Source organism: Cucumis melo, chromosome 10 (assembly GCF_025177605.1).
Source record: "Cucumis melo cultivar AY chromosome 10, USDA_Cmelo_AY_1.0, whole genome shotgun sequence".
NCBI classification, from domain to species: domain Eukaryota; kingdom Viridiplantae; phylum Streptophyta; class Magnoliopsida; order Cucurbitales; family Cucurbitaceae; genus Cucumis; species Cucumis melo.
The window spans coordinates 2,060,208-2,301,763 of record NC_066866.1 but is presented as its reverse complement, the minus strand read 5'-3'; the positions used below and the strand labels follow the sequence as shown (position 1 = coordinate 2,301,763).

At 33.6% G+C, this 241,556-nt stretch overlaps 34 protein-coding genes, 1 long non-coding RNA gene and 1 other non-coding gene across 84 annotated transcripts; 23 read left to right on the top strand and 13 right to left on the bottom strand.

Annotated features, from left to right (window-relative positions):
• The first annotated feature begins 2,579 nt into the window (after window positions 1-2,579).
• Window positions 2,580-4,687, top strand: LOC103489194 (cytochrome P450 CYP749A22-like). Its single transcript, XM_008448243.3, has 5 exons — window positions 2,580-2,895; window positions 2,966-3,189; window positions 3,275-3,507; window positions 3,618-3,993; window positions 4,124-4,687. Exons 1-5 carry the CDS (start codon window positions 2,580-2,582, stop codon window positions 4,559-4,561), a joined length of 1,587 nt encoding a protein of 528 aa, XP_008446465.2. The 3' UTR covers window positions 4,562-4,687.
• On the top strand, window positions 4,555-8,153 carry LOC103489195 (cytochrome P450 CYP749A22-like). Its single transcript, XM_008448244.3, has 6 exons — window positions 4,555-4,939; window positions 5,070-5,415; window positions 6,072-6,295; window positions 6,393-6,625; window positions 7,053-7,431; window positions 7,534-8,153. Exons 2-6 carry the CDS (start codon window positions 5,139-5,141, stop codon window positions 7,966-7,968), a joined length of 1,548 nt encoding a protein of 515 aa, XP_008446466.1. The 5' UTR covers window positions 4,555-4,939; window positions 5,070-5,138; the 3' UTR covers window positions 7,969-8,153.
• Window positions 8,154-10,006: 1,853 nt separating this feature from the next.
• On the top strand, window positions 10,007-12,157 carry LOC103489196 (cytochrome P450 CYP749A22-like). Its single transcript, XM_051091128.1, has 5 exons — window positions 10,007-10,330; window positions 10,423-10,648; window positions 10,732-10,962; window positions 11,100-11,469; window positions 11,548-12,157. Exons 1-5 carry the CDS (start codon window positions 10,042-10,044, stop codon window positions 12,010-12,012), a joined length of 1,581 nt encoding a protein of 526 aa, XP_050947085.1. The 5' UTR covers window positions 10,007-10,041; the 3' UTR covers window positions 12,013-12,157.
• Window positions 12,158-18,243: 6,086 nt separating this feature from the next.
• Window positions 18,244-22,925, top strand: LOC103489197 (uncharacterized). Of its 9 annotated transcripts, none has more exons than XM_051091125.1 (7): window positions 18,258-18,712; window positions 19,104-19,199; window positions 20,308-20,395; window positions 20,703-21,436; window positions 21,798-21,933; window positions 22,051-22,399; window positions 22,498-22,925. In XM_051091125.1, the coding sequence occupies exons 3-7, from the start codon at window positions 20,386-20,388 to the stop codon at window positions 22,604-22,606; spliced, it is 1,338 nt and encodes a 445-aa protein (XP_050947082.1). In that variant the 5' UTR covers window positions 18,258-18,712; window positions 19,104-19,199; window positions 20,308-20,385; the 3' UTR covers window positions 22,607-22,925. The 9 variants fall into 9 exon arrangements, with proteins under 9 accessions (XP_008446468.2, XP_050947082.1, XP_050947081.1 ...); XM_051091121.1 differs by having other exon boundaries at window positions 18,260-18,408; window positions 18,499-18,712; window positions 19,123-19,199; window positions 21,798-22,399; XM_008448246.3 differs by having other exon boundaries at window positions 18,244-18,712; window positions 21,798-22,399.
• A 348-nt stretch (window positions 22,926-23,273) lies between these two features.
• On the top strand, window positions 23,274-24,998 carry LOC127151442 (uncharacterized). The gene is made up of 4 exons (XM_051091127.1): window positions 23,274-23,419; window positions 23,536-23,618; window positions 23,992-24,052; window positions 24,595-24,998. The coding sequence occupies exons 1-4, from the start codon at window positions 23,317-23,319 to the stop codon at window positions 24,741-24,743; spliced, it is 396 nt and encodes a 131-aa protein (XP_050947084.1). The 5' UTR covers window positions 23,274-23,316; the 3' UTR covers window positions 24,744-24,998.
• A 1,299-nt stretch (window positions 24,999-26,297) lies between these two features.
• On the top strand, window positions 26,298-29,644 carry LOC103489201 (uncharacterized). Its single transcript, XM_008448255.3, has 6 exons — window positions 26,298-26,765; window positions 26,859-26,962; window positions 27,822-27,919; window positions 28,639-28,853; window positions 29,071-29,120; window positions 29,219-29,644. Exons 1-6 carry the CDS (start codon window positions 26,396-26,398, stop codon window positions 29,261-29,263), a joined length of 882 nt encoding a protein of 293 aa, XP_008446477.2. The 5' UTR covers window positions 26,298-26,395; the 3' UTR covers window positions 29,264-29,644.
• A 622-nt stretch (window positions 29,645-30,266) lies between these two features.
• Window positions 30,267-36,130, top strand: LOC103489202 (uncharacterized). 2 transcript variants are annotated; one of them, XR_007824387.1, is made up of 13 exons: window positions 30,267-30,730; window positions 30,818-30,984; window positions 31,272-31,494; window positions 31,587-31,732; window positions 31,851-32,056; window positions 32,223-32,357; window positions 32,449-32,577; window positions 32,986-33,398; window positions 33,540-33,759; window positions 34,315-34,508; window positions 34,627-34,867; window positions 35,502-35,575; window positions 35,649-36,130. XR_007824387.1 is itself a non-coding variant. In XM_051091120.1 (12 exons), the coding sequence occupies exons 1-11, from the start codon at window positions 30,336-30,338 to the stop codon at window positions 34,823-34,825; spliced, it is 2,427 nt and encodes an 808-aa protein (XP_050947077.1). In that variant the 5' UTR covers window positions 30,267-30,335; the 3' UTR covers window positions 34,826-34,867; window positions 35,502-36,130. The 2 variants fall into 2 exon arrangements, 1 of the variants encoding a protein (XP_050947077.1); XM_051091120.1 differs by having other exon boundaries at window positions 35,502-36,130.
• Window positions 36,131-41,189: 5,059 nt separating this feature from the next.
• LOC103489203 (phosphatidylinositol 4-kinase gamma 5) lies at window positions 41,190-44,964 on the top strand. Of its 2 annotated transcripts, XM_008448258.3 has the most exons (3): window positions 41,243-41,573; window positions 41,731-41,906; window positions 42,364-44,964. In XM_008448258.3, the coding sequence occupies exon 3, from the start codon at window positions 42,650-42,652 to the stop codon at window positions 44,585-44,587; it is 1,938 nt and encodes a 645-aa protein (XP_008446480.1). In that variant the 5' UTR covers window positions 41,243-41,573; window positions 41,731-41,906; window positions 42,364-42,649; the 3' UTR covers window positions 44,588-44,964. The 2 variants fall into 2 exon arrangements, with proteins under 2 accessions (XP_008446479.1, XP_008446480.1); XM_008448257.3 differs by lacking the exon at window positions 41,731-41,906 and having other exon boundaries at window positions 41,190-41,573.
• A 2,706-nt stretch (window positions 44,965-47,670) lies between these two features.
• Window positions 47,671-49,720, bottom strand: LOC103489204 (uncharacterized). The gene is made up of 5 exons (XM_008448259.3): window positions 49,300-49,720; window positions 48,896-48,953; window positions 48,726-48,809; window positions 48,491-48,632; window positions 47,671-48,406 (listed from the first exon to the last, which is right to left on the bottom strand). Exons 1-5 carry the CDS (start codon window positions 49,661-49,663, stop codon window positions 48,128-48,130), a joined length of 927 nt encoding a protein of 308 aa, XP_008446481.2. The 5' UTR covers window positions 49,664-49,720; the 3' UTR covers window positions 47,671-48,127.
• Window positions 49,721-53,746: 4,026 nt separating this feature from the next.
• Window positions 53,747-62,614, top strand: LOC103489205 (DNA-directed RNA polymerase 1B, mitochondrial). The gene is made up of 19 exons (XM_008448261.3): window positions 53,747-54,841; window positions 55,551-55,727; window positions 55,873-56,006; window positions 56,142-56,208; window positions 56,380-56,438; window positions 56,638-56,755; window positions 57,323-57,436; window positions 57,542-57,673; window positions 57,755-58,171; window positions 58,338-58,388; window positions 58,752-58,822; window positions 59,519-59,603; window positions 59,740-59,892; window positions 59,999-60,073; window positions 60,775-60,864; window positions 60,982-61,029; window positions 61,300-61,414; window positions 61,529-61,632; window positions 61,792-62,614. The coding sequence occupies exons 1-19, from the start codon at window positions 54,038-54,040 to the stop codon at window positions 61,900-61,902; spliced, it is 2,925 nt and encodes a 974-aa protein (XP_008446483.2). The 5' UTR covers window positions 53,747-54,037; the 3' UTR covers window positions 61,903-62,614.
• A 365-nt stretch (window positions 62,615-62,979) lies between these two features.
• On the bottom strand, window positions 62,980-64,324 carry LOC127151439 (uncharacterized). The gene is made up of 2 exons (XR_007824386.1): window positions 63,560-64,324; window positions 62,980-63,358 (listed from the first exon to the last, which is right to left on the bottom strand). It is a non-coding gene; the product is annotated as an uncharacterized LOC127151439 (long non-coding RNA).
• Window positions 64,325-64,795: 471 nt separating this feature from the next.
• On the bottom strand, window positions 64,796-70,823 carry LOC103489207 (putative pentatricopeptide repeat-containing protein At1g68930). Its single transcript, XM_008448262.3, has one exon. It carries the CDS (start codon window positions 70,643-70,645, stop codon window positions 68,414-68,416), a length of 2,232 nt encoding a protein of 743 aa, XP_008446484.2. The 5' UTR covers window positions 70,646-70,823; the 3' UTR covers window positions 64,796-68,413.
• Window positions 65,529-67,502, top strand: LOC103489208 (uncharacterized). The gene is made up of 5 exons (XM_008448263.3): window positions 65,529-65,681; window positions 65,888-66,474; window positions 66,701-66,809; window positions 66,875-67,195; window positions 67,275-67,502. The coding sequence occupies exons 1-5, from the start codon at window positions 65,529-65,531 to the stop codon at window positions 67,344-67,346; spliced, it is 1,242 nt and encodes a 413-aa protein (XP_008446485.2). The 3' UTR covers window positions 67,347-67,502.
• A 726-nt stretch (window positions 70,824-71,549) lies between the features above and the next one.
• Window positions 71,550-75,572, bottom strand: LOC103489209 (transcription factor bHLH49). Of its 6 annotated transcripts, none has more exons than XM_008448265.3 (9): window positions 75,095-75,568; window positions 73,546-74,479; window positions 73,198-73,425; window positions 73,038-73,103; window positions 72,895-72,963; window positions 72,616-72,687; window positions 72,324-72,521; window positions 72,151-72,237; window positions 71,550-72,060 (listed from the first exon to the last, which is right to left on the bottom strand). In XM_008448265.3, the coding sequence occupies exons 1-8, from the start codon at window positions 75,109-75,111 to the stop codon at window positions 72,160-72,162; spliced, it is 1,662 nt and encodes a 553-aa protein (XP_008446487.2). In that variant the 5' UTR covers window positions 75,112-75,568; the 3' UTR covers window positions 71,550-72,060; window positions 72,151-72,159. The 6 variants fall into 6 exon arrangements, 5 of the variants coding, with proteins under 5 accessions (XP_008446487.2, XP_050947075.1, XP_008446486.2 ...); XM_051091118.1 differs by having other exon boundaries at window positions 73,198-73,428; window positions 73,546-74,330; window positions 75,077-75,563; XM_008448264.3 differs by having other exon boundaries at window positions 73,198-73,428; window positions 75,095-75,563.
• A 12,323-nt stretch (window positions 75,573-87,895) lies between these two features.
• Window positions 87,896-103,722, bottom strand: LOC103489211 (protein PHYLLO, chloroplastic). Of its 3 annotated transcripts, XM_008448268.3 has the most exons (29): window positions 103,388-103,718; window positions 103,081-103,281; window positions 102,717-102,928; window positions 101,979-102,093; window positions 101,736-101,852; window positions 101,390-101,485; window positions 100,759-100,818; window positions 100,187-100,252; window positions 99,424-99,528; window positions 99,159-99,353; window positions 98,241-98,339; window positions 97,152-97,718; window positions 96,495-96,719; window positions 95,756-96,058; window positions 95,243-95,310; window positions 94,158-94,316; window positions 93,088-93,213; window positions 92,829-92,960; window positions 92,606-92,729; window positions 92,299-92,454; window positions 91,958-92,200; window positions 91,642-91,809; window positions 91,293-91,436; window positions 90,292-90,753; window positions 89,801-90,109; window positions 89,563-89,720; window positions 89,369-89,476; window positions 88,245-88,522; window positions 87,896-88,129 (listed from the first exon to the last, which is right to left on the bottom strand). In XM_008448268.3, the coding sequence occupies exons 1-29, from the start codon at window positions 103,553-103,555 to the stop codon at window positions 88,092-88,094; spliced, it is 5,202 nt and encodes a 1,733-aa protein (XP_008446490.2). In that variant the 5' UTR covers window positions 103,556-103,718; the 3' UTR covers window positions 87,896-88,091. The 3 variants fall into 3 exon arrangements, with proteins under 3 accessions (XP_008446490.2, XP_050947073.1, XP_008446492.2); XM_008448270.3 differs by lacking the exons at window positions 87,896-88,129; window positions 88,245-88,522; window positions 89,369-89,476; window positions 89,563-89,720 and having other exon boundaries at window positions 89,896-90,120; window positions 103,388-103,722; XM_051091116.1 differs by lacking the exons at window positions 101,390-101,485; window positions 101,736-101,852; window positions 101,979-102,093; ... (1 more) ...; window positions 103,081-103,281; window positions 103,388-103,718 and having other exon boundaries at window positions 100,743-100,818.
• A 560-nt stretch (window positions 103,723-104,282) lies between these two features.
• On the bottom strand, window positions 104,283-115,206 carry LOC103489212 (ruBisCO large subunit-binding protein subunit beta, chloroplastic). 3 transcript variants are annotated; one of them, XM_008448271.3, is made up of 14 exons: window positions 114,894-115,206; window positions 114,678-114,803; window positions 114,055-114,192; window positions 113,294-113,389; window positions 112,893-113,135; window positions 112,579-112,813; window positions 106,196-106,365; window positions 105,948-106,025; window positions 105,782-105,853; window positions 105,606-105,710; window positions 105,323-105,415; window positions 105,130-105,222; window positions 104,776-104,899; window positions 104,283-104,690 (listed from the first exon to the last, which is right to left on the bottom strand). In XM_008448271.3, exons 1-14 carry the CDS (start codon window positions 115,092-115,094, stop codon window positions 104,665-104,667), a joined length of 1,800 nt encoding a protein of 599 aa, XP_008446493.2. In that variant the 5' UTR covers window positions 115,095-115,206; the 3' UTR covers window positions 104,283-104,664. The 3 variants fall into 3 exon arrangements, 2 of the variants coding, with proteins under 2 accessions (XP_008446493.2, XP_050947072.1); XM_051091115.1 differs by lacking the exons at window positions 104,283-104,690; window positions 105,130-105,222 and having other exon boundaries at window positions 105,248-105,415; window positions 114,894-115,200; XR_007824385.1 differs by lacking the exons at window positions 104,283-104,690; window positions 104,776-104,899; window positions 105,130-105,222; ... (8 more) ...; window positions 114,678-114,803; window positions 114,894-115,206 and adding an exon at window positions 106,751-111,624 and having other exon boundaries at window positions 106,217-106,365.
• A 1,174-nt stretch (window positions 115,207-116,380) lies between these two features.
• Window positions 116,381-120,285, bottom strand: LOC103489213 (basic leucine zipper 43). Of its 5 annotated transcripts, none has more exons than XR_007824384.1 (3): window positions 119,882-120,285; window positions 117,052-117,119; window positions 116,381-116,845 (listed from the first exon to the last, which is right to left on the bottom strand). XR_007824384.1 is itself a non-coding variant. In XM_051091114.1 (3 exons), exon 1 carries the CDS (start codon window positions 118,491-118,493, stop codon window positions 117,891-117,893), a length of 603 nt encoding a protein of 200 aa, XP_050947071.1. In that variant the 5' UTR covers window positions 118,494-119,860; the 3' UTR covers window positions 116,381-116,845; window positions 117,052-117,119; window positions 117,353-117,890. The 5 variants fall into 5 exon arrangements, 3 of the variants coding, with proteins under 3 accessions (XP_050947071.1, XP_050947070.1, XP_050947069.1); XR_007824383.1 differs by having other exon boundaries at window positions 117,066-117,119; window positions 119,882-120,284; XM_051091114.1 differs by lacking the exon at window positions 119,882-120,285 and adding an exon at window positions 117,353-119,860.
• Window positions 120,286-127,693: 7,408 nt separating this feature from the next.
• LOC127151438 (uncharacterized) lies at window positions 127,694-131,656 on the top strand. 2 transcript variants are annotated; one of them, XR_007824382.1, is made up of 3 exons: window positions 127,694-128,154; window positions 130,580-130,672; window positions 131,600-131,656. XR_007824382.1 is itself a non-coding variant. In XM_051091111.1 (1 exon), the coding sequence occupies exon 1, from the start codon at window positions 128,001-128,003 to the stop codon at window positions 128,145-128,147; it is 147 nt and encodes a 48-aa protein (XP_050947068.1). In that variant the 5' UTR covers window positions 127,694-128,000; the 3' UTR covers window positions 128,148-128,305. The 2 variants fall into 2 exon arrangements, 1 of the variants encoding a protein (XP_050947068.1); XM_051091111.1 differs by lacking the exons at window positions 130,580-130,672; window positions 131,600-131,656 and having other exon boundaries at window positions 127,694-128,305.
• Window positions 128,375-129,374, bottom strand: LOC103489215 (serotonin N-acetyltransferase 2, chloroplastic). Its single transcript, XM_008448278.3, has one exon. It carries the CDS (start codon window positions 128,989-128,991, stop codon window positions 128,410-128,412), a length of 582 nt encoding a protein of 193 aa, XP_008446500.1. The 5' UTR covers window positions 128,992-129,374; the 3' UTR covers window positions 128,375-128,409.
• On the top strand, window positions 129,930-133,505 carry LOC103489214 (peroxidase 11). Its single transcript, XM_008448277.3, has 5 exons — window positions 129,930-130,135; window positions 130,272-130,672; window positions 131,600-131,791; window positions 132,238-132,403; window positions 132,920-133,505. The coding sequence occupies exons 2-5, from the start codon at window positions 130,385-130,387 to the stop codon at window positions 133,348-133,350; spliced, it is 1,077 nt and encodes a 358-aa protein (XP_008446499.2). The 5' UTR covers window positions 129,930-130,135; window positions 130,272-130,384; the 3' UTR covers window positions 133,351-133,505.
• A 4,058-nt stretch (window positions 133,506-137,563) lies between these two features.
• LOC103489217 (inorganic pyrophosphatase TTM2) lies at window positions 137,564-145,794 on the top strand. Of its 7 annotated transcripts, none has more exons than XM_008448283.3 (12): window positions 137,564-137,884; window positions 139,078-139,463; window positions 140,172-140,286; window positions 140,632-140,827; window positions 140,898-141,011; window positions 141,120-141,293; window positions 142,247-142,441; window positions 143,368-143,490; window positions 143,557-143,678; window positions 144,644-144,758; window positions 144,870-145,142; window positions 145,231-145,794. In XM_008448283.3, the coding sequence occupies exons 2-12, from the start codon at window positions 139,127-139,129 to the stop codon at window positions 145,453-145,455; spliced, it is 1,989 nt and encodes a 662-aa protein (XP_008446505.1). In that variant the 5' UTR covers window positions 137,564-137,884; window positions 139,078-139,126; the 3' UTR covers window positions 145,456-145,794. The 7 variants fall into 7 exon arrangements, with proteins under 7 accessions (XP_008446505.1, XP_008446501.1, XP_050947066.1 ...); XM_008448279.3 differs by having other exon boundaries at window positions 144,641-144,758; XM_051091109.1 differs by having other exon boundaries at window positions 137,564-137,913.
• Window positions 145,795-146,714: 920 nt separating this feature from the next.
• LOC103489218 (F-box/FBD/LRR-repeat protein At1g13570) lies at window positions 146,715-148,868 on the top strand. The gene is made up of 4 exons (XM_008448284.3): window positions 146,715-146,930; window positions 147,218-148,043; window positions 148,176-148,334; window positions 148,481-148,868. The coding sequence occupies exons 2-4, from the start codon at window positions 147,240-147,242 to the stop codon at window positions 148,772-148,774; spliced, it is 1,257 nt and encodes a 418-aa protein (XP_008446506.2). The 5' UTR covers window positions 146,715-146,930; window positions 147,218-147,239; the 3' UTR covers window positions 148,775-148,868.
• Window positions 148,869-149,191: 323 nt separating this feature from the next.
• On the bottom strand, window positions 149,192-152,797 carry LOC103489220 (protein NSP-INTERACTING KINASE 2). Of its 4 annotated transcripts, none has more exons than XM_008448285.3 (11): window positions 152,382-152,797; window positions 152,162-152,291; window positions 151,986-152,057; window positions 151,738-151,881; window positions 151,453-151,524; window positions 151,285-151,344; window positions 151,098-151,192; window positions 150,737-150,886; window positions 150,322-150,669; window positions 149,860-150,239; window positions 149,192-149,718 (listed from the first exon to the last, which is right to left on the bottom strand). In XM_008448285.3, exons 1-11 carry the CDS (start codon window positions 152,482-152,484, stop codon window positions 149,398-149,400), a joined length of 1,875 nt encoding a protein of 624 aa, XP_008446507.2. In that variant the 5' UTR covers window positions 152,485-152,797; the 3' UTR covers window positions 149,192-149,397. The 4 variants fall into 4 exon arrangements, with proteins under 4 accessions (XP_008446507.2, XP_008446508.2, XP_008446509.2 ...); XM_008448286.3 differs by having other exon boundaries at window positions 150,322-150,663; window positions 152,382-152,796; XM_008448287.3 differs by lacking the exon at window positions 152,382-152,797 and having other exon boundaries at window positions 151,979-152,057; window positions 152,162-152,211.
• Window positions 152,798-160,737: 7,940 nt separating this feature from the next.
• TRNAH-GUG (transfer RNA histidin (anticodon GUG)) lies at window positions 160,738-160,809 on the bottom strand. The gene has a single exon. It is a non-coding gene; the product is annotated as a tRNA-His (tRNA).
• A 33-nt stretch (window positions 160,810-160,842) lies between these two features.
• Window positions 160,843-166,263, top strand: LOC103489221 (choline/ethanolaminephosphotransferase 1-like). 3 transcript variants are annotated; one of them, XM_008448288.3, is made up of 18 exons: window positions 160,843-161,009; window positions 161,305-161,449; window positions 161,756-161,765; window positions 161,853-161,903; window positions 162,195-162,272; window positions 162,367-162,442; window positions 162,557-162,579; window positions 162,665-162,765; window positions 162,970-163,064; window positions 163,162-163,230; window positions 163,634-163,703; window positions 164,098-164,161; window positions 164,280-164,320; window positions 164,408-164,492; window positions 164,784-164,846; window positions 165,015-165,073; window positions 165,177-165,229; window positions 165,462-165,538. In XM_008448288.3, the coding sequence occupies exons 2-18, from the start codon at window positions 161,313-161,315 to the stop codon at window positions 165,536-165,538; spliced, it is 1,152 nt and encodes a 383-aa protein (XP_008446510.2). In that variant the 5' UTR covers window positions 160,843-161,009; window positions 161,305-161,312. The 3 variants fall into 3 exon arrangements, with proteins under 3 accessions (XP_008446510.2, XP_050947062.1, XP_050947061.1); XM_051091105.1 differs by lacking the exons at window positions 160,843-161,009; window positions 161,305-161,449 and adding exons at window positions 165,860-165,904; window positions 166,025-166,263 and having other exon boundaries at window positions 161,608-161,765; window positions 165,462-165,534; XM_051091104.1 differs by lacking the exons at window positions 160,843-161,009; window positions 161,305-161,449 and adding exons at window positions 165,860-165,904; window positions 166,004-166,263 and having other exon boundaries at window positions 161,609-161,765; window positions 165,462-165,534.
• LOC103489222 (uncharacterized) lies at window positions 166,006-170,657 on the top strand. Of its 3 annotated transcripts, XM_051091103.1 has the most exons (6): window positions 166,006-166,084; window positions 166,322-166,389; window positions 167,366-167,492; window positions 168,440-168,613; window positions 168,700-168,757; window positions 168,851-170,657. In XM_051091103.1, the coding sequence occupies exon 6, from the start codon at window positions 169,336-169,338 to the stop codon at window positions 170,479-170,481; it is 1,146 nt and encodes a 381-aa protein (XP_050947060.1). In that variant the 5' UTR covers window positions 166,006-166,084; window positions 166,322-166,389; window positions 167,366-167,492; window positions 168,440-168,613; window positions 168,700-168,757; window positions 168,851-169,335; the 3' UTR covers window positions 170,482-170,657. The 3 variants fall into 3 exon arrangements, with proteins under 3 accessions (XP_050947060.1, XP_050947058.1, XP_050947059.1); XM_051091101.1 differs by lacking the exon at window positions 166,006-166,084 and having other exon boundaries at window positions 166,336-166,389; window positions 167,243-167,492; window positions 168,700-170,657; XM_051091102.1 differs by lacking the exons at window positions 166,006-166,084; window positions 167,366-167,492 and having other exon boundaries at window positions 166,340-166,389; window positions 168,700-170,657.
• Window positions 170,658-172,555: 1,898 nt separating this feature from the next.
• On the top strand, window positions 172,556-174,215 carry LOC103489223 (uncharacterized). The gene is made up of 2 exons (XM_051090877.1): window positions 172,556-173,043; window positions 173,142-174,215. Exons 1-2 carry the CDS (start codon window positions 172,762-172,764, stop codon window positions 173,997-173,999), a joined length of 1,140 nt encoding a protein of 379 aa, XP_050946834.1. The 5' UTR covers window positions 172,556-172,761; the 3' UTR covers window positions 174,000-174,215.
• Window positions 174,216-175,625: 1,410 nt separating this feature from the next.
• LOC103489225 (uncharacterized) lies at window positions 175,626-176,252 on the top strand. Its single transcript, XM_008448295.2, has one exon. The coding sequence runs from the start codon at window positions 175,632-175,634 to the stop codon at window positions 176,211-176,213; it is 582 nt and encodes a 193-aa protein (XP_008446517.2). The 5' UTR covers window positions 175,626-175,631; the 3' UTR covers window positions 176,214-176,252.
• A 754-nt stretch (window positions 176,253-177,006) lies between these two features.
• LOC103489224 (uncharacterized) lies at window positions 177,007-178,233 on the top strand. Its single transcript, XM_051091100.1, has 2 exons — window positions 177,007-177,148; window positions 177,300-178,233. Exons 1-2 carry the CDS (start codon window positions 177,075-177,077, stop codon window positions 177,991-177,993), a joined length of 768 nt encoding a protein of 255 aa, XP_050947057.1. The 5' UTR covers window positions 177,007-177,074; the 3' UTR covers window positions 177,994-178,233.
• A 765-nt stretch (window positions 178,234-178,998) lies between these two features.
• LOC103489226 (uncharacterized) lies at window positions 178,999-192,914 on the top strand. 4 transcript variants are annotated; one of them, XM_051091098.1, is made up of 34 exons: window positions 179,001-179,323; window positions 179,592-179,653; window positions 179,821-179,913; window positions 180,055-180,226; window positions 180,592-180,707; window positions 181,696-181,782; window positions 181,862-181,978; window positions 182,071-182,134; window positions 182,231-182,338; window positions 183,198-183,245; window positions 183,321-183,389; window positions 183,830-183,865; window positions 184,356-184,486; window positions 185,236-185,295; window positions 185,771-185,840; window positions 185,920-185,984; window positions 186,062-186,123; window positions 186,202-186,325; window positions 186,479-186,536; window positions 186,680-186,792; window positions 187,432-187,509; window positions 187,635-187,697; window positions 187,807-187,902; window positions 187,990-188,093; window positions 189,488-189,677; window positions 190,041-190,155; window positions 190,647-190,759; window positions 190,840-190,917; window positions 191,397-191,459; window positions 191,534-191,665; window positions 191,793-191,846; window positions 191,942-192,022; window positions 192,120-192,362; window positions 192,474-192,914. In XM_051091098.1, exons 1-33 carry the CDS (start codon window positions 179,200-179,202, stop codon window positions 192,168-192,170), a joined length of 2,997 nt encoding a protein of 998 aa, XP_050947055.1. In that variant the 5' UTR covers window positions 179,001-179,199; the 3' UTR covers window positions 192,171-192,362; window positions 192,474-192,914. The 4 variants fall into 4 exon arrangements, with proteins under 4 accessions (XP_008446520.2, XP_050947055.1, XP_008446518.2 ...); XM_008448296.2 differs by having other exon boundaries at window positions 179,002-179,323; window positions 182,231-182,373; window positions 183,790-183,865; XM_051091097.1 differs by having other exon boundaries at window positions 179,002-179,323; window positions 182,231-182,373; window positions 183,790-183,865; window positions 192,439-192,914.
• A 4,607-nt stretch (window positions 192,915-197,521) lies between these two features.
• On the top strand, window positions 197,522-201,972 carry LOC103489228 (proline-rich receptor-like protein kinase PERK9). 2 transcript variants are annotated; one of them, XM_008448299.3, is made up of 8 exons: window positions 197,522-199,387; window positions 200,023-200,457; window positions 200,531-200,617; window positions 200,692-200,762; window positions 200,847-200,923; window positions 201,030-201,177; window positions 201,337-201,498; window positions 201,612-201,972. In XM_008448299.3, the coding sequence occupies exons 1-8, from the start codon at window positions 198,388-198,390 to the stop codon at window positions 201,789-201,791; spliced, it is 2,160 nt and encodes a 719-aa protein (XP_008446521.2). In that variant the 5' UTR covers window positions 197,522-198,387; the 3' UTR covers window positions 201,792-201,972. The 2 variants fall into 2 exon arrangements, with proteins under 2 accessions (XP_008446521.2, XP_008446522.2); XM_008448300.3 differs by having other exon boundaries at window positions 197,572-199,387; window positions 200,053-200,457.
• Window positions 201,973-203,452: 1,480 nt separating this feature from the next.
• On the top strand, window positions 203,453-204,468 carry LOC103489229 (probable calcium-binding protein CML16). Its single transcript, XM_008448302.3, has one exon. The coding sequence runs from the start codon at window positions 203,706-203,708 to the stop codon at window positions 204,189-204,191; it is 486 nt and encodes a 161-aa protein (XP_008446524.1). The 5' UTR covers window positions 203,453-203,705; the 3' UTR covers window positions 204,192-204,468.
• Window positions 204,469-205,920: 1,452 nt separating this feature from the next.
• On the bottom strand, window positions 205,921-213,653 carry LOC103489230 (putative phospholipid-transporting ATPase 9). The gene is made up of 12 exons (XM_008448304.3): window positions 213,463-213,653; window positions 212,279-213,349; window positions 210,428-211,776; window positions 209,958-210,068; window positions 209,604-209,880; window positions 209,427-209,515; window positions 209,224-209,332; window positions 208,374-208,583; window positions 208,169-208,294; window positions 207,975-208,073; window positions 207,694-207,885; window positions 205,921-206,993 (listed from the first exon to the last, which is right to left on the bottom strand). The coding sequence occupies exons 2-12, from the start codon at window positions 212,669-212,671 to the stop codon at window positions 206,358-206,360; spliced, it is 3,591 nt and encodes a 1,196-aa protein (XP_008446526.2). The 5' UTR covers window positions 212,672-213,349; window positions 213,463-213,653; the 3' UTR covers window positions 205,921-206,357.
• Window positions 213,654-223,293: 9,640 nt separating this feature from the next.
• LOC103489231 (tRNA(adenine(34)) deaminase, chloroplastic) lies at window positions 223,294-228,287 on the top strand. The gene is made up of 4 exons (XM_008448305.3): window positions 223,294-227,092; window positions 227,169-227,256; window positions 227,540-227,667; window positions 227,935-228,287. Exons 1-4 carry the CDS (start codon window positions 223,527-223,529, stop codon window positions 228,194-228,196), a joined length of 4,044 nt encoding a protein of 1,347 aa, XP_008446527.2. The 5' UTR covers window positions 223,294-223,526; the 3' UTR covers window positions 228,197-228,287.
• Window positions 228,288-228,295: 8 nt separating this feature from the next.
• On the bottom strand, window positions 228,296-229,852 carry LOC103489232 (mitochondrial protein import protein ZIM17). Of its 7 annotated transcripts, none has more exons than XM_051091095.1 (5): window positions 229,556-229,852; window positions 229,423-229,465; window positions 229,151-229,279; window positions 228,789-228,818; window positions 228,296-228,703 (listed from the first exon to the last, which is right to left on the bottom strand). In XM_051091095.1, the coding sequence occupies exons 1-5, from the start codon at window positions 229,702-229,704 to the stop codon at window positions 228,593-228,595; spliced, it is 462 nt and encodes a 153-aa protein (XP_050947052.1). In that variant the 5' UTR covers window positions 229,705-229,852; the 3' UTR covers window positions 228,296-228,592. The 7 variants fall into 7 exon arrangements, with proteins under 7 accessions (XP_050947052.1, XP_050947051.1, XP_050947050.1 ...); XM_051091094.1 differs by having other exon boundaries at window positions 229,423-229,471; window positions 229,556-229,846; XM_051091093.1 differs by having other exon boundaries at window positions 229,348-229,465; window positions 229,556-229,841.
• Window positions 229,853-230,617: 765 nt separating this feature from the next.
• Window positions 230,618-235,797, bottom strand: LOC103489233 (phosphate transporter PHO1 homolog 1). 2 transcript variants are annotated; one of them, XM_008448309.3, is made up of 14 exons: window positions 235,239-235,797; window positions 234,848-235,148; window positions 234,195-234,594; window positions 234,049-234,097; window positions 233,874-233,945; window positions 233,547-233,676; window positions 233,062-233,182; window positions 232,722-232,971; window positions 232,503-232,607; window positions 232,345-232,389; window positions 232,086-232,238; window positions 231,695-231,979; window positions 231,150-231,286; window positions 230,618-231,037 (listed from the first exon to the last, which is right to left on the bottom strand). In XM_008448309.3, the coding sequence occupies exons 1-14, from the start codon at window positions 235,593-235,595 to the stop codon at window positions 230,947-230,949; spliced, it is 2,496 nt and encodes an 831-aa protein (XP_008446531.2). In that variant the 5' UTR covers window positions 235,596-235,797; the 3' UTR covers window positions 230,618-230,946. The 2 variants fall into 2 exon arrangements, with proteins under 2 accessions (XP_008446531.2, XP_008446532.2); XM_008448310.3 differs by having other exon boundaries at window positions 234,195-234,591; window positions 235,239-235,796.
• Between the last annotated feature and the right edge of the window lie 5,759 nt (window positions 235,798-241,556).

The window sequence follows — 241,556 nt, the reverse complement described above, 5'->3', positions numbered from 1 at the left end:
GGGAAAAGAAAGAAAATTATTAGTCCCCAAGAGGGAACCCTCTTTTTCTTCCTTAATTGCATTGGAAATTGATATGAGATTTTGTCATTTCCAAAATTTCCATAACAATTTTCTTTTTCTTTTTCTTTTTATTTCTAAACATTAGTCCTAACATTAATTATAATTTTATTACCAAAATAAACCCCTAAAACACACAAAATACAAAGTTTATTTTCTTAAATGTGTTTTAGGAGTTTCTTCAATTTTAATTAATGTATTTTTATTTATAATTGTTGATTTCTTTTAAAACCTTTTTGTTATATATATACCACTTCTTAATATAAAATTTTGCAAATATACTCCTTTTTTTTTTTCTTACACAAGAATTGTTTTTGTTATTTAATCGATTACAGTAAAATTAACTTCGAAACATTAAATTTATATATTAAAATTAGGTTAAATACTATTTTGGTTGTATCTGTTCTTAAACTTTTTAAAATAGTTTACTTTGATACCTCTCACTAGGATTCATATAACTTTTTAATAAAATGATAACGTCACTTCTGTATTTGGAACACTAGGCTCTAGATTCAACATATTATTTAAAATTGATTACTTGTGAAAAAAATTATTTGCAATTTTGTATATCAATTTTTTTTCTATATGAGTTGTTCGTAATTTTACTTATTTTTAGATTTATTTCATCCCGTCATAAATGTTAAACACCAATATGTAATTTCTATTTTATTTTTTTCATACTACTCTGTGTTTTTATGATTTGCTTCAAGATTTCAATTTAAAATTATAATTAAAAAAAATGAGGGAGCTGAAGAGGGAACATGAAAGAGTTGGTTTTGGAGAAAAAAAAGAACAAAATTAGGTTTTTTTTTTTACTTGATTCAAGTGATCAGGTTGATTATACTTTTGTATAATCGTAAAATATTAATTATAGAATAAATTAACAAATTCTTTTTTTTATATATTATTATCTATCGATTTAATCAATATGATAAATCTAGAATTTATAGTCATTCAAATATCGAAAGTCGGTCTTATCATTCTATTAGTTAAAAGTTAACGAAATCCTAATAACAATAATGATCAAAGTAATTAACTATTCTACTTCTAAGTATCAAAATAGAACAAAAAATCATGCATAAAAAAACGAACCATCTTCTTGTTCTCTACAAAAGCTTTAATTGAAATTAAAGTAAAACCAAGTTTCCATTTCCCAATAATCCTACCATCTCTATATAAACAATCCAATCCATCCAACATCCTCCATTCTCCTCTTCAAACTAAACCCTAATCTTCACCTTATCCACAAACATTGTTAATTAGTTTGAGAATGGAAAATAATAATCTGACAGCAATAATCGGAGGGGTGGTGGGAGTTGCTTCCCTCGTCGTCTCGGTGGCTTCTTTGATGTCTGGAAATCCGAAGATGATGAAAGCTCCCGGAAAAGATGGCTACATCCCCAGAGCTGCTTTCGAGAAGAACCCTGCTGCTTATTTTAGAAACCTTCGTAGCTAGGCCTATATGCTTAATCACCACCTTATTAGTTCTAATTATATATCTAATGCAATGCTATATCTCTTCTTATCTCTACTTCTAATCCCATCTTATTATTAATATAAAATATTTTATGAGGATCCAGATGTTTAATTTCTCATTATCTCATCATATTTTCCGATAAGAAAAAGTTAAACACAAAACTGAACCTTTCCTAAACCCTACTATTAAGTGTGTTTATTTGAAAATTTCTAATGGGGAATATGCATTGATTAATTAGTAGTAAATGAACAATGTTAATAGGTTGACAATATATTAAAATAAAGCATTCACAAAAATATTAATAAGTTGAAATTAAAAACCTAAGTCATCGACTCATCAATTCCAACACCTTTTCTTATTTAGTATTATGTTTATATAACCTTTTCCAATAAGATAAATGCGATCGTCCAAAATTTCTAAATTGCATCAACATTTGGAACTTCTACGATATCGAACTTTTATGGGTTAATTTGGAATTTTATAGCATTTGAAAGTAATTAAATTGTCTTATTTCTCATTTTTGTAGGGTTATATTTGTTTCTTGTTTTGTGTAGTTTGTGTATTTTGGAGGTGATATTTCCAGGACAAATATTAGATTATGAAACCGATTCAATTTACATTTAATCGAAATGAGTAAGACTTTAGTAATTGAATTTCCTTATGGGTTTTCTTAAAATGAAAATTTAACCATGCATAATTTTTATTAATTTTTTAAAATATAATTAAAAAAGATAAAATGTCAAAAACTACCCTTAAATGAACAAATAGACAAGAACTAAATTACAAAGACTAAAGTAGATTAATTAATAAGCAAGTTTTGATGACTTAAGTAATGAGGTAAGCTTTAATTTTTGCCTTTTTTTATTTAATGAAATCATAAAAATGTTATAATCAAATGCCATTTAATAATTAATTATTTATATATGAAGATTCCAAAGAGCCATTTCTAAATTATTCTGATCTCATGGTTTGTACTATATATATAAATCCTCAAGGCAAATATTGAGAATTTAAACTCAAAGAATTAACAAAGAGAGAGGCAATCATGATGATGATGATGACGACGATGATGATGGATGTTGTAATTAGCAAATACATTATAATTCCAAGTCTTGTATTTGGGTGTGTGATTTTGATGAGCAGCATCATGAAGTTGGTGAACAAGTTTTGGTGGACCCCCATGAGGATTCAAAGGATAATGAGGTCCCAAGGGATTAATGGCCCCTCTTACAAATTCATACAAGGCAACATGAGAGATATGTACACCAAAAGAATGCAAGCCATGGCTACCCCTATGGAGCTCTCTCACAATATACTCCCTAGGGTTATACCTCATGTTCATTCTTGGCTCAACGATTACGGTATGTTGAAACAGTTATATTATGTTTTAATCAAGTTTTTTCATAATGAAAAGTGGTTTTGTGGAAACAGGGAGGAGCTTCTTGCAGTGGTATGGGATGGAGGCACAGTTAATCATTACGGACCCAGAAATGATCAAAGAAGTGTTGAATGATAAACGAAAAAATTACCCAAAAGCAAAACTTGGAAGCGATTTATTTAGAATTTTTGGAAATGGACTTGTGACTTCTGAGGGTCAAAGATGGGCAAAGTCTAGAAAAATTGCCAATTTTGCTTTCCATGGAGACAGCCTCAAAGTAATAATTAACTTAATTAATATATAATTCAGCTCATGTTATTAATTATTAATTACTAACTTTTCTTTTTCAAAATTAAATTAAGAACATGATTCCAACCATGATTGAGTGTGGTGAGAAGATGATTGAAGGGTGGAAGAATTATGAAGGCAAAGAATTGGATGTATTCAAAGAATTGAAAGTTTACACTTTGGATGTTATTTCTCATACTGCTTTTGGGAGTAGCTACCAGCAAGGATCGAATATTTTTCACATGTTACAACAGCTTACTGACTTGTCTATCAGAAATGGATACAAAATTAAGCTCCCTATAATCAGGTATTTGTAACAACCCCAACTCCAAACGAGTCATCGAAATGAAATCAAAATGTTTGTAAATGTAGTGATCGCTGGTTCTTTTTTTGTCAAACGGTGTGGTTGTTTTGCAGTAAGATATTGAAATCGAAAGATGACATAGAAGGAGAGCGACTGGAGAAGAGAATGAACGAATGTTTCGCTGAAATAATAAGAGGAAGAGAAGAGAAATCAAAGAAGGGAGAAGGGTATGGGAATGACTTTCTAGGAATGTTAGTGAAGGCAAAAAATGAAGGTGAAAAATCAGAGAGGATAACAATGGATGTGATAGTGGCAGAATGCAAAACATTTTACTTTGCTGGACATGAAACAACAAATGTTTTGATAACTTGGATTATCTTTCTTCTTGCCATTCATAAAGAATGGCAAGAACAAGCAAGAAATGAGGTGTTTAGGATTTTTGGACACAACAACAATCCAACATATGAAGCCCTTTCTAAACTAAAAATAGTAAGATTTTCGCTTATCATTCTTCTTTTAACATCAATACTTAACTACAATATGTTAATTAATATGACCATTTTAAGTGGTTAATTAGGGTTAATCAACTGTTTTTCTATGCCTATAAACTTTCTTTCAGATGACAATGATCATCAACGAAACTTTGAGGTTGTATCCCCCTGCAATGACCGTATCACGCCAAGTGGTGGAGAAGGAAGTAAAGTTGGGGAGCCTTGTACTTCCAACATCGCTCCAACTGACAATCCCAACTATTGCGGTCCATCACGACAAAGAATTTTGGGGAGAAGATGTACATGAATTCAAACCAGAAAGATTTTCCGAAGGGGTCTCGAAAACGATCGAAAGAAACTCGGCTGGGTATCTTCCATTTGGGTTAGGTCCTCGAAATTGTGTGGGGATGAACTTTGCCATCAATGAGGCCAAAGTTGCCATGTCAATTATTCTACAAAAGTACTCGTTTACCCTCTCCCCTGCCTACGCTCACACGCCCGTCCAGTTTCTCACTACTTGCCCCCAACAAGGACTTCAAGTCATTCTTCATTCCATATCAAATTAGAATAAAAAGACAAACAAAAACGTAAATGTGTTTGATGTAAGAATAGATTGTTTTAACTTTAACAGCGAAAATGTATTGTAAGTTATAATTAAACATTCAATAAATATGATACTAAATTTTGATCAAGACGGTAAAGTGAGCTCTCAAGTCTGTATCTGTAAATATTTTTTTTACTGTTATTTTTCAATTTCATTTCAAAATAGATCTCAGCATTATTGAACTATGAACGAAGGCAGGCCGCTGACTTTCTATGACTTTTCTCCTTTATCTTCATCCTCTGACTCCCTCCCTCCATCCCTTCGTTCCTGCCTTTTTAACCTCCGGCGCCGTAGTCATCACTTTCCTCCGCCCTCTAGTTTAATTGGGACCAAACCCCAGGTTTGTGTTTTTCTTTTTCAAACTTTTTGTTAATCAAAAAGGAAAAGAAGTACTTCAGAGTATCAAATTGAATCAAAGCAACCTAACTTTCAATTTTCAATCTTAATAATTACAAATGGATGTTTCCCAGATACCGATTGCCTGTCAGCTGCAATATCAGATGCCATCTTGAAGCAATTAGAAGGAGAAGTGAGATGTGATGGAGTGTACGATCATCATTTACATTTCAATATTTCTATCTGGGTGTCTTCTTTTTGTGGTCTTCAAGCTCTTTGTCAAACTATGGTGGACTCCCATGAGGATTCAGAGGTTCATGAGGTCACAGGGGATTCAAGGTCCTTCTTACAAGTTCATCCAAGGCAATACCAGAGATGTTTACATGAAAAGAATGCAGGCCATGGCTACACCCATGGACCTTTCCCATAACATTCTCCCCAGAGTTATGCCTTCGGTTCACTCTTGGCTCAACCTTTACGGTACAAAACTCGTCTTGAACTTTCAATTGTTGTGTTGGGACGGCCTTGAATCCGTTATCTGAAACTTTGAATGTAAATGACCAAGCACTTGAGATTATATGTTATTTACGACTATCGATTCAACGCTTAGAGATTTTTCATATATAAATCTTTTAATCTTATTGGCGTTTTTGCAGTCTATATTATTTGATATTCTTCTCAAGGAATAAAATCGTCTCTCCTCTACCCCCATGGACTTAGTTTAACACACTGTCAGTGAAGTATGTAAATCTGTGTTGATCTTTTCTCACTTTCTTTGCTTGGCTTGTCAATTTCATGACATTTTCCTTCCATTTTGTTAACGACTGAGTCTGGTTTTTAAACTTTTAGAGCTCTGCTTTTAAGAATAGATTCTTGAAATTTAAATAGTGCTTTAATAGGTCTCTTAACCATTGCTTTTGAGTCTAATATCTTGCAAACATATGGTTATTACTTATTAAATACAAAATTGAAAGCTTAGAGACTTGGACTTGTTGTCATCTAAATCTATTAAAAAATGTTAAAGGGGTCTATTAGACTTAACTTTGAAAGTAAATGAATTAACTTACAATTAAACAGCTTCTTTTTCAATTGGATGTCTGTTTTTATTGGTGCGAGTGCCTGGAATTGTCAAACAGGGAGGAACTATCTTCAGTGGGCTGGAGTTGATGCTCAGTTGATGATTACAGACCCAGAGATGATCAAGGAGGTGCTCCATGATCGACAAAAGAGCTTCCCAAAAGCGAAACTCAAAGGCCACATTGATAGAATTTTTGGAAATGGACTCGCCACTGCAGAGGGTCAACGATGGGTCAATTCCAGGAGAATAGCCAACTTTGCTTTCCATGGAGACAGTCTCAAAGTAATTAACTTCATACTTGATTTTAATTTCAAAATTTTGGTGAGTTTTATGTTGAGATTTGATTGAACTGTCTGAGATTATTGGGAGTGTACTGCAGAACATGATCCCAACCATGATTGAGTGTGGTGAGAAGATGATTGAAGGGTGGAAAAATTATGAAGGCAAAGAATTGGATGCGTTCAAAGAATTCAAAGTATTCACTTTGGATGTCATTTCTCATACTGCTTTTGGGAGTAGTTACCAACAAGGAAAGAAAATCTTCCACATGCTTCAAGAGCTTTGCGATCTATCAATCAGAAATGGATACAAAATTAAGCTACCTATAATCAGGTAATTTAGCCGAGTTTGATAGTTTTTTTTTTTTTTTTTTGAAATTTGAGCTTCATTATTCTCACCTTGATAATTTGTTGACTTGGAATTCAAATGTTTTAGCTGAAAACTATGGTAAGAATATTTAGCTGAAACAAACAGAAATTTCAAAAACTTAATGTGGGGCTTACTTTTGTTTGTTGAGTTCCTAAATTACTTGATGAAAGTTGATGTTATGTTAATAGAAATGGAACTTTTTGTTGGAATGTCTTAATTTTTTTATCCGACGCTCCAAATGATCAAGGACAGGGTCTCGCTAATTGTAAAACTACACTCACTTTGCTCGTGGACATAGCTAACATATTGTTAGTAAACCATTTTTCGTGCTTTTTTTTTACTGGTGACGCTTTTTGCTTGTGCCATAACTCTAGTTTTGATTTGTTTGCAGTAAGATTTTGAAATCAAAAGATGATTATGAAGGAGAAAGGCTTGAAAAGAGACTTAAAGATTGCTTCATGGAAATCATAAAAGAGAGAGAAGAGAAGTTGAGGAATGATGAAGCAAGTGATTATGGGAATGACTTTCTGGGATTATTAATAAAGGCGAAGAACGACCCTGAAACATCACAAAGCATTTCTATGGAAGACATTGTTGATGAATGCAAAACATTTTACTTTGCTGGACATGAGACCACCAATGTTTTGTTGGCTTGGACTATGCTTCTTTTGGCTTTGCATAAAGAATGGCAAGAAAAGGCAAGAAATGAAGTGTTTGATGTATTTGGACACAACCACCCAACTTTGGAAGGCCTTCCAAAACTAAAAGCGGTAAGAATTATGACGCATAGATCGATATGGAAACTAGGATCTCCTGATCTATTATCATGTAAATACTTATAGGACGTGTGTGTTCGCTTTTACTATGGACAGATGGCAATGATCATCAATGAATGTCTGAGGCTATATCCACCGGCAATGACGATAGCACGGCGAGTAGAGAAGGAAGTGAGACTAGGAAACCTGGTGGTTCCTACAACGACTTTGCTGGCAATTCCTACGGTAGCAGTTCATCATGACACAAAGTTTTGGGGAGATGATGCACATGAGTTCAAACCAGAAAGATTTTCAGAAGGGATAGGAAAAGCCACCGAAAAAAACTCTGCTGCATATCTCCCGTTTGGATTGGGGCCTCGAAACTGTGTGGGGATGAACTTTGCAACAAACGAAGCCAAAATTGCAATGTCAATGATTCTACAGAGGTACTCCTTTAGCCTATCGCCGGCCTATGCACACATGCCGGCGCAGTTGTTAACCATTTGCCCCCAGAATGGAGTTCAAGTGATACTAAATTCAATAGCAGATTAAAAAGCTTAAAATGAACACTGTTTGGAATATGAAATTTACTTGTTTAGTAAATTTTAAGCAGCTTCAAATTAAATTACACTGTTACTTAATGTAAAAATATATGGTTGTTTGCCATAAGTGTACCAAAACTACATTACTGTTACTATTACTATTATCGTGATTGGTTCGATCTTTCAGTTTTGTAATTATTTGAGTAAAAAAAATCAAGTTGTTAGCAAAATTATAAAAGTATTGAACTTGTTTTAATGCATAAGTTAGTGAGCTGCATAGTTTGAAATAAAACTTGCAAATTACTCAAAATTAAAAGAAAATGAGAAGAAATTATACTTCCACAACAAGCAAAGTAATCTTAAGAATTTTTAAATATTTGTTTCGGTAATTGTCGCCACGCACCCGAGCTTTTTTTTTTTTGCTGGGTCATTTGTATACGGGAAAAGTGTTAGCACCCGATAACATCTATTTAAAAAACTGTGTTCAAATTTTATGTCTCAAATAAAATTCATTTTTTTAAAAAAGTATTTCTTATTTCATTATTCATAAATTATTACTTTCTCACACTAGTATTCGAATTAAGTTTTTTAAAAAAAACATTGATTAAATTTATTTTTTTCTTGGGATCAAATCTCGCACTCCCAGATAAATTTCTAGATTACATCATAGGATTTTTTTAACGAAATCGACATGGGTTATTACAAAAAAAAAAAAGTTTGATTAGGTAATCTTATGAAATATATTTAATTTTGAGTTTAAAAAAATAATTTTAAAGCAAAAAAAAATTAATGGTTTAAAGAGAAAAATTTTAAAAAAGATTTTAAATTTTGGTTAAAAGTATCTTAAAAAATTTCAAGAAATTTGCAACCTCCAACTAAGTTTTTGTTTCGTTATGGAATTAGATTTAGGGTAAAAAAAAGACAATATGAAGATGAAAATAAAACAATAAAACAAAAAGGCTAATAACCCACCTTTGGAATAAATTTTTCGCAGAGATTCTCTCTAAAACATTTTCTTTAATAATTCTCTTTAAGCCAAAATTTTCCTAGATTTTCTCTAAAACAAGTTTTTTTCTCCCCTTTCCAAATGACCATAAGTCCTTATTTATAAACCTAGGCTGCACCACAAATTAGAAAAATTTAATGAGTATAAAATCAAAATAGATATTATGTGATTTTATTAAAAAAAATTCTAAAACATTAAAAATGTGATATTGAAAGATTTTGTTCAAAATACATTTATATGTTTTTTCTAAAGTGATAAGTCAAAATTGATTTATTTTTTTAAAATAATACATATTCTCATAAATAGTTTTTATTTTTCCTTTTAATAAAAGATTTTTAAAATAATAATAATAACAATTATTATAAAATTTTATATTATTACAAAAATAAAGTTTACCTTTTTTCTTTTTATAACAAAATTAACAAATAAAAATTTTTAACCATTATTATAATTAATATATTTTTTTAAAAAATGTAAGATAAAATTAGGTGGATACAGTCATTATTCTTTTATATAGATTGTAAAAGGAGACCATGGTATAAAAATGTCATTACATCCAAACATTCAAATAGTGGTTAAAATAAAACATCACATATACATTTCAATTGACATAAAATTTGTAATATTTACTCTAAATTTTGAAAACATATTTCATTTTTTTCTGAAAATTATTATTATTATTATTTAACTAAATTTGTTAAAAATTAATTTCCAACTACTAAATTAAAAAAAAAAATTGAGTGACAGAGACCAAAATTTAAAAAAAAAAATTTAAAAAAAAAAACTCAAAAGACAAAAATTAATTGAAGTTTTAATCCATTAAATAAAAAGAAATTAAGAAAAAAGTCAACATATTACTTTGGAACTATGTTATTCATAGGAATATTATGAAATTGGATTTTCAATGTTTCTGTTTTGCCATTATTGACCAATGTTCCCCACTTGGCATCCACAAAGTAATTCTTTTAGCAAAAGATAAACATTAAAACTTTGTTTTTAAGGAACACAAAACACAAAATGAACTGAATTACAAAGAGAAAAAAAGATCAAGAGAGAAACAACTAACAAACTCCATCAATGGATATTATGAACTACTACAACATTTCAATATTGATATTTGGGATTATCCTTTTTGGAGGTATCATCATCATCATCAAGCTTTTAGGAAGGCTATGGTGGAGTCCTATGAAGATCCAACAGTTGATGAGATCGCAAGGGATCCAAGGGCCATCATACAATCTCATACAAGGCAACACCAAAGAGATGTACTCAAAAAGAATCAAGGCTATGGCTAAACCAATGCAACTCTCTCACCATATACTTCCTAGGGTTCTTCCTCATATTCACTCTTGGCTCAACCAATATGGTATGTCCTCTCTTCCATATCAGAGCTCATTGGATTATGATATAAACTGGAATCTGTTTTACTGATTGATTTTGGTGGTGTGGGAAAAACAGGAAGGAACTATGTTCAATGGTTTGGAGCAGATGCTCATTTAGTCATAACAGAGCCAGAGCTGATCAAGGAAGTGCTTAACAACCAACACAAAGACTTCCCAAAGGCAAAACTCCAAGGCCACATTCATAAAATTTTCGGAAATGGACTTGCCACAGCAGAGGGTCAAAGATGGGTCAACTCTAGAAAACTTGCTCATTTTGCTTTCCATGGAGATAGCCTCAAAAGTAAATTTAATTAAATTATTCAAACTAACCCAACCCCTAAATATAACTTTGATATTTACCCAATTGTTTTACAATTTTGCAGAACATGATCCCATCAATGGTTCAGTGTGCTGAGACAATGGTTGAAGAATGGGAACAGCATGAAGAAAAAGAGATTGATGTGTTCGAACATTTCAAGGTTTATACTTTGGATGTCATTTCACATACTGCTTTTGGAAGTAGTTATGAACAAGGAAGAAATATATTCCAAATGTTGCAGAGGCTTTGTGAGTTATACATTACAAATAGATATAAAGTTAGACTTCCTGTGATCAGGTACTTTTAAGTTTGTTTTCGCCGTTCGCCATGTGACAATTTTTTATTAGACAATAATTATTAGAAATGTTCACCAAATCGGACCTAAAATTAGTATTAATTCTTGCCCTGAATGTTTGTGTGTTTTGAGGATGCAGTAAGATATTGAAATCAGAAGATGATATTGAAGGGGAGAGTCTTGAAAAGAAGATGAAAGATTGCTTTGTGGAAATCATAAAAGCAAGAGAAGATCAGAAGATGAATAATGATTATGGGAATGACTTTTTAGGATTGTTAGTGAAGGCCAAAAATGATCCTCAAAAATCACAAAGGATTAGTTTGGAAGATGTTGTTGATGAATGCAAGACACTCTACTTTGCTGGACATGAGACCACCAGTCTTTTGTTGGCTTGGACTATGTTTCTTTTGGCTTTGCATAAAGAATGGCAAGAAAAAGCTAGAAACGAAGTGTTCGACCTATTTGGACACAGCAACCCGACTTTTGAAGCCCTTCCAAAACTAAAAACGGTAATTATGAATTATATAACCTTGATTTTCAAAAACTAAATTGGTTATCAAACCGAAACATTGTTATTGTTTGTGCAGATGAGTATGATCATCCATGAAAGTCTGAGGCTATACCCTCCGGTGATGACATTAGTAAGAAAAGTGGAGAAGGAGACAAGATTGGGGAGGCTAGTTCTTCCGAGTGGAGTGCACGTAGTGATACCGACGGCAGCAATTCATCACGACGAAGAGTTATGGGGGAGAAGCGCAGATGATTTCAAGCCAGAAAGATTCTCGGAAGGGATAGCAAAGGCAACCGAAAGAAACCCAGTTGGCGGTACGTATCTCCCCTTCGGATTAGGGTCTCGAAGCTGCGTGGGGATGAACTTTGCATTGAACGAAGCCAAAATAGCAATCTCCATGATTCTTCAACGATTCTCCTTCACCCTTTCCCCTGCCTACGCTCATTCCCCTGCTATGTTTCTTACCATTGCTCCTCAGCATGGACTTCAGCTCATTCTTCACCCACTTTCCACACATCGACAAAGCACTTTCATGATGTGAATTCTCAATCCAATATTATCTACAACTTTCATTACTCATTATGGTCAACGCCCGACAAGGGAGCATTTGAAACATTTAGTTGTTATCCAGTCTTGTGTTGTTCAACATAGAGTTTTGAAATTTGTAATCCTAATATAAATTAGACTCATTTTTCGAATTTGATTTCAAATTTTCGATAAACTATAACCGAATAACAAAGTAAACCCAGTGTTGCATATTTACTTAGACCGATTCATCTTTTCGAACCAAATAACCAAAATCTAAGAACAAAATAAATTTCAATAATAAGTAAAATACATACATACATACATATATATTAATTGTTGGCCGACCAAATCAGTTTCACAAAAAGACTTTACTGTCCCACACTACAATGGGATGTTTGTTTGTTTGTTTGATTGAACGAACCGGGTTGGTTATTATAAATAAATTTGCCGTCCCTATTCATTTCAACCAATTTTGAATTAGATGGATAGAGTTTATGTATTTGTTTGTGTGTTGTCGTTTTGTACAATTTAAGGTTGCGTTTTGACTATAAACTCCAAACATATAACATAAATATTTCTTCCTTACAGGACATAAAAAGGACATTTTTGGTTCTTTATAATGTCTTCTTTCTCTTCATGGTCCTACATTATTCCTTTACTCCCTCTTCATTAATTTTTTCACTTCACTTTATAAAAATTTGGTTACTAACTTACTCATTCTTTTCTACGGAAAATTACATTATATGACAATTTAAAAAAAAAAAAAAAAAACAGTTCATAGCACCTCTTATTTACATATTAGAAATATAACAAGTAATTAGATATATCATTCAGCTATTAGAAGATTATCTGCTTTTAAATTTGCTATTTTTACAATTTAGAAAACATAGTAACATAGCTCTATTATCATAAAAAAAAAAAAAAAATTGCTATTTTTGTAAACGACCCTTTCTTTTATTTGGTAATTAATCAAGTGTATAGCAATGTTTTTAAACAATTGCAAAGATATTAATTAACTCTATTAATGGTAGACTTTGAGAGTTCATAATAGAATTCTGTTATATAGGTAAATTCTATATTTGGACTATACTTGCAAGTTGAACTGTCCTTTTGTATTGGGTTGGTCGTCTCTTAAATTTAAATATTTTATATTGTTGCACATTCCTGTATTTAGTTCCTATGAAGTGGTTAACTAGATTGCGTGATTAGTGTTTTTTTTTTTTATTGTTTCATGTAGTTTTGGACTTCTATTAAGATAACTTACGAGAACTCACCCTCTTGAAATTTATTGAATTGTGGGTGTTTAGTCGATTTTCTTCTCTATTTCTATACTTTTTCTTAATTAACTTCTTTGTTCGTCACTCGAAGGTGTAAAGTCAAATTCTCTACACTATAATTCGATGTTTTTTTTTTACAAAATACAAATCAATGATGATCAAAAGTGAGTACAAAGAAGGAAAAAAAATAAAGGTTAAAAGTAGAATCTCGAAACCTAAGTACTAAATAAAAACAAAAGTAGATGAATTTGATTAATGTTTGAGAGGTGGGGGTGTTTGGATGGTGACGTAAGAATTAAATTATATTAAAGAAGGTCACACGTGGTAGCTTTGGTATTATTGTAAAAAGTAATAAGAAGAAGAAGAAGAAGTAGAAGAAGAAGAAATTGTGTTCTGTGGAGAGTGATATTTGTGAGAATTAATAGTTTGGTTTGAAATTAAATGATTTGGTGGTGTGATATACCAAAATTAACTACTTTTCCATAACTATAACTATAAATAAATGCTTTGTGTACACATTCGTCCCCACTCTTCATCCTCTTTATGCCCTTTTTTTCCCTTTCAAAATCAATTAAATTGATATTTTCTTCCAACGTCGTTCGTTGATGTTATTTAACTCTTCTGTGGGTGTTCTTGTTGTATATTTTATGTCAATTTAGTTGTGTTCACTTTGATCTAAAACTTATTTTAAAAGTTAAAGTATACGTGACATTCTAAGAGACGGTATTTAAAAAATATTAATTCATAATCAAAATTTACGATAATAAATTTAAATTCTAATTTTTTAAAATGAATTTTCTAATTTTCTAATTTATTGTATTTAGCCATTATAGAAAACATATAAATATACAAAAACTATTGTAAAGTGTAAAAGTTGTAATAAAATATTTATAAATTATAATAAAATTTCGAAATCTTTTTTATATTAATTTTTTCGTAGAAATTAAAATCAACCACACTTTAGTCGGTGCTTGAACTACCTTGTGCTATTGACCTCCTCGAGATAAGATGTTCAATTTTTTTTGTCAATATTTGTTATTTATATTAGATTACGGGCAATGTGACGATGATAATAAATACAATTCTTATAAATATATCTAAAAAATAATTATATTATAAATAATCAACATACATGTGATATAGTTTAATATGCATTAACTAATTAGGTTGTGCTGAAATGCGATAATACACCATACCAAACCTACCTAAATAGTTGTTTGTTACAATTATGAACACCAACCACCATTTTATTAAGATCGTAATTAACTACAAACTTTATGGATAATCTCTACGATTCTTTCTACAATTTTGAGTACATATAATATAATAACTTTTATACTCTCTTTTTTTTTTTTTTTTGGAAAAATGACTATAACTTTTGGATTATATTAAATAGTTTCACCTTTTAATCTTTCCCAAAAAGAATTAGGTATTTTAATTACGGAAATTAGCATATGAATTGAAGCAAAATAAAAATGGTGACTTTTTTTTTTCTTTTCTTTTTAACATTTTAACAAAAAAATATATAAAGTTGAATGAAAATTAGAAAAGAGGGAGACAGCATGAGAAGAAGCTTTATACTTAAAACAAGCCACGTGGGAATGTTTGACTTTTGAAAATGACAGGTGGACATGCCACATGAGAAATGTCAATTCTCATATACATACATAAAGATGATGACACCATGCATACGTGTCATTTTATATATATATATATATATATATATATATATGAAAAAAAGCCAAATAGTTTCCCTAAACCCTACTTTCATTACTAGGGTTAAAGGATCATTTACAAACCATTTGAGAGAAACAAAGCAAACACAACCCTATTTTAATTTGTTTTGAAAGAAAAAGTTTGAAACTTGTAGCTAGCTAGTGAGACGGCCTAAATGTACCGAAAGTAATTGTTTGGAGTGATATGACTAGCTAGTATGTGATCAACTGTAATACTCGTTGTTGGATAATTTTTAATCGGTCTACATAAAAAAAAAAAACCTTTTCATATTTGTAATATATAGTTCGATTGAATATCTTACTCGATCTTCATAGTATACTCTATTTTTTCTTTCTAAACGATTCTAAATATAATATATACCAACAAAAATAGGCTAAAAAAGTTACATTAGAAAGTAGTTAACCAACTTTAAAGGTGATTAATCAATTCAACTTTTGTTTACTTTATTTATATATATATATAAAAGAAAAGGTGATGTTTGACTTTTTTATTTTTTAATTGGATGCCTCTATATGATTACAAAAATTAGAAAAAAAAAATAAAAGGTGACAACTTTGCTTTATGGGTCGGTTTCCTTAGCAAAATATAAATGGCTTTTGGGCATTAGTATTACTATACGTAAGAAATAAAAATATCAAAAGCACTATCCATTTTAGTTTGTTCTTTTTTCTTAGAATTAATTAATTTCTAATATCTGTCCTTTATTGGTGTACAACCATATGTTAAATTAAACATATAGTTTAAATGATTAATAAAATATCGATTGTTTCAATAATTCGACATATTATTAATTTATCGACATTGAATTAACTAAATACAACATCTGATTAAAGTCTTCGAAACAAAGACACAATTTGTAATAGTCTTAAATCTTATTCCTCTCGATATCTATCATATTGTGGTTGAAATCACCCACCTAGAGATGGTTAATGCAATCTCGGTAGATTTAATTTATAGAAAGTCTGAAAAGCATTTTCTCTCCTAGAAAAGTAAAGTTGTTCGTATTGTTTAATATTTTTTTACTCTTTTCTTTATCATGTTTGTGAATCATAATCATAATGTTGGAACCATTGTTGTTGGTATATATATTTAGTTTGTTGTTTTTTTTTTTAAAATTTAAGAACAATGATAAAGTTCAAATTTTTGTAGGGTATATTTTAGAATAAGTAACTATTATAGAAATACAAATGGTGTTGCAAATTGCATATTATAAAAAGATGAATATATATGTATGTATGTATATATATATATATATATATATATATAAAAGAACAAAAATCAATTTTATTTTATCATAATTCTTTCCTTTAATAATTAATATATGGTCCAGATGAGCACTGTTCCACATACCTCTAAATATATTTTAGCAACCAAAAATATTTATAGTTTAAATTGCAACTGCTAATATATATAAAGAATAATTCCACCTATGAATTATATATACATATACATATATATATACATATATATATATATATATATATACATATACATATATATATATATATATATATATATACATATACATACATATATATATATATATATATATATATATATATATAATATTTAACCATTTACATTGTTTTAGTAATCCTTCTAAACTTTTTGGATAATTCATTTATCTTTTTTTCTTAATTAAGGTAATTATAAAATGTAGTAATTTTCAGAATAATTATTAAGTATGCGGCAATATTTTAAAAAAATTGCAAATATAGCAAAGTCTATCTATGATAGACTTCTATCATTGATAGACCCTTATCAGTCATAAACCAACATTTGCTACATGGTCTATCACTAATAAACTCTTATTATTGATAGGTTTTGACAGATTTTGCTATATTTGCAATTTTTAAAAATGTTACTATATACTTAGTTATTTTGAATATTATTACTATATTTACAACTATCCCTTTCAAAATTGGACCTAATATTTTAAAATTTTAGTAAAAAGTAAACAACAAATAAATAAGCTTTGAAGTGGGAAGAGTGTTCCATAAAATTTAATTTTCAAAAACAAAAACTCAAAAATCAAATCGCTACTAAACGTGACTTTATTTTGTTTTTTAAAATTAAACATAGGTACATTGCTCATTCAACGTCTAAATTACTATCTACCAATGTTTTAATTTAAAATCTAGAAAGAAAAAATAAAACTTTTTCCAAAAACTTTTTTTTTTTAATTAGACTAAGAATTCAACCTTTGTAATTAAATCAAAACAAAATATACTTTAATTTTTAAAAAAAAAATGTAATGAAAAGTCTTTAATTAGTTTAACCTAATACTAAGATTCTCATAATATCTCACTAACCTCAAACTCCAACCTAATATAACACAATACTATACCACACTCCCAACCATAAATATTGGTGTGATGTCAATTTTATTATTTCTATTATTTTAAATGTCGATTTTTTTTTTTTAAATTTTTTTTCCTTAGACAAATAATTTTGTTAAGGGATTAATTTTACACACACACACACACACAATATTCCCCATAAAGTATATAAAATCATTTCCATATAACTACTCCCTCCTTATATGGTAGGTTTATTACACCAATATTATTTAATCATAAGATCCAATAATAATCATAATTCATAACCACTTTCTTTCACCAACAACTTTATTCATCATATTAAAATTATCGATAAACATGTTTTGAAAATACAAAATACAAAGTTATATTAACTTTAATAACTACGTATCTGTTGTGATTAGTTTCAACTAATTCAAACTTGAAAGTATTATTATTGCTTAGCTAATTATGTAATGCTAAATGCAAAGTCTCTTGTGGTAAATTCTTTTAGTTTGTGATGGAGGGGAAGGTACGGAAGAGGACAAATAATGTCCTTTTTTTTTTTTTTTTAATTTACGAAATGATGGAATGGAATTTGTAACCATTTCTAACAAAGTTGAATTGCTAAAATTAGTAGAGCACTTCAGTAACAAGTGTGAGCCCAGAAGTAAATAAAGAAATGAATAATCGAGATTTGTTTTAAAGCATATAATAAAAATCAAATCAATCAAACAAAAAATTCACCATCTTGTGCAATAAAAAAAGGAAGCTTTTGAAGGAAATGATGGCATAAAAATGGCGGAAATATTCAGAATCCCAATTCCCAAATCAGAATGATACGAAAAGAAAAACGGACCCACAAAATGTGTGTGTATATATATATATATATATATATATATATATATATATTAAATATATATAGAAAAGAGAAAAGAAGAAGGAGACCGGTTCTGATCCGAAAAGCAGGGCAGAGCAGAGCTTTTGGGTAAAATCCAGAGAGACGAGAGAAGAAAGGAAGGAAGCAGCACCCAAAATCAGAATCAGCGTCTACATCCAACCTGTTATAATAGTCTACTCTACTCCCTCTCTCCTCCAGCTAATTCCCTCTGTTCTCACTTTTCCCGGCATAAAAGAGGAAAACCCATCAACAAATTCAAATAAATTTCTCCCTCTGTTGCTTTTCAGGGCGTAGAAATGGAAACCCCTCTCCGCGTTACACTTTCTGACATGATTGTCATCCCCAGGAAAAAGGGTTCTCGTCTCTTGGTTTAATTTCAGCTGCCGATGATCATCGAACCAAATCAGGAACTGACTCCACTGCAAAAGGGTATTCGGGATTGCTGCTTGACCCATTAAAAAAGAAGAGCTGCATTACAGTATAATAGCCTTCTTTGAGTAGGTAAAACGAATTTCAGTTTTCAACCCATTTTTCTATTTCGTTTTTCCTCGAAAATCTTTCCCCTGTTTGAGGAGATGGGAAGTTTTTTAATCTGGGTTTTAGTTGCAAGAGGTGGAAGAGAAGTTAGATGGGTAGTTTACGAAGGAACTTAAAAAGGGTTTGTGAGTGAATGTATGAAAGTGCTAAAAACCAAGCCATTTTACTAGACCGTTCGCTTCCCCTTATTAATTGCAGAGAGAGAGAGAGTAGAGAGGGACCGGTGCTTTTCATAGTTGACCTTTAATTAGTGAAATAGATAATAACAACTCATTTCCTTCTCTCTCTGTGTGTGTGTGCGACCCCATTTATTCTCTCATCTGCTTGTCGTAATAATCTTTAATGGTTTATACAGCCGCACCTCTTCGTTTCAGGCTGTTTTGGGGATTCTTCTTACCGTTGCTCTAACACATTGTGGACTGCATTTTCCTCTGTTCCTATATGTTTCAAGGTTCCCTCCCTTTCTTTCATCTTCTCCTTTTCTTTTCTTATTTCTGTATTAACTGACTGTTCCAGCGATCATGGTTTTCATTTTCAATCATTTTCTTATATTTTCTTTTTAGCTGTTTCAAAGTCTCACACCCACACCACCATAGTTCCACTTTATTCTTTTTTCTTCATCTATTTTCACCCCCTTTTGCTTGAAGCTCATACTGGATGTGGAGGAGGGCAAGTTGGGATTTCTCTTTTTCTTTTTCCCTGTTAGCTCTTAGATAAGTCAACAGTTGGATCATATTTTATTGGGGTCGAAATTTTATTTGGAATTGGATCTGTTTTGTTTGTCAGATTTCTTATTCATGAATTGGATTCTCTCTCCTATTCTGATTCCACGCATCAGTGCACAGAATTGATGAATTCCTATCTGGGTTTTCTCTCAGTTCTTTGGAACCTTCTTTCATTTTTTTTGTTTCCTCTAAATTATAAGATTAAATAACAAGGTAGTCGGATCTAATCTGGACTACCAGACAAAAAAGGGTGGTGAGAATTTTGAGAGGGGCCGATCTCGGATACCCTTTGATTTAATATTTGGATTTGGGTTTTATTTTTTCCGTTCAGATTTAAGTAAGTTCTCCTAAAGTCAAATCTTCTGTCGTTTAGCATGAACAGGACACTGGATTTGCTTGAAAATTTTACTTACACAGCATTCCATTTGTACAGATTTTTGTTTACAATTTTTATGCACCCCTTGAAAATTAAGTTCTTGACTCGATCTCCCTTTCTGATCACTTTTCTATATCATTTTATGGATGAATACATACTTTGTAAGCTGGCCTAAGATTTTAGAAAAACACGAGTTTTTAATTCTTAGTAGTGAAAGTCATCAAATGGTTTATTTTTTCTTGCAGTCAATGGAAGGATAATCTTGGTTTTTTGACTTCTGGGAACCATTGCCAGGAAACCCTTCTTCTTGTTAATTTAAACTTAAAAGTTGGCCTGTTTTATACTTTTTGAGCTGACTTTCTGCTATGTAAATTGTTAATTTATTGTGCAATTGTACGAAGATGGAAGGATTTGACTTAGCTTTTTTTCACTTTACTTTTCTTGCCTATGAATGACAGATTCTCCACATAATAGTCATCTCAGCCCAACTTTGATACATATCTTGAGAAAATCCATTTGAACAGTCCACGTGAATCATGAAAGTTGGTAATTCTCATATCTTCAATTTTTTTTTTTTTACTAAAAGGAAATACCAATTCAAAAATTCGTTCTATTTCTGCACTATCTCTCAACCCAGTGAATTTGTTTCAATTGTTTAGGCTGCCTAGTTTACTAGAAATAATTGAACTTTTTTCTATATCAAATTTCTTCCAGTTAGGAAAAATTAATCATAACCAAGTTGCTACAAGATTAAAAAAAGAAAAATCAGTTGATCTTCCCCTTTGCCACTGGCCAGAAAAAGTTAATAACAAAAACAAGTCCCCATGGAATTTATATTTGATTTCTTTTACAGAAGGTGAGCCCATAGTTTGCCATTCAAATGCTAGCCCCAAGTTTGTTCCCAAGTCTTTTGAATGTGATAATGATGATCTCAATTCTGGTGGGATGAAGCTTGAAGATCAGAAAGAATTTACAAGCATTCTCAAAGGCAATATGGATGCCCATCACAATAATACTGCTGCAGATGGTTGGGTTGCAAAGAAGCGTGAATGCCTAGATCTTGATGATTTTAATGACTATGACGATGTTAAAGCCTTTGTGTCACCACTCAATAATTCTTGTAAAGTAGACTTGTCTGAGGAAGACTCCGAGTTATACATGGAAAAGAGTATTGTTGAATGTCAACTTCCAGAACTAATAGTTTGTTACAAAGAAAATATTTGCAATATTGTTAAAGATATTTGTATTGATGACGGTACTCCTCGGGATAAGCTCTTTTGTGGTAGTAGTTTGGATGAGGAGGATGTCTGTTCCATTAACCCTCCTACAAAAGATTGGAAGGATGAGTCTGTAGGAGAACTAAAGCAAAGAGATATGTTTGCTTCAGATGATTCAGAGCATTCAGAATCTTTTGGCAGTAAGGACTCACCCAATCAATGCGATTCCAAGGATTTGGCTAGTACTCCTGAGGCAGAATATGATGTGGCATATTTTACTGACAACGATATGCCAATGACAGATTTAGTTACAGAGAGCTTAAAGCCACTAACCGACAATAAGATTAAGCCTCACCCTCAGTCTGAACAGGTATGTTTCTTTTTGACATAATAGATGTTCAATTTACATCATGAACATGTATGTATTCTGTCTTTAGTTGGGCTTTTCATTACTGTTCTTGAATCTAGCTCTTATTATCATTCATTCGAGTGTTGTGTACAATTAATTGTATTGAGCTCTTGGAGCTCTGGACATTGTTGCCAGTATTGTTAGTTTTAAACCCTATAATAATTGTAGCCATAGACTGGGAGTGAGGGTTGGCTATGACTAAAACTTTTCAATTTCCAGTTCTCGTTGGCTCTTTATTGCTCAACTATTGTCGTGTTGTAAATATGCTTGTGGGAGTAGTGTGTGTTATAAGGTGACTGTTTGTTTGTTTGTTCTGATGCAGGTTTGTATTGAAACTACGTGTTCGGAAGTCCCTGTTTTGGCACATGTAGCTGATGAATCTTTTAGCAACACCAGAGAAACGACATCAGAGTCCATTACTTCAGCTGAAGATCCCAAAAATAGCGATTCTGCGAATGGTATGTCATACAATAGTAAAGTGGACAAAGGAAACATTACTTTCGATTTCAATTCTTTAGCATCCACAGCTAGTGATGGTCTGGAGCGTTGTGATAATGGTGACTTGAACTCTTCAGCTCCTTCAACCAGTGCCTCGGTGGGCTGCAAAGAGACTACCAGCTCCAACCCTTTAGCTTCTGCCGACAAAAGTGAACCACAATGTCACAATACTAGTAGTAACCCTAAACGTGTGGAATATGAAGACTTACCACGAGTGGAATATGAAGACATACGTAAGACTGAAGTTGGGAATTTCGATAGTCATACGGTTTCAAGCGAAGTCCAACAAGGCGTGGGTGAAACAAGTTTCTCTGTGGCACCTTTGGGGAGTCTGATGTCTAATTCGGGCCGTATAGGTTACTCTGGCAGCATCTCTCATCGGTCTGATAGCAGCACAACCAGCACCCGTTCGTTTGCCTTTCCCATGTAAAGCTCTTGAACAGCTATTTCTTAGTGTATGCCCATTTTTTTATTTATCATTGAAGTTCGGAACTAATGGGAGGAAAATATTTATCTTCCTGCAGATTACAAACCGAGTGGAATAGCAGTCCTGTTAGAATGGCTAAACCTGATCGAAAGCATCTACAGAAGCATCGGGGATGGAGACATGGCATTCTGTGCTGTAGATTCTGAAAGCTTCTACTAATTTATCCATAATTTATCCTTAGGTTTAGTATCTAAAATATACATCACCCAAGTCTTTTGTCAGTCGAGTCGCATAAATATAGTCAATCTTTGCCAATGTCTACCTTCATTTGTTAGGTTCTCTTCAGATTGCAATATCATACAGGTTGAATTTCTGTCTTTTAAAGGAGCGTCATTAATGCTCAACTTACAGAGGATGTTTTACATGTTGTAAGGTCATCTTACGAGATTAGCTGAAACACATGTTTGTTGGTTCGAACACCAAGTGATTATAAAAATGAAAAAGCTGCAATTAACATTGTTTTAATCGTTCTTAACCATCATGGTGACTGTAAAAGGCTTCAGCGAGTTGACCTGCCTCCATAATGGCTTGCCCGAGTGTTTCTATGCTTAAGCTAAACCAAACACGACGAGAAAGAAAAATAATTTTCTTGGGTTTCATGGCATTGGAAAGCAGTGTTTAAGGGGGAAACCCCCCATTTTGTTGGTTAAATGGGAAAAAGTTGTAGTGCTCAAGACTGCTGCAGAAAAATATATCAACAAAAATGTTATTACATTTAATCCCTTCTAGTGGTGACAAGAGTTACCTGAATTGTGTAAAGTCACTAATAACATATTATTTTCTCTCTCTTTCTCTCTCTGTATTATATATGTTTCGCTGCTTACTCACTTAGGCAGGAAATTTGTTACACTTAGACATGGGTTTGATAGTCATGGCCATACTTTGCTGTGTTTCTATCTTGATTCTTTTGATACCTTCTGCTTCCTCACATGCTCTGGATCAGTCTTCTCCCTTGCAAGGTGTGTGTACTTGTCTCTTCTTCTTCTTCTTCTTCTTCTTCTTCTTCTTCTTCTTCTTCTTCTTCTTCTTCTTCTTCTTCTCTCTGAGAATAATGAAGTTATTTGTGATCTTGCAGCAACTGAAGCTGTGCATTCTCCTCGTCTTGTTTTAGGAAGGAAGTTCAAAATGTTAAAAGAAGCTGCAAGATTGGATAAGAGGGTATGTTTGAGAGTGCTTTTAAAACAAGTCATTTTGACATAAATTACTTTTGAGTAAACTATTCAAGTACCTTAGTAAAAAATAGTGTTCCATGTTAAATCAATCTTGTTTTTGTTTTCATTCTCTCAATCATTCTTCCTCAAAATGCTTTTTCGTTTCAAACACCTAGTCAAATTGACCCTGGTTTTGATCAAGTTATAATAACTACTTTAAGCCATATAAAAAACATTCACAAAACATAGTCGTAATTCTGTTTGAAATGACTTTACATGTACTTAAAATTCAAGTCATTTCAAAAAGGCTAACCATGATTATATCTGTCTTCTCTTGTTGCTGTTGAAGTTGTGATTACTGATGATTTTCCTGGAAACAGGTTGAAACCCAAGGATTCCAAGTTGCCAAACAAAATGATTACCACAAGGAAAACGTTTCAGGTGATTCATAATTACTATATTTTTTTTACAAAAAAAATCCAAAAATATGCAAGTTTCTTAAATAACTCATCCCTGTCCTATCTACAATCTTGCCAGTTCTTTCACTAAAAACTGCAACAATATTGCTTCCTAGAATATGGAAAATTTGAGGCATAGCCATATTTCAGTAACACCACATTAATTAAAGAAAAATAAGTACTCTATTTCACATTTTAGATACATTTCTGCACTCTCAATTACTGTCCCTGCCATTTAATTCATTCCATTTTAGTTTAGCTACTGTTCGCTTTAAATCAATTCCTTCCCCTTAATAGTTAATATCATCTTGTTTAAATTAGTTGAGGGGTTTTCAAAGTTATGTCCTTTATCTCATTTTCTCACCAAACTAACATTACTCAATTGGTTTAGATAGATATTTGTTCTTAACCAAAGTCCAATATTGATGAACTAAAGAAACAATGTATAATTTTAGTACGACAAATATGGGGTCTTAGTAATATATGATTATGAAAATGGAATTAATGTAATTGCAACATTTACAGGTGAGGAGGAAAAGGGTATGAAGTTGAACAAAAGAAAGGGGAGAAAGGGGGTGAATGTGGCCGACATGTCGTCGCAGGTTTTCACAATGGACTACGCTCACCTAAAACGACGTCGTCCTGTCCACAACATGTCGCTCAACCGTCCTTGAATTTGACTCCCTTTTTCTAATCTAACCCCCCCCCCCCCCCTTAACTTTTTCCTTTTCACAATTACATCCCCAACAAAAAGAGGGAATTGCATCCCTTAACCCATCCGTCGTGGCCGACAAATTAGCAGACTAATTTTAGAGACTTTGTTAATTATAATAAAATTAATCTAATTAAATTAGAGGGACCCATTTTGAGGTCTAATTTGTGTAATTATCGTTACTCTATTAGGTAATTAAATTAACATTATTTTGTAAGTGCTTCTTTTAACTTATGTATTTATTGAGAAAATTAAGGATGTTGTCGTTACCGTCAACCGTATGTCGGCAAAAGTAATTTTCTACTCAATTTATATATATATATATATATATATATATATATATATATATATATATATATATATATATATATATGGCTTAACCTTTTTCATATGTTTATTCATTTGTATTTTAATTGTTGTTTGAACTTTGCAATAGAGGCCAAGTTAATAAATATTGCAAAATTTAGCCTTGAAATTGTAGGGTTGCAACAACTTAGATATGGGTGTTACTAACTCTGTTTAACTCTGTTTGTATACTAGTTGAACTATGCTCGATTTAGTCATTATTTATAGTTTAGAAATTCGTTATCAGTTAAACCAATTTTCTAATCTTTGTAAAATGTTAAAAGATATTGATATTTACTCATAACATAATTTGATTTCTAAATCAATATAAGAATTTTAAAAAATAAGGTTCTTATTTTCCTTTTTTTTTTCAATGTTTTGTATATTTCTTTAAACGAGTTAATCTTAGCTGAAGTTAAAAGTTAAAAACTATTTCTTTTAAGTATAAGAAAGAGATAAATGAATATTTATAGACTTAATTTTCAAAAACTAAAACATGACTAGATAAAGTATTGAGGAAGAGATAATCGTTTTATTTAAAGGAGTAATAACAATTTATATAATTTAAAAATCACGTTTTCATTTTCAAATATAAAAATCATTTAGTTTCTTAATATGTTTGATCATTTAGGTATCGTATCATAATCATTTGAATTTTAGCTTTGAATTGTTAAGGTTTGAACTTACATACACTACATTTATATATAATTTTTTTTTCGATATCTAAATCAAAATTTGAAAGTAAAAAAAAAAGATATAAGAGTTTTTTTTTTCTTTAAAAAAAATGATTGAAAATTCAAATATTTACTATAGGAAAATGAAAACTATAAAGTATTTTTATAAAACAAATAGTTATCAAATAAGATTTAAATTTTTAGAATAATGTCTAACTGAAAAGAAAAAACAAACAAATAGGTATTTTAAAAAATTGAAAAATTATTTGGTATCTAATTGAGTTAGATAATAACAATTCAAAAGATATAGAAATGTATTAAACACAACATTGTTAATAAAATCTCTAATTATTTTTTTCTTTTTGTTACATAAATTCTAAAATTTACAAAAATAAATAAATGGGCCGAATTTCTTAAGAAAATAAGTAATGGGCCCAAGCCCATAAAATGGAGACCCAAAATTAAAGGCTTTGTAATTGTACATAAACGACGTCCTTCAATACAAGCGCGTACCGGTAACCATAGTCGACAGAACAGAACGAAACGAAAACAGAAACCGAAGAAGAAGAAGAAGAAGAAGAAGAAGAAGAAGTCAATGGAGGATTTATGGAAGAGAGCAAAATCCTTCGCAGAAGAAGCGGCTAAGAAATCCCAAACCTTAACCTCCACCTCCACACTCTCCGAATTGGTCTCCGAAACTGCCAAAAAATCCAAGGAGCTCGCCGCTGAGGCCTCCAAGACTGCCGATCTCATCAAAACCGCCGCCATCAAGCAAGCCGATCAACTCAAATCACTCAATGTCTCCGACATTATCCCTCCTCAACTCTCTTCCATTTCCATTCCTAATTTCTCTGTTCCTTCTCATCCTTCTCAGTCTGAGCTTGAAAAGTTTGGCCTCAACAACGATCTGAGAGATTTTGTTAGAGGATTTACTCCCACTACTTTCCAGAACTTTCCGATCCAAGGTAGGAGCATTTACGTTGGTTTTTTTTCTTTTTTAGGATTGCCGAATTATTCGTATGCGTAATCGATGTGGATTGTTTTGATTATTAATGTAGACGAACCGGATGCGTCGGACGTTGCGGTTACGTCCTCGAATGTGCGTAAGGATCTGACGGAATGGCAAGAAAAGCACGCCACGTTGGTTCTCACCAATGTCAAGGTGAAATCAAAATGGTTTATATCCTTGTAATTTTAGTCGAATTCGATCAAATCATGCACTAACTGGCTAGGAATTTCCTGTCTCTAATGATTTATCGAACCGTTTATCATTCTGGGATATTGCGCCATTTCCTTTCGTTTTAAATAACATTTTGTATATTATTGAAAGATGTACGGTTGAATACGGTTTGTACCAAGCACAATCCTTCAATTCAACTAAATCACGATTCAGCTGAAAACTTTGGTTTTGATTGTCCATTTCTTTTCTAAATTTGTATCTGATTTTTCTGGCACTTCATGAACTCTTGTTACTTTCGAAAGTTATTGTTGGCGTCCAGCTTTTTCTGTATATTTAATTCTTAGTGGTGTCTCTCACATGGTTAGTAGTGAAATGGATCTCTTTCTCTTTCTCGAGAACTTGTGCGACAAGCAACACTTGGGAAATGGGAAAAAGAACCGTTCTTTGCTGAAATGGACCGCTACAATTGCTTTTCTTGTTCATTTCACATCAATCAATGAACGGGTATCAACTAGCCTTGTCGGAAGATGTATTTTGCTAGTATTTGTTTGGAAATCCAAACCTTCCCTGTGGTAATGTCGAAAGCTGAAAGGAAGAATTTTAGTTACTATCGACCTTAATGATACATAAATCTTACACCCGAACCCAGAAGATACTCATGAATTTAGCTGCACTTGATTTATCTGTTTGTTCAGAGTTGTTAGCCTTTGTCTGGTTTCATCAGCAAGAGTAGATCAAAGATCATAGCCTTTATATTTGTCCCTGGCATGATAACTATAATTGAATATATTTTCATCCCAACGCAGTTTTAAAAATGCCTCTATTCTTATTTCTTTTGTAGGAAATTTCAAGATTAAGATATGAACTATGTCCAAGAATTATGAAAGAAAGGATATTCTGGAGGATATATTTTACACTTGTCAGCAGTCATGTTGCTCCGTAAGTTGCAATTGTTTAATTAATTTAGCTCCATTGTTTCTTATCGTGTTTTCAAAGAAATATGCCACCACATGCCAAGCATTTAATACAGTGTTTCTACCGTCTCGAGAAATTTAATGGTCGACTTCACCATTATAGAAAATAGTTTCAAGGATTTTACGAGCTTCCTGTTTCATCTTTATTTATTTAACCTCCTTACCTTGTCTGACTTATTTAAGTATCTGATTTTTTGTTGAATATGTACACCCTATTTGGCTTACGTAGATAATACAGGAGGTTTTTTGCCTTTTGCTTTTTTGTTTTGTATTTGCTAAAAAATACATTAGATTGAAATGAATATTTTAGTGTATCATGGATTGCAAAGGCCCTAATAGATTGTACCCATCATTTTGTAGCCCACCCCATTTGAATTACACATTAGAAAAAATTGAAAAATATTTTTAAAAAAGAAGTAAAAAAAGCTTGCCACGACAATTAGGTGGACTACAAAAGATTCATTAAGTTTAGAATGCACCTAAATATTTTAAATAGATCATTACATTTTCATAAGAATATTTAGGACTTATGGAAGCTTTACTACAGTGATATAGCCTGACGTAATATACCATTTAGAATTTGGCGAATGAATTGTATCGAATTGCTGCATCTAATTTTTTTTATTTTATCATCGAAAGATTCTGTTATATTAGTTTATAGCACCTAATGGTTACAAAACACAGATACGAGAAAAAATACATGGAAGAGATTAAGCTGAAGTCTGAAGAACAAAGAAAAGCCGATGAAGCCAAGCAAACTCCGTTGGTTGGAGCCTCTGAAAAAGCTGAAGGGCCGGAAAAGAACCCGAAGGGTATAGCTTCCAAATCGTCGTCTGCTGAACAAGACTTGGATACTTTTCTTTTGGGAGATCTCGAGGACAGTGACGCTGAACGTGCAGGTAAGTTTGAATCCTCTCCCCGATTCTAATGCATATCATGATTTAACTAGTTTCGGGCTCTTCCATCACCAAATTTTCTTACCCCAGCATCTAGTTTAGTCTCGTGGCGAGACCTTTTGAAAATTGTTATTCTTAAGTAAGGATGCTAAACTATACTCTTAACAGCATGCTCCTTCTCAACTTATATTTAAGTAGGTTTTCATTTTTCTTTTTCCAGATGATGGCAACGAAAGCTTCGATGATGACTTCGACAAGATCGAAAACTCGGTATGTTTCTACTTCTCTCCTTTTGGTCTTCTTACAGAATCATAGTATGGCAACTTCCAATCTTAAACTGATCTGCAAAACTTCATGGCTGCATACAGGATGTCGATGAAGACAATTCCAAGGTAAAAGCCACAAGCAGTTAGAATGTGAAGTACAAGAAGAAGAAGATGGGGTTTTTAATAGGATCGTGGCCTTGGCTTATAGACAAAAAGAATGGGCTGTTGAGAAGAAAGTGAAGGTGAATACTAATACCATATCGAAGTACGGCAGTGCAGGCTTTTTCATAACCAAAAATACCAAAAATAAGAGTGAAGAAGAAGAAGAAGAAGATTGTTGTTTGTAGAGAAATATCCGTAAGTTTTTGCACCTTATCGATTCTATTCAATTGTATAAACAACGCTGCCATTGATAAACAACTGACTCTCTATATAGTGTATTGGGGATGGCTGGTTTTCCCTTGCTCGAACTTGTACAGAATTTACACAATTACTTTGTCAAATTCGATTGTGTTTTACATTTTTAAAGATGGAATTTCTCTTGCAAATTTGAAACTATTTTCTGTTGGTTTTCATTTTTATATTTCACTTGCAGAAATTAAGAAAAGTAACCATTGAATCTTCCTACTTTTTGTAGTTCAATTTTTTTCTAAAACAAATACATGTGGTGGGAGAATCGAAGAATCCAACCTTAGTCTTTGAAGTTGATACGACAAGTACTATTCCAACTGTTTAGACCATGTTCGTCTTCACAAATGGTTTTTTTTAATGCCACAATTGTAAGAATGAAGATCAAACCTCTGATCTCTAATAAGGAAGAACAATGGTAGTATTCTTAATTTATTTGTAGTGTGTGTTTATGTATGTAGGCATATGTGTGCTTATAAAGTTGACGGACTAAGTCGCTTCATGATGATCGACAATTTTTTTAAATCTTTGATGGTTGATGAAAGTACACATTCAAACCAGCTCTAAATTGTTCGAGAAATCAAGTAGTTTGTTACAAATTTGAAACATTTTATAAAGTCCGTAGATGAATTTGTGGTGGAAGGATTGTTAGAAAACAAACGATTTTCAAATAATATTAGCTATACATATATCATTCAAAAACCATCGTGGATTGGCTAAAAAAGACAGTTTCAATTTACGAAGGGGTAATGGTCACCTATCGAAATTAATGTAGTATGAGTTTTCACGACAACCGACGACACTAATATTAATGGCGCGCCTCCATTTTCACTCAAGCAATGCCGCAATGGCTCTCAAGTCTCTTCTAAAACCCAAATCCTCCATTACAAAATTCTTCCTTTCTTCTTTGTCATTCTCCTCCTTCTGCAAACAACAACAACCCATCTTCTCATTCCCTCCCCAGTCCCCACCTTCTCCTAAAAAACTCCCTTTCACTCACTCTGTTCATGGCGTTACGCTGCAAGATCCCTACCACTGGATGTCCAACACCCACGACCCTGATTTTTCTGACTATCTCCGTCAAGAAAACCTGTATGCTGAAGCATTCATGGCCGACACTCGGGTTCTACAGCGGCAGCTCTTCTCCGAGATGACGGGTCGAATTCCCTCCAAGGTTTCCACTCCCCCTGAGCCTTGGGGACCCTGGTCTGCTCTTTTCTCCTACTCCCAATCTCATACTTTTTAATTTCGTTGAACGTGGTTGAAGCTGAATTTATCGATGCACCTTATTAGGTTTTACTACCAATACATTCCGGATGGGAAGGAATACCCAGTTCTATGCCGTAGGTTACAGAATGAGAAAAGCAGTTGGTTTAAGAAAATTTTACAATTTGGTAAAGGGAATTTTGGGAAGGAAGAACAAGTATTGCTTGATTGGAATGAAATTGCTAAACAATACGGTAAGTTTATTGAGTTATTTTCTATTTTATTTGTGCCTATGTTGAGCTATAAAGTGTACTGAAAATCGTTCTTCATCATGTTCTATCTGAATTATGAACAGTGAAAGAGCTACAAATACTTCACTATTGTTTGTATAAGTCGTAAATGCCATTTTCTTTTTTGGGTAATACATTACTGATGATTGGTTCACTGTGTTTATCGAGGAGTTTTCATTTTCGATCCTACTTTCTGTTATGAGAATTATGGCATTTCATTAAATTTGACGTTGTGTTGCTCACAATTGTAGGCTATGTTCACGTGGGAACTTGTCGTGTTTCACCAGACCATAACTTTCTAGCATATACAGTTGATATTACTGGCGATGAACACTTCATGCTCCAGATTAAAGACCTGAGAAATGGACTGATAATTCCCAAGTTACAGAAGGAGGGAGTTGTAAGTTTGGCTTGGGCGGAAGAAGGCAGGATGCTTTTCTATACACAAGCAGATGAGAATCAGCGACCTTACAGGCAAACTTTTGTCAACGTTCTTAGCATTTTTTTTTAAGAAATACATATATCTGACATTTCTTCTTTTTTGCTGCTGCCTTAACATTTGACAGGGTTTTCTGCACAAAAGTTGGATTTAATGACACAGAGGATGTCTCGGTGTTCGTTGAAAATGATCCCAACTATTGTGTAGACATAACAAGCACAAAAGATGGGAAGTTCGTAACTGTGAATTCAAACTCGAGGACTTCGTCTGAGGAAGGAACTTACCTATTTCAATTTTTTCTCCTTTTTCTATCTTTTTTCTCTTAGGGAGATTTTATTTAAGCCAACTTAAGACTTCTATTCTGAAACTTTACTGGTTTGTTTTATCCAGGTTTATATCATTGATGCTAACAATTCATTAGGTGGATTGCAAAGAATACACGAACGCATTCCTGGTATTCAATACTTTTTGGAACATCATCATGGTTTCTTTTATATCCTAACAAATGCTCCTCTTGAAAAGAATGTGGATTGCTTGGAAGAAGATTATTATGTAGCTCGATGTCGAGTTGAAGATATTAAGTCAGCAGATTGGCAGGTTACTTTTATGCTACATTTGTTCCACATCTGATCTCAGTGTCCCTTCTTTTATCAACTGTGTGCGTGTGTGTCTGTTTTAATTTAGTTTTAATTTTTTAGTTACTTCCACTCAACTAATCTCCTTTTTCATTTTCCACATACTTTGTCATGTGTGTGTATTATAGGATATCGTCCTTCAGAGTGAAGATTTCAGTATACAGGACATGGATATTTTCAGTGGACATCTTGTGCTTTTTGTCAATAAGAATGGTGTTTCTATGTTATGTTCAATCAATTTGCCTTTAGATGCTGATGATAACGTATGGGTTTGTCTTTCTTGGCTTGCTTTATGGTTAAATTAGCATCAGTATAACAATTCCTGTATATCATATCATTCTACTTGTACTGCAGCATCACTTGGAGATTGAGAAACTTGACCCATGGTTTTTCCCTCTTCCCTCAAATTCCTGCAGCGTAGCTCCAGGATCAAACCATGACTTCATGAGCTCATCATACCGTGTGGTGCTCTCATCACCAGTGGTATTACTTTGTAATTTTACATATTTGCATGTGCATGAAATATCTTAGCACGTACTTATATCTGATTGTCTATTGAGTGGTTCTACTTTCTTCTCCCTTATTTTTGTTTCCTTTGAATCATGATAAATTGTCCTACTCTGAAGGTCAGTTTTATCTAGTAAATCATGATAAATTTATGGAATTATTTGCTTCTTATGCCTCTTGCAATAAAGCAGCTAAAAATTAATTTTCCCTATAGTTTTTGATAAAATTACACATTTGTGAGCATTAACATCTTCAATGTCCTAGCATACACTGTCATAATTAGTACTTAGAATAGAGTTTTAAACTTAAATTTACCCCACTCTGCTGGCTTTATTTTGAAGTTTGAACCTTTCTAAAAATTCCATGTTTTCTTGGAACCACCAGATGCCAGATTTGATTGTTGACTATGACATGTCCAAACGAACCTTTTCAATCATACAGCAAGAGGAAGTAAAAGTCCAGCATGATGTTGAACTTAAAACAAATCTGCCAGATACGTTGGATGTTCAGGAAGTTTCAGACACACAAAACAAAAGAGAAAACTTCCAAAATTGTGATTCCCAAAATTGGAAGGACTTTTCGGAGGCATACTGTTGCGAAAGGATAGAAGTTACATCACATGACGGCATCGGAATACCCTTGACCATCTTGTATACCCCAATGACCTTTCAAAAAGGACAGTCACCTGGAGTTCTACAAGGGTATGGAGCATATGGTGAAATCCTGGATAAAAGTTGGTGTCCCTATCGCCTGAGTTTACTTGACCGTGGATTTGTGCTGGCGTTCGCAGATGTCAGGTAGGTTCTATTGTTATATAATGTGTGTGTGTGTGTGTGTCTTTGTATTGTTTCATTATCTGTTAATTGAAACTCAGTTTAAAACCTTGATTGTGCCTATGAGAATTTTAATTTTTACTTGACATGGATTTTGGTGGGCAGGGGTGGAGGTGGTGGTGGTGATTCTTCATGGCATAGATCTGGGAATGGGCTTGAGAAACCAAACTCAATACATGACTTCGTCTCTTGTGCAAATTTTCTCATTAATAATGGTTATGTTCACAAGGATCGACTGGGTTCCATTGGATACAGTGCTGGAGGTCTTCTAGTTGGGGCTGCTATCAACATGCATCCCAATCTGTTTCGTGCGGCCATTTTAAAGGTTAGTTTGAGTCATACACTTGCCTCCTCACTGGTCTTCAAATCTTGTAAAGTAGATTGGAAATGGATCTAGTTTTATTTACTTTATTCGTAAAAGGTTTTTAAATGGCAATTCAATTTCAGTCGTGTTCTTTTTACTTTATAATTTCAAGCTAAGGTTTCTATTAAATTAGTTAAAGGGATGTTTCACCATGGGTAATGAACCGAGAGCAAAGGTAGATATTCCTGGAAAAGTTGGAGATATTGAAGATATTTAAATGATGAATTGATTCAACTAGACTAGAAGCCGAATAAGTTTGTGTGAGGTTGAACAGGTGTTGTATTCAGGATTGAAGCAATTGTACATTATAATTATTAGGTAGGTATAAGATTGATCCTATCAATACCCAGGGTGGAAGAAATGGACTAAACAATAAGAAGGAAATGTACAAGAAGAGAAACTATGACTTTCAAAGTTTTAATGTTCCGACTTCCTCTAATGAAAGGACGAAAGCTCTGCTTGGTTACTCTCAGATTTCTTTTTTATGGTGATTGAAGGTTTGCTATGTTTAATCAGGTTCCATTTCTCGACATATGTAACACCCTACTGGATCCCAGTTTACCTCTCACCGTTCTGGATTATGAAGAATTCGGAAACCCACAAATACAAAAGCAATTTGAGTCTATTTTAAGCTATTCTCCTTACGAGAATATATCCAAGGGAAGCTGTTATCCTTCAATGCTCGTCACAGCGTCATTCCATGATGCAAGGTAAATTATTTTTTCCTTTCAACTGTATCACGTTAGCATACTTGTTTGAACAGGTAAATGTTATTTCATGCTTTGGTCTCAAATAAACATATGTGAAATCGTTGAACTTCATCCTCAGGGTTGGAGTATGGGAAGCTGCTAAGTGGGTGGCAAAAATTCGAGACACTACATGCTCTCGTTGTTCAAGTTCTGCAATTTTAAAGACCAATATGCTTGGAGGACATTTTGGTGAAGGTGGTCTCTATGGTGGATGTGAAGAGATGGCTTATGAGTACGCATTTCTCATCAAAGTCCTCAGAACTCCTGACCATGATTAAACTCTTGCACACTGCAATGAAAGAACTCCAATGTCCAGAATGGTAAGGAGTAATCTCCCAAATTTATCTTCAACTATTTATTCTTTACTCTTTAAGAAGCAAAATTATATAGATATATAAAATCTGGCATCCGAATACTTAAGCTTTGCTTCTCTATGCTAAACACTTTGATGTGGTGGTAGTCCTCATAAAACAGTCACTTTTGCTAATTTTTCAGTTTTATATTAGTAAATTGACCTCTGGCCTCTATAAACTTGTGCATTTGTCATTCCATCTTGCATAAGATTATCTTACTTTTCTGAAAATTTTGCTTATAAATTTCTTCAATCTAGTGCGAATCAACAATGTTCTATATCTTATATGCTGCTTGCTTTTAGTTAGGCCAGGGCATTGAAGGTTAAATGTCACACCATCCATTAATCAAATCACAAACAAACACCTAGATGGAAACTCATCACATTATTTAGTTTTACGCTCAGAAAAGTATTACTTACACGTTTGTTTGATTTGGCCGATAGAGACCACAGAATTAATTAAATCAGTTGACACTTAGTGAAAGATGTGTGTATTTAAATTACCATATTGCATAGTTTAAATTATATCATATGTATCAGATATATAACTGTGACTTTATATTGAATTGTTGACAATCTTGAAATAATACATGTTTTAACAGGGGGTATTTGACATTACATAACTTGATGACCTGCGCCTTTCATGCTTGGCAACCAAGTCAAGCCAAGATTTCAGGTACCCAAATTATTACTAGTAACTTTTGACACGTGATGAAATTGAGAACTGATGGATGTTAGTTAAGCTGCAGAGGACCGTGTCTTGCTCAAGCATGTATGGAGTAGTAGACATCGGCTTCATGGACTTATAAATGAACACTTAACTAGCTGAACAGAACCTTGTGAGCAGAAGAGAAATGCTTTGCTGCGGCCACCATGGCGGCCTCTGGCCCCGATGGAGATGCTGCAGCTTTGGATGCGTCAGCATTGAAGCCAAGTAAGCAATTAATGAAAGACTTTATAATTGACCAAAACAAATTCTCTTTCTTGTCTCCCATATTTGTTTGACCTTGAAGAAGAAAAGAAACGTTTTTTAGGAAGTAGAGAACAGGAGGGATTCTGGGTATGAATTTTTTGGTTGAAAAATTGTTAAGGTGAGTGAGAACTTGTGTTTGTTCTTACTTCTAGCACTAGCACATACTTATAGGCTGAAGAAATGAGGCGGCTTGACAATCAAGAAAAAGAAAAACGGCTTTGTTGACAATTTGATTTTCCAAAGGTTCATATTTCTTTATGTTGTGTAGAGCATGGAAACTACCTTTTTTTGGACTTACCTTCATTTCAATGCTCAATGAGCTTAGAAAAGTAGGTGTCTTTTTCTAAAGAAGGCTTTCTTTGAATTTCTTCCTTTTTGCCCAAGCAAGAAAACTATTTGATTTGCCACATGTTGTTTGTAAAATTAAAACTTAAAAGATAATTTCGTCGATGTCGACATTTTATATTTTAAACTAGATGAAATTCAACGTCAAACTCTTGTGAATTCCTTTATTAACTATTGATTTTCTACGAGCTATGTGGTTGGCAGATAGAAACCTGTCCTCCCCGTGACAAATAAATCAAAGTCAAATTATTAAAGTTTGACATGGGGATGGAATGATAGCAGAAAGAAATTGAGTGAATTAGTGACCTCCGAATCTCTGATTACGATAAAATTCAAGCCTCTAACTCTGAAGTGTGAAGAACAAGCTTAATTAGCTTTGAATGGATATCAGCACTCCTCTCCTACACTATTCAAATTATATCTTTTCAATTACTAGTTGACACTGACTCATACTTGGTCAGTTCCAAATTTTCATTCATATTCAGAAACTGACATTAATTAATTGAGTCAAAGTACTTGGTTGTTTCAATGTGGAGCCTCGGCCTTCCTCATTTGGGCCTTTAGTACCACATAAAGTCCAATTTAAACTTAACCTAATCTTACATCTCTCCTATTACATATGATTTCATCTTTGTATACTCATAACTCCCAATGCCAATTTGAGCTTTTTTAAATGGACCTCTTGAGAAATGGAAAAAGGGGGGGAAATTTAATTTTATTTAGCATGTAATTCATAAACTTAATTAGAAATTTGTTCCTTGTACAATTTAATTATAATCTAATAGAGTAACTGATTTTTTCTAACCATATTGAATTTATTAGGGATCTATTAAATAAGAAACTTAAAATCTATACAACTATTAGATATAAAATTTAATTTAAAGTTATTCTTTTAAAAATCTAGAAACAAAGAAAACTTTCGAAATTTATTACCATGGGTGTCATGATCAACTCTTGCCAAATGTTCAATAGGGAATGTTTTACACAAGTTCCTCTCCAAAGTGACACTTTTAGTCCAAGACATAATCCGTGTAGATGCTCGACCGAAAAAGACCCTAGCACTAGCACGTCCTTTGGTCCAATAGGTTATCTACTTAAAGTAATCCAAAAACTTCTAAGAAACGCCCTATGTCAACTTTCTCTATAAATATATCATAGTGACCTCACAAGAAATAACTTACTTTCAACTCTCAAACTCTCCTTAGCTTCCATACTTTGTTATTCTCTAACTTGAAAACATTGGAGTGTGTATAACAAGCACCAATACCGATATAGGTTGATCATATACTCTACTTTTATAACAAATTATGATCGGTGCCACACAAAGCTTCTGCCCTTACCCTGTCCAAAAATTGGTAAGTAACAGTTATGATGTTTTACCACAGACTTGATCACTATGAATGAAAGAATTACAAAGATGAAGATAAACATTTACTCAAACACCATGATAAAGTAGCATATGTTAAATCATGATTTGTGAGACGTGATAATTCCTTTTATTAATAGCTTGTCCTTTTTTATTCTTTTTCATATGACAAAATATCTTACCTTTTCGTACTTTTTCAAATTAGATAATAATAATAATTTGGGTAGACTGAGAATTTGGATTTCAATGAATAATCTCTATATATAAAATATTGCTTTACAAAATACTCTTAAAAACAGAAACCATGGGCTGACTTGTCACTCACTTTGCTTCTTTCTATAAATTGATTTTCCTTTTATTCCAATTTTTTTAAATGTTCAATTTAATTCCTATGTTTAAAGTTAATTTTATCAAAACTTGTTATTGAATTTATTACATATTTATGAGAATTTTCAAATTTAATAAATTTAGTCAAATTATTTTCTACTATTGTGAGTGTTTGTATCACTACGGAATAATTCACTTTTACCTTGGGTCCATAAAAACATATCCAGAAACTAATTGCTAATAAGAAGGGTTTAGGATTGGTGCAATTATTTTTCTAAACATTAATTTAATATCTAAATTATTTTGATCTTACATTCCATAAAAGACAACTAAAACGATTTACAATACAATCGTGTCAAATTTACTTTAACAAATACGTATTTAGACATTTTCAACCGTTTTATCCTTTTAAAACAAATTACATTTTATTTTTAATCGTTAAAGTTGAACAATTATGATGAGATGGAAAATTAAATTTCAACCTCTTTGGACCAATTAGAAAAAGAAAAAAAAATTAAGGTTTCTTGAATAATAAAATATACAAAGAAAAGAAAGTAATAAATTGAAGGATTGAAAGGAAGAAAACCGCGGGGGAAGGATTGTCGTGTCCACGCCGCGGTTTCGAAGAATCAAAGGACACGTGGGAGGATAATACCAACACGTAGGATACCAAAATTTTGGAATTTTACAAGTAAGATTGTATTCCCAGCGTGTGATCCCGAAATGGCACGTGTAATTCTCGTTCATGCGTGGACTCTGACTCAGCTCCACTCTCTCATTCTCATTGGTCAAACTCACCCTATCTCTTTCTTCTCTAACCTCCACCTGCCCTTCAATTTTAATCTCCCTCTCTCTATATATATTTTTTTCTTTTTTTTTTGCTACTTTCAATTTTTGTTTATTTTAATTTTTTTTAACCTTTTCATGTATTGAAATTTTTGATATGCTGAAGATCGATAACAAAATAATAAAAATAAACCAAAGTTAAAACTACGAAAGACCAAAAATGAATATTTTGAAAATTATAAGAATGGAGTGACTCAAATATTAAAATTAATAATTACCTTTTAGAAAACAGAATGAACTAAAGTAAAAAATATACGAGTCAAAGTAACGTTGAAACATTTTTATATTTTTGAAAAGACTTTATTACCATCGTAACTCAGCTAATATAAAATTTGTGTAGATATTTTTACTATGAAGGGTATTTTTTTTTAAGAAAAAGAAGAAGGAGAAGAATGAAAGCGTTGACGGTCAAATTGAAAGATAATGATAGAATTGACATTGACAGGTCATTTTCACAGCCAGCTGGCCTGCCTTTCATAAAACCACCATTTTCTCAATTATCAAAACCCCAACAATATATATTACAAAAATGATTATTATAATTTGAAAAAAGCGTTTTTCTTTTTTTCTTTTTTTTTTTTTGAAAAAAATTAATCGAAAACTGCTTTTTCAATCATTAAAAAGTGCATTTGCAAAATTACATTAGTCCTCCGGGACATTTTGGTAATTTAGGGCTTTAGTCTATTCATAAAACAAATTTATTATTATTTTAATATAATCCCAAACATCATATTATTTAAATGCTTTGTTTAATAACGTAACCAAATCACTTAAACCTTGTAATTAATTAATATATATGCTTTATTGATTTGCCAACTCTCTATTCCTTGAGTTTATTTACTTACTTTCCTTCAATTCTCACACTCTATCAAAGTTTTTAAATGATTTCCTCAAGTAAAGATGGAACAAAACTGGGCCACATCTCATCATTTCCATTTGTATGGGGTCATATAAGTAAATTTACAGATATTAAAATATGACCATGAAGTTAGTCTAATTCATAGTCAATTGTTGTACATACAAAAATCAAAACGTTTGTTAATCAAATAATTTGGCTTTTGTTAATTTTTCGTTGTTATTTACTTTTCATCGATATGTAATTTATAGTTTAAATGGATATATATTATTGATTTTTTTTTCATTTTTGAATGTCCTTTTCATTATCTTGAAGGTTTAGCCTATTATTTAATGTAGTAGGATAACATGCTGATGTATTGAGGACATATATGTGTTGAAAATTTGATGGATGAAATGAGGTCACAAGATAATAACAAATAATAAGTAAAGAAATTACTAAATTTATTTTAATTTAAAAACGAATTTGACATTTTGAAGATTATATATATATAGAGATGAATAATTGAGCTCCAATTTTAAGAAAAAATGTAAGCTTAGAGTGGAAAAATAAATCTAAAAATTAAGGAGCTTATAAGAAATTTGACTAAAGTTTATAACTTTAAATTTGAAACTAAAATACTAAGAAAACGATCGTAGAGGAATTCTAATTTTTACATAAAGAACGTAAATTATGTTTCTATTTGCTTTGTGCAATTTGAACAAAATTTAGGACAGTTTGAATTGTTGATAAAAAGAATAATTTTCATTTAAATACTTTTATAAAACTTGTTTCAAAATACTTTAAAAAAACTATTAAAGATTCTAAATTTTTTAAAAATAACTAACTTTTAAATTAAATAAAAGAAATCCTCAATCCGTTAAAATCTATCAAATCTCATGCTATAAAATTGATATTATTACACGGACAAATATTTAAATCGTTAGTCTGTTGAGTACTTTTGCATGTAAATATTTGTTTTTTATTTAGTTAAGATTAAGATATTAAAACAAAACAATATATTTGGCTTTAGAGATATTTTATTTTTTATTTAGTTAAGTCACGAACAAATCCATACAATACTTTCATAAACCACTACCGATAATAAGTTAAAACGATTAATTTATTGAAAAGTTTAAGAAAATAAGTTAAACGATTAATTTATTGAAAAGTTTAAGTTGACAAGTGAAAGCAAATTTTAGAAATGATATCTACAAAATTTGTGCTTTTTTTAATGTAAGTAAGGATTAAGATATATTCAAAGGAAAAAGCAGAAAAGTACATAGGGGATGGGGGGGGATTTTGGTAAATTGAGTGGTCGTTAAAACCGACGGTCAGAACGGGCAGAAAACTAGGTAGTACACAGAAGTAGAGATTCGAAAGCCCAAACCCAAAACAGAATGCCCCGTCCTACCCACTCGGTGATGACACCAGGTGTCTCGCCATTCGATGCTGACCCCTTTGCCACGTCATTCACGAGTCTCTTATCTCCACGTCACCATCTCTTTTTCATCCTACGGTCCTTATTTCCATATATTTCTCACCATCCAACGGCCCTCCCTCCCCTTCCAGAGTGTTCGAATCGCAAAGGGCATAGCCAGAGAGTGGGTCGGCATCTAACCAGGGTTAGTTATTTTAACCATGCTTCTCTCACTCTAGTTAAAGAAAGAACGTTCCCAGAAGCCGAATGAATTCCTCAGAGGCAATAAGACATTAACTCAAAAACACAGCGAACGGGAACAACGAAAAGCGAAGGGGGGCAAATTGGGCGAAGGGATTTTTGTCTGAGTTTGCGTTCTTGCTCGGACGATTCTTTGCTGCTGCAATCTTCTTGGATTTGATTTTGATTTTGATTTTCATTTTGATTCATTGAAGCCATCTCATTTTCTTTTGCCGCATCGGTTAACAGATAGCGACGAGTTTTGGTGGTGAATCTGATTCCTTCTTTTTTGCTTGGATCTTGAAAGATCTATAAAATTCCGGTGAGTTTTTTCTTTCTGATTTCGTAATTCTTACCGTGTAATGGTTATCCGTTTTTTTTTTTTTTTTTTTTAATTTTAATTTTAATGAGTATGTGTTCAATGAATGATTCTTTTTCTTTACTTGTTTCTCATTGTTGAATTTCATTTCTCTGATCAGTCTTCCACTCCAGAACGTCGTATTGAGCTTGGTCTCTTTTGGATCTTCTCTCCTGCCCCGAGGGGACGGGGGAGGGGGGAGGAAGGGGTGCATCTTTCACAGATTTCGTTTTACTGTTGGGATTTGTTCGAATGAGGATCTCGTTCCGATCATTTGTTTGCTTACACGATGAAGTGGTTAGAGAAGAGATCCTTCTTCTTCCTCTTTCTCTATCTCTGGAAGAATCTATTTTTGAAAATTTTTTGCTCCGGCGCCTTTGAACTTTTTACTTAAATGGCGAACACTGTTCGTCTTTTTCTCTTTTTGTTAAAGTCTGGACGACGTGTTAGCTAAACGAAGAATGGGGAGTTCATTCTACCGGAATTCTGCAAATATAGATATTGTGGTCTTACGATAAATTTTGGTTTCTTATGGGGAAGGACCGTAAATAATGCATCAGTTTGTGTTCTTGGTGTATGATTTTTTTTTTCAAATCAATTTCTCAGCTCGTGGCTTGGGGGTTCTTATTGTCGAGTCTAGATAAATTCACCTTCTTTTTTTTGGGTACTGATCCATTGGAAGTTAATTCTGTATTGATATTCTTGCTTCTTGTGGTCAAGTGTTGATTTTTATGTCTTTTTGTTATTTCCGCAGATCATCTGTTGCTGTGAATCTGGCGAAATGGATCTGTAGGTGTAGTTTTCGGCTGTATCCTTTTGTCTGTGGTTCCGTTTCGGTCACGGGGCTTTGTTTCTTTGAGAACGATGTCTAGGATTGAGGCTTCTTCTATCTATTGATGATTATTCGGGAGTTTAGACTCTGGTTCTTTTCAACCAGCATTCTGTTTTGAGTTGGGCGCCTTCTCGGGAGGGATTTCATTCTCTTCCTTGGCCATTTCAGTCTTTGGCTGCAAACACGTCCTCCTTTTCTTTCATTTTTAATGTCACGGAAGTTGGACAGTCCAGTTCAAACTCAAATGGCAGTTGCAGCACTCAAGAGCCCACTCAGCAGGGATTACCACTCGAAAAATGGAAGAGATGAAAAACAGCCTGTTGGAAGGAGACAAGTTTTTGTGCAAACTGATACGGGATGTGTCCTGGGAATGGAATTAGATCGTAATGACAATGCTCATACGGTGAAAAGGAGGTTGCAGCTTGCTCTCAATATTCCCACAGAGGAGAGCTCGCTGACATTTGGGGATGTGATACTAAAGAATGATCTTAGTGCCATTCGAAATGATTCTCCCCTTCTGCTCACGAGAAATCTCTTGCACAGAAGCTCATCTACTCCATGTCTCTCACCCACTGGGAAAGATCTCCGGCTTAGAGACCAGAGTGGACCTATTGAGATATTGGGGCATTCAGATCGTTTTTCTGGCACAAAACGGTTGGTCAAAGAGATTGTGAAAGCTATCAAGTTGGGTATTGATCCGATTCCTGTTCACAGTGGGCTTGGAGGTGCATACTATTTTAGGAATGGGAAAGGTGAAAGTGTGGCAATTGTGAAGCCAACTGATGAAGAGCCTTTTGCTCCAAATAATCCAAAAGGTTTTGTTGGAAAAGCTCTTGGACAACCTGGTTTTAAACGTTCTGTGCGCGTTGGTGAGACTGGATTCAGAGAGGTTGCCGCTTATCTTCTTGACTATGAGCATTTTGCAAACGTGCCTCCGACAGCCTTGGTGAAGATCACTCACTCAATCTTCAATGTGAATGATTGGGTGAATGGTAACAAGCCTCAGGCTCACAAGAAGAAGTCAGTTAGTAAAATTGCTTCCTTCCAGCAATTCATTCCACATGATTTTGATGCCAGTGATCATGGGACTTCTAGCTTCCCCGTCGCTGCAGTTCATCGTATAGGTATTCTAGATATTAGGATTTTTAATACGGATAGGCATGCTGGGAATCTCTTAGTTCGGAAACTTGATGGAATAGGAAGGTTTGGACAAGTGGAGCTTATTCCTATAGATCACGGTCTTTGTTTGCCGGAGACATTAGAGGATCCATACTTTGAGTGGATTCATTGGCCACAAGCATCAATCCCATTTTCAGATGATGAGCTCAAGTATATTGAAAATCTTGATCCAATCAAAGACTGCGAGATGCTTAGGATGGAGCTACCCATGATTCGTGAAGCTTGCCTTCGGGTTTTGGTACTGTGTACAATTTTTCTGAAGGAAGCTGCTGCTTCTGGTCTCTGTCTTGCTGAAATTGGTGAGATGATGAGCAGAGAATTTCGTAGTGGAGAGGAGGAACCCAGTGAACTTGAGTTAGTATGTCTTGAGGCTAGGCAGATCATAGCTGAAAGGGAGTTCTCTTCTCCCACTTCTGATTGGAGCAATGAGGAATTCCAGTTTGATTTAGACTGTGAGGATGGAGAATTAGATTATAGCTCAGGTATGGCGGCGGATCAGTGTTTAGGCTGGTCACATTACCAGTTTGGTGGACTTGGAAGCCTGCATGGACGCAATCCACTCTCAAAATTGGAGGAAAGCATCGAAGAGGAGGGCGAAGATAGTGGAGGGGAGGAGCAAGGAGAAACAGCTGCCTTTCTTCCTTCTGAACCCATTTCTGTCGTGTCAAAGCTTTCTATGTCTCTCAAGAATACCATACTGGGTGATAAGAATCAGAAAAACCAAAAGTACCAGGTCACAAAGCCTGAATATGGATATATTACCAACACATCTGCAGGGCACAGGAGTGCAAATGAGCAGTTTCCTCCAAGTGTCAGCTTTGTTAAGCTCGGGGATATGAATGAGGAAGAGTGGTCACTTTTTCTGGATAAATTCCCCGAGCTGCTCCGCCCAGCATTTGCCAAACGCAAATCTGCGGTGCTCGGGCAGAGGCAGAGGCAGAGACTTGGTACTTCTTGCCAGTTTTGAGATGATGAGGTTCAATTCAGTGTGTTGCTGTGATAGAGCATTATAGATATTATATAATAGCATTAGAATTATGGAAGTGATCGACGACTCAGTATTAGGATTGGCTTTGCATTGTGGCTTTTAATCCCTCGAGATAATAGGGCTCATAGTTGGAGCTCAGTTTGAGGAACTTGCTGTATATATTCTTCTCATCAGCTAAGTGAGACCAGCTGAGTAGAATTGTTTGTATTCCTTGGTATTTCCCTACCCTTCTTCTTCTTCTTCCCCTTTGACTTGTGAAACTTGTTTCATAAATAAATTGTATGCAACTTAAAACCCTGAAAAAAGAGGTGCAATGTAAATAGGGTACTTTATGTTCTGTACCTGCTTTAACTTTATTCTTATAATCTTTTTCTTCAGCCAAGATGCAGTTTGCCAATATGATATATATACACACACCCATCTATGATGCCATACTTCTTTTTGTTGACTCCTTATTCTTGTAGACTTCATCATTATGCTTAGTTTGGAGAATAATTTAGCTACTTTAGTGGAGAAATCTTCGAATAATTAGAATTAAGCTACTTTAATTACTTAAAATATATTTGTTGGCATGCTTCTATATAATAGTTGATATTCTCAGGACCTTTTGATTGTATTGCCTCACCTTTCCTTTAAATACAGTTGGCTGCCGTCCATAGACTGCTTTTTTTGATCTCTTTCATGCCGTCATGTCGGTTTTTTCTCTTTTTTTTTTCTCAGTAATGCTCAGCCCTTTGAACCTGTATAATCCGACAAGGACAGGAGTCATGTTCCCTGGTGTATTAAGTATTAATTATTGGGGAAAAAATTATGATTAAAGCCACTCTTCAGTGCATAAAAAGAAGAAACAAAGAAGAATCACCATGATCATTAAAGAAATATCATCGATCATTTTGGGCCCCATAGATGAGTGATTAGGTTCGAGTTATTTTCTTCCTTTTTCATTGTTTGGCTCATCCTTTTTTGACATGGTGTTCCTTCTTGTACCAACTGGTTGTTTGATGATCCATCTGCGACGATGATATTGAATCAATATTTATATTAGTTTCTTAGTCGGACTACCTTAATTTTTTTCGTTGGATTTCATTCTTTAATCTACAAAAGAGACATAGTCGGATTTCATTCTTTAATCTAACAAAAGAGACATAGTCTCAATAAGTGGTTAGGAGATCATTTGTTCAATCCTATGATCATTTACTTAGGTATTAATTTTTAATAAGTTTTTTTACATCTAAATTTTGGAGTATTGGACCATTTATTTTATGAAATTAGTTGGGATGCGTGTAAACTTATTCAAATACTTGATAAGTGCTATCTTAACAAATTTCAGGCACTACTTCCCATCAAGAGGCTTCCTAGAAAAAGTTCAAGTTAAAGTTTAAGTTTGGTGTGGGTAGATGTGATTCCAATAGTCACTATTACTTGGACAAACCTAACCATCAGTGGGATTAAAAAGATGAAACTAATCAAGAAGTTAGGTTGAAAAATGGTGGAAGGGAAGAAAAAGTGTGGATATAGATTGTAGCAGGTGAATGAAGAGATGAGGTGGAGAGGCTAATTTCTTTGATTTGACCTGTTTTGTTTTTTTTTATTTTTTGGCCACCTGTCTTTTCAGTAGGGGTCCTGTTTTATTCTTTGGATGGTTTATAATCCAAGCTAAAATGATTCATTAATTGAGTTAGAGGAAGATGATAGAGACAATTGTGGGGCTTCGTGCCCATCTTACTGTTTTCCTTTGAGAGAAGTTTAAGCAATCTTATATATAACAGAGTGTTGGAAGTTTTCTTTATAATTCTGTGGAATCATATATGAAAAAAAAAATTGAATACTTTTGTACCTACGGGTTGGGAAATATTTGTTTAACTTTTTAAGTATTTCATTTTGAAAAAAAAAAAGGAGTTATTTTGGAAATAATTGGAATTAATCATAACCATGGTTTTTTTTTTGAAAAAATTTCAAAGTTTATTTTAAACAATTTTTTTTTATCAAAAGAGTTTAAATAGATATGATTTTTTGAAAAAAAAAATATTTTCTTCTCTAGTCAACTCCAACGGTCATTACCATCGAAGAGGATTGAGTTCGGTCAAGGAAAGAAGTTGGATGTACTCTTCGATGGAGTTGCCAACCTAAAGTGTTGAGATTTGGAATTATGGCAAGAAAAAGTTTCAGAAATATAATATGACGTCCATCTTTTGAATTTATACCTTATCATAATCTCTTTAACTTAAGATAAGAATTTAAACCATATCAAATCATAGTCTAAATATAATATTAAGTAGGTCACTAGTGATGACTTTTGTTGATGTGCGATTAGTGTAAGGTATCTTATCAGCCTAAATTGAGCTGACCTGTAAAATGGATATCATGTCAGCTGCAGGGTGATTGCTCAACATACTCCAATGTTTAAGTTATTATCGAGTCGAGGTATCGTTAGTAGCATCATGTTTGTTTTAAGGTAAGTATGACTCCTCTATTTACACTAACTCCCTAAAATTTGATGGGGAGACTGTGTGAAGGCTCCGTTGTGTGAATAGAGAGATCGTTAAGTAGGTTTAGTTTAGCAATATGGCACCCTGCTTGGTCTCATATAATGTGTTCGGTCCTCAGCTCCACTTCCACGATTCTCGAGGGTTTTGATTTTCCTTTTTGGACTTGTGGGTTGATCGACGTGGTGAGCTATAGTTCATAGTCCATCAAGTCATCAACTCATAACAACCTCGAAAAATAGTTGGAACACAAATCATTGTTAAGGCAAAACTATCTTTAATTTTGACCCAACAAATACGAGAAAAATGGTCCATGGATGTTGACTCTCAGCCAACTCGAAGGAGGCCATTGTGAAGCTCAATTGACATTTCTCAAGGTGAGGGATAATATAACGAGGTTGCATATCATTACATATTTGGTCCTTTTAAACTGTACACCCATACTAAATTTTTCTAGTCATATCTGCTTTGATTGATTTGAGTTGTATTTTGAAGTTCTTTATGAACTAAGCACATCTTAAGTTCTCTCTATCTTAAACAATGAGAGCTTGCTTAGAAAATATGAGAAAGCACGTAGATAGGCAATTTTGAATCAATCGATTTCATTTAGTGTGATTAGATCTTGAAACAGTAATAAGATGAAACTCAAGAGGTCCATGTTAAACATCTAGAATAATTAGTTTCTCATATATTAGAAGCATAATGTGAGGACTTTGAAACACCCCTTAATAAAATATTAAACAAATTAAATACACCATTCTTATTCTCCACCAGCTTCAACTTGTCGAATACCGTTACACCACAACTGCTGTAATGGTGAGCTCTGCATTTGTTGATGATATGAACTGATCAATTCTCAAGGCTTTAATATCAGTTGAAGAACTGGCCATTCTAGCAGAAACTGATAAATAAAGAGTTAATAAATTCCATCTTGGTTCTTTTCTCTTTCTCTATATATAATTATTCATATTTTTTTAACTTAATGCTCAACAGAATAACCACAACTTTAAAGGGAAATTAGGAAAGCTTGTTTTCAGATATGTCTCCATGGTCTTTCTGCAAGATTCACACATTCACCGTGTCGAAAACAATCGATAAGATGATCGATCGTCAACCCAGCCGCTTGCATGAATGAATAAACAATCACTGGCCCAACAAACCGAAAACCACGCTTCACCATGTCCTTGCTAATGGCTTCTGCTTTAGGACTTCTCAAGGGAACATTTCTTGGATGTCTAAATCTATTTATTGTTGGTTTGAAGTTCACAGAGCTCCACATATAGTTACTGAATGATCCAAAATCTCTAGCTATCTGCAGTTGAATTAAAAACCAGTAATTCTAATTAATAATGCAATCTAGAAACAACTTGTTAAAAACTCAGTTGATCTAGCTTGCCTTCAATATGCATTTGGCATTGTCGACTATGCACCTCACTCTGCTTTCCACCAGCATAATGGCCTTGTCAGATGCTATATCTGTTATCTCTTTCTCCCCCATGTTGGCAACAATACTTGGCTCAAATCCAGCAAAAGCTTCCCTTTTACCAACCAAAGGTGTGTATATATTTAACATGAGATTGAAATTTATCTTAAGAACATAAAGGGTGTGTAACTGGCAGAGTAAATATTACCTAAATAGTTCCCTTCTTTTCACAATTTCAGTCCAGTTGTAGTCCATTAACATCCCAGATAGTGCAAGTAGCTCGAAAAGTCGGCTGAACATTAATTTTTCTTTCCAAAGTTAACTACATATCTATTAATTGACATGTAAGATAAATGAAAAGTTACATAGACAACCTACTTGTCATCGTACACTGGGACGCCCCAACACTCGTCGTGAAAAGATACATAGGCTTTATCTACGTAAATTACATTAGAGAAAAACATCAGTCAAGTCATGAAGTAGTCTAGCATGTGGGGAAAGGAAACTGCTTTTTTCTTTCTTTTTCGATAAGATATAGTGTTTCTTAACCCATATCAGAACTATATTATACTGTAGTTATTATTAGAAGCCACAATCCCATTATACGAAGAAATATGGCAGTGATAGCAACTGCTGTCCTAAGTTGGTGACATTATTTATCACATCAATAGCTTGAACTTTCAAACAAACTTTATTTAGTCTCTGACTTTTTTTTTTTTTTTTTCTAATAATGTTATATTATCACTTGCTAGGAAGCATTTCAACTGTAAGCATAATCTTACCACTGGTATGAGTGATCCAGTTGCACCGCCTCAATTCTCCATCACTAAGTTCTTGACTTTGTTGTTGAATACTTTTAGGCAATGGGACTTCTCTTCTTTCAGGAGGTGGTGTAATAAGACGAATTGCGTATGAAATTTTCTGATCTAGTTGGATCGAGGAGTCCGTAAGAGAAGAGTCATTCGAGTTTTGGGACAAAGACAATGACAGAGAAGATAAAGATAGTGAAGAAGTGGTTCGTTGTAACCCAATTGGGTAAATCTTCTTAAGGTGTTTGGACAAAATGTTTTGGCTTGTCCTATCTTTCTCTTTAGGACATGCTTGCCTCTCCAAAATATGTCTTCTAACAGTGGCTTTTGATGACATATTGGAGAAAAAACAGATAAGATTTAATGAGACAATTTGATACAAAAGTGGATTGAGATTATAAAGGTTTGTGGGAGAATGAGAAAGTGTTGAGTGAAGAATTAATATTTGAGTTGGCTCACCATATTTCCCACACTTACCATACTTAGTTGGTGAAATGTGAGTTTCAACATTATGGATCACCATATATGCTACTTAGTTTTCAAGCAAAAACTATATAAGAACTTTATTACATTAGGACTAATATCTTCTATAAAAGACATATTTTCACTTTTCTTTACCAAAATTTTCCTTAAATGTATGGCCAAATTACCATAATCAACTAAACCAAAGTTCATCTTCTTCAAGGGTTTAGATTTTTGGTGTTTTGGACAGTTGTGACCATTTTCAGTAAATTGTTGAGAATTAGAATGTATTGAAAATGGTAATATCCAAAGAATAAAGATTAAAAAAGAAGTTGAAAATGGCAATAATCCTCTTTTAGTTGTACTGTTTGCCTCAAAGCAAGTGTCAATGGGGCCTAATATTCAAGCAATGACATTCTTAGTTCCTACTCCTTTACCTTAAAGTTTTGAGGCAAACCCATTGTCTGCATAGATTAAGAAATGTCATCCATCACTCTTCATAACTCTTCTTCTTTTCCATTATACACACACACACACACATATTTACGTATGCATATATACATTTTTGGTGTTTCATATGTTTCACCTTCCACTCTATACATTCAATACGCTATGTAATACTTATGAATTATGGCAAATTATGGTAAAGCTTACCAAAATAATTTGGAATAAATGAGTATATAACTATATTATAATTGAACACAAGACAACAGACTTAGTTTGTAGTTTTTTTTTTTCGAGTGTCTTATGTCAACGTCATTCTATTTCATTTAAGTTTTTTTTTTGAACCATTGTTGATGTTTTGAAGTATGAGCTAGATTTGAAGTCTTTCTTTGATTGCTTTAAAACGTATTTTTAGATATTAAGTAGGGATGAATTTATCTTAAGTTTGACCCCTAAATGTTACATATAAAATATTTCTTCACTTTGCAAATTAACTTGTGAGTCCAGTGGGAAAATACGAAGCTTATCATCATGGTCTCGTGTTCTTTTTTTCTCGTTTTCAATGTGTTCAAACTTCAAACTTATCTTCTTGTACAACGTAAAGTTCCGAATTTGCTACTAACTTTAATTATGCTATGTACATAATCCAAGAAGAAAGTGTTACTAAACTTAAATTTTATGAGAGAAACTAATGACACAAATTTAATCTAAATCTTTTAAACTATCTACTTATAACTATATAAAAGGGACTAAAAAAGAAAGGAGAAATACTCGATTTTCCCTTTTGCCCCTTTTAGCGATCGGTTATCAGATTACATATTGTAACTTTACATTTAAATTATTAAATAATAAAATATTAAAACTATTTACAAAATAGAATAAAATTCATTAAACTCTTTGTAGCCTATTAAGATTTTGTTTTTTTATTATATTTTGTAAATAATTTACTTTATCATACTATTCATAAAGATTCTCCTTAAAACTATAAACTCAATAAAATATTTTCCTATTTATCTTATTTTGAAAGATAAATAGTATAGATTTTGAAAGATAAAATCTTTATAAAATGGTTAATAATATATCTTATTTTCTATAAATAGTTGCATTAAAATCACTCATTATTGTTAGATAACTCTCCCTTTTATTTCTTCGCTTTTTTACAGGAATTTTGTCGTAGCATTTATTAAGATTTTGTCCAATCACATTAGATTTCTTTAAAAAAGAAACAACAATAATTTCCATATCAGGAAAATCTATCTACATATACTTAGATTAGTATAAACAAAATTATCATTACTTCATCTTAGTGGATCTTATTAGTTTGGAAAAAAAAAATCCTTAAAAAATCAATTATCTAAAAAAAAAAAAAATACATTTTATCTTTTAGGTTTGTTTTTTAATAATAAAAAATTATTTTTGGATTTTTCCATAATAAAAAATTGAAAGAAAAGAAAAAAACCACTAAGAACAAAAACTCTATTTTTATTTGAAAAAAAAGTATATTTTTATATACTATAGATCTATAAAAACCTATATATTCATTTATTTATTATTATTACTACTTTTAATTTATATATTATGGTTTATTATTATACAAATAAAGAGGTCACAATTTAATATATATATATATATATATATATGTTTTTTTAATTTAAATTAAGAAAATAATGAGAAAAAATCCCTATGCTTGGCTTTCTAATATGTTTCATAATTTTTTTTATTGAAAATAGTTTGGGTTTTTAGGTCATATGTTTATTATCATCAAATTCTAAATTTGTATAATCAATTTTTTGAGTTTTATTTGATTCATCTCTTTTTTTTTTTTTTTTTTTAGAAATCTATAATATATATTTCAGGTTGTTATAGGTATGTACGAGAAAATATATTTCTTTAAAGATCTTATTTTATCTTCACCTAAGTAAAGATTTTTTTTTTTTAAATAATCGCATTTGATAAGAAAATATATAATAAAATGAAATAATGAGAGAAAATCATATATAGTTACAAAACTTTTGTTATGATTACGAATAACGAAATAAATGAATGTTAATGTCTCGTAATTGTACATTACAATTACACCGTACATTAGTTAAATTTCATAACTTTCTATTGCTATTACACTGCTTACTCAATCATTTATTATTTAATTACTACAACATAACGATATTTTTTTTTTGAAGAAAAACGATCTCTCTAATTGACAAAAAAAAAACTCAATTAAAATCACAAGAGTAAGTGACAAACAAATTATGCAAATTTAAAAGTGGATTTTGAAGACAAAAGTCATTAATAAAAATAGAAAAGAGAAAATTTAGTGTTTAATTAAGCATGATTCATAAAACAAATGAATACAGTGCATGATGAACAACTTTATTATTGGATTTTTATTTTGATTACAATCACTTTGATCAAATATATGATAATATGTATAAAATAATAAGAAACAAATCAATATGTTCTTACATTTTTTCTATTCCCACCATGAATATTCCAAATCCTAATTTTCTCGATAGTAATTATAATGCATAGTAATTTAAAAATAATAATCGAGTATATTGTAATATTTCAAACAAATTGTAAATATAGTAAAGTTTATATGTGATATAATAGACTCTTGGGGTGTTTGGCGCACAGATTCTAAATCAAATTTATGGAAATTAAATGTTGGTTTTGAATTCTTGACCATGGGGAATTTTCTAGATTGAATTAGAAAAAGAAAAGGTAATCAATGGGCTTGAATATCGTTTACTATTCAAACCCATGGAAAATAAGTGTAAGAAGTAGTGGTGAAGCGACGTTGATCAATGGTGAAGATGGTCAACAGTCGTCAATTATTAATTAAGACAATTGGTTGGTCATCGATCATTGTCACAATCGGTCACCAAGGCTCGTGGCTATTGGTCATTGACCATCATGACAAGAGGGACGACATCGATAATTAACGATAATGATTAGTCGTTGTGGATCAAGATGTTCATCTAACGACATAAACATCTAAAGTTGTAGGTCACAAATGATCATAATGATTGATCGCTAACCTTTGTTGTCAACGATCAATGATTAATGGTAAGAGCTTGAAGTGAAATTTTTTCTAAAACATATGCCATTCAATATAAAAAAAACATATTCAAAGCTCATAAGTTTAGTTTTTTAATTACAAGAGTTTTATTCCAATTACAAGAATTTTATTTCAATGGTCCAAACATGAGTTTGATTTCAAATGTCATATCCAGTAATTTTAAATAGATATCTATTATAATTTATTAGTGATAAATTAGTATTTGCAACATAATCTATCGTTAATAGATTTTCATTCAAAAATTTTACTATATCTATAAGTTTCTAAAAATATTACAATATATTATTTAATTGCTATATTCGCGATATGTCTATTGGTATAATGTGGGCCAAAAATTCTTGAAAGCCCGTTATGGCTAATAAGCCCATGAGGCCCAATACGACGAGCGGATTAGCACAACGCGGGAACGAAGTGGGTCGAGTTTTGAGGGCGCTTGAAGAACGGGTGAAGGAGGGGAGATGTAGGTTTAAGGAGGGTTTAATAGCCGCCACTCTGATTCTCTTCTTCATTCTCCCACTACTTCGAAAATTTTAACTTCGCTTCCTCACTTCTCGCCTTGAGTTCTTCGTCTTCAAGCTTGTTTGCTCACTTTCTTACTTCCTGAAACTATTTCGGAGAAACTGCTCATGTTTACCATCAAATTTTTATCTTCTTCTTATCCATCAACCGCCTTTTGAATTGCTTGAATTCGTCGTTTCAGCAATTGGGGATCTCTGGTACCAAACAATGTGGAGAAACGTTTTGAAAAGAGCTGCTTCAAGGAAAGCTACATTATTCTCCGAGCTGTCTTCTTCTACCTCAAGAAAAGTTACTGAAGACCATATCTTTCTCGATCAAATTAGATATTCCAGGTCGCTAGAAACCTTGAACACTTGTTGCCAATCAGGGGACTCTAGTAGAATCAGCTTTCTCCATCCCCAAAAAGTTGGATTTACGAACTCCAATTTCCCACATTCAAGCAATCCAGTGGCGTTTTATGGTGTTCTAAACCATGCTGAAGGCTACGCTACTGCTGCCGAGGCAGCCATTTCCGAAGGGGATTTATCGGGCTCCGAAGAAATTCAGGAAATAATGGAGGGGATAAGCAAACAAGATAAGGTGGAGCCTCACTTTAAGAAGCCTAAGAGGATGGTCGATAGAAAAGGGGAAGCGACGTACGATATGCTACGGAAGAGACAGATAAAGATAGAGACAGAGGCATGGGAAGAGGCTGCTAGAGAATACGAAGAACTTATAGCGGAAATATGTGAGCAGAAGCTGTCGCCCAATTTACCTTACATGAAGTCTTTATTCCTTGGTTGGTTCCAACCCTTTCGTGATGCAATTGTTGCAGAGCAAGAATCAATCAAGAGTAAGAGTAAGAATTTCTGTCCGAATCACGCTCCTTATTTCAATCTTCTACCGGCAGATATGATGGCAGTGATTACAATGCATAAGTTAGTGGGGGTGATGATGAGTGATTTTGAAGGAAACGGTATTGTCAAGGTAACCCAAGCTGCTACTCATATAGGAGAAGCAATTGAAAACGAGGTTGGTTGGTTTAAATTTCTTATTTTGATTGTCAACATAATCGTATTTGGTTTAAATTTCCAATTGATAATAAGTTTGTCAGAGATCATATCGAAAAACTAGGCATGGGTTGCTTTTGGCATGAAAATTATGTTTAATCTAATATTTCTCTTGCTCTTTCTTTTCTCATTTTTCTTTTCTCATTTTTCTTTTCTTTTCTCAACTACAAGTTTGTAATCTCTTCCCTTTGCCAGATCCTGATCCCCTGCAAGTTAGCAGTTTATTGCTAGTACAATACTAAACTTTTGTCTTGCCTTGTACTTCTTTCTTTGTGATTTGAGGTTCCAATTTTCATAACCCACTAATGAGACACGATGGTGCAATGTACAATTGAAAATTTGTTCTGCATGTCTCCGTCTTTCACCCGATTAGCTATTTTTCTGTCAAATTTTATCTCTTTTATATAGATATGTAAGAGACACGTTGCCCGATGATAGAATACTCTTATTAGAGCGTTTAGTAATGATCTTTATTACAAGCCTTTTCCATTAACCAAGTCACACATGATCGCTCTCTCTCTGTCTATCTATCTATCAATATAGTCTTCGGATATGTAAGAGACACGTCCTTGTTTGGTCATCAGCATCTGAACGCTAGTTGGCATTTTCCGTGGAACGCTGTCAAGTTATTTGAAACATTTATTTGAATGATTTTCTTTTCTACGAAACAGGTCAGGATACGACATTTCTTTGAGAAGAAGAAACAACCGGAGAAACTAGCCGAAGATCAAGACAAATTGAGGAAAAAAGTCACCAAGCTGATGAAACAACAGAAGTTGCAGAAAGTGAATTTTATAGTAAAAAAGCATGATGACTTAAAGCCTTGGGGCACGGATGTTCATGTGAAGGTTTTTGTTTTTCATTTTCTGTCCATTGTCTCGATTGAAAGTAAAACATCAATTATTGTGTCTACTTGCTGTTAGTGACTGTAGATATGAGGTATTCATATTGACAACGAGAAACTATTTAATTCTGGTTCCTATTACCTTACAGGTTGGTTGCACCTTGATTAAGTTTTTGATAGAAACAGCCTATATTCAACCTCCAGTTGATCAGTTAGGAGATGCCCCACCTGATCTTCGCCCTGCCTTTGTGCATTATCTTAAAACCTCCCCGAAAGAAACACAGTTAACGTCTGCTTTCTTGATTTATTTTTCATATTCTATCTCACTTCAAATTTTCTACATGTTCTTTCTGTGTCCGATCTGTATCAGTATTACTACTGCTACTACTAATTGTCAATATTTGATTTCTTCTCGTAGGAAACTTGGCAGGAGATATGGTGTTATTGAATGTGATCCACTTGTTCGTCGAGGCATGGTGAAAACTGTAAGTAGAAGCATATACCGTAGACTTGATGTAGACTTGGTTGCATTTCTGAAAATAGTTCTCAGACATGGTTATGATTGTCTGATTATGCAACCATATAGTTCCGCTAGACTCTCTCAAAATTACTCACTTTATGTCTTCGATTAGTGATTTTCTTCCGTTCTTTCTCAGGCTGGGCACATGGTCATTCCGTATATGCCTATGCTGGTGCCTCCTCTTAATTGGACAGGGTGGGTAACTCTATATTTGAAGCTATTTCCCTAATAGTTTCATGAATAGTTAGAGATTAAAAACATTGTTTCATTTTATATATACCCTTTGTTGGAGAGTAAAGATTTGAATGATGCGACATGCGTATTCTTGAAGCTTCAGTTTCATTGGTCATATTCTAGTTCTGTTTGATATTTGATATATGCTAATCTGGTGTAGGTATGACAAAGGGGCATACTTTTTCCTACCATCATATGTTATGCGAATACGTGGGGCAAAACAGCAACGTGAAGCAGTTAGAAGGGCTCCAAGGACGCAACTAGAGCCTGTTTTTAAGGTTTGAGTCAGTTTATTATCTTAGTTTAATGATTTTTGTACATACCTTTGATTTTTCGTAAACTCTTTCCCATGTACGATGTTGAAACATTAACATCTCTAGGGACAATTATAAGATATTTGCACTTTATCGAAGAAATTTTTTTCTTTGATTTCATGTTTCATGGCTTTCGCCTTTGAAGTTGTGATGCCATCAGAAGGAGCTTTTAAGAGTTGGCCCTTAGGAAAGAAAATTTAACCTGAAGTTTCTTTATGAATTCAAGTTGCAGAAGGATTAAAAATTCTCCTCATTCCATTAAGTTTCCTCTTTATTGATGACCGTGGGTATGGGTAGTTGGCTAATTATAGCTGATAGACCATCTGGCTACAAAGATTCGGACTCATGGTTCCAAAAACATAAATTTACTACTTATCTCTTTTAATACTAAACCAAACAAGGTGGTTTTTGTTTTTTTCCGAGTTAGAAAGGGGAATTTTACAATTTCTTTATAATATAAGAAATGAAGGAAGTGGAAATTATTGTGCTTCTATCTTTGTTTGACGCATAAAATAATTTTTGCATCTCTAGGCACTTGATATACTTGGGAGTACCAAGTGGCGGGTGAATAAAAGAGTACTTAGCATTATCGAGAGGATATGGGCTAGTGGTGGTCGTCTTGCTGACTTGGTTGACCGTGAAGATGTACGCTAATGAGTTGAATGCCTTCTGTCCCTATTTTTTTTGTTTTTATATCTTATGAAAGCTATATCTTCTTTTGCAACATAACTTTAACTTCAATCTGTCTAGCTTCCTCTGCCCGAGGAGCCAAGCGTGGAAGATGAAGCAGAAATTCGAAAATGGAAGTGGAAAGTCAAGGCTGTGAAAAAGGAGAATAGTGAAAGGCATTCACAACGGTGTGACGTAGAGCTTAAGCTTGCGGTAAGAACTTATTGGATGAAGTGAATTTAGATTTTAATCCGCTTGTGATAACATATTTGAATTTACTTTTATTGTGAGCAGGTGGCCAGGAAAATGAAAGACGAGGAAGGCTTTTACTATCCTCACAATCTAGATTTCCGAGGTCGTGCATACCCCATGCATCCAAATTTGAATCATATTGGTTCTGATTTGTGTCGAGGCATTTTAGAATTTGCAGAGGGACGGCCTCTTGGGGAGTCCGGGTTACGTTGGTTAAAGATACATTTAGCAAATCTGTATGCTGGTGGTGTGGACAAGTTATCTTATAAGGACAGGATATCATTTACCGAGAACCATTTGGATGAGATTTTTGATTCTGCAGACAGGCCTCTTGAAGGATCCCGTTGGTGGTTGGGTGCAGAGGATCCTTTTCAGTGCTTGGCAGTGTGTATTAATCTGTCAGAGGCGTTAAGAAGTCCCTCGCCGGAAACAACTATTTCCCATTTGCCTATACATCAGGTATTAGTTTCATTATTCTTGTTATTTGTTCCCAAACTATCAATGTATCGATCGTTTCTTGCTATAATCTCTCTGGCTTTCTCCCTTTCTAAAGCATAACAACATAGCTAGCTATTCTGCAGTGCTATAACTATTTATCGTTGTTTATTTCCCCATAATTTGGCAGGATGGTTCCTGCAATGGCTTGCAACACTATGCAGCTCTTGGGAGGGACAAGGTAAAAAACTTTCAATTTCTGAAGTTTGATAAGATTAAGCTACATAGTCAGCTAAGAAGTGAAGCTACTTCATTTTTACCATTTCTTAAGCTGCATGTCTGGGAATTGAAAATGTCTCAATGCTTGCTTGGTCAGTGCCAAAACACCTGAATTCATATAATGCTTCTTATACTCCACAGAAGAAGAAATCAAATATTTTTTCTGTACTGTTTCCAAATAGCAGTTTTTTTCAAGTATAGTGATCTTTCTTTTATCCATCTGTACTTTTGGGCCATTCTTTAGTTTTGACAAAGAAAAGTTCTCTTTGAAATGGACGGTCGACGTTTACTTGTTAGCATTTAATATTGTGTCATCTCTTTTCAGTTGGGAGCAGAAGCAGTTAACCTTGCAGCAGGTGACAAACCCGCGGACGTGTACTCAGGAATTGCTTCCAGGTTGCTGCATGCTTTATTATATGAAGGATTATTATAATTGTTCTTAATTTTGAAATTTCATTTTTTTCAACTTTCTTTTGATGTTTTATATACTTGGAGGTTGAGTTCTAATAACTTGGTGGCTGTCAATTCCATTTTCTTTTCCCATGAAATGAGGAGTATTTTGAATCTGGTAATCGTGATAAGGGACCTCATAACTCATATATGGGTTCTACAAACTATAGTAAATATAAGCATAATCAATGCAGTGATATTGTGACTATGCCCTCGGCGTCCTACTTTCGAAGATTGGTTCACCAACTAGTATGGAAGTAAAAATACTAGTTAAGGGGACATTTGGCAACCAACATGTAGTTAAGCTGGGTGGGTAAGAATAATTCACCCATTGCTTGGGTGCACCAACCATTGAAGAGGTTTATTACCCCATTATTTGTTCTAACCCACATTTATCATCTTGTTAATTGTGTTAACTTATATTTCTTACCTCATTATTCGTGTCAACTCTCATACTTGCTCTCTACTATAATAATTACCTACTCAACTTCTCAAAAATAACTCCAACCAAACACTCCCTTAAACATTTTCGTGATCTTTTTATGTATAAGAAATTGGTAGAATAACTTATGTTTTAGAGCATATTTTTGGCTTTCAGAAGAGAAAGTTTATATGTTTATTTATCTATTTTTCTGGATTCAGAGTTCTTGACATAATACGAAGTGATGCATTGAAAGATCCTGCGAGTTATCCAAATGCATTGCATGCCAAACTCTTAATCAATCAGGTCTGGTAACTAATAATTCTAGAAGAAGTTTTTTCTTTTAAGATATGTTTGTTATTGCTGCTTGTATGCTTATGTTTGTTATTGCCGCTTGTATGCTTTTCCTCTAATGGATTCATATATCTGTGGCTGCAATCAGGTAGATCGTAAACTGGTGAAGCAAACAGTGATGACATCAGTGTATGGTGTTACTCTTGTTGGTGCCAAAGATCAGATTAGTCAAAGGTTGAAAGAAAGAGCATCCATCGGCAATGAGCGACAGTTATTTTCAGCTTCTTGCTATGCAGCTAAAGTGAGTCATCAAACTGCAATATGCTTTGAGAAAATGTCACACTTGTACCCATGAAAGTTGTGTCTTTGTGTGTGTGAACATTCTGCTGATTTGAGTTCCCGTGCAGACTACCTTGACTGCTATTGGGGAAATGTTTGAAGAAGCAAAATCTATCATGAACTGGCTTGGCGAATGTGCGAAGGTGCGTTTTCTCGGTTGGTGGCATTGTGCTCCTCTCTTCATCACTCTATTATTTTGATAGAGTTTGTAGTCTCAGCAACTTGAAGAAAGGGCTTTTCAGTTTTCATTGATTATTTTATTAACAATAACATGAGTATCCTCTCAAATCAATTGACAATGAGAGAGGTAGTCCATCTATCTGAAGAGTGTGAGGTCCATTTTCCTCTTCGGATCTGCCCCTTTTGGAGAAGAGACCGCAAGGAAAGAAAAGTTTAAAAAGATATTCCTACATGGTGATGAAAACAGGTCTTATGCAGATGGAGAAATGAAGAAGAGAGTGCACTTCATTGTTATTGATTTTTAACTCTAAATATAGGAACTACACTCATGCATCTACCTTCCTGTTTGAACGTAAAGAATCTCCCACCTTGTCCACATCCTTCAGTAATCAGTACAGTCAGTCAAACGTGAAACTCCTCAGTCCTTGGCCTCCTAATCTATTAAATTTCTTCTAATTAAGAAATTTCCTCAATTCCGTTTCAGTTTCTCACGCATCCCTTCCTTGACATCTTAGAGCCAGTGTAGAGATTGGAAATTTTTACTTCAATGCCTTGTTCACCAGCCATATTTTCTTGAATCCTCACTCTTCGCCTGTCATTTGAGCTTTATTGTCTTCAAACAAATACCATAATTTTGAACATCTACACATTTAATTTTCTACAGGTGATAGCTTCAGAAAATAAGGATGTTCGATGGACCACTCCTCTTGGATTGCCGGTGGTGCAACCTTACCGGAAGCCAGGAAGACATATCGTAAAGCTCTACTGAATTTGTGAAATTTATGTTTCTGTGTTTTGAACTGTATACAAACTTGGACCATTAATAGTGTTTTTTGTATGTTACTGAAGAGCTGTCCTTGACTTCTTGCAGGTCAAGACTTCCTTGCAAGTGTTGAGTCTACAACGAGAAACTGACAAGGTAGCTATTATTTTCTCTGTTGGTTGACTTACAAAATTTTATACCCTGTATTAAATAATGGCAACCAGATCAGTCGTTATTGGGTGGCATCAATCTGTTTATTACCATTTTCAGATTTTTGTTGAATACCCCACAAAAGTATTGCATGTCTGTGTCGTCTAGGGACACTTCAAGTTTATTAACTTGCTTAGGAAGGGCTTCTGTAGGCAGTAGTCAAATTTTGTTGGAGGATTTGTTTACCAGCTGGTTAATTTTTAGTATTTTCTGTAGGTCATGGCTGCGCGTCAGAAATCAGCATTTCCTCCAAATTTTATACATTCCCTTGACAGTTCTCATATGATGATGACTGCTCTCGCCTGCAAAAATGCAGGCCTACACTTTGCAGGTTCACTTCATTTTTTTCCTTTCTCTTTCCCAACTGGGTCCTTTATCTTAGCGAACTTGGTTAATTCCAATGTTCAATCGTGATCATATATGGTCTTATTATGTTCCATTACAGGAGTCCATGATTCATATTGGACCCATGCATGTGATGTCGACGAAATGAATAGAATACTTAGGCAGAAGTTCGTTGAGCTATATGAGGCTCCTATTCTGGAGAATGTAAGTATCTCTCCCCATGTGTACTTGATCAACTAAATTATCCTGGTTGTGGTGGCAAGCGATTTTCTAATTTTGATCGACAGACCTATAATTGTAGTCGTCTTTTTCTGTACTGGAATTTTTTTCCTTTATAAACTCCGGTGGTTTTTCCCTTTACAGTTATTGAAGGAATTCAAAAAGTCTTTCCCCAACACAAAATTTCCTCCTCTACCTGCTGGGGGAGACTTCGATCTCAAAGAGGTTCTGAAGTCTCCCTATTTCTTCAATTAGGTCAACGTAAGAATGCTTCAGTTGGATGCTCTTCTCGTATGTGCTACGTCGATGACTAATAAGACCTATGAAATGGGGTAGTAATCTGCGATTCACTGAAATCTGTCTCTAGGGGCAAGTAAAATTTGCTTCTTGAAGGAGACAAGCGTGACCTGGCATCAAACCGCCAAGGTCAGTGTTGTCCTGATACTTGTACATATACTTCAGATTTTGGTACTCTGTAAACATCTTGGAACTTGGAAGTTCATCTGCTTTTCACTTATGACACCTTGAAAGACTGGTGATAATAAACAAAATGCTGCGTTTTGGAGGGGCGCTACCAAGTATCTACCTTCATGGTTGTCTGATCTATACGAAAGCTCGGATATACTGCAACCAATTAGGGATTCGGCAATGCTGACAGACAGTAGCTTTTGTAGTGAAAAAAAGGAAGAACTCGACGCAAGCTTGTTAATTCGAGGAGGAATCCATGGACGTACCCTTCCATGGTTTTCAGATTGCTGGATTACTGGAAACTCACCGATGACACTCCCAAAGATCGCAGCTGGTTTGCTGTCATGTAGTTTAAACTCTAATATTAATTTTTGTTTATTACATATTATTTGTAGGAAAGTAGTATTGCTTGGGGGGTCTTTTGTTTACTGTGTTTTAAATTGTTGATTTATTCGCTATTTTAAGGGATAAAGTATAATATCAACTTCTTTTTTGGTTATCTCAAAGTTTTAGGTAATGCTATTTTGAGTGTCGGAACAATTTGGTCCAAGAAGATCCACTGACCTAACAAAAACTTTCAAGAAAAAGTCAAATTGTAGAAGGAATGACCTAGATCTCATCTTCCTAAAAGCTAATCAAATTCAAAAGTTGTTGGAATTTAACTATAGTAAATTGTCCCTTTCTTTATATATGTAAAAAGTCTTACGTAGATATAACAAAATTAAATTTATTGATGGCAACTTTTGGCAACTTTTGAAATATAGATAGAAGTTGATCAAGTTTATTATCAATAGGTTTGTATTAGAAATGAACTTCCATAAGTACTAAATTTGTTGTCTCGTCAAGCCCTTAACTTGCCATCAATATCAATATCAAAGCTTCTGCTTCTTGATTTAAGTAATAAACAAAAATGAATACTATTCACCGTGCAATTAGTTTAGTAATATACAAAACACGTCGAGGAACATATTTTTTTAAAAAATCTTTTTCTTGTGGTTAGCATTTGCTTAAGAGAGGGAATTAGGACAGAAAGAATCTCTTACTGGACGGGCTTGCCCCGGGGAGAGAGTTTGAAATCACCGCAAAATGGGAATTTCTTTTCGCTATCTTAGGATATCAGTCTGCATGACTTCAAGGTTTAGAATCCATGGACCCATCAACCATAGATGGAATTAAACCCTTTTCAGAGAGAACGCTATGGCCAAGTACGTAGAAGACTACAATGTTGCTGATCACATACAATCTATACATAAGAATAAATAAGCAGATCATGGGAATGAAAGAAAAATCAAAATGGCTAGATTTGACCTGCTAACCCAAACATAAAGCAATGAAGTTCGAAAGCTATCCGCCATTGGGTTGGAGAAACTATCATTAGAATCCACAAGTCTATCCAAGCCCCTTAACATTAAAAGCAACAAGGTTATGAAATTTCTCCACTTACCCAAGCTTCTGTCGCTAGGTCCATCACAGAAGGGTCAGTTACGAGAATGCCCAGTTCATAAAGGGGCTTGCTCTTCACAAAACGCATTCTGTTTAGTCCATGCAAAGGCAAATGAAAAGCTATTGACATTTTAGACAATGAGAAGGAAGAGGTAGTTGAGGCAGCTTTGTCAGGCATTTGGACGCCTGTGGATGACGAAGTGCATCTGGACAGAAGTGTGAGGCTGCTGAACGAATTTAACACAATAAGCCTGTCCTGAATGTGGTGGGAATCCATAAGCAAGAATCTGTATGGCATAAATCACTTTGGTTGATGGAAAAGTTCTTGCTCAATGGTGGGGAAGAATCAATGTCCAATATATCACAGGACAGATCGTTGCCTGCAATTTTGGCTACTGCTTCCCATCAAGGGGACAGTGAGACGAGGCGAATTGCAGAAAAAATAATGACCCATTTGAAAAAGGTACCAAATTTCTCAGCTCCTAATTATAGTCTATGATCTTGCCATGTTCGCAAGTTCTCGAAATTTGCTGCTGACTGCCTTTCGGGAGCTGATTAACGACAATCAATAACTCCGGCAAACATCGCTAGGACAAAATGGAATTCCATTCATCAAAGGACCTTGTAAATTTGTAGGAACGATTAGCAAAGGAAATGCATATGGACAGTGAATGAGTAGTAAGAAACAAGAAGTAGTAGTTTCTCGAAAAGGGTCCAACCATTCCCAAACCGTAAAGACTATTCTTAGGCATAGAACATGACGGAAGTTTAAAAAATGTTCTTTTATACGTATAATTTAGACTCTTAACAATATATACCAATTTTGATTTTTCATTCTCATGATGATTCTATTTTTAGCTAAATAACAAATTTTATTTACTTTTTTATTTCGTTCTAAACTTTGGTATATTTACGTAGTAAATATTATTTAAACTTCATGATATTATTGAGACATGAAATTTAAATTAGTGATTTGTTAAACAAAAGTAAAAGTTTATTATAATCAAGACCGAAACACATTTAGAAGACATAATTTCATATATCAAGTAAACATTAATCTCAAAGTTTAATTCTAAACTTGTAATTTAAGTTTTCACTATCTCAAAATGGTTGACTATTCAAATTATTTTGGAAAATGTGATGATCACGACATTGCAATCTTGAATCGGTAAGAATTGACCTTTTCTTCAACTAAAGTATTGTGAAAAAAAACATTTTCTTTAATGCATGTTGAATATAAAAAAAAAAATTTCAAAATAATATTCATACAAAACTCCAAAAATCGAAAGTCAGCTTACTAAAACAAAACCTCCAAGCCTGCATTTTCAAATTCAACCCAATAACATAAAGCAGGTGTAAGGCCGGCAACTACAACCCACTTTAGCATTGTGGAACAACAAGCAACCATGAATCATCTTTTTTTTTTCTTCTTGATATTATTTTCAAGTAATCTCTGTCGTGTTCTAAGCAAAAGTGCTTTGTTTTGGACGTAGCAGTTGAAAGCTTTCCCTCTCTTCCATCTAATATCTAATATCTGATAACATCTTTGTCCCTCTAGGAGGTGGATGCTGACTTGGTCTCATTTTGATAGGGATGTTCTTTCTCTTGATAGTCAAGATTTAACATCCTTATCATCATCCACTTTGGCACTATTTGTTGAGCAAAGTCCTCTTAACACCAAAAAGAGCAGCTAAGAGGAAAAACCTTGATATTGACGAAATCAAATGCATCATACAATACTGCTTTATTGTTCCTATGCAAACTTATCTGTTTAAAGTTGAATAAATCTCGATGTCCGACTTTTTCTTGATATTCAGGTGAGTTCATTTGTTCATATATTATAAAGCCACCTCTGTATCTATAATAATATTTTAAGTCCTCCCAGGAGTGACTAGGTGAAAGATCAAAGGTGAGAACAAAACTTATATTATCTAGACAGCAAGAGAACCATCGGCCATCCTTGGAAGAAAATGGGTTCTTTCTCTGTGGAAGATTTTGTGGGAAATGGGGTTCTTAAGGATCTGCTTCCCACTTTGCTGGATGAAGGCTGGGATGATGTACCCACCTTGAAGGTCATGAATTCTGAGGATATGGATGCTATAAGCATGACACGACAACAAAAGGTTGGTAATCGATACTTTTTCTAGTTCTAAACAAAAAAGAACCCCAATAAGCAATTTCAGATGTTTATATCTTACAAGATTTCTGAAGTAATAACCTCCGTATAATTCATCCAATTGATGAATTATCATAGATAGTCAATATTTTCTTTCTTTCTTTCTTTCTTTCTTTTTTGAAAATTTCTCATGGATAGGTTTTGCTATGACAGGAAGCAATTGAGATAAGAACTTACCTCCACGATAGATCTCTGATGCCGTATGCAGATAGGCTAGAGTCCACCGGGAAATGTTTGCCTGAACTTCTAAGCTTAAGTGTTGAGGATTTAACATCTCAATTCCGCATGAAGAGAGGTCATGTTGCACGTTTCCGTGATAGAAAAAGTTCGTGTGTGGATCCCTCGACCAATAAGTCTGATGCTCCTATTCCATCAACAAGCATCAAGAGGACTTATCAGTCTAACAGCTCAAAGAGGATGCTGAGTATGAGAAGCCGAACCTTTCAGGATAAAACAGTTGAGCAAGCACTGAGTGAATTTAAAATTGAAGACGGGTATGTGTTCAAGGGGATTGTTGCAACAGAACTAGCTGGTCATATAGCATGTGGTTGTGTGCAACCTTCTCCTATTGTTGATAAAATTGCTCCTTATTCTGCCATTGAAAACATCTCCGTTCAGAAATTAACTCCAGAGTATAAAATTGGAATGGAGCGTTTGGTGAAGACTAAGACTCCCCCTATGAAAGCATCAGCACTATGGCACGATAAGCCAGCCATTATCCTCTGTATTAGACGACCTGGGTAAGTTTAAGCACGTTGCTTCAAGACCTGATTTTAAGTTGTAAACAGATAAGTTTTATTCATGAAGAAGATGGTTTAAACTCGACTCACAAACTAAAAAAGCACAAACGAAAAGCAACTTTCCAGCTCCTCTAGATGCGTTCAGTATCACGTTTTGATATTGTTACTGGTGTTTGAGCCATCTTGAGGGAAAGGAACAACTAACATCTCTTGAATTTGAAAACAGGTGCATCATGTGCAGAGCAGAAGCTCACCAGCTATATGCCAGAAAACCAATATTTGATGCACTAGGATACCAACTATTCGCTGTAATTCATGAAAACATAGAATCAGAGGTATTCATAAGACTTCTAGCTCTTTTAACCCATCCAATCTGTTTGACTGAAATGTAGTGATGCAGGTGAAGGACTTCTGGCCCCGGTACTGGGGAGGCACTGTACTCTTTGACCAAGGCAGAGAATTCTTCAAAGCTCTAGGTGGTGGAAAGTTAATGAAGGAAAAATTCCTATTCGGATTTCTTTTCAACCCTCGGGCTATAGCAAATTATAAGCGTGCAAAAGCAATGGGAATAAAGCAAAACTTCAATGGAGAAGGAGAAATTAAGGGTGGTTTGTTCATTCTTGGCTCAGCAAAGCGTGGTATTGCTTACCAGTTTATTGAGCGGAACTTTGGGGACTGGGCGCCTCTTTCTGAAGTAATTGAGATCTGTACAAAAATACAGGTAACAGTTGCCATCGCCTCTATCCTTATCTCCAGTATTAAAATTATATATTAATTATGCATTCTTTCACATGATACAGAGCCACTCGCAAGCTTCAGGGCTATCCATCAAACCATCCCAAGAAGATAACCGGAGTTCGTCCCTAGTCTAATACAAATTCTCATCTGGATTTTAGTCCTCAGTTGACTCATACTTTTCATGACACATGAGAAGTGTTTCCATCTTTCTTCGTTATCTTTTGTCGGATGTGCTTTAATTAACCTGGATGTTATACAGAACTTTAATTATTACTATTACTTTCTTATCACTTGACCGCCACGCGAGAAAACTGGGTTTAGTTTGAAAGCAATTTGCAGCGAACTTCGATGCATTATTAAAACCTTCAGAAATGGAGGAACAGCGAGGCACGTTTTTATTGAAGAAGAGAACTTTATTGAGTAAAGGAAATGTACAAGACAACAAGACAATAATCAATAACTGAAGCTACAAGAACCCAAGCAATAAAGTATCGAATGCGAGAATTTCTTCCTTGCCTGACATTGGAACTAGTCTTCACAATTCCAAACTATCGCGCTTTAATCATATTAGACCTTTAAACCTTTTCCAGGTTTGATATCCGTCATACAGTAAAAAAGATGGTCAAGAAAAATATAGATTCGTTAAATATTTCCTTGAAAATAAGAGGGAGAAGAGGCAGTGGTTACTCTCTGAATCTGTGATAATTTTCTATGGACATGCATCAAAGTAGGCATGTTTCAACCTCATTTCGTCTTGGGAATCGATTTGCAGCAAGTTGTCAAAACCACTTCAGAAACACCACGCACTACTGCTGGAATTCTACAAGCACGCTTGCAGCTTAAACAGCTCACTTGAACTAGAACACTTCAAGCAACCATCACATTCACACAAGCTAGAAATATTTTCAATATGCTTTGGATAAATTCATCTTGACACCTCTGGTAGCTTCACTGAACGGTGTGATACTTGATGGCTCATGGCACAAAACAGTTCCTTCTTGATCCTTGAAAGAATTCTTATTTGATAAATCAACAGTTCTGAATTACATGATTGCACAAAAGAATCATCGATCAAGCTCCTAACAAGTATACACATTCGAGATTGAATCGTAGGTCTCAGACTCAAATAAAACTGAGCTTTTACTAACATAACAATCCGAGGTTTTGTCATCTTTGGCTGAGGTTTTAGATTGGCAAAACGCTACCAGAAATCCCCACAGGAACACACTCCGTCCTTGAACAAATGGAAACGGACTGCATCTCTTACGAGTATCTCTCTCTGGGTGATCCTAGAAATGTATTTTGTGGCATTGTGGCAATCGCCACAGACCCTGAGATTTTTTACAACTCGTATTTGAAGACCGTCAGGTATAAATAACAACCCAAAGGCAATAGCAAGTTTCTCACTGTGGTGATTAAGCATCTTAATTTTCTCTGACTTCTCAACATCATGGAGAACAAAACTCATATCAGGCACATACCCTTCCTCAATCATTTTTAGATACAAACATTCCAACTTGGCATATATCTGATCTGAAAATGGACTTGACCGGTCGTCAGCTGAGAAAATGTGCACTTTATTTTTATATTTGATCCAACTATGTCCCGGTTCCTTTCTCACTCCCATTTCCCTCATTCCCTTCCTCAATTTTGCTACATCATCCCATTTACCTTTTGCAGCATAAATGCTTGATAATAAAATATAACTAGCAGGGTTTTGCGGCTCTAGTTTATGAAGAGACTCGGCAGCCCATTTACCAATTTCCAGATTCCCATTGAGTCTACAAGAACTTAGCAATGTGGCCCAACCAATTGCATCAGGACTAAAAGGCATCTGGTTAATGAAGTTTTTTGCTTCTTCTAATCTTCCAGCTCGGCTGAGAAGGTCAATCATGCATGTGTAGTGATCGGGGATTGGTGTGATGCCATGTTCTTTCACCATACATTCAAAATAGTGATAACCTTTCTCCACTAAACCCGCTCTACTACAAGCTGATAGAACTCCAACGAAAGTAACTCCATCAGGTACGATACCATGGGCCAACATTGTTTCGAACAGAGATATTGTTTCATTGGCTTTTCCAAATTGTGCATACCCTGAGACTAAAGCTGTCCAAGAAACTTCATCCCTTATTTTCATTTCATGAAACAACTGGTGGGCATGTTCTAGGCTTCCACATTTACCATATAGAGTGATTAGAGCATTTGAAACCGTAACAAAACTAATTAAACCAGAAGCTAAAGCTTGGCCATGAAACTGGGCACCCTCTTCTAGGCTCGCGAGGTTTGCACATGAGCTAATTACACTCCCTAGAGTAAAATCATCTGGATGAGTCTCATTTCTCTGCATATCACAAAATATCCTAACGGCTTCTTCACTGTATCCATTCTGACCATAACCAACTAGCATTGCTGTCCATGATATTACATTCTTGTGCCTCATTTTCCTAAACACTGCTTCCGCATATTTTACATTGCGACACTTACAATACATGTCAAGTAGAGCACTTCCTACAAATATGTTATCTTGATAATCAGTCCTGATAATATAGGCGTGAATTTGCTTTCCCTCATCAAGTGCCAGAAGACCTCCACATGCAGTCAACACACTCCCAAAGGTGAACTGATCCATGCAAAAACCTTCTCTTCCCATTTCTTCAAACTTATCGACTGCTTCTTTAAACAGACCATTTTGGGTAAGTCCAGTTATGATAGTTGTCCATGAAATCGAATCTTTTTCTGGCATTTTATCAAACAATTGCTCAGCTTCTACAATAAATCCACACCGCAAAAGACCTGTGATCATAGTATTATACACAACTATATTCTTCTCAGGTATCTCTTCAAAGATCCGTTTCGCATCATTGATAAATCCCGTTTTTGCATACATATCTACTAAAGGACTCCCAACAAACAGATAAGATTGATAACCAAATTTGAAGATTTGCCCATGAATTTGCCGACCCAAATCAACAAATCCTCGATTAGATGAGAGTATTAACATAGTAGAGAATGTAATCCTATTCAAGTTTACCGACCCATCTTTTAACATCATGTTATAAACTCTAACCGATTCGGAAATCCAACTGTTACCCGCATAACCAGAAAGAAGCGAGTTCCAAGAGACCACATCATGGTTCGGCATGAGGTCAAAGACGCGTTCCATATCTTGAAGGTAACCCAATCTTGAGTAAGCTGACAGCAGCGTGTTCCATGAAAAAAGATTTGGTTGAGGAATTTGATCGAATACGTTCCGTGCATTCTTCAAGTCCCCAAGTTTCCCGTAAGTATTGATGAGGTTATTGTACAGAAAAGTTTCTGGATTTGGTACAGTTCTGATGATGCGGCAATGAAGCTTCTTAACTTGGGCTCGATTTCGAGCTTCGCAGCAAAACTTAAGCGCAGCAGTGTAGTAATTTGATGAAGAAGACATGTTCTTCTTCAAGAAAATACTTGGCGGGAACGAGCGTCTCGTTTATACAAACAATTGGTTCCTCAACCCGAAGAAGAATGATCCGAATTACTTCGGATTCTCTACCACTACGTCTCTTTGATCCGTCCCCCGGCCCAATTCATTTCAAACTCCACATCTAGATCATTCCTAACAAATTTCAAAGTTTAATAGATTTATTTCGTTGATAAACTCTTATAATTTATCGTGATAGACCAATATTTGTGGTCTATTAGTGATAGACTTCTATCATTGATAGATTTTGCTATATTTGTAATTTTTTTAAAATATTGTTATATATTTAATTATTTTAAATATAATTGTTACATTTGCAACTATCTTTTAAATTAACGCACTCTTATCGGTAATCATTTTATTTTATTTTTTGTTTTAAATTTTTTAAAATGATTTACTATAAAATTTTGACTCAATTTTTTATATCATTGGTAAAATGTAAAAATTAAAGGTAGAAATAGTCTCTATATACTTAATTTAAAAAAAAAAAAACCAAATAAGTCCTAATTGAACTTTCATATTTTTGTAATTTGTTTGTCCTCTAAACTTTTAAAATGATCGGTCTAAACTTTCATTTAGTATTTGACGTATAGAAACCTTACAACAGACAACAATTTTTCCCAATATTGATTTTTTAAAATAATAATAATAACTAAAGTGAGTAACCTTTGACAAGTTACTTAAATTTTCAATACTGATTTGATTTATAGATGATACTTGAGAAAATGGATCCTTCCTCCTGCATCAACCATGGAAGTCAAGGTCATTTCATCTTTTATACAGCAGGAACTCATCAATTGCTTATTAAGTTTAATGAGATGTTTCATGAATCTCAATTCATTCACACCAAACAACATTTCCCTCAGCAGAGTTTTTAAAAGTGCAGCCAATCCATTTCAGGAAGTGAAATCACACATTATCATTTGTTTTCTCATTTTCTTAACAAGAAAACACAATAAGTTCAAGCTGTTCCTTGGTTTTTAGATATCGAATCCTCTGACCCCTCTATACAAAGACTAAGGCAAGGACTCCCCTATAATATGAACTAATGAGATTGGAAACTAGTTACTCTACCGGGTCATTGAGTTTTGGGTGATTGTCACAGGGCAATTTTCTGCCTCGATTAGTATCTGCAGCTCCGATTCAGTTACCCGCTAGAGTAGCGCAGCTCCAAATACAGTAATGGTATTTCTTATATCACATTGGACAACTAAATCTCACAATTTCTTTCACATTTTACCACGAAGAAGAAATAGTTCGCGGCGATGAATCTCGTACTAAAACTAACACAAATGCACCTGTACACGAAGAAGCAGAAATGGTTCTTGGCAATCAAGAAGAATTTCAATGTTCAATTTTTGTTCTGCCTGATGAATCAGATCCTGCAAGATCAGACCAATTTATATTTCAGTTCAAGGATTTGAAGATGTAGTCTGGATTTTTATGTCATGAGGAGTAGTTTCTTATTTTACCTTCAACTTCTAACAATTTGGGGGAGTGGGCATCCCAAAGCTCATCTGCACAATGTTTTGGAGTTCACCATCCCACACATTCTTTATCTGTGGACATATTTTTCAATAGTTTGTTAAATATATAAAAATATGAATAAGATTTTCATTCAGCAAGGTAATAATTAAGTTGGTACCTGAGAAGGATTCTTAAATCCACCAGACCTCTGAGTCATATGAGAATTCATTGTGCTTCTTAACATCTCAGAGCTCCCTATGGCAGGAAAATTGCTTGGGATAAGTTCATGATGAGAAATATTAGGTGGAGGACAAGCAACGGGCATATGCGAAGAAAATCCCAATGTCGACAATGGACCAACTCGTGATTGAAGAATCTAAGAGAGCATTATGTGTGTTAGAACCAGAATATGCATAAACTGATTTTTCTCGTGAGCATCAACTTTCTTTATAATGTGAAATTACACTTACATCTTTGGTTACAACTCCATCGATGTTTATATCCAACCTTGGATTTACGGTAGCAAGTTTCATTGACAAAAACTGCAAAAATCATGGAAATTCAAAGAAAGATTTAGAAATCAGAAGTATATGCTACAGAGTCACTGATTTCCTCAGTGTTCAAAGAAATCTCATATGGACTAACCGATAGGATTTTCCAGCAATTTTTATCTTCATCCAATATAGAAAAAAATACCTACCTTGATAATCCATATTGAAACTATGTAGCATATGAACTGAATTTCATACCTCGACTTGTCGTTGCAGTGATTGGACATAGTTGATGATTTCATCAAGCATCACTGCCTTTCCAGTAACCTGCAAACTTTAACTGAGTGAACAAAGAATTTGATGGGATTCCAACATTTAAGGTTCAAAGCTAACCATCAAACCTTGCTGCAACCAGGGACTAGTTCTTGAAGAAACTTCATCCTCTCACTGATCTTCTCCCTCCTTACCTATAACAGAACTCAAAGCCGGTCAAGTTCTGGTTTTCATGCTTAGAGAAGCTATACTAATATGCTGTGAAAGATTGAATGTGACATATATTACCCTCTCTGCAAGACTATGGCTGTTTGTTGCCTGGCCCCTTCGAGCTCTAACATGAATATACTCTTCCTTTGGAGGATCAGAAGGTTGAGATGCCTGTTTACCATGTTTTCCTGTACCCTTGTTTGCAGTTGAATTCGGATTTTGATCTCTTTTTCGGTGAGTTTCAGCATCATCCTTTGGTGAAACAGTAGTTTGTTGAAGAGGTCCACTGGCTTGATCAAGTTCAGTCTTCTACCCAAAACAAAATGGTAGGCAAGGATAGGAAAAAATCAAAATCAACAAGCTAATTAGTAATAATTCTCCTCACCCAACACATGGGGAAAAAGAACAAAAATCACTATTGATTACCTGTCCACTTCTTTTCCTTTTCCTCGTGCCGAGACCCTTGGCAGAAAGTTCCTTACCCGTGGCCTCTAACGTGCATGGCTCACCCAAACCATCACCACCGCTACACTCAGCTTCATCAGATTCATTAGCAGAACCATCAACAGCAAGTTTACCACGATCATCCAATTTCAAAGGGCTTCCATTTTTAGGTGAATCCGTTTCAGTAGCTCCATGTTCATTAGTCAAACAAACAGGCTTTGAAGTTTCACTGTTAATCACGTTTCTTTGAGATTGTCCTCCCGTCACAGATGCCAAACCTAACCCGTTTCGTGGAATCTCATCCCATCTGTCAGGTATTACTCCCATACCTCTGGAAAAAACACCCACAGGGTCAGGAATGTTGAAATGTCCAACAATATCACCGAAATTCCCTCCACTAAAGCAGGAAAGCCTGGCTGCACGCTCAATGAATGAAGAATCAGCTGGAAGTTGAGACAAACTCGGCGGGAGCATGCCCGGAATATTAGGTAGGTAAACACCCCCTTTTAAAATATTGTGGGATAGGTTCCAGCTGATGTCAAGTGTTCTATCAATGTCACTGCTTGAAGAAACTGGACAGCCGCTGGCCTTACTAATTCCTATTATATTTGAAGTATTGGAGTTGTTATGGCCTTGAATGTTGCTAATTCCCAAGTTTTGAGAATGAGCTGATTGTTCCCAGATAGTGGAGCTAAACGACTCTACCACAGAAGCAGTGGAAGAAGAACAACCAACCATATCCTGATTCCTAACTACATCCACATTTCCTGGCAAAACCAAACCAGTCGGCATACTCGTGAGAGTCGTCTCGCCAAATTGCCAATCCGATGACATGCTATTCGAACAGTTAACAGTACCCTCTATGCTACTTTCTAGTCTAAATTTATCTCTGTCGCCAATATCCATAATCTGTTGACTAAGATACCAAGAAGAAGCATGTATAAGATACCAAACTTTTGCAGTTGCTATTAACCACAATCTTCAAAAGCTACTCAACTCCCAGCAGAATCAATGAACTTTTCACAATGAAGTACATAACAAGAGAAACAACATAAACAAGAACACAGCAGTTCAAACTTATATAAACTCTCCCAATTCAAGAAATTACTTGAAATCTCCCAAGTCACAGAGGTTGAAATGGAATAAAAACTTCAAAAGGGAGAAGTAAAATTAAAGAGCACAAGAAGGGCAAAGAAGATGGTAGCAAAGAAGACAATATTTATGAAGCTACCATTTCCCAAGCAAGGAAGGGAAGTTTAAAAACTTAAAAGAAAAAAACAAAAAACATAAAAATGAAGGGCTCAAAAAGCCAACAGACATTAAGAAGCGACAATTCAAAGAAGAGATGAATAAGAGTGTAAAAGGAAACAGAAGGCAGTGGAGTGATAAAACAGAGAAGAGAGCATTGATTTCAGTATAATAAATAGAGGTTGAAAGCCCTAGTCAGAAAAAAAACCAAGTTTCTGAATCAGAGAGAAAGAAAACGGCACCAAAAGTAGGAAGAGAAAAATACCCATTTCAGATAATGTACCATTTTGAGTACTCCATAGCCCCATTCAAACTTTTCTTCAAATAAATTCCATTGAATTTGGACTTTATGTTCAAACCCCCTTTTTTCAAAATTTCAACTGAGACTCAGAGCCCCAGCCTGTGTGCTGTGTCTGTCAAGGATCAGAGAGATGCTCACACAGAAAAAGGAAGATTTTATTGAATCAAATACAGAGAGAGAAAAGGAAGGATGGGGGGAGAAGTGGAAAGATTATACAAAGAAACGGGTTATTTAAGCAACGGTGAAAGGGAAGCTACAACAGTAAAGCTTCTGCATTTATAACCAAACTTGCATGAAAATGAGAGCTCTTGATCATTAAACCACGGTTGCTCTTCCAACAATACCATTACATTAATAATAATGAACAAATAACAATAATGTGGTTTTTCTTTTCATATACTCCTCTTTTCCATTTTCGTCACTCTACTTTTTCAATTTTGAATTCCTCTCTAATTCCTCAACACTCCTTTTTCTTATTTTTGTAGAGACTATATTTTAGTTCTCTCTAAATTGTAGCAATGAAGTTTATAATTTAACTTTGTTTTTTTTTTTTTCTTCTATGTAGAAAGTTAGAAAACTATTAACTTTCACCCTTGAAGTTGTGTTGAATTACAAACTTTTTTCCAATCACCAAAAAGAAACCCTATCTATCTATCCATTGAAAAAGGATAAAATATTGTCATCTACATCACTTTAATGTCACAACCTAAAATGTTTGTGAAGCTCAATGAGAATCCAATAATTAAAGTTGAAAGTTCTAAGAATTCCAAAACTAAATTAACAAATAATGGCACATCAAAATCATTTCCAAACATTACATAAAACATACTTAATCAAACTACTAAATATATAAATATATAAATATGTATATAGTTCCAATTCCATTATTATTCCTTATTCTTCAAATACTTTTCTCACAAATGCCATATCAATATTTGACCAAAAAGTGGAGCTCAACCAACCTCATCAAAACTCTCCTATAATTTATTTATCTATCAACTCTCCTCCCCTTCCCACATTTAGATCATGAAATACAAACCCAAACTTAAGATCATATAAACCACACATGCGAAAATCTATCAAAGCGAGACTTTTGAATCAAAAAATATACGATTCGAACCACCCAAATCTGACTTAAGCTTATAATCGTCTTTGATATATATATATATATATATATATATATGATTTTAAAAGGAAGAATTAGTTAGTTTGTAACTATAAGCATTAAGTTGGGATGTCAGTGGACAGCTAAATTAGGGCAGCAGCTAAAGGAAATAATAAGTTAGGAAAGGAAAAGGGGTGAGTTAATATTGTCCAAAATGTAGTTGAAACTGTGGGTGTGAAAGTTAAATATTGATAGATATATATGAAGCATTGATAATAATTGATTACAATAATACAAATTATTATTGTGACCATTTCATTTATTAGCTCTAGGGCAAGGGGGGAAAATGCCCTTGCACCAGATTGATACTATTGGTGTTATTTTGTTGGCTATTTAAATATGGAAATCTTTTTTTGTTGTTGGGTTCCTTTCTTTTTCTTGTTGCCAGAAGCTACTTTTCAATTCCAAAATTTAATTCTTTTTTTTTTTTTAATTTACATATAAACTATTTAATCATACATTCAGTTTGGTAGGTAGTGATTTTAAAATTTCAGTTTTATTTAATTATTCAAAATCAACTTTTAACATTGAAATTAAATTCGAATTTGATTTGAGTGAATCAACATGGATTTTGAAGTGATTTTAAATATAACAAAAAAAATTTAAATTATTTCAAAATTTGACGACTTTAGTTTGATAACTATTCGATTATCACTTTCAAGTACTACATTTGTGCTCTTGCCATTTCAAATACTATGTACCATAAATGTATCATTTCTATGTTTTGAAAATTAAAAAAAAAATAGTTTTCAAAGGAGTTTGTTTTTTAGTGTAACAAAACCAACGAGTATTTATAAATATAATAAAATTTATAATTCTATTATTTAATTATGGATAGTTTTTTAGTTTTGTTATGTTTGTAATATTATTTTCAACTAAAGGCCTCCTCAAAAAGTATTTAAAAAAAAAACTAAAATTCAATTATTTTTTCTGTGAAAAAGATAAAAATTATTCAAATGGGAAAAAAACAACCATAAATTCTATTGGAAACTTGGGTCCTTTTTTTTTTTCTAACTAAAAATTTGTTTGGAATTATTTTGAAGTATTTTATTTAAAAAGAAATAAACCATTTTTAAAAAAATTGGATATTTGAAAACTACTAAAAAAATTTTGAAGTTTATTTTAAACTCTTTTAAGAAAAAAATTAAATAAAGATAATTTTTTTCATTATAAAACATTTTTTCTTAAACCAATTCAAACATGTTACTAAATCTTACTTTTGTTCCATTATAACCTTATTCTTTTAGGTTAACATGTTGAGTTTTTTTTTTTTTTTTGTTTTATTTATACTACTTCTGAAGTGAATTTCTTGATGTTGCATGTAATTAATCAAGAAAATAGTTGTGTGTACTTTGTACTGCATCTTTTCTTTTTTTCAGTGCATACTCAATTATATTCAATGTCTACGACAAAATATATACATATATTGCAACCCATATATAATATTGGTTTTCTATTTAAGAAATTAAAATAAGAAGATTTAAGGAAGCATATAATATAAAACCAGAGTTGATAAACCAAAGGTTGACCACATGGACATCTAAACTTATGCATGCTAAACAAATCACACAAAAATGCAAATAATATCTTAAAATTTTTGAAATAACAAAAATATGGTTTTCAAATCTCAATTATATTCCTAAGTTCAAAATGAAAATTTGTCATTCAATTTTAGAAGTGACAATATATATATGTATATATGTATATAATGTGACTTTGTAATATTTGTTGGTTTAGCGATGGGATTATTATATTGAGGTGTTTCTTCAAGGATATTCTATGTTGTATTAATTAATTTAAGTATTTTTTGTCCTTATGGTATTTACTAATAATGTATTACCAATAATTTTAATTAGATTTGTAAAACGGAGTTTTATTGACCAAACACTATTTTCTAGAATCTAATTAATATGATCTTTATAGATGTTTGTGCCCTCCGATTAAGGTGTGTGATTTTTCTTATTATGCATTACTTAAGTTTGACCACAATCTTTTAACACAAAAATATTATATAGAGTGGCCGGTTTGAGATAGCTTTTTGGAAAAGAAAATGTTTTTATTTTGAATAACTTTCTCTCTTTTTTTTTTTTTTTTTTTTTTTTTGAGTGATTTCATGTTATTATTAAAATTACTCTTTTTTAGAATAATCTTGACAAATAAAAAAAGTAAATTGCGTAAAATATTTATAAATATACTAATATATATTTATTGTAACATATTTTATTCTACATATAAATAATTTTTATTTTCAAGGCTTTATAATTTCATGTTAGAAATAAATAATATATTTTGTACTATTATTAGTAGTGTTTATGAAATAATGTACGAACTCTGATTACAATAATTGTCATTGTTTTATTATTATTCACAAGTACTTTGCAATATAATGTAGAAGTGTCATTGCAAACTAATTTTTCATTCATTATTTTAAAAAACTGAGAGGTAAGCTATATCCAGCCAATTATTAACTAATTCAATTTAAAATATATTTAAAAGTGATTTTAAAATCATTAAAAAATAGGAATAGTTGCAAATTTAGCAATTATATTCAAAATAATTAAGTATATAGCAACATTTTTAAAAAAAAATTGCAAATATAGCAAAATCTGTCAATGATAGTATCGATAAACTATGTAGCAAATGTTGGTCTATCACTGATAAACCATAAGAGTCTATCAACGATAGAAGTGTATCACCGGTAGATTTTGCTATATTTGCAATTTTTTTAAAATATTGCTACATACTTAATAATTAATATTCTAAAAATTGCTACATATTATAATTATCCTAAAAAAATAAGATAGTAATAATTTACTATATTGTTTTATTTTTTAAAAATAGACTTTTATACTTTATTTTTAGTACAAGAGAAAGGAATAAAAGAAATTAAGTTCAATCTAGTTATTATCCTCTTAAAAATTACTTTAAAGCACATATTTTTAAAGGAATTTTGAACATCAAAATAATTGGGTTTTAATTATTAAAATCATGTATGCTATATTTATTTTTTTAAAATTAAGAAACTGATTTAAAACATTTCATAATCACTTTCAAACACATTCTAATAATTAAAAATCAATTTATCATTTAAATTTAATTAACATTTTCTAACTGCAATTTAAGCATATCATAAACAACTGTGAGAATTGAAACATTTTGTTGATTTTTTTCACTTTATCCTTTTGAGATTAATAGAAAGGGTTAGATTCGACTTCTAAACTTTCATATTTTCTTTTCACATTCGGTGAGTCCAAACTTAAATAATTAAATTGGTATATCTACCCCAAAGCTCATCTACACTACAACCATTCCTTAATCTTCTTTTAGGAGATTCTTATTTTCCATGGGAGAGATTGATTGATTGATTGATTGATTGATTAAAGTAAAGGGAGAAAAGAAATATCATTTTATATGAATATTAAAAACAATTCATACAGCTATATACCATAATATAAATAAATAAATAAATAAAAAGAATGATTAATTTTAATTAATTAAGTATGCCTTTTAAAAAGAAATAGCTTTATAAAGATTTATGAAAAAAAAAATGAAAATTTCAGAGTGGGGGAAAGGCATCCAATATTTAAAACCAATGTCACATAATAATATAATTAATTCCATGTTCCCTTCAAAGAAAGAAAAAAGGGAAATTAGAAAAAAAAAAACCTTAAAATCCTCAAAAAGGAGTCAAAGGAGAAGACTGGAATATGGGGAATGGAAAGTAAAAGGTAAACAAATCGGAGGGTCAGGAAAGCATCAGAAATTCGACGCATTGTTAGAGGAGTTGACTCATCATATTATGAATTCGCGTCGAACAAAGTGCGCCCCCCCCCCCCCCCCCCCCCCCCCCCCCCCCGCTCTGCACTCATCGGCGGTGTCTCAATCTTATGCAATAATATATTCATATATTGAAACCATTACTAAATAGTTTTATAAAGGTTAAAATAAAATAACACTCCCTTGAAATCCCAATTTTAAAGTTTGGAAAATAAATTCATAAGAAAAAAGTGGGTGTGGAGAGAACAAAAAAGAAAAAAGATGCAAAATCTTTTTAGTGCTTTATGGCTTTAATGGAGTGTCCCCAAGCTCTCCCCCCCTCTCTCTCCCTCTCTCTCTATGTGTCTTTCTTGCCTGTCGCTATCATTAGTTGGCATCGGGACTTGAAAACACAAACACCTATGCTTTCAAATAATACAATCTCTCTCTCTCTCTCTCTCTCTCTCTCCCCCTTCGTTTTGCTTTTACTAATTTATCGATTTAAGTTATGTTTATCTCTTCATTCCCAACTAAAATTAGGATAATACAAACACAAGATTTTATTAATCAATCAATTATATTACATAATTTCATAATCTTTATACAGATTGATCATAAATTTAGTTACATGTCTTATATATTTTATTATGATCATTTATGAAACAACAGCTGATGTAATAAAATAAAATCCACATATTAGATTACCATTCAAGTATCATTTTAATGGGAAAAAAAATGTATTCCTGTTCGTCCTTTTAGAATTATATTCCCTTTCTTTGAAGATCTTGAGGTTTTTATTGGAAACTTGTGAGTAATTAATTAGTTAAAGTTATAGCTAGATTGATATTGTTTTTAAAATTAAAGTAGGAAGATTTGAATAATTATTGTTCTTAATCTATGATTTTTATTTTTAGAAGGTGAATCTATTTTATAAATAAATGATTTAGGGTTTAGGTTTAGAAATTAGAAATATGGTAATATAAGGGAGAAAATCTATGTTTTGAAAACACATAAACCAAATACATATATTCTTGGATTAAAGAGACAAATTTTCCTTTACAATATATAAACCAATAAAACTGTATTCTAATTCATACAAAAGATTATTATCCAAGACCATAAATGGTTGATACAATTAAAGAGAAGGCTATATTTATATAATTTTTTTAAAAAAAATACGTAACAATATTTAATTATGTCTAAAACAATCACATAAATTAAAAGTTTCAATAATAAATTTAGATCTTACGATAAATGTTTTAAACTTTTGATGTTATGTTTGTCGATATGCAAATTCAAACAAGTATACTTTTCAACAATAACCGACAAACTTTTAGTTAGAATATATCATCAAATGCATCGTACTCTCGACTAACTAAATCTTGAAAAATAAAACATATATTTTTTTTATACAAATAAAAAAGATGACATTATACATATCAAGACACACACTAAATACTACTATACAACTAAACATGATCTTGATTTCCATGGAAGGGAAAGAAAGAAAGAGAATTTTTTTTTTGTTAAAAGGGGAAAAGAAAAGGGAAAAGGGCAGAAGGTCCTTTAGAGGGGTTATAAGATAATTAATGGAGATTCTTTGATACCCATATTATATATCTATATATCCATGTACTCGCATTGTTGCTTTGGTAAAGAGAATAGAGAAAAAGAAAAGTGGTAATTAGAATAATTTTAGAGGTTGTATTCAATTCATGGTTGTCATTTTTGTAAAGGACAGATTATGATTAAAGTGAGTTGGGTTTTTATTATTATTATTGTTTATTTAGTGTTTAGATTTTATTTTTTATTAATGGAAAATAAAAGTGTGTTATAGTAATGAAACCAAAATGGCTCTTCTTTTGGGAAAAGCAACGAAACAAACAACCAAATCACTACCTTATTCCATATTCGCTGTTTATATAGTACAATTCCGCATCCACCGCCTCTCTTTCTTTTCCCCTTTTTATTTATTATTATTTAATACGAGTGACCCAACACTCCTCCTTAAAAATTATTTTAAATGATAAATCCTTTTAAAAATTATCATAATCTAAAATTTATTTTAAATAATAAATTTTTTAAATAAATATCATAATCTATTCGTAATAGACTATATTTACTATATGTGTATTTTTTAAATATAATCAATATTTAACAAAATTTTACTTTATGTTATTAGCGATAGATCGTAAACAGACTACAAACTGATAGTATTGTAATAGATCTAGAGATAGTTTCTACTATATTTAAAAATATTTTTCAACCGTTATATCATTTACAACGATATTTTTTATTTTAAGCGTAGGTTCTTTTTTCATCCATTTTTTAAGATGGTTTCGACGATTAAAATCAAGTTTTAGAAAGAAAATTTATTTTAAATAGCAAAATTATCATATAATATTTATGAATAGCTTTTTTATAATAGATGGACTTATGTCTATCTTCTTTACTAGAACGAGATATTTATCTGAGTCTTATAGATAGAAAATAAAATTTTATTATATTTATAAATAAATTAATTGGTTTTACTATTTTTTTTAAAATTATCTATAGTAATTTTAAATTTATTGTTTTTTCTTTAGAATTTGAATTTTTTTTCCTTACAAAATTACAAAGAAGCAGACGAATTTTTTTTTTCTGAAAAAAGTACTACAGATGAAAAATGTTTTCAGACAAAACTTATTTAATTTGAAGTAATTAAAATATAAGAAGTGATGAAGTTATATTTCATAACCAATTAATAGTGGAGATATTGTAACTTAATATTTTATAAAAATTGTGAATAATTAGTTGATCAAGGTGAAGTTCTTCACAATAATCATCATGCAAAATAAAAAATATGTTATATAATTAGTAAAATTTGATTAACCAAATGAAGACTTTTCGAACACTAATGAACTATAACCAAATCCTAAAAATCAAATTAAAATTATGACATAATTTTTGGTGATATAATTAAAACAATTAAACTAAAAACAAGAGGGAAAGATAGTGAAAAATCAATGGTAAGTGACGAATTCGATTGGTTTGGTAGCAATGGTCAACCGTCGGTCACTAATTATGCTTGAAATGGGTAGCCATCAATCAAATGGTCACACCATTGGCCGATTGGCATTTGATGTTGCTAACAATTATAAATGATTATTAAGATATAAGCTAAGAGGTATGTAAAATCCTATTCTAAACTCAATAGTTTTATTTTTTTAATCTAGAAAACTTGATTCCAAATGTTCAAACACTGAGGACACCACTTAGAAGGAGGAAAACTTTACCAATAATAATTATTAAAATGAAGAAAATTCTTGGGTTGTTAATAATAATTATTATTTCTATATGAATCTACATAGATAAAGTGAGGGTTTGTGAATCAATTAAAGGAAGCACGTTTGAGATATGTAAATAATTACGAATCTAAATCATACTAATTGATATCACATAGTTCAAACTATAATCAAGTACATATATGTGGATCATCTTTAATTTAATTAATTAATTAATAACTAACTGGACAACAATATTGCTTAAGGATTACTGACAGCTCATCTCACTTTCACTCTTCACATTAATATTTAATTAATCTTTTCATAATTTCAATTATTAGTTATGGATATTAGTGAACTTTGTTTCTTTCCTCCAATAACATTAATTGCATTCTTTATACTTTATGAACTTAAAAAACTTCATATAATATTGTTTAGTCTACTTAGATTAAATTATATCCTGTCTAATTACTATTAATCTTCAATAGCATGTGAAAAATGAAAGGTAAATTAAATCATATGATATGCATTAGGTCATAGTATATGCCCCTAAACGAGTTACGTTATGGTAAAGTTAACATATTTGATCAATGGTTTATTTCATTCAAAGATAACTTATTTATAATATTTTTAACTTTCAAAACTATCATCACAAATTTAGTCGTCTTACCTCACATGTTTCTTAGAATAGTTTTTTTTTTTTTTAGATTACTGAATATATGCAGGATCGTACTCTAAGTTAAACTTGCTTATTTGGAAGTATGATTGAGTTAGCAAAAAAAAAAAAAAATATAGATCTTGTTAATATAAGTATAGTAACTTTTAAATTCTTATAAACATTTTTTTAACCAAATTACTTTCTTATATCTTCAGGGTCTCTCTCGTTTTGATCTTATCATCTCAGTTTATTCATGTACCTTTTTTGAACTCGAATGTTACAGCAAGTGAATACTAATTACGTTTTACTTTTTCAACTCCTAAATTATATTGTATATTGAAAAGAAGAAAGGAAGAAAGAAAGAAACCAATCCATTTGAAGAATGTAGGCACATTTCTTTTGTATTAAACTAGTACATGTCTCAAAGTTATTGAATAAAGGTTTGAGAGTTAGGTTGACAAGTGAGGGATGATAGATATTCCTCAAGTGTTGTGAATTTAATGCAAGCATATATATGTATATATATATATATATATGATTGCATGTAGCATTATGAGATAGGTTGATGAAGGGTTGTTTTCATACTTTTAGCCTTTTTCTTTCACTTTTGGCTATCAAAAAGTACTTTCTCTTACAACCCCCAATTTTTCATATGGAATCCAACTTTAATTTTCTTCACCACACAAGTGGGATCTCTCTTTGAACCTCAAGCTTTAATCATTTTCTCCCTCTATTGTGTATTGTCTCTAACAAAAAAAATCGTGTCATGCAATTTCTCATAATGTGTTATTTTCATATATATATATATATATATATATATACATGTGTAACTATCATAGTTAATGTACAATGTCCTAAAAAACTAAATATCACGTTTCTTTTGAAAAAACATTGGATTAGATGTTGTTGTGTGCATCAACTTATACCAATTTTTTTTTTTTAAAAAAAATCAATTCTAAATTCAAAAATTGTTGAAGATATTTAAAAAAAATCCAAAATTTCAAATTTTATCGATTATATATTTTATAAATATTTTGATTCAAAAACTGAAAAAAACACGCATGTAATAACAAATTATAAAACATTTCACTACCGATGGATGAAATTAAAACATTTTTTTTTCTCCAAACAGAAAATCTTGAAAAAATATATGTTTGAAATTAATTTTGACTCACAATAATATCATATTGCTTTTCTCACACACTAATATCACAATCTTATCCACAAATGTTACCAAAATGACTAGGCCATTAACGATATACACATTAAATACCAAAAAGGGTTTGCCAAATTCCTTTTGTTATCTGTCCATATGTGATTATTTTAAATTAACATTTTCTTATTAAGAATATATATATATATATATATATATATATATATATATATATATATATATATATATATATATATATATATATATATATAGTTATTTTGTCATGTTATTTATTAAAGAAAGTAAAGTTCCTTGAAGCCTTTAATACCCAAAGGAAGTGTTTTACTTATTAAAGGTAGAGATGTGTAAAGCCACACATTACTTATGGTTAAATCTAAATCTCCATGTTTTTCTTACTTATATTGTTGAATTTTTTTGTTCTTTCTAACATAGGGTGTTTTTCAAAAATAATAATACTAATAAAGTATAAGTATTGATAAAAATATTACATTGCTTCACTTTAATTTAATCATATTCTTCTTTTGTTGTTGTTGCATTGTTAAATATCATGGAAGTTACTTTGATTAGAAGAATATTATGGCCACTAACTTCTATATTTGATTTTAAATAGGTTAAATTAAGCCTAGTTTATGTACTTTCATGTTTGCCTAATTAGTTTTTAAACTATAAATATGTTTTTAATAATCTTTTTCAACTTATAAATTTGTTATATATGTCTTTCTACCGTGTCGTTAAATTTTCAATTTTATTCTTCATCATTGATCTATTTATATATATAAAAAAATCAGACATTTTAAACACTACATATATAGAGTAACGAAGAAATTAAGACGAGATGAACGAATATTTCAAAAGAAATAAACTTTCATCAATACATTATAAAAGAAAACTTTCAAAAGGTGATGGAAAGATTATATTATTTGTAGAGCATTGATTATAAAAGTTTTATTTACAAATTTCAAGATACATGTTAAGAATAATATTTATGTAGATACTTTAAAGTTATTTATTTATAAAATTTTGTTTCAATGATTATTTGTTAAATTAATGATTTTTTATTTATTTTTTAGTACGAATGGTATTTTGATGGATTTCAATTGAGCCAGTTAATGCACCCATTAACGGCCCAATAAATCAAGAATAAAAGCCCAATTAGAGAGGCTGGAAGCCTACATTGTTGATATAAATGGGCCATCGTAAGAAACAAGAGATGTCATTTCTACCAAATTCTGAATTATGTTTAATGAAATTTTGTGTGTTTTTTCTTTTTATTTGAGACATAAATAGTTTGTTTGTTTTTAATTATTTTTGAGAAACCCCTAATATTAACAGTGAATTTAATGGAGAGGAAATTTCTTGGCAATTTCCAAGCAAACACAAATCAAATAGCGCTCTCTGAAAGAAATTTGTCTTCATGTTGGTGGAAAACTTATATTTCCTTGCCTACCTTGGATTCTCTTACATTTACTTTGTAGTAGTCCCTACACCCTTTCCACTTCAACTCTTTTCTTGACATTTTTCGTCTTCTTCCTCTCCCATTCCCAGAAGTTTCAAAAATCAACAGCCATGCTTTAGGAAGTTTCTTGTAATATTCCCATTAAAGACTCGTTTTTCATGGGTCATGTCTGGATAAGAAATTTCCCACCAGAAGCAGCTTCAGAATAAACTCTTCTACGTGCTTATAAATATGTCAAAATAACACAGATTCCCCATGAAAGTTCCCTTATATTTTCTTACCATGAAGAACAGAAGAGATATCAATACAAGTCCAGATACTTGTTTTGCCCAGCATTTCCATATCCTTGGTAAAACATGTTCAAGCTTGGACGTTTCAACCAATCTCCTGTATTGTATATTGTGTTTATCCTTCAAAACAGTCACCCTTATTCTCTTGTTTCCTTATGAGCAAGTGAATGGGAATCTTGTACCTGCTATAATCTTCAAAGGCCTTCCATCAACATTTCATGCCTTTTTACTTTCAATTGTCATGGCATTCTCAGGGGCACTCAATGCCTTGATGCTTGCTACTAATAAGCCAAAAATTGCCAAGTTTTTCAGCTACTATTCTTTGGGATTTATGGCCTCAGCTGTAGTTTTATTGTTTTGGGCTCTGTTTCAGACAGTTTTTAACTTGAGACAATGGCATGATTAAGATATGTTTGGACGTTTCCCTACTTCGTTTCTTTCTCGACCATATTGGTTTCAGGGGGGAGCTTCTCGGACGTTTCCTATATCAATAGAGTTCCTACAATCCAAGACTTGTTGTAACAAACAAAAGGGAATATTTTGAATTATTTTCCAATCCAAAACCTTGTGTTTTTATCAAGTAAACAGAAAGACATTGACAAAAGAATGGAAATTTCATTTTCTAGTTAGACAGAAGAATCGCAATCCTTGGGAAGAATTTTTCTATAAGCTGGATTATTATTTTCCACCTTAAACTATGAGTTCATTGTTCCTTTCGATATTTCTGCTCCAGCACTTTATCCTAATAAAGTTTCGTCCAACTCCTAGCCCTAGTATGGCTCAGTAAGAAATGTCGCTTTTTATCTCGGTGCGTTCTAACAGCTTAATATATTATTTTCTGATCTAGCTATATGTTTCTCAAACCTAATTGTATATAACAAGAAGCCTCGCTATCAGAGGACGTGTTCATCTCTAAGGTGTAGATCTAATTTCTTTGTAAAATCAGTTCACAATAACATACAAGATTATCAAGGCAGTTCAGAGAGATCACTCCCACAGTAAAATAACAGCAAAGCAATAATTGTAGGCAATTAAAAAAAATTGTATATGACTGAACTTAATAACAGAAGGATATAATTGCCAGCGAGGCTGTGACAATAAAATGTTCAACATCTATACATTTTGGCATATGACGTGTCCAGGACTTGAACAACCTCCTAATTTGTAGAATATGATACCTACCTCTTATTTGATGCCGAACATATACAGCAGTACCCTTACAAAAGGTGGCTCTCATGTGTAATTGCCACTTGACCTAACAAATAAGCAAGATAAATGCCAAGCCATTTAGAATAAGCTTGAGGTTGTTACTTTTATCATCATCAACATCAATGTTAACTTTTGAATGTCAAAGATTGTAAACGTGGTACCTGCTAAATCCACGTTAGAAGAGTGCTGTGTTCTTCTCCTTATTAGAAATCTACTTAATGCATTGACAACAGCAAGAGGATTCTCCAGATGGGCAGCATGTCCCGAGTCCGGGATCTCAACTATTTCATGGAGATCAACAACTGGTTCATCTTTGATCTTCTTGCTCATATTGATTTGAGATAGAATTTTCTGTGCAATTATCTTAAATTTTGTATCCTTCTCCCCAACAATGATCGAAAGAGGTGTTTCGCAGCATTTTAATTCATCCCACAATTGCCTACCATGGGGAAGAGGGAAAGAATACTTGAGATAATTGACCCCATAATTTGGAATCGACTTTTTTTCTTGCTTTATTTGGTGCAGAAGTAAACAACTTTCTAAGGATTATAGTATTTTAACTTTAATTTGATTTCCCTTTATTTCAACTATCAACGTTTTTTTTCTTCACAATGAAACTAAATTATAAATTGAAAAAAAAAAATCCGTGAGCAAAGTCGGTATTCAATGGGGTGAGTTTTCTAGCCGAGAATCAGCGGTCAGAACCACATTCACTTCTCAAGGCCCTTTTATGGAAGCTTAACCTACAATGGTCTTGTCGAGGACTTGCGTTAATTGGCTATCGATTCAAACGGAAAGCTAGAATCCTTAGGATGAACGCAGTCCAAACATTCACACCTCCATCTAACTAGGAAGCAACTCGCAAATGTTCAAAGAGAAGGAAAAAGATCCAAGAGATGTAAATAACAAAGCTAACTACATTTTTTCTGTAATTATCTCTAGCTGCGGAATTTTCTTGTAAACCACAAGAAGGTCTAAATTTGTATTTTAATTTTCTCTAAATCAATGAAACCAATGAAAACCTCATTTCAGAGAGAGAGAGAGAGACGGAGGGAGGGAAACGACGCTATAGGTTCAAGATTTTATTGGTATCTATAACCTACTTGCAAAATCAAAGGTGTTACTTTCTGAGTAGATCAGTCCGTAGTTTGAATAGGCATGCAGAGTTGTAGCAATAAAGGAGATTTGGTGCATTCTCACCAAGATTGTCGCTAATTGTAATTGTGATTTATATTTTAGAAGCTGAAAAATGAAAATATACGAAGGTCACCCATTTTAAACTTACGGCTGCCTTCCAATGCTTAATTCAGATAGAGCTTTTGCCAGATGCTGCACATCATCATGCTTCAATCGGCTGGCAATAATTTTACTATAATGTGGATGTTCTCTTAAACTGCTCAGATCAAAAGTACAAGATCATAGGAATGGGGCATGACAATGGGATTCAAGGTGGTGATAAAATCAAACTAAAAAAATCACCTTTTCCATAGTTCCCCACCATACCACGCTTCCAGAAAGCTTTGTAAGCCATAGAGCTTAAGAATTCGTGCTCTAGAATCATCTTTAACTCTACGGATTTTTCTTGCCATCTTGTCTTTTAATCCAGGGCTTCCAGATATTATAACAGCTCTTCCAATCTTCAAAACAGAGATCAATCTTTCTTAAGGACCAAAACATAAATGAAAACTTAGAAAAATTAGTGGGGTTCATAAACAACCTTATCACCAAATCTCAGGGCCATGTACATGGCAATCCTAGCCCCCATTGAATACCCTACAATGTTAACTATAGCTTTGCCAGGAGCAAGATGTTGAATCAACTTATACATTAGATCAGCAACAACCTCCATTGAAAAACTTGGTTCCTCCACACCATGAACATCACAATCGTTCTTTTCTGTTGTTGATTCCCCGTGACCAGGCAGGTCAAGAGAAATGCATCGGGCTGAACCTGAGACGCCTTTCATGATTGTAAGCCAGTCTTCACCAGTTCCAAGAAATCCATGAAGAAAGAAGAGCACGTTATCCTGCACAAGCTCTAAGTAGGGGGAATATAAGCAAATAATGATACAAGTCACGATTGTTGTTAAGCAGGCTTGATGATAACAAATAAATGGATGCTACAAATGCATGAAGATGCTTATATTCTGGAAATAAACTGCGAAACAGAACAGAAATTGAAAAGTTCAAAACAAAAACTCTTACTTACGTTTGTTCTTTGTCCAACCTCTAGAACTTTAATTGAATAAGAGAACCCCTTTGAGTCTACACTTAATCTGTAGCTGCGAACTTGCCCGTCAGTAAATTTTCTACAAACAAACTTCTGGTTGATTTGAAAATTTTTTAAAAGTTGATTAGCCTCAGCAATAGATGCTTCAATAATGCCACTATGAGGATCACGGCGAATTCTGAGAGGATTGACAGTTACATCTTCTTCAAGCCAACGGTAAGTTCCTAGACCGTGGGCTATAGATGGGGCTGGTTGAATATTCATCAGTTTTCTTACTTCTGCATTCTGATGCTCCAGATAACAGGATAAGTGTACATATCCGGACAAACCTACACCACTTTCAAATGCAGCACTAACAACAGCCATTTTTCCATGTTGCTGTGCCCACCTCGCTACTAATGCTGCATTTTCAAATCCGCCAACGACACTTGGTTTTATAACCTAGAAGGTAGAATGCAACAGATCAAAATCAAGATCTTAGTACGTCATATATGCTGAAGTGATGTGAAGGATGTGAAGCCTCACAACAGAAAATCTTTAATAACGATACATTTGGTTCATATATTTTAATATTATTTATATTTCTTCAGGCTATTCTAAATTGTTTTATAGTTCTCCAGCTATTCTTAAATTGTGTCCTTCTCGTGGCTCTTCACTATAATGAGGTGACCTGGAAACCTATATTCTTTTCTTCTACATTAGACATGAAGTCAGGCCATGAACATATGATGCAGGGAACAACAATTCGGTAAGAGGACAAGAAGAGAAAAGGTGAGCACAATCTCTATCCAAAATACACAACAAATGGAGACCGAGAGCCACTAGAGGGTCTATAGGGCATCTTCAATATAAAGTTGATAGTATTTGTTTATATTTGACCATTGAATTAGTTCTGGAGATCTATTTCACTGTGGATTTGGATAGCTGATTCTACTCTTGCACGTTTTACTTGCAGAAATGAGGTTTTACAAGTCACTTACTATAGCAACAATTCCTGGATGGGCATACTTGGCAAGTTCTTTCACAGGATTATCTTGAATACGATCGATAGTTTCATCCAGTGCAACAGGCAAACCACTCTCTTCACAAAATTTAATAATAGCATCTTCGTCCATAACTGGTTCCTGAGTTGAGAAATTGAAGAGGAACATGGCTACATTAATAAAAGAATAACCAGAATAACAGGAAATGCAAAGAAAGTATAGCATGTAAACATATTTAATAAATGATGACTGTGTAATAAGATCTCAGTAGCTCTTTAAAAGTTCACACAATTTTAGATGGCACAATCATTCCAGATATATGAGATTTAATCAGACATTCACGAACCTCAATATATTGGAGGCCACAGTCCTTCACCAAAGAGCTAAATAAAAGAGCTTCTTCATAGCTCCAGTTCCTATTGGCATCAACGCGGAGTTCTATTTGGTTGCCAAGCTTCTTCCTTACTTCCTGTACAACAGCAGCATCATACATGACATTCCGTTGTCGGGCTACCTGCAATTGTTTAAGGTTAAAACTATTAGGAAGTCATGTAGTTGCTATAAACCAACATATCTTGAGATACATGATAGAGAGAATAATATGGTTCCCGGCGCAAAAAGAGAATAAAAGGTAATCTTCAGAAAAGGGCAATTCAGCTTGCCTTTAACTTGATAGCAGGAAATCCTTCTTCGACCAGTGTCTTAGCAACATAAGCAACCTCAGATGGAGTTCCACCGGAATCCAAAAGCCCACAAATTTGAACTTTTGACGAAGTTGTCAAGTTCTTTTCTTCATCTAACTGATGCTGGAGTACATCTAACAAGCTGCAACCTTTTCTCCCTGCTATGGCATGGAGAACAGCCATTTCCAAACCACATCGAACACTTGGATAGATTGAACTTGGCTGTATATGGTTCACAGTGAAAAAGAGTCCTTTTATTGATTTGACATTTTGATTTCAAACGACAAAAATTGAATAAGCTGGAACATAGGAGCACCTACTGGTATTCCCAGTTCATGGAAAATCCAAGATGAAAACGAGCCCCGTAGCAGAGGAATGGAGCTGCTGATCTTGGCTCCCTTTAATATAGGAATCAGACACTTAAGTTGCTCTTCCACATCTAGTAGGTTCTCTCTGTGGATGTCAAGGGGTGAAACCTGTTCAATAGCACCAGATAATTAAGTAATTTAGTAATGTACTCACCCTACTCTTTCCCAAGGGGTAATACGATTGTAATGGCAGGTTCATATCAGGATCATCAATCTTAAATAAAGAGGCACTCCGCTTCGACGAATAAGTAGAACTAACCTCACCAAGCCCAAGATTCCCATCCTCCAGAAACAAAGACAAAATAAAACCTTCTCGGAAGAACCCCCGTCTGACTTGATCAATAGAACTAGATGAAGTCGTAGGTGGAGCACATAGCGGGATTCTACCATCCAAAGAAAGAGGGGAACGGGAATTTAGTCAACCAAAGTTCTCTAATTACAGGTATCTTAGCTACTCAGGGCATCTATAACCTAATACACACCTGAACAATGTGCATTCCATTCTACTAATCTTGCAAAGGAAGAGTCCAGGTGAAACAGATTCTTCAGAATAAAGCCTTGAAAAGATGCGTAAACCATGATCTACTGCTTGACAAGTGAACTTCCTCAAGACACTGGTATGGAAAACATTAAGTGTTAACAGCAAATAACAGTTATAACCCTGAAAGATGTTTTATTTTTCCAATGAAGGGAGAAAAATCCAACAACCTAAAGAAATTTGAATAATTCTTTTTAACAAACCTGTGGAAGGCAGTATTGGCATCAATGGAACTTTCGACCTCGATTATGCAGTCATTTTCTTCATGATGAGACAAACATAAAGCATCTTGAAGTTCCATCTTTGTCCGTACATGTAAATGCTTCAGGCTGTATATCAATTTCAGGTTAAAAATGAACCAAGATTGACACAGAATATGGCAGGAGTTAACTAAGATAAAGATAAACATGCAGAGCGAAAAAAAAAAAAGACAACTTCTTAAAACTTTTACCTAGTTGATCGAGTTACAATTCTCCTTTTTGTGAGTTTGTCCTTGTATGTTGTACATTTTTTCAATTTTCTCAGTAAAAGCTCGTTTTTTGCTTTAAAAAATTCCTTAAATTATAACCTTTGTTTCTGATTTAAAAAAAAAATCCTCACCCACATAAATTGCTTGTGAATTATCCAAGATTACACTAGCATCAGTAGTATACCTTAGCCTCCGGAATTGTCTATTTATATGTACTCATTGAACGCCTAGTTCAAGTTCACACCTAGGCTAAGGAACTCATCTGGTAATTGTTTCAAGGGAAATCTTTCCAAACCCCACACACAAAACCGAGAGCCTTGATTTGTTTCAATGACTAACTTTTCATTAAGCACCTGACTTTTAGTTGAACCTCCAGTACAAAGAGAATCTGATATCAGATTATTAAAATTCTTAGGATCCCTACCAGACCCCCAAACCACCACCAGCCTTCCTCCTACTCTCACGAGCATGCAACTTACACATTTTTACTGCATCAAGCTCTCATACTAGACGTGGTTGGCCCAAAAAGTTAAATATAATAGAATTAACACTACTCGAGTTGCAACGAATTCAGAATCTGACAAATCTAAAAATTTAACAGAATCTGCTTGTTGGAAATCCTGCAGGACCTTATTTGTAACAGTAACAGAAGACTTAACATAAAAAATTGTTTGTAAGAACTACATAGACCAATTAATTTCCGTTACAACACTTAAATCATGGTTATGCATGAACAACAAGAGACAAAAGCGTGTTAAATGAAAATTCAATTACAATATATTAAGGTATATACAGATTTCTTACCCATGTGCCACACATAGGTTTCGGAGTGAAACCTGGTGAGAGGTATGGAAGAATTGGTCTAATATTGCTGCATCTACTTTGTCCTTGATAGGAAGGAGACTGAAGATTGCCCCACCATTATTATTGATTACAACGACAGTCACAGGTTTCCTCGTCATCCTTCAGAAACAGTAACTAAACAATTAGCATGACAATGTTTTTTAATGGAAGTATAACGAAGGAAAAATAATAGGAAGAAGCTTATGTGTATCTTAAGCTGCAACTATCTTTGTGTATCCTACCAAAGTGTTATTTTAATAACTTCTTTTTTGAAATATAGTAATTTATTTTTTGAGTATGTTGGGATTGGAATAGATAAAGATGGGTGCATCACATATCTACATAAGTATTGCTCAAAATCATATAAGCGGCCAAAGAGTCCATACTTCAGCGAAAGTGGCATGCCCTTCTATAAATGAAATAAAAAAAATAAAATCTGTAACTAAAAGTGAAAAGACATCAACCAAATGAGATAAACGATAAAATAACACAAAGACAAAAACAAAAACAAAAACAAAAAAGAAGAAAAGGAAAAGATAGAAAAACCTAAAGCTATTTTCAAGGATGTTAATTCCTGAAAATAGAAGCACGGTTTAGGTAACAAGTGAGACCCCCAGTTATACACACGTATGTAAGGAGGGGTAGCAAAAAGACTTCACAACTGAAAAATCATTAGTGGAATGTGGGATTTTGTTGCATGAGAAGCGCAAACCTAGCCCACGGGGTTTGTGTAGGTTTTGGAGGCTTAATTTTGGGGGGTGAAGAGTTTTGCAAGTAGCTGAACTTGGAGAGGTTCTCACGATCTCTCGAATGTGCTTGGATTTTATGTTTCTACATTTCATTTATTTGTCCTTTTTCATGGATATCGTTGGAATTGTGGAAAGTTCTGTTATCTTTCTCGCTCATCAATCTGTAGACTATCAGAGAAGTCGATCTATTTTCTAGAATCCATTGTGCTTCTAGGATAAATAAATACCGAACATAACACAGGACTAAGATAACGTAACACAAAGACTAAGATATATTTTTTCCTTTCATTTTCATACCTCTGGTTCAGAATTGCTAAGCCATTTGTATCATGAAGGAAAGAAACATCTCCAACTACACAAAGCACCTGAATGTTGATTGAAACATGAAAGGATTGAGGAGAAAAGAAAGATGAAGAAATAACCATATATATTCTCATCTAAAAATACCCACAAGATTCATGGAATAGAAACATAAGCAAAATCAAAGTATATAATTATTATGTCAATACGTTCCCTTATGGTTGTCTTGCCAAACAATACTCACTCAAAAGGGGAAAGAATAGTGTGTCCCATGATTTGTTTGATATTAACAGAACAAAAGATTTTCAGGTACAATAATGCAATATCTATGTAGATTTTGTACATGGCCTGGCCATTACCTTACTTGAAACACGATATATTGGAAGAGAAATTTGAAACTGCATTACCATGACATATATAATGAACCGGCATAGTCCTTTATATAATCCATAAGCCCTGTAAGTGATCCGTTGGAAAGTAAAATTGTACAAACAAATTCTAGTGACGTACTCGTTTGTTGCATCCAACAGAAAAACCAACTGCTGTGCTAAGAAGTCCGTCAATACCACTGGCTCCCCTATTTCCAGAAGTCCATGTCCAGTAAAATGGCATTTGTAAGTTTAATGGTATAGCAGCTACACTGTCGTTGCATTTTGTCCAACCATATGCATACATATCCACATCGCGGATTGGCATGCTGTTCCCCAGGAACAGAACAGAATCAAATGAAAGTGCTTCTGAGATTACCTGAGCAACTTCTGGCTCAGATAGGGAGTAGTTAGCAGAAATTTGAAATTGAATTTCCCATTCAACCTGTAAAATAGGTGAAATCATTCTGAAAATGAGAAAAAAATGGGAAGTGCAACCATGAAATCCTCAAACATCACCACGTTCTTTGATAAGACAAAAATCATAATCTAATTATAACATCAGAAGATTACAAACATTGTTTCACCATCACATAACACAAAAGAAAATATTGCCTTGTAGGAGATGAATAACAAACTGAAGTTCATCTAGTTTGAGGAGAATGGACTATTCGAGGTATAGATCCTTGTTGCTCAAAAAGAAGGTAAACAAGTTTGCTCAAAAAGAAAGTAAGCAAACTACGGATTGTGGCTTTCAGTTTGACATCAGTATACTAACCTTCTATATTGTTTCACTTTATTCTCAGTTATGCTAGTTCCCCTAGATACGATTCCAGAACAAAAATAAATGAAAATCTACTGCTGGAGATCAGTTAAATTACCATCATATTCAATGCTCGTAAAGTAGCAGTCAACTTGCTCTTATTGAGAGGAAAATTAGCTTTAAGTATACAACCAACAAACTCTAAGACGGTGCTTTGAATTCTATGGGTTACAATATGTGATGGATCATGACGACCTGGATGCTTATCAACCATAATGTATGAACAGGGACTGCATTCCTCAAGCAACTTTGAAACACGTTTGCTTGTTACCCTGCTTCCAATCTGTAAACATTTTGAAACATTGAGCTAATCAATAGACCGACAAGACATATCAAAGTGATTTTTGGAAGTCTTTTTCTTCATTGAATTTGAATATGACCTAAGTGGTAAATTGAAGGAAGCAGGTGCCACTTAGTAGCTGTCTTCATTTCAGAACCTTAAAACTAATTCCCAAAATGGCTCCAGTTCACCATTTAGCTCAACTTTTCATGGAGATAAAATAAAAGATAGTTATACCATACTACAATTTTTACAATTCTATATTAGATGAATTTAAGGTTGACTTTTCTCATTTATTATAAGCTACCTTACAAAAGTGTGGATAATGATCAACAAAATACCTTAAAATCATTACGTGAGGATTACGTTGGGCTTTAATTTAAGGAGAGTGAGAAGAGAGCATGAGAAGAACAAAAATATGTGAGAAAGTATTACCTGAATAATCACGTCAAATTTTAGCCATTTTCTCACCGAGTCTGAAAGCAAAGCATGATCAAGGTGATCAATAAAGAAAAAGTTATTTTCCATTTCTAGGAAGGGAGACAAACTCTTTCTTAATCGTAAACCAGACAATACATCAGCTACTATGGGCCATGAAATATGTTTGGCCAATAGAAAAGCAGCCCATATCTCATCCTCTGATTGAATTGATCCAAGAAGTAGAACTCCGTTTCTGGCTCCATGGATTACTTTCAAAACCTCTGCCATATGACCAAAAGTATCAATAGACGTTGGAGATGCTTCAAGTCGAATATATTTGGTAAAAACTTCAGTGCTTGATAACCAAATGTGTAATCCATTTAAGCAACTCAAATTCCATGGGCTTGGACTATTTTCCAGTGGCTCTCTAAATGGACAGTTTATGTGAACGGGGCCATAGGGTGAAGAAGTTGCCCAATGTACAGCAGAATCAAGAGTGGTAAGTACCATTCTGGCGGGAATTTGATCAGTTGGGGCAGGAAGACTGAAGAAGAACCTCACAAATGAACCAAAATGGTTTACCTATGGACAACTTCAAATACTTGAATCAGATAAACCATGAAAAAACTTGTAAGTTAAATATTGGATGTCTGGCATCCACCAGACAAGAAAAATAAAACATGAACCAAACACACAACGCTCCGAACGGTAGTCTTCTCAATATCCTGGAATGTGGTAGAGCATGCTATTGCCTCAACTTATGAAAAGAAAAAGAATGCCTTTTAACTCTAAAATCATTAACTACACACTAAGATCAGTATAGGTCAGAGGCCAAATGAATGTTAAAGGACTCTAGCATTTTAGTTGCATCATAATTATGTAGCTTTCTCATATGCTTGGTTGTCGCAGATATTGTATTTTGTCGCTACCACATAAGTGATTGTGACAAAAGACATCTTTTTAACAGCAATACAATTTGACCGCGATGCCAACATTAATACTAGATCACATTAAACTATTTTAAACAAAAAACTTGTATCAGTAAAGGGATAAACAATAAAAGGTAGAAATACAATAGGAAAATCAGCAATTTAATTTCACTACCTGATTAATTGCTTGATTTGCTCCGGCATCCTGTAGCTCCAAGGGACGGTCAGCTGTGAGCAATAAAAGAGGAAGAAAGTCTTGACTAGCTTCAACAACCTACAAAATTACCAATTACAAGTTGAGACAAAATTACAGAATTTCCTCTCGTGTAGGCTGCTCAAATAGATAACTGCTGGTTAAAGAGCCTAATCATCAAAACAGCTACATTTTAGTTTCGTTTCTGATAACCAGAAATGTAAATTTAGTTAAGTTAACCACCAAGTTTATTGGTTATTGAGCAATTATACATCTAACTTTCTAATTAGTAATTGTTCACATATCTGTAAATCATTTTCCAATCTCCAGATATGAGAGTTCTGAATGTACTGCTTGATGAATCTTTACTAATTGAAAAATACATTTAAAATGTAAACTAGTCTGCTCTGCACTAAAATTCTAAAACTGGTATCAGAGATTCCATTTTGCAACCAACTGAAACGAAGATAGAAAAGCTTCAATTAGGAAAAAAAAAGGCATCCTTGATTCAAAATCCACCAAGAAAGTTGGACCAAAAATTTAGTGCCAGGATACATATTTGACAACTCTTGAGCTTTGGAGACCAAATGTTTCAATGCTAGTCTTTTCTTCTTCAATATACTTATGCCTGATTATAGAGAGAAGGATTGTTTTTCATTTAAGAAGAGAGAGAGAAGCCAAATTCGATTCTTAACTATATACAAAAGTAGAGATCCTTAGGCAATGCAAACCTGGGCTTGAATTTGTCAAGCTCAGAAGAAATTTCATGTCCTCAACAGGAGTCCAAGCCTCCAAAGCATTGGAAAGACGTAGGTGACTTCATTACATAGGTTAGAGACTGTTTAATTAATATTCAGAAAATAGTGAGTACTATTTCATGATATGCTCAATATGACTCACAGCAGGAAGAAGATTTGAAACAGCAGTTCCAGATGATGTGATTACTACTGCTGGGCTATGAGATCCTCTGGCATACCCAATCGCATGAAAAGCAAGAGAGCGTTCATCAAAGCATGCAATACATGTTATCAGGGGATGACTTGCAGCAGCGATGGCAAGAGGGGATGATCTTGATCCAGGAGCTATGCAAAAATACTAGAGTGAATAACAGTCAGATCTGTCTGCATCTATGTTGATGGAGAATATTTATGAATAGTATACATACCGTCAAACCAAGACGAGAACATTCTTCAACTATGAGCGATGCCCAGAGAGCATTAATGTTGGCATGCTGTTGCTCTGAGTGGCCAGTTTCATTGATATGATCCAACTGATGATTGAAAGGGTCATTGTTAGATGGAGAATAAACAACTTTATAACGATATTTTAAAAATTGGTTCTTTTTATGGACTCTAAGATACAAGGATCAGTCTTGCCCAAATCCTCCATAACTGGGGGGCTATGATGTGTTGGTTCTTTTGGGAGAGGGGTCCTCGCCTCTCTGCCTCTAGGCTGTTCATTTTGTGATTGATACAGACCTTTCTGTTTCTTATGAAAAATATAATAACAATAAACAACTTCATAACAATGAATCAATAGGACATGTTCAATCTTGATTCAGAAAACAGGTTGGCTTGCTAGCCTCGTCCCAGGGGGAGCACCAACATCATTGGCTCAGATAATATACAAAACTAACGAATTTTGTTGAAAACCACAGTGAAACACCACCCAATTCAAAAGTTGCGTAGGAAAAATGACAGGAGGAAAAGCAAATAACTGATCTACGTGATAATTTTTCAATGAAACTAAACAACTAAACTTTAAAAGCAAGTAGCAGGCACGAGTACAGCCTACAAGCATAAAAAACATAACTGGAAAGATAGAGAAGTTACAGATCACTTAATAGTGAACCACTTGCGAACAATCTAAGCAGGACGGACAATCATAATTTAAAACCGTTCGGCACTTTCAGAAGCTTGGAACCTCACCATATTACATGCAACGGCAACACTTGGTGAAACCCTAATGCAGAACTGATGGAAGAGTGAAGACTCCTGCAATAATTGTGATGGTTATTAAGTTGAACCATAGACACATCTGACATGTTGAACTGGCATGAACAATGTTTGTTTTACTGGAGCATGTTCCATTTGTACTCATTTCCAGAGGGCTATAGTCGAAATATTCATTAAAGGCTCATTATTTTATTACTGTTGTTCTTAACTGCAAAGCTTGATGAACAAGGAAATGTGAACCGAACTTATTCATACTATTGATTTATAAAAGTGGATATCGGAAGCTATTAGATCCACTTTACAATTAGAAAAATAAAAGACATTATAGTTTTCAAATATGCACAAACCATCAGTTGCTAATATGCTTTTAGTTTTGCTTTCGTAATCCAGATGGATTAACAGACAACAACGACAAGCTATAAAACTGATAGTAAGGTCCATAACTAAAAATAATATCAAGTTTGAAACCTATAGCAGTAACTCTGCCAAAGTAAATCAAGAATCCAATGATTGAAGGATGAAAGATTACCAGAAAGAGAAGATACCATTTCCATGATGCCAGTCCTGACACTTTCACCAGCTACAGAAAGCACCTTCATGTATGCCTACAATAGTTGTACTCTTAAATGAGAATGATGGGAACTGAAACATACAGCTCCGTATAATTTCTATGCTTTCTAGGAATATATTGTTTTGTCTAAGTGATTTTGAGGGTAAAGAAAAACCGTCATTAAGTTCAATCAAACCAGAATAGTCAAGCTACTTGTAACATGAAAGAAACATAACAATAGCACAGAGTAAATATCGTTGTTATCCATGTAACTTTGAGATCCACATGCAAACCCAGATCTCAAGGTTGTTGGACCCACGCATTAAGAGAGTCATCAACTTACAGTCATTTCCATCCCTCAACCCACCCAACATATGTATCTCCATCTCCCTCACAGTCAAAGAAGATAGAAGAAAACAAGTGAAAAAGCAGGAAGATGATTGAAATCTTGCATTGGCAATATCCGTAGCATAAATCTTAATGAATGCAACAAGCTATATTTCAAGTAACTGAAAAAAGTTGTTACCTAATGCATAGACCTGGTTAATCAATTAAAAGCTAATAAAATCAATAATTCAAACTAGACGTTCTATCAAGTTAGTATCTGCAAAAATTAAAATCCATACCATCTGATTTGTTCCATCCACAAGTTTTGAAGCAGTTAATGAAGATCTCATATATTTGTACTGGCAGTTTTCACTAGATGGAAAATTATTACTGATCTGCACATATGCCACAAAACAATCAATTAGTATTATCAAGCTAGCACATGAACAATATAATTATGTTGGTCAACAGGTCCATAAAAGCTAAATCACTTCATGTTCTCAATTATCTTGATTACTATTTTAGGATCCACATCCAAGACAAAATAGATCATGGTTATAAGGATCTTGCAAGTGATCTAACAATATCTGACTGGAATGAAATTGGGGAAATATGGCATGAACATAAAGAAGCGGCCCAAGATACCTGGTAGATAGATGAGCCCAAAGAATGGAAAGCTTCCTCAAATGTACAAGGGAAAGATTCACTCCATGCAAGTGTTGCAGAGAGAACAGAAATGCCCTCGTACTCACTCAACTCAATCTATGAAGATCATAATTATTTAAGGATACTATAAGCACATATGCCTCCAGAGAATTAACTGATGTACCAGGATGACCATATCAATGTCATTATTCTGGCATTAAATAAATCCAGATAGAAATTTACTTGGGGAACGCAAAAGTATGAATGATCAGCCTCGTTCTTTAGTGAAGATGTCTCCCCGGTATTAGCATTGACAAAACCATAAGCCATAATAGGAGCTGAATCATTCATGAGATACCTTCGTAAAAAGTAACAGAACACGCTTGAGTAGGCCGAGCTTGCAGTGACATTGAATAGTAAATCAGATAAAACAGCATTTTGCACACCCGTAAAGAAACCATAACAACAGGTATTGTATTCAATTACAAGTAATTAAGACATGCAGTAAATGCCAATGCTACTAAAAACTTAAAACCAGAGATAAAAAATACAATTCAAGAAAAAGGGGTGAACAAATACATTAATTTTTTCATTCGAAACAGCAAGGATTTAAACGTACAACCTTTCAAAGAGTATCTAATGTCTTGATTGATTGAATATAGAAAGATACATTAATTTGTCAAAGGCATTTTACCAAACAAAAGCTAAATTGTGGATCTACTCTCCACAAAACTTCGAAGTTGGACCACAGCTTATCCGCAAAAATGCAAATTTCAACCCAACTTATTGGATGACTTGAAAAAAAAATAGAACAGTTAAAAAAAGATCTACACGTCACTTTTTCAAATTTTCAGGCATAATCTTTTTCACGACTACTACCTTAATAGAAAACATATACAGCATTCTCGTACGCTTTCCTTTTAAAGTAATGCTGATTCTAGTAACTAAACCAGTAAACTGGAGGTAAGGAATGAAAGGAACCTTTTCGATGTACTTTGTTTTGATGAAGTAGAAGACAAGCTTGCAAAGTAAATTGCAGTACCAATTCCAAAAACACCGCGGGTATCATTCAAGTACAATGACTTAATCGTCGGGTCCTTCTCATTGGAAAGGAAAAAGATAGGATAAACTTCAGATGACTCTGGTTGACAAAAGAACCACAAAAGAGCTTTCGCACTCGGGGGAACAGCCACCTACAAATTCATCATTACTTTACAGTTTCACAGTGTACAAACCAAACAAAGAAACTACTGACAACCCTTTAAAATGTTGGCTGCATTTTCAGGCTCGTTCCTCCAAATACAAATACACGAGAGAAATGATCGAAATACAAACAAAACCGCACCTGAAACCTGAAAACTCCCTGGGAAGAACGTGGAGATTCTAATTTAAACTTTTCAATAGCCTCAGTTATACTCTCCAGACCCTGCTTAAGCGTTAGAGCCGGTGGCAATGTATGCGTAATGCACATCTCCACCAACAAATCCACATCTTCAAGATCAGATAACTCCATTGCACCCATTACTGGACTGTCATACCGCACACCCTGAAACCCAATAAGCTCAAATTATAACGAGAAAAGTTAGAAAGTCAAATTTAAAATTAAAAAAAAAAAATGAGTAACTTTACAAACAATGATTCAAAATATGGACCTTGAAGGAGGAATTCTGAGACAACCGGAAGGAGCCCCGTTGGCGTGAAGCTTTGGGAATGAAAGCGAAAGTAGAGAAAAGCTTTGAGCGCGGGAAAGAACTTCTAATGAAAGGTCTCACTGGATGAAGAACAGCAAGCTGATGTATTGTTAGAGTGTCTGCTTGCATTGTGTGTGGTTGATGCAAAACCTTCAAAGAGAGATATTCTGAGAGAGAAGAAGATAATGGAAATGTTTGGGAGAGACGACGATAAGAGAAATTTTCGATCTTCGAGGATAATATATGATTGCACGTTAAAATGGATTTTTGGCCAATGAAGATTTTTCTTTATCATCAACATAACTCCTTCTGCCAAGAGGAATGTTTAATGGTGAGCTATGTTTATAAATGGTTCGAATCCCAATTTGGCCTTTTACTTTTCATTTTGGTTTTTTTTGAGTTTATTTACTGTTAACTTTGAATTATTTTGATAGGAATAGATATATTGGAAAAAAAACTGAATCAAAGTTGAAAGTTAAAAATCCAAATTAATTAATACATAAAACTCAAGAACTAAAGTAGTATTTAAACTTCTAAATTCGTCATTTTCTTTTTCATCTTCGTCGTCATGTTTACTCACTAGCCAAGTTGGTCGCGTCTCTGGTTTGGAACTCTTTTTTGGACTTTGTCTCTTCTTCCTCTTTTGTGGAAGAGGGTTTGGTTTGATTTTGGGGGAACAATATTCCGGCTGTCATCTGCTCTGTTTTTTATGAGGAGATTTTGCTGATTTGGTTGTTGCTTAATGAATTTTCTTTTAAAAAAATAACTAAAACAGTATTTTAAATTAATAAATTCGTCATTCTGGATGTAAGATTACAACATTAGTCGGACAAATATTTTTTAAACTCATACATGGTTCTCAAAGAAGAGCTAGTCTTAAAATTTGGCCATTCATCCTAGTTACGTTCCAATCAACAAAATGCATTACAGAGATTATGAGTTGCAACAAGTTTTGATTGACTTGTGGATGTTCTAATCAAATGTTCATCTATGAAGAGAGGGAGGGCATTCTCTCTACAAATTATAAGCCTCCTTGTCTTTGACTTTGTTGCTCAACTTGCCTCCGATCAGCAAGTTTATTGCTACAATTTGGGCTACATGCCCTTTTAATGGTGGCTCCCGAGTCTGCAACTATTTGTCTGGTGACTAAAATACCGGGAAGCTGACTAAAAACTGTACTCCCATAGAATTCCTTCAACTTGAGAATACTCCGACATACTTTGATCTTGTCCGTCGAGCTAGAGACCCAATTGTCCGATGCCTCCTATAATATCAAAAGGCGCAGGCTTGTTAATCAAAACGAATTGGTATCAGAGAATAAAGGCATATATATTTTTTAACTCATTTACCTGAGATTGGCATCGGTGTTCTTCTTGGGATGAGCTGTGATTCCTTCATATCAACTACAACAGCATCGGATGTCAGGAAAGTTTTGGAAACAGAAGCTGCGTGCTCCAGGCAACATCTAACAACCTGTCCCAGATTTCAGTAGAGAACTAAAGAGTTAGGGCAAGAGTTGTTGGCTGATGGAATATATTTTCAATCAACCTCTATCAATCTACATTTTTCCAAGTTCCTTTAGCTGCTAAAAATTTCAGGTTTCACCAAAAGATGGATGCTTTTCTGTAATTGGGAAATCCTTAAAAACCATTTGGAACGGTAAAACAAAGACTGTCAAAGAGCTCTGAACAAAGTTAATAAACCTTCGATGGATCCATGATACCAGCTTTCATTAGATTCTCGTAACGGTCTGTGGCGGCATTATATCCATAATCCAGATCATTGTTACTTAGAATCTGTGAGATAGAAAATTAATTTTACCATGATTGATTAGACTCGACAGAGAGAAAAACTGTACACCGCAAATTAGAAGCAAATTCCTTTGTGCACAGCGACCTTATCTATAACAACACTTCCATTGACACCGGCATTTCTCGCTATTAGTTTTGTAGGATAACTCAAAGCCCTTTTGAAAATTTCGGCTCCAATCTGCAGTTGACCAGTGCAATTAATATAAACAAATTGGAGAATCCATCATACGTATTAAGGTGATCGTCAAGTTGATATGCTAATAAAAACCAAATCTCCCTGTGATCATCATAATCTAGCAAACAACTTAATATTTAATATTAGGAAATTATAACAGAAAATTTTTGGGGTAAACCGAGGGGGATAATACCATCTGCTCGTCATTTTCCAGGACATTTTTTATAGCATCCACCTTTGTAGACAGCCTTAAAAGACAACAACCTCCACCAACAACAACACCTTCTTCAATAGCAGCCTACAATAAACATAAGGTTATAACTGATATTTGGAACTCATGTTCTCAAGAACAACAGACCAACTGTACACCTTTGATGCATTCAAAGCATCCTCGATCCTCAACTGTCTATCCTTCAACTCAACTTCAGTTTGTGCTCCTACCTACAATTTAGAATATGGACAAAGTGAATGAGTCTGGTGTAAGTTGCGAATTCCGGATGATGTAATTAATTTCAGTTTCTTAAAATATCATCACCTGAATTATTGCAATTCGCCCAGATAATCTTGCAATTCTCTCATTCAATATCTTCTTCGGAAACTTTTCCTCAGTGTTCTGCAGAATAGATAATAGTATGTCACTTGGTGTATTCAACTAAACGTCAAAGCAATATACTTCATCACGGAAATTTTTGTTCTTTTATATTACTCAGAAATGGATCCTGCAATGCAGAAAACCTCGAAATGTAGGATATCTCAGCATTAGATAAGGGATGATTCCAGCACCTCCATAAGCTTTTGAATTTGTATGACCCTTTTCTGAACAGCTTCCCGAGTATTCCCATCTGTAACTATTAGTGTGGAATCCTTTGATATAACAACCTTACAAGCGGAGCCCAATACCTCTTTGCCGGTCTTTTCTAACGTCAATCCATTATCTTCTCTGACCACAGTAGCTGCAAACATATCAAAGAGTTGCACTTTGGATCAAATTTTACATCAAAACCTTCAGAGAACAAACAGAAAACTACAGGTAAAATGCATTTTCCTTTTATTAACATCATGTAAATAAGCTCAAAGATAAGCTTTATGTTAAGACACTTCCTTGTTCCTTTCTTTTACTTCTCAAAGAACAGAATACAGCACAAAATCAAGGAATAAAACACTTCAAAGACTAAGATCACAAGCCTTTCTAAGATTGACAAAATACACAGCAGCTGAAATAAAACACACAGAGAATTTAATAACCAAGAACACAATGTAAACAAGAACACTACTCGTAATGCCTTCCTCCTCTCCTACAAACTACGGCTACTTAAGCACACAAAAAGAAACGGTAACCTGGTGCCACCCTCCCCTTTCTGGAGGTGCCTGCTCCTGCGCTATCGCATCAAAACATCCGTACCCCTCTTCTGCCCTCCTGTCCCCTTTTTATTGCCCACGACTAACTAACTGTGGGTCCCACGTTCTGGTCCCCCATCCTCCTTGCTTTCCTCCCCTCCAACACGTGTTACCTCCGGGTTGGCCTCATGGCTATGATCCTTTTCGCCACTTGTCTCTCTTTCATTGGCCTCATGTTTCTTCTTATTCTTCCTATGGTATGTAAATAGGATTGGTGGCCTAGCATCACTCTCCTCTTCCAAATCCACCTTGTCCTCAAGGTGAAAGTCTGGAAACTGATATTTCATGTCAGTGCAGCTTTCCCATGTTGCCTCGTGTGGGGGTAATCCCTTCCAACTGATCAGGGCTTCCCATTCCTTCGTTGCTGGATTCTTACGATAACTATATACCTCTTCCGGTCGTGTAATCCATTCATGGTTTGCATTCATGTACGGGTTCAGTGGTTGTACAGTCTCTCCTTTTCCTACAGCTTTCTTCAATTGCGATACATGAAACACGGGGTGAATAGCAGCGGCTGCGGGAAGTTCTAGTTTATAGGCTACCTTTCCGATCCTTTCTAAGATTCGATAAGGCCCGAAAAACTTAGGTGATAGTTTTTCATTTCTCTTCTTTCTGAGGGATGTCTGCCTGTAAGGCCGTAGTTTGAGGAATACCATATCCCCTTCTTGGAACTCGACTTCTCTTCTCTTATTGTCGGCGTGCTTCTTCATCCTTTCTTGGGCTAGTTTCAAGTGTTCCTTTAGGGCTCCCAATGTTATGTCTCTGTCTTTCAGCTGCTGGTCTAGTGTTGAGTTAGGTGTCTCCATATCTCCATAGTAAATCAGAGGAGGGGGAAGGCGTCCATACACAGCTTGAAAGGGGGTAATTCCAATGGAACTATGATAGGTGGTATTATACCAATATTCTGCCCAATGTAACCATTGGCTCCACTCTGCCGGTTTTTCCCCACAAAAACACCTTAGGTATGTTTCGATACTCTTATTCACCACCTCGGTTTGACCATCGGATTGGGGGTGATAGGAAGAGCTCCGGTTCAGCTTAGTTCCTGCCAAACGGAAGAGTTCCTTCCAGAAATGGCTTAAAAAAACCTTGTCCCTGTCGGACACTATCGATCTTGGGTATCCATGTAGTCTGACCACCTCCTTTACAAATGTTTCAGCCACCATCTTGGCCGAAAACGGATGCTTAAGCAATAAGAAATGCCCATACTTACTCAGCCTATCCACCACCACGAATATCACATCCCATCCCTTGGATTTCGGCAGTCCCTCTATGAAATCCATGGATATATCACTCCATATTGCGTCTGGAATCTCTAAGGGCATCAGTAGCCCAGCTGGAGATAGAGCCGAGGATTTATTACGCTGGCAGATTGCACATTCTTCACAGTACCGCATGATGTCTTTCTTCATTCCTTTCCAATAGATTTCTCCGGTCAACCGTTTATAGGTTCTTAAGAATCCCGAGTGCCCCCCAAACACAGAGTCGTGGTATGTGTGTAATATCGTAGGAATCAACGTGGACTTGTTTGGAATCACCAACCGGCCCTTAAACTTCAACACCCCTTGCTGCAGGGTGTAATGGGGTATTTCCATCCCCTCTTCTAGTATTCGGGTGATTTCTTGCAGTGCAGGGTCAAGCTTTGTTTCTTCCTTAATAATTTCCATGTCTATCATCGGGGGAGCCGTGATCTGACTTAAGTGTACTGCTGGGGGTGCCCTGGATAACGCGTCAGCCGCCTTATTTTCCAGTCCTGGTTGGTAAACTACTTCAAATGAGTACCCCAGGAGCTTCGCTACCCATTTCTGATACTGAGGCTGCACCACCCGCTGTTCCAATAAGAACTTAAGCGACCGTTGGTCCGTTTTCACCGTGAATTTCCTCCCTAGTAGGTAAGGTCTCCATCTTTGGACTGCCAGCACTACCGCAAGTAATTCTCTTTCATATACCGGTCGTGCTCTGTCCCGCATACTTAAAGTCTTGCTGAAATAAGCCACTGGTTTCCGGCATTGAGTCAGGACAGCCCCCACTCCCACTCCCGAAGCATCTGATTCAATTTCGAAAGGGAGGTTGAAATCCGGCATGGTGAGCACAGGGAGTGTCATCATAGCCTTTTTCAGTTTGTTAAAAGCGTCCTCGGCTTCTGCATCCCATTTGTATGTTCCTTTCTTGAGTAGTTGGGTGAGTGGTGCGGCTATGGCCCCGTAGTTCTTAACGAAACGCCTGTAATAGCCAGTCAGGCCAAGGAAGCCTCTAACCTCCCTCACATTGGTTGGGGTTGGCCATTCACTCACTGCCCTTATCTTTTCGGGATCTGCTTCCAAACCCTGTTCCGAGATGAAGTGTCCCAAGTAACTAATCCTTGGTTTGGCGAAACTGCACTTTTCCATATTCACAAATAATTCCCGGTCCTGCAGCAGCCCTAAAACCACTTCTAAGTGCTGAACATGTTCGTCCATCCCTTGGCTGTAGATTAATATATCATCAAAAAATACCAGCACAAACCTTCTTAAGTATGGCTTGAACACTTGGTTCATCAGTGCCTGGAATGTGGAGGGGGCATTCGTTAAGCCAAACGGCATCACCAAGAACTCATAGTGCCCCTCGTGGGTTCTGAACGCGGTCTTCTCAATATCTTCCGGGCACATCCTAATTTGGTGATATCCGGCTTTGAGGTCTAACTTGGAGAATACGCTAGCCCCTTTGAGTTCATCAAATAATTCTTCTATCACAGGTATGGGGAACTTGTCTGGTATCGTGACATTGTTCAAGGCTCGGTAATCTACGCAGAACCTCCAACTTCCGTCCTTCTTCCTCACTAACAGCACAGGGCTGGAGTACGGGCTTTTACTAGGTCGTATGATCCCTGAAGATAGCATCTCATCTACCAACCTCTCCATTTCCTCCTTCTGATGGTGCGCGTATCGATATGGCCGAACGTTCACTGGGTCAGTCCCACTCTTCAGGTATATGTGATGTTCAATTGTGCGCTGGGGTGGAAGGGTAGCAGGCCATTCAAACACGCGGGCGAATTGCTTGAGCAGTGCCGCTATGGGTTCTGCTTCGACCTTCCCCCGCCCCTGTTCCTGTTCATCTTCCATCTTCCCGCATTCTAAGGTTCGGCATTCCACAAGGAATCCTTGGTCGTCAGCCCCCCACGTTTTCATTAGATTCTTCAAACTCACCCTTGTCTTAATCAGGCTTGGATCCCCTCGTATCACAACCTTCTTCCCTTGATGATGAAAAGTAAGTACTAACCTCTTCCAGTCGACTTCGGTCACCCCAAGAGAATGAAGCCACTGCATCCCTAGGATCATGTCAACTCCCCCCAACTGCAATGGTAAGAAGCTATCCGTTACCTTCCAGCCGTCCAATTGCACTTCAACACTTCGGCACATTCCCTTACCCTTCACGGCCGTTCCTGAGCCCAGGATTACTCCATAGTTTGGAGTCTCCTGCAGCGCCAATCCTATCCGGGTCACCAAGTCCTCTGCGATGAAGTTGTGGGTCGCCCCACAATCGATCAGGATCACCACTTCTTCTTCCCCCACCTTCCCTTTTACTTTCATGGTTCCCGGATTGTTCAGCCCCACCACGGAGTTGAGCGATAGTTCTATGTTTAAATTTTCCACGTTTGGTACTTCAGCTGGTTTCATCTCAGTTTCGGCATCAAAAAATTCTTCCTCCACAATCTCCAGTTCCTCCCCTCCTTCCTTGACTACCAGCATTCGAAGCTCCTTATGCTCCTTCGACTTGCACCGATGTCCGGCGAAATACTTCTCCCCACAGCGAAAACATAGCCCTTTTTCCCTTCGAGCTTGGAACTCGGCATCAGATAACCGTTTCGTGGGCCCTTCCCGACGGTTGTCGCCCGTTCCTACCTCCCTCAGTGTTATCGTCCTCATTGGCCAACTTCCACTGGCCGTTCCCTCTTTCGTGGCTGCTGCGATGGGGCTCTTAGCCTGCGTTTGTTTGTGGCCCATTTTGCTGTCGTAGGCGCTGATCAGCCCGCATTCCCTTCGGACCAGCTCTCTGTTTTCTATCTTCAAGGCCAACTTCATCATTTGGGCCAGCCCAATGGGCTCCAGCGTTTCTACTTCAGACTTCAACCAAGGATTTAGCCCGTTCATGAAGGTTTCCTCCAGCACCACCGTAGGCAGAGAGGCCACCGGTGCCAGTAGCTTATCGAAACGGTTCCGGTACTCTTCGACAGTGGACTCCTGCTTGATCGTTAAGAACCGGCCCACCAATGTACCTTCCCTAGTTGCGCGGAACCTCACCAACATCTTTAGCTTCAAGTCTTCCCAACCGGTGAAGGCTTCCCTCTCTTCTTGTGATCGATACCAGTCCAACGCCGGCCCATCGAAGCTGATTACTGCCACGGTAAGTCTCTCTGAATCCGTCAAGTTATGTATCTTGAAGTATCGGTCTGCCCGGAACAGCCACGAGTCGGGGTCGGTCCCGTCGAAGACTGGCATTTCAACTTTCTTAAATTTGCTCCGATCCACGGGTCGCTCTTCCTCTGTCTTTACGTCTATCTTCGGCTCTTCAGTCGTCGCCGGATATGTTGCTTCGGCCATGGTGACCTTGCTCGTGGACCCTTCTTCGGTCCTTCGTACAGGTGAATCATCTCTAACGATTTCTTCAATATACTTCAGTATCACTTGTTGTTGCTGTGCCTGCTTATCAATTTGAGAGTTCATTTCTGTGATGCTTTTGGCTAGTAAGGCCAGATTCTCCTCGATCATCGGCAGCCTTTTCATTCCCATCTCAACCGCCTCCAACCGTTCCTCCGTTGCCTTCGTCGTTGACATGTTCTGCCCAGGTATGATGCTCTGATACCAAAATGTTAAGACACTTCCTTGTTCCTTTCTTTTACTTCTCAAAGAACAGAATACAGCACAAAATCAAGGAATAAAACACTTCAAAGACTAAGATCACAAGCCTTTCTAAGATTGACAAAATACACAGCAGCTGAAATAAAACACACAGAGAATTTAATAACCAAGAACACAATGTAAACAAGAACACTACTCGTAATGCCTTCCTCCTCTCCTACAAACTACGGCTACTTAAGCACACAAAAAGAAACGGTAACCTGGTGCCACCCTCCCCTTTCTGGAGGTGCCTGCTCCTGCGCTATCGCATCAAAACATCCGTACCCCTCTTCTGCCCTCCTGTCCCCTTTTTATTGCCCACGACTAACTAACTGTGGGTCCCACGTTCTGGTCCCCCATCCTCCTTGCTTTCCTCCCCTCCAACACGTGTTACCTCCGGGTTGGCCTCATGGCTATGATCCTTTTCGCCACTTGTCTCTCTTTCATTGGCCTCATGTTTCTTCTTATTCTTCCTATGGTATGTAAATAGGATTGGTGGCCTAGCACTTTACTTCATTCCATCAAGATGATAGTCTTTTTTTTTTTAATGAAAAACGATATTATATAGTTAAATGATGACTATGGTGTTATATTTAATTAGATGCATCATCCTTGAAAATCCATGGTATTTCATCCCATTATCATTATGAAATGTCTTTGACTGACTCCCTTTATCTCTGATATACGTTTATGTTGAAATCTCATTGAATGTAGTATTGCACCACTCCATGGATCTAGAAATTAGTTGCATTTAAACAGTGCCCTTTTCCTTATTTTTCATCTTTTTTTGGGGGGTTGGATTTCTTTCTTTTTTGCCTTGCAGATGGTTTTAGAGTTGAGAAAAATGGGGAAAGCACAAGGACTCAAAATTCTCTTCTAATAATCTGCTACCTCCAGTTAAGGTGGCTATGTCATCTAAATAGTGACTCTTGCGCTCGCCAAAGGCAGGAGCCTTGATAGCAGCTGCCTTCAGCACACCTCTAAGTTTATTCCTAATTACTGGAGCCAGAGCTTCCTGCTCAATGCCCTCTGCCAATATCACAATTGGGTATTTCTCTTTCACTGCACTGTCCAATATTTTAAACATCTCCTTTGGATCTGAAATTTTTTTGTCGACCAATAGTAACTGCAACCAAAAATCCCCATTTCTAAAGATTACGTTTTTATATAAAAGAAAAACATATTATTTAAATTCCGGTTGCTACCTTGCAATCATGGAATTCTACTACCATCTTCCTTCTATCAGTCACAAAGTATGGGGATAAATATCCACGATCAAATTGCATCCCTTCAACAATTTGCAAACTGTTATCGACACTCTTCCCTTTCTCAATTTGGACGACTCCCTTCCATCCAACTTGACGTAAGGCATCTGAAACCAAATTTCCCACAGCATAATCATTCCCTGCGCTAACTGCCGCGACGTGTGCTATCTCATGATCTTCAACCTACAAGTTTGAAATATGTAGCAGTTGAATAGATCACTGACAAACTGTAAGTAGACTGCCGCTTGCGGCTAAAATTGATATTTTGTCCTTTCATTCACTGTGAAGCACGTCTCAAGGTTTTGAACCTTCTACACTGAAAGAAGCATAACCTTACTTACCTCTCTTGACATCAATTTCAGCTCAGAAACTAGTGCTTTTGCAGTCTTCTCAATCCCACGTGCAATTTGAACAGGATTCATGCCAGATGCAATAACCTACAAAGTGCATTTTATTATTAGTGCTTAAAAACTGCCCAGACTATTAATTGTGGTGAGAAAAATAGTTAAAATAATTAATTGTTCTTTCATAGTAGAGTGTTAATGCATATGATAGAGAGTGAAAGCTAGTTTCATCAAACAACCCAAGATCTAAAATGCCAATAGTCCTAGGAAATCTCAAAGTTAATCCAAACCAAGAGTCAGAGATTAACTAGCCGACCATTAAATCCTTTAAATTTGACATAGGCCAAGTTAATCATGTAGAAATTAATGGCCATTAATCAGCCCCGTCATAAGGCCATTTGACCAGTCATTAGAGTCCAATAACAGCGCCACTATAGAAAAATTACATTGTGGGGGTGTGTAAGTGCAACTTGGACATTTTAGATATTTAAATCATAAATCGTGTGCCAGTAAATTAAATATAGAAAGAAAAATAATAAAATATGAATATCAAATTTTAATTATTTATAATATGCAAATTTTGTTTTGTTTTTTACATTGTACGTTCATTCGTCTTTTTAATAAAATAACATTGAATGAATTACAAGTTATTGAAAACTTCCTTAAATGTTAAAATCGGGTACGGTATTCCATTGTCCACATAGCAGTACTAGTTGTTCTATACGACTGATATTCATGCATGGAATTCCATTAACTACCTTCATACCCTCAGCAATCAATCCCTGGGCAAGAACGACAGATGTAGTGGAACCATCACCAGCAAGGTCATTCGTCTTAGCACCAGCTTGTCTCACCAATTTCACCCCAACGTTCTCTAAGGGATCTTCCAGCTCAATCTAGCTTTCCAACCAGATCATAATCAAATTCCAAAAGGATAATCTTAGTTTAGAGGATACACAAGAGGATTTACAGATGACCTTGAATAAGTACTTGTGTCATCATTCATAAGCCTAGACATGCAGAATTTTGCAAGGGGATTTTCAAAACGAATTTCTTTCCCTTTTATCACTAATCCCAAAGTTATATTATACATAAACTTATCATAAAAAACAATTTCAATTTACATTAAGTTGTCAAGGTACTATACAGCTTTACTGAACTGTGTTTAAAAGAAATCCCCAAGCTGGCCAATGGCCCATACAGTCATAAATATCAAGAAAAAAATCACAATTGATTCTTCGCCATATAACTTTCTAACCTTTTAGCCCTTCCCCAACTTAGTTCTCCTTTAATGGAATTAATCCCCCATAATAACTTGAATGAAGAGGGAAAAAAGATTAACCAAAAGATTCATAAAAAAGAGGGGGGGAAAATAGAATACCTCTTTCAGGACGGTTTCACCATCGTTGACGATCTTGGGCGGTCCATATTTATTCTGAAGCACCACATTCCTCCCCTTCGGTCCTAAGGTAATACCCACCAGCTCCGCTACCAAATTAACTCCGATCTGTTCAACAAAAGCAACTCGTTCAATCATCGAACAAAAGCAAAACCGTTAGGGCAAAGAAAAAACAAGTGCTTAGTCCGAGTACGTAACCTGAAGTTTTTTAAAAGTAGAGCCATCGTGGTTGAAGTAGAGCTCCTTGGGCGGAGGTTTGGGGGTGGGATTCAACGCAGGAGGGAATGAAGACGGCGGTTTGTTTGGAAATGGTAATGGTAATGGTTTTGGTTTTGTTCTTGATGTTGATATTGGATTGGTAAAAGATAGTGGAGAAATGGGAGAGGGAGAAGACGCCATTGTTCTGGTTTTCGCAGTGAAGTATGAAGATAAGTTGGGAATGGCGGTTGGTGGATAAGAAAGAGGAAGATAAGCCGGCGAATGGGAGTAGCCAAGCGGGAAATATCTGTAGGGGTTATTTTGGCGCGATTATGGGTCCGTCATTTAACGGAAAACTGACTTCTTTTTCTTTTTCCTTATCTTAATTAGAGTTGTTTAGTTATAATCTCTCTGCTTTCAATTAATTATAAATATTTAGTGGTTGATTTTTATAAAAATAAATATTTAATTATTTATTAACAACATTTCCACCGTATACTCTGGAAATACATTCTCATATAATTTCAAAATCAGTTGATTATTACGAGAGTTGATGAAGCCACACCATTTTTTAAAGAGATGATAATGAACAATGAAACTGATAGTTAGATCAGAACAAATTAGAGTTTAAAAAATAATATTTTCACAACAATCGCATATGGATTATCAGTTGACTAAAAGAGATGTTAATTCTGAAATGTTTAGAACCAAAGAAACATTAATACTGGATTTTGCTCTATAGATTGCTTGCTATTTTTATTTGACAATATTTGATAGGAATTAAATTTAAAGTTTGTTATAAAAAACAATACTTAAACTAAAACTTTAAAAATAAATAAGTTAAAATTGTATAAATTTGAATCAATATGATATATATATATATATATATATATATATATTTTAATATATACAATTAATTGTTAAGAAATGGTATTGGTGACTAAAATATAAGCCTAAGTCAACTAGATACGTGATATCAACCTCAACATATTGTTACGAAGAAAAATATATATATGAAATCAGATAAAAATAGATACAGTAATGAAGCATGCATATTTGTGATCTTTTAAAAGAGGCAAAGTATTCATGGACTTTTGAGACTAATGAAGAGACCATCTCCGACAAAAGATATAAATTTAAATGGTACAATCGTAAATATAACTATCTAGCCTAAAATATTAAAAAATAGAGCACAATGAAAAATAACGTGACCACATCCCTAGTAAGAGTTTGTCGATGATAATTATATTGTTAATAAAAGTTGACCGTTTCGCTATATTTACAATTTTGTAAAAAATAGTTTACTATTAATTCTAAATCAAATCCAACCATTGCTGTGAAACTAAAATAACCATGTTTCCGATGTAATACAAATACACATAAGTAACTATTATTATGAATATTATTTATTTATTAAATGAAAACAAACCTCTTCATTGAATTAATGATTGAAAGAGTTAGATGATCAATCGAAGAAACATGCAGTGTAAGCAAAGACCAAATACGAGGACAAGCTATCATTGACAAGGGACAAAGGAATACAAAAGAAAATACTAAGATCCAATCCAACAATACAATTCAAATACAACATCAATAACTGTAATTTGGAAAAATAAGAGCACTCCAGTTTACACAAAAGCAATAGTTGAGAACTTGTGTTTCATTTCGCGGTCATTGGGCTGTATATCATATGTGTATGTCAACAAATATTATCATCACGTCGGATCCTTAATCCTTATCCATTAAAATCAGATCTATTTTGGTCTAGGATATGATCCGATTTCAATCTTCTGGCAGAAAACTGGTTACTGTTTCACCCTCCACATAGCAGCAGTAACGAAGAAACCTTCATTTAAGAAAGTTGTATAGAGGGGACGAATAAGGAGATTGTGATAGGATTTCCCTATCCAAATCCCTCAAGTTGTTCTCAGTATTTGGAGCCAAAATTGATTCTGAAAGATGCCAAATCAGACAAAAGGGAAAGAAAAATTTGACAGCAAATGACAGTAAAGTAGAGAGAGTTTAATCGTACTACGGCGGCAACAGAACATTGTAGTTGAGAAATAAAATAAAGGGTGAGAGCAAGGTGATGTGATCATGCAACAGCAATTGTCAATGTAAAAAAGGAAAATGAAAAAAAAAAAAAAAAGATATTTACTGTTCAGCCACCACCTGAAACGTCACCTCTGATCAAGACAATTCCTTATGGTTGATTAACAGTGCCGCCTGAAATGTTTCAGTTTTAACACCAAGGTTATGCAACAAATTCTAATGCCACAACTAGCGATAGAGAAAGGGAGAGAGGAAAAAAGAAAAAAGAGAGTCAAATCCTTTGTTTTGAGGTTTTTGCGTGATTGAACAGTATAATTAAGATATAAACTGTAAAGCTTGATTGTTTAAATCAGCTTCCAAAAAAAAAAAAAAGCAAGGTAATATGGTGTTTTTGTATTAGTGGATACCATTTTCAAAAGTTTGGCCTCTTATGGTATTCATTTCAATGATGAGCCACTAACACCAGCACCCTCCACCATGGCTTGTCCTATTGTGCCCCTCTTATTTTGTGCAGAATTTTGGCTGTTTTTCCACCATAGACTTTGCTCACTGGACATAAATCTTACTTCCTCTGTTATATTGTTTCCTGTTTCTTATCCATTTCTCTCTTTGGTGGAACTTTAATGATGTAAGCTGGTGGGGTTTTAAAAGGAAAATTATGAAGTTATGATTCAGGCATCCATGATCTAAAATGATTAAATCATTTTCAGGTACTTTGGCTCATCCAGCTTCATTATGTATATGCGGCGGGCAGAGAGTACTTTGTTTCATGAATGCAATTCTAACAGATACTGAGTAGACTCCGGATTCAACCTATGGTTGAAAATTGAAACAATCTTATTCTAGTACTGATCTCATACAAGCTCAAGGCAAAGACTAATGACTAATCAGAAAACTAAATAAAAAGAACTAGAAGTTCTTATCAGAGAGTTAAAAGATTTATCCTCAATGGAGTAGGTTATCTATGGAGTTGGCGATGGACTGGCATGATGAAGATTCAGCTCTCATATGTGCAGTGTTGCAGGGAATATCTTCGAGGTTACTCAAGCAAGGAGTGTAAGGGCTGCCAATTTGCAGGTCACTGAGCATCTGACGAAGATCGGAGGCTTCTTCCTTGAGCCTGGCATTCTCCAAAAGAACCTTTTCGTGGTTATCAGATACATGGTTCAACTTGTCTATCAGTTTATGGTTCTCGGTGCGAAGCCGAAGTACCTGAGACCAAAGCTCATCAAGGTGCTTCTGTTTTCTCATCCGCGATCTACGAGCTGATTCTCTATTAGAAATCATTCTCCTCTGCTTTCTTTCATCAATAATACTCTTTTGTTGTTCCTCTGCATCATCAGATGTTGAGTTGTAGCTAAAACTTGAGGATTGTTTAAGGAATTCATGGCTGGGATGGGGGACGTGAGACATCGGGAGGTTGCCTAAGAAGCCATTGAAATGATGGAGAGTTTGAAAGCTATTCTGCATCATGTCAATGTTTGAAGGAATTTGAAAAGAGTTTTCGGACGGAAAAAACTGGATGCCAGATATTTCACCAGGAAGCATATTTGGAATTCTTTTGATAGTGGTGGCTTCAGAGGGTTTGTCTAGCAGATTACTGATGGTAAGACAAGGAATACGAGCAGGAGGACTGATGGGTTTTTATAGGATGATAAAGTTGGAAAAGTGGGCCAATTTAGCAAAGTAAAGCTACAGTTGTTAGGAGGCTTACATGAGCATAAGGTTTAAACAAATTATTACAATGACCCTATTAGTGTGCAGCTCTAGTGCTTTTATATGGTGCTTGATATGCAACTAATGTGGATATAAACACGCGCAGGCACATTTGTCATATACATATATGCTCATAAGTGACAGGAGAAATCATGTCATGGGTGAAACAATTCAAAAGTTAAAACAAAAGATTAATGGTGATAAAAGTCAATCTCAGGCGAGAACTTTTCCTTTGGGATTCTCACCGCCAGACTACAGAAGCATAATGCATTAAACTCAAGCAGCCAATAACACCTGACCTTATGAACCAATGACGTAGTAAAAGTTATTACAAAAAGGCAAATTCTCAAGTAACAATTTTTAAGTTCTGATAACCAATTTAATTAGACTTCTGATGACTCATTAAGCACTGAAAATATTGGGTTGGAGGGACCCATTTAGGTTGTTTGCATCATTTACCTAAATCGCTGCTTCATCTATTTCTCTGAAGCATTTCATCAAAAACCTTGTCTGTGAAGTATATGCATAAAACCATACCAAAAATTTGGCTTTGCGTTGGCTACCATTCCATTCATATTGATTGGCTGTGGTTGCATTTTTCCCTTTTTGTTTCATTCACTTGCATGCGTCATAACAAGAAATACTAAACCTTGTCCTAAACTTGGATGTGTTCTTTCAACGTTGAAAAAGCATAATTGTTGTACCGTATACCAACCCAATAAAAAAAGAAAAACTTGGATTAAAAAAGTCGTGTCAATCTTCTTCCTCTCCACCCATTTATCATACTTAAAGTAATAAAGTCGAGAAACTCCAAAAGGAACAGAAAAATTTCTCTTAATGTCATAAGCTCCAATGTTATCCAAATGATTATTTAAGCACACGACTCCACCAAGTGTCCGCAATAGCACACCTAAGTCAAGCTTTCCCATAGTTCTAACAATAAATTATTCACATAAATACTTTAATCCAATTTTTTCCCATTTGCTTATCTAATCTTTCCTCTTCTTTTCGCCTCTTCTACTTGAAACCCACTTGCAAATTAGTTTAGTTTACAACAAAGATTAGATCAAAAAGTTGATAGCAATTAACAAAGTCTCGTATGACCTACTTTACGAAACCAAACTTTTTTTTTCTCTCCATACAATTACTAAACTAATCGGAATTTCATGGAAAGATAAAACAGAACAGAATATATAATTGTTGTTAAAACAATTACATACCTTCTTTTTGGTTGGATAAGAGCGTGGGAGAAAGGGTGGTTTAAAGTTCAGTGTCACATCGAATCCAGATGTAAGTAGAAGAAGTGAATTGGAGGTCGCAGTTCTGAAATGAAGATGTAGTTATTTAATCGGTGGCTTTTTTTGTTTCCTTTTTAAACTGGAAAATCAGCTTCCAACTCCATTGTTGTAATCAATTGCTTCAAGGATTTGGACGAACAAGATGAAGACAAGCGTACTTCAACAACTTTAAAACATCAATTACATATCGTACTCCAATGGCTTCCGTTTCTCTCCAAAGTGGTCTGCTTAGACAACCTTTTCATGTTTGCCCTTTCCTTCTTTTATTCATTTTTTTGTCACACTTCTTATCATAAATTCAATCTCTATAGTTTCATAAAATGTTTAGAGTATTTGGTTCACCGACCTGAAATAAGTTATATAATAACATACTAACTTTAAAGGTTCGTGAAGTTGAGTCGATATATTTTATCAATTCACCACGACTCATATCAATTTCAGCTTTTGATTATCACTCACACGACATCTCCAACAACCAACTTTGCATAGCCAACCCTGGCAATCAATTACTCGTGCTTGTCTTGGCATCCATCTTCAACGACTTAAATTATGCTACAATTTATTATACTGATAACCATTTTTAAATGGTGTAGAATTATGAAAATGTCCTTTTTTAGTACAACTCGGGATGTCGGGATCTCTTTTTCTTAGGTATATAGACCGTTGAGCTAAGCTCATGTTCTCTCCACTTTTTTATATTTATAACTAATTTATTTTTCGGTTTTTTTAAAATGAAATCTATAGAAGAACCAAAATAGTATATTAAATTAAATAAATATTTTTAGATCTAATTTGATAACTAATTTACTTTTTGGATTTTTAAAAACAATATTATAACCACTACTTCCACTTCAATAGGTAATGCTTTCTTATCAACTTTTTCATCGATATCTTTTAAAACAAATCAAATTTGAACGCAAAAGAATAAGTTTTAAAATTTAACTAAAAATTCAACTTTTATAGTTAAAAAATATTTGAATGATTATAATAAACGAATTGAAAACTGATTTAATTTCAAAATCTAAAAATAAAAAACGAAATTGTCACCAAACATACACTTAGTATTTTGTCAAATATTTAAGAAAAATAATATACAGTATACTTTACATTCTTAAAGGTCATTTTTTTTATATACATATAAAATTTAGAATATTTATAGTTATAGCATAAATATTTTAATTTATGAACTCACCTTCTTCTATTTTGCTAGTTATAATGTAATTTTATAAAATGACATATTAATTAATTTATTTTTCTCTAAGACAATTAAATTCTATTACTAAACTTTGAGATTTTCATCTAAATTTTGAAACCTAAACCTTAAACAACCAAAATGAGAAAAACTATACAATGATTATGTTTGAAATTAAATTGATTTATTTTATTTATAACTTCAAAGATATGTCAATTTGAAAATAGTCAAATTGTACGATAAAAACATGACTAGAGGTCTATGATCAATGTACCCACTTTTCTTTATTTTCTTGATAAGACTTCCACCATTTTTACTCTTTGTAAGTCTAATATTATAATTATATTACATACGAAAATCTTATGCTTTCAATCCACATTAGGTTATATCATCGCATTACGGATGTCCCTCTCATGTTATAATGATATATGTTGTTATTCCTAACACGATACATTAAAGAAAATAATAATAGATTGTGACATAACAAAAGATTATATATCGCATAAGTTTACATGGGGCGGATCATCAATCATAATTAAGACCCTTATGAGAGGTTTATTCGAATAAAAACTCCTGACTACTTGTATATCGATATAGAACATTTCATTTTATGGACTTAATTTTGAATATGATACATTAACCTCGAAGTCGGTTCAATTTTCTCGATCCACGTATTGTATAAAAAAAAATTATAATTTCCAGATTAAAACTACGTTTAATTTTTAATATCAATATCAAAGTTGTTGTAGATAGCTTGTCGATAATATACTATACTACGAGGAAAATAAACTTTTCGTGCTTGTCCATATCGATTTTTCCACCTTGAATATTTTAACGTAATTCAATTATAGTTTCGTGAATTCAAAACCACTCGTTAATTTTGTGATCTATAAACAAATTTTAAATAGATATTTCAGTCCATTTAAGAATAAAGGAGATGTCACTTCACCCATAGACATTTTCTTTCTTGGTGCTGTATTTTTAGCAAAGTGTTCTTGATTACAATCATTTTCCAACAAATTCTTATCGGTTAATAGTATTGGTTAATTTTTAAAACCAACGACGTTAACATGGTTAACACCGAAAAGTTGTACATAAAAATTAATTTGTTCGACATTTTAACCTACAAAATTCTTACGTAAATGTAAATTCGTCGACTTTATAAAAGTATATGCAACATATACATAGATTGAGATATTTTGAACTATGGGTGTTGCGTTGGTCGCAGTTGGGCGCGGCGTGGGCAGTGGGCAGTACTCACGGCTTTGCTCGTGCGTTCAATTTTACTTTTGGGTTTGTTGGAACCAAAACATTTAATGCCAATAATTGAGGAAAATAAAGGACAATAAAAACAGGGATAAAAATGGTGGGTTTTTTTTAGTTGATTTGATTGAGTTTCTTTATAACGACATCCAGTCAAATCATTCTAAAAACTCCAACAACACTTTACAAAAACAGTACTTTCATATTTTGTTTTTCTTTTCTTTTTTTAAAGTCAAATCTTTTTTATCGTACACTTTCACAAGCTTAAATCCATTAAAAGCAATCATTTTTTTTAAAAAAAAAATTGAATGTATTTAACAAGATGTTTTAGTGATGTGTAAATTGTAATACATACACTAGATTTTAAGTGTTCTATTAAGAAATATGATATAAACAAAAGCTTTAAAATAACGTAGGGCACCATTGGATAATTATATTAATAATAATAATAATAATAAAAAAAAAGGACTCAAAAAGTAAATTGTTAAATGAAAGTAAATTTACTTATAAAGCACTAAAAAAGAATGGATTGAATTTTATTTAACAAAAGAAAAGGATAAAAAGAGAAAGAGAAGATGGGAAGAAGATGGCGGTGTGTGTTGAAGGGGGGTTGCATTGCGAAAGAAGAAGGGTGCGTACTGCGTAGTGTAGAGTGGCAAATGGGGAGTGGGGGGAGGAAGGGGAGTGGGGGAGTGGCAGCCACAAACAAAATGTACGAACAAATCCCTGTACCTACGTCCACTGTCTCCATTTAAACAGCCCCCTCCACCCCCCTCTTTCTTTTTTTTCTTTCTTTGTTCTAATTTTAATTTGCAAAATTACTTTAAATGATAACATTTTTTTAAAAAAATATTACAGTAGATTTATAATATACCAAAATATATTACTATATGTGTCTATCATGATAAATCACTGATACGTTGTAATATTTTACTATATTTTATGAATTTTTTAGTTAATAGGGTAAAATTTATCAAACCCTTTATATATATCATTTGAAAAATTTGCTATACTTTGTAAAAGTCGTTCTCCTTTAATTAATTTTTAATTTTTAATTTTTTTAAAAAATATAATTTTTACTGATGTTAATAAAATAAAATAAGCATTGGAGATTAAATTGAAACTATATAGAATTGAAATTGGAGAATGGGAAAAAAAAGGGGGGAAGGGGTGAATAAGGCTGGAGACTAAATTGATATATTAATAATTTTATTTTATTAATGTATATATTATTGACTTTTTTTTCTTCTTCTTATCTTCACTCTCCTCCTCTCATTTTCCTCCTCTTGGGGGCTTTGACCATTCCATTTTTTTATATTTATTCAAATGGATTGTACGGATTTATCAAGTGTCGGCCATATTCCATTCCAAGATAACGGAAACACATAATCTACCTTTTCTTATTCTCTTTATTTTCATTTTTACATTTTATGCTATGATGTTAATTTCATAAAAAAAAAAAAAAAAAACTCTTTCAACTAAATATGTTTGTTTGTCGGTATGAGACGAGTTTTATAGAGATTTATCTTTAATGAAATAAGAATTAACGATCAAAAGTCTTACATCGATTAGATAAAGTGGATGATATGAGATATATAAGTGAAGACAACTATTTCGAAACTCTTTAGTGTGGTACTGAAAGGAAAACATGAAAGTGTATGTTCAAAGTGGACAATGTCATGAAACTGTGGAGATATTTTGAGTCTCGAAAGAAGGTTATGGTGTGATACTCAAAGTGGACAATATTATTATACTATTTGTAGAGAAATTTTGAGGTCCTCTTTATCTTAACGGATGGAAGAAGAATGTAAGGATATGATGTTCAATTATGAAAATAGTGTGGTCACAATGATATGATGATCCAAACTTGTGTTCTAGGTTAACATGTACACTATATTCATGTCTTAGTTTTTGTAATCCTAAAGAACTTATACTCTAAGGGAATTTTTGGAACATTCGGAAAAATGTCATAGATAACATTATATGAATATTTCTTAAACAAATAACAACATTGAAACGTGTTTTCTTTATAAATCACGTATCAAGGTTGGATGTTGAAAAATTGTCATAAAAATTTTTAACATTTAAAGATCTTCATCTTTTTTCTCTCTTAAATTCTTAATTATTTATCTACAATGATAGATACTTACATTTATAGATCATCGTCACTAAAAAACTGTTAGCAACTGTCACAAAAAAAAAATATATTGACAAGGGGCTAAAAGAAAAATAAATTATATAGAAAAATTTTGAACCTGGATCAGAAGGGAGCCGACAAATAGAATAACCATCAACCTACATATAATTATTAAAAATTAAATAGTTTTTTTTTTATATATATTATATAAAGACAATAAAGTTTAGAGAGGCCCGAGCCTCCCTAATCTATATTAAATCTGTCGGTGGAAGAATTTCTCACACGATATGTAGGTGTGCGTATGCAGACATAGTTTTTGTTTGATCTCAAATTAAAGTTTAATTAGCCATGAATGAATGAATTAAGAATAATATAATAATATGAATGGGAGTGGATGTGCTAAGTTTGATTTAGGAATTTTATAATATATAGTACAAAACCATAGCTTAAACGCATGTAATTTGGTTTTTAATATTGGTTAAGGTTTAAATCCACTAGAGCTTGGCATTTGTGGCTGAGGTTATCTTATTTTCCTTTTTTGTGCGTACACGTAACACGTATATCAAATATATATATATATATATATATATATATATAATTTATTCACATACAAAAAGAAAATATCTATTCAATTTTCTATTTAAAAATTCCTTTTTTTTTAGGTTGATTCATGATTGACACTTTTAACCTAAACTTAGATAAGAGATTTGAACAACAAATTTTTTGGTAATACGTATACATCCAAAAGTTTCCTAACAAGTGGAAATGAATTTTAATTTGAAGGAAATAACATTATTATTGCAGGGCCTTAACACAAGACTTTCTTGAACCATCTGTTTTGATATCATCTTAAAGTAGTGAAAATAAATATATCATCTCAGGTTTCACCATTCTTGAGTTTCAAGAGTTGTAAGTTAAAAAGAAAAAAAGAAGCTTAAAAGCTATATATTTTAGATTAATATTTAAAAAGCACTATATAATCGTTGTATCTTTAATATGACATGGAAAAGTGACATGTGAATAAAGAAAATCTTGCCTCAAAGTGAGTTAATTCAATGGTAATTTTTAGAATCATTTTCTATAGATATCTAACGAAAGAAGAACAAGAGACTAGAAATACATTAAAGTACTAAACACAAAAACAATCATCCATAGGGTGGTCTTTCTATCCAAACAAGTGAAGGAACAAACAAGTTAAAGATTTTTTATATCTTAGTTTTGTTGTCCCTAAAAGAAACAACATACAACATATCGATATAAATATTTAATTATTGTAGCAAAAGGTAATTATTATAGTTTTAAATAATCCTTATTATAGTTTAAATAATCCTTACCCCAAAACGGTCCCTTAAGAATATTTGGAGAAACGAGTGAAGTTGTTTAGTATAATAACCGTTAAGTCTTGAAAAGTTGTTTAATCGTAAAACACATATGTAAAAAGTTCACAAGTCACGAAATTCATGTTTTTTCTAATTATATAATCTACTGCTAGTCCAATAGCTACTTGAACCAAACAAGAAGTAGAGCCTAACTCTAAATCTTCGACCAAAGCGATGGACGTTAATGTAATTGAACACAATCATAAATTAATTATATTGTAGAGCTGCTTGGTAGTTGGCGGTAAGCTATTAAATGGGAAGAGGTAGCTTAGCTTGTTGCCGAATTGGCAACCACTAGAGGTGCCACTCAATGATCAATCTACATCTATCAAGCACAATGATCAATTCTCACATGTTCTCACTATAAACAAAATACCACAACTCAAATTTTTAATACTCATAAGAAATAGCTATATTGAAATAATAAATAAAAAGTAAAACCCCCCTTTTGAAAAGGACATGGGCTCAAACTTCTCATTTGTTTCATTCATGTATTATTGTCTATTATATAGTATCGAACTTTTATGGGGGAAGAATTTCATTTTTAAACCTAAATCACACGAGAAAAAAAATATATTTATTTTATTTTACTAAGATCGAGATGTTCGTAATAATTTATTTCAATGAAAAAGTATTTAGAGAGAAATACTAATATTTCTTTTTAGATAAAAATAATTGTTCTCAAGTTTAATAATCAGAGACCTTTGAGATAAACATAATCAATTTTACTCTAATTCTTTTTCCTTAACTTGTGTTGGTACTTAAATTTGTTTAGATTTGTAACGATGTTTTTTTCTATCAATTTATCACATAATTAGTATAATAATAAAATGTAATTTGTACTTTAAAGTATTAAAATTATATATAACTATCTTACTTTAAACATCAACGTATAAATAATTAAAGTAGTAAAGCAAGCAAAAAAAAAAAAAAAAAAAAAAACAAAACAAAACATACAAATGTATTAACAGATTAACAAATGTATATAACTGAAGTGAGATAAAAACGTTAACAACTAAAAGTTTAAAGTTCGAAGTCGTTTGGAAAACTGTAATGTAATTAAGATCACTAAAAAAGAGGAGTACTAGAAAACGTAAATAATTAAAAGACAAAACAAAAACGAGATCGTAAATATAAAAACTATGAAAAATAAAATTAGATTGGAAATTATAAATCAAATTCAAAACACTAATTTAGATTAGATTGGATCACAAATTCATCCCAACGTAAGCAACCAAACACGTAGTTTGAACTTCATACTTCGTTTACGTATAAAAATCACTCTTTCTAAGCATTTGATCTAATGGGCTGGTGCGGCGAAAATGGAGTTGGGGTCCAATATGAGCCCAAGTCGTAGCATCTTTTCTTGTACAAAATATAAAAGCTTATTCTATATATATATATACACACACACATATTAATGAGTAAATTAAGTCAAAATATGTCGATGAAAAAAATAATAAGTACACTACATAAAATCAAGACTATAGTCTAATATTAAAGAAGCGAAGAAACAGTATTATTTACCATGAACTTTCAATATTATCAACTCCTAAGATTTCATTCTTGTCCTTTCTTTTCTGATTTGAGTAAATAATGTACAGATAATGATAGAAATCCAACCTAAAGTAGAAAAGAATACATGTTAGTATACAAATTGAGCTATCTGGATCATTACAACTATCATCAAAGTTAAATTTTAGTAATTTTAATAAATCTAAATTTAGTGACTTGAAATTAAATTAAATATTTAAAACAGGGAATATTTTGAAGGAAAGCTTAATTTCATTAAATTAATAAGTGAAATATAAAAAGATTAGTGTAAGGAGTGGATATTGGAAAAGGAAAATTATATAATCTAATATTACACACCAAGAGACAAGGAATAGAGAGGGGTGAAGGAAAAAGTCGACACGTAGAAATCAACACTGATTTCCACCGCAAAGCTCTAAGGCGTGTCGAAATTTTGCTGCCTCTTTGTTAATGGCTACGGGCTTTTTGCTTTTTGTTTTTACTCTCCCACGCAGAATAGCAACTTGAAGAAACAGGAAGAAGAAGAAGAAGAAGTGGATGATGGTGATCGGTTTGAGCATTCAAGGCCTATTGGATTTGTTCGTGGCCGGGATTTCACTCGCCATTGGTTTGGCAATTTTCGCTCTTATTGCTTCCATCCTTTGTTCTGCTGCTTTCTTGAACTGTGCCAAGGATGTTTCCTAATTCGGTGGTACGCTCTTCTCAATTTTCATCGGAAACCTGTTCTGATTCTTTCGTCGTCTGTTTGATCTGAATCTTGGAGAGTAATTTTGATTTCATTACAATGGAGACAGAATTGGCTAGTGGAATTGATTGATTGATTGATTGGTTGTTTGTTTGTTTGTTTGTTTGTTTTTTCTGAGTGTGAATGCTTAGGTAATTAAACTTTGATTTGATGAAAAGGAGGGGAATGGCGAGAAAACGATCTGGATTCAACATTCTGTAATTAGTTTTTCTTTTTCTTTCTCGAATACACCATTCCACGGATTCCATCCGGATCCGCGACGAACCCTAGAGGTCTGTAGAACCCTAGAACACGAGGCTCTGAATACAATGCGATATTGGAAATGCCTTTACGACGAAGGTCTTCGATAATCCTCTCGATCACGGCTTTTCCCAGACCAAGCCCTTGGAAGGAAGGATCCACCACCACATCCCATATAATCGCGTTGAACACACCGTCGCCTGTAGCCCTAGCGAACGCCACCGGTCGTTGTGTTTTACCGTATTGGATCCACAGCAAGGCGTCGGTGTTCTCCAACGCGACCCTGATCTTGTCTGGATCGCGTTTGGGGAATCCTACGGCGGCAAAGACCGAGTTCAGGTGGTCGAGGTTGAGGTCGGAGACGGTGCGGTGAAGCACGAAGCCGCGGGATTCGAGGTCCTTGTCGGAGACGCTGTAGCTAGAATTCGCCGGCGAGGCTTGGGCAGAGATGGAGACGGCGACGTAACGTGGATGGGGGGAGATGGGGTTAGTGAGACGAAGTGAGGAGGAAAAAGGGGCGGAGGTGATGGCCGGAAGTAGCATTGTTAGAGGAAGTTAGAGAGAAATGGGAGAAGTGAATGTTATCTGAAAATGGAAGGTTTGATTGGTGTTAAGAGACGCCATGGAAGGGTTGGAAGTTTGTGGTGATAATGGAGGCTTCGTATGCAAGTAATACAAAGCAGTCGTTTGGACCGGAAGGACTTTCTTGCTTTTCCATGGATAAGTGGGCCTTTCATTTCGGACATGTAAACAATAAAGAAATCACTCTCCCAGGGTTAAATTTACTTACTTAGGACTTTTTGATCATTTTATACTTTCTAATGCTATTCTATTTGAATGAACTAAAAACATGTCATAATCACTTTCACTTTGGTTTACTCAATTAGCATAAAGTTGACATGTAGTTCATATCTTTTACTTTATTAAAAAAAAATGTTTACCATTGATTTTTGGCAAAGATTGGTATGCACAATGATTTGAAAAAAGGTTTTCAAAAGCTATATAACAAATAACAGAAATTTGTATTCCAAGGCACAAAAAGGTAAGAAGTGTGCAATTTAAAAAATGGGAATGTGTAGTTCTGTTTTGTAACAACTTAAAAGAGGAAAAAAAAAAAAAAAAAGGTGAAAACGGTTCATAGCATAATATATTCTAAAGCAAAAAGAGGTAAAAAGTTAAATGAAGTTATTATTAAATGCATTGAAATTTGAATCTACAATGTTCTTTCAGCAAAATTCAAGCCTACAAATTGGAAAAGGTTAGAGGGAAATAGAGATTTATTTTTCAATTTCGTGTGTTTGGTTTGGATCCTCATTTGGTTTAGCTTAATTTTGAACGTATACGCTTGCTCGACCTCCAACCAATTTAATTAACCCACTCAATCTATCCCACTCTGCCACCTCTCTTCTAGAGAGAAAAATAATATATATACATATATATATATATATAGAAGTGGAAAGACAAAATTGATTTTAGCAATTTCGAAATAACTTTGCAAAAAAACTCTAAATGGGATTGCTATTAAAGGTTTTCTCGAAAACACATTTCAAATACAAATTGAATAACTCCAACATATTAACTCCGTGAGAACGGAAGAAATGTAAGGCAACAGTGGGTGAAAAGCGGCCTTGAAGACGGAGTTATCGCTTAAAAACAGAGAGAAAAAAACAGAGAAAGAAACTCAAAGGTTGGTATTAGCTTTTTGTTTTTAAGGATAGGTTAATTAATTATGGCTACACTTTGGTTTGGTGACTAGCTCTAATATTAATATCCTTAATTCACCCAATCATATTAACTCTTTTTCTCAATTCTTCTTCATTTAGGAAATGTAAGGAAGACCCAACAACCAGACCAATATTTAGTTGTTGCATCTTCTATTGACTAAAAACACTCAATAGCAGCCATGCAAGAAAGCAACTTCTTCTATAAAACTTAGATGCCCATTTTCCATATTTCCCACTTTCTAAACCTTAATTTCAAAATCAAAATGGGAATCTCAAATAAAGTTTATGGAGTTGTGATGATGATTGTGTATTGTGGTTTGTTTGTTGTGAGCTATAGTTTGTTTGAAACAGGGGAGACCCGATTGACTTTGGATTACTATGCCAAAACTTGTCCCAATGTGTTGCAGATTGTGAGGAAAGAGATGGAGTGTGCTGTTCTTTCTGAACCGCGTAATGCAGCTCTTGTTGTTCGATTGCATTTTCATGATTGTTTCGTTCAGGTTCATTTTCACTTATTTTACTTTTATTCCATCGAAAAGTGAAATTGATAATGTTTGTGTTTGGTGTTTATTATGTCTTATTTCTCGTTTGTTTTTCTTTTGGTGATTAGACTGTAACTAATCATATTCACCCTTGAAAAAATAGATAACGATCCAATTTCTATAAAACAAATTTTCTATATTTAAAATTTTTATCTCACAAAGTATCCAAGTTTTTCTTTTCTTAGAAGAAGAAGACAAAAATCTGTGAAAGGTAATTTTTTCTTTGTTATAATTCTTTTGTACTTAACTTATAAGCTTAGTCTCTAATCTTTAAAGTCATGTATATTTAGTTCTTAAATTTTGATGAGTACATGTTTAATAAACTTTTTTGGATTTTTATTTTGTATTTAACAAATTCTTGAACTTTTAGGTTTTTTTGTCTTATAGGTCCTTGACAAATTCAAAATATTTTAAAAAAACTAATCAATTTTTTAGATATAAGTTTGAAGTTTATGTTTATCGACGAAATTAGAAAGCAAGAGATGGAATGAAAAAAAAAGTTAGATTTATATATGTGTTTGGTAACCTATTTAAAAATTGGATAATAGTTTAAATTATGATTTAGAATGTGTTTGAAATTATGTTTATAAATTAACTAGTTATGGTGTGGTTGACAATGAACAATTATTGATTTAGATATCAAATGTTTTATGCAAACAAAATTTGTATCATTATTATTTTATTTTTTTATAACACAATGTTTAATTATAATTTGAATAATTAATTTATAAATATCATACTATACTTTGGATTGGAAAAATGAATCGAGTATATAATATAATATATACTCGAGCACTTGTGTGCATCTAAGTCTTGTTTTTACCTGATTCAATATACGTGGAAGATATTTGTATGAACTTAACTAATTGTTAGGATTTGAATCAGGGGTGCGACGGGTCAGTTTTGCTGGACGACACAATAACATTACAGGGAGAAAAAAAAGCTTCCAACAACATACACTCTCTCAAAGGCTTTAGAATCATTGATAGGATAAAGAACAGCATTGAATCAGAATGTCCTGGGATTGTTTCTTGTGCTGATATACTCACTATTGCTGCCAGGGATGCTGTGATTCTGGTAATTTTTAATCCCAAATTTACTTACAACCTTGAGGAGATTGCGTCTTTTATTTCTATGTTTTTGAAGTTTACGTTTGTTTTCTCAAATACGGTAACATGGTGTTTACTTTCATCGGAGAAACACTCGAATTCTTAGTTAAGTTCTATAAACAAAAACAACGGAGGGGTAACAAAACAGAGAAATCTATAGGAGGAAGTAAGTGTTTCTAAGGTTAATCTTAAAAAACAAGAAACTAAATAGTTATCAAACGAGACATGAAGGCGTCGTCAAAAGTTATTCTGATTTAAAATCATTGATGAGTGTCATGTTGGAATGTCTTGAATATGTTATTTGACGCTTCAAAAGCCGACAAATATGGAGAAACCTAAGTTATTTTATTTTGTGTTATTTACGGTTTTGTATTTTAAATTGTTCTCTCTAAGAAAAATTTTCTCCTTTCCCAGGTGGGTGGGCCTTACTGGGATGTTCCCCTAGGAAGAAAGGATTCGACAAGTGCAAGTTATGAACTTGCAAACACAAATCTTCCCTCTGCCAATGAGGGGCTTCTCAGCATCATCTCCAAGTTTCTTTATCAGGGTCTCTCGGTTACTGACATGGTAGCTCTATCAGGTATTAAACTCTTTCAATTTAGATTTCGTAACTATTAGATTAAACTATAAATGTTGTTATCGAATTTTAAGAAGTTCCTAAACTTTTTAGTTGGTATTATAAAGGTACTTGTTTAAACTCGATTTCGTTGGTCTATGCCATTTCGTTATTTTTAACAGTTCCATGGCACATTTGCTGTATTAACATTCAACATCGTACTTTTTTCTTCTTTCTTCGTTTAGTTTAGCAATTGTTTGATAGGAAGATAGAACCATCAACCCTTGAAATGGTAGTAAGTTTCTTATCTATAAAGTTGCTCGCATTAACTCAACCAATAAAGACCTAATAGATAGAAAGTATAGGACTAACTGACAAAACTTTAGAGTAAGTTAATGTAATCTAACAGTTGCATTTCTAAAATCTTTCTGATGTACTTCTGGAAAATGCCAACAAAATTATGAAAGCTATTGTTAAGACTTTGGGTCAGTTTAAAGATATAGTTAAATTTTTTGTGAGTTTGGAGCTCGTATTTTCCAGGAGCGCACACAATCGGAATGGCAAGGTGTGAGAATTTCAGACAAAGAATCTATGGGGATTTCGACGCGACTTCAGACCCAAACAACCCGATTTCGAGGTCGTACATCGAGAAGTTAAGGTCAATATGTCCCTTAGTTGGTAAAACAGGAGAGAACAACATAACAGCAATGGACAATATGACACCAGAGCTATTTGACAGCTCTTATTTCCAAATGTTGATGAGAGGAGAAGGGGTTTTGAATTCAGATCAAGAATTGTATTCCAGCCTTTTGGGGATAGAAACTAAGGCATTGGTGAAGAAATATGCTGCCGATCCAATTGCTTTCTTTCAGCAATTCTCTGATTCTATGGTGAAATTGGGAAATATTACCAATTCTGATAGCTTTGTCAATGGAGAAGTTAGGAAAAACTGCAGGTTTATTAATACATGAGAGAACAAAAAGGGAAACTAAATCTTCTTTCTATTTATAAAGGAATTGTTCTGATATTACAATCTTTGTAACATGTTCATCATGCAAATTTGTATGAGTATTAAAGCATAGGAAGTTTGATCTTCAAATCATAATGTATGCTTTTTGAGTTTTAAGTTAAATCTTCTATATTATATATGAAATTCTGTGTTTGTTTCTTTGGAATTTAGGTTCCTATTCACTGCTGGGTTATATTTTCCACCAATTTAGGGAAGATAAATGCAAAAGTAAATCTTAATGTTCAAATTATTTGTCATATTTCATGATATATGTATAACACGAAGATGAATTTGCTTTATGTTAAATTTTTTATAAATTACAATATCATATAACATATATGTTATCATCGATCAAAGGTCAATAGAAAAACATAAAGTTTTGTCGATATAGTTAAAGGTATCGGTAAGGTAAGAAAGTTTATATTTGATATATTTTTTAGAACTATGATGCAAATAGCATAAATACATATACAATTTATGAATGTCATCTCTTAATTTGACACTCTTAATTTCTTAATCGGGTAGCAAAATTATATATATCGTTGTTTTAGAAGGTGAGATGATTTATTTAATCAGTTCAACAAATACAATTTGAATTCATTGAAAAAGAAAAAGAAAAATAAAACTAAAAGAATAAACATATTCTAAAATTTTAGAAAACAGTCTCCTAGATACACGAAAATATAAAGTAAAATTTAGATGGTCAACCAAGCAAAGTGATTTTGTTATTTCTTTTCCCATCAGATTCAAATTTCACATTGTTAAGAAAGTCAAAGTTTAATGAATATTTCAAGCTTTGATGAGGTTAAATGTTGTTTGACTTTCACTTATCTTGATTTGAAATTAAAATAAAACCAAAATTTTCAACTTAAATAATTAAAAGAAAAAGGAAATGGAGGTATCTTAGTCCATGTAGCCAATAAATTTATTTGATCTCTTTCTGAATTAGTCACAGGTCATTATGGCTTCCATTGAAATTCAACCTAAGTAATCTCTATGCACACACCCACATTTCAAAATATTACTTGATCCCAATAAAAATGACTACAAAGTAAATCAAAATATATACAAATATCACAAAATTTCAAATCTAATTTAAAATAATGATAAAAATGGAAAATAACTAATGTTTGGAAAAGAGAAAAAAAAAATGTTTAATTATTAGAAACATTTGCTTTGATTAAATAACCTTTGTTGGTATGAAGGGTTGTGAATGCATATAACTTTTCCTTTAATAGAATAATGCTACTCATAATTAAATTAATCAAAATGTAGAGTTTAGTTTATAAAATTGGGAGAAGACTAATTCTAAAGAAACATGATGTGGTTGGGGACTTGTTGGGAGTATATTCTCTTCAATCCCCAAAAATATTGTTTGATTGTTAATTGATTCAATTAATTTGTAGCTTCCACTTCACTCAAATCTTGCAATTTACTTCTTCTAACACACTTGCTCCTTCAATAATATCAATATAAGTTTTTAGGTAAACAACAAACCATTAAATAATAATAAGTAGAATTCAATGAATGGGTAATGGTTGTTTTTTCTTTTCTAAAATCAGTTTGACAAATCCAAACATCAACTACGAGGAAATCGAACTTCAAACATTATATCAATTGTAAGCTCGTAAGTTCGGCCCATTTTGATTTGACCTAAATACTTTGGATTCTGGTTGCATCCTACTTAAGTACTTGATTACAAGTTGTTAGTACCATGTTGTATATTTGTGTATTTAATTTTTGAGATTGAATAGTTGTATGAAGATTAATGTAGTTTGGAGTGTACCCAAATATTATTCATGAACTCGCCGGTTAATGGTTATGATTATGAATCTAAATATGGTAAGTAATCCATTTATAGAGAGATAATTAACAAGAAATCCCCCTTTGACTGCAAGCGAGATGGAATACGAAATATTTTTGTCTCTAATTAAGTTATGAAAATCCTCAAACTCTAGATACGATAAAGCTCTTAGCGAGTCTCTCCTAACTTATATGCATGGATATACAACAAGGGAAAAGGTTATAGTTACGATTTGATTTTTTTCGTTGGACAAGCATCGATTTACATTTCAAAACTACAAGTGATATCAATTTATTTCTTGAATTAATACTCGTATTAATTTAAATCGTGAATTTTCATAAGTGTATCAATTTAAACTTTGAACTTTTATAAATATATATCAATTTAAACTCTCAACTCTCACAAGCGTATCCAACTAAAACATAATATAGGGTTTAAATTGATGCAACTCCCAAAATCTGATCTAGGTTTTAAATTGATACAACTCCCAAAGTTTAAGGTATGAATTGATACAACACTCTTTTTTTTACTCTTTTTGTTTATGAAGTTTGATAGTATTTTGGTTTTTGAATTTTCAACCATGGTATTTTAACTCGTCAAGTTTGAACTCGGTAAATTTTTCTTCTAGAAAGAATATAAAAACCTTGATAAAATATCGATTCGCTTTGTCACATGTTCGAATTATTTTTTTTAGTATATATTCCTCTCTTTTCTTCCACCAACCCTCAATTTTACTTATATTCCTTTTTCCTTTCCTCTTCATCATATTCTCAATCCAAAATCAAAATTTTAATGCATGTTGTCAAAATGAATTTAGTTTTAATATAATTAACACGATCTTTTCTCTTTACAAGCTAAGTCAAAAATTCAATTTCTTGTCATGTAAGCTTAGCTATAATTAATTAATATAACTAAAAGGGTCTATTTATCATTTAGCTTAAAGCAAATATTTTTTTCAATCGTTAGTTAACTTTTTTTTTTATTATTATTATTCATAACATATAAAATAGAGAATCTGATCTTTGACTTTGACATTAACATGATCGTTAAAACTTATACCAATCGAGCTATACTTGTGTTGACATCTTTTAACTAGTTTGTTACATGATTTCGGTCGAGATGACCCCATTTTGTTTTCTAGAAGCATTGATATATATATATATTTGAGTATTTTAAATTTAGTTATGACGGTGATCTTATTGCCATTTTCAAACATAAACAATATGACAGAGAAAAAGACTAAACCAACCCTACAGAAAAAGGTTGAAAATAAAGAGAATATCTCTAATTACATGATCCTGTCCTTTAGGTCATTTTCCATTTAGGTTCCATTATTATTATTTCACCTTTCAAATCTGTCCTTACTCCAAAACTAGCTATGGTCAATGGATAGTGTTCGAATATATATATATATGAGTTAGCATTTAGGACTACAACTTCTAAGTGGTAGGAAGTCAATATTTTGACTTGCTAATTTTTCCCATTGACGTCGGTTGAACCCGTTTAATTTGGTAACATCGTCATCTTACAATTGCTATACAAAATCAGTAGATAATAATATCAACAACGCATATACCTTAAAAAAAATAGTGATTCCGATCCCAAATGGGTAAATATGAGTTTGTTTTTAATATTATTATTAGTAAACTTTGTTTTTTCGTTGAATTAAACACTTAACTTATAAGTTTTATATTAACTAAATTATATTCTTTATATATATATATATATATATAATTAAATAAATAGTTAGATGAATGCATGTTTGTAGACAAAGTATTTAAAATTTAGAACTTAAGTCTTATGTTAAAAAAAATTATTTGTATAAAGATCCAACCAAATCCCATGAAGTTTGATAATGTCATGTGAACCAAAAATTGCATCAAACATTAATTTGAAATGTTTTAACAAATTTATTTACGAGAATATATCACATGCCAACTAATGATTATAATGAATCATAATAGAAATTATGATAATTTATTATTTAGTTTTTTTTTATTATTTTCTCTCCAAAATTCAAAATAAATTTTAATTATGGCAATTATGATTTGAGTAATTTTAAGAAAATAAATTAGAAGCCCATAGCCATTAATATCAATAAAAGAAAAGATATTATGTTAATTCTTTATCAAAATACATTCCTTCCAATTATTTAACGATAAATTATTATAAAATTTATTAAAATATTTATAAATATAACAAAAATATAAATATATTAAAAGACCCTAGAAATTTAAAAATAATAATTATTATAATTATTGAATTATAGAGTAAAAAATAAAAAAGGAAAAAAGAAAAAAAGAAAAAAATGAATATTATAATTATATATAAAAAAGGAAAAAAGAAATAGGCTTTCTCCCAGTTTTCCTCTCCTCTGAAGTCCTTTTCTCGCTTTTCCTTGAAGAGCGTCTGCAGATTCTCTGGAATTCGCACTTCCCAAAACTCAAAATAAAGAGAAGAAACGAAAAATTAAGAACACAAAGAACCAAAGGGAAAAAAAAAAATCCCACAATTTTGTATTTTGTAATTGCTTTGCTTGCTTACTTGCTTCTTCTTTCTATATAGGAAGAAAAGACTTTTAAAGCCAAACCCAAAAACATTATATAACCGACCTTACAAAGATGAAAAATATATTTATCCTTCTAAACTGCGGCTTTGCTCACTTGTGATCACAAATACTCACTCTCGACCGGTGAGTCTTTTTGAATCAAATGCCAACCGGTATTGCCTTTCCACTGATCTTCTTTCCCTTTTTTAGTAAATTCTATTCCGCTTTTGTTATCTTCGTTGTCCTGATTAATGGGTTCTGATTTGTTTTTCCAATCCTTTCCTCTTTTTTTATTTTCTTTCATTTTTCTCGTTTATCGAGTCCGTTTCTTGGCTGGGTACATTCCGTCGTACTCAAATGACTGGTTGTAAGTTAAAGCAGAGTCATTATGATTGGTTTTTGTTATTGTGTGATTTCGTTTTCTGGGACCTTTTTTTTTCTGTTAATTTGCTTTCTGGGTCATTCTTATTTTGATTTGTTTCGACGTATTTTTGTCATTGGAGTGGGGAATTTTTGTAATTTTTGTTCAATTCTCGTTTGGTTTGATTTTACTTGGATTGCATTTTGATTGCTCTGTTTCGTTTTAATGTGGTTTTGGAGAAGAAATTGCAGGTAAGTCTTTAACTTGACCTTTGTACATTTTTTTTCTTCTCACTTCGTTAGCTTGTTTTCAAGAGAATTATACAATTCAATGACAACCGAGTATTTTATTCTTTTTAACTTCAAGAAGATAAGTCGAATAAGTCGCCTTCATCTTTTACGGAGTTTTTTATTTTTTATTTTTTTAAAAATATGAATGAAAATACTTATGCTCATCAATTATATCCTCTTGTGCCAGGTATTCAGCTGCTTCATTTGTTTTCTGGAATTTTTGTTAGATTGTCTGAATTTCGCCTCAATCATTTTTCTGTGGTTGGAAAATGTACTTTCATCAATAAACTCAAGATTCTACTGAAGAAAAAATTGAAATATTTTCAAGATGATGAGAAGTATTTTCCTTTATTGAAGACGGTTTATTATTATTATTATTGTTATTGTTATTTTCTTTTTCACTTTTCCCTGTTGCAATATTCTTTGCCCGAAGTGTCATTTTGCAGTTTAGCATATTGTCATTACAAAAATCTGATACGCATAAACAAAAATGTAGCAGTACTCTATAATACGGTACTCTACTAATAATTTAAGTGGTGGATTTTGAAATTCTGTTTGATTCCTTCATTTTGCATAGAGATTGATTCTTTTGTATGGCAGTACTCTATAATTCAATCGCTTATTTTTTTCTTGCATATGAAGTGTTTTTCATGATTAATTTCTTTTTTCTTTTTGGTTATTAACAGATCTATTTATCTTGCTGCATTTTTGTGAGTAAAGTAGCATCCCAGTTTAATGGCTCAAGATCATTCTGGTTCTGAATCTCATCAGAAACGGGCTGGTCTTTTGAAAGATCAAGTGAGATTGATTAAGAGAAAGGATTCTGATCGCTATGAAGTTGTTTCAATCCAAGATCCTTTGTCATTTGAGAAAGGGTTCTTCATAGTTATTCGTGCCTGCCAGTTGCTAGCACAGAAGAATGATGGAATAATATTGGTTGGTTTAGCCGGTCCTTCTGGGGCTGGTAAAACAGTTTTTACAGAAAAGATAATGAACTTTATGCCGAGTATTGCTATCATATCAATGGATGACTATAATGATGCAAGTCGAATTGTTGATGGCAACTTTGATGGTAATCACCTTTAGTTTCTTCAGTATTTGGTGAACTATCCTGCTGATACCTCATTAATGATCTCTAAGTAGTTCTTGAAAATGAAATCTAGTGTTTAATCAACATTGTCCAGAGATATGTTTATTAGTTTTCTTAGCTAAATGATTGAATTGAACGTAGGTGTCGAATTCTGTTTCAAATGGATTATAGATAAATGATTCTGTTGTAGAAGGAAAGCTATTTGTGTGACTTCATGATTATGACATCAGAAGGGTACCTATAATAGAATCCTTGTGGAGTAAAAAACAAATAAATCTTTGTGATTTTGGAATGAGTTTGACCTCTGGTAATTCCTTTGCATGATTATTTTATGAATTATTCATATCTTTGGAGCTAAGTAAAAAATGTTCATGATTATTGTGACAATCAAATGTTGACATATGCTTTGTCTTTTCTTTAAAAAAAAAAAAAGAAAACCTGTTATCCTTGCTAGCTGTTTTCTGAGTGGTTCTCTGGAAAAAATGTCATTTCACTGTCAGCATGAAGATTAGATAGTGCTTGGGTAATGTATTAGGGTGATATTTTTGCAACTAGACACCGATTTGAAATTACCCAGCTAGTTGCATCTCTTTGTACCAATTTACTTGACATTGGTTAAATAAGGCTGGACAATTTAACTTGGGAGGCATGGGTAAAACTTTAACTGGTTTCCTTGTCGTTCCATTTCAGATCCACGTTTGACTGACTATGACACCTTGCTCCAGAATGTCCAAGATCTAAAAGCAGGGAAGCAAGTTCAGGTCCCAATTTATGATTTCAAATCAAGTTCCAGAATTGGATACAGGTTGGTTTATCCTCTCAGTATATGGGCTTACTTTTTATATTAAACAAAGCATACGACGAGTAATAAGAGTTTTAAATGGGACTTATTGTGAAGGATTTGATCATTACCCATCTAGTTTTTATGAAAGTTTGTCTGGTTTTGCGAATCGACATGAAATGAGATCTCGTTGATAGATATTTGAGGCTTGAGTTCTTTTTCCTTCTAATTTGTGGGTTAATTTTCAGTTTCTTTAAGACTCCCCCCACTCAGAAGGAAAAAAAGAACCAGAGAGCTCAAAAGAATAGGTAAAAGAAAAAACCCGGGATACATTTTACAACATTTTCTCGTCCTTTGCTTTCACTACAGGACAGTTGAGGTTCCCAGCTCAAGGATCGTGATCATCGAGGGAATTTACGCTTTAAGTGAAAGGTTGCGGCCACTATTGGACCTTCGAGTATCTGTTAGAGGTGGAGTGCACTTTGATCTTGTGAAACGGGTGTTACGTGACATCCAACGTGCTGGCCAAGAACCAGAAGAAATTATTCATCAAATTTCTGAAACAGTTTGTTCTCTCCTGCTAAGCATTTTATTATGGTTTTTCCAGAGTTATCAAGTAAACCTTTTTTCCGCAGGTGTATCCAATGTACAAGGCTTTTATCGAACCAGATCTCGAAACTGCACATATAAAAATCATCAACAAGTTTAATCCCTTTACAGGATTTCAAAGTCCCACCTACATATTGAAGGTTATTCCTTTGGCCCTTATACTTTTTAAGCACTAGTAACAAGAATTACCGAAATGTCATTTTGCTTGCGAACTTTTTCTACTTGACAACCCATTTTTCACTTTGTAGTCAGCGAGAAAGATTTCAGTGGATCAAATTAAGGCTGTGTTAGCTGAAGATCATACAGAACATAAGGAGCAGACATATGACATATATCTGTTGCCACCAGGTGAAGATCCAGAGTCTTGTCAATCATATCTAAGGATGCGCAATAAAGAAGGAAAATACAGTCTTATGTTTGAGGTTGTTCACTGAGTATTTTCTTGTATCCCTGGCTTTATCTTAGTGTTTTCTACTTATTGTCACAAAGGTGTTGGGAAATTGATGGACCATAAACATGTTCGAAGGATAGGGATGCTTTTCAACTAATACATTGAGACATATAGCTTAAAGACTTGTTAGATTACTTTTTTAGTCTTCTGTCGCCCCTTTTATGAGTAAAAAAAAAAAGAGAGAGAGAAAGTTTTGTACTGAATTTTTCTATGGTTCCTGATGTGTTCTATATCATAAATTTCTGAAGGCTAATCTAATTAGTTGGTGTTTGCTTTCTAGCTTGTGTCTAGGTACTGATTATCTCCAGATTTTTTTGCTAAATAAAATGTCCATATTGAGGAGGCTGACCTTTATATTGAAATTGTCGGAGTGATTATATGCCCTTTCTTATGGTGTGCGACCAGAAAATGTTTTAAGACCAAACAGTATGGTTTCATTGGAAAACATGGCATGTTTTATTCTTTTAACTAAAGAATGCTTTATTTCAGTTTATCTACTACTCATTTCCTATATACGAAGTTTGTGGTATACTTCTTAGTGGAAAAAAAAAACTGTATATGCATATGTTGATCAGTAATTTTTTCTTGTAGGAGAAACTACACAGTGTTGCTCTTCTATAAGTTTGCTTGGATTCCATATTACATTTATGGTTTGGTTATTGTTGAACATGCAGGGATTATCATCTAAACCTGTGAATTAGTTTTGTACTCGGATGATGATTGATATTCTGTAGACCAATCTGTGTATGAACTAGTAGCTTAGATGTTGCCAAAACATAAAACAAATGTTCTTTATAAACCCAGAAGAGAGAATAAATCAGAAAACATGTATTATTTTAACTCTCATATAATGTAATCAGTATTCTATTTTGATGAAAACTGTATGACATTTTTATTGAACTTTCACTCTATCCTCTCTTACAGGAATGGGTTACCGATAATCCATTTATCATTTCTCCAAGAATAACTTTTGAGGTCAGTGTGCGTCTTCTAGGTGGACTGATGGCCTTAGGATACACTATAGCAACGATTCTTAAAAGAAGCAGCCATGTATTCTCAGATCACAGAGTGTGTGTGAAAATTGATTGGCTGGAACAATTAAACCGCCAGAATGTTCAGGTAATTGAACAGTGTTGTTTTGTTGTGTCACTATATCTTAATTGATGTTTATTCTAGTTGAGATAGCTGTATAATTTTTTATTCTTCTTTATAACCTAACATATAGCATTTGTTTGTGGTTATCAGACTCTTCCTTTTTTCTTTCTCATTTTTCTTGAGTAGTTTATGGATTGTTCATTGGCTAAATTAAATGAATGACATAAATTTAATTTCTTTAGGCTGCTGATGTTATTACCAACTTCAATCATAAAATTATTCTTTTGTCCATTCTTTAGTTATTACATTTTTTGGACTTGTTTAATGATGGTATTTCCGTCTTTGTCTGATGGAAGAATTACAACACCGTATATTTTAGGGAAAGTGTATTTACAATTTTATCCTTCGTGGGTTGCTTTGTTTGAGTGGTGCCTCAACCTTGTGATTATTCATTCAGAGATAATAATGGGAACACAAGGAGGATACAGTATCATAATACTTAAGGCCACTTGACGAAGTGAAACCAACAACTTCCTAGAAGAAAATTTTTATGATACTGTGCACCATGTGCTGGTTATTTTTTAAAGGCATCCTAGGATCCCTTATGCTTAATTCAATCGTGGTTACTATTGACACCTTGGATTGAATTATTTGATGTAGTTTTGCTCTAAGGATTACGACTTCTTGTCAACTTTCATACTGTAGACTATTTTTAGTCCTACAAACTTATATAGATGGTTAGTAGCTTTAATTAGTTAAGTTGGCGAACCTTGGTAAAAAAGTCATAGGTTTGAATCCCCAGTCCTAGATATGGTTTAACTCGTAGACAAAAAAATCTAATAAAATGATTTCAATCATAGATGCTGATTTTCATTAATTGCTTGATGGCCTTAGTGGATGGTGGCTTGGTATGTCAAGTATATTGGACCTCTTACTTCTTGGTGAAACAGGTTCAAGGAAAAGATCGTCTAGTTGTAAAATATGTAGCAGAGCAGCTGGGCTTGGATGGTTCCTACATTCCTCGTACCTACATTGAACAGATTCAACTGGAAAAGCTTGTAAATGAAGTCATGGTATGAATTCTTTGCACACTGATTTGTTTGTAATCAATTCTTTGTCATTATCATATCATTCTGCAGGCCTTGCCAGATGATTTGAAGTCTAAACTCAGCCTTGACGAGGATCTAGTTTCAAGCCCCAAAGAAGCACTCTCTAGAGCCTCTGCTGATAGAGTTTCCTTGAGAAATAGGAATCTCAAAAGGTTAGACTTCTCTTGTTCAAGTGTTCTATAAGCCATTTGAGGAATCAGATTCATTGGTGAGCCTCTAGTCAATATAGGACTTTCTAGCTTATATTTGAAAGAACCGTATTTAGCAGAGGCTATATGTGCTGCTGTCTTAGGCGTAAAGGCTCTTCTCTTTGAGGCTTAAGGCTGAGTGGTGATTCTGTGGCGTAGATTATTTTCTCTAGAAACATAAAGAACCATTTTAAGCAATCATCTTGGGATGTCAGTACACTGCTGACTACTTTCTTTTCCATTAAAGTTAACATCAGATTCATCCATTAAAATTAAACAAAATACAAGTTCAAGTTTGCTTAACGGCTTAACCACAATCTTGGGATGTCAGTATGCTTAGGATTGTTTCCCCCAAATTTTTTGTTCGTTTTTTGTAGGTTTTGTTGCATTGGCCTGTTTCCTCTCTTCCTTTCTTTCTTCTTGTTCTTTACTTTTTTTTCCCTTCACCCAATGCAGATTTACTTCCTTAAAGTTTTTTATTTTCCCATCTTTTATCAGCTATAAAAAAATACCAAGTTATTGAAAGAAACGGAATGAGAGATTTGAACCCTCTGTACAAAAAGAAACTAGTATAATGGGTTGGCAATCTGACGCTTTACTGACTATGCTGTCTCTCTTCTAATTGACAAAAGGATAATTACTATGCCATGTATAAAAAATAGAAAATGAAGGCATGAAAAACGGCCTTCTTTATTATCTTTGTGTACCCTTTTATTATATAGCTATGTTAATTATAGATATTACGTTTATCGTTTACAATTATTGTTATGTCAAATTTGTAAAATCCTCAAAACATGTCCCATTCCTGCATTGTTTTGTATGCAGTTTTTACTTTTTCATGCATGTTCGTGGGGGGGTTGTTGGATATTAATCCCGATCACAAATATGTTTCTTGCTATATCTAATTCATCAATACTTGTATTCAGCAGTGGCATATCTCAGTCGTACACAACCCAAAGGGAGAAAAAGCTGTCAGGATATGGTTCCAACAACCAAAGATTTGTTGACAGAAATACCGAGTCTCAAGCAATGCTTGCAAACCAGGTAGATCCACATTCATATGAATTCCAGTGTTGTTTGGTTTGTGGTACTCAAACATATTACCTCTCCAATTTTTATCTTACTTTGGTTTTTGTAAACCATTGTGTTGCGTAGGGAGCCATTACTCAGCTTTCTGAACAAATTTCATCTCTAAATGATCGGATGGATGAATTTACAACTCGAATTGAAGAGTTGAACTCAAAGTTAAGCTTCAAGAGGAATTCTCCCAGCCAACAGAACATAAATCTCCAATCTGAAACTTGTAATGGCTCTGTGCCGACTTCCTATTTCGTCTCTGGATTGGGTAATGGTTCCTTGACTGGATCCATTATACCAAGTTCTTCATCCTTTTCTCAGTTGGTCAAGGATTCTCCTATAATGGATGAGGTAAATGACTCAGCTCAGCTGTCATGCTGCTATTTCTGTTCATTAGTTATATGCTCAGATATTACTTGGCTTGTTGATCTCTTATCAGATATCAGGAATCTCGAGGGGGCAACGGCAAGTCATGCACCAATTAGATTGCCTGAGCAATCTTCTCCGAGAACGTGACAACGCAGGGGACAGATCCCGTCAAGTAAGAACAAAGAAGAAAACTATAATGCCCGATCCTGAGCCTCTTACACTTCCTCTCTTGTTGACTCTAGCTGTGGGTGGTGTAGGAATTGTCTTATACAAGAGCTTTTTAAGTCGTAACTGATTCCTATTCCTCAACTAATTCACAGATTAGAAGTGCATTTTTTTCCCTTTTTATTATTGTCCTCTGCTTCGGTTTCCACAAACTGTGTTGCAGTCATCACCCTTCGACGCGGGAAAGACAATGGATCGATTTAACTGATTGAGTCTTTTAGTCGTTGAGAGATTCTGAAGGCAGATAAAATTTGAGCTTTCAAGGTTCTCTTTGAGTTTGAGTTCTATTTGAGAAGGGTGTAATAAACTACTTTCAGTTTGTGGAAAATGAGATGCTCATTCATTTCAGTAGGTAAGGTAGACCATCTTAATAACATTTATCTTTAAAGAATGGAATAGTCTTTCTCTAGCTTCAATCTTCTTTTCTATTTTTTTACGAGAATCCAACTTTCAATCTTGGTCGATTGGACTGTGATTACGTTCGCATCTTTTTTGTTTTTACTCACATATCATACACATTTCAGGTGGATGAATGGTTTCTGGTCTAATTATTATATTTCTCAACTTTGTTTTATGTTTCTCATGACTGTTCCTATAATTACAGTAAATTTTATGGAATCATCAGATGTTGTTACTTTCTCATATTAATTTTATAACTCTATAACTATAGATACTAAAATAAAAGAAAATATTATTTTCCTTTTCTAAATTTATATACTAAAACAAACAATCTTAAATATTTTGAGGCCCAATTAAAACAAACTTCATTGTTAAGTTACTAAAACAGACCTTTCGACGAGGGAAGTGGTAAAAAAATATGAACAAAAATCAAACCATTTATATTTAGATTTTGTCGTAAAAATCAAACTTTTAGTCATCAAGTTGATTTTATCATTCTATTTTCATTATATTAATTAATTTTGATAAAATACTATCTTGATTATATATTTTCATTCTTCAATTTTAACCCTTTTATTTTTATTAAACTAATTAATTTTTATCAAAATTAATTAAATAATAACAATCATTTTCATGCAAGAAAATAAAACATGTAAATATATTGTCAAAGTTGACGTATAAATGATATTTTGACAACACGTTCAACTAATTTGGAAACTAAATTTAAGATTTATTTAAAAGTATATAGATTAAAATTAATCATTTTGAAACTAGGAATGAATTTGAGAGTAGACATGCTAAAATCTTTAAAATTCATACAAAAAAAAATTATGAGGGATAGATAGAACAGAATGATAAAGGATTGTAATCTGTGTGTTCATAACCTTTAACTACAATATTTCATTATCAATTATAAGAAAGTAAAAAGCTGAATTTCGTCGAGAAAAAAAAATTGAATTTTGAGTTAGAACCTACACCGAACGGGGTCCCTTTCACTCAACAGAAACCCTGCCACTGCCCACTCCTTCCCAAACCTTTTGCGTATATTTTCCATTTTTCTTCTTCAATTTTTCTGTTTACACCTTCCTTTCTCCGATCCTTCTCCTACCTGAGACCTGCTGATCACCGCACCGCCACTCTTCTCCGGTTTGTTCCATACTGATCCTCAACTCTCTGATCGGTTTTATCAATTCTACTCCAAACTGCATTCTTTCGTCTGATTTTGGAAACTACGGTGTTTGTTCCTTTCAAAATTTCAACTTTTTGAATTTTTTCCTTGACTTTATGAAATGGGTTTGTAATTTGTGTATCGCTTGCTTGTTGAAAAGAAATCTTTGGTTTTGTTTCTTTCTTGGGATTTTTGTTTCTTCTTTTTCCGAAATGCCCGGGTATAATAACAGGTTCTCATCTTGTTTCTTTTGTCTTGATTGCAGATAAAGAGTGAAATTTATATAAATGGGTGACGTTTTGGGGGTGGATCATTTAAGCGATCTGCCTCAGAGTATTATAGAATGCATTCTCACTAGGTTACCAATTAGAGATGCTATTAGAACAAGTATTTTATCTAGGAGATGGAGATACAAGTGGACTACTCTTACTCAACTTGTGTTTGATGATGATTGTGTTGCAATGTCCAATGATGGAATTTATGAAGACCTTATATATTTTATCACTCATGTTCTTTTTCTTCATGAAGGTCCAATTCACAAGTTCCATCTTTCTGCTACTTACTTGCAGAATACCCCAGATTTAGATCAGTGGTTGCTTTTTCTTTCAAGGAAAGGCATCAGGGAATTGATTATTGAATTAGGAGATGGGGAGTGGTTTAGGGTGCATTCTTGTCTTTTTAACTGTAGCAAATTGACCCTATTGGAGTTGTATCGTTGTGAATTGGATCCACCTCCTACCTTTAAGGGGTTTTTATGTTTGAAAAGCCTAAAACTTCATCAAGTTTTGATTGCACCTGAAGACATTGAAAGTCTTATTTCTAATTGTCCTCTTCTTGAGAGTTTGGCGCTTTCTTATTTTGATAGTCTAGTGCTTAATATCTGTGCTCCGAATCTTAAGTACCTCTATCTTGAAGGCGAGTTTAGAGACATATGTCTTCAAAACACGCCACTCTTGGTTTCAATTTCAGTTGCATTATATATGAATGATGAATCTGAGCCCTTTGGCGATATTTCTGATTGCAATTATGAAAAGTTTCTTGGTGGGGTGCCTTATCTTGAGAAACTTACAGGACATGTTTATTTCACGAAGGTATGATAGTTCTAATATACTTACACATTTGATGATCCGTGCTTCTGTTGCAGAGCTTTATTTTTAATGTTCGGTTTAAGGAATAAAATGTGATTCTCATCTCCTACCCCCCACCCCTCTCTTTCCCAAAAGTATTTGAGTATAGGTAATAGTGCAAGAACTCTGCCGGTTTCATACATCTATTTAAAGAGTATTGAACTGCACCAAGTCAGCTTTGAAGATATGAACGAGATACTTGTAGTGCTTCGTTTGATTACCAGCTCCCCAAATTTGGAGGAACTTCAAATATCGGTAATTGGTTTTCTTTTCTTTTTTCTTCTTTTTTTCATTCTTCCATTTTTCTATGTGGCTCTGTTCTTGAATCAGTGTGAACGTTTTAGTAATTTTGTTTAACATGGGAATGGTAAAATCTTTTTCTACCTATTGATTTCAAACAGGGCTCGTCAAATCCCGTGGCCGCTTCAGAAGCACCTGACTTGGACTTTTGGGAGAATGAATGCCCCTCGAACCTCACATTTGGTAAACTTAGAGTTGTGAAAGCGACAGATATGTCTGGTGTACCACACGAGATGGAATTTATTAAATATTTGCTTAGGAATTGCCCGGTACTTGAGATAATGAGTATCAGACCTTGTGTCTATGTTACTGATCGACGATTGAATATGTTGATTGAATTGTTAAAATTTAGGAGGGCTTCACCTGAAGCAGAAATTTTGTTCATCCAGGAATAGTTGTAGTTGTAAAGTTCCTTTTTTCATTTTATACCTGCATTCATAAACAATGTTCTTTGGTAAATAGATAAGTTTATGGAAGCTTTTATTGATATCCTTTATCGTGAAATCAAGAACGAATCATATTACCCACTTCTGTTATATGATGTGAAATTTCTTCTCTTGTCATTCTGTCTTATCAGGTGCAAGAGTTCTTTAAGAAACATTGTTATCAACTTTATATTGAATCATGTATGATGACATTCCCTTACTTTCTCACAACGTTGAGTTGAGTATCCCCTTTGAATGTTTGGAGAAACTACCCCATAACATTGTAGTTTTTCCCCCTTATAATAGTCTTCTGGATAATCCTTGAACTAGCAGGAACATTTAAGGAGCCAACTGTTTTAGGTTGATAATCAAGTCTCTAAAAATTGGTTTCGAGCAAAATTCAATCCAATATTACTATTATGAGCACGTGAACTTGAACTGTACAATTACGAGTTATCTCCACTAACACAGGAGCCTCAACATGAGGCTGACATATGACAGACTCACTTTGATAATGTCTCATTCTGTAGGAAAATACATGTTGGGATTTTGGGATTCTTTGTAATGAAGAAAAAAGAAAAACTGTATAAACATTATCTTGGTCCAGAAAGCTCCATGGCTTGCGCAAGCAGGGAAGAGTCATCTGTAAGATCAGAATATCGCTCCGATGAAGAGAACTCGTTGACTCTGTATCTGTTTGCATCTGCCCTCTGAGAAGCTTCCCATTTCTCCGCAAGTCCATCCCCTTCAAGCATTCTGACCACTTCAGACATCTTAGGTCTGGTGGTTGGAAGATACTGTGTGCATAAGAGAGCTACTTGAACCATTTCTTCTAGTTCAATTCGGTCATAATTGCTCCTTAGATCCTTATCAACTAGTAGTTCAAGCTTCTTTTCTTGGTGAATTTTCTTGACCTGCAATCACAGAGGAAAAAAAAAAGATTTGCAGTTTATATGAACTGAGTCAAATGATGAGTTCTGTATTAGAATTGATATTTGACATCTTTTTCATGTACAGATTACAGCAAGTTGTTTCAGGTACTGTTTCTTGCTCACCCAATCAAGCATCGCTCCTTTCTGATTAACAGCTTTTCCAAATTCAAGAGCTCTCTGTCCTGTGATCAACTCAAGAAGAAGAATTCCATATCCAAACACATCAGTTTTCTCGGAAGATTGGCCAGTGGAGAGATACTCAGGAGCTATATGGCCAACAGTTCCTCGTACAGCAGTTGTTACATGTGAATCTCTATGATCCAACAGCTTTGCCAGTCCAAAATCTCCCACCACAGCCTCGCAATAATCATCAAGCAATATATTTGCAGCCTTGACATCTCTGTGTATAATCTTGGGGTCACATTGCTCGTGCAAATACAGTAACCCTCTTGCTGCTCCCAATGCTATTCTTTTCCTGGTGCTCCAATCCAGAGCTGGCTTTGCTGTTAAATGTAAAAACATTCAGTAGTCATCGTTAAAACCTCGAAACAAACATGTCTTTGTTTTGTCTGTTTCATGCCGTACCTTTGAGACGAGATGCAACACTGCCGTTCGACATATAGGGGTAAACCAACAGTCTTTCCGTGGTTGTCATACAGAATCCGTAGAGACGGAGGAGGTTCCGGTGCACAGCTAAGCTGATCATCTCAACTTCAGTCTGGAATTGGATTTCTCCTCTCATTGCATTTCCATCTTTTAACCTTTTCACTGCTATAATTGTACCATCTTGAAGATACCCTTTGTAAACATTCCCAAATCCACCTTTTCCTACCAAGTTTTTACCGCTGAAGTTGTTTGTAGCGGCTTGAAGCTCTCTGAACTGGAAAATCCTTAGATTCCCAAGGCAAACTTCTTCAAATCTTTGATCTGAAACTTTAATGAACTTTCATTAATATCAAAATGTTATTAATTATTGGACTAATTAAATTCATTAGCATACCATTAACATCGAAGAAAATCTGCTGGTTGTGTCGTTGCCTCCACCAAATAAAGAAGCCAACCCCAATGGTTAACAGAAAAACACATCCAAGGCTTGAGCCAAAAGCTAAGGCTAATTTGTGGCCCTTGGATCTCCCAGAAGGTTGTGGATCTTGAACGTAAACAGGAAAAAGAAAAGATGAATTAGATTAAATTTTATACCAAACATCTTAAAGACGATAATAAGAGCCATCATGAAGCTAAAGTTCAGTCAAAAAGTTGGTGCTTGGACATTGTGAATCTCAACATAAACTTATCTAAAGCAAAGAGAAAAAGCCATGATTTCAAGTTTGAAACAGGAAGAGAGCGGGAAATTTGATTACTTTGAGATGTATTGACAGCAAATAAGAGAGGTGGAGCAGTTCCATTGCAGCTATGCTCTGACCCAGGTGAGCAAATGAGCGAATTCCCAGCAAGGCTTTGTAAATTCGAACATGAAATTAATAATCTAAGAACAAAAAAGGGCTTTAATAAACCAGAAAAAAAAATTGAGTTTGAACAGTAACTTACTTGTAGGTTTTAGCTAGTAATCTGGGCAATGGGCCACTCAGATTATTAAAAGACAGGTCCCTGTAACAAGATATGTACTATAATCATCAATCAATTAACCCCATGAAAGATATGGTTTAATCTCAAAATCTTCGTCAAAAGCAAAAGGTTTAAGAAATAAGTACTTACAACAATGCCAGCTGAGTCATGTTGGCCAAAGATGAAGGAATAGCCCCCGAAAGACTGTTGTTATTTAGTCTCCTAATCACAAAGAACAAAGTTAATTAAATTTATCCTAATCCTATCAACTTAACTTCTGGTTTCATCAGTGATTTTCATGTTTCAGAGTAATAACCTCTGTAATATCATTTTCTCTTGATTAATATTTAATTGAATTTACCTTAACTAATCGGAATAAGATTTGAAGTCCATTGGTGATTGCCAATGGGTTAATTACACAAACAAGAAACTTACAGATATTGAAGACTCTTAAGATGGGAAAGAGAAGAGGGAATTTCTCCATGGAAGCCATTGCTTGAAAGATCAAGAGTGTCAAGGCTAGGTATGTTCCCAATCTCCATTGGAATTGTTCCTGATATATTATTGTCCTGTAGAAGCCTGTAAATTTTTTTAAATAAATTTGTCTTTTTTAAGATACAGCGAAGAAGAGATATCTTTTTTCTTTTTCATGGAGTTCATGAAGAAGATGACTGACAACTCACACAGACTGAAGATTTGTCAAATTTCCGATGCTGGGCGACAAGCTACCGGACAAGTTCTGACTTGGAGCTCCTCTGCAGTGAATTATCAATTCATCCATAAGAACAAATAAGTACTAGAGTTTTGTTTTTCTTTTTGGAAATTTATAGGAATTCATTTGAACTCTTGTTGTTCTTACAAACTAATGACAAATTTCTCTGAAGAACAAGTAATCATGCTCCAACTACATGGATCCACAGCGTTTTCATCCCAATTAAGAACAGAATGTGGGTCTTTCAAAGCAGCTTTAATAGCCATCAAAGCTTGAACTGAAAAAGAAAAGAAAAAAAAAAAACAATCTTTAGAGATGAACAAGAAGATACAATAAGAACTTAATCAAAGATTTCCATTAACAATACCTTCAATATTAACACCTTTTTCAGTAAGCAAACCATTTCCAGAAAAATTCCACAACAACAAGAGAAAAATGGAAACTTTTATTCTAATTCCCATTTGAATCATATTCTTGAAATGATATTGAAGATGGGAATTTTGTTTTGGTTAGAAGATGAGCTAAAGTTGCTCACACACAACCAACTTTCAACTGATAATTTTGTTGCTGGTATGTTTTTTTTTATACGACTTTTGGTAAAATTGGAAAAGAATGAAAGTGGTTGAATTTTCAATTGTTCAAAGCCTTGATGTCAGAGAGAGAGAGAGAGAGAGAGAGATGGAATGGCTTTTTTCTTTGGGTAGTAAAAAAGAGAAGCCAACATGCCAGCCAGTGGCCTGAGAAAAGTGGAGAAAAGAATATGGAAAAGTTAAGGGCCTTAAGGGCAAAGTTAACCAATTTGTTGATACTTATATAGCAAAGAAAAAATCTCCTTTAATCATGCATGAGTTTGAAGAGGGTTGTGTGTGGGAAACTGGGAATTCCCCTAAATTTAGAATATTCTTCTTTCTTACCCAACTTTCATCCTTATTTCATTTTGGCTCTTTCATATTTTAAAATGCTTAGTTTGGTTTTGGTGTTGTTTTACCCTTTGATATCTGTCTTATCAATTATTCCTCTTGTTTTACTAATAGTTCTTATTTGAATATGTTATACTTATTCCTTGAAGCTAAAGTCTCCTCTATAAGGACTTATGTCTAGGATTCGGACTAGAATTTGAAATTTGAATTTGATACTTGATGGCCTCGACATTCTCTTGCGTTTTCGCTTTGTCATCTCTATTTGTCTCGAAGGTTCCTAACCTATATATATGCTTCTTATTGAATATATGTTGATACTCATTCTTGAAACTAAAGTCTCCTCTGTAACGACTCAAGTTCAAGATTTGTACCAAGATTTGGAATCTGAATTCGGTATCCAATGGTCTCGACATTTTCATGTGTTCTCACTATCTCATTATTGTTTGTCTTGAAAGCCTTTAAGAATAAAAGTTGTCCTACAAACTAACACAAGTTCTTTCAGCATACTTTATATCACTTTCATGCATCTTAGAAAATAACTAAGAGGTCATCCAACATAAAATTGCTCTAAGCTAAGCATACATAACTTTACATTTTTTTTTTTTATAATTATTTGAATAGTACTTATGTTCTTCCATTTTTTTTAAATGGTTTTTGTTTTTCATCAGAAAAGATTTTGAATTGAAAATTTAAAAATACAGGAAATAAAATGTAATTGAAATTAATTTTGTTTTGTTGTGTGATTGAGTGTTGGAATTGCTTTTGTTTTTGCACTGTGGACTTTGCTTATCAAACATTCTCCCTCACTATTTCACATTCCCTACCACTTTTTTCTTTCATTTATTTTTCTTTTTAGGGTTTCCTAATTTGTTTATTTAGGTTAAATTCTAAGTCTCCCAACCTTTTCCTCTCAATTTTCTTCCATCATTCCATTCTCCGTTCTAAATATTAAACTTAAAAATAAACATTTTACTGTTATCAAATTTTTAAAAATATTTTCAAAAATCAAACTAAAATTTAAAAATCGAAAAAATAAAGTAAGAACATGCTAAAAATGTCCGACTCTTGTAGCCTTGTATTAAAAAAAATATGCAAATCATTCTAAAACAACGAGGAAAAATTAATTTAATTTTTAAAAATAAAAAATAAAAGAAAATTTATTTTAAATGACAAAATATTTATAAATATAGCAAAATATGACCGTATAATTACGATAATACTATTTATTACCATCTATCACAAACAAACCATAATATTTTATTATATTTTGATCAATATTTAATTATGGAACGGTGAACTCTCGTATTTTAAAGTCTAATAAGTGTAAAAGAGAGATAATTAATAAAGAGTGTAAATAAAATTAATAGTGAAAGTGGATTATTCTAATGCACTCAAGCTGTCTATATATCCATCGTACTGTCCATTCCATAAACAATCTAAAAGCATTCTACTTTTAAAAGCAAACACTCTCTCTTTTACATTAATAAAATTATTTTCTTCTTCTTTTCTTTTTTCTTTTCTTACTGTGGGTCCTAAATTTCAGTTGTCAGAAAAAGCAGTGTGATCAAAATCAGACGGCTCAACTTGAACCTACGAATTATTCTATATCTTTTCCATTCAGAAACATTTTTAGTGTAAAAGGTATTTGACCAAAGTCAACTATATAAGAAAGTATGTTCCCATAACTTTTTCATCTCTTATTATGTTTTTTTTTTCCTTTCCGAAAAGATTATTCTTTTAGTTTTATTTTATATTTTAATACGCTCGAGTTAACCCATACAATTCTTCTCTTATGCTTAACTTAACCTTAGTTAACATTGTTAACATTAGGGATATAAGAATAACCTGACATCCCAAATAACTCGAAACCATATTATAATATTTGGGTTAGGTTCTAAAATTTTGTTTACACCTGTCGTGCCTCACATCTCTGCGTTATTCTTCTCTCTCTCGTCTTGGCTTCTCATCTTGCACCTCTCATTCTCACTGTCCATCGTTGCCAGCTTCTCATCAGCGTTCTATCAATACTACGACCTCTCTGACTTCATGTTAGTGATTATTTATTTTGAGCTCTTTTTTATTTATTTAAAATTTACTAGATCTGCATTTTTAGTAGTTTTTGGGTGTTTTGAGTTTAAAAATTTAAGAATGAAAAAAAAAATAGAAATTGACAACTTAAGTCAACCATATTTTAAGAGTTAGGTTGGGAATACTATTCGAGTTAACAATCCAACCAACTCAAAAGATATGAGTTGGAGACCCAACCCAACTCGTTTACATATCTAATTAGCATGATTTTAATAGCTAGAAGTCAACATATAAATCTACTATCTTCATGGTTATTGTATTAAAAACACATTGACTAATTTTTTTTAGTTCAACCACTTTTAATAAAATTTAAATTTTAAATATAGTAAGTAGATATTTTTCTAAAATTACGGTGAAAATGTAAGCAATTTATAAAAGATTTGTACTAAACTTAACATCTGGAAAACATAGACTAAACATGAAAATTTCCCAAAGTACAAGAATGGTATTTTAATTTAATTTAATTTAGTTTAATTATTTATTTATTGCAAAATGGTGTCCAACATTTATCTTAATCGTATTTAAAATGACTTGATTCTAAAATATTAATTAAAAGTCAAATCAAAAGAAAACCCTACAAATTATTTCAACAATTATTAGTTCTGTTTATTGGAATAAAAGAATTAGTTAACAGTAGATTTAAGAATATCTATCATTTAGAAGTTGAGTTGTAATTTTCAAAAACTTGAACATATATGGTCTCTGAAAAACAATCATTGCATTAATTAATTCAATGAGATGTCATAAATGTAAAATCATAACATTATTCATTGACTTAAGATGTTTTTGTAATTATGATTAGTTGATTGGGTTAATTTCATTGTGTATTTATGGAAATTTGACATAAATGGTAAAATTATTAAAACGAAAAGTAATTAAATTAATTCATAATATCAATCATGGCACTCAGATTCTTTCAAAAATTCCACAAAAGTCCAACAAATATCACAAACTTTAATCTTTTTAAAGTAAAAAATTGCAGTATTTCTTAAGCCATCTCATCCCATTAGACTAACTCAACTTTTTATAGTTTAACAAATGATTGTGTGAGATTCGAACTGTTGATGATATATGTCTTTCAGTAAATAGAGAGACACATAAGTTGACAATCAATGATAAAACCTAACTTTTAGGTACATATCGATAGTATCTCCTGTCTTTATCTTTATGCATCTCACTAAATTGTTCAATCATAATTTGTCATCTGACAATTTTCTCTTTTCTTATTTTGAAATATTTTGATATGAATGGTGAAAAGGGTCGATATGCACATATGCACTCAAATAACGTGCTTGATCAAATATATTGAAAGTAATTAGTGTTGAACATTTCATTATATATATTTAATTTAATGTGGGTAAAATCTAACAACAATGAAGATGGAGAAGTTGGTAGATGGAAAAGAAATAGAAAGTCAAAATAGAAAAAAACACATAGTGTCTTAGAAACAAAGTCAGAAACCACTAAGAAGAAAATTAGAAGAGTTTAAATTAAATTTTAAAAAAAAGTCAGAATATAATTAATATGAAAAGGTAATATACATACATACACATATATATATATACATACATAAAAAAATGCTAATATATCATAGTTCCAACTAACGTTACGAAACATATATCATATGGTATCATCAAAGAGATCATTACTAAAGATAATATCAATTAATGCGTCATTGATTGAGTCGTCCAGATGATAATAATTTACACGACATTTCTAATTTAGAGACAAAATCGACATGTTATAAACCCTAACTACAACTAAAATGTGATGGATATGGAAATGGATATGAATGTGTGTTTTTTTAGGGTTTTGGGAAGTTGGTATAGCTTTATAATTTTTCCACCCACTTCTTGGCTTTGCAACAGCTGAGAGTAAGACATGCAAACCAAAAGGAAATGAAAGAGTCAAAAAGAAAGCTAACTTCTCTCTTTCAAAGACATTTATTTATTTATGCATGCATTGAACCCTACTTTCCAAATCACTTCCCAATTATTGTTCCCTTTTCATTTCAAAATTATTCAAACTCTGTGTGTTTTCTTATCAACAATTTGTACAAAACCCTAATCATTTTGTTTTTTTTTTTTCCTAATATATATATATATATAGCCTTAAGTTTGCTTCTGAATTTCTCTTTTTTCCCCACCATTTTTTTCTTTTTTAATTGTAAACCTCTAATAAGATTAATTCTTTCATATCAATTTTAATATTTTTATTTTTATTATTATTATTGTTTTTGATAAAATAGTTGAAAATGCTACTAAAGTCTCATTTCGATTAGATAAAGAGATGATTGTGGATATATAAATAAAAACAAAATTTTCAATGAATATGAAATACCATTACCCTACCGATAAAACTACGAGACAAAGATTTCACTTCGAATACATTCATATTCGTCAATTACATTTCTAAAATGTCTTTGGATCTTAGTGGAAATCAAGGACAAGAATGAGACACCACAAAGAGGGAAAAAGAAATAATATACTTTTTTTTAAATGAAAAAAAAAAAACATGTTTGGGGATTCTCTAATTATTTACCATGATTTATTCGAGATGAGTGGAAGAATAAAACTTCACGTAAGAATAATTAGTTATATAAAATTAATTTAATCTTACATAGGACAAATTTTTTCTTACACATATGTGTCACACTCGTTGTTAGGTACAAATCCATATAAATTATTTAGTTCGACATAAAAAGACTCCTAAGTAACTTTTATAGTAAGAGTTATTTATGAAAATTTTATGAAATTTTAAACTCTAATTAAAATTTAAATTATGGAGACTGATTAATTATATAGATTAAATTTAGTAACATTTTAAATATTTACTGTTTGTGTAACAAAATTAATTAGGTTAGTCTTTTTTAAATATTACAGATCTGTTATTTCGTCTTTTTCTCTTATGCAATTTGTTTCTATCGTTTTTATTGTTTTTTTTTTTTTTTCACTACGATTTCTTTCAACCATATTTTTTGTCAGTTGTGATTTCTTTTCATCGTCTTTCTTCTTTCTTAGAACCAAATCTAAAGGATTGTGTATAAATAATTTTGAAAAAAAATCGTTTAAATTGGAGTAACCAAATTTAAACGATTGTGTAAAAAAATAAATGATCATATAAATCTAAATGATCGTGTTGCAAAAAAATTTAAAAAAATCGTTTAGCCAAATCTAAACAATTTTGAAAATTTTTTTATCAAATTTTAAAGAAAAAAAATCAAATTTGGGTAGCACAAAATTTAAGCGATCGTGTAACCAAATTAAACAAAAGAATTGAAAAAGTAAATCGTTTATATTTAGCTATCCAAATATAAACGGTAATGTACCAAATATATTAAGCGTGTGTTTTACGGGACATTTTTTATATTTTTAATAGAAGGTTTGTGGGCTTTTTCCGTTTCAAAATTGTTGTTAGACCCCTTAAATTTATAATTTGACAAACTTATTTTCAAAGTAGATATTGCTTGGTCTTGTAATTTGAATTTTTTGGTGAATTTCTTTGTTGATTATTCTACAAGGAATACTATCTTTATTCTTTTTCGTGTATTTCTGTATTTTTTAAAAAAAGAATAACTTCCTTTCAAACATAAAGAAAATGTAATCAGAAATTAAAGTGTCTTTTTTTTTGGGTAAAAGTTGTTAAAAGTTAGAAAGCTATTTACTCAATAATTATTCATCACTACATTTATGGTTATTGTTGGTTCTAATCAAAGTTTTTAACATTTTTGGTTATAGTTGGTTCTAATCAAAGTTTATAACATTGATAACAATCTATCTATCTATCTATCTATATCTATATATATATATATATATATATATATATATATATATATATATATATATATATATATATATATATATATATTTACATAGAGATCTTAATTTAATAAAAATACAAGTGAATGTTTCTAAAAGAATTATAAAAACATACAATTTAAAAAATAAATTCAAAATTAGTAAACAAAAATTTTACGATTTCAAAACAAGTAATAACATAATTAGTTTATTATTGTTTTTATTTTATGCTTCACGAATATTTTTAGAATATAACAAAAAGTATTGATTCATTCCATACATCTATATATCAAACTATGAAAATTTGAAAACAAAAAATATCGATAACATATGACACGTTGATGTCAATTAACATTTATAAAATAAAAATTGTATAAACATAAGATTCAAAAAATAAATTTAAAATCAGTAAATAAACATTTTACCATTTTTAGAAAAAGAGTTATTGTTTTTGTTTTATTTATATTAGTAATATTTTGTTATTTATTATTTATATGTCATGAATATTTTATGATATAATAAAAATTTCGATAGATTCGTTAGGTTAACGTTGAACTCGTGAAAACATAAAAAGACCGAATTATGGATAAAAAATCAATATTATAAATTTAAAATATTATTGCTAAAATACTCATATAAAATAAAAGTAAAATAGAAAGATGCATTAATTATAATCATTTGATTGAATATTTACGTCAATCACCATTTATGATAATTTGGAAAACATTTCTTTCCCTCAAGTTGATTTAATCTTTTTCTTTTTCATCTTTGAATCAATCTCAAGCATGAAAAGGAAAAATGAAAATGGAAAATAATAAGTAATGGGTTTTGCTTTTGTAGTCCAATCAAAACTAGAGGGTGGGGGGGGGGGGGGGGGAAGGGAAAAGAAAGACACAGCCTAGCAGCCTTTTTCAATCCTTTTGTTGAGACGTGACAAAAGGCAAAACTTTGCTTTGGATTAATTAAAGGCAAAACAAATTTTCAATTATAAATTAAATTCACATTTTCAACACACATTTAATTCCAATAATTAAATAATTAAATAATTTGAATTTATATATCTTTCTCCCTTTTTAGCACACATAATTTTCTCATAATAATTTGATTTAACGATGCATCAAAGAAAGTTAAATTGGAAAGAGAAAAAATAAATTAAATTAAAGCTAAAAATTAAATTATTAATTTGGACTCCAAAAGAGAAAAAAAAAAAAAAGATGAATATAAGACTTCAAAGATTTGTTTGTCTATCTAAATCCTAATGATTTGAAGTTAATCAATGCAACTTTTCTTTTGATTAGCCTATAATTAAAAAGTAACTTTCTTTTAATTATTTGTTCCTTTAGAAAATACAGAATTATAAATTAGGTAAGTGAAAAAGAATCTAAATATCTACTATTATTTTGTGAATTTAAGAAAAGTACTAATATTGACTATTTACTTGAATCCTTATAAATTTGCTACAACAAAATGTCACAAAATGTTATGAAATATATATATTAATACTTTATATGTTAATCAAATAATAATAATATTTTTATAGGAGCTAGTTGAATCACAGTAGAATTTTCTATTATCATAAAAAATTTCATCAAAATTAGTTCACCTTTCATTTATGTTCGTAGAAAATTTGATCCTCAACGATTGATCTAAATTGCATGTACATGTCCTTTTTTTTTTTTACGAAATCCTATAAAAGAACTCGCTAGAATATATTGCAAACATTTGATAGACTATCACAAAAGTTTATAGACTTTTACGTATTTGCAATTTTATCCCTAAAATTGGTAGGCATTATAAATATGGAGAATTATATTTCTTCATGGACAGGGTAGCAAGTGAAAAAATGGGCCTTTGCTTTCAAGACGAAATGAAGGCCCAAAGTTTTTGGACTTTGGAGAAAAAAATATTGAAATTAATTTGTGGCTGCTGGGATTCGAGCCCAGGTCTCTACGGCCACAACGTAGAATTCTTACCACTAAACTACAGCCACCGTGTTGGTGTTGCTTCTTTAATTAAGCAAGTTTAACGAATTTAACGAAGACATTTCGTAAACAGAAAAAAGAGAGTCGGTTAGCTTGGCTTCAAGCTTCAGCGCGGGAGTGAGACAGCCAAAACGTGTTGTTCGAACCAGTTGGCGCCTTCGAGTATTCTCCACCAGATCATTCAATCGATCTCTTCGATTCACATTGGGTGAGTTACTTCAATGATCGCATGTTATTTTGAGAATTTTCTTGTTCAAGCTTTTGGCTGATGAAATTTTCTTTCAATTCCTTTCTTACTTCGTTCGACTCTATCGATTTCAAGACTGTAAGTCGTTGCTTTACTTTGCGAATTTTCTCTCAATCTATGATTTTCAGTCGTCACTCTACTCGGAGTGTTCTTTAATTTTTGTTGACGCTTACTAAATGGTTATTGGGTTTGAATTTCATCATGTATCTGCTAGTTCTTGAGTTTTATACTTTTAGTTATTGAGTTTCTTAAACAGTGAAAGAAATGGGCTATATCGGAGCACATGGCGTGGCGGCACTCCGAAGATACAAGTACAGCGGTGAGGATCACTCTTTTGTGGCGAAATATGTCTTGCAACCCTTCTGGAGCCGTTTCGTGAATGTATTTCCTCTTTGGATGCCGTAAGTGTTTCGTATTTTAGGTTATATGAGTTTTCGAATTTATTTAAGTTAACGGGACCGATTTTATGGCGTGTTGCTGGAAGTTAGTTGCTAGCTTTAGATAAATTTTTAGCATATAAATAGGCACTGAAGTTTGTAATTTAGTTTACTCTAAATCTCTTTTAGGTTTGGATAAGTCTTTATCATATTGTTTTTTCTTGTTATATTAATGGATTTTGCTCGTGAATTTTGGAAATGGTTATTTTCGTCGGGATTACACTGACTGCTCTTCTCTGTTTCTCTGTTTCTCTCTGAGGACGTCTTCAGCCCAAACATGGTGAATTGATCTTACATCTAGCACTGACTTGTCATTTTTACTTCCTATTAGTTGGATTGTTCTTCTTATGTGTTCTTTTTATCACAGATTACATTTGCTGGATTCATTTTTTTGGTCACATCTGCGCTGCTTGGCTACGTGAGTGTCGATCAATCTGACCACATATATTTCCTAATCTTTTGATCGTGCTTGTCTATTCAACTTTTTTTTTTCTCACAACGTAGCTTGTCTATATATATTTTAGCAATTAGTTAAATATACTTTAGCAATTAGTTAAACCTTTTTGTTCAAATCAAACGATTCTGGAAATTTATTTCCTGGTTTATAAATGTCATGGAAATTTGATCTGCTTTTGAATCGTTTTTGCAAGAAGCTATCAATAAATACCAATATTGAAAACTTCATACTATTCATGTATTTTTCTTTAAGGTGTGTTCGCCTCATCTAGATTCAGCTCCACCAAGATGGGTTCATGTTGCCCATGGGTTACTCCTATTCTTGTATCAGGTTCTACTGATTCTTATTCATTATCTATATGGTTCCTCTGTTCTTTGCGCTAATATATAGATTCTTCAATTTTAATTTATATCTTGCGTGCTAGACTTTTGATGCTGTTGATGGAAAACAAGCAAGAAGAACAAATTCCTCGAGTCCATTGGGAGAACTTTTTGACCATGGTGACCTGCCTTTTCATATAATCTTTTTTTTCTTCTCGATTCTATTGTGTGTGCGTGTGTGTGTTTGATATTGACAGATGATGTGTTCTCTCCTTGCCATGTATCTCTTCTAAGGATGTGATGCACTTGCCTGTGCGGTTGGTACCTTCTTTCTTAGTTTTCGCCTCATAAGTTTGAAGTATCCACCATGGCATTTTCTGAAAGTTCGTGTTTTCTCTTCAGTTTGAATCCTTAGCTTTTGGAAGCACTGCCATGTGTGGAAGAAATACTTTTTGGTTATGGGTTATTGCTGCCATTCCTTTTTATGGTGCTACATGGGAACAGTAAGTAGTTAGCAGGCACAGTAACTATTAGTACTTTTTCTTTTAACCTTATACTGACTATGCACTCCAGAAGAATAAATTTCTGGAAATCGGAAGCTGTTTGATATGGACTTGTTAGTTATTTGTTGAATGCTGTGTAATCAATAAGAATCTTTCTTCTTCTTCTTCTAATTCAAGCCCGTTACTCTTCCCCTTTCTATGCAGTTATTTCACCAACAGTCTAATTCTTCCTACTATAAATGGACCCACAGAGGGTCTTATGCTGATCTATCTATCTCACTTTTTTACAGCATTTGTTGGTAAAGTCCTACCTCTTCTTCTATTCTCCACTTTGCATCGGATTAGCATCCTTGATATCTATAAGAAGCAACCATGATTTTGTTTCTTAATTTCCAGGTGCTGAATGGTGGGCTCAACCTTTTGGAAAATCCTTACCATTTTTAAGCTGGGTTCCTTTTCTTCAAGGTAACTTTATGGTTAATGTCATCATCATTTGCCTTACCCATTTTCTGTTACATATAATCGTTCACTGAATGTGCTATTAATTATATACGCTGTCAAGCAACATATTTTCGACACTTTGTTATTATTTTATTTCCATGGCCAAAGCCACCTAGTTGCCAACATTTTTGTTAACAATGTTATTGTCAAATGTTATTTGGATTGATTTATTGAGCTTTTGAATTTTAAAATGTTTGTAAAATTTGCAAGAATTTCTGCTATCAAAGTAGTCTGTTTTTATTGATACTGTAATGAAATGTATTGGTTTGCTTGACCTGGATTACATGCTCTGCTGGATTGCTGCCAATGTTTTCTTCCTTTTAGTTAACTGTGGCCGAAGCCTAATATTTATTCTTTTGAACATTAGATGTTGCGATGAGCAGTGCTGTGATGTTACTAATGACAGCTTTTGGTGTTATTCCCACGGTTGCATTTAAGTAAGCACCCAAACTAGTAATATTATAACGTGAGCAATAATTTGGCATTGCATGCTAGATAATATATCTGGCTAGATGGTTTAGTGGGGTTGTAGATATCAGAACTAAAAAATTACGTGAAGCCTATTCTCACATTCAACTTATAATTATAATCTTGGGAATATTATCCTCCACCCTTCTCATTCAACTTATAATTATTGGTGAAATGATGCGGATACTTCGAATCTGTTCTTTTTTTAAAAGAAAGATCGGCTTTTATTGCGAAAAAAATGAAATAATAGGAGCAAGTCTACTGGAGCACTCCCTTGAACGAAATGGAAAATATTGTTGATAAGTAGAAGCACATCTTGTTCAAAGTTAGATTTAATTTACAATATGTTGTGCGTTTGTGCAGTGTGTTCAATGTCTATAAGGTTGTTCGTGCAAGAAAAGGAAGTATGTTACTGGCTTTAGCAATGGTAATAGCTCAAAGGGGGGAATTCAGCAATTCCATTTTTCCAAGTTTCTTCCTTGCTCTATATTCTCCCAGTTTGTTGGTTATTTGGTAAATTCACTCTGTAATTCTTTTCTTGTCAGTTGTGCCCATTTGCTGTACTCCTTGGTGGAGTCCTGATGTGGTACGATTTTGGCCTATTGAACATCAAACTTTTTCTTCTTATATTTATTTTTTGTTCCTTCCGTGAATGATTTGCATTCTCGTGTAGGGATTACTTATCTCCTTCAGACCTCATAAAGAACTATCCACACTTGGTTGTAACCGGAAGCGGCCTTGCCTTTGGATTCTTAGTGGTAAGATATTCTTGTTGGATGTGAATGTCTAGATAATAGGATATCAGCCACCTTGCTGTATTAATCCCACCCAAATAAATTCTGTTTTAACACAATTTAGTTAGCATATTTTAAAATGGGAAATAAAGAAGAAAGAATCGGCAAATGGGTTCCATCAAGTTTACTATATGCTCCTTTTTTCTTAATTTTGTATATCAGTTGCCCCCCCCCCCCCCCCCCCCCAAACAAATTATTGGTGTACTCTTAACCTATGATATTAATGGCCTGTAAATAAAAATCCATCTTTTGTAGGGAAGAATGATTCTTGCTCACTTGTGTGATGAACCTAAGGGCTTGAAAACTGGAATGTGCATGGTATGCTTCGCTGACACACTTTTATTGCTAGGAACTGTTTGTAGTGGAACTTTATACATAGTTCCTAGCTGATGTTTATTGCATGCTGTGTTACATTGTCTTGCATGCATCTCCCCCTAGAGATTGTGTAATAATTATAATAAATAAAGTTACATTCATACGTTGCAGTCACTTTTCTATCTCCCATTTGCGATTGCGAATGCTCTGACCGCAAGACTTGGTGGAGGGTATATCCGTTCATCCTATTTTGATTAGTTAATGGAAATGGCACATTAGGTGTGGATATTAAGCCTCTTTCAACTGATGAGCCATGTGAATAAACTGTTTCAGGGTTCCTGTGTTTGGTGAGGGATTCGTTCTGGTTGGTTACGTCATCTACACAGGTTCATGAATTTTCTTGATAACAAAAATGTGATATCGTGGCCATGGGTTCCTTTGTTGTTTGTTTTGCTTGTTCATGTGGTCCCCAATTATTATTAGTTATTGAGCTCCTTTCAGGAAATCGTGTTTCTCTTAAGTTCAATTCTGCAGATAAATATCTATAGGCTGTGAGAAGATTTTGTTTTGGTGCAACTCTACCTCGTCATGTATACTCTCATCTTTCTTTGCATTCAGGTGCTCTCTATTTGCACTTTGCCACATCAGTTATTGAAGAAATGAAAAATTCTTTGGGAATCCACTGCTTCAGGTGAGAGAAAACAAAGCCACGTGATATAAATTTCTGCAAGTTACCAAATTGGAAAAGTACTAGGATTCTCTCATTTATTGCCTGGTTCAAACTATACCGTTTATGCACTTTACTTGTACATGTTCATCAATTTACTTCCACTCCACCATGATACAAAGGTTTTATCTTATGCTTGGAATAACTGGAGCTTGAATATATCATACCAGATATGCACACTGCTTGCACTACTTGTTTCTCTTTTTCTAAAAGGAACTTTGATTTCATGTTTCTTTGAATAATTGTACATGGAGAAAGCCTGTCTGATTGTACTTTCTTTGGCTAACAGGATAATGAAGAAAGAAAGCTGAAATCCATCTGTTATTCTGTAATGGTATGCCCTTGCTTCCATTTCTTATCGACTTGTTAAAAGCTAAGGTGTTCAAAAAGCAAACCATAAATGTCCTTCTTAGATATTTTTGATCTCTGACAGAGTATTGGCTTCAATTTGAAGGAACGATGTATTTAGCCACTTCAGAACCTCGGCTGCCTTCAAGTAGATTGTACATTGTAGGTAAATCATAGTAAGATATCCATCAACAATATTCCTATCTGAACATGGAATCCTGGGCAGAATTTCTGCATATCATACTTGGGTTGTATAAAGCTTCAGAATTCATTCAGAAGTTTTAGTTTTCTTATTGTAAACATATTAAGTTGCATATCTATATTTGTGCTTATTATTTTGTATGATCTCAAATGTCCAAATCCAATCACTGAAGTCTGATTAAATGATGAAAATGTGATTCAGCCATCTGATGTATGATCACAGAGAATTGGGAAGCATCCAATGGAAATGGAGCACGTCAGACAACAAAGGTATATATCTTAGAACATGTAGTGTAAGCTGGGGTAGGTTGGTTTAAAACTTAATCATGAGCCCATTCAAATTAAATGAAAAGTAAGGCATAATCTTTGTTGTTTTATCAAGACAAGATATGCTCATAATCATGCATAAATATTGAAAGTGACAATCCCATTAACTCCTCGGTTAAAGCTTATAAGTTACATAAACGATAGCAAAATTATTAATTAAGGGAAGTCCATAGGGACATCATCATTACCAAATGCCAACTATATTACAACTTAACTGGGAGTTAGCTTTTTTTAAAATTAAATTAATGTTTTGTGGAACTTTTTGTTTTGTGTATTTCAATAATGTAAAATGCTCGCGCGTGTATGGAGCGTGCGAATTTTACTATTATTATCCCTACCTTCTACCTTTTTCTCTGCTCTAAAGTACCATCCTCGGAGTATGTTGTATGATGCAATTTTTCAATAATGCATGATATAATTTATATGTGGCAAGCAAAATATTTGAGGTCCTACGTATTTATGGTTTTGTGAATAATTTATTGATATTATTTTGTATAGCACATTAACATGTACATGAGAGAATACATCTGTGAGGCTGATCTTTTACTCATGAATTTTGGAAAGTCGTATTTTTATAAAAATAAATAAATAAAAACAAAACAGCTTATTGTACTATTCTAATTTTTTAATGTCTTCTACTCATTTTTTCGTATCTTTGAAATTTTTTAATCCTAAATTTTAATAGCTTTTGCATTATGCATCGAGTTTTACTTTAACTTTATATGTGGTGGTTGGTGCAATTTTCTTTAAATATTATGTTTTAGTTCTGACTTTTACATTTTTTTAAAAAAATCAGCATGCTTTTATAGATTGTTTGCTTAACCTGGCATGGGTGTCTCGCTTCTTTAGCCCACTCCTCTAGTTTGAACGCGCTCATTGGTGCAGAAGCCGACTCATATTCGTATTGATGTTTTCTTAGGTTGTATGTACTTCCATGCCCAAATTAGTACAAAGAATATCAAGCATGATTACATATGTTAATGAGACTATTCATAAGATGGATTCTCTCTCGCTTTGGATATGTGCAATGTTGGTGTAGTGTCAAGGTAGGTATGGTCCTCATGGTTATAAGGTTTCAATATGGAGCTCGACTTAGGTCATTTTGCTCGATTGGTCGATTCAAAAGACGAGGGTTTGACTTTTGTTTTGTGGGACTTGCATATATTCTGTGTTGCAAATTTGCTCATAACTTCTCTAATGTGCCTTGGTAGTTTATAACTTAAATTATGTAACGTGCTTTTCTTAAGTTAAAAAAGGAAACTGAGAGGGAAGTTCGTAACACAAACTTTTATTATGTATTATAGTTTTGTTTTCTGTTTCTCGATTAGAATATGAGATTGGAGTAGTGTGGTAAACAGTAATAAATATGATCGAGGGTTTTATATTTATTTCGAGGGTAACGGGCGGGAGAATATAGAATGTGATCATGCACAGCATGTGAAGGAAGGGAGGGACCCATATTGGAGGTAATTAAATTTTTTCTAAAATTTCCCCAAATTGTTCACGACACTTCAAATGTCATATCCTGCCCACGATTCCCATTTCCCAGTTGAGTCCTCGGGCGTGTGATAACCACCGTCGGATTAAATCATCCTAGGAGTACGATGGGATGAATACGAGACACTTGGCAAAATCTAGTGGGGATGACAACGTATGGGTCATGTCTCATAGAGTAATGATTGTGTATAAAAAAAGGCAGTAGACAATTGAAGTTGCATGCCTCCTCCCCACCCCCCCCTCCTTAGCCCTCAACTCTATACATTTCCCATTTTCCTTTCACATGCATTTTCCTTTGGTTTTAATTCTTATGATTGATTAAAGTTTAATGCAATAGTCATATGTCATTAATTAGTGAAATATAAAGATTTTTTTGGATCACTGTAGTTTTATAAATTGGATTTTAGTTCTTCATAAATAGTTTCTATAAATTTTGTATACAGTGCCTCCTATTGAAAAATTAAATATGCAATTTCACCTAACTTTTACATGACAGATGTATAATTTTGGATCTTTATAAGAGTCAGATATATGTTTGTGGTGTTATGAACTTCTGCTTCAAATGGCTGGACAGTAATTGCAAAAATTGAGGGCAATATATTTCCATTTAACCGATTGTGACACTTGAAACTTATATTGTTTCTGACATCGTAATTAAACACTCCAACAGGTAGCATAATAAAACCTTAAACCCTTCTCTCATTTCATTTCATTAACTCCACACTTCCACTTAGCTTTTAATTTTTCACGTGAAAGGTTTTATCCAACACGCAAACTTTGATGGCGATTGAGTATCACGACGACAGCAACGAGAGTGAGACTCATTGCACGTTCACCTTGAATGATGATTGATGGATCTTAACCGTACGATCTCGAGACTTTTGTTTATACTAAGACTCGGGTGCAGGATAAAGCATTGGACCCTGCAGCAGAATAGCAGAGCCCAGAAGTGCCAGCAACAGCAAACAAACCTTCTTATTATGAATATTGTTCAATTTGAAGAAGGCATTCACTTCCTCTGCAGCAAAAAGCAATAATGGGCTGCACGAAATAGTGCTCCCTTTTCTTCACTCTACTCTCTGTTTCTTTCTTTCTTCTGCTCCTTTACTGTCATTTGCCTACAAAAACGTGATATTTACGTCTCTCTTCCTCTAAAAAAGTTGTCTTTCTTTTGTTCTCAAAGTCAAAACTTTCTCATTCTCTGTTTTTCTTCTTCTTTTCCCTTTACCCTTTTTCAGCTGTGAACGCATTCTGACCAAGTCTCCTTTTTTTCTTTCTTTCCATGAATCCCAGTTGAAAATCAGGCTAATATTTTCTTTTCCCCTGTTCTTGAAAGGCGGTTTGTCTCTTTTCTCAAGACAATTTAGTTTGTTCATCAAGGAAGCCGTGGCCATGAGGGAGAGAGGCAAAGCTTTGGAAGTTTACAGCAACGACATGGATTTCTATTCCTCTGCTTCGGAATTTCCATGTAAGAAACACCCTTCTTCTTCCTCTGTTGGTATTTGTGCTGATTGTTTGAAAGATCGGTTGATCAAGCTGGTTTGTTCTGACTGTGGAGAGCAGAGGCTCTCCTCTTGCTCTTGCTCTGAGATCTCATCGAATCGAAATTCTTGTACTGTTGAAGTGGGAAGTGTTGGAAGAGTTTCGTTTTTGATTGAGAATGAGAGGAACGGTGTTTCGTTGTTGGGTCCGATTAAGCCCAAGTTGGAGAAAAGGGAGGAGGTTGTTCTTCTGGAGAGAAGTAGTAGTAGTTGTGTGGAGATTAAGAAGAGTGGGTTTTGGAGGATTGGGAAATTTTTCAGGAAGAAGAGGGAGAAAGGATGTGAGAGATCAAGCGTTTGTGGGTTCGATGAAAAGAGTGATATTTGTATGGTTGATTACATGGGTGTGTCGAGGTCGAGATCTCTCTGTAGTTTTCGTGGTAATGGGTTTTTTGGGTCAGAGGACGGCGGAGACATGGTGGTTTCCGGTGGCCGTAGCTCGATTTCAGGTGCTAGAACTTCGAGTGTTAATGGAGGACTAGTCTGTGATTCCGCTAGAAGAAGTGGATTCAGTGAAACAGAGCCGAGAAAAAGTGGTTTCGAGAGCGATCATAGAGAATGTGGGAATTATGATAGCGATCATAATGGATTTAGTTTAGCCAATAGGCGAGTTTTTTCTTTGAAAGAAAGTGATTTCAATGGGATGGATGAATCAGGGTTCATAGATTTCAAGTTGGATTTCACATCAGAATCAAAACCAGATATCTTCGTTCCTAAAATGGGTTTGGGTCTTCTCTCAAACCCCAACTCTGCGTTTGGGAGCACCAGAGCTCTCGACATGGCGGCACATGAATGCAGCAGAGGACTTTACGGTGGTGCCGCCGGCGAGGGAATCATTGGCAGCGGTGGAGGTTCATGTAGGATAACAGTAAGTGATAGAGGGATAAAGAAGGGGAGGAAAAGCTTGAAAGCATGGAAATGGATATTCAAACATCCACCAAACTGGGCAAATGCAAGTGGAAGGAAGAAAGAAGAAGAATTAATGTCTAAAACATGAATTTAATAAAGAAGAACAAACAGAATTATAAGAAGAAGAAAAAAATAGTTTTCTTTCTTTCTTTTTTTTCTATTTCTCTTTCTTGTTCTTTGTTGTGTAGGATTAGTACAAATATTGATGTGTATTTTTGTGGCATGTTTCCGAATATAGTTGGTAATTGTTTTACAACTTTTAAAGCCATTCGTGTACTCTGCTCAAAATCTTTTTTGTTTGTTTTGGGAGAATGTGTATGTCATTGGGCAGAGTGACTGTTTGGTTTAAACATTTTGCCATAGACAAAGACAAAGAATGGAAGAAAGAATGTCTCATCAGTGACAGTTCGATATAAAAAAAAAAAAAAGATGAGGGAAGAGAATTAGTTTCTTTTTATAAAGTTTGTATATTTTCTAATTAAATTAAGCATGTTACTTTTTAATTAATGTCTCATGAGTGACACTTCTTCTGGGTTTTCTTTGGTTTGAACCAAAAGATAAAAAAGTAGTTTCCCCTCTCGTTCCTCTTCGTCCTGCTTAAAGGGGGTGAAGTGTTATGGTCATGAGATATGTATTAAATAAATGTTTATTTTGATTTATAACTATCTCATTTGTTGCTCACGTCTCTCAACAAAGTCAACATCTATTAATCGAAACATATTGGCTAAAACTCTGAATAAATTGGATTTAATGAACAGATTTTTTCTTTAATTTTCTTAATTTATTTATTTATATTATTTTATTTATTATAATATTATATTTCTTCGATATCTTGTTGTGTCTCATTTTCACAACATATTTATCTCAATTTTATTTTATTTTATCATTTTTTGGATACTTTATCTAATAACTAGATTGAATTGGAAAAATTTTAAGTAACTAACATAAATAGAAGTTGTTTTATTTAAAAGAAATATACGACCCGAACAAGTTGGTTGAAATTTAAATGTGCTTGAACTCCACCCACAAAAGTAACCAAGCATCTCTCATGACACCTATTATTTGTATTGTTTGAATTTAGTCTTGGAAGGAGTTGTCATAATTGGATGGTTATAACAAGCAAATTTTGGTATTATATTTTAACTTCAATGTTTGTAACATTTGTGTAACCTAAAGTAAAAGAAGAAAAAAAAAACATGTTAGAACTACAGAGGAAGATAGAAATTAGGAATTTCATATAGATGGCCTCTTTTTAGAGCCTAAATGAAAGACATAGATTTCTAAAAGTAAAAAATTTTATGACCTTTTGTCTGCTTCATCACATGGACAGATAGAAGTAGGATAGTTTGACGCAAGATTCTTGCTCTAATTGAATCTCTTTGTAGCAAAATTTGCGACATTTTAAGAACAAAGCTAGCAAGAAGTTTGAGTGGCAATTGGGCCAACCCATATTTCTTAATTAACCCATGGTGAGCCTCATGATAGTTGGACTATCCATCTTACCAACAAACATAATACTACAAATAAATATTGTATAACCTGATTTCACGTTTTCTCTAATGAAGTATAATATATTTAACATAAGATAAAAAGTTATACACATCTACTTAAATAAAAAAAGAAGAAGAGAGATGAAAAAGAAAATGACAATTGAACAAAAAGAACATGATTGAACAACAAAAAAGAGTAGAAACAAGTATTGTGGTTGATCTTGAATTTGTGGAAAATTCAGCCATAATTATCCTCCATCAATAGAGAAAGAGAGATTGAATTAGTATTGTGTTTGAGTTTTTGATTAGGATCAAAATTTAAAATATTGATTCCAACAAAAACATGGATGGTCGAAATACTAATATGAATGTTTTTGGAAAAAGTTACCGAAATCGTTGAAAAGATTTGAATTATCAATACTCTATTTGGTAAACATTTATAAGAAGTATTATTTTAAAATTCATTATTTTGTTAGAGAGTATTTATTATTTGTTAGATAATGTAAGATTATATATTATCATCTTCTAACTTCCACGTGAACCTAATTAATATGGTCTTCTCACTTCTCACTTCTCACATACGAGTTCGATCTTCTGCATATTTCTTTCATTTCTCTGTCTTTTCAATCTTCAACGCTTTAAATAATGTAATACACAAAGCTAAAGTCAAAAGAAGAGGGCATCACAAGGGATCGGAGAAGAACCATCCACGAAAGAGAAGGCCCTCAATTATCATTTGAACGACGCGGATACTGATACCCAATTTCCACTTCTTCTGATCTCTATAAGTAATCAATCACAATTCACAACACACACCCAAGAAAGAAACATTCAGATTCTTAGTTATTCAGAGATTTCAAATCATATTGTATTATATAATGTATGTAACAAGGCCACTTTCTATGTTGAGAAATTCGCCGTCGGCGTTGTCGATGGCGCCACCGGAGGGTCCAAACTCGGGGATTTTGGTGATCAAAGACGAAGCTGCAGAATCAAAATGGTTATTCGGAATGCTCAAGGATGAAACAGTTCTGGTCCCTCCTTTCCCTCAGAATAAGAAAATATGGCTTTCTCATACAATGGTTGTTGGAACTACTTCCGTGGTTGATTATATCTATGCCCTCTTAATTCCTGTTCTCAATCAGCCTTTGTCTTCTAACTAATATTACATTATCAAATCCAATGGAAGTGATAAAGGGTATGTTCTCTTCTTCTTTATTATTAGAAGTACTTTTTTTGAGTGAGTGATTATTGAAATTTATGTGGGTACAGGCTAGCATACATGTGTTCAAAAGAAGAAAATGGTAGCCGATTATTAGGCGTTGCTGATACACCACCACAAAAGTTCGACCCAACAAACATTTACCAAGAATTCGAGATCAGTAACGATATGTATTATGGCAAACCCAACGGTTTTAATTTCAAGTCTGTTGCTTCCAATGGAGTTACTCCATATGCGATGACACACAAGAATTGGAGAGCTTATTGCAAGACTCTCAAGACTTTCCAACCCACCACCGAAGCGCTTGGCCTCGACGTCTCGCTTCGAGCTCGTCTCCCTCCGCTCACATTCTCCCTGCCCTGTAAATTCTCCAGCCCTGCTGTTGTTGTAGGGAAATGGTACTGTCCTTTCATTTTCGTTCGAGAAGGCGACGTCGATTCTCAAATCAAGAACTCTCCGTATTACGAAATGGCCCTTCAACAGAATTGGGTGGAGGTTTTTGGGTGTGGGAATAATAGTAATTCAGGAGGGAGAGGAGTGGAGTTGGATGTTTTGGTGGAGAAGGAAGTGGTTTCGGTGGGAGGGCGGGCTGTGGGTGGGGTGAATATAGGGGATGGGGCGGCGTGGTTTGGTTCGTCGAGAGTGGGGTTGAGCATGGCGATTGTGGAGAGGATAAGATGGGAAGAGGAAAGAGGTGGATTTGAATGGGTTAGAGAAGGAGGAGAAAAGGTAGTGAAGGTGAGAAGGAGGGAAGAGTTTGAAGGGGTGGGAATGTGGAGGAGATTTGGATGTTATGTTTTGGTTGAAAGGTTTGAGCTTAAGAGAATGGATGGATCTTTGGTTCTTTCTTGGGAATTTAGACACACTCATCAAATTAGAACAAAGTGGGAGTGACATTATAAATATATATATATATATACATACATATATATATATAGATTGCTACAATATTTTCTAATTTTATCTTCCACTTCAAAATATTTCTTTAAGCAAGCATTATAGCTTTAGCCTTGGCCTCCTCTCTTGGTTATGTTATGAAAAAGAGTTTTTTTTTAAGACGATGTTCTTCCTTCCTTCTCGATCATGAGGTGCCTTGCAAGCAAACGAAATAACAACTCATAATCTATTCATAATGATATGTGACTTAAAACAACTTGATTTTTTGTTTTTATTTTATAATGCTAGTTGAGTTATATTCGTTTTGACTTTTATTTAAAGATAAACTAGCAAAATCAATGGTTTATTGTGTATGAATAATGTTCTAGGTGAATTAATTAAAATCTAATAATTGATTAAATGAAATGAAATTTCCTTTAAAAAAAACAAAAGTAAATTTAAAAAATGTAACTTTTTTCCTTTTAATATCACTTGATTTAAAAAACATTGGTAGAAAGTATGAATATCTAATTAGAAGAGAGTTTCGTAGACTTAATATTAAACAATTAAAAAACAAAATTTACCAACCCGATCGCACTCTAGATTATTAAAAAAAAAGTAGATTAAGAGGAAGGCTTAATTTTAGAGGTGAATGAAATTAGAAGTCATTAATAAAGTAGTATTTTTTTTCAATTTTGGGAAATTTCCTTGGTGGTTTGGTTTAATTTCTCTCCCACTACGCAACTCCGAAGACTAATCAATCAACAGACTTTAAAATGGTGGGAGAAGGGAAGGAAAGCACCATCTTGGGCTTAGAGTTTCTTAGAAATGAATAGGAAAATTCAAGATTGACTTCATATATGATCTATATTGTCATGTATATATATATGTTCATCTTATATATATACATATATATAAAATTAAAGCACTAAAATGAACAAATAAACTATAGAGAGAAATGTATGTGACAAGGCCTCTTTCAGCTTCGGCCTCCGTCCCGGTGGAGGGTCCGAATACAGGTGTTTTAGTGATAGAAGATGAAGGTTCGGAGAGGAGATGGTTTTTTGGATTGCTTAAGGATGAAAGGGTGGAGGAACCACCGTTCCCTCAAAACAAGCTACTGGAGCTCCGATATACGAAACCTACAGGTGCTAAGGTGCAAAGGCAGCGCCACCTTCGTCATCTATACACTGATTACTTTTACGCAATGCTAATTCCAGTTTTGAATCAGCCTCCCAATTCTAACCAATATTATGTCATTAATTCCCGTGGCAAATCTAAAGGGTATTTCCATTTTCTTCTACTGCTTTAATTTCTTTACTCACCCAATCGTGATCATGATCATCCTTTTTGGTTATGGACTAAATTTGGACTTGATTGACGATATTATTCAATTTAGGCTAGCATGCACAAGTTCAAAGGAAGATGACATGATCAGCTGTTGTTGCTTCAACTTGATTGACGACATAAAACCTCAACATTTCGACCCAACAAATCCCTATCAACGATTCCAAATTAATACTAAATATTCATACTTTAAAACTCCCAATGGTTTTATCTCTAACTCAATGGCTCCCGATGGGGTTCCTCCATATTTCTTGAGACATCAAGGTTGGACAGCTGAAACCAGAACTCTTGATCAGAAGTTTGATGACACGCCGGCACTCGGCATCGACGTTGAACTACGGGCTCGCCTTCGACTGTGAGGTTGGCCCAGTGGTGGTGGGGAAGTGGTACTGCCCTTTCATTTTCATTCGTGAAGGGGATGTTGGTGTCCAAATGAGAGACTCTACGTACTATGAAATGACTCTCCAACAGACCTGGGAAGAGATATTTGGATGCTACAATAACGATCGTGGTCATCATGTGACGGTAGATGTTTGTGTTAGGAGGGAGGCGGTTTTAGTTGGAGAGGCGTTGTTGGCGGCAGAGAGGGTGGTGGTTTCCGATGGGATTATGTGGTTGGGTCCCTCGTCGGAGGTGGGGCTGAGTATGGCGATTGTGGAGAGGGTGAAATGGGAGGAGGAGAGAGTTGGGTTTGTATGGGGAAGAAATCATGAGGAGGAAATAGAGAGAGTTGTGAGAAGAGAAGAGTTTAAAGGAAAGGGAATTTGGAGAAGAGTTAAGTGTTATGTTTTGGTTGAAAAGTTTGTGCTTAAGAGAATGAATGGAACTTTGGTTCTTACTTGGGAATTCAGACACACTCATCAAATTAGAACCAAATGGGAATGAAAAAAAGGAAGAATAATAGAAAACACATCTCAAAGATTTCTGCATTTTATTTTTTGATCATGATGTGCAATTAGAACCAAATTTGGAATACAATCAGTCTCTGACGAGGTCAAGTCTCACATATTAACATTTGATATTCAAATTAGACTGACTAATATTTCATAATTGACTTTTATACAATTGCAACACAAATAAGTTACTGTATAACAGACTAGAAAAATCCTCCTAGCTTGCTATCATCCAAAAACATTACACCGATGAAAGAAAATTGTTCACATTTATATATGTATGTGAGACTTTGTTTCGTTCTTTAAGCCAACTGTTTTTGCCACAGGAAAGTTCAAAAAAAGAAACAGAAGTACGTACGGCTGAATTTTGATCATAGGAAGGAGCAAAGTTGTTTCCCCGGCTGCTATCCAACTACTAATCAACGAATTAAACCGTTCATCCCTTTCACGGAAGGTTCTTCCACGCCATACATCTTTTCAATTTCATCTATAAATCAAACCAAATTAAAATTATCATGAAAATAACAAAAAGATCATAATCAAATCACATTTAGTTCAAAAAGGAAAGATATTTTATCGATAATGTACGTGACAAGGCCGCTTTCTCTGTACAGAGACTCTCCGTCGTCGGTATCAATGCCGCCGCCGGAGGGCCCGAATTAGGGGATTTTGGTGATCCAAGATCAAGAAGAAAATGCAGAATTGAGAAGCAGCAGCTGGTGTGGACTGTTTAAGAAGAAGGAATCAGTCAAAATGGCGCCGTTCCCTCAGAACAAGATACTGCAGCTTACACATTCGGTAGAAGCTGAAGAATTTGAGTATTCAGAATCGGTTAGAATCGGTTTACGCGGTGATGATTCCAGTTATGAATCAGCCCCTCTCTTCCAATCAATATTACATCATCAACGCTCGCGGCAATCGAAAAGGGTACGTACGCTACGCACCTCCCACTCTCCGTTGCTTCTTCAAAATATATATACGGATGTATTTTCAAATATAACCAAAATATTTACACAATACAGTAAGAACGAATAGAGAGAATGTCTCATTCTAGTAGCTAAGTTCGATTTAATTGCAGGCTAGCATGCACAAGTTCAAAGGAAGACGAGACAAGCAGCAGCAAGTGCTGCTACACCGTCCCCGATACACCACCACAACTATTTGACCCAAAAAACCAATACCAACAATTTCAAATCAGCGATTACGTGTACTGTGGAGGAGCCTCTGGTTTCATATGCAACTCCGTGGCTCAAGACGGGATTCCTCCACTACGTCTAAGCCGCAATGGCTGGCGAGCTTATATCCATCCCCTCAACAACTTCCTCGAGCCCACCCCAGCCCACGGCCTCAACGCCCAACTCCGAGCCCGCCTCCCAGACCTCAACTTCTCACTCCCCTGCAAATCCTCTGACCCAGTAGCTGTAGGAAAGTGGTACTGCCCATTCGTTTTCATTAGCGATGGAAATCAAGCCGTTGGATCTCAAATGACCAACTCGCCGTATTATGAAATTACCCTCCATCAGAATTGGGTTGAGATATTTGGATGTGAGAATAATGGCGTGGCTGCTGGTAATGTGGATGTTTTTGTGGAAAGGGAAGTTGTTTCGGGTGAGTCCGGGGCGACGAAGAGCAAAAAAGATGTTGTTGATGGAATAGTGTGGTTTGAGGCATTGAAGGGTTGGGTTGAGCATGGTGGTTGTGGAGAGGATGAAATGGGAAGAGGAGAGAGGGGGGGTTTAAATGGGTGCAAGAAGGGGAGGAAAAGAAAGTGAGGGTGGTGAAAGAGAGGTTGAAGTTTAAGGAAATGGGTAAAAGGTGGAAAAGATTTGGATGCTATGTGTTGGTGGAAAGGTTTGTGGTTAAGAGAATGGATGGAAGCTTGGTTCTTACTTGGGAATTTAGGCATACTCATCAACTTACAGCCAAATGGGAAGGATTTCAATTTGTTTTGGAATTTAGATTGTATTTGATCATTGGATAAATATTTTGTTACCAAGATTACTTTTTTCTTATACTCTTGTTGGGCTTGGTTGTGTCGGGTGATATGGTAATTGATTTCTTGATCAAATGAAGTGTATATCATTGTGTGTGATTGCAAAAACATGGGGTTGTGATGAAATAAACTTGGTTCTATTTTTCCTTAATAATATTCTTTTACAAACGTGAATAAACAAAGAATCCACAGATATAATATATATAATTTAGTAATAGTGTTTTAAGTACATCAATAAGCACAAAAGATAACACTCTTCTCGTATTTGTTTAATAATAAATTTTTTGCTATATTTGTAAATAATTTGATTTATTTTGTTATATTTGAAATTTTTTTGTAAAATACATTATTAATAAATATATTTTCAATATTTATAGTAAAATATTAATAGATAAAAAAACCTTTTTACAAAAAAGTTCAACAAAGGAAGAAATTATTGTGATAATAAAATTAGTTGAAACTATGGATCTTTTAAAAAATATAGTAAATATTTACGGAAAAAAGGGTCCGTCATGGAAAAATTCGACTTCGAGGAAATGATTTTTTTTCAAGATTATTTATACAACCGTAAACATTAATAATTTGTAATTAAATTTAATTTTAATTAACATATTTTGACAAACAAAAGTTGCATTCCAGGAAAGGTAAGAAAGGAAAAAAGAAGAGTATTTGTGAAAAAACATTCACTTTTGGAGAAAACAAAATTGGGAAAACTGAGAATGACATGACAGCAGAGGAGAGAAGGGGTTTTAAAGCAAAAACCCTAATAATTGCACAATATGTAAATAAATTCCAATTCCATCTCTTTTATTTTCTTTGTTTCCCGAACCGAACCCAGCTGGCCAATCACTCATCCTACGCGCGCTTTTTACACACAAGCAAGCAAGCGTGTAATTTGTAAACGCTGCGACTGTCCCTGAGCCGACCCAAGTGAACCCCGAACACGGCGGACACTAACTCCTAAGCCTTTGCTCGGCGCTCGACGATGGCAAATGTGATCGATCAAGATCAACAATGGCTTATCAATTGCTTGTCCGCCACTCTCGACCCCAACCACGAGGTTCGCTCATTTGCAGAAGCATCCCTAAATCAGGCATCTCTTCAACCAGGTTCTTGCTTTTCACTATAATTATCACCTCCCTCCTCTTCCTATTCATTCTCTGTGCTTCTTTCTCTACTGTTTGTGTATCTCCCACATCCACCTAACTTTAGACGAATCACATTTCCGCCTCGTTGGCGTAGGACTGTAATTGTGTTAGGCACGATCAGTTTAAGTTTTTTTTTTTTTTTTTTTTTTTTGTGTTAATTTTTTCTTCGCCATCTAACCAACTTAGTGTACTACTTGAACTTAATTGTGATTATTTGCTCATATTAAAGGTTTTGGGGTTGCATTATCCAAAGTTGCTGCCAACAGGGAGCTGCCTGTAGGATTGCGTCAGATATCCTTTGTTGTAATTGTGCTATTAAGATTCTTTGTTTTTCTGTGTTGATTGCTTCTCGTTTCCTGTTCTGTGCTCGAGATTGCTGTTTTGAACACTGCCTATTGCTATGAGGTTTCTGGGTTGCATTATGCTACGGTTTTTGAGTTGGACTTTAACGGATTTACCTAGCTGCAGTCCTCCTAAAGCAGTTCATCAAGAAACACTGGCAGGAGGGTGATGAATTATTTGAACATCCTGCAGTTTCTATTGACGAAAAGGTATCTATTTTACTCCGTGTGCCGTAATTCATAGTTTTCCCACCCCTTCAATTCTTTCTTTTGTCGCCTCTACTTGGATAATGGATAAATCCTTTCAATTTTGCAATTCTACATTTGTAATTCACTCTTTTTTCTTTTCAGGCAGTCATTCGCAAGCTTCTTTTATTTACGTTGGATGATTCCCATAGAAAAATTTGTACAGCAATTAGTATGGCTGTGGCATCAATTGCAACATATGATTGGCCGGAGGAGTGGCCCGAGCTATTGCCTTGCCTCTTAGATTTGATGAATAATCGAATTAATATGAATGGTGGTATGACATTGTACTTCTGATACTTATTTTCCACTGTAACCTCTTTTTTTCATTTCTTTTGGATTTATATTGATTATTTTTGTCTATCGATTAAATTGAGCTTTCTGAGCGGAGACGACAATTATAAATAATTTCTTCATCTTGCTCATCACAGATGATCCAATAGTAAAAGATTATTGATTTTTTCTTGGATTTATATTGGATCAATTGGCAGACCTCAAACCTGTAGTCTTCATTGGATTTCTGTTAGAGCATTCGGCTTTGGATTAGTATTGTATCACTTGGCAGATCTTTGGATATATATTGGGTCTTTGTTACATGTAGTCTTCGTTGAATGAATTTTTGCTTTATATTAAATTTTGTAGTTCATGGAGGTCTAAGGTGCTTGGCTCTACTCTCTGGGGAATTAGACTGTGAAATGATTCCAAGACTAGTACCTGCTCTGTTCCCACACTTGCTTTCAATTGTTTCATCCCCAGAGGTATAAATGCATTTTTCTGAAAAATGAGCATTGCTTTTTTGTGACTACCTTTTACTGCTGAGACAGAAAGTTCAACTGTCTTTTCAATTGTTTTTTATTTGAATTCTGGGTTAATGCTATTTCATGTACTTAGTCTTTGTGCTGAACAAAGAAATTAATGAAATGTGTTTGGATCAATATAATTTTTTTTGCAAATTCTTAGCAGAAGGGTCTATAATACAAATTGGTGTATCTTTGGACATATTTTTCTATTAAACTTGTTGATTAGAAAGGAACTTATTACGTTCTAACTACAGCTTTCGAATGAATTCTTTGTTTAAATTTGGCTCAGTTCTAACGTTAGAACACTTATCCTTGGCAAGTGAAATAGTAAGAAGAGAACTAACTGATGAACTTACTAAAGTGTGTTATACATACTTCTAACAAATGTGGGTTTGTTCGATGAGCAAGAATACTTTGTGTGTGAGTAACACGACCATGTTGAACTTGTATTTGATTTTCTAACCCTCTTACACTTGTTGCACATGTATTTCACACTTGTGTTGGGTATACCTGAACTGAAATGTTGGTAATTTTTTCTTTAAATCTTAAAATTCACGAACACAGAAAGAATCAAAGCATGAGCATTAAAAATAATGAAGTTTCAATGTAATTGTATGAACGTTCAAGGACAAAATAAAAGTATTGAACTTTTCCCTTTTATGTATATAATTGCATGAACATGTTTGATTTTAATTATTTCTTAGAAGATGTCGTGCCATTTGGAACTATGATTTTTTTAATTTGGATTTTCTGGATTTTCTTCTAATCCATAGCTAAAGGCATTGTATCTTTGAAAATGTCAATTTGATTTCTTCAACCCTTTCTGTTTATTGCATACTTCCTTGCTCCTTTGACATCGTTTTAAAAATGTAAGATATCACAACTTAAAGTTTTCTTTTAATGTGAAATTCATTCAAATGACCCAAAATATGGACTTCTTGTGCAGATGTATGACAAGTATTTGCAGACGAAGGCCCTGTCAGTTGTTTATTCTTGTATATCCATGTTAGGGGTGATGAGTGGTGTGTATAAGGTACCTTTTGGGAACTTTACTTGCACAATTGTTTATCAAGGTTGTTTGCGAGTGAGCTCATTTTTTTTTCCCCTACTAGGAAGAAACCAGTGCATTAGTAATGCCCATGCTAAAACCATGGATGGAACAGTTCTCTATTATATTAGGACATCCTGTGCAATCTGAAGATCCCGATGACTGGAGCATTAGAATGGAGGTTGTTTCTTGCCTTTATTTGTGATATGTTGGCTTTTGCTCAATTGTTGTACGATTAGGTTATGATTCTTGGAATTGTTTTTTGATCATTAGGTCTTAAAGTGCATGAACCAGTTCTTTCAGAATTTCCCTAGTTTTGCAGAAAGTGATGTTACAAGTATTACAGTGTCCTTTTTCTACTTCCAGGTTAATTGACTTTTTCAGTTTTCTTGACAGACCAGTTTTTCTAACCATATTCTTTACGTGGTTGTAGTTATATTGCAATCAGTGTGGCAGACGTTTGTGTCATCTCTCGAAGTCTATGTACGATCATCCATTGAAGGTGTAGAAGATCCATATGAAGGAAGCTATGATTCGGATGGTGCGGACAAAAGTCTCGATTCTTTTGTCATCCAGGTCAATTATTAATGATACTTGTTAATCGAATTTGTGTGAGAAGCAGTAGATATTTTCAGCTACGAGAGTGCTTTTGAAGTTCTATTTTCTCGTTCTTTTCCTTTCTCTTTCTAAATCAATAGTGGGGTTTAGTAGTGGTTTCTATGGAAGTTAGTATTGAGGGAGAGTGGTGCTTTTTCAATGAAACACTTCTCTCTATAAGCACTCTTGAAGGAGTCCCTCTAAAAGGACCTTAAAGTGATTTTTAAGGCCTTTTAGAATTTTCATAATTTCTTCTTTAATCAAATAGAAAATTGGCTAAACATGCCCTTAACCATTCTGAATGCCATACCAAACTCACTTTTAAGCTTAAAACATTTTTTTTGGTTAGGGAATCAATTGGTTAGTACTGAATTATACTGTTCTTCTCACTATCAACTATCAAGAGATTGTTCTTCATGAGGGGCGGTTTTGGTTAGGGAATCAATTGGTTAGTACTGAATTATACTGTTCTTCTCACTATCAACTATCAAGAGATTGTTCTTCATGAGGGGCGGTTTTTCATTTTAAAGTCATCTGTATGATGCCTAAAAAAATGTGCAAGTGTGATAAAAAACTGCATACCTGGTTTGGTTTTTGATCTATACTAAAAAAGAAAGTAAATAAATATAAAGAAATCTCTAGAAAGAATACACAAAAGTTTTTCTCGACAGTGTAGAATCCAAAATTCTTTTACTCTTTCTTTTCCCTTCTTCGTCTTCACATGTATGTTTACCTTCTCTTTGTGCAAGTTTATTTACGTCATAACTGAAACATTTTTTTTTTCACGTTTCTTGGATTTTCAGTTGTTCGAATTTCTTTTAACAATAGTTGGAAGTTCAAAACTGGTAAAGGTGCGCCAAATTATTTAACGCATCTAATTGTTTACATTGCCACCTTCTTTGTCTTCACTTGGTCTAGCTTTGCAGGTTGTGAAGAACAATCTAGGGGAGCTGGTATATTACACAATTGCTTTTCTACAAATCACAGAGCAACAGGTTTTCTTCTACTTTTTGCATTGTATTTCTCGGGCATATAGGGGTTTAGTTCCACACTAAATATTGGTATGGTCAATAGTACTTTAATGTATTTCTAATCTTGAAATATGTTTATTCTTTTACATTTTATAATGTATTCTATATGTTGGAAAAACTTATTCAAGATATTGATAAAAATAATGTTTTGAGTCATACTATTTAAAAATTTAAAGTGCTTATTCTAAGTTTGTTGTATAAAATACTAAATTTAACAAGATGTGGGGTTGGAGATATTTGAACCTTTTGAACTCTTGGCTAATGGCGTATACCTAAATCAGTTGACCTATGCTGTTGGCAACTTTTCATGTTCTTGATCAACACTTTTAATTTACAGCTATCTTCTAAAATTTACATGTAATAGATTCATTTGTGGTCAATGGATTCCAATCAATTTGTTGCAGACGAGGATGATGGCACCTTTAGCTGTCGTGTTTCAGGTATGCTTGTTTTTTCTTATGGTTCTTGATTTATTGATAATGTAAGAATGTTGAAATTACAAGTTGGATTTGATCTAATAAAATATTGACTCATCTTGATGAGAATAGCCTCCGTGGTGAAAGCCACTTTGGATTTCCGTCCCATCTAAGAATGCAATTTTGAATGGTCTACTTTTCTTGCCTAAATAAAACCAATCTTTGATCAAAATTGGGAGTTGGATTAACTAACAGAATATACGAGTGCAGAGTGAAACTAGAAGAATCTAGTGTGGCTAATACTTCATTTGGTACTTTCTTGCGAGTTACTCTGACTTAAAAGTTAATTTTTGGGACATCTCTCACTTTTTGTATGTACTTTACTTTGTAGGATCCAATGTCTAACCCTACGTTATAAACTTTAGTTATTGAGTAGGATTATGTTACCTATTTGTACATTATTTCTTTGATGAGTTCTCATATATTCTAAAAAGAATGTATGCCTTTCTTCTAGGTGCACTGTTACTTGAAGAAATTGTTAGTAATTGTGGTCTAGATGGAATCAATGCCATCATAGATGCTGCCAAAAGTCGCTTCAATGAGTCAAAAATAGAAAAGGCTTCTGGTTCTTCAGCTTGGTGGAGAGTGAGCAATTGTTCTTTAAAATAATTTTATTCCTTGAAAATAGTATTTGGTTTTCGTCATTTGCCCAACTAGTAGTGTGGGTATCCCTGTAATGATTTTTGGTCCCAATAAGCTTCAAAGCCAGAAAAGTGATTGTTATTTTCTATGACTCTAATTGGATTTGTTTTTTTTTCCTTCTAATTTCTAAATTGTAGGGTTTGGGCTTGTTCCTTCTGTTATCAATTCTTTTTTGTTCCTCTTAGAGCGCTGATGCATACTCCTAAGTCCTAAAGAATGATGGTAGCTTATATGTTATATTCAACCTTCTTTGTGACTCATAATTTTAGGGAAAAGGTTTCTTTCATTTATACCAAAAAAAAGAAAAATATCAAATTTACCTATTTTTCTAATTACCATCATGGCCTTTGTTTAAATGAACTCAACTTCATATCAGTCTGCACACTTTTCTTCTGAATTCTAAATCTACCAGTAGTAGGAATATGCCATCTTGCTGCATCTTAACGACTTAAACTCAGTAATGCTTTTGTTGCTCTTTAGAATCTAATATGTATATGTATTGTGCTCGAAATGTCTATTCAACTGTTCAACATTTCTTCAATAAGAGACAATGAACATGCGTTATTGTCCTTTTTATGCAGGCATATTCGTTTTCTCTATCCATTATGCTTCCTCATTGAATGAATAACCTTGATCCTTGTAATAAAAGAGTATTTATTGTTTCATTGACTTGTACTTGACTAATGTGACAGATCAGGGAGGCTATTCTATTCGCTTTAGCTTCTTTGGCAGAACAGTTGATTGAAGTAGAGGTTAGAGCAATCATTAATGATTTTATCACTCAGTTCTTGCATTAGTCATTTTATATAACTGCTGTTTTAAAATTGTATTTTAATTCATGAGAACATTTTGTTCTTGGAGGTCTGTATTTTGGGTGGAAATATGATAGGATAGGACTAGTAAGCCTCCAATTGAATTCACATTACGAGGGGGATGGTACGTGGTGGTTTCTGTGATTAGTTTGTAGTATTTTGCATGTAGGATATCTTAGATACAAAAAGGGTGGGATGGACCCTTTGAATAGTCATTGGGCAAGTATATAATAAGATAATGCTAGCATTTAGTTGGCATGCCTGTAAGTTGTTTGTTTTTGGAGAGATTATCTTCAAGTCTATAGGTTGTAATTTTTTTTTTTATTTGCATTACAAAATAATTCACTTTACTCCCATGTTATGTCAATTGACTTATCTAAATACTTGTTAAATTTTAAACATTATACTTTTACAGCCTTCTGGAGTGACAAGAGTTGGGTTGGGAAGTTTTTTGGAGGAAGCATTGACTGAAGACATGTCTATAAGTAATTTTGCTTGCCCACCTGATTTTGAATTGCTAAAACTTTTGTAAACAAGTTATTACATCAACATTTTTTTTCGTAGGTCCTCATGACTGTCCCTTCCTTTATGCTCGTATATTCACATCAGTTGCCAAGTTCTCCTCTATGGTAACACTTGCTCCTTTCTTATGTTTGGATCATATTCTTTTCCGATCCTCCTCTCAATAGTATTTCTATGTTGGCAGATTAGGAGTGACCTTATTAATCAGTTCCTTCATGAAGCTGTGAAGGCTCTTGGAATGGATGTGTAAGTGTGCTGAATTTGTTGTATCTTTTAACTGGTCAATTGTGAAATAATCTCTATTGTTTCAATATCTTTTGGCAGGCCACCTCCTGTGAAAGTTGGTGCCTGCAGGGCACTTTCCGAGCTCCTACCTGAAGCAAACAAAGAAATCATTGGGTCTGAAATGATGTTTTTGTTTTCATCACTTGGAAATCTTCTCAATGGGGTACTTGGTTATGGAAATCAAGGAGACTAATTTTTCATAAAATACAGTATATCAATTAATGAATTTTCAGAAAATTAGTAATTTTCTTCATCAATGTAATAAATTAATTTTCTCAAACAATATTCAATAATATTATCATTTTGCTTTTGGTAGGCATCAGATGAAACTTTACACTTGGTACTTGACACCCTGCAAGCTGCAGTTAAGGCTGGTAAGTTTTATTGCAAGGGCTAAAAGCCTGGCTTGCTTTTGGTGAGAGTCTTGAAAGCTGAATGATGATTTTTATCAAAATGTATGGAATTTTTATATCTTGCCTGTTAACTGTTTCTGAGTTTTCGTCAATTATTCCTGTAGGTGGTGAATTGTCTGCTTCAATAGAGCCCATTCTTTCTCCTGTGATTCTTAAAATGTGGGCATCACATGTCTCTGATCCTTTTATCAGCATTGATTTAATTGAGGTTCTCGAGGTAATATTGGCAAAACACACACGTGCACACATATATTTATTGATTTCTGTGTTTCTATACTTCCTGGTTTATATGGAATTTTGATCTTGCATCAGTTTCTTCTTCTTCTTTTTTTTTTTTCAAGTGCAATCATTTGGAAAGAAACTATAGTAACTGAGTGTTCAGTAATAAATACGAAAGTTATATAACTTTTGAAGTTTGGAAGAAGAGACAATTTCATTGATTGAGAAAATAAAGGAGTAAAAACTCCGAACAGCTAAGGCTAATGGTGCATTACAAAAGAGTTCCCAATTGGAGATTAAATGAGAAAGAGAAAGGATATGTTGAATGAAAAGTTGATAAGATTTACACCAAAAGAAAGTTATGTTACGAAAGAGTATGTTTCAGCTGAATTATAATTAGAAGCAAACTAAAAGGAAATCAAAAGTGTTTGTGTTTCTACATTCAAGAACCTGCGTATATATTTTATATGTCTTTTTTTTTTTTTTTCGGGGGGAGGGGGTATATTGCGATGTCTTATGTCTTATAGTCAGAATTTTCCACGGTTTTATTTTATGTAAATGTACCCACATTTTAAGCCATGTTTAACTTTCTACATGTTTGCTGACACTTTCTTACTATGTTATAAATTTTCTACAGGCAATAAAAAATTCTCCTGGTTGTATCCACTCGTTAGCTTCAAGAATTTTGCCATATTTAGTGCCTATACTAGACAAAGTATGGTTCTCTACTGTTTTCTGAGGCAATCTTTTAATGAAAAGGAGAACTCTCTTGTAGGGAATTGGATTTTGTTTGTCTGTTAATGCTTACTGGTGGTTTTCTTATTGCATCTTGATTATCAGCCCCAACATCAGCCAGATGGGTTAGTACCTGGATCATTAGATCTGTTGACAATGCTTTTGAAGGCAAGATATACTTCTTGCTATTTTCTTATTCGTTTCAGTTTTCAGCCTTGATGTATTTGTAAGACTCGAACCAATTTCTCTAACTACAGTTTGTATTGGCATTGCCCAGAATGCTCCAATAGATGTTGTGAAAGCTGCGTATGATGCCTGTTTTGATGGTGTTGTCAGGATAATCCTTCAAACTGATGATCATAGTGAATTGCAGGTTTTCTACTTACCACACTTTTTCCTTAAAGATTTCGTCACATTTAATTTTACATCACAAATAACTTATTATCATACTGGTTATCAGAATGCTACGGAATCTCTAGCAGCCTTTGTATCGGGGGGGAAGCAAGAAATTCTTACTTGGGGTTCTGGATTTACAATGAAAAGTTTGCTTGCTGCAGCTTCGAGGTTATCAACTAGTTTTCATTTTGCTTTTTCAAATGTGCCATATTGGTAAAATCGTGAGCATTATTCAAGGAGTTGGGGTGAAATAAGAAAGAGTGATAGATGCAAGTTCTCCTAGTCCTGATCCCTACTACGGTTGAAAGAAGAAATACAATGTTGCTTCTTAAGGGTGATCTTAAGATCCCGAATACTAGAAAATAACATGAATCGCAAGGATGAAAATTCATTTCAGTATCAAGAGAAATTATAATACCAAATATCCTTTGAGGTCCCGTTGTATTGATTTCATATGTTCTACTTGTTTGTGCAATGACCTCTGTAACTCCCACAATAACTCTAGTACATAACCCATGGTCAAAATTGATGCTGTAATACCAATTTTTAGCTACTCAAAGTCTCAAACACAAGAAAACACAAAGATAACACATAACATAAAGAAATTTATGGCAACATCAAGAGAAAATTAGAATATCTAATTGCCTTTTAAGAGGATTATCTCTCTTTCAAGTCCCATAGTGGACAAATCCACAAATAATCCCCGTCCGGAAACTCCCAACTCCCTCGGTTTATAACTAAGCCACTTCTAACTCATTACCATATGTTCCTACTACTATCCTACATTCCTACTTACATTATCAATGTATCCCTATAACTATAAGTACTCAGGGATTCACTATTTTCGTTTCCCCCTTTTTACTCCTTTATCAAAGTACTTGTGGAGCCTGTATTTTTTAGTTGTTCATTCTTTTCTTTACTAGTTTAGTCTTGTAGAAACTTATATAGTTCAGGGAAACAATCATGCAATGGCTTTGCCAGCAAATCACTCTTTCTTGTGTTGACAGAGGCTGTCTTTTTCTTGAAGTCACGATACTTAATGTTGCTGAAAGATCCTTATTTCAGAAAAACGGTTATTAAGGTTTATTTTTTTTATTTGTATTGGGTTGTTTTTTATATCCTCCTTCGTCCCCCCTCCAAAAATATAATAACAATAATAAATAAATAAATAAAACAAAGGTCTTTCAATGGAAAAACTTTGTGATTTCAACAAAACTAAAAGAAATGAAATGAAATTTTGTACGGCCTCAGACTTTTTATTTTATTTTATTGATGTTTGAAGATAATTGTAAGTCATCTGGTTTTATCTCAAGTAATTGGGTCTCCCCTCACGTTATTAATGTAAACTTCGTGCTTTAGTGTCGTAAAGTAGTTCTATTAACGCCTCTCAAACCAATATGTCCATCTTTCATCTTCAAGTGAAAGTAGAATTTGACTATATTTAGCCTTGTCTTTCAATTTTGAAATGTCTAGGGGCCCACTTTAAGTTATGTTCATTGAAACTATGCTTTCTGGAATTATGAGGATAAACTTCTGATGGATGCTTCCAAATCTAATTACAGGCTCTTAGACCCTAAGATGGAAAGTTCTGGATCGTTCTTTGTTGGGAGTTTTATCTTGCAATTGATATTGCATCTTCCATTGCAAATGGCCCAACATCTTCCTGACCTGGTTGCTGCACTAGTTAGGCGAATGCAATCTGTTCAAATAGCTGGATTGCGATGCTCCTTAATACTTATTTTTGCTCGATTGGTATTTTTCCTTGACATTCAACGAAAGTTAATCAGTCTTCTTTTCCCTTTATACTTTTCTGATAATTACTTGATCAATGTGTGACGTTCTCACATTTTCTAAATATTATGAATAACCTTAAGCGAACTTTGTGATTTAATCATCTTCGGGAATCTTCATGTTTTGAAGCATATTTACTTCTGTTAAAATTTACCAGGCATTCTATCTAGAGAATGCTTGTAAATTGAAAAATATTGCACCTGTAAACACCCAGTGGTATAAAAGCTTCATTTTATTTCAAAGTTCTCTTTTTGGTTTTATATTGATGCAGATAATATGTTTTACTGACCAATTAATTGCATATTTTTCGACTTAAAAATTCAGGTTCACATGAGTGCCCCAAATATTCAACAGCTTATCGATTTGCTAGTTTCAATACCTGCTGAAGGCAATGATAACTCATTTGTTTATTTGATGTCAGAATGGACGAAATTGCAAGGTTTTTCTTTCTGCCTCTGGTCTTAAAACAGGAGAGAAATTTGTATCTGAACGTGCAAGTTTTGTCCATTGATTTGTGACTAGCCTGCTATTCTTGTATTATCCTAATTTTTTATTTTCTGCATATTTAAGCTGGCATGTCCATTTAATATAGCCTACAATTCTTAATTTTCCGCAGTTTTTGGTACCTAACTTCATGTCTGTATGGTCTTTAACTGATCATATTGCATAAATTCTGTCATCCAAGTTGTACAAAATGAGATTTGATCTACTGATGCACATCAAACTAGAATTCTAGCTGAATCAAATGTCAGATATACAAGTACTTTTTGGTTTAGAAATCACTTATCTAAATTTACTTTGATTCTTTTCTAGATGATTGTGATTGCATAAGATATTATCCTACCAAGTACGTGTATTATGTAAAATATATCAGACTTTGAATACTACGGAACAGATAATTTGTTTCTTATACATGCCAAATGGTTGCAGCTGAGATTCAGGGTGCTTATCAAATAAAAGTTACTACTACTGCATTGGCGCTGTTGCTGTCAACACGAAACCCTCACTTGGCACAAATTAGTGTTCAAGGACAAATTACTAAGGTTTGGTTGTATGTTTGTTGTTAGGCTGTTAGAATCGTTCTTTTAACTCAAATAAAGAATTCACTCTCTTCCACATGAAGCCTTCTGCAGGGATAACCACTCGATCAAAAGGAAAATTAGCTCCGGATAAGTGGACAGTGATTCCACTTCCAGCGAAGGTAATTGGATATCTCAAAACATTTTAAGTTATGATATGAATTATTGGGTGATTGTTGCATGTAAGAATTGGTGATACTGGTACGATGCTTGCAAACATATTTTTTTGCTTTACTATTAATCTAGAACATTAGCAATCACGACATGAACTTTAATCAAGGAGAAGTTATAGTTTGAGATGTTGGACGTAATCGATTGACTTAGAAAGAAAAGGGAAAACAATGGATTAGATGAATTTGAACAGAATACCTTTCTCCACTTCCTTCCCCTCATCATATAGCAGAACTATAGCAGGTCGGGTACACTCCCCTTAGAAGGTTTTTTCAGATATCAATAGATTCCAAACATTCTGATCTGATCTGTGTTTTCTCCGTTCCTCATCAAATATTATTCGGGTGGAACTTGGAATTATGTTATGCTTTCAGGCTCAGCAAAAATTAAGAGCTTATTTTAAAATTTTCTTCAATTTTAATGATTGCAGATATTATCTTTGTTGGCTGATGCACTAATTGAAATCCAAGAGCAAGTTTCGGTTGATGGTCAGGTATGCAGAGCTTAGCATTCTTCCTCTGTTCAAATTATCACAGTGAACTTTGACAATTGGAAATTCTTCTGCAGGATAGCGAATGGGAGGATGCTGAGGAAGATGATATTTCAAATGACGAAAACTTGCTTCATTCAGTCGATGCTACATCAGTAGGTAGACATACCCATGAATATCTTCAAGTGATGGCAAAAGTATACGATGGGGTATGTTTAAAACATGATGAGTTTCATCTTTTCAGAATTTTTAATGTGTACTTCTAGTTTGGTTTGGTTTCTACTATTATCATTTCAATATTGTAAGTTTATTTATCATGCTCTTCTATGTGTTCAGGAAGGTGATGAGTATGAAGATGACCTACTAACTGTTTCTGATCCTCTTAATCAGGTATTAAATCCATTGCCTACATATAAACGTAATGCAGTAAAAGATTATAATCATTTGTTTCGCAGCTTCAGTTCTTTTTCCTCTAACTTTTGCAGATTAATTTGGCAAAATATCTGGTGGATTTCTTTATGAACTTGTATCAGAATGACAGACAGAACTTTGATAATCTCTTCAAGGTTTTCTCTATATAAGTCAAGCAGTTTGAAGCCCTTTACAGTAGTTTTTCTGCTTGCATTTTTAATTGAACACAACATTTTATCGTTGCTATTGCAGAGTCTGTCCCAATCTCAACAGAATGCCATCCAAGTGGTACTAAGTCGCTGAGTACATTACCCCCACTGGTGGATTTATGAGGTGGTTAATTGATATACAGTGCCATCTGCGAGGAACATTTTTTCATTTCCACCTGGGGCTGTTTTTTTTGTTTATGCTCGTGGTTGTGGAGGAGGGATAGGGGGAGGGACTTCCATGTGAATGACACTCATCAGTTTGGTTATATTTTAAAGTTTCGTTCATGTAAGTTAAGCAGTCTGAATGCATCCTCAGAAAACAACTAGTTTTACTGCTTAGGTTTGTTTTACTGGCCTAATAGAAAAGTGATTTTCATACCCTTCTATTGTATTGTAGAGTCTGTTTCAAGCTTGTGAAAAGGCTGTTCGAGTGGTTAGTCTCTGTAGACGAGGAGTTGCAATCTTTCAGGTGTGTTGTTTGGCTTTCTAATTCCTGCTCAAATTCCAGCTGTCAGTTTTTCAGCTTCCTTCCTTGCCGGTATCCCCTCCCCTCCCCCCAAATCCTAGGGGGCAAAGGAGCAAAAAGAAAGGGAAAAAAAATGTCATCGAGTGTTGTGTATTAGGTTTTTTCTGGATTATTTCATCATTATGTTTTAGATGTTGTATTGGCGTTACTTGTTTTAGTTTCTAGGTTTTCCATGAAAGTTTGTATTCTTATCGGTGCATAGTTAGCTTATGTTCTCTTTGATGAACATATATGTAACTGTTACAGACTATATGCAAAGAAAAAAAAAAATCGGCTGTGATTGAATATATGAGGAATATTTTTGTTCTTTTATGACTTGCTCACTGATAGAGAGGGGTATGAACTGAGGCATACTTGGATTGGCAACGAATCTTCAATCCAACCCAACCAGTTCCAGTTAGCTGCGCATGTCCATGATCTTTCTATTACGGTATTATGCACAAAACAGAGCACTAAGCACTAAGCACTAATCGACAAGCTTTAACGATTCTAGGAAGCTTGGAGAAGAGAGTATGATTGAAGAAGATCCAAGTAATTTGCCGACGATGAAGACTAATTCTTCAGCAATATTCACTCTTAGATTCTAGATTAATATACAAGTTTAATTTTAAAATTTTAGATTGTCTATTTAAACTACCAACTTTTAAAAAAAAATGCAATAAATTCTTTTTTAAAAACTTATCGTTAAATCTATATCCTCTCAATTTTTAAATAGGTTCTAGATTAATTTATATACATATATATATATATATATATATATATAATACTTAGGGTTCTTATTAAATACAATATTTGACTTTTATGTGTAAGAAATTAATTAATTCTTAAAATTTTTAAAACAAAGACCTATTTGGAAAAAAAAAACTAAGTTCAAAGACTTTTTAAACTTAGAATCTAAATTGGTATCAATTTAAAATCAAAATTTAGAGGATAAAGTCGATAGTCTTGTTTTTATCTTTATTATCTGAAGTGGTTTTTAGTTTAATGTAAACTTGTTTGCAAAGGGGGAAGACGCACGTGTAGGTAAGAACGTGATAGATCAAGAGAGAGCTCTCGTGTTTCATAGTCTACTAGGAGGTTTTACTCTTTGTAATTTAATAAAGGCTGGGAACTATTCTAGTGTACTTGTGTGGTTAATGCTAATCAGAAGTTCATGGGAATGAGTTCCTTATTCTTATGCTGTCGTTGACCCACTTGAGTGAAGTGACTTACCCATTTGATCTTGTGAGTGAGTGCTGACTGCTGACTAAGCAAGTTATTCTCTTCTAAGCTGCCTATAGTTTGTGTGAGAGAAATAAACCATGTCATTGGTTTGCATCTTCATTCACTATAAAAGAACTGACACTGATGTAGAGATAATAGGAATACATTAACCTACCAATGATATTTAGATTTGGGATAGCTTGTCCTACTGATGATCCTTCTGCGTGCTTAGTATTTGTTGTCACCATGTGTCTCTCATGGACTCTGATCTACCTTTTTTAATCTGGTCTCACTTTTTGAGCCGATTTGTATAATAGATTCTCACACTATTGTGGTCTCTAACGTAATATGCCTTGATACTTAAGTTAGTAAGTTAGTATAAAGAGTGTATAGTTTAGTTAAATGCTTAAAAATAAGGTTTGAACTATCGTTTAGCTTATTCCCCCTCGTGGATGTAACTATTTATAATGCGCTCTCTAACAGTCACATGCGGTTTCGTATAACTCTAGTAATGCCATGGTCATTTATGACACTTGAGGTTGAGCACTTGATTATTTTCGGACTGGTATACTTGGCAGCAGCTTGGCTGTTTGGTCTAGAATTTAAGACGACGACTTTTCCCTTTTGTGATGTATGTTTCTTCGAGCTTGAACCCATCAATGGATTTTGTGCCTTGCCTAAAGCAACCCTCCACCTACTTAGTTTAGAAAACTTTTTGTCTTGTGATGATATATTATTCTTTGTTTATTACCAGATTAATATTTGAACCTCGTTTTCCAGATAGCTTTCCAAAGTTGTGATTAGTCGAAATATAAGATTTCTGATTCAGAATCTTTAGTTCATGTTGTTTGGTTGGAACTTTTATCATTCAATTGAGTTTATACATTTGTCCGTTATTGACACCAAACTCTTCTGACCATTCATCTGTATTCTCGTTATGTCAGGTATGCAGGCACAACCACTGTGGTTGCGTTCTTTTTTTTTTTTTTTTTTTTTTTATCTTTTTTCAGGATAGAACAATCCTACAAGTTTTGAGCGGTAGAATAGGAAGTCCCTAAACTTGCTGAAACTTCACGTTGGTTTATTGATATATCTCTAATTTAATAAGGCTACTGCTTGTTGACAGAACATGGGCGGGCCATCCATTAGATCTAAGTTCACATTCTCTTCTTTACCTGCTGGTATCATCACCTAATCCTAACCAAGGGCAAATTATTGATACAATTTCCAATTAAGAACTAATATTAAATCCATTTCTTGTGTACCCTACTCTGAACGATTCATAAAGAAATAATGTTATACAACAACTACACTCCTCACGAAGGTCCTTTATGGAATAAAAGTGAGGCCTCGTTACTACTGTCAGCTTGACACTCCAGATAACATCAGTATAACTTCAGAAGTTGCTCGTAAATTGTGTAGTTATATTTTGAGAAGTGTTCTAACATTTAGCAGCAAATCTTCATGATAGGATACTGAATAATGATCTGATTTGTTCCCTATTTGTGTGCACCATAAATGGGTTGTGCCTTCTGGCCTGTTTGCTTGGTAGAGTTGTTAGGAATGGAAAAGTATGGTTTATATCGTTTTCAGGAAAAAGAAAATAGAATTTACTATGTACGATTTGATAAAACAAGAATTAGCTGTGAGGTACTATCAAATCATTAAAACTAAAATTTTCTTTTATTCGAACTTTGTAACTCTAACCGTGTTGAAACAAAAAATTCATTTTCTCTAAATATTGAGTTTATCATGATGGAACGAGCTTGTTCTTGATTATTTATTGTAGCAAAATCAGTGGCGAGAAGTGTGGTAGCGCTTGCCTTTGCTCTCTCTTTGTACGCAGCCCCCACTGAGGCTTAGTGAATGGGCAAAGCTTTTATATTGGATTAGAGACATGTAATGGAATAGAAATTTGGGTATAAAGAAAAAAGAGGAAGGGCAGAATAGCATACGTTGGTTGCTACCAAAATGCCATATGATGATAGCTTTGAAACAGAGCAATGTTGGAGGTTGAACAGCCAACCATTGGTGGTAGGCGTGGGAGAGATTCACGTGTTATGTTAAAACAAAAACCCATCCATTCCATTGACCCTTACCCCACCACTTTCACTACAAAGATTCTTCCTTTATCTTTTCATTTGAATGCCCAATTTGTTTATATTTACACACTTGTGATTTTTCTATATTAACCTACCAGATTCTCTCATCGTCTAATCAATTTTATACCCTCGTTTATTTCTAAACTTTATTTTATTTATCTCTGTTACTGTTCCAACTCTTTCGCATTTTTTGTTGTTATAGATCTTTCGTAGATTTGACTTTTAACTTGCTTCTTTTGGTCTAGTCTCACTTTTTAAATTTACATGCAAAAGAGAATTGCATATCAGTGTGATGTTAAACCTACCACACTTTAATGTTTAAGTGAGCAAAAGAGGGTGTGCGCTTAACTAAGTTAAAAACTTCACTTTAAAGATTGTTTAATCCTCCTCTTTGGATCCTTAAATAGTACTATATCTTGCCATGTTAGATTTGTTCTGGTATTTTACATAGTAGAGTCGATTATTTTTCAATTGGTATATATTCACAATTTAGTTAGTTGGACCAAATTTCGAGGCTTTAACTTTCTTCTTTCGAGATGTCTGGTTTCATATACCTTCTCGCGATACCCTTTGAACTTGGACTCGGGCTCACTCGTAGTATTTGGGTCTCGCCCCCGACAAACCTCGACTGTTTTTCTTATTAGTATTACCTGTTTTACTTCACGTTTATATTTTCAAATGCTTTTGTTTTTCTTCCTAATTTCTAATTGTGAATGTTCTTTTTCACAAAAGAAAAAGAATCACACGTTATCAAATTCAAATGCTGAATTCGGTGCATGACTTGATATATATATATATATATATATATAAAAGATATTGTGATACATGGTCCTCATTAATTCCATAATTGAGAGATTGAATATGGAAATGTCAATTTGATTTATATGTTGCTTAGTAGATTGATTAGTATCTCAAAACAAGTAAAACAAACAAGGTAATCCTCGTAATCATCCCACATTATCTACCCTTTTTCCTCATATTTACCACAATTTTACACCTTCCCTTTACTTCTGCTTAAACCCTCTTTTGTTAAAGTGTCATAGCCATACCATACATGTCAAAATACATTTTTTTTTTTAAAACCCCACTTTTTGTTTATATTGTAATGTTCACTTTACCCTTTCACTTTAATTTCTTTATTTCATAACATTCCAAAAAAGCAGGTCACCATAGACCTTTTTGGATCTGAACTACCTTAGTATTAAAATGATGGTATTTATAAATTTATATTAAAATTTAAGACAAATTATAAAAACTATATTTTTAAAAAAGTTTAGTAACTGTATAATTGAAAGTTTGAAGATATAATTATAATTAAGATTAGTGTAGTCAAAGTTTTCATTTTTATTGATTTAAAAGTGAAGGTGACATTTTGAATTTGTTGGTTTTCGTGTAAAATGAAAGCTGAAGGTGAGTAGGGGATTGGTTTGACCATGGCGATGAAATTTGATTGTTCATAATTACTGTTTATAATACTATTTAAAGAAAGAAATTTGTAATTATAATATTGATTTAAGAATGAATTTGACGTTACAAGAAAGTAAAGGTTGTGGCTAAAATTACTCAATAAAAAGCTCAAATTTGCCATGTCATAATTGATGATATGAGTATGGTGTGAACAACGAGTCAATCAAATTTTTGTTCTTGTATTCAAACATTGGACAAAATCTTCATATATTTAATCTTTTGTGTTGCTATCAAATTGGCTTTGAAATTTCGAGACCCCACAAAGCCGTGTTCTTGAGAAAACTTTTCTTCCTACAGGGAATTCGAGAATCAAATTCGGCTGCACTTTCGAGGAATTCAATCTCCATTTCGATTATCAGAAAGAAAAAGAAGAAAGTAAGATAGAGATTGAGGTTGAGGTTGTTGATGGAAAAGTTCATCTTTTTTCAGTTTCCATCTTCTTCTTCTTCTTCTTCTTCTTCTTCTTCTTCTTCTTCTTCTTCTGCATTTCTTCTTCAATCTTCAGTAATTTATTGATCATACTGAGTTCTTGAATCTTGCCCAATAAATCTGATAATCGAGCTTAGGTTTGGTTCTTTTTCTTAACTTGTGAACTTCTTGATTTTCTTTTGTGGGTCTGGTGATGATGAACTTGATTGTGTCCATTTTTTTACTTCAAAGGCTGTAATTATCTGATTTTAGCAAGAATATTTGGATTGTACTTGAATCGGAACTGGAGAATACTGTTTGATTTGGGTGAGCTGTATGTATAATCTTTGCTTTTGCTATGAGGAGTTGAAACAGAGTACTGGATGATTCTGGCCATGGGTTTATGATTGTGGAGGTTTGTTTTATGAAATATCATTGGAATTGAATTTGGGAAGATTTGATTGGACGATGGGGTTGTCTGAAATATGAATATTGCGCGAAATTTGCCGATTGAATTGGGTTTCACCGAAAGTTGAAGTTTCCGTGTGAGTTGATCAACTGTGATTTGTTGCTATCTTTAAGCGTAAGCTTGGGTTTTCTCAAGAATGGCGGCCGTATCACCGGCGCCTTTTTCATCTCCGTCTCCGGCTTCTCCCTCCACTCCATCTCTTTCGCCTCCTGCCGCATCTGATTCTCCACCCACTACTCCGTCACCGTCGCCGCCGCAACAATCGCCTCCTTCGAATCAGTCTGACTCCGCCACTCCTAGTTCATCTCCTCCGCCGCCGTCTCATCAACCATCTGCTACTTCACCTCCACCTACATCTGAAACTCCCCCGCCATCAACACCTGCATTGTCTCCTCCGCCGCCTCGGACGGTTCCGCCGGCAACTCCATCACCAACTACGCCCAATGCTCCACCCCCAACAACACCGGACCCTCCACCACCAGTAAGCTCCACTCCCCCAACGCCGTCTGATCCCCCACCAAATTCACCTCCACCTCCTGCAGCAGAGCCTCCTCAATCCCCTCCCCCACAATCATCAAAACCACCTGAAAATTCCCCTCCGCCGCCACCACCACCACCACCATCACAAGCAAACCCGCCGGACAATCCGTCCCCGCCGCCACAACCCACAAACCCACCTGAGAATTCACCCCCACCGCCACCATCAGCACCTCCAGAAACCTCACCTCCCTCCCCAGCATCAATACCTCCTAGAAATTCACCGCCACCCCCACGGCTTTCTCCCCCTCCCGGTGAGCCCTCACCGGCAAGTCCTCCTCCCAAGTCATCACTACCCCCATCTCCACCACCTCCGCCGTCGCGTCTTTCTCCTCCATTACCTTCTAAACCCCCCACATTGCCGTCGGGGAATCGTACGGGCGATGGTTCTGCTCCTAGTGATGGAAGTGCAAATTCAAATTCCAATAGCAATGGAGGGATCAGTAGTGGGGGTGTGATTGCCATTGGTGTAGCGGCAGGAATTATCGTGCTTTTCATAATTGGATTTGTTGTATGGTACATCAGAAAGCCAAGGAAAAATGATTCTGGGCGTGGAGGTTACATTATGCCATCCTCTCTGGGTTCCTCTCCTAAATCGGGTACTGCAATGTAAATATTGTTTTATTATCATACACATCTATGGTTTACCTTCCTGCCCAACAATTTATTGCATTAATTTGTTGCAAGGACATATGACCTATTTTGTTAGAACCACAGACCTCTTCATTTATGATTAGCTTCTGCCTGCTTGATAATTTATTGGGATTTCCATTTGGTCCTTGTGTTTCTCGTAAAGAACATAATCAATGTCCTGGTATATTTTGTTAGGATAATTAGCCTCCCCAAGTTTCTACCATGATATAATATTATCGACTTAGTCTAAATCCATGTTTTACTTCTTGCTTCTACCGGAAGGTTTTGTACCTGTAGAGAGATACTGTCTCCACTTCTAACTTATGTGGAAGTTCAGGTTTCAAACATTTTTAGTGCAAATGCAGATGTGTTATTCTTGTTTCGGTTTTTGTAATTAGATTACTTTTAACTAGAATGTTTATTGCGGTAGGCATCTTCTTTTTATGATTTGTAGTCGGAGCATGTAATAACTTAGTACTTCTGGATGTGCCATTTTTGGGGAGTTTCAATTTTTGTTCTGAAGTTTTATTAGGTAAAAGAAAATATTGATTTGTCGTTGGGAAAGTACTGAAGTTCAAGAATTTATGTAAATTTTTCGTAGAATCATCCCTTATGAAGGTCCATTCCTCAGTTCATCAAGACATACATGCCACCGGCAGTGGCAGTGGGAGTGGCAGTGGTGGAATATACACTCCAAAAGAGCCTGGTGGGCTGGGGAGTTCGAGGCCATTGTTTACATATGAGGAACTCTTCAACGCAACCAATGCATTTTCTACTCAGAACCTCTTAGGAGAAGGAGGATTTGGTTTTGTTTATAAAGGATATCTTCCAGATGGAAGAGTGGTTGCAGTGAAGGAGCTAAAGATTGGTGGTGGCCAAGGTGAGCTGGAATTCAAAGCTGAAGTCGAGATTATTGGTCGTGTACACCATCGCCATTTGGTTTCTCTTGTGGGCTATTGTATTTCAGAGCATCAAAGGTTGCTGGTCTATGATTACGTCTCTAACAATTCACTTTACTACCATCTTCATCTCAAAGGTATTATTTATATACTCTTTGACTTGTGATCATAGTTAGCCAAAATTAATTTTTGCTGCCCTTTCTACACCAGGCAATGGTGAGCTCGTTCTGGAATGGGCAAAGCGCATTAAGATTGCAGCTGGTGCAGCCCGGGGCATTGCTTATCTTCATGAAGATTGTAAGTTCCTGTACCTTTATCTGTAGAATCAGCTGACTGATGTCAACTTAAGACTGACGATTTCATTATATCAGGTCATCCTCGAATTATCCACCGTGATATCAAATCCTCAAACATTCTTCTTGACGAAAATTTTGAAGCTCGAGTATGCACCATGTTTCACAATCTATGCTAAAATGCTTTGCTTAAAAAAGGTGTGTGCTTCATGTTTTTATTGGTTATCATGCAGGTCTCGGACTTTGGGCTTGCCAAATTAGCTCTCGACGAACAGACTCATATAACAACTCGTGTTGTGGGAACTTTTGGGTAGGAAGTTTTTGATTGTTGATTGGTACCAAAGCCTCTTAGAATTCTTGTCTTTGAAATCTATAATTAATTATTATCTCATGTTTCTTTTTTTTTTTTTTTGTAGATATGTTGCTCCTGAATATGCATCAAGTGGAAAGTTAACTGAGAGATCAGATGTATTTTCTTTTGGAGTTGTACTTCTCGAGCTGATTACTGGTCGAAAAGCTGTGGATGCATCCCAACCAATGGGGAACGAGAGCCTTGTCGAATGGGTAAATCTATCCATGCTTCTCTTGTAGGTGTTCGCTGATATGCATCAAATTCCCCAAACAGTTATTGATAAGTTACAGCTAAAACATTTACCAATGCTAGAAAATGGGGATTTTCAAACTCCCAAATCAAACTTTCCTGACAATGCTCTCATTTTTCAGGCTCGGCCTTTACTTAACCATGCACTTGACAATCAAGATTTCGAAAACTTGGTAGACCCAAGGCTTGGAAGGAACTATGACGAGAGTGAAATGTTGAGGATGATAGGAATAGCTGCTGCTTGCGTGCGTCACGCGTCTGCCAAGAGACCGCAGATGGGACAGGTTGTGTTTCTGTTACTGATTTGTAATACGAATACATATAACCGAAACTAACCATTCTTACATCTTTTGCCAGTATTGTAACAGAATTATTCTTCTCATGTTCTCATTCTCAGGTTGTTAGAGCTTTTGATAGTTTAGCAACTGCAGATTTAAGTAATGGAATGAGATTTGGGGAGAGTCAAGCTTTCGACTCCGGTCAACAATCTGCCGAAATTAGATTTTTCCGAATGCTGGCATTCGGTAACCAAGATTACAGTTCAGATTTTTATAGCCAAGGTAGCTCAAATGCCTGATTGAATAGGAAATTTTGTAGATGTAATAGAGAGAGGAGAAATTTCACCTTGACCAGGAAGGCTTTTTTCTATGCTGACTGGAACTAAGGTTGATCGCAAGAGCACCTTCATGTAAATGTAAGTATATATGAACAATCCCCCAATTCATACTCAATAGATTCCATCATTGTTTATACATAAATCCATATTACTCCAGTGAAATTTTATGATTCTTTTTGGGTTTGGGAATTTTTTTTATTAAGTTTTGACATTTGCATTTATAGCACCTAATTTTGGCAAGTGGGACACAAATTTGTAAATGTCAAACTTAATAAAAGAACAAGTTTTCTTTGGGGAGAAAATTGATCAAAGTGTGAAGATTAAGATTTCTTTGGGGGGAAAATTGATGGAGTGTTGGGAGGAAAAAAAGGAAGAAAGAAAGAAACTGAAAGTTTTTCTAATTACATATAGTGAAATCTCAGAGGTTGGATTAAGCCCAACTTAGGCCTAACACAAACTTTACCTGAAAGTTAAAGGTTAATGTAGTGGTCAAATTAATAGATTAGATATCTATAATTCTTTTAGAAATTGAAGCCATTCTGAGTGGCTCATCAATATCAAATTATAAATTAATCGAACTACACCTTATTGTTTCTGTTGTAGTACCAAAATGAAAGTCCTTTAAACCAACCCAAATCCTAAATGCAGTTCAAATTTTATTTTCTGTTGTAATATATGGACACAATTGGAAGTTGTTTACATGTTAAAATCATTTAAATTATGTGTAATCATCGCTAATTTGATGATGGTTGCAATTGTTTAACTCGTAAAAAGATAGGGTTGTCTAAGGTAAGGCATAGAATCAGGGCTACAGATGGACCGTTCAATCGAGCACATTTCATTTCACTAAATGAGAAATAATTGAGTTGAGCTCAATGATGAGAACCCTATAACTTAAATTTGAGAGATGTGTCTATACTAACACCGAGTATATTGCACATGTACAAAATAAATGTTAGATGATGAACTCTATAAATAGTTTCATTCCACTAACCAAGGCAACATAGTGTATTTGAGTCAAAACCACGCTAGTTGAGTTCTCCTTGGACTATAGGAACTCTGTTAGGAAAGGGACGAATTGGTTGAGAGTTGCACATCAAAGTAAATAAATACGTTTACGGGCCAATATTTAAACTTGAAAAAACAAGTATTAACAAAGTGAACTTAGTTTAATAGCTCCTCCACGGTTGAAAATTCAACATCTTGTTCTACAATTTTGGTACTAAAAAGGATTGTTGCAAATATCGCAAAAATATGTTAAAAAGTCTATCAATGATAGAAGTTTATTATTGACAGACAGTGTTAATCTGTTGTTGATATATCCCATAAACTATAAAAGCATATCAACGATAGAAATCTATCACCTATGGATTTTACTATAGTTACAGTTTTTTAAAAAAGTTGCTATATACTTAGTTAGGCTGAGGTATCGTCTAGGAGGCGGAACGGTACACAGCGTAGAAGAACTGTACGGTACAAGTTGATAATATGGGCTTTTAAATACTTTTAGTTGGGCTTGTAACATTCCAACCCAACCCACAAACAAAATTGGACTTTTAGGCCCATTTGGATTTTGAAGCAATAATATAAGAAATTTTTATACAAAGAAAATAGATATGAAACTGAAGTGGTCAGAAATTTCGTAAAGTCAATAAAAGAAAAGAAAGAAAAGCGTACATAATTTGAGCTGTGTGTTCATCCATTTCTATTTGGATCGAAATTCCCAAAGAACGCGGTTTGTTTATTATTGAAGTTTCAAACAGTTTTCCCTTCCAAACCTCACATCCCTAACTGACCAATTTCCTTCCCCATTCTATCCTCCACCATCTCCTCCTTTCGGATCTTGTCGATTCGTCTGAAATCCATCCCAATTCCATGGCTTCCATTCAATCCGACCACCAGCTCAAGCAGCTCCACGACATTTTCAGGCGTTTCGACATGAATTCCGACGGCAGTCTCACCCAACTCGAACTCGGCGCCCTCCTCCGCTCTCTCGGCATCAAACCCTCCGGCGACCAACTCCATTCTCTCCTCTCCAACATGGATTCCAACGGCAACGGCTCCATCGAATTCGATGAACTCGTCAATGCCATTCTCCCCGATATGAACGACGATATTCTCGTCAATCAAGAGCAGTTGATGGAGGTTTTCAGATCTTTCGATCGTGATGGTAATGGATACATCACCGCCGCCGAGCTCGCTGGTTCCATGGCGAAAATGGGGCATCCTCTCACCTACCGCGAACTCTCCGAGATGATGCGGCAGGCCGATACCGACGGCGACGGCGTTATTAGCTTCAATGAATTCACCACCGTCATGGCTAAATCCGCCGCGGATTTTCTTGGGCTTACATTTGCGTAGATCATCAAGTTCTTTACTCCCCTCCTCTTTTTCTTCTCTTAGATGTACATAGTAAGATATAATAACCATTCTGATCGTGATCCTGATTCTGATTCCAATTGGTGTTCATCTTCGGTGATTAATTTCTCCATAAGTTTTTTTGGGTAAATCACCAAATTCAAATAGAGAAAGAGAGAATCAATCAAATCTTCAAAACTATGGTTTGGTCCAATGATGTGTTTCAACTCTGTATTCTAAATTCCAACTTGCTTATTCAACTTGTATTATTTCTTCCCCTAATCTATCTTATTATCTTATTACCATATTATTTGTATTATCTTCTCGCTTCTCTCTCTTCTTAGAATTTAATTTGGTTAATTCTATGCAAGTTTTCTTTGTTTCATTTGTTGAAGAAAGCAACAACTTTAGTCTCTGTCACTTTGATTTGATATATACTAAGTAAACTTTTGTTTCTAGATTTATTTTCTAAATATTTAGATTACTCTACAATATTTTGGAATATTGAAGTTTGTAAAAGTGGAAAAAACTTTAGTTTGACCAACTCTTTTTTTTTAAAAAAAAAAAACAAATTATTATTAGAAACATTTTTAAAATAAAACTATATTAAATAAAATATTCTTATATTAATTGAGTCAAAGTAATTGAGTGAATAAAGTATATATGTATTTTATATTACTCACCGTCTTACATAAGCTTTATTGTTCTTTGAAATTCTATTACAAACCACTTTTAGAGAAGGGATAATGATTCAAAGCTTGACGTATTGCTTTTGCGCTTTTTGGAGTATTGAAATATGTACAAATTTCAATATAACGTAGTTTTGGTTGTACTGCTTTTGAAATCAATCCAATATTTCTTTCAGAGAGTTTTGTATAACTTAACAACAATCACTTTTGCATTGCTTATCGATGGATTCTTCCTTCAAGATGGTATGAGAGGGCTTAACAAAGTGTCATCATGGTAAGATCTCACCATTTTTTTTGCTAGAAATGAGGGAGGTTTATCGTTGTAGTTGAATCCTCTCTTTTTATTGAATCTGATTGTGTTAGATTGTTCGGCTTCTAAATTGACTGGTGAAGATCATACTGTGGTTAAGTTCATTATGAATGATGTTTTTCATTTAGCTTCATTCATGGACGTGCAATATTTTCATCACATCAATTGATCACGAATGACTTAACTCATTGCATGATAACTGAAACTTTTTGTTCGTTGATTGTTAGATTTCTTTATCTAATCTGTCTATGATTTTTGCCTTTATTAAATTTTATATATTTCTCAATGATTAATTTCATTATTAGGTTGGTAATTAGCTACCTTATTATAAAATATAATTTTTATGTCTTAGCTACTTGTTCCTTTGTCCTGAAATGTACTAATCCTTCCATGATTAAGATTCCTTCAACAACTTATCTTTTCTTTTTTACCTTTTTTTTCTTTCCTTGTATCATTTTTAGACTCACTTATAACTATCTGTCTTCATTGGACCCATTCAACTACCAAAACATTCATTCCTAAAATACCCTCATGTCTTGTCTAATGTGCGTGGTTTTGTCTGGACATACGAAGATTCAACTTCCATCAAACGTTGAAATTTCAAGTTTGCCTAAGAGAGAGGGCAGAGACTGATGATGTGATAGATGTCCCTCATAAAGCTGTTTTTCCATTTGAATAAGAATTACAAAGTGTAGTACAGGAAAAAGAAAAGAAAAGAAAAGCAAAGGGGCAATAGTCTAAATACTCAAACTAGCTCTATATCAGTTTCTTTGCAACAATTATAGTGTGAAGCTCAAAAAGTTACAACGATTACCGTATAAATGTCTAGTCATATATTACAAATAGAAAGAAAGGCTCTGCTGTAATGTTCTTTTTTTGTTACTAAACTAATGTTACCTAATCCTACAATGAATTCCCCTCACTTTTGTAATGTACATAAGAAGTTGAAAGAGTATAAAACAAAGGTTCTTCCAACAACTATCTTTTTGCTGATGCTTCTTATGTATTCTCTTGCCACAGGCTATGTATGCTTCATATCAGGTTTGTCCAAGAGCAAGAAAACAACATCATATTTAATATGTATTGTAGGTGGTCTTATCTGTTAACATGTAGAGGAAATCTTCATCTTTTGAAGACAACCAGTGAAGATAGATACCGATGCTGTGTTCATCAAGTAGCATTCTTGTTTCTCTCCTTCAATTTGCCCCTTTTGGCCGCTAACCGTGCTGTGGAACCCACGCTCGTCGATCGGAAAGTGGAAGTGTTCTGTAAAATACCACAGTACTCTGGGTTGTCTAGTTGCCCTTCATTCCTAATCCATAAAATCATTTGATGATACATGGGAAGGAACCTCGTCTGTATGGCTGTGTAGGAGAAGTAAGGAATGAGTGTTGAGATGACCACAAATAGAAGCACAAGCCAGTAGGAAGGGCCAGGGGCAAGGACTTCGATGAAGATCTTATAAGCATTGGTCGAAAAGGTGGGGGTCATGGACCCATAGATCAGGAGAAAAATGTACCAGATCGAAATCGAACCCCAGATAAAGAGGTGTTGTATCAAGGTGAAGTAACTAACAGCAAGCGCCATTTGCAAGTTTACAACCCAAACAACACAAGAGTACATTGTTGCACCCAGAATATCTCGCCCTGCAGTTTTTCCATCGGAGTTGAAAGCCTGATGCTCAAGTGATTTAGTGCATAGGATGAAAATGATCACGGCACTGCCCAATCCATTAAACATCCAACTGAGTATTCGGAGCCAGCTGAAAAGAACATTCTGCACCCCTTGCTGGTATAAGAGAGGAAACTGCCACATAAAACAAAGGAATGAAGCCTAAAATTTGGCCAATTGCACTCATTGTTACATGTATTAGGGCTTACTGGTCTTAATGCAAAATATAGATAAGTCGTTTTCCTATGGTGTTTCTTTTTCTTAGTCTTATCTTCTTCTTCTTTAACTTCTTCCTATATCTTTTGATTCCTTGGCTTTCCTCTTCTTATATCCTCATATGACTTGAAAACCTAAATCGTAAAATTTCTGGCGTTTTTTATTCTGTTTTCTCTCTAAGAATTCTACAACTCTTACGATAATTGTGAGGCAAACTTGAGGCCTTCATTTTCTTACACAACAAGAAGATTGAATATATGTGCACGGTAACTAGCCCTCAAATGGATTTATGTTTGAAAAGAATGAAAGGATTTACACAATTTCTAATTTTTACTGGGTTTTGATCTCATGAGTTAATTGTAGGCTAGCGTTCATGAGAAAATGGCAAAAACAGCCATTACTAGAATGGTTTCCTGGCCGGATTCAATCAAAGAGTCCTCCATTACTTCAATAGAACTCAAGCAGCAATCAGAACGATATATGCAATTCACGAATCAAGGGTAAAAGGTCAAAATATAGGCCACTCATTTACATTCCAAAAAAAGAAGCTTGTATTTCACCCTGTGGTACCTGCAAACCTTTCAAAAAACAGGAATATAAGCATATTAACTAAGCATACCTGGAGGCAGAGTCTTGCAGATACATCCTGATCAAAAACTCCCAAAGCTACCACCGGAAGCGACGAGAAGAAGACATTGTAAAGTGATAAAAACCAATCATTATATACAGGTTGCCCAGAGAATGATGTGAATGCTTCGTATAGGAATATGGTAAAACCAAAAGTAATATTCTTATAGAAAAAGTAGCAAATCTGCAAATAGAGAGGTAAATTCATCAATAAATAAGAATGAGAATTATGAAAAATGATATTTGCTGAGTTCAGATATGTAAATGGATTACCATTGATGATATCCTTCTGTAGCACCAATGTCCATGCACAAGAAGCAAGTGCTCTAAATATTTAAACTGTGCTATTGCAACATCACTTGACATAACGGCCTGGGATGAAATATAAAAAAACTCGGTGAGATGTTGAAAAAATAATATTGTTCTTGAACTATCAGAACATAAGTATCATCTACACTCTTCAGCACCTGCATTCCTTCCGCACCACTAATGCCAACTCCAATGTCAGCTTCTTGAAGCATCCCTACATCATTGGCACCATCGCCAATGGCTAAGGTTGTTTTCCGTGTTCCAGATTTAACCAACCTTGTCACCTGCCACCATGAATCAAGGTCAATATTTTTAGATGAGACTTTAAAGCAAAAATAAAGACTAAAAGTACGAAAAACCAACCAGTGCCTTCTGTTTTGGAGATGAACGGCAGCAAATAACAGAAGCACAATGTGTCGCTACCTCAAGAAACAATGCCTTCATACTGTCCTCTAAAGCATAAGAAAGTGATTTTCCATCAATAATTAATGCAAATGCTTCAGATAACCCACTTGGTGAAGTCATCTGAGCTCTCCCTCGAGTAATTTGATCAAGGACGCATTGCATTGATGCCTAGAAGATTGTCAGAAAGATTCCACCACAAGGAAGGATGGGAGTCAGATGATCATTAAAGAAAAGTGACAACAACAATTTAACATACAGGGAAAAAAAACCTTCTCTTTCAAAAAATTTAATTTTCAGTGATAAAAAGGTCCAACCATGCTCAGTAAAATATCCATAGAAAACCTTATCTTCATGCGTTAAATAGTCAAATATTTTATAATGTTTGATTCATCTCCACCACAACGTAGAGAAAGATTGAGTTTAGGAAACTCTCCGAATCTCAAATAGAGAATTTTTTGTTGCAAAAAAGCAAGAACGAAATCAACCAAAAAGAGAGAAAAACAAGAAATAACATAAGCTCTCGTTGATTTAGCCATTTTGTTCATACATCCTTCGTGTTTCTATAAAATCCTATCATTGATGTAAATATTCAATTCATGGGCAAAGCCTACTCGACAAGTGGGATGTAAGACAAACATGTATAGGATACATATATCTATATTGAAAATCTGAAGCATCAGGGAAATTTTAAAATAAAGTATATACAAAAGCAACACATATCAGATTGCCTACGCCAATGCGTAAACATAAACAAGAATGGTTATGTGGACTCTGCGGTTTAGTTAATGAGGAATGAATATAGATTCACCTTGGTGATAGAAGCCTTATCCCCAGTCTTTTCTATAGCCTGAATTTCTGGTGTCTCCAGAGTAATAACAATTTGCTTCATATCTTGTCGCAGTAAGCTACAGGCAAAACTGTAATTTTATGCTCTAGAGTTAGTTTTAGTCCAGATATGATACAACTGGGCCTCAAATGGACATTTCAAATCAGGAAAACAAGTATCCATACCCAATATTAATGGCAGTCTCCATTTTGTCCCCGGTCAAAACCCAAATCTTAATTCCCGCCTGAGCAAGCTTGTCTATGCACTCAGGAACCTAGCAGCAAAATAGGAATAAACATCAATTTGAATTCCTTTTGTTACACTGATTCACCATTATCAACCGTTGACACATTTCAACCCACCCCATTTTGAAGCTTGTCCTCAACAGCAGTGGCGCCAAGAAGAATTAGATTCCTCTCGATTTTGTCAGTTACTTTCTCAATCAATGATTCTCGATCTGCACTAACAGAACTTTTGGCCTTCATGAACTCGTTGTCAAATTCTCTGAATTCTTCCTCTTCAAGCTCACGATAGGCAAGTATCAAAGTCCTCAATCCCGCATCAGCATACTCATTGACATGTTCCTTGGTCTCCTCTTCAAACTCCCTTCCATTCTTTCCAAGCCTTTCAAACATGATACTGCAAGAGGAATGGAAATATGGTGATTCTAGAGATAAGAATTTGATAAACCACAACCCTTCATTTAAACCACAGACCTGTCTGCACCTTTACAGAATAATAATATTTTATCCTCTTCATCTCTTATTATAACAGACATCCGCTTTCTTGCACTATTAAACTCCAAAACATGCAGCAGTTTATATGTCCTGCAAAAAAAGAACACTGATGATAATGGTGGCAGTTGACAATCAACAAAATGATACATCTACCATCTACATGTGAGCATGGAGAGAGAGAGACAGTAAGAGAGACATATTAGGTACACCAAGCAGAGCATGCCACACAGTATCAACTAAGGATACAATCTACAAATGCCACTATGAGCAGGAGAGTGGGACTGGTTGAAAGAAAAATCAGGAACGGTGCACCATCTATCACAACTTAATGTCTTTAACTTACAGAAAAAGCTAGATTCAATGCCTTAAATTTATTTCATGTGTTTTGAATATATGAAGCTCATGCGTAAGCTAACAATCAACTGATAGCAGATATAGTAAACAGTCACCTATCAACTTTCTTGCCTAATGAAGGATCAAATTCATGGAGTGATATACTTGTCTGTGTTCTTTTGTAGAACTCAAAGCCAAGTTCTCTAGCTGCAATCACAAATGCTGCTTCATCTGGAGATTCAGCCTCATAAGAAACCTCTCCATTATCCTCATTGATTTCAGGTATTGCTGTATGACAGGTTGCAAGAAGACGGAAAAACATTTGAATGACATCTGCATGAGGCTCGTTAACCCAATTCCCATTCATGATCCTAACATCCTTAAAATTAAAGCCCTTGATATGTGAAGCTTTATCATTGCCATCCTCATGGTGATTCACCCCGTTTGTAGCCTCATGCAGAGGTGAATCCTTTTGTCTACCTATAGCCCTTTCTACCTCTGTGAAACCCTGTCCATAGGCCCTCCCTGCAATAGAACACTTAATAAACTCCATTGAATTACAGGTCAGTGTTCCAGTCTTGTCAGAGAGTATTGTATCGACTTGACCAAGTTCTTCATTCAAATTTGAGGTGCGAGCACGAGCAGGTTTGTCAGCTTCTTCATAATACATATTAATATCTTGATTGATAAATATGCTCTGAAGAACTTTGACAATTTCTATTGATACATACAGTGAGATTGGAATGAAGTAGTTATATAACATCAGTGCCGTAAGAAAATGGAAAATTGCAGCTATTGGAGCCCTTTTTGGATCAAAGAAAATTCTCGCATCATCAGGCCTGAGATACCATCTTTTCATTCTCCCATTTTCCAAATCATCGTCAGTCACAAGGCCAAAAAATATAGATCCTACAAGAGCAAGAAAAAATAGAAGACAGAACAAAATATATATAATTTTATCCATTTTCCTCTCAACCTTGCTTCTCTTTGAAGGTGGATCCGTAGAATTTTGAATAACTTTTGTGTCACGACCAGTGAAGACAGCCACCCCATATATATAATCTGTATTCCGAAGTTTAGAGTCTCGAAGGAGTAGTTGTTGAGGTGACAGAGGATATGGTTGATCTTCCAACTCCATACTACCAACAAAACTGTACAAATTTGCATTTGGGTCCTCACATTTTATGATAGCCTTGAAGCTGTTGAACATAGAATCCTCGTTCATGTGTGAAGTCACTTCCAATGCTTGTTTTAGTTTCAAATTTGTCTCACCATCAAGGTTCATTGTCTCAACATAGCAGATTGCATCCTCATAACTAGATGAAAGCAAGATGATATCGGCTGGAAAGAATTCATCCTTCTCCACTCTAACAATATCACCCACCCTCAGATTCTTCCACTCTATGTAATCAAAAACTCCATCACCTTGATGCACTTTAACCTTTCTATTGTTAACCTCAATATCCTGAAAGCGGTCAATAGCAAAATTAGAGACCAATGTGAGATGAGTAACAAAAATTAATAAGAGGATTTATATTAATTTCATAATGTCTGAAATCATCGATCTTTCAAATCCTTATAATCTTTTAGAACAAATTGATAACACTACACAGCACATGAATCCCAACAAAAACCTGGCATTTATGGATGCTTACTTGATTAACCCAAACCCCTATTAACTGCCAATAATATCATTAAATTAGTTAATATTATCCCCTACAAAGTTCGCTATAGCCACCCAAAGAAAGATGTCACCCTTTCATCCATAATGAAAACTACGTCTGCCATAAAGGGGAATCTGGCAAAGAAAAATGATCTTTCCAACATTTCAAAATGAATTGCAGAAACTTCAACGTGGTAATTAGTTCAATATATTAGGATTAACATAGGGAAGAGGAGTTAAAAGGCCATGAAAGGACAAGTTTAACTCATCGAGTCAAACAACTAACAACAAGAGAGATACATACCTGTTTTTTCCGCCTCCAATCCTCAATCCCTTCTTTGATCATTGTGGCCGAAATGACGAGAATAAGAGGGATGATCGCACTGACAGCCGTGTAAGGAGCAAGAGGAGTAAAAGCGAGAATCCCACTGACCAAAAAATAGAAATTGGCCACCCTCCTGAATTGCTCAAACAATGACTTGGGCAGGAAAGTAGCTAGAGTATACTTAGTAGTACTAATACGATTGTCTATATAGTTACGAATTTCTGCCTCAAAACACTCTGGTTCGTTGCAGAAAACAACTCGAGAAAACCCCGGACCCCCAAGTTGTGAATGATCATCCTTTAAAGAAGCTTTCCCACAAGCAAACGAGTAGATCTTGCTAAAATGCAGCTTTCTCCTTCTGCCACCGCTCATTTTTTTCGTATCCCACCGATTGAAGTTCCCACAATTTACACGGTACAACTAAAAGAAATTTAAACAACATCCAAATGAAGAAATCTCGGGATTCCCCACAACATCTACTCCTCCAATCCAAAAGGGGAAAAAGTAAAGAAACCCAATACCAAAACTAAAACAGACCCATGTTAACAACAACTTTAAACATTATCAATTCGAAAGCTCAAAAGTACAGTACCCAAATCGAATCAACACTAATAAATGATGTGAATCTTTGAAAGTTCCTTTGCAAAGTAGAACCCAACCCCAGCTGAGAGAAAGAGAACGTGATAAGAAAGGATCAGAAAAAACGCATGAAAAAACACATAAAGATGGGTTTATGTTGTAATCTCCGTCCTCGTCGTAAAAACCCAGAAAACAGAAACCTTCAAATTCTTCAAGAAATGCCAGATACCAGCAAAGCGTTTCGGCGGAAAGCCACCAAATAGTTGGAGGAGCAAAACAGAGAGATACAAGTAAAGATTTCCATATATTTAACTCTTCCCCGATACCTTGAAGTTTTATACGAAGACTTGGACTCGATCTCTCGCATTTTTTTTTTTTCTCTCACTTTTCAAGAAGCCGGCGCTTTTAATTATTTCAACCACCAAATTTTCTTCTCTTCTGCCATGATTGTTTCGGAATTCGGCAAGTTTCCTAGATAATACAAAAGACAGAGAATGTCATTACCCATTTGGCAGAAATGAAAACGCTGGTGAAGTCTTTGATATTTAAAAGGCTTTACAGAAAAAAGAAACTCCAAAGCTCACCACCAATGGCGACTGTTTTTCTCTTCTGCATCATTTTGCCTCTCCACGGAATAATATAGAAGAACAAACAGACAAAACAATAAACAAAAACTTTTCTTTTTCCTTCTAAAATCCCATTAATTTGTAATTTGTTTCTATTATTTTTCCATTGCGATACATTCGATTTGTCACTAATAACTTGATTAATAGTTTAATTATAGGAGTTTTCCCTCTCCTTCAAGCAAATTAAAGGGGAAATTTTTACAGCAAATACCACAAAAAAAAAAGGGACCTTGGAGAATCTGAAATGAATTAAAAAGAAGATTTTTTAAAAGAGAAAAAAAAACTAAGGTGTAATTAAAGAATTTTTAGTGATGGATTAATAAACTAAGAATACGGCAAGGAGACAGGGAAGATGCGAAACGTGTCGATTGTGGTCAAAGTCAAACCAATCTCACCCCTCATTGTCTTTTCTTAATTGATGTGATTAATTGCAAAAATATTTATTTTTACAGCTACTACTCTTATCAAATATCATACTCCCCCATGTTCATCACTTAGTTCCCCCATTAATCTTATGAATTTTAAGTTTGATGGGTGGGTATGTTTGACTTTTTTTTCTCAATTAATAAAAGTAGGAAAATAAATATTCTCAATTCCTCTCTTGTCCAAATATTTGAAAATGTCACCTTCTTTTTTTCTTCTAAATTTTAAAATTACAAAATTACCAAAAATATTTCATTATTATTATTATTATTATGTTCTTAGTTTATTTACCATTAAGATTTATTTTTACATAAAAACCAAATAAAACTTAATGACTACAAAAAAAAAATATATGCAATAATTATTTTTTTAAAAAAAATTTGTATGATCGACGAGACCAAGAGAGAGACATAAAAGATAGCAAGTCTCCTTCATTGTCCCAATGGCCTAAGTCATTGACCTACACTGGTTTGAGTTTGGTGCGAGTGTGATGAAAAAATTGAAACCACTACCTATAAAACAAACTGCATAACTTCGTTGAATTGTCAAAACTCAAAACTTCTATTATATATATATATATATATATATATATATATATATATATATATATATATAAATTAAAAGTATTATATATCATCCTTGGACGATATTTGAATCTTACTCAATATATTTTTCATTGAATTTTTTTATAAAAAAAAAAAAGAAGGATATTAAAAATTGTATATAATTCAATAAATTCCGATGGAGGAGGAACCAAAAGATGAGAGGATTGCATGTATTCACGTGGGAATATTCAAAGAGTGAGGTAATTTGAAAAAAGGGGAGGGAATGTGAGTATGTGAATGAGCAGAAGCAATGGACAAGTTGCGGGTTATGGTTTTGTATAAAATCTTTCCCCAACTTCCAAGTAAACTCATTTCTTTAATTTCTTCCATTATTTCTCACTTTGTTTTCAATTATTGTAAACTTAGGTGGGCCTATTCCCAAATTCATCTCAACACCATATATAATTAACCCTCCCACCAATTACATTTTATTAAATTTAGGTCCTTCTTTTTTATATTTCATTTTAAAATAAAATTGGAAAAAAAATGTTTTTATCATTATTATTTTCTAATTTAGTAAAAAAAAAAAAAAACAAACCAGGGTTTTGTAAACAAGCTTAACTTTTTTCCAAAATGTAAAGTAGTTTTCAAATATTTCATGTATAAATTTGTTTATTTTAACTCAAAAAAATTTTTTTTTTTTTGAAAAGTACAAAACTAAACATCTACGTTTACACAAAACTTTTTTTTTTCTTTCTTTCTTTTTTCTTTTAATTAGACGTTGGATCTTATAATCAAAAACAGATTTCAAATTACAACAAAATTTCCTTGATAGACTTATTAAATTCTTTTAATTAGATGTTGAATTTATAGTATTTGATCCTGTGCGTTAATTTTCTTTAGTTATTTATTTTTTACGTTCAATATTTAGAACAGTAATTTGTGTATTTATCTACTAATTAAACCGTATATATATTGTTGACTAAAAAAATATATATTATCATTTATTGACAAATGAATTGTTGGATAAGTAAAAAGGCAACTTTCACAAAAGAGAAAATTCTATTACATTGGACAACTATACCTTTTTCCCCCATCAAACTTACACTCTTTTTCTAAGGCAAAAATTTTCAACATTCTCAAAATTTGGTTGGAGAAAATTATAGATTAATATATATATATATATATATATATATATATTTGCTTGAAAAATAATGCTGAAAATGCCTACCAAAACCAACCAAATTTAGAAATATACAAATTCGACCGTGATGGTTTAAACCGTTTCTTTAATTCACATCTTAAATAATTTAATATACCATTAATAAAGGGTTAATTGAAAATATAAGATAATTTAAAAAATAATAAGAAAAATAGGTACTTTAAAAATTATTTACATAAAAGGGTAAAAGCTTTGAAAATTTGTCAATTATAAAACATTTGACAAAATATTTACGCAAAAATCAATGGTAAATAGTTTATCAATTTTTTTTTATGTTTGAAAAAAAACCCACAAAATTTGAATTAAAAAATAAAAATTATTAAATATATAAAAAATCAATCTTCTAACCCATTTTAACCCAAATTTAACTAACATTATTAAAAAACAAAAGACATTTTTAAATATAATAAAATAAACCAAAATACTACAACATAACAAAATTTTAGATTTCATCAATGATAGAAGTTAATAGACTATCAATATAGCTGATAGAAGCATATAAGTATCTATCATTTATATAATCTAAAATTTTGCTATATCATATGAATATTGTCAAATTTATCATTTTTTTTATAATTTTCCTAAAAATATCATTAGAATTTATCAAGTGCGTCTCTTCGACCGTCGCAGTATTCCCATATCAACAAAGTTTCTACCATTTCTTCTAAATAATTTGTAAAACGTGGGTGTTTTTCCTAAAGTCTTATTTCATTTTTAAAAGTGCCTTATATTTTCAATCAACTCTAATTCCTAAAAGCATATAAAACTTGTTACGTTACCATTTATTTTAAAAATAAAATTAAAGAAAAACATATAAAAGATAAATATTAGAATTAGTAATTGTCTTATAACATTAATTAATTTTAAAAAAAGGAAGTAAAAAAGAAAAAGGCAAAATGTATACAAAATGGAGACCTAACATCCAAGAATTTTATATATAAATTAAAGAATTATATTGTTAATGAGCGTAACAATAATAGAAGTTGTCGCACAAGATTGTCATGGACGAAAAAAGGAATAGAAAGAACAAAAACAAAATGATGAGGGTGTCATCTCAAGAAAGAGCAAGTGGAAGAAAAACAAAAACCTAATAAAAAATAGAAGGGTCAAATATATATATATATATATATATATATATATATATTAATTATTATTATTATTATTATTAATTAATTATAATAATTTAAAGAAGAAAATATCTAAAAAGGTGATTAAAAAAAGAGCAAAACCTAAAAAAAAAACAGGTGGGAGGGAAAAAGGTGGAATGAAGCTAAGAATGTGAGGGACATTTGAATTTGTATTTTTCCACGAATAGAATAGAAATAATGTAATGAGATAGGGGCATTGTGGGGGAAAATTGGTGTTCATTGAGAAGTACTTTTCTACCACGTTTGGGAGTATCATTATTCAGGTGACTGTTTATTATAATTCTGTCTTCCACTATTTAAGCTACCACCAAAGTACACCTTCTATATTAACTTTCTTCCATTCTTTTCTTAATTTATTTTTCGTTATATTTGAAGCTGTATCTGTTATACTAATGTATAAAATGCAAAGCAAGAGAAAGTAAAGTATAGAGGGATCGAAGAGTTGGGTAATTGCTTCTCTCGATAAAACAAACCTAAAATTAATATAAGGTCTTGTTTGATAATTAATTTATTGAAGTTTTTTTTTTTATTATTTTTAAAATACTTTTCTAGTTTTCAAACCTTTACTCAATGGAGTAGCTTAATATTGCGTAGTTCAGTTTACTTTATCCCTATATTGAAAATGCCTACTTTTGTCCTCGTTAGATACTCTTTCATCGAGGGAAAGCTTTGTTATTAGTATTTCCATTGTTTGGAGGGGTGAGAAATACGTTTTTGTTGATCGACCTTAGTTTTTATGTACGGATAAAAAGTACGTAAACTTAATTAATTATAATTATTTTATTTATTTGAAATTAAGTAAGAAGTATTAATACTATTGAAAATAAATATATATTTAGTGAAAATCGATAGAACCGTAAACCTTTAAACTTATGAACCAAATAGAAACAAAATTTAAATTTTCAAAAGTAAATTTGGTAACATTAAAAAGATTTAGAAATTAAAAAAAAAAAAAAAAAAAGACAAGATTCCGTACTCGTACTCGATATTTTATTTAAAGAAACACAGGTTAAATAAAGTTGATTGACATGCAAAAAAAGATTATATCCCAAGGCACCATATGTTTGTTTCTCCAAAGAGGAAAAGAAATGAAAAGGGAGAAAAAGGAAGCAAATTAGGAATAAGAATGAGAATAGAATGAAATAAAAGATACCAAACCATCCATTCAAGCACCCAAAGTGAGCACTAGCCACTTAAATTTCTTTGGATTATTTAGATCTTTCTTTAATTTAGTACTCTATTAGTTTTGTTCATTTTTCTTTATAACTCCTCCTTTTAGAGCTTTGTTTGTTGAACTTCCACTTCTTAAGCACTACCAAGACCACTCCACCCCCATTTACTGGAGGTTTTGTTTCTTTTTGTTCAATGCAATGGAACACATATAAAATTTATTTTTATTAGGTCGTTTTGCAACAAAACTAATCTATATTTATTTTCGATGTTTGTTAATTTAGTTTAGGCTATATTATGGTTGGATTTGATTGTTTGGAAATAATAAAATTGCTAAACGGACAAATTGTTGACCTACCAAAAGTCTTGACAATTTATTCTATATTGAAATGTTAAAATATGTCTCTCTTTTATCAAGAACTTATGCTAATGTTATTCGTCTCATAGCCAACCCATAATTTATTTATCAAGTTAATTAATAATTAAATATTATTTAATGGATCAAGCACTTAGTTGGGATAATATTAGTTTTCTTTTCTTTGGTAGGAAATGATATATTTAAAGTTAGATCTTAATTAGCAATTATTTATTGATATAAAAAAATCAGTCGAATACATCAATTAATTCTTATTATTGATTTGTATTATATTATAAGCAATTCTCATGGTTTGAAGTAAAAAAACATCACAGGGTTATTGATTCGATTTCAAATAACTATCCTTTCCCAACCCCAATGATTTATTCTAATTATTTCAACTTATTTTTAATTTTATTAGGATAATTATAGTACCAATAATAATTAAATATATAGTGAAATTAAAAAAGATTACAAATATAGTAGAGTTTTCAAAAAAGTCTATTACCAATAGATCAATTTTTTCAATATGGTCTATCGTCAATAAAGTTATATTATCGATAAACTTGGTCAAATTTTGCAATATTTATAATTGTTTAAAAGTATTATTATATATACTAATATTTTGAATTTTATGGTTGTATTTGTAATTTTATTTAATATTATTGATTTTGTTTTAGTAGGAATCGGGTTAAAAATGGATACACTCAAAAGTTACCATTAGTAAACAAATAAGTAATTAAAATGTAATTAAACCTAACAATCAACTTGTAGTAGTTGTGTTACTTTTACAAGCAAGCAATTATGTTCACCAAAACTTCACGTAGTGTTATCAAACTAAACTGTTTTGGTTAAGTCTCCTATCTTAATCAATCGATGAATACGATAGTGTTATATTTCATATGTATGTGTGTGTATATATACATTATTTCTTAAATAATACACATCAATTATCTAATCGACAAGCTTTTTTTTTTCTCTAAAGAAAAAGTAGGACATCAAAATTGATTTAATTCAACCAAATGGTCCCTAGATCATTGGAGTTCCTATTTTTCTTCACTTCAACTAAATGGTCCTAATGAAAAGAAGCAAGAAATTAAATAGTGTGGTGGGGGCAACATTTCTTCTCAACAATAAACTTTAATTAATTTGTTCTTCCTTATATTTCTATGTATTTTCCCAATATCAATAATACATTTGGAGAGGTTTTTATCTCATATATATTACCCTCACAATTTTAATTTCCTTACATTTATTTTATTTTAACTTTATAATAATTTCGTATCTTTCAACTTATAAACATTAATATAATTCTCTTCATTAAAAAACTCAATGAATTTCTTTAAAAAAACGAAATAGATATAATAATGAAATGTGAAAAAGTTGAAAAAACTAAATTAAAATAGTAGAAAACATCGGACACCCTTCAAAGTTTAAACTAAAGGGTTAACATCAAACTAAACTAAGATAATTATGAAAGTTAAAAGACAAAAAAGGAAAAAAAGAGTCAAACTAAACTATATTATATAGAATGATTTAAAACCATATATATATTTACATTCGATAGGTCATGTGTCCATAGGGAGTAAGAAACAAAAATTAAACGAATGACGAATTCAAACGCGGGCGACCGATGTGGTGACGTGGAAGTGGGTGATTGGGCCACGTGTTAAAGTTGGTGTACTGTTATTGATGACTTTCAACCAATACCGGGGATGATGGGTCGGGTTCGACATTAATAAGATGGAAAAGAAACAATAATTTAAAACGGATTTGGTGGTGCAAATTTCTCGGATGTGATAGGGGTATGATTGTAATAAATGAACTTTTTGTGTTAGTTACCAAAAAAATAAAAATCCAAACTCGAAAAATGTCGGCTCAATAATTAATCGTTTTCTTATTTTTCTATTTTCTTGTTCCTTCATTTTTCAGCATTTTGATTTTACCTTTTCTTTTTTTTTTTCTTTTGAAAATCATAGTTTGTTTACTATCCAAAGGAAATAATTTAGAGGATTAGGTATATGTGTATTTATTATCATTATTATTTCTTGAAATTGATAGTTATTCTCGGTATAGTCAAAAATACATTTAATATGTATTCTTTCTTTTTATAATTAGCCTACAAAATTAGATTTTTTAATTTTGGAATATCATAATTGTTAATATATCTAACTAACTAATTGATCGATTATGTACAATAATGTGTAACAACGAAAGGTGATAATTTTTAAATATATTTCTCATAAATAAACTAAAATTAAAATAAATAAAAAAACATTTAATTTAGGTTATGTAATTAGAATAAAAAAATTGAAAGGGTAAATAAATATAATGGGATTGGTGGTGAGTGGTGGGTGTGATAGGTTAAACTAAGAAAGAATATGGGGAGGAATAAACTCATAAATATTAGTGGATAAATGTGACTTTCATATTTGAAAATGAGTGCTTTGGAAATAGTTGACAACCATCCCTAATTGGTGGCACTTGCTTATCACCCCCTCCCTCCATTTCCTTCCCTCTCTCTTCCTTTCAAAGCATCCCCTAGTTCCAAATTATTGTTCAATTATCAATCCAACTATTCTAACCTTATTTCGTATGAAAGATTTGTTGTTCAAATTTTTCATGTACTAAGAAAAATCATTCAATTTATCATCTCAACTTAGTTAATTAAACGTTTGAGGAATTTAATTAGTCGAAAGCTATATTTCGACTATAAATAATTAGAAATTCAAATCTCCCGTATTTATAAATTATTATGTTGAACTCCGAAAGAAAACAAGTTTTTAAATATTACAAAAAACAATAGTTATTAGACTTGATCATTAAACGTTATGATAATACAATATCAATATGATCACAATGAATAACATTCCAAATCAAACAATAATAGATGGTTCTTTTTTACGAACCAAAAACTCAACCAAAATGATTAGTACTTAACGTAATGACCTAACTAAAAATTTGAATCTAAACCCGTTGGTTCTTTTTATTTTTTCTTTCCATTCGAAGATACCATAATAGTTGATTTTACAAGTGATATCCTAACTAAAACAAATAAAGGAAAACCAACCTAAAAAGTTGGTGGGTTACTATAGTTAATAACATATGAAAACTATTATTAATTTTAATATTGAGAAAATTGCATAGGTTGAATATATATATATATATATATATATATATATATATATATATATATATATATATATATATATATGAGTTATGGAAACAGCAGAGGGTACATATGGGTACCACAATTTGTCTTCCCCTTGCTCACAACTGTACTACAACTCTCCAACCTTTTTCTTCAATCAAACCACCACAAGATTCCCTAATCCTAAACAATATATATTTTAATAAGATTGCTCACTGTCCTCTTTGTCTCCATTATATATTATATATATACTCCTTTTATATCATCTAAATACTTCCATACATGTATTATTTCCATTTATATATACACATAGCATCTTCGTTGAACATGGTGTCTCTTTCCAAACTTTCCTAATTCAATATTTGTTAATTTAAACTTTATGGACTTTGATATATTGGTAGGAATAACGTAACATTCTATCTTAAAATCAATTGATGACGAGAGAAGTTCATATAAGGAGTGTGAAGTGATCTCTTGATTTTTGTAATATTGTTGGGATCCTCGATAAATTAGTTTTACAATATTTGATGTTAAAAAGCTTTCGAGGATTGTTTGTGATGTTGAGTTGGTGTTATAATAGCTAATGTTCAAGGTGTATATTATTTTGGTTTAGGTTATCGAGAAAGAGAAAATAGGAAGAAAATAGTTAGCAACGAGAAATTTGAATTTTTGATACTGTAGTAAATTGTGAGTCGTCATAATAGTTTGAAATATATATCAACTATTGTAATTGAAAATCCAAACTATTGGTATATTATGACAACTCGCTCTACCTGATTGAAGCTAAGAGACCAAACAATCTCTTAGACTTTTCATTTTTAATTCTTGAGTGGGTAGTTGTCATGATCTAAATTCATGATTTAAAAGTATATGTACATAATAATATATATTTTGTATACATTTATTCACTATGGCACTACTTTAGTGGTCCTATGTATATATTTTGATCATAGAAACTTCCAAAAACAATTAATAATAATGAAGAGGGAGACCATTTAGAAGTTGATATTAAAGAAAGTCCATCTCAATTTTAGGTGATATGTTTTAATGTCTCACTAATCATGATAAAGACGTCTTTATGACTATGCTAAGTAGTAATTATTGGCCCATAAAAGTAACTATAAATGATGAGATTTAATTAATTTCTCCACTTGAAATGCATTTCATTTTTAACCGAAATATCTTGGGAGATTACGGTAAAAACCCCCGCTAATAATCAGATTTGATCGTCCAACTAAGAAATAATGACAACTCATTTGAAACTATAACGAGTTTTCCACCACAAATCAATCATAAATCATGTTCTCGAAAACCTTAATTTACAATCATTTATAAATAAGTAATGATTTAATCCATGTAGTTTATAACTTGGAGTCAATTAACTCCTACAACAAAAAATATTAATACGATTTAGTGAAATCACTTAATAGCTAGAATTATAAATTAACAGGAATCAATTCTATTTATAAATTAGGGTTTTTAATCTTGATGAAGGCTTTAGGACTAAATTATTACAACGTATGAACTACATGAACTAATCTGTTAACTTACTAAAGTTTATGAACGAAATTGTTACAAACTTGGAAGAAAAGTACTTTTTTTACCTTATCTTATTTCTAATAATTTCTCTATTTCTAATTTGTCATTTGGGCCGATCCGTGTTAAGAGATCAATTCATCATTTGGGCCGGTCCGTCCGGGCCGGATACATTTTGAACTTTGAAGCCCAAAGAATTGGCCGGAGCTATCGTCTATCAAATGCCTCCGGAGTTCTCAACTGAAATTCCAGAATCGGCGAGTCAACCCACCGATTCAAAGCTCCGTGAATTGGTTTTGTTACTTTCATGGTCACAGTCGAGCTAATCTGCTATTCAAAATACAGACGGCCCCAGAAGGTTGTTCTGCTTCGAGCTTCAGCTTACGCGATCTGTGAACCCCTCAAGGCTCTTTTCTTCAGGTGAGTAAAATTCCACTCATCTTTTTCACTTCGCTGGAAACTTAACAAAATTATGTACAACTCTTATGTCAGCTCAGCTGTATATTCCATTCGGAGTAAAGGGCCTCTTTCCCATTGCTTTAATGAGCGCCCCATCTTCTTAAATGAAAGATGTAATGGAAACCCATTGAATCTTCCATCGTCATCATGTTGTTCTTGTTGTGTTTGTTATACATTTCCAACCCACAGAGTGCCTATAGGGTCTAGTATTTTCTATGGGCCGAGGCAATCCACCCTGCTTCAATGGTCGATATCTAGGAGATTGATGATGGGTGGCCGAAACCGGTTCTGTTACACGCTTCCGGAATATGGGCGAGTTCTGGATTGTTATGAGGTTCCTTTTTCTGTAAGTGATGGTAGGACTTGTCATTGTAGTGAGGGAAGGAGATATAGAAGGTGTTGTATGGTTTCTGATAGTGATTGTGAATTTGACAAATCGGATGGATTTGATGAAGAGGACATTGCTGAGGCAATGATCAGTTTGATAAGGGAGGGTTTTGGAAGCCAGGAAAAAATTAAGTCATCTAAGAGAGTAGAAGTGGGAAACCAAAGAAAATGCGAAGTGAAGGAGAGGAATTTAAGTTCATTGAGACGAGTAGGACTGGAGAAAAAGGTGAGAAGAGGTGTCGAGGAGAAAATGGTAAGTTCAATTGAAAAGATAAGAGTAGATAGGAAAAGAGAGAGTAACCACCAGCGAGACAGAGAAGAGAGGAAAAACAATGAGTTTGGTTCTTTAAATAGTAAATGTAATAATAAAGTCGGATCAATAGCAGTTGAGTTGAGGAAAGATGGATATGGATTGATTGGTGATCAATTAGTTCATTCAAGAGCTGATAGGCAGAGTTTAAGAAAAGAAGGGTCCACTTGTTCATCTTATTATTCACTCTCCTCCTCTGGGGATATTGAGAGTGATGCTGAAGTTGAAGACAAGAAGGTACAATTTGTTGAAGAATCATCCAGTGGGTACAGATACGACTCTCCGAGTGATGTGGGGGAAAAGTTAGATGGGCAGGTCAAGGAAGCATTCAAGAGGCAAGCAGACGATGAGAGGGGACGAGAAGAGGAAACAGTAGTCCATGATACTACAGTTGGGAATAATGCCAATTGGCACTTGAAGAAGAACTCAGAGAATAAACTTTCTGAAACATCAACAACAGTAACATACTCCACAAGTGGAACCTCTGAGATGAACTCAAGATTGTCAAGGGCCAGGGATAGTGGTTCCGTAGGTACTTCAAGCACGAAGCAGTTTGTTGACAAGGGAGAGGAATTGAAAAAAGCTGCGACTATGAATGAGGAATCAAAACAATATGATGCATCAGGTAAGAAAGTGGGTGGTGTGTTTATAAATGAAAGGAAAAAACTTGCAGAAGTATCAGAAATAAGCCACAATAGTGCAGAAGAAATTTCTCGTTCTCATAAAAGACTAACCATTAAGAATGAAAACCTAGAATTCGATGCAAATCTAATCTCAAAAGCAAGCAACAATAATCATGGAACTGGCCGTCCTGTCCTTCAAGAAAAAAGTTCAAGACGAATTTCGTCATTTCAACAACTTTTGGGAGTTTCAGAAAATAGAAAAACTGAGAGAGAAAGAATCTCTATCTCTCATCAGACAAGCCAGTCTGATGCAAGTGAAAGTACAGGTCTCCATGTATCTTCTAATCAAGAGGTTGAAGAAGAATATCATCAAATAGAAAATCCTCCCACTGGAGAAGTGGATTCGAGACAAAAATTTCTTCATCTTGGTGTTATATCAGTAATCAAAGAAGGTAATACCAACACCTCCATTTCAAGTTCTGAAATTAGAACACAAAATGAGGAACAAAATGTAGCATTGGTTAAAGCATCAAATTTTGTGGCTAAAGACATAAAGTCTTCGACAGATCAGAAAGCTTCTCAGAGAGTTATTTCCAGAAAAGGTTCCCGAGATGGCTCTAACATTTCAGTGGTTCATGGCACTACACATTCTGAAAAAACATTTGAAAATAGAATCTCCAAGCAAGAAACTAATAAATCAGTAGTGGAAAAAACTGTCAAGGAAACCATAATAAGACATGGTCAAAATAATGATCGTGTGGTGCAAACTGAATCAGAAAAAGAGTCTAAAAATCATGTACAGAAACCAAAAGTTCAAGGATCCATTAATTTAAGTTCTCAAAGTAGTTATCAAGGGATTGGTGTGAATATTGATGAAAATAAAAGGTCACAGGCAGTATTAGTGCCTCCTCCATCCCAGCTTGCAGCTAGAGATTCACTGCGAATAGATTCTACTAGCGAAATGGGAAGCCAAGTAGTTTCCAGAAGAACATCAGGAAGCAGTTCAGGTGCTTCTTACATGCAGTCAGGAGGAAGTCCAGCTTTGGACCCTAAATCCTACCAAGGAGGTAGGGCAGATGAGAGTCTTGAGGAACCTGTGTACGTTATCACTCCTGATGATACTCTAGGTTCAGCTGACCGTTTAGAGAGATCATCTGCACAGTTTGTTGGTGAGTTCATGGAGAAGTCCAGAAATGAACTCTTAATTTCTGAAACCCATACAGAGAGAAATACCTCTGAGGTTGATTTACTACATGAAGAGAAGCATGGAGAAAGTGATTTGGTAGATTATCAAGGGAAGGACCATGACTCAAGGCGCTCATCTGGGAGTTCTGGAACCAAGGGTCCTTCTGATGAAATGTGGCATGTAATGGACTCGACTACCGAGCAGCCTCCCAAAAGTGATGATCCTGAGATTAGTGCACACAGTGAGAATGCAATTGTCAAGAGAAGTGGCAAATCCTTGTGGAATGTCATTTCAGACATAGTCCGTCTCCGTTGGAACTCACGCACTGAAACCTCTGAGTCAGCTTTAAGATCAGGTGGAAGAAATTCACCAAACGAGTCTGTTAGTAATGAAACATGGTTTTCTGGCCGTGAACATGAGGAGAGCGACAATACAAAAATGGGAAGAACCACAGTTTCTGAATTCACTTCATTGGATCAGTTGGAAGAACCAAATCCTTCTGCCCAAGGCCAAGATTTATCTGATGATAAGAAAGTGAAAAGCAAATACTATGAAGTAGATACTCCATCTTCCCCAAATACAGTGGAACCCAACCCATCAGGTGGGACTTTGTTGGTTTCTGGAGAAGCGATTTTAACAGACGGTACGAAGGTTGATGTTATTTCTTCTGGTTTGGATATAGAACCGTCATCCTTACCACTGTCTACCCAAGGCATAAAACGATCTCCCATGATTCAAGAAATGTCTCATAGTAGTAAAACCGATGCCTTTGCAAGCAGCTCTACAGATCAGTTGGGGAATTCTTTTAATGCTAAATTATCAGAGACATCAACAACTGGAACCAAGGATGGGGAAGTGAAACAAAGGAAGCTTCAAAGAAACAAGCAAGTTCTAAAGGATCGGTTTGATGAATGGGAAGAAGCATACTTACTTGAAACTGAGCAGCGAAAAATTGATGAAATGTTTATGAGGGAAGCTCTAGCTGAAGCCAAGAAGGCTGCTGATACTTGGGAAGTGCCTGTTGGAGCAGTGTTGGTGAAACATGGTAAAATTATTGCTCGTGGCTGCAACCTGTAAGTACTTTGGCTCAATGTCTATCATATTCACTTAATTGCTCTTTATTTAGATGTTGACAAGTTCATTTTTTAGGGTCGAAGAGTTGCGAGATTCTACAGCCCATGCCGAAATGATTTGTATTCGTGAGGCTTCGAAGCAATTAAAGACATGGAGGCTTGCTGTAATTTTCTTTTACTATCACCTAGTTATTCATATGGTGTTTTATTTAAGCACAATATCTTTTTTATTACTATTAAACATATGATAGACATTTAAGAACTGGATGTTTTTTAATGTGAGAAAGCATCAATACTCCATAGTTTAAGGGCCGTAATCAACACCTTAGCCTTCTGAAATGTCTATCTAGAACACTAGAACGAACTTATGTTGCATGAGATCTTATTTTCTTAAGAAGAATTATTGTGATATCTAACTTCACTTTGATCATTTTTTAAAATTCACAGGAGACAACTCTCTACGTGACACTTGAGCCATGCCCTATGTGTGCTGGAGCGATACTACAGGCACGAATCGAGAATCTTGTTTGGGGAGCACCAAACAAGCTTCTTGGAGCTGATGGTAGCTGGATCAGGTAAGCATTTTACGACCAAATTATCTACTGGTAATAATAATACTAGACTCCATTCTGGCCATTCCTCACTCAAATGGGTTTTTGTGAATAGTCTAGTTAGTCGCAGTTTGATTAAGCAGACCGAAGTTTAATTTCTGTTTCTATTATGTTCTGTAAAAAAATATCAATCCCATCTGATAGTTGAATTTAGATCTGAAATTTGGGTATGTAATGTCATTTTGGTTCCATCAATTTATAAATCATTCACATTTGCTTTTCCCTCCACAGACTTTTTCCCTATGGTGGAGAGGGAAATATCTCAGAACAGTCCGATAAGCCTTCTGCACCCGTCCACCCATTCCACCCAAAGATGACTATCCGACGAGGTGTATTGGCATCAGAATGTGCAGATGTAATGCAACAATTCTTTCAGCTAAGGAGAAGAAAGAAGCAAAAGAAAGAAAACACTGCACCTCTAGCCATTGCCCATCATCCATCTAAATTTCTTACTAGGATGCATAATATTTTCCATATATTGTTCTGTTTGTAATGGAATGAGACGATCAGAGTGCATATGTTGATTTGTACCTAACAATAAGCAAGCAAGTAGTAAATCAATCGTTCCTTTTTCTGGAGTTCAACCTTTGAATTGAGAAAACTGATAATTCCTTGCTAATTGCAACCTGAACCTTCTTAATAAATCAGTATCAGCTCATTGAAGCATATGATCGTCAAAGTTATACATCAACATGACTAGCTGCTGATACAAGACTACCATTACCCCATCAATAACAATCCAATTTGCCTGCCAAACTGTGATGTATCTGTCCCCTGGAGGAATTGATTTTGAAAAAAAAAAGGTGCATCTACCTTCAGTATGAATTTTCAAGAAATGGGGCCGATTTGAAGTGAAAGTTGCAAAGAGAAATGACATCGTTGAACCAGATCAAACTTGATCTGAATTTGAGTCCAAATCTGTGTCCTCCTCCCGGAAGTCATACTCTACTATAAGGCCAAGATTGTCAACCAATTTGTGATACTTTTGACACCCTGCACACTGGGCACAGAATAATAATTAAACAGCATTTACTACACCATCGAAAGGGTTTATAGGTTAAAAGATACTGCAGAACTACACTTACCAATGTGGGGTAGAAAATCGAACTCCAGACCTCAAAGGTCGACTTCAATAACACATATCTATGTTTTTTTCAAAAACCTTTAATTTGCTAGACGTTGCTAACATAAATTTAGTCTATTTAGTACCATATGGCTTCACTCAGGGACCAAAGCTATCATAATTGCAAGAATTGAAGGGCATTTGGAACAAAACATGCAAACAGAGTAAATATTGTGAGAATTTTCCAATTGTGAATATGACCATGCTGTATTCCAAGAACAACGATTCGCTTGCAAATCCAAAACGGTTCATCGTATCAAATGCTTTGATAGAATTCAGAAAACGATTTTAAACACAATAGAACAATGAAATATAAAGGTGTACCTGAACAAAAACGAGCCCTCGTTCGTAAGCTAATCGATTAATGAGCCTCTTCGTCCTTTCACTACATTGATTACACGTAAACGTTACCATCAAACTTCTTCTTGGAAGCTTTATGTCAATGGCTGCCCCCTGCAAATAGAAGAAAGACAAATAACAAGAATCTCCACCTCAGTTCAATATTCATTACAAAATCATACCGTATCAGAATTTCTTTGCGATGATTCATCGTCGTCTCCAGTATAACCATCAACCAAACTAGAAACAGTAAGCACCTTATACCTGCGTCCCCGAGTAACTGGCGCTGTACAGAAGTTTCTACTCCTGGAATAGAGATGCTCAATTTCGTGGTGTAAAGAGACGAAGGGAATAATAAAGGAAACACAAAAGCAGAATTTGATTATTCACCTAATGAAGACGCCATTGCTAGGGTTTGCTTTGGAAGAGAGTATTGGTTTGAATGAGTTAATAGATGGATGAGGCGGAGTTTGTGAAGGGTTAAAGCAATGGTGAAGAAGAGTGGGAGAGGAAAAGATGACAGTCTTTGCCGCTGCCATGGATGCCGTCGTCGCTTATACAGTAAGCTTCCCCTTCTGGTGGTCTCTTCATAGTCTATAAAGCCGACATGTCGTTTTCCTTTAGCTTCCAATTAACCGACGACACTTCGTCCGGTCCAGCCTGATGAAAAGAATATCGGTTCGTATGGTTTGTTAACTAAACTAATGCAATTGTTTTATTTTCTTTTGAGAAAATTGTTTGGAAATTCTCATAAAAAATCTCAAAAAGTTTTTATCTTTCATAATTAACATCTGAAATCACTCTTTGGAAAATCAAGGTTGAAGTGAATTTTAAAACTTAGTGAATAATTGAAAAATACTCAAATTTCAAACGTAAAGTTACGATAATTTTGATACTAAATTGGGAGTGAAGCTGTAATATTTGATTTCTAGAAACTAAAGGAAAGTTAAGCAAAAAAACATAAGTATGAAGAATGTATTTTTTTCCCAAATAGTTATAAAACTTTACTTTGAATAACTTTTTAAGGCAATGTCAGTTTTTCTTTTTTACATTTATTTAAACATTTTTTTAGTAAATTTATTTTTTAATTTTTAAAACCCAGCTTTTGTCTTCAAATTATTTATCAAAATTTTACATGTGATAATTGTCATTCATGTGAAATGTAAGCATTCTTCACATAATTTCTTGTTTCCCATAAGAGAGACATTGTGAAAGATTGATTGTAGCAGCAACTTCAATAACCACTCATCCATTGCTTTCAGTAATATGGAATTCTTTTGCCATAATTTCAACAACAACAAAAAGAAAAAGTTTCTGCTATGCTGCTTTGAATTATGGCTTCATTTTGTCATATTCAAACTCTTCATATTTTAAAATGCTTAGTTATTTTCTGCTTCTCTTTTGTTGATGATGAGCAGTGCTAACAATAGAGTACTAGTAAAACTTTGTGTATTCTGGTAAAATCATATGATGAATTGTGAATAATAATTGAGGAAGAACATGATAAATTCTTGTCACAGTAGGTTAACTAGCTTGATAATTAACACAACTGTACAATTTTGAATGATTTTCTTTTCATTTGTCAAATTAAAAAAAAAAAAATTGTGTGCAAGTGTATGAACTGTCCTCAAATTCCACTGAACCACAAGCAATGAAGATCAAGTTGCTTTCTTTGCTGATGGTGAAAGGGAACAATAATATTCCTATGGAAAACATTTGTTCCGTGAAATTGTCGGTTGACTTCGATTCGAATTCCGTTGGTGACTGTTGCTGATAGGGCATCAATCTACCTCATCAATTTCATCAAATGGAAGTGGAACTGGATTAACTGCTCTAAATTTTCCAGCATTATTAAGATGCTCATTCTCCAATCTGGGCCATTAGTACAGATGCTTATTAGAGGGACCAAAAAGAAGAAGAAGACTCAAAACAGTTAAATCGTTTTAAGCATGCTGATAAACCGAAAAACTTTTGTAACTTTTACCTGAAAAAGTTCCACAGCCCTCTTCTTATAACTTCAAGAGCTGCTAAGAACAGTCCAGTAACTCTTGAATCAACATGTCCAAAAGTTGAATGAAGAACAGTTTGCAACCAAGCAAGCCTAAGAACAAAGTTCAAGCCCTGCAAACATACACAAAAGATTTTGATAAGAGTAGTCCACATTCATTATAGGATCTAGAACAAGTGAAAATTAGTTTAGTCTTAGAATATGTACTTAACAAGACACCTAAAATCTTCCTGTATTGTACAAAGTATTGGGTTCTATTTCTATCTTATCAATAGTAGATTGAGAATATTGCTTTGCCTGAACTAAATTATGAGCCAATGAAGAGGAAATTCTAAGAATCTTTTCCCTGTCTTTCATAGCTTTTATAGTAGCCATGTGGATTATATTCAGAAATTTAGAATCATTTTGAGTTCTAAATCTCTTTCCATTGGTGACTGATGCCACATTATTGTTAGTCATTATAGATTTTCTTCTGCTAAAGTTTTTCTAAACCGAGAAATAGAGTTTTGTCGTGGCTATACCATGGAAAAGTAGTAAACGGTCTTTCGTCGAAGCATAAGATCGTTCCTAAGCCATGGATTTTTGGAATTCATTTGAAGCAAACCCCAATCCTTTACAAAGTCCCAATACAATTGGTAAACAGTTGCTCCACTTGACATAATCACTACAAGACATAACCAGCCAACTCCTTTGGCCTTGTCTTTCTCATATGCCACTTTGGCACCTGCAGCCAACATTGCTGAGACATACTTTCCTAGATTGACAAGGTGGCTTGTCTGTCCCTCATCAAACCAGCGCCTTGCACACTGAAAACACAAAATCCAAAACTTTGTTAAAGAAAATATAGTGCAAATGATATCAATGTTGAATAATCATATTCTTCGCACTGCCAAAGATGCCTGAATCCTATACCTGCATTGCTCTCCAGTAGTAAGGTAGAAAGGAAACCGCATAAGCAAGATCTCGGTAATGCTTTGCGTTCATACAGTAGTTGTAATTCTGTGTTTTGTAGCTTCCTGTTATGTAGTAACAGGCCATATACTCGAGGTTTCGCAGCATTGGAACCTATACCAAACACAAGAACCATTATGAGAAAAGTCATTTTCTAACATATCTGTTACGCCTAGTTGTTCAGTAATTTGTAGCTAAGCATGCTGATTTATATATATACCTGACTACATAGCTGATCTGCCATGAAGAAGTCCAACATCACTACCTACAGAAAGTAATTGAGAAAGTGGTGAGAACATTATTAAACCAAGCTCGACTTTGAAGAAGAGCTTTAAGCTTCCAAGCGATGGGGAATGGATTGTTGGAGCAAGGATTTACCTTGTAGAGAGGTGAAAATGCTATATTTCTCATCACACGGATGAAACGGTAGCGGCTTGATCGATAGTAAATGTTGAAGGGGCACACAAGTAACAGCAAGAAAAACTGTGACATCATGAAGCAAATGTATAAGAAATCACATAACGGCAACCTGACCAATTAGATACGAGGCTCTATGAATTCTAATACAAAAAATATGGCTTCATGTCGAGAAATTACCAGCAAGAGAAGGCCAGGGATCACTTGAACTTGAGTATAAGAGTATCCTTTTGAAAGCAATGCCAAATGAACAAACATGACCCCAATGACAGCTGTCATTGAAGTAGTACAGATCAAGAACACGTCTCTGTATTTAAGTTCCTTTGTGGCCGATAACTCGAAAATGAAGCTGTAATTTATTCGAGTCTTTCTCCATGCAAAGATGTTGCAGCCATAGAGGAAGAAATGTAAGAACATCAAGCTGAACATGCTGTAAACAAGATTCATCCATGTTAATTAGATTTCATCAATAACAAATACTACTAAGAAAAAGATGTACAAAAAATACACAAATACTTGCCTAAGTATTGGATATACGGTCTCCATATAAAGTGAGAAAGGTTGTCTTTTGTACATCCCCATGATATGAGCCATTATAACGTAACCAACAAGAAGGGCAATGAAACACCCAGTGAACAGTCCTGTTCATGGAAAAGATTATATTTAATGTTTCAAACAGTTACTGCTATGTAGGTTAAAATAATAATCTGAGTTAACATAACATTTGATTTCTTCAAGGGTTTTTTAGTGTTGAAATCTCTTGAATGGTGTTAATATTTCAGCCTCACTTGGACTACTGCTTTTGTTGTCCACTGTCCACCCAAAATAGTGGATTGAGCAATAGCCTTTAGTTCAAAGTCAAGTGGACTGATGTGGAAGTGGCAGTACTTTTAGTTTGTTTGTTGATTAGTCTTGATTAAAAGCTTGTTGAATAGACACTAAAAAATGCAATATTTGCTTGTCAATATCTCTTGGAAATGATGTGTGAAAGATCGAAGAGCTCACCGACGAAGAAGGTAATGCCATGTGATTCTTTACGCTGTTTAGGTTTAAGGTATTTCATGGCCTTCCTTTTGTCTTCCTCAGCGAAGTTTTTGATAAATAGCTCCTCTACCTCATCTGCTAGCTTTATAACCTGTCATTTCAAATACTTTACTTCAACTTCTTTTAATGACAGACAACCATATCTGCCTCCAAAATTTCATTTGAATTTGAGACCAAAGTGCAGACAAGACCAACTATGAAACCATTTCACATTGTCTGGGAACTTTCTCATTGGAAGTGTTCAGCACTAATGACAAAAATCTAAACATGATCCAATCGTAAAATTACCTTGTCTGAGCTGTTGAAATAGGAACTTTCCACGACTTTTAGATAAATGGGAAGAACTTGTTTATCAGTGACCTACAAATAAATGAATAAATAAATAAAGGATCTTTTATGATTACAAGTAGTATTTAAGAGGCAATGATGAACGCATGAATTATCAGTCACTAATTTTACTTACTTTGTCAAACTTCTTCAAAATCTTTATGAAGGCAAGCATGTTCAAGTGCCTGAAGAGTGATCTCACAATGATTAAACAAACATTAAAAGAAATGAAACTTGAATAATCTGTTCTTCATTCAACTTTTAGAATATCATCATTATTACCTGTAAGTTTTGAGAAACCCCAATCCTTTATAAAGCTCAACAAAAGCTCCTTTGATCATCTTCTCTGCATGGTGCAACCTGGTTTTCTTAATGTGAAGCTTTGTTCCTTCATTGCATTTTTTTGAGTTTGCCAAATCTTCCCTGAATAAATGGCTTATAGCTGAGAATGTCCGAGATGGGGTTGTCAAAGGAATGTTCACTTTTATGTTCTTCCCCTGAACACTGATTACTCGACCTGAGACCGATCTCCATTTTTTATCCAAGCTTTTACTTCTTGTTGAGTTTTCCATTTCTTCTGATCTTGGTGAGTCTGAAAATGCCAACTCTGTCTTCTCCAATTCATCATTGATATTCTCTGGGGATTGTTCTTGCTCTGTTTTGTCCTTAACAGACTCCTCTGCTTATCAAAACAAAACGTAAAATTAAGATTCCTTTGAGAAAAAAAGCCATAACAACTTCCTTCTTCAATAAGTTAAATTAGAATTTTGTGACATCATTAGTTGAAAGAAAAAAAAACGAAGTCTTGGATTTTCCTAGTAGGAGGAAGATTAGTTAAGGGACAAAATGAGGTATTTTTAGGAACACCCATCTGATAAAGTTGGCAGCTAAAACTTTTTGGTTGCATTTGAAACGAAGAAAGTTTGATGATTTACCACAAGAAATTGTGTAAGAAATGGAACTATCCTCCTTAGAGTCCGGTGCAATATCGCCGGTCTGATGCCGGTGCTGAATCGCTGATTTCAAATCAATGAGAATCTCCAATTGTTTTTTCAAGCTGTCTCCTCTCTCCATGAACTCAGACTCTTTAGTCTTGAAGAATTGATTCACCTTGTTAAGCTGAAAATCAAGACAAGAAAAGAATTCCTTTGCTGCAGTTGTATCAGCAAATTGATCCAATAGCTCTGTTTCATACATATCTCCCTTACTAGCAGAGGAAGCAAGTTTCTTATGAACCTGTTAACAAAAAGATTTAAACTTTAATCATATTATTACACAAAAAAAATATTAAAAATGGAATTGTGGGGAAGTTGAAAGAAAGGATACATGAATAGGTCCATGATCTCTTTGTTGGTGACAAAATATAGACAGTTTCTTTATAGAAGACAAGAGGGTAGTTGCAACGTTGGCGTTGGCGGTGGCGGCAGCGAGATCGTTATCATTTTTAAGAAGATAGAGTTTTTTGAGGTCTTTTTTAAGTTGCCAATAATCAACAAAAGCATGTTTCCATTCAGGGATCAATTGTCCTTCAAATTGTTTGGAGAATTTGACCATATTGTTAGACTCTGTTTGAAGCAGAGTGTGAGAGAGGGAATGAAGATGATGATGATGATGATGATGATGATGATGATGAAGAAGAAGAAGAGATTGTTGTGAGTGTTGAAAGGAAGAAGGCGATGACATTATTTATGGAAGAAAAAAGGAATTGGATTGATGTGGTTCGTACTGATTCTCGACAGCACATTCTAAAATATCCTATGCTTTCTCCACTTGAAAGACCATAGTGGTCAGGTTCGCCGGAGATTTATTGACGGCCACCGGAAATGGCTGACTTAACGACCAACATAATGCCTTTCAACTTTCATGAAGTTTTTGAAAAGGGTGGGGAAATTTAAAGTAGAAAACTTGTGGGTCCCCCAAAAGGAAAAAAAAAAGAAAAAGAAAAATAGAGACCAAGCTAGAAAGCCTTCCTTCCCAAAAACACAAAATAAAAAGAAAAATACAATCTTTCTTCATGGCCCCTTCCAACTTTTTGAAAACCTAAACCCGTACGTAGTTGAGAATTTCACGATGAAAAAATCAAGAGATCTCACAAAGTTTAGAACATATCTAAACTACATCTTTCTTAGTTTGATTATGAGATGAAACTCATGTTGTTTTAATTACTTCGAACTTGAACTCTTACTCTTATGTATGTAAACTTGCACCTACACTAACAAGTGAAAAAATGTCCGATGATAATTTTTTATGACGTCTCTTGATCGGTTAGAACTGGAGAAGAAGTTGAATACAAAAGTAAGAACAACATTTCATTCGTACGCAATTAGTATATGGAAAAATCCCAACACAAAATTAAGTACAACACAACATTATTGGTATGATGTTTTTTGTTAGTAGTTTTGAAAAGTAAGTTTAAGTAATATGAAGAGACTCGTTGTCTCAAGATACTCCAACCTCATTAAAAAAAAAAAAGAAGGAATTGATAAAAGTTTCTTCTCTATAGTTCAAGTGGAGTATCAAAATTTCAACTTCTAAGAGAAGAAAAGTACGTGTCAATTATTATTGAACTATATTATCAATTCGACAAAAAACTTACGATAGTTTGGTAGATTGAATTTTTCTTTCATTTCACGAGAAAATTGGCATAAGTTTATTGGATTTAAAGGAGTCGGAAAGATTTGAATGTGTTGAAAAAATGGCATAAGGTGATAAGGGAAAAGGGAGGTTGATTGGCCAAAACATTATTTTGCATGCACACAAAGCCTAATTCTTATTAGACCAGCATGGTTCCCACTTAGATTTTAGGATAATAGATAAATAATACACTATATATATATATATATATATATATATATATATTTAAAGGTGTGTTTTAATTATATTAATCTTAATTAATTAATTAATTAATTAATTAATTAAAATTGATTTGTCCTTAATTGGTTTTGGAGTGGAGATGAATCATTTGATACATAGTTTTTTTTTTTAGCTTTTTTCTTTCTTCCATTGTCTCTATGGATCATGCAATTGATTATGTATCAAATGGGAATTTAAGAAACTTCCATTAGTAGAGATTTGGGAAACTTTGTTTTTTCTTTCACAATTTTTAGGATTTTTTAATAAAAAATTGATTGTTTTTATCTAATGAAAAAAGATGGCTTTGATAAGGATGTGGATGAATGAAATCATCTAATTGAAAATTGATCTTTTTTAATTGTTAGTTGATGAAAACATTTTTTAGAAGACTGTTATTATACGATTAAATGTCAAAATACAGAGAGAAAAGAAAAGGTGTTTGATCTTCACATGATATCTACACTAATAGTTATGATTTAGAGGGAAAAGAAACATGATTTGCAAGTACTTACCACACATCTTCTAATGCTTTAAGTTAGAAAATGTAACTGTCTAGTTAATAAACGGTGTGATTATTGGAATGAATTTTACTTCCTTTGAAGTTATGATGATGTATTTGAAACTTTGGTCTAAATAATCTATATTAGGGTTTATGGGTCAAACTTGAAATTGGGCTCGATCTTGGTTTTGTCCTTTTGGTCTAAGGTCGAGACTAATGCCAATTTGATTGGTTATCCAAACTATATATCATAGTATGCTCCATTCGTTAAATAGAGAGGATTAGTTTCGGTCTCATTCTTTGATCAAGCATGAGGCCGATATGCCTCTCAACCTTCCATGCTTATTTGAGTACCATAGTGTGGTTTTTTAACTAGAATTTCGTGATTTCTTGATAAGATATTTCACGTAAATATTTTAGATGGAAAAAAATCGTTTCTAAAAGCATTCTTAAAGATAATTTAAAATACATTGAAAAGTATGGTTACAACCCACGATCAGAAATTTATGATTAAAATCAAAGTGCAATTTTAAAAAAAGAACAAGAAACGATAAAACAAAAAAAAAAAAGTTTGGTTTGATATCCATAGGAAGAGTTTTAAGTTTAAAATAGAAAATGAAATGTTAGAATAATGTTTTCCAAAGAAGATTAAATAACAAACAGAAACAAAAACAATGGTTTTGATTTGAGGTAGGAAGAGGGAAGTATTTGGATCTGATCATACTAAAAACCAAAAATCACCTAATAAAAAAAGGAATCTTGTTCTGAATTCTGATACATATGCTTGGTTCAGATCATTCTATTTTATTTTGTTTAATGTTGTCTTAGATTCTCCACAAATGTTTGTCAAACTAAGCTTACTCTAAAAGTCAAAATCTCTTTCCAATTACCTCAAATATACCATCATTTTAATTTGGTCCTTTTAATTATTATTATATATATATAGTTAATTGTTTTCTTTGACTCTCTAGAAATATAACTTTATGAACACAATAATCAAAATGCCTTTGACAAATTATTTGTCTTGTTTTGAATAATAAGAAATATATGGTACCTAAAAACTTCAAAATTAGATGTAAATTTTTTTATATTTTATGATGTAGATTTCATATTGTGTAAAGATATGTAAGAAATTTTACTAAGCTTTAATATTAATTTTTTAGTTTTATAAAATTAAAAATAGATATGAGATTAAATTTTTACTTTTATGAAAGTTGAAAATTTAGAGATTAAAAATAATCTTTTAACAAAATAATAATTATTGAACATTTTGGTTTGGATGTTAAATGAAATTTAGAAAGAAAAAAAGAATTGCTTAACAGAAATTTAAAAAAAAAAAAAATACTTAAATTGATGACAAAATATTTTTGATGTTTTTAAATTGTCTATCAAAAAGTTATATTCAATTCGTAATAAAAATTCGATTAGTCTCTTCAAATTTATGGTAGACTTGTAGTTATAAAAGTGTAAAAATATTGATATGTGGATTAAAATTTCATAACAAAAGAAGAATGAGAAGTGTTAAGATTTTGGTTGTGGTACAATAATGTTTGTAAAATACAATAAAACAATATAGAATTAGGAGAGAATAGTTTGAAATTCCAAAAATAGTGGCAATAATTGTTAAGAATAAATAATACATATTAATAATAAATCCATATATATGTTCGTTCCATTATTATTAATAATATGTTGTGTTGTATTATGTTATTCTTTTGGAACCAAAGTTTGGTTCTTAATTCAACTCCATCATTTTTTATTCCTCTCACCACTTGCCAAACCCCCTCTCCTTCCTTTTCCCACTCTCTTCTCATTTTCTTTCTTTTAATTCATATACATTTTATATATTTAAGATCAAAATTTTGTTCTATTATTGTATCAACATAGATTTAGATTTGAAAATTGGAAAAAAGCATTGGCTAATATATAAAATATCCACTTTCTGATTTAGTGTGTTATATGATGGGTATTATCAAATTAAAGAGAATCGATCGAATTCATCAATGTAACAAATAATTAAATTAAGTGTATTAATTATTACACTTTTCAAATAACTGGAAATTTGTAAAGAGGATGACAATTAAAAATCAATATTCATTTTGATACTATATTAAAATATCAATTAATCAATCTAAACCTTGTTGATATATTTTTGTAAATTTAAGAAAAAAGATTATACTTTTAATCCTTTTTGGATGGAGCATTTTGGTTCATTCAAATTCGACATTCACACGTTTTTTCATTGTTTTGGTTTTTAACCTAACGAAAAATAAATCAATTACGATATTCATAATCACATTCTTTTATTTCAATGTTTGACCGTCTTTTTACGTTTTAAAAGAGAGAAATTATTCGACTCATTCTTTGGCTCGGGATGGTTTTATGAATTTGAGTTCAGTGAGGCTTTATATTTGACTTCTAATTTGGAGTCCCTATGCTCGGCAAATTCTTCCTACCTTTCTAGCTTTTTGGTTTACTTTGTTGTTTCCATTGTATCTCAACAAAGAAATAAAAATAAAAGTATCAAACCATGACATCAATTACTACTTAATTAAGCTTAGTTTGACCAAAAGAAAAGGAAAATTGAAATCTCTAAAACCTCAAATTTATTTCTAGACTTTGATATCAAATAACATATAATATATGTGAAGAATTGACATCGAGCATGGGTATTGAGGCTGACTTTTACTTTCTTTCTCAACTCATAATTGCTCTCTCTCTACACCTTGGATAGATCTCCCTTTGATATTTCTTTCTTTGACATGGTGCCCAATCAATTGAGTTATGTTTATGTTGTGGATGGACTCTTTCGTTAATTTTTATAAAATTAGAAAAGGATAATAGATGACCGGATTTATATTTTTGGTAAGAATATATAAAACACATATGATGTCATGTTGAATAATAATGGTATAGAAAATAAAAACAATATATAAGTGAGGAAGAGAATGAAATGGGCGAATCTGAAGAAGAGAAACTTTAAACAAACATATCTGACATAGCATGCAACTAAAAAATAACGATACGATTGATTGATTGATGGATGGATGGATGGATGGAGAGGAGGAGGCAGAAGTGAAACAAAACCAACTGTGTATTAATTTCACATTACATTTTTATTTTATTTTATTCATTTCTTTCAAATAAAAAATAAAATAAAAAAATTTAATAATGGTAAGAGTAATAGTAATAGTAAAAAGAATATTTAAAGAAGATAATGGTGAATGAATGAGAAGGGGAAAAAAGAAAGAGAGGAAAGGGGTTGGGGTTGGGTCAGTATGTGGGAGGGGGCACCAAAGTTATTGTGCAAATCTGAATCAACCATCATTTTCAGCCTTTCTAATTGGTCCAATTCACCTAAAAGCCTTAACATTTTCCCAAACAAACAAACAATTTCATTTTTTTTTTTCTTACATGATATTATTTGTTTCCCCCCTTTTTTTCATATCATTATAAAATTAAACCAACAAAAAAGCCATATGTAGTAGACATTGGCTACATAAGGATCATTAGGATTATTAGGTGTACTTTAACCACATCCAACTAAAAGTGGTCTCTTTCTTTTGAAATATACATATATAAACAGCTATATGAATTCCATGTATGAATTAATTAGAAAAAAAAAAAAAAAAAGTAGTATCTCATTAAAAAGAAAAATCCGTAAAGTCTTGTTAAAACGAATAAAGGAGGAGAAGATACTAATTTTTTCCATTATTTTCTAAAAAATATATAATGGACACTAATATAAAAATACATCTTAAAATGGTATAAATAAATAATTTTTAAAACAGTCCTACGAGTTTTGAAATAATAAGAATTATTTTTGTTTAATTTACCAACATTAATTTAATTTTTGTCACTTTTATTACCCTCCATCGTCATGTTATTTTCCGAAACTATGAAAAATTCATTCACCCTAAAGCTTTAAGTAAATAAAAGAAGATAGGAGTAGAAAAAGTTTGACCCTTAATTTTGTGGATACTAAAGTTAGAATGAACTATTTTACTTTCACTGCGGTTAAAAGGAAAAACAGTAAAAGTAAGAGAATATTATAGGGTTTAGGGTTTTTCATATTGTAAATACATAACACACACTGCCACATTTGACTATTGACTAAGTAGTGGAAGAATATTATTCGATTATTTCTCGTATCTAATCATGCATGGAAGAAAAAACCAAAACAAAAAGTCCCTAGAAAATCGTGTTCCAAATCCAAGCTTTTTGAATTTAGAAAAGGAATTATTTGAAGTAGTAATTAATGAAATTCTGTGTTCATTGTGTAGTGGTATACA

Bases quoted from the DNA above. Each gene is read 5' to 3' on its own strand.
- LOC103489231 (XM_008448305.3), top strand. From the start codon at position 223,527: ATGTACAACTCTTATGTCAGCTCAGCTGTATATTCCATTCGGAGTAAA. The intron at 227,257-227,539 runs GTAATTTTCTTT...TAAAATTCACAG, and splicing joins TAAAGACATGGAGGCTTGCT to GAGACAACTCTCTACGTGAC. The intron at 227,668-227,934 runs GTAAGCATTTTA...TTCCCTCCACAG, and splicing joins GCTGATGGTAGCTGGATCAG to ACTTTTTCCCTATGGTGGAG.
- LOC103489205 (XM_008448261.3), top strand. From the start codon at position 54,038: ATGTGGAGAAACGTTTTGAAAAGAGCTGCTTCAAGGAAAGCTACATTA. The intron at 56,209-56,379 runs GTAAGTAGAAGC...GTTCTTTCTCAG, and splicing joins GTCGAGGCATGGTGAAAACT to GCTGGGCACATGGTCATTCC. The intron at 61,633-61,791 runs GTAAGTATCTCT...TTCCCTTTACAG, and splicing joins AGGCTCCTATTCTGGAGAAT to TTATTGAAGGAATTCAAAAA.
- LOC103489194 (XM_008448243.3), top strand. From the start codon at position 2,580: ATGATGATGATGATGACGACGATGATGATGGATGTTGTAATTAGCAAA. The intron at 3,508-3,617 runs GTATTTGTAACA...GTTGTTTTGCAG, and splicing joins ATTAAGCTCCCTATAATCAG to TAAGATATTGAAATCGAAAG. The intron at 3,994-4,123 runs GTAAGATTTTCG...ACTTTCTTTCAG, and splicing joins CCCTTTCTAAACTAAAAATA to ATGACAATGATCATCAACGA.
- LOC103489230 (XM_008448304.3), bottom strand. From the start codon at position 212,671: ATGAGCGGTGGCAGAAGGAGAAAGCTGCATTTTAGCAAGATCTACTCG. The intron at 211,777-212,278 runs GTATGTATCTCT...GACCGCTTTCAG, and splicing joins ATTGGAGGCGGAAAAAACAG to GATATTGAGGTTAACAATAG. The intron at 206,994-207,693 runs GTATGCTTAGTT...TTTATGTGGCAG, and splicing joins CTGCAAGACTCTGCCTCCAG to TTTCCTCTCTTATACCAGCA.
- LOC103489203 (XM_008448257.3), top strand. From the start codon at position 42,650: ATGTCACGGAAGTTGGACAGTCCAGTTCAAACTCAAATGGCAGTTGCA.
- LOC103489226 (XM_008448296.2), top strand. From the start codon at position 179,200: ATGGCAAATGTGATCGATCAAGATCAACAATGGCTTATCAATTGCTTG. The intron at 179,654-179,820 runs ATATCCTTTGTT...TAACGGATTTAC, and splicing joins TGCCTGTAGGATTGCGTCAG to CTAGCTGCAGTCCTCCTAAA. The intron at 191,666-191,792 runs GTATGTTTAAAA...CTATGTGTTCAG, and splicing joins TGGCAAAAGTATACGATGGG to GAAGGTGATGAGTATGAAGA.
- LOC103489215 (XM_008448278.3), bottom strand. From the start codon at position 128,991: ATGCTACTTCCGGCCATCACCTCCGCCCCTTTTTCCTCCTCACTTCGT.
- LOC103489233 (XM_008448309.3), bottom strand. From the start codon at position 235,595: ATGTCATCGCCTTCTTCCTTTCAACACTCACAACAATCTCTTCTTCTT. The intron at 233,183-233,546 runs GTGAGCTCTTCG...TTCCATGAACAG, and splicing joins TGGCATTACCTTCTTCGTCG to GACTGTTCACTGGGTGTTTC. The intron at 232,972-233,061 runs GCAAGTATTTGT...TCTTGTTTACAG, and splicing joins ACCGTATATCCAATACTTAG to CATGTTCAGCTTGATGTTCT.
- LOC103489225 (XM_008448295.2), top strand. From the start codon at position 175,632: ATGACACGCCGGCACTCGGCATCGACGTTGAACTACGGGCTCGCCTTC.
- LOC103489211 (XM_008448268.3), bottom strand. From the start codon at position 103,555: ATGCAAGCAGACACTCTAACAATACATCAGCTTGCTGTTCTTCATCCA. The intron at 101,486-101,735 runs GTATCTTGGGCC...GCATATGTGCAG, and splicing joins TGGGCTCATCTATCTACCAG to ATCAGTAATAATTTTCCATC. The intron at 91,437-91,641 runs GTTCGTGAATGT...TTCTCAACTCAG, and splicing joins GTGGCCTCCAATATATTGAG to GAACCAGTTATGGACGAAGA.
- LOC103489224 (XM_051091100.1), top strand. From the start codon at position 177,075: ATGATTCCAGTTATGAATCAGCCCCTCTCTTCCAATCAATATTACATC. The intron at 177,149-177,299 runs GTACGTACGCTA...ATTTAATTGCAG, and splicing joins GCTCGCGGCAATCGAAAAGG to GCTAGCATGCACAAGTTCAA.
- LOC103489218 (XM_008448284.3), top strand. From the start codon at position 147,240: ATGGGTGACGTTTTGGGGGTGGATCATTTAAGCGATCTGCCTCAGAGT. The intron at 148,044-148,175 runs GTATGATAGTTC...CTTTCCCAAAAG, and splicing joins GACATGTTTATTTCACGAAG to TATTTGAGTATAGGTAATAG. The intron at 148,335-148,480 runs GTAATTGGTTTT...GATTTCAAACAG, and splicing joins TGGAGGAACTTCAAATATCG to GGCTCGTCAAATCCCGTGGC.
- LOC103489223 (XM_051090877.1), top strand. From the start codon at position 172,762: ATGTATGTAACAAGGCCACTTTCTATGTTGAGAAATTCGCCGTCGGCG. The intron at 173,044-173,141 runs TAATATTACATT...GATTATTGAAAT, and splicing joins ATCAGCCTTTGTCTTCTAAC to TTATGTGGGTACAGGCTAGC.
- LOC103489212 (XM_008448271.3), bottom strand. From the start codon at position 115,094: ATGGCGTCTTCTCCCTCTCCCATTTCTCCACTATCTTTTACCAATCCA. The intron at 114,804-114,893 runs GTTACGTACTCG...TTTGTTGAACAG, and splicing joins CTACTTTTAAAAAACTTCAG to ATCGGAGTTAATTTGGTAGC. The intron at 106,366-112,578 runs GTAGCAGATTAT...ATATGTTTGCAG, and splicing joins CATAGCCACCTTAACTGGAG to CTACTGTGGTCAGAGAAGAT.
- LOC103489228 (XM_008448299.3), top strand. From the start codon at position 198,388: ATGGCGGCCGTATCACCGGCGCCTTTTTCATCTCCGTCTCCGGCTTCT. The intron at 200,924-201,029 runs GTAGGAAGTTTT...TTTTTTTTGTAG, and splicing joins CGTGTTGTGGGAACTTTTGG to ATATGTTGCTCCTGAATATG. The intron at 201,499-201,611 runs GTTGTGTTTCTG...TCTCATTCTCAG, and splicing joins AGAGACCGCAGATGGGACAG to GTTGTTAGAGCTTTTGATAG.
- LOC103489207 (XM_008448262.3), bottom strand. From the start codon at position 70,645: ATGTCTTCTTCATCAAATTACTACACTGCTGCGCTTAAGTTTTGCTGC.
- LOC103489213 (XM_051091112.1), bottom strand. From the start codon at position 118,493: ATGCTTCCTGGTGAAATATCTGGCATCCAGTTTTTTCCGTCCGAAAAC.
- LOC103489232 (XM_051091092.1), bottom strand. From the start codon at position 229,704: ATGGCAGCGGCAAAGACTGTCATCTTTTCCTCTCCCACTCTTCTTCAC. The intron at 229,472-229,555 runs GTGAATAATCAA...TCTCTATTCCAG, and splicing joins AGCAATGGCGTCTTCATTAG to GAGTAGAAACTTCTGTACAG. The intron at 228,704-228,788 runs GTAAGTGTAGTT...TTCTGTGCCCAG, and splicing joins CGATTTTCTACCCCACATTG to TGTGCAGGGTGTCAAAAGTA.
- LOC103489201 (XM_008448255.3), top strand. From the start codon at position 26,396: ATGGAGGATTTATGGAAGAGAGCAAAATCCTTCGCAGAAGAAGCGGCT. The intron at 26,963-27,821 runs GTGAAATCAAAA...TTTCTTTTGTAG, and splicing joins TGGTTCTCACCAATGTCAAG to GAAATTTCAAGATTAAGATA. The intron at 27,920-28,638 runs GTAAGTTGCAAT...TACAAAACACAG, and splicing joins GTCAGCAGTCATGTTGCTCC to ATACGAGAAAAAATACATGG.
- LOC103489208 (XM_008448263.3), top strand. From the start codon at position 65,529: ATGGGTTCTTTCTCTGTGGAAGATTTTGTGGGAAATGGGGTTCTTAAG. The intron at 66,475-66,700 runs GTAAGTTTAAGC...ATTTGAAAACAG, and splicing joins CTCTGTATTAGACGACCTGG to GTGCATCATGTGCAGAGCAG. The intron at 67,196-67,274 runs GTAACAGTTGCC...CACATGATACAG, and splicing joins AGATCTGTACAAAAATACAG to AGCCACTCGCAAGCTTCAGG.
- LOC103489229 (XM_008448302.3), top strand. From the start codon at position 203,706: ATGGCTTCCATTCAATCCGACCACCAGCTCAAGCAGCTCCACGACATT.
- LOC103489209 (XM_008448264.3), bottom strand. The intron at 73,104-73,197 runs GTAATATATGTC...GTTCTGTTATAG, and splicing joins GCCATAGTCTTGCAGAGAGG to GTAAGGAGGGAGAAGATCAG. The intron at 72,688-72,894 runs GTATGAAATTCA...TGATTTTTGCAG, and splicing joins CACTGCAACGACAAGTCGAG to TTTTTGTCAATGAAACTTGC.
- LOC103489214 (XM_008448277.3), top strand. From the start codon at position 130,385: ATGCCCATTTTCCATATTTCCCACTTTCTAAACCTTAATTTCAAAATC. The intron at 131,792-132,237 runs GTAATTTTTAAT...CTCCTTTCCCAG, and splicing joins CCAGGGATGCTGTGATTCTG to GTGGGTGGGCCTTACTGGGA. The intron at 132,404-132,919 runs GTATTAAACTCT...CGTATTTTCCAG, and splicing joins TGACATGGTAGCTCTATCAG to GAGCGCACACAATCGGAATG.
- LOC103489202 (XM_051091120.1), top strand. From the start codon at position 30,336: ATGGCGCGCCTCCATTTTCACTCAAGCAATGCCGCAATGGCTCTCAAG. The intron at 30,985-31,271 runs GTAAGTTTATTG...TCACAATTGTAG, and splicing joins TGAAATTGCTAAACAATACG to GCTATGTTCACGTGGGAACT. The intron at 32,578-32,985 runs GTATTACTTTGT...TGGAACCACCAG, and splicing joins TGGTGCTCTCATCACCAGTG to ATGCCAGATTTGATTGTTGA.
- LOC103489222 (XM_051091103.1), top strand. From the start codon at position 169,336: ATGAGGGAGAGAGGCAAAGCTTTGGAAGTTTACAGCAACGACATGGAT.
- LOC127151442 (XM_051091127.1), top strand. From the start codon at position 23,317: ATGGGTTTGATAGTCATGGCCATACTTTGCTGTGTTTCTATCTTGATT. The intron at 23,619-23,991 runs GTATGTTTGAGA...TCCTGGAAACAG, and splicing joins CTGCAAGATTGGATAAGAGG to GTTGAAACCCAAGGATTCCA. The intron at 24,053-24,594 runs GTGATTCATAAT...CAACATTTACAG, and splicing joins CCACAAGGAAAACGTTTCAG to GTGAGGAGGAAAAGGGTATG.
- LOC103489195 (XM_008448244.3), top strand. From the start codon at position 5,139: ATGGAGTGTACGATCATCATTTACATTTCAATATTTCTATCTGGGTGT. The intron at 6,626-7,052 runs GTAATTTAGCCG...ATTTGTTTGCAG, and splicing joins ATTAAGCTACCTATAATCAG to TAAGATTTTGAAATCAAAAG. The intron at 7,432-7,533 runs GTAAGAATTATG...TACTATGGACAG, and splicing joins GCCTTCCAAAACTAAAAGCG to ATGGCAATGATCATCAATGA.
- LOC103489196 (XM_051091128.1), top strand. From the start codon at position 10,042: ATGGATATTATGAACTACTACAACATTTCAATATTGATATTTGGGATT. The intron at 10,649-10,731 runs TAAATTTAATTA...AATTTTGCAGAA, and splicing joins CATGGAGATAGCCTCAAAAG to CATGATCCCATCAATGGTTC. The intron at 10,963-11,099 runs GTACTTTTAAGT...TTGAGGATGCAG, and splicing joins GTTAGACTTCCTGTGATCAG to TAAGATATTGAAATCAGAAG.
- LOC103489197 (XM_008448246.3), top strand. The intron at 21,437-21,797 runs GTATGTTTCTTT...GTTCTGATGCAG, and splicing joins CTCACCCTCAGTCTGAACAG to GTTTGTATTGAAACTACGTG. The intron at 22,400-22,497 runs GTAAAGCTCTTG...ATCTTCCTGCAG, and splicing joins CGTTCGTTTGCCTTTCCCAT to ATTACAAACCGAGTGGAATA.
- LOC103489221 (XM_008448288.3), top strand. From the start codon at position 161,313: ATGGGCTATATCGGAGCACATGGCGTGGCGGCACTCCGAAGATACAAG. The intron at 163,231-163,633 runs GTAACTTTATGG...TTTGAACATTAG, and splicing joins CTGGGTTCCTTTTCTTCAAG to ATGTTGCGATGAGCAGTGCT. The intron at 164,847-165,014 runs GTATGCTTCGCT...CATACGTTGCAG, and splicing joins TGAAAACTGGAATGTGCATG to TCACTTTTCTATCTCCCATT.
- LOC103489217 (XM_008448279.3), top strand. From the start codon at position 139,127: ATGGCTCAAGATCATTCTGGTTCTGAATCTCATCAGAAACGGGCTGGT. The intron at 142,442-143,367 runs GTAATTGAACAG...TTGGTGAAACAG, and splicing joins TAAACCGCCAGAATGTTCAG to GTTCAAGGAAAAGATCGTCT. The intron at 143,679-144,640 runs GTTAGACTTCTC...ACTTGTATTCAG, and splicing joins AGAAATAGGAATCTCAAAAG to CAGTGGCATATCTCAGTCGT.
- LOC127151438 (XM_051091111.1), top strand. From the start codon at position 128,001: ATGATGGTGATCGGTTTGAGCATTCAAGGCCTATTGGATTTGTTCGTG.
- LOC103489204 (XM_008448259.3), bottom strand. From the start codon at position 49,663: ATGTCATCAAAAGCCACTGTTAGAAGACATATTTTGGAGAGGCAAGCA. The intron at 48,954-49,299 runs GTAAGATTATGC...TAATTTACGTAG, and splicing joins CTGGATCACTCATACCAGTG to ATAAAGCCTATGTATCTTTT. The intron at 48,633-48,725 runs GTAATATTTACT...GGTTGGTAAAAG, and splicing joins AAAAGAAGGGAACTATTTAG to GGAAGCTTTTGCTGGATTTG.
- LOC103489220 (XM_008448285.3), bottom strand. From the start codon at position 152,484: ATGATTCAAATGGGAATTAGAATAAAAGTTTCCATTTTTCTCTTGTTG. The intron at 152,058-152,161 runs GTAAGAACAACA...AATTCACTGCAG, and splicing joins GAGAAATTTGTCATTAGTTT to AGGAGCTCCAAGTCAGAACT. The intron at 151,345-151,452 runs GTAAGTACTTAT...ATCTTGTTACAG, and splicing joins ATGACTCAGCTGGCATTGTT to GGACCTGTCTTTTAATAATC.